The sequence below is a fragment of the Struthio camelus genome, chromosome 5 (genome assembly GCF_040807025.1).
Source record: "Struthio camelus isolate bStrCam1 chromosome 5, bStrCam1.hap1, whole genome shotgun sequence".
Taxonomy (NCBI): Eukaryota; Metazoa; Chordata; class Aves; order Struthioniformes; family Struthionidae; genus Struthio; species Struthio camelus.
In genome coordinates this window covers 52,663,085-52,951,442 of record NC_090946.1, presented here as the reverse complement: position 1 = coordinate 52,951,442, position 288,358 = coordinate 52,663,085, and the positions used below count along the sequence as shown (strand labels likewise).

At 36.6% G+C, this 288,358-nt stretch overlaps 1 protein-coding gene and 1 long non-coding RNA gene across 7 annotated transcripts in view; one reads left to right on the top strand and one right to left on the bottom strand.

Annotated features, from left to right (window-relative positions):
• The window catches only part of LOC138067495 (uncharacterized), a 146,117-nt gene extending 54,730 nt beyond the window's left edge, over positions 1-91,387 (bottom strand). For both annotated transcript variants that reach the window (XR_011141570.1, XR_011141571.1), the window contains exon 1: positions 91,284-91,387. This is a non-coding gene — a long non-coding RNA (uncharacterized lncRNA). The remainder of the gene's footprint in view (positions 1-91,283) is intronic.
• A 38,813-nt stretch (positions 91,388-130,200) lies between these two features.
• PRKD1 (protein kinase D1) lies at positions 130,201-286,317 on the top strand. 5 transcript variants are annotated; one of them, XM_068946375.1, is made up of 19 exons: positions 130,201-130,693; positions 212,445-212,583; positions 234,414-234,545; positions 235,277-235,437; positions 238,280-238,303; positions 247,098-247,308; positions 249,257-249,334; positions 253,550-253,754; positions 256,766-256,889; positions 257,722-257,799; positions 258,796-259,075; positions 261,421-261,473; positions 262,881-262,953; positions 263,945-264,051; positions 265,170-265,331; positions 266,711-266,809; positions 267,989-268,256; positions 281,963-282,048; positions 285,312-286,317. In XM_068946375.1, exons 1-19 carry the CDS (start codon positions 130,496-130,498, stop codon positions 285,528-285,530), a joined length of 2,697 nt encoding a protein of 898 aa, XP_068802476.1. In that variant the 5' UTR covers positions 130,201-130,495; the 3' UTR covers positions 285,531-286,317. The 5 variants fall into 5 exon arrangements, with proteins under 5 accessions (XP_068802476.1, XP_068802477.1, XP_068802479.1 ...); XM_068946377.1 differs by lacking the exon at positions 130,201-130,693 and adding an exon at positions 210,902-210,954; XM_068946376.1 differs by lacking the exon at positions 238,280-238,303.
• Positions 286,318-288,358: the final 2,041 nt, after the last annotated feature.

Below are 288,358 nucleotides of genomic sequence, written 5' to 3'. Positions count from 1 at the left end.
GCCTCTGAGACACCAAGATTCCATTCTCTACAGTGCTAAAAAGACTGCCTCTGTGGTCAGCTCTAAATTCAATAGAGGGTTTAGGTCCAGCTTTAGGCACCACGCCACTCAGCAGAATTCAGTGTTGCCAGTTCTAATTCATTCCATGTGAGTGATGCAGGCATTATTAGGAGGGGAACTAGTACCACAATGAAGACAGAAACTTCAGCCTTTTCCTGAATTTTAGGCAGACCTGTGAGAAAATCCTGGGTGTCTTCCTGCCACATGTGCTTGTTCAGGGGACTTTCATGATGAAAACTTCGAGGACCAGGTGAGAATTACAGGCATCTAAATTTTAGGCTTAGATGCCTGAATGCTGCTTGGGACTAATATTTAATCTCTCCATCATATCCTGTGTCTGAAAAATGATGCAAATGTTTTTGATTCTTTCACTTCTTCAAATCTGAGGGCCTGCAGAAGAAACCCACTTTAGGTGTGTGTTCGCCTCAACCTCACTTTGTTTCATTTACATTTCAGGATAATTTTTCCCTCAAATTGAGACTTAATCTGCAATTATTTTTTATGAAAATTCTTTTTCCTTTTCAGCCTTTCATGTTTACCCGCAATTACTCTTTATAACTAAAATCCCTTTCTTTGAACTCCCTCCTCAGTGAAAACTATAAAACTTACTCACCTCTCAGAAATCACATCTCCCTGGACATTCAGCTATTTACTTTTGTGAAATCAAGCTTTTAGTTCACTGTCAATCTTATTTGTCACCTTTTCATGCCTCCCTAGGATATGTATAACGAACTAAAATAAAGTCTCAAATTTTAACTCTGAGTTTGGATTCATCTCTACTTATTCCAGTTTGGAGACGTTATCTTCTTTCATTGTTACGAGAAAAGAAACATTTCTTCCACTTCCCCAGTTTAAAGGCTGTTTAACAGATGACAAGGATGTAACTCAGGAGCACCAATGAAAAGCAAACATTTGCCACAGATTTCCTATGCAACTGCTCTAGAGAGAGGTCCATCACAATGAAGTTTTTTGGTTTAAAGTCTCAACAGACAGCATTTCCTGAGTTCTCGTTCTTAAATTTTCCATACGTCTTGTACAGCGCAAAGTAAAAGAAGCACTACTGAATATGGACAGTAACTAATATAGAAAGTAATTGACATATGAGCTAAACCACTTTATATTGTAACATGTAAATGTAAGTGCTGAGTGCATTGCTAAATATTTGAGTCATGCAACTGCAAACAGGTGGCAGTGATGACAGCAAGCTGTTGTTACCCTGCAAGTACCGGACTATTTTGTTTACTATTATATCTCTGTGATCATCTCAATATCAGACACAAAATACAAAGAGAAGCTCAGACACTCTGAAACCTCCAAAATGTTTGAGTTAGCACAGAGTTAGATAGTTTTTTTCCAAATGTAGTTGTAATTCAAGTTGAAGTAAAAAGAAGATGAAAGAAAAGGCAGGAACAAAACATTGAACATCCCTATCTGCATTCTATTGAATTCACGGGAGGTTTTGGAAATCCAACATCATTTTCAACTTGGTTTCTTTTTATGAAGCCTCCCTTGAATCATAATTAAAGTGAAAATAAAGCATAAAACGTAATCTGGCCACATGGCACGTTTGTTTCCATCCAAGGATCAATAGATTCCATTTCATGCCACTAGATCCTTACACCTTGGGTATAGAAAATATCTGTACAGAAGGAGCAGGTGTATTTGTGCAGACTGAAGTCTATGTTATTATTTATCTTGAATAAACTGTTATTATTGTAACATACGGCAGCAAGAGCAACATATTTGAAATGAAAATACCAAGGGGGACTTCTCAATTTGAAAATATTAGTGCTGTTATGTTGTATTCTAAACCTGAAGAAACGTTATATTTAGACCTAAGACACAACAGGGTACGAATTATTGCACACTAATTCACACCTAATGTGTTGCTGCGAATGAGGCTAAAGGCTGAGTGCAATCAACTCAGCTCCATCAGTACAACCTTAATTCACACACTAGAAGTTCTTATTGTACTTATAAAAATATTATTTCAAAAGGTCATAGATTCTAAAAATAAACAGTAATATAACCAGGGTCAAGTTCCGAAAAGAATTATTATCCACCACCAGTCTGCTCAGTAGCTTTTAAAAATAATTACATAGATCACACAGAATTTGCATGTGGAAGATCCAAGCCTAACAAATTCCTAATTTCAGCAATAAAGCAGACTAAGTCTACTGAATATGGAGCTCATAGTCATACTCAGAAAATCAAAAAATTAAAGGATACTTCTACTTCTTATGTTGCAGACAAATCAATATAAATTAGACTGATGCACCACAACAATTAGTATCTGTGAAGGACACTTCTGGGTTTCCTTCCAGGCATTACGGACTTCCCAGCTTTCACAAATTTAGATCTAAGGAAGTCTATTTTTGAATAATTATTCCGTCTGCAGCTTTTGAGATGAAATACCTGTGGATTTCATCAAGGCAATGATTAGTTCGGTCTTATGCCTATTAGATAGACTCCACAGATCTAAATTTTTTATTTGAGATTAAGTTTCTTTTATAAGGAAGGTAATGTTACTATTAAATAATATCTAAGAATACAGAGTGTGTAAATTTTCTGATTACAGGAATGTCTAGTCTTCATGTATTTGTAAACAGGTTTACAGAATACTTTCAGATTCTGATTTACCCATGTCTTGGTTTCCTCTTATAGAACAGATCAGCAATAGCTTAAGAATAAGCAGTGACGGACCTTTTACAGAAGTAGAACTCAGCAATTACATGGAGCAGACCCTGGAGTTCAGGTTTGTCCAGCAAAAGAAAGTGGAGTTACTCCAGGCCTCGCATATGTGTTGTTTTTTTCTGCTCTCTTCAATATGGTTGCACTTCAATATGTTTTCAGTGTAGATGAACATTCATGAATCTCAGTGTAAATCCAAATACCCTTGAATTTTGAATATTTCATTCTGAACCGAAATGATTCACTCTGACCATCAAATTTTCACTAACAAATCTGTTCCTACTGAGAACTGTTTGACAACTTTTTCTTGCACTGGAATTTCATTCAGAATATTGGGGTCATTCCTGATTTTAACTGAATGTGAGAGGAAAATTGTACATGTTAAGCAGTTTTTATAACAGAAGTTGATTTACCAACATCCGATTTATACAGTGGGTCTTCTCCTCTGCCATTCATACTTTTAAAAATAGAATTAATTTTATTACAGATAGTAAATTGGCATCACTCCACACAAAATCAGATTCATTTCACCACCTTCCTTTAACAAAATACAATAAAAAATATAAGTCATGAATAATTTAAGAAAAAAATATGCTCTTTTAAGAACAAGCAGTAGTGGTAGAAAATAATGATAAACAGAATGTTTTTGTGGTAGATGTTCTGTACTCCTGTTTGTGAAATCAAAGTTTTTGGAGCAACATTTCGTGTGATCAACTGTCTTGCCTAGTTTAAAAACATCTCTCTGGTACAGAATAACTCACTCTATCCTTTCTCAGGAATGTTGCCTGTGCTATTTAATCAGTAGGAAATTCCTAGAAGTAAAGAATGGACAAAATATTCTTGGAATTACACTAACGAAAATGATTGTCTCGCTGACAAGAGAAGAGAAATGTCAGAAGATGGCAGAGCTGTACCACATGAGTCAAGGGGCTGAAACGCTGTCTAGGGCCCATGGTGAGTTAATATCAGGTCTCTTCAAAGATGAAAAATAATAATTAAACACTGCTTGTCAATTAATGCCAACTTAAAGAAAAGTCCTACACTTAGATTAAGTGAGGAGATTGGGTTGCTTGAAAACAGCAAGAAAGGAGGAAGAAAAGGACTGTGGAATAATGAAAGATGTAAGGTAAAAAGGGAAAATAATTAAACACACATGCACTTACGCAGAGTTGGAGCACTCATATTTCTAATTAGAATTTCAGTGCAGGAGCCCAATTTAACCTTAGGGAGTCTTTATAGCCATGTCAGTGTTGTGCACAGCACTCAATCTAGCGCTGATATACCAGGCTGAATATGAATATTACATTTAGCAGAATGCTATTACTTATATGGGTAACATACATTTCACTTTTAAGGAAAATGTATTGGATTTCTATAATATCAGCTTGTGAAAAGTGTTGTTTGCTGGGAATCTGAAAACCGACAGTTAATTACTTCTTCACATTCTTAATCCATTAATGAATGTATGCAATGGTTTCCCATATTGCTTAAATTGACAGTGACCTCATATTTTTGAGTTATTATAGCGTATTGGCATTACTTTGGAGGCAAGTGTTTGTCAGTATATGACATATTCATCAGAAAAAAGGCACAAAAATGCTCATCCAATTAATAGGTGAAGAATGTGCCAAAGTGGAACAGCTATAAACGTAGTACAACAACTGTGCTCCTCAGCATGTTCCAACCTCTGATGAAATCTGTGAACTCCAAGAGAGCTGTTTTCTTTCTTTTGAATCTTATCTCCCACCTAAACAGATGTGTCTCATTTTGAAAGAGCAGTCAATAGAGCAGGAAGTTAATTAGACAAACTAAAAGATTCTGAAAAATATTTTATTCCACATAATATGTTCTCATAAGCTGTAGATAAAACTTTCATTAACAGTTTTTCGCGATACAAAATAAGGAAACTGGGTATCCTCTTAAAGACCCAATTCTCATTCCTAAAATCCCAGTTTTCTTAAAATACTTGAGAGGAACTGAAAAAATTTAAAAATAACTGGAAATGTACATTTCACAAATAATATTCAGGTGTTATCTCCATTCAAATTAGAAGCAACTTTGCTCCCTCCTGTATAGGCCACATAGCGTATCGGTAAAACATTCCTTTTGAGCAAAAACCCTCCTAGTTACTTAAGCTTTTTAGGCAAACTTTAGTGAAATTTCATGGATGGCAGGTGAGGAGACGCTAAAACGACTAAGTTCCATCCCTCCACCAACAATGTTGCATGTGCCATGGGTGATTCTGGTCATGTGATGCAATAACAGCTCACAGCCTGCCCTGTCCCCTGAACAGCTGGATCTGATCCTCCGATTAATGTACTTAAGACAGTAGAATCTTTGTAAGTTGTAATGATCATGAATGACAACACTTCCTTAGAGAGTATCCCATATTGCTGCTGACCAGTACCTTTCCTGAAAAATTACTGGCACAAGCTCAAACAGAACAGAGGAAAGTAACTAGTAAAATACTTATTATCTGTGAATTTTATAAACAAATGTGGTTTGCAGTTTCATATATCTTTATTCCTGAAGATGATTTTTCAAAAATTCCACTTCTTCAAGCCCCCCAAATGTTTGTATGGTTCTTGCATACTAACATCTGCTAAGCCTTTTCTTTTGCTCAAGAGGAGTAATTCATCCTTCTTGAGTTTGCACACGTTTCCCATATGTCTTGAAAATTATATGCTCTCACACTTTTCTCGTCACAGTTTTTCATCCTCCATACATTTATCAAGAAAGAAAAACTGCAAATGCACTTTATCTTCACAAGTTTTTCACCAGTCACTTTATGTTTTGGATCCCTACACATTTACAAGAGTGTTCCCATGGAAACCAGAAAGTAATTCTCTCTAGAATATTCTTTACCAGCGCAGGCAAGTAAAAATGCAACTAATATTTTAGCAGAAAATTTCACTGATTCAGTTCTAGCTCAGATTTTTAAGGCTACATTGTGAGTGCTGTGTCAGTGGATTCACGAGAAACGTAGAGAGCTCTTTCGACATTCACAAAAAAGATTCAGCGGCTAGTATGCATGCTGCTTTGAGCAAAGTACAGCCATGCCATGACCAATGAGGTGGTGGTAACATTAAAACCTCCAGTGTTCTGGTTTTGACCATAAACCTTAAATTTTTGAAGGATGTGATGTCTTTTGATTAGCTATGCGACTAGCCTGAGTCCCTATGCCTGGACCAGGGTAAAAGTTACCATGCAGCTTGTTTCAAAGGAGAAGTTTTAGTGAATTCATGGGGGCCCTTTTTACTAATGAGAAAGGAAGGCCATAAGCTTATCACTTCTATTTTTTTGGCACTTCCAAGTTCCATGCACTCAAGAAGTTACATACATTTTTTTCTCTAATATTCCCCTTCTCCAGACATTTATTTACAGAGAAATTTTAGGCAGCCTGTATGTGTCCACATGATTAAGAACTGTAGACACACTTGAATCTTCCTGCCAATTGCTGGTACCAGCGTCCTCCTTCTCACTCCAGAAATGGTACACCCTTGTTAACTCCTCATCTCTTCCTTCTTCTCCGTGGGACATTTCCTCACGTATCTACCAACATTACTATGTTTTTGTCAAATCAGTATATGAAAACAAGTACCCTCCCAATAACAAACTGAAGCAATCACTTTTCAAGCCTTTTCATTATTTGATTCTAAGTAATAAGACTATGAGACTGTAAACAGTGAGTCACTGGCACTATCTTAGCTGAATGCCAAAATGTGGTAAGTGTGCACATCTGATTTGTATCCAATTATCAACAGAACACACCACCTTCCTCCTTCTCAGCATCTCTTTTTGTTCTATATTCTTACAACACAGCAGGCAAGCTGAAATGTAATTACGACATTATCATAGAAAACGATGTTCAGTTTCCAAACATAGGTGTATCCCAGCTGTTCTTAGGAGACTTACTGGGCCAGGACACTCTCTTAGTGACACTAACCCTTTTATCACCTGCTTTAAAAAATTATCTATCTATCTGCTTAAATTTGTTATAGTCTGCCTAGTTACTTCTCTCTCTTACTCCAGAAATGGCTTCAGCATAGATTTGCTGTCAAGGACACATATATATCTAAAATCTCATTCTGACAATCAAAGATCACAGTCTGGAAAACTAAGTTGGATTCAGAGCCATGATAGAAGGGTTCTGTGATAATATGGTATTGTGGCCATAGCGTGGTTATGGTTTTTTTTCCATCATAAAGCCAAAACATGATGTTCATTCTATAAATATTTTATATTTGTAAAATATAATTATATCTACGCAGCTCATGCAGAATTTTTAAAGGCAAAATCAACAAATAACTTCTGACAATAAATAGGCAAGAGCAGAGGAATGAGAATGGAGTTTAAGGAAAATAAAAGATTACCCACTTATAAAAGCAATATAAATATACTGCAGTTTAAAGGCTCCTGAGAAGCCTCTTACTCCACACTAACATTTTTTTACTAACAAATCTATGATTTCTCAGGTTGCAATGAGTCATGTCATGTAACTGAATGTGTCATATCCAGCTACGCTATGATAAGAAACAATAAAAAGTGACAAATGTAACATGACAAGAATGAAATACTATGGTGTTAAACACCAGTTTTCAGCAATTTGGTATGTAATGTTTTTAAAGAGGACAACCTAACAATATGGTTCTCAATAATCACAGTTCCTACCATACAGAATTACTTTGTTTTCATTGTGTCATGTTTTCAAATGTCTCAGTAATGATTATCTTCTGATATCCAGTTTAAAGATGTATTTTTGGCTCAGTTAACACTGATATTCTCATGAAAATTAACCATGAAGGTGAGTTTAAAATATAGACAGTTATTGTGATCTTTTGAAATTGGGAAAATGTCTTTAATCAATAATTGCAATTTACGTTACAGATAAGGAGAACTGCTCAGAAGAAATGTTCCACTTGTTCAAATTTACAGTGGCTGATAATGGCATAGAATTACTCAGTTACTTCAGGTAAAAGCTGTTGTTTGGGAAATGCAACAAGATCCTTATTACTAGCCACATTCCTGGAAAAACAAGAAAAGAAATATTTTGGAAGTTCATCACTACACAGACACTGGAACTAGAGATCTTGAATTTAGACTGCAAGTGGCAGGGCAAAAATGTTTGGCCTGAGAGACAAGGGAAAGGAAAAAGGGACAAATTGTGTGAGACCAAAAACTGGCTAGCCATTGGGGAGGAACTAATTCTCACTCTATAAAAATTGATTTTGGAAAGTTCCAAAATTTTGCTTTAAAATTCATTTATATTTTTACAGTGAAAATATAGCCTATGTTTAATATAGATTATATACTAGGTAACACAACTACTGCTGATATGTCATACTGTGATACGATGTAGTTGAAATAGTTATGTATTTTATTTTAAAATGATTAAGGAAGGTTCATAGTAATCTGAGCAAATCTTTTCTGGATCATAATGTCTCCTGTTTGTTTTTATGAAAACAGTTTCCTTCATTACATTCAAAGTGTCAAAAAGAAGACACTTTGCTATTGGAAAAAGAACTCTTATGGAGTCTCTTCATAATTGAATGAAATATTCAGTCATCTAATTAATGACCTACAAACCTATACAACACTCTATATTATAGCTATTCTGCATATTCTTGTTCAGGCTTAAGAGCTGTACATTTCATGAATGTGATATTCTACAAAATATATCATGGTTTTCACTGCAGAGTCTTTTTCAAGATTATGAAAAGATTCTTTCATTTCTGCTACAACTTAGAATGTCAGTAGGTCTAGTCCCTCATGATTAAAAGACTAAGTCTTCATCCAGGCTTCCCAGCATTTGGTCGTCTGTCATACAGAGAAGGAGGAAGTTCTTGTTCTGTGATACTCAATGAGTTTCAAAGAAAAGAAGTCCGCCTTGTTTTGCAAAATAAATGGCTATCAGGAATATCAGCAAGAAACAAGCAGATGCCATCTCCTGTGCGGCTAACTCTAAGATGGTTGTGGCATTGTTGTCTAGAAGACTGTTTGGCCATAAGGAAAGCTATCTTCAGATGACACTGCTGATACTATTGCTCTGATACACGGAAGCTTCATATCACAGACTTCCTGAAAATACAAAGAAAATTTTCATGCTTGGGAGGGCCATCATTGTCTAGATAGGCAAAATGTCTACAGATGTCTTCTGGAAGAGGAATACTATCTCCAAAGCAGTATAAGTACTATCAGTTATCATTCTGGAAAAGTGTCAGAACTGTATACCGAAGTATCAGAACCAATATCAGAACAGAATCAGTATCAGAACAGTATCAATTATCATTTTGCAAGAAGCTAAAACTCAGAGCGTCAGTGGACCTACAGAGCTTATGCTTTCTGCCTCCCTTTCCTGGATGGCTATTAGCACAAACTAAAATATCCAGAGACTAGGTGGCAGCCACCGTGGTTGCCATTGGTATAGAGGCATCGTGAGCACAAGAATTATGTGAAAACACACAAAAATCCTCAGCCTTTCAATACGCTCAAATATGAAGCATCTGGCCAAGCTTTGTTGTCCCAAGGGCTGTGGTCAGGGGAAGTTAGACAGAAGAGAAACATGTATGAGTGCAACAGGCTCACTGGCACGTACGAAATCTCTCTGAGCACCTTGTCATGCAGAAGTACCAGCTGTGCAGATATGGGGTGTTTTGAGCAGATACATGAAGAGAGAAAAAGTCTTCACTAAACAGTGAGAAAGATACCCCTTATGATCAAGGTCAGTTTATCTCAGCATCAGAAAGGTAAGATAAGATACACCCTTAGGAGTGTAGAGATGGATGAGTCAGGGACACCCTTGATGCAGTCGTCTTCTTTGAAGAGGATGGGTCAAAGGCCTGTCACATTTAAATTGCTGAGGGAGTGCTCATATTGTAAGTACAGATAATTTATTTATTTTCCAAATTCCAACTCAAAGAATGATGCTACTCACAGAGAAACTGCAGGATCTATCTCTGTTTACACAATTGTACCTATGCTGGTTCCTATGTCTCATTTTATAATTTTGGAAATGTGTTTATCTTACTTAAAATGTTAATACTTCCTGTTCCCAGCTGCAGCACAAGAGAAAATACCTTCTGTGTGTGTGACCTACCTGTTCCTGCTATTACACGCTAAGAAATATGAAAGCTCTCTTAGGCTTACTTGACAATGTCAGAATGATCAATAATAGCTCCCACATTTTCAGAAATACTTATCTATTACAGCTGGACTGCCACACTTCCAGGCAACAGTATTCCTGTTGGCCAAAAGGCAATCAGGTTCTTTTTCCTTCAGTTTGAATTTATGTAAGTAGACCATAATCTAGGATGGGCACTTCCTAGAATGAAAATTCAACTCTGTTCTACCAGTCTGTGAGCAATGTTTAGGTCTAAAAATGATGTTCCATTTAGATGACATATTTGTCAAGTACTGCACAGCGCCTACCACAGATGGGGAACTGCTGTGGCAACAGCTCCTACCAGCTACAGCTTTCTGTCTCTGCTTCCTCACAGTCATTGCCAGAATTCCCTCTGCTGACTTACTGCAGTTGCGTTGTTACTGCTTTTCAGAGACTGAGTTTGGAGCAAGAGCAAGATCAGAGCATTTATCTAGTTTTCTTCTTAGAAAAGGTCTAGCATGTGTTGTCAGTATCTGTTCACTTCTTTCAGGTTTTCCAAAGAATTGTGGTAAGTTCCTCCATCTATCCATAGTTTCCTTGAGCTGCCAAAAAGTCTTTGGCAATCCCCCAGAAATATGTTTCCACAAGTTCTTCTAAGATGCTCAGAGCAGATTTGTCTACCTAGGGCAAAATATCAGGGCCTGATATTTTACAGCTAAAACTGTAAAGATAATGTGGAAATGGTGTGCCTTTGGCTCCTAAGTATGGAACTACACCAATGTTAAAAGCTGCACAGTGGAAGTCCAAGACAGCTTAGCTTTTGGTCAGACTTATTTGGGAGTATTTCACAACTTTGACAAAGTTGTGCTGCTATCCAGGAAAGAATAAAAAATTCAACTGATCTAAAAAAGCATGGAAATAGAAGTGTGGTTCTCTGGCCTAGTGATATGCTGCGGTAAGAAGGACCTCTGGATTCTGGCCACCTACACTTAGCTCTCTAAAGGGGATTTAGCAGACTGTTTAAATTAATTTCAAAATGTAAACTAAAGTTTCAATATTATATTCAATATACACCGTGAGGAAACTTAATTCAGTATCAGATATCAGAAGAATGAAAGCTCAAAAAATGATATATATTTCACAAAAGCCTTTCATTAAAAGTGTATCCAGACATTTCCCACTGTCTCTGCTTTAAAATTCGATGTAGACTGCAGGGATATAGAAAGCCATGAAATGGCCAGTTCCTTGCTGGAATTTTTGCCTAGAGCTGAGGAATACTCTGAATACTCTCTCTTGAAAAGAGAAAAAAAAATGAAGCACTTTCAAGAGGTTTGTAAGGACACTTGTTAGAAGGGGCAATTTATCATTCTCTTTTTCTGTCTTGCCCTTTCCATGTAGATAGCAAGGGAACACAGAATGAGGTAAGATCTGAAAAGTAATACTACAGTATTGCATCAAAACCTGTTTGTTCTCTGTATTCTTTCAATCCCGGTAGTGAAAGTAAAGCAGCAATCACTAGAATTTCTCAGCTTAACCCGGCCATATGAAATTCAAAAAGAGCACAGGAATACATTTGCTCAGCCAAGTCTTTTCTAAAGGTGACCTTTGTGTAGGTAAGGGAGGCATAATTAGACTGCAGTGTCTGTGCCCACAGAATCATGTTAATGCTTGGGACTGATAAATTAGAATACTTAATCACAGATTTCTCAGCAATATCTAAAAATGTAAGGTTATTTAGAAGAAGAAGTAATGCTTCTCATAATGGTGGGTATTGCTTAGGTATTGAAATGCTATAAAATATAAAAATTTCCCTTAGGCTCTCCTTTTCCCAGGAGAGCCAAAGGAAATTGACTTAGGACACTCCTAGATGACTGAAGAAAATCAAAATGAACCTTAGCCTTCTTAACTGTGTAAGCACTTTTGATCTCTTTACTTATTCTTCTTTAGTAACAAATTTGCAAAATGAGGACATAATGTGATGTTTACTACAGGTTAAAATATTCCCATTTTTGTGTAGGTTGATTTTGAGATACATGTTTATATGCACACTGTCACATTAAAGGGGAAATCAGTATTAATGACTGGAATTCAATAATGATTAGTTAAAGCATCAATGTATAATGCATGAGGTATTGGCATTATGTCTAGCTCTTTGAGGTTCTAAAGATTAGACAGCACGGATCTATACTCCTGCTATGTCTTATATTCATAGGCAATATTTAGAAAAAGCTGAAGTTCTTATGAAATGGTAGTTCCAGTACAAGAATGCTCTTAAATAAAACTTTAATATACAAAGTTCTTCACTGATTTTCTTCTGATATCTCCTCAAAGTGATTTAAAAAACTGGGCTTTTTCTGACAAGCTGTTTGAACTGACCAAAAATGAATAACTGGACACTGGGCAGTTATGTGTCACAGCTTTATGACATGTCATACTGTCTTTTTTAGTTGTTTTGCTTTCATCTCTGTGTTATGAGGATTTTGTGGTCTTGCACCATCAGTTTGAACACCTTCAGATAGTTTTAGGGTAACTGGTGCCTGACTCATGGGTGGAGAGGAAGCCAGAAAATCCCAACCAGGGATAATCTGTTTCCAGGTTAAAACAAACAGTTGCAGGGATGTATTTTCCTTCTTGGCATTTAATGGCTTATATTAACTATAAAACAAGTGATATATATTTTATAGTGTGTATTAATTTTTACTAAACATTTGTCAAATCAAAATTGTAGGACCTGTTCTCATATACTTAAACATAGAGAATACAAATCTAATATAATCTACTCCTGTAATAATTAAAACCCTTTTCCATTTGCTGTTTCAACTCGACTGCCTAAACAGCGTTTTATGATTATATAAATCTTGAACTTTTCTTTTTGAGTCATGCACATCTTGTTGAATCACTCACTGTAACTCATGCAAAGGAAGTAACAGCTTGCTACTTGTATGAGTCAGAATCTAAATAGAGCTATTTAAAAATCATTTGGAAGCTGTATTATTAGCTAATTAGCATAATTTAGTTTTAGAGAAGATATATAATCTAACGTGTTTCACTGAATCAGTTCATAAACAAAAACTGCAATTAGTTATTATTTCTTAGGCATTAGTATTATCATTGAGATTCTATAATATGGCCAAATCAACCTGCAAACATCATCAGACAGAGATCTGAGATCTTTCATTTTTAATATATTACATTCCAACATTGCCTAAAATTCCCACGTGGATGATAAATGAAAGTAAAACACCACTGTATTTCACAATTAAATCACATAGATAATAAATAAAGAACAATACCCAGGTACTAAGGGGGGAACATATCTTAGGAAAGTTACATGGCTTTTATCACCTTTCGGTTCTGGTCCTCAGGAGAATACTACGGAATCTCTTCCAGGCATGATCTTGAAAACAAAAATTCATAACACTATTGGATATAACATATCATGAACTCAACAGAAATATTTGCTTAATGGTGTACTATTGCAGCTCTAACCTCTGTCCTATTCAGTGATCTATCTATCCATGTTTCACAGAGTAAAAATTATCCTTCTCCTCTGTACCATAGGAGATGATTGTGTTGTTTCTTCCCTTAGTAATACCTCTGTGCAACAGTTACCAAATACATTTTCTCTCTCATGGTGCAAACAATGAATATACTTAGTGATGCTCAAAACAATTGCTTTCAACCTGTATTCACCTTAGAAATTTGCTACTTTGGTTTTCAAACTTGAAGGTCTTCTGTGTTTGATAGCATGTTTATAAGCATTTCTTTCAAGAATGCTACAATTTATTAAACTAAAAGATATTTTATTAAAATAAAAGGTATTACCTCCAAATGGAAGTTTTATCTTGCCTATGTAATATTCACACTGCCAAACTTTAGGTACCTGAAGTCATCTAATTTAGGAAGCCAGTCTCCATCAAATTTCTTGCACAGTCAGTGGAGAGCACTTGGGCTTTTCAAGAATTCTTGACAGCACCGAAAGGTTAGAGTCTTTCTCAGCATTATCCTCTGAAAGAATTTCTCTCTACATTCTTCATACACATATGGAGACATTAAGGAGACTGGCCTTCTAAAGTAGGAACTGTAAGCAGTGTTTTTGTCATCAGATAGACAGTATAGCCCACTTGTCCTCTTCCAGCTAAGTATATCCTTTAGCAGTACATTGTGGAAAAATCTCAGGCAGTGGACAATTTATAATAATTGGCTTTATGTCACTCCTGTCTGCAACTAGATCTTGGAAGAGCGTGTTCGTGCCACAATTACATTCCATTGACAGGGCATAGCTGGAACTCTGCTACTACTGTAACTGCCTTTCAGGGGTTCATTACCTCCTGATGTCAGGAAAAGCAATCTCAGGCCTCTCTAATTTGTGACCCATGCCAGACTAGTATTACCTAGCCCTAGGTTGTGGGTCTGTCTCTTAGAAAGGTCCGTTTCTGTGTGACCCCTCTCACCCTTCAGATCCTGTGTTCACCAGACTAGAGAATTAGGGCTTCTACATCAAAGTGAAGCAACTTCTGAAGAGGAGCCGCTTTTTCAAAAACTGAGTGGCCAATGTAAAAACTCTTTGGTTTTATGTTTTCTTTGTCAATGTTTAAAAATTCATTCAATAAGACCTCAATTACTGTCCAGTAGAGGTCAAGTTATTTTGCAGAGACGCTTTCTAGCTTTACACGGTTAATGTGGTTAACGCTTTTCCAATATAGCTGCTTTTGAAGCTATTGAATCTCAAATGACTATGATTCTGTTCATGTTGCTTTTCAAAGGTATACATTTCTAATGCTACAATTTTGTTTACAAAAGATAATCAGTAAGAATTATAGCAATAAAAAGAATTAATAGAAATTTTGACTAAAATTATCTAAAACGTGGAAGAGATGCAGCAGTTTTTAAACCAAGGCAAGCACAAGCCCTGACAAGATAATGGAACAGATGATCCTTATGACCTGCATTACAGGAGACAGGAATTGCAAGGCTGACGATACTACATAAGTATGTTTTCTAGCATGTTTGACTTCCTTTCTAAGTCTGTAAAAGCTTCATTATAGAAAGAGCAGAGTACTTAATTCAGGAGTGGGAAAATAAGATGGGAAGATGACAATGACAAAATAACGACTAGGTTCAAACTAGCCTTTACGGGTGGGTCATAAGTAGCATTAGGCAACTAACTGGTTAGGAGTCTGTTTCTTAATGCCGTATTTATCCAGCAGTAGATGATTACCATATTAACATTTCAGGTTATTTTGAAGGGCTATAATGGAGGAAAAAGCAATAAAAATTTGGGGGTCACTGGGAAGGTGATTGCTGCAGGGATGTTGTGCAGAATCTCACAGCCCTAGGCATTCAGGAAGAAAGTTACAACTCAGAAAAGCATTTTAACTAGCCTGTAGTTTAACCCTCCTGAAAACTTTCCATCTAACTCATAAAATGCAGAATAATGTTTCTGTTAAGGACTGAAGACTGTTCTTTCAATTAACTAACATGAGAGGTCTCAAGTTTGTTACCCAAGTTTTTCAGATGGGGAAGGCTTCCTATATTCCTCTGCCAACACTGCCAGGGAACCAGCTCATTTATTCTAACCTAAGTGTAAGCAAGGGAAGGGGGTTATTGGGAGAAGTCTGTATACTCCTTCCTGATTATTCTAGAATATTCTTTTCTGGCAGCTTCTAAAAGAGTAACTCCTTCACACTCCCAGCCAGCAGCATTAGCAACTGCAGAGGGCGAAGGAAACTTAGAAGAATTTTTTTTTTTTTGGTGGAGAAACAGCAAAGCTGACATTTTTGAGGAACTGTTGCTAGCTCATCCCTCTGATCACAGATCTGTAGTGTCTGGGACTGTATCTGACGTTCTAGAATGAATATCCCTACCCCACCTCTTCTAATTTCTCAAGGTGATCATCAGAAAAGATAATAGATTTTAATTATCTCAGGGACTATCTATATCAAGATAGCGTAAAATAAGGCATTCCCAAATTGGAAATCTCACTGACTAATACCAGAGGTTCAGAAATACTACTCCATACATGTGAAACTACAAATATTATTGCAGAAAATCCCCCAAACATGGAAAATGATGGAAACCATCACTTAAGTTTGGATATGATTTTGATGGCAAGGATTACATACACACTATTAAAGCCTCCATTAACTACAATTTCTATCTAGAAAATAACCTGAACTCTCTTTGTAACAACACACATCAAGTTTTTGTTCCTCTGTGCTCTTTCATATCCAGTGTTTGTTCTTGGAAATCATCATTTCAAATGCAATTCAAATTTTGCAAAATAAATTCCCAGTGTACTGAGAACTCTTATTTCTGGACGTAATACTTTTTGTGAGAGCTTTCCAGGGTGTTCAGTGACACTGGACAAGTTGCATTACAAATGCCAATGCTTTGACAAGAAGATGAAAGCAGTATCAAATAGTTATGCCTAAATTCACACACAAATATGTATATATTCATAATACTTGCTTCCATACATAAATAAATACACATGCACACATTGCATCTGAACCTGGAAGTGCAATGCAAGCCATAAATAAGATCTCCTCATGTAAATACATAATGGAGCAGGGAGAAATGAACATAGCCTGAAAAAAAATCCCACTACTTTAATTATTATATAAGATATAATTTGGGATTTAGATTATGCTCTACATATTGATGCATGAAAGTCTGAACCCAAAGTTTGTAAGATTTAATTTTCTGTTGCTCTTAATGAATATTGCAACAGCAGCTGCCCCCTGTGGCTTGGTATAAAAAGCAGTGTATATACCTACTACAACATTTGCAGACCTCCTCAGTTTTGTGTTTTTAATGTGATGAAAAATTGTACGAGTAACAAAGAAAAAATGTCATGGTAACTAAAACATTTCCTATACATGTATTTTAGAGGGAAGCTAAATCAAAGGTCTTCAAAGAATTACTAGGGTTCTTTCTAGGAGGTTATTGACAAATATGTAGTTTGTCTTCTGAGTTTGTGCCTCTTTCACAGATTGGTGTATTTGTGATCCCACAGGCAGGAATAAGTGTCTGTAATTCATTTCTCCTTGTTAACTAGTGTGCTTTTGTGTGTAGGATGATTGACAGCAAACTCGGCTTAGTCCCAACGGATGAGCTTGTTAGCAAAACCCTAGCATCCTATCTCTAATAAAGCATATCAGCAGTACATTTTGTCCTATCTATTAGCCTCTCTGTTTCTTTTTTGTGAAAAGCTGAGTGTCCCTTTGAAGCAATGACAAATAAACCCCTGAACTGAAGTGCTAGGCTGCCTTATGGACAGCTGGATAGTAAATGTCACACCGTGTATAGAATGCCTATTATCAGAGTGAGCCATTTGTTCCATTCCTTTCAGTATCTTAATGTAATACAAAATTGCTAAATCAAGCCCCATGTCTGTGACAGAACATAATTAATGAGAAAGCAGGAGCCAATTCAACACTCTTTATTGGGACCTAATTGGCTCAGGCAACAGAGTTGTCACTCAACAAGAGACTTCCTTTAAAGCAATTTTGTTCTTGGTTGTATTACAGAGCCTATTAAATTGTCCCCTCCTTGATCAGACAAAGAAGTATCTGCATGCAATAATTAGCTTTTCCAAGGGGATTTTTTTTAACTCTTTCAATAATAGCACATTTTCAAGCGCTGCTGGAGGAAACAGACAGCCCAGGGAGATGTGCAGCCTCTGGACTGAATAATTGTAACACATACATTTTGGGAAGGCCTATGAGAAGCATACCAAAGCTACAGCTAACGCATAATATAGTGACCTGACTTCAGAGAAGGTTGGAGGTCAAGCTGGGCATCTAACATTTACACTCTTTTTGCAATTTCCTCAGTTACAAAAGCAAGTGAAGGTGTAGAAATATGGGTTGTTTAACTCAGTGTGTCCTTTCTGATATAATATTAAGGACCATGAAGAAGAATGACCTATTTGCCAGTGTCAATATCTGGAACTTTGGATACCAAGATCAGCAGCAGAACATTTTCAGTAGGAATCAAAACCTTGGAAAGCTTCTCCTGTGAATCTCCACCTCAGTTTCATGAACTATGTGTTTTTCTTGATCAGTAGGCTGTTAGCAGAGCGTAAACTGGTCATGGAACTCCATAGGTATTTAAAAAATTATTTTTTGCTAGCAAAAGAACAAATTTCACATTATGGAGTTATGTAATACTTAAATCAAACATAAGTAAGAAGGAAGTCTAGAACCTGCTTCGACAACCTCCAAAAGCATGAGGTCTGTTGTCTTTTACCGCTAGGTAAAAGACAACTTATTTAAAAACAAAATAAATCACTTGCCCTCCTGAACGCCAACAACCAAAAAGGTTCAGATGCATTCCCATATGTCTGTAGTCAGCAATATTTAACTTACTTTCCAGCAAATTTCAGCTACAGCTACTAAGCCTCATACTGACTTATTCGAAAGCCAGAAAATAAAAGTGAGACGCTCCTGAAGCAGGTGAATATCTCCATCTTTGGAGCAGCTTGGATTCTTATCAGAAGTTGAGTTTTACAGGTCTGCTTTGTCTAGAATTAAAGCTAATATTGCAGTGGAGGACTAGGCCGACATTTTACTCAGAAAAGGGACATATTCCCTCTGTTACCATTTTCTGATATTCCTATAAGACTCAGACAACTCTATGTGCCTGCTGAAAATAGTTTGAGAAACAAATACAGAAATGACAGAAAATTACATTTGTTTAATTTTTTTTAGAAGTAGACATTTAATGTTGCTGTGTTAGTGGTTATTTTTTGAGAATCATAAGAAATCAATATATTTGGTGCTTAATAATCAGTAGATTTTCGTGCTTCGCTTCTATGTCTCCCAAAGACGAGAATGATGTGATTAATTGTATGGGCAATACTGTGTACGACTTAAATCATTATTTTCTTCAGGGTTAGAAATTCCAGGGATTTCAAAGGGAGTGAAGGGAACACAATTAAGAAGAAAAGGAAAATGCTGTATTTTTTTAAAGAAAAAGTGTTTAATGGGATGGCTAGCTCTTGGGATATGCTATATCTGCAGTTATATTCAGTGTCTGTGATGAGCACATTTTGATTTGTACATTTGACATGCCTTCTTAGTGGTGCACGTTACTCATACCTGCATGCAAACTACAGCATTTGTAACCTTCGTCCTCTTGAACCCTGAGCTAGAACTGAATGCATAAATATATTACAAACTCATTTTTTTGCAGAGTATAATAAAGTGCAAGACAATATTCTAAATGAAAATGTTAATCAACAATGTCCTTTCCCAGGTGACTCATGAACACTGTGAGAGCATATATTCTCAACACAATTTTATTAGCTTATTCTAGTAACAATAACAATGATTACAAAAACTGCCAGAATCTAATCTTCTTTAATTAATCATTTGCAATCAATATTATAAAACTAAAACTGTATGTTTTGATTAACTCTGTATGGTCTAGAATACAGAAGAATTTTAGAGAATATGGCACAGGCATCTACTGAGAAGATTTTTGACTCCGGAAAAATCAGATTAGCACGTTAACAAAATAAACACTTAAACTGAAATATTCCACAGACTTTTACCAAACAAATGTTATGTGGAAAAATAGCCATGGAAAAGATATTTTAGGCGATTCAAAACAGCACTGATTTAAATGTTTTATCAGTTGAAACAGTTCTCTGATATTTCAGTTTTCATCCAAAAAAACTACTTGAGTTCCTAACTGAATTGCCAAACTTCTGTGGTTTTGGCCTTCATAACTCTACAACATGAGTTAGATGCATGCTGTTTGAATCTAACACAAGACCAAAAGGCTGTTTCTCCCGTTTGTTTCAGAAAACCTTGAGCTCTGGATATTAGTAACAGCCGCCTGACAACACATTGCAAGAAGTTACATATCCTCACATGTCTACGTTTGTTGATGACAAAAAACTGGGATCTAATCAAGAGAGAACAATGACATCATTTGGTTGTATGTTACGAACAGAATTAGAGTGTGTGATTCTAAGACGTAAGCTTACTAATACTTCACTAACTTAAAAAAAGACAATCTACATTAGTTATGGATTATGTCTATTCAATGCATAAGGAAAACATCTTGCATCTAGCATTAGCAACGTCTTGCATTAGCTGACAGCAATGAGGAATAAGACAACAATTAGATACCTGTCTTGGTGTACTACACAAACAAACAATGTTACTATCATGCATAAAGAACACTGTTTAGGTCTGTAAGTTTTTCCTTCTCACATATACTGGGACTTCACATCTGATACCTCAGTAAGGCCTGGTTTACATGGCTCTTTGAACTGTTTCCTTGTTTTGGTAAATGCCACTGATAAACACAGAATTGTTATTATTAGTAAATCTAGCAAAAACGTCTGAGTTAGAACAGAAAAACTTTTTGTGTGCAACGTTACCCTGTAAATAACACCTCACAATTTTATCCCACAAAAATGATGACAATTTCTTCAGCATACATTTTTTTGAATATTATGAAAATGACTTTTTTTTTTTCATGTGAATCTTAGCTGCTTTCTTCATCTCACATACAAAAGCAATAATATGTGCCCTATTAGCGTGGTCCCCAGTGGCATAATTTTATGCAGGTCATTATATTTTAGAAACAAAAATATTGAACACTCTAAGCAGTCTTGAATTTCTAGGCATTTACTCTGAGGGAGTCTGCAACCTCTGAATCTGTCATGTAACCAGACTTTTCTTCAGCACAAAGTATGATTAAAAGTAATAACACATGTCATACCACTGTGGCAATGCCAACACAGAGGATGCATTTCTACAGAACAGATGGTACTTGCAATGCTAAGAACTCTATTCTCTTCATTTTACCTCATTGTTGCTTGGCTTCTGTGCCTTCTCACACACGTCACACATCTGAAAGCGTGCACAATGTCCTCTTTCTAAAGGGCTTGTGCATATGAACTCGTACAAACAAGATCAGAATGCAGATCACTTTATCTAGAGCATAACTCAAAATGGGCAGAGTTATAAACAAAGAATACTATCTGACCAGAAGACTTCTATAACTATTATTTCAGAAACTAAGGAATCTATCATTTCGCAAAGTTGGGAAAAGTAGTATTCATATAAAATATGACAGCGATCAGTTCACCTACTATGTTATACCTCCTGTGCACAGTCACTAGTTTAAAACACAGCAATCTTAAGAAGTGCTGAGTAAACTAGGTGTTAATTTAGGACTGAACACTATGAAGAATGGTTCAAAATACAAAAGAAGTGTGACACAGGCAAAATTGCATCTGGCCTTCATCCAAGACAGATACTCTTGTAAAATCATTGAATATTTTATGACCATAAGAGGTTTTTAAATATCACAAGTTGGCACATCTAGTAATTCAATAACTGACAGCAAGATGCCCGAGCAAGGAGCGTATCTATAAGGAATCAGAGGAAAGAGTATCATATATTAAATAATCAACACAACAGCTCCTGAATTTTCTTCACAGATCTGTAGAACACACACATTCTGGCTTATGTGGATTCTGTGGATCACAAACTGAGGCAGGAAGGCTGCAATGCGTACAGAAGGAAGAAAGTTCTCACAGCTACTGTGAGAACTATAGCTCAGTATACAGGTCCTGCTCTAAAAGATACTATTCAGCACATTTTTTTCTGTACGGCACAAGAAGCGAGGTTCAGTTCCTAAGAGTTAACACTCTCAGATACAGTACTGAGAACAAGGGAGAGTTACAACTACTTCAGTAAACAATCAGGAATAATCTGTTATGAACATGCAAAAACGAATCTATTAAGGAATGAATCCATATATAACATAATAATAAAAGACGACTTCTCTCTTTAGTCAGGAAGAGGGTGAATAATGGCACTGCAAGCCAGTTTACACGTGCCTTTGGCAGCCTGAAAGGACACATGCAGAATTGGGCAAAATTAACTGTCATGGTCTACTCATGCGCTATCTGAAAAATTCTGACAGGCTGCTCAATCATTTTCTATGGCTGCCTGTGGGATCCCCTGTACTGACAGCTAACATTCAGCATGAATGAAGACCTGGAAAAATGCTAGCATATCCTACATCTACATTTTAATGTCATCTGCAACATTCTCTGTAAAGTAATATTTCTGCAATCAGTCTAGTATAAAAAGACCTGTTGCAACGAATTGGTCAGCGTGTTACTTGCCTGCCTGTCTCGGGGGCTAGACAGAGAAGATTGTTACTTGTATGGTATGTGATATATGGTTTTCAAAATGACTGATACAACATGGTGACTTCCAAATCACGCAAACAATTTCCTTCATCTTTATTTCTGTTTATTACCTTTGTTTTCTTTCTATCTGATCCATATTCTCAGGTAGATAACTCCTTATTGCAAATCACTAGTCTTCACTGGATTATGTCTGAAATTGAGTTAGGCCACAGACAGTGAATGGAAAAGAAACTGTTCTGCCCTTTGTTATCTATTCAATTAGGGGATCTTGTTAACAATTGTGAACTTCACTGGTCTGGACAAGAGATGCTGACAAAGTAGAGATTCGCATGAATATTCAGGGAAGAAGAATCACTTTTCCTTGTTAGTCAGTGATCAATTGCTCAAAGCTAGAGATCTCTAATCCTTGGAAGCATTCAAAGCTTTCATTAAAGCATCATTAAAGCATCATTTCATAACAATTATTTTAGACTTAGTTCAGTGTAGCTCTATGTTGAAATTGCATTTTATGGGTTATGATCCCTGTAAATAAAAGGCATTTTGTTATGCCCACTCTCCATTTTCTTTCATACCGTGACATCTTTAACAGACCCTGCTTTGACCTACAGGCAAATACATTGGAATATTTGTGAACCCTTTTTTCCTGTCAGTGCAGGGGGCAAAAAATTAGTAATCCAGAGGAATAAGAATAAAACTCATTCAGAGATGACTTATGCCTTTACTATGGTTTACAGTTCTTCACATAACTCATCCTTAAAGGGAGCAAAATGTCTTAAGCAATGTACTCCTTTAAGACCTCTGGGAACATGGTTCACTTTGGCTACGAATTCTATGTGAAATTTGTTTTATAGTCTCAGTATAGTTTCTAAAATAACTATGTAAACTGTTCATCCCTGGACAACACATGAGGCTTTACTTGGGAGACAGAATTGGTATAAGCCTGATAGTCACTCTTTATTCAGGGTGCGCGTTGCAACCTGTTACTACTTCTTTTTGGAACAAGCAACATGAAAAAACTGACACCTCACCCAAAGACAAGGCTGTTTGGAAACCGAAATATGGATGAGAAAGGAGTTGTGTTGATGCTAGCAAGTATATGAAGGTGTATCTGTGCACAAATCACCTAAGAACAGCCATATACAGTTGGAGAAAAACAGTCAAAATGCCCAAGAGGTATAAAAGTCAAATGGCCTTGAGACAAAAGAGAGAGTGGAAACGTCTCTGAGCAGAGGAATCCTGGAAAAAGACTGAGAAATGTAAGCAGAGACATAGTCTCCAGTGCCTCGATTCTTTCTGTGTTCACAGAAATAAGATTTTGTAAGTTGTTTTTAAACAAACAGACTGTATAAAATAATTTCTCTCCTCTAATGGAAATAATTCAAAGCTTTCTGACTGCTTATCACTTAAAATCAAAATGAGACAATTGCTATTAGATTCCACAGTGCGGTTCCAGAAAAGCCATACATGAAACTGTATAGTGAAAACAGCTTGGGGACAGAGCCTCAGCTGTGGTAAATCATACTTATTTCAGCATTTAAAAAGGAATATCAAAATATGACTGTGGAAAAATTTACATAAGACTGTAATAATTCCAAGCCGCGCTATACAGTATTTGTTTATGCAGATTTAATTAAATGTATGTAAAACTACAGGCCATAAGCCATGAGAATGTCCTTTGCAGCATGTGAATCGGAGTCAGAAAAATAGTATTTCCTATAACCATTGATTACTGGTTAGAAAAAAACTCTGATGAAATATTTTTAAGAGTTTTGACCTGTCTTTATCCGAATTTACACTAAGAAGTTTTCTTACTTACTGTAATTCTGTGATACTTCTTGAGTAAAGAGGAATTCTAAGACGAAGGAAGAAATACAATCCTTGGTAGAAATTAAAAATATCTTCAGTCACACTGATAATTTTATTCTGATATGCATGGAAATGTGGTGCCTACAAAGCTACCACGGTATATGTGGTTATGCATTTCATTATTTTGAATTCATGACCACTGAGATTTACTGAGGCCACATATTTTTATGTCCTATTTGATTTATTTTAATAAATGATCCTCCTGACTGAAGTTAACTAGATATGCTGTGCTACTAAATATTAAATGTAGATACTACCACATAGCTGAACTATTTTAGATTCAGGCTTTTCATTCAACTCTACCTCTATTTTTGGGAGACTTCACTCGTCTTTCAATTCACTTGTGAATACAGTAAATCACTAAACGCAAGGGACTTCAGCTTCAGGGGAAAACTGCAGAAATTGAGTCCAAGGGTTAACATTTCCATAATAACAGATTTTAGATTTGTTTCCATCAAGAATCTTAAAGGCTGTTCTGTAACAAAGATCTTAGTGAGATTAAGACATACATACATATACACACCTCAGATAAAAACAGCCAATATAATGGAGTAGTACAGCTAATATGGATATACTGCCCATATTATCCATGTTATGTACATGTATATTTTGTAAGAATGAATATATTCTTACAAAAAGGTTATATTAGAAGTACACTTTGCAGATGCAAGATTAAATCAAGGGTACTCAAGTAAAAGCAGCTAAAACAATTCAACATTTCTAAAGGTGTGGTGTCCTGTCGTCCATTTTTTCTGTTCATGATAATTGGAATGGAAACCCAGAGATTTCTTGGTCCTTGGTTAAGAAAAATTATTGTTTACTCAGGGAAAATAACTTATATGTGAGCAAATGGTATTTCAAACTTATGTAATGATACTGCATGGACTATTCTCAAATTTCTTAATATAAATCAGGCTTTTACAAATGCTTCTATAGTTTTGATCTGCAGTTATACAAACAGCCATTAGAAATAAAGAATTCAGAAAATGAACAAGGAATGCAAAGAATGTACATATTAAACAAATACTGAAGAAATTCGGAACGCAACTTTCTTAACTCTCATTTCTGGAAACTCTGTTGCCCTCAAATACTGTGCCTCTCATTTTATATTGGCCACTCGTTTTACATACAACAGTTTGTGTGTATTTTCAATATAAGTTACGGTAAGGAGCATGTACTTACAAATCCCATTTAGGGACCTCAGTAATACACTATGGCCCAAACGACTATGATTAAGGCATTTTAATGTTTGCAGTTCCAAACTGAATCCGGGCACATATAGAATTTTCCTGTTGTTCTTAGCATGCCATTACATAGATTTAAAGTTTTCCCCAGTGCCTTCATATGTATTTTGACATCTTAACATTGGAATTTTTGAAGGGTTAATTTTTGTGTATTTCTTCCTCAGCTCTCTTGCCTGCACTGCTTTCACAGGCAATAGAAGCAGAGTAGAAGCCCCTTTCAACAACTGATTTCAAAGCTGGTATATGGCCAAATGACTTCTGAATGAGACTCAGGGAGTCATTTGTCAATGGCAACTCCTGAGACATCAGTCCAGTTTTTCTCATATCACTAATTTACCACAACCAATGGGAGTAGTAACAAGCAGATCAGCAGCCAAGAGAGAATGATTAGCTGCTGAGATCATACATTTTCTTCTCTTAAAATTAATTGACTTAACTTCATTTTTAGGCTCTAAAAAGTCAAGATACACTTTTTTAATGAGTTTTTCAAATTCAGATTGAGATTTCTTATAATATACCACATTTTCAGAAAATCCTGATTACCTCTGCAAATCAGGCCCTTTATTGTACTTACTAGGAGCAGATTTAATGAGATGGACAGACACAAGAACTAACAAAGCTGTAATCCAAGCCCTAGCTCAGTCACAATGCATTGTGATTGGCACAATTCTTTCACAAACGATGAGTCCTTTTACCTCTTCCTTTTCACATTCATGTTAGTGTTGCACCTTCCCCTACTGGGAACCACCGTTTATTGTCCTGTATTACTACCTCTTACATTTCTGTATATTTCCCACTATGGAATGTGATGGCATTTCTAAACTTTTCCAAAACAAGAATGAAATAGGAAGTCCTACCTTTCATTTTTAATATTAGAAGTTAAATGGGCAAAATGTAAAACAAAAAAGGTTCAAATTTAAATACCCAAGAAATCCAATTTCAGGTCCCCATTTTAAAAAAATCCTCCAAATGTATGAATTAAAAATCTATAGTTTATGTTTACTGTCATTAAATACATAAATATTGAATAAATATATCAAATGAAAAATACAAAGAACATTTTGATATGGCTCATCAATTATAATGACATGATAAGGGAAGTACTTTCATTACTATTTTCACAGTGCAAGACAGATTATCCTTGAAACACTATCCTTTTTATAGATATGTCTTTATGGGAAAATAGACTCAAAAGTGCAATATCCATGCTACCTGAACTTTGAGAAAAGCATTTAATGCATTTCCGCTAGTCTGTAATAGCAGTATCACTTTCTAGAAAGGTTCCTGCTGGGCTGAGCTGCAGGGCTGAAAATGTGCTGTTTCTTATTTGGTTCTAGTCATCAGCGCAGTCTTAACATACATAATTACATTTATCTGGAGATGAATAACAATATGATCTTTACTTCCAAAATCTTTTCTACAGTTTAACTCTTTTTCAAAGCCGAAAGAATCTGTTTCATGTTTGAATCAGTCTGCTTTCTTATTCACATCTATAACAGTCACTGTAAAATTGTACATTAAGTAATGCAATATTTGTTGTTTATCTGTGAATGATTATACAGGCTTTTAAAGAAATGACCTTCTTTATTATGTGACAGGTAAAATGAAAGTGAAAGGTGCAATACAGAATTTTATCTCAGGGATTTTAACTGAATGCAAGAACAGGAAGCATAGTTTTTCAACTGGAATCATTACATCAGGATGTTCCTCTCACAATATTACCATCATGTTTTGTGACCAGATCTTACCATTGGATCTGCAGGAGTTAACTGCAGTTGTTGGGAGGTACGTTGAAGTTAGGAAATAGTAACAATAACTGCCTACGCAGCTGTAACGCTTAGATCCTCATGTAATTTTCCTTCCTCTGTGAACAATGTTACATAAATATGGGTAATATGGCATCAATAAAGACTTCTGTGAAGTATTTTATGTTTCAAGAATGAACAAAAATAAAGCTTATATGTTAGCAGAAGAAGATATCACGGAAGAATCATAAAGTATTCAAAATAAAATAGGCAGTGTTACAGCTAGTCTGCTCACTATTTCATTTGCAGATTTATGTATTATAAAATACCTCTCTAATCTGAAAGACTATGAGGTACAATAGATCAGGTTAACCTTTGAATAAGAAATATATTCTTATAGTAGAGATTAAAGAGAAAAATTTACCTTATTTCTTCTTACTGACTGGCTTGGAACAGCAGGTGGGCAAGTTTAACCATTTTTTATTTATTGCAAAAATGTTGGTGAAAAATTGTAACACTGATTGTGTAGGATCATTGTGGGAAATAATAGAAAAATTTATCACATGGACAAGTTAAAAAATAAGTATATGTAAAAAAAACGTTGGGCTTCAAATAGGCTCATTCTTCTGGGCACTACCTGCAAATGCCTAGAGACAAAAGAAATAATCTTTACTGTCTGGCCATCACTTGGCAGGAGCATTTTCCCCTTCTAATGGCGGAGGATAATCAAAATGGCAACAATGACTTGGCATACATTGATGATAAGCAATTCTTTTCTAATAAGAAACATGATAACTCATACTGTTGTTAATTTTTAAGTTGCTAAGTCAAAGTCTCTGAAGTATTAAACAGAATTACTTAACACTCCCAAAACTGGTCTTCAACTTTCATAGAAAAAGTTGCAAGTTGGCTGATTTTTATTCCTGTTTTCTTTAATATAGTGTTTTTACAGGCCATGAAGTTATTTATTCAAAGGTTTCTTTAAATACATGATGTCTTTACTGTCTTTAAAACAGTTACTAGCCTTATCAGTGAATTCTGGAACAATTATATAACAACAAATTTATTGAATCTACTGATGAAGAATGAAATTATACCAAAAAACCATCAGACTTTTTAGTAACTTCCACTAAGCGGACAAAAACATTACAGTGACAGCAGCTTTCAGGTACTCTCAGATATCTCAGCAGATGAAGATTAAAAAACAGGAGTCTAGCTGTTTCCTAAACACATTCCTACTACAATCCCAGCTAAAAAATGCTGCACTGAACTATCCAGGCAAAAGTTAAGCGAAATCAGAAGATGATTTACTCCAATACGTAGAAGCCTTGCTGCCACAGTTCTCATTCTTGGGACTAACAGATTCTGAGACATGTCATGCTTTATAACTTGCCCCTTTGGTTTCAAAAAGAAAATAAATAATAAAATTTGGTTTTTCTGAAAGTTGATAGATAGAAAACCACTGCCCACTAAACCATCCAAGGCGAAAGACTCTTTCCATAGCATAAACTGGAGACTGCTCAATTAAGCGTGCTATGTTTTAGTGAGCAGAAGCAGAATGAACTTTTTCTGTCAGGGAAAATTTGCAGTAATCTATGCGTAAGCTTTCATAGTGCTTAAAAGAAAAGTTTTATACATAAGAGCTCAAACGTAAATTTTGAGGGAACTGTATTGAACTCCGCTGCAGAGTAAATCTGGATTTCTAACTGTGCTGGAGAATAATAGCTGGCCGCTGTGTACAGTGTACAAATAGACTCTGGGTTCTCAGAAAATGTGGTTTGTAATCCAAGGCTTTTGGAAAGTGAAAATAATATTCTTCAAAAAACAGAAACCAAATTTGCAGTTTCAAGAGGGTGACAGTAATCTCAGTGAGAGAGACTCTTGAATTTGAATGCTGTTTAGAACAAAACCATAAGCACTTTTTTAAAACAGAAAAGCAAAAAATCCTCTGTAGCGCTTACAAAACTTTCTTAAAAATTCAAGCTGTCACTTACTTACCTTAATATAGAATTTAGCAATGCAAGTGTTCTATAGGGAAGTGCTAATAAAAAGAACTAAATGGTCCAGTGTAATATAACTGTTTTTTCTTCTATACTCCGGTAAAATGCTATCCTTATGGTAACCTGTCAGCTTCATTTACACTGAGAAGAGCTAGAACTGACATCTTGCTGGGAATATTAAGGCAACTGTTCATTTATACAAACGAAATAAGCAAGGACAGTAATATCAAATGTATGTTTCTGTGAATGTTTACCCACATTTGAACATGAATTTAGTTTAGCCATATTTGCATTCCTATTGGGTGTATTTTCTGTGAATATGTAAGTATTCAAGATTCACTGGATAAAAACCTCTTGAGAAAGCTTTCATCCAAAAGGAACCTTATCATAAACTCACTATACAGTCAATTACACAAGATGGAAATCAGTAAAATCTTTGACCTTCCCCTTATAGCATTACAAAATTACAGAATCTTAAACTCAGAAGACAGGGAAAATTACACTGAAAATTAGGCATAAAACAGCTGACCTGACACAGCAATCATGAATCAAGAGGATTAAGTTCACTCTTGAATATTTTATATTATACAGATGTTAAATATCACTCAAAATCTGAAAGTAGAACTATAACAGTAAAATTTTACATAATCCTAATGATTGTTCCTAATACAGCGATTCTATTGAGACTGTTTTCTCATAAGATGTGTCCTTCCATATTAATCAGGCATACTTAGAAATCATAAAATATAATTCAGGCTGGAAGGGACCTCTGGAGGTCATCTGGTCCTATATTCTGGTCAAAGCAGGGTCAACTTTGAAGTCAGATCCAACTTCTAAGTTACATATCCAGTGGAGTTTTTTCATATATCCAAAAAAGGACATCCCACAACTCCTCTGGCAACTGTCCATCCAAGTTCCCATAATCCTGATGTAGCAGCTTGGCAGCTGTTTGCGTGAAAAGTAATATGTAGTAGTCTTTAAATATATTCAGCTCTTCAGCTCAGTCAGCAGAAAGAAAAGATGAAAAAAAAAAGGTTCTGAAACTGCTCAGCTCTCTGTGGACTAAAACCTATTTTTCTTATAAGTTATCATTTTAGAACCTGCAAGTCTATCCTGATGAATAAAAGATATTACCAAAATAGTTTCTGGAAATACAAAACAGAAACGAAGATGATTAAAAACGAGCTATGGATGCTGTAGCTTTTAAGCCATATCATATCAGGAATAGCTGTCCTTTGGCAAAATGTCTGTGTAGGGTATTTGAAATGAGAATGTAGATTTTTAGAAAAGGACAGATTTTATCTATGCAAATGCTGTCTTACATGTTCTATTTTCTATTCTACAGATGACTTATTATATGAAAATCATATATTGGCCTTTTATCCCTTTACTACGCCGTCTGTAAAATGAGCTATAACAGCTTACCTCCCGGGTAATACTTATCTAATAGATGTACTATCACAATAAAAATTTATCATGAGCTGCTAAAAATTTGACAATTCAGTACAAACACTTGGAAAAAGACCACAGAAATGAAAGTCAGTATTTGTCTTCTTCATGTTTACTGTCGATGCCTCAATAGAAGACCTCCTACCTCCAAACTATATTGAAAATTAATTCATGCACTATATACAGGTGTGGTAATTTTTCTTTTCCAGTCCCCAAAGTATGCATCTTCAGCATTCCAGTGCTGTAGGAGAAATGCCAAACTGGTCTTTCAGGCCACAACTATGTTCCAGTAACGATATATATTGCATACGTGATTTATTTGGAAAATTGTAATAAAATGCATTTCAAATATCTGCCTTAGTACTTGATATTCTAATGCTCCTCGCCACAAGCACTTTATAGAAAATATATAATAATTTAAAATCACACTGTGCCGTTATTGGCAATGAGGTAAACATCTTTGGTTTCAATTTAAAAAATGTTGGTGATGATAAACTCTGAGTCATTTCTGCATAGACTGCAGAAGTGAAATAGAAGGGAATGAAGCAGAGACATTAACATGAAATCCAGGAGGACCGCTAAAGAAATTACTGGATACTGCTCTCAGACACATTGTGACACTAGAATGTAAAATACCCCTTCATAGCATGGGTAATTGAGTCAGATGAAACAGTAAGTTTACAGCTATGGTCACAACTTAGAATCAGGTGCAAGTAACCCAAAGAGTAAGAGGTTACCATTACTGGCAATAGAGTCCAAAGGAGTAACAGAGTTTAATATACTCTAGATTATTATTTTTAACTAGAAAAATCATAAAAAGCCATTCAAAATTAATGTATTAGAAGAAAAGATGGAAAAGAAGGCTCTTACCACCGAAAAATTCCTTCACAGAAAACTATGAAAAAAAATTTCCTCTAAATATAGTTTCTGGAAGCATGCAAACAAGATAAATCCAGAATAGGTCTAACACGTGAACAAAACTATAAACTTCGAACAATGTTTTCTTACAGCTATTTTCAACATGTGCTTGTAAAGCATATATTTGTTTCTGAGATGAAAGAATATGATTTTCAGTTCTTTATAGTATATACAAACTAAATTAGTTCATTTATTAAATTATTCACATATCAGCATGATCACACTCATTATACTATAGACAGAATTTTAAAATTACTAAAATATTATTTTTACCTCTTCACAAGAATCGAAGTGAAAAATGGTACCCTAGGCTTCCAGTGGAAATCTCAGAGGAATGCTGTCCTTAATTATTCCCCCCAAAAGGTATGATAAAGAAACAAGCATTTTGCATTCACTTAAAAATTTCGTAGCATTTGGAAATTAACAGACTATAATCTCATTCTGAGTTGTGGTGACTCAGTATCAAGCTGATATATTGTTGCACTGGTTAAGCCAATATTTGAAGGAACAGAATTACAGAAATACAGATCCTTTAGACTCTGTTAACCTTTGCTAAACAGTAACTGAGTACAGTGCCTTCATGACACTGCACCAAATACTGGCACTGGCTTTACCTCACAGAAAGCAAAGAAAGCATTAAAGGGAATCTGGATACCAAAGTGATTTCATCTAGTACCTATGAGGAAGGCACAACTTCAAAACAATACGCTAGGAGAGAAGCCCTCTTCAGAGAAAAAAAGACTAAAAAAGAACAAGAACACAAGATGGCAAGGAAACTGCAATCAAATTCAGTAATGAAAAGGCTTTAGTGGCCACGTTTATCATGATTTGTTGAAAGATTATTACTACATCAGAAGGAGTGAGATGTTAAAGGGATTGGATTGAGTGGCTAAGTTCCAAATGCATGGCTTTCTGCAGCAATGGCAAGGCAATGTATTTTCTACAACAATAACAAGGCTTGTCCTAGAACAGTAAGCTTACCAGTGTCAAGCCTGAGCGTGTGATGGTAAATGAGATTTTGCAAAGATGCATGGGGCAGTGTTTCCGAAATGAGTAACATTACCTAAAAATAATAGTAACAGTTCTTTTTCCTTAAGAGTATCAGTAGTTTGGATCAGGGAACGCAACTGGGCTTCAGTAATCTCCTCTCTTCTCATTTCAGATCATAACGTATCTAAGATATTTTCATGCTCTGTCATGTACATCACTACTAAAAGATTTGTGGCAAAGTCAAGAACTGAATTTCGCTTTCATGACTCTGAGATTAACATGCTTATGATGACCACATTCTTCTACTAACAAAAACAGAGTGGTCCATGATACTGGAAGTAGCAAAGGCTATGGTAGAAGACCCTGACATTATTAAACCAAAAGGGAAGAAGAGACAATGATGGATTCAAACTCTTTCAAAGGTGAAAATGATCTCATACTAATGTCCAGCTCTTTGTACCACAAAACCACTGCTCACCTGGCAAGATTTACTGTTACAAGCCTAGGACTGAGGAACAGGGAGAGCACAAACAGGACCGAAAAGTACTGGCAGGAATTAGGGAGCCTGCCTGCAACCGATTCCAGAGAGTGCTTTTCTTCAGTTTCATATCACAAAATCTAGTGTGAATATCTACCCCAAAGGAAATCCCATACACCTCTGTACTAGCACAATACAACTAAAATGAATAAAATTGAGAACATGCCAGTCTATTGTTACTAACTACCAGAATGGATAATCACAATGGTTAATAGAGTTTTCTCCAATTGTTTTGGGAAGAAGACAGCATGTCACCAAACTTCTAGGTAAGGCTAGTTTACAAGCTAAACTAAATGGAAGGCTAGTTCTGTGGAAGCCCTATATAATGCCATCATTGTAAGAGCTTCACGTTTGGCAGAATAATCATTTTCCCCCTTGATCCTTCGTTCCGGGATCTGTAAGACCTGCAATTTTCAGATACCAATGGCACAAGATCAAGGTTATTACTATTTTTTTAAGATAGCACTTTTTAACAAAAGGAGAGAAGCACAGAAACAGCCAGGCAGCAGTTGCACATGTAGCATTCATGTTTTGTAATAATTTCAGTCTGAATCCTGCCAATATCACTTCATCTCAAGCCACTTGCTGGGACGCTGAGCACATCCAACCTCTCCTGTAGGCTTTATTTCTACCCAACAAAGAGACTACGCTTGGCTCCAGAAATCGTTAGTCTTCAGTTTCACGGGCACAAAAACAACTCAAAATCTAGTATGAATAGTGAATAGGAAAAAAAAAAAAAATCCCGTTAGCAGTCTGTAGCAGGAACAGCATCATGGAGGTCCTTTCCTGTAGAAGAGAGCTGCCTTGTAAAAATAATCCCTGGCAGAAAAAGAACTTGCAGCGCATTTGAGAAATGCAACTTTCTAGAAAGATTTCTTGATTTTCCATAGTTTATTCCAAGATTTTTTGACTTATCTCTAATCTTTTTCAAGCACTCTACCATATACTCAGGTATCACTTACTTACATTTTACATAATTCCATAGGCTCCAACAGCAGCTTCAGCAGTACAATAATTATCAACATCAAACATTTATAAAAAGCAAGGTGTTATGGCTGAATAGGAAAGGGCACTGCTTCAGAGAAAGAACTACAGGTGTACCTTAAAAAGCCATGAGGTATAAAAAAATACAGATTTTCTAAAAATGAATCTACAACAAAAATGTAGTTATTATAAAATCAAGAGAAAATAAAATATTTTGAATAACATTTTAAATATACTTTTTACTTTACTTTTTGTATAGCACAGAGATCATGCACAATACTACTACTACTAGTATTGCTGCTAGTAATATTGCTGCTGTTGCAATATATTTCATGATATGGAACGTACAGTGTTTCAAGTACATAGAACATTCAAATGTTGGTACTACAGTTCAATCACACACCTGAGTTCATCAGCTTTCCTCTTCTCTTTTTTACTGATGTCACACGTCATTTGAGGGTTGTTGTTAGATTATCCTAAAAACATCTGTCTCAATTGTTATTGTACACAGGGACCAGTATGTGACAATATAATACCTTTCTGAACATTTGTCCAGTGCAGATAAGAATAGCAGAGGCCTCTGTTAGGGCCCTGAGCACCACTAATAGGCTTTAATGGCCCTCACAAGCCTCAGCTGGGGCCTCCCCCCCCACACCCGCTGCCCATGGGCCTAGGGGCTCCATGAAAACTCAGCCCTGGGCCTTCATTCTTTGCCTGAGCTATGTTGTAGGAGTATCAGTCTTCAGCTACAGTTACTGTCATGCCTGTGCCTTGCCATGGACCATGTTGATCCTAACCTGTAGACTGACTTTTCCAGCTTGATCCTGGACCTGCCTCATCATTATAGACCTGCTCCGCCATCATTGGGCCGTGTTTGATGTTGGTTACCCTCATCAGACTGATTTCTGGGCTTGACTTTGGACCTGCCTAATCATCACAATCTTACCTGGTGATCTGGACTCTAGCAACTGTCTTTCGGCTTGCCCTGCTTGCCTCACCTAGTACTGTGGGACTGGACGCTGGCTGGACAGGCCCCTGCCCTGCTGACTAAGCTATTGTGCTTGGCTCCCAGTCCTTTAGGCAGCAGCTGGTCTCTGTTACTGTTGCACCTTAGAGGTGCCTATGAAGACAGAGCACCTGAATTTCATCTTTAGTTACTCCAGCTCATCTTACAAAGACCTCTTTTTGGCCTAACTTATCAATACCAGTAACAAGATTGAGGATACAGTAGCGCTTTTGAGATGCAAAAGAAGAATGTGTTTTATTCCTAGAAGCACCTTTGACAAGTGAGGATGAAAAATAAGGAAAATGTCCTGGTCTATGACTTTGGGTAACTCCATCTACAGCATAAGACTCCGTCTCTGGAATATGGACAATGAAAAAGCCCTATTCTTTGAAACCGAACGAAGCCTAAAAAGTGCAGCTTGAGCAGTTTGGGGATTCTTTGATCTTTAGAAATAATAAAATACTACCTGCTCCTCTAATTAGTATAATGAGCTGAAGCAGTTGGATGTTCCTCCCAGAAAAAAGAATTTCATTCATCTGATATGAAGTTCTCTTAAAAACTCTCAAGAAGGATTTTGACTTTCCAAAGAGCTGCTTGGGAGGATGAAGCTCAGGAAGAGGCAATATTCTTCAGTTTTAACAGAAGCTTGTCTTCAATTTAACTATGCTTAAACTTCCACTGGGTTCCCATGAAGAATACCTGGAAGAAAAACATCTCAAAAGGAGGAGTCATGGTGTGTAGTAGGCTATGTCTACAGAACACATGATGTGCCTCAGCTTAGGGTCAGACTGTGCTTTGAAACATTCCAGAAAGAATCACTTCAAGCCCTAATATTGCATCTTTGCATGTATTCAACATACAGCAAATTGAGAATGAGAAACCGGACATGTTTAAAGGCTAGTGCACCAACAGATGTCCCAAGTATAACTCTTGAGTACAATCTGGAGGCGAGTGATTAGCATAACTTCCAGCACTGTAAAAATAAAAGGTTATACACTTGTTATATTTACTCTGAGGTCCACAATTAATCTATCATCAAACATACACGTCATCGATATGTCTGTCCTTCTACAGAGGAAATCCTTGCAGGAACACCTTGACAACATGCTTCTTGCTGAAGATTTATTCAGTCAAAAATCTGATGCTTCTTTTGTGTTCAGTAATACAATGCAGCATGCCCAGTAGAATAATGGGCCAGCACCTTCTATTTTCTCAAGGTCTTTGAATTGCAGATAAAATACTTAAGTATCTCATTACAGCACTTGCTACATTATATACAATTTTTTTAAATATATAATAAGTAAAAGTAAAATATTTCAGGAAAGTGTGCAAACCTAAAATGAAAAAAAAACCCTGCTGGCAGGGACACAGTTCTGTTATTTTTTATGTAAGAATAGTGTTTTTCTTTTAAACTAACTTTAATGATCTGCTTGACTGACTATCTAAGCTTTTACTGCACACCTTGTATGCAGACACAATACACTTGGGTCCTAGTTAAATTACACCTCCTCCTAGTTCTTAAGTTTCCTTCCATGCCTCTCATTACCCAAAGTTATTGGGTAGTTGAAAAAAACCTAACAGAATTGTCTTAGAAGTAATGGAACATTATATTTCTAGACCTAGATAAAACCTACTAAGAAGGCATATTTCAAAACAAGAGAATCTTTAAAGGAAGAGTTTAATAAAGAATGTAAAATAAATCCAAAATCACTCGGTCAGCAGTCTCCTTTTGCAGTATGATTGTCAAACCAGTTTGCTCTGAGTATTTATTCTATGGTGTTTAGCCAGTTCCTTCTGCACGCAAAACAGGAAATCAAAATGACACACAATGTTAAAGTACAGCTCAAGAAGATGTGGCTTTTTACAACATGCAGGAAGTGAGCTTTCTTCTTTTGCAGATACAATCATTAAGAGGCATTTTTCCTCCATTTCTGGCAGAAATTAGAAGACGTAGTTATCAGATGAGGATTCCATACATACAAATAAAACATTATCCTTCATTTTACGTTGATAACACTCTTGCAGTTTATGCTGCTATACTGATGTACAAATTATAGGGAAGAAGGTTTATATATAGCTAATTCTAGCTGTAAGTACTGAATTTGATGATTCCTCTATTAAGAATTCCTGAGTCACTCAAGTAGACATATTTGATAGCAATGTGATCTAATTGTTTTACTGCTAAACCTGAAGTTGTTGCTATTAGAAGCAAATTAGCAAGGGACCTTTGGATAATTCTACCACTCAAATCAAAGGCTCAGTCGATTAGCCATGTTAATAAATAACAGTTCCCTAAAAAGAAGACAGAAAAAAAAGAGTAAACAAATGTCCAAAAACCCCTATAAGATGAAAAATTAAACAATCTGTGAAAGGTCAGGAAGGAAGCCAGAATCTAAATTAGACTAAGGATTTGTTTTTTCTACTCCTTCATCTTTAATCAGGCATATTTTAAAAGAGAAAAAAAAAAGCTTTCATGTTAACATAGTAATTTTTCATTGTAGTCACAAGCCATAATATCTGAGCAAAGGATTCAATTCAGCTGCATGTAATCAGAATCTGGAATGGAGCTTATAGCAAACAGTTTGGTCAGAAGCAATCACAACGTGACCAGAGGCTTTTGGCTTTTTTCGGTCCTTTGACTGGTCTTGACTGGATGGATGTTCTGCAGAGTTACGGTTGACTTCTTCACAGTATTAGCGATTTCGTAAGTGGAGAATACATATTACACTATCACCTACATGCACAGATAGTTATTTCTCTGTCTCTTGCTTTTATTTTGCCTAAGTTGCTCTGACCATTTACTTCATGTATTTTGCTACAGGTTTTTGATCCAGCCCAAATGACACAATGGTAATGGAGCACACTTGACTATACAATTTCTATTGCTCTGGAGCATGCTTATATTTTAAATATGGTTTTGGGGATACATGATGCAATATATATTTTACTTGTACTAATTCTGTAGAGAAAGATATGTAGAATGAATAACTTGGAATAATGCACCAACCCACCTAATATATGTTTTTAAAAAAAAGTTAACAAAATATATGCCTTGCAATCATGTAACAGTGATGGAGTTGACAATACAGGACCTTGCATGTAGGAATTGAATCCACAGCTTCATCACATGCTGAGGAGAAACAGTCCTTAGCCCAAGAGACCTGTATTGTGTTGCTGATGAAAAACATGTTTTATACTTGCATTTTAAAAACCTACAATTAAAATACCGACTTGGCTGACAAAATTTGTGTCCAGTGTTACCTTTCAGCAAAAGAGAACCTCTTAAGTACAGATTTAACTGGGAAAATTCTATAGGCAGTGATTTCTGATATGGTTACTGGCACTATTTCTGATATGGTTACTGGCACTATTTCTGATATGGTTACTGGCACTGGCAATATGTAAGGAATTAACTATTAACCTGATGACTAATTCTGTTTCTGTTAAAGTCAACAGCAAAACTCTTATTGCCTAAACTAGAAGCAGAACAGGACTCATAATATGCTAAGGAAGTGATAGCACTATGCTAAACAAATTATAACGCTACCTCTATTTCTTCCTAGCTGATCATAATTCATACTTTAACATTGTTATTACATAAATTCAAGTAAATAGAAATATTTTAAACAAAATATTCTCTGACTTAGAATGGTCTTTGAATCTGAGTTTGTAACCATTCACCCTCTCTTATCAAATATAAGTGCCCAGTCTTTGGTCAAAATAGTTCTTCTGCAAATGTAGAACATCATTCATAATGTAGGTCCGATTTACACTACAGCATAAATAAGATATATAAAATATTTTAAATTAAAATTTCAGTTTTTTATACCTTTATTAGAGCTAGTTTAAATAGGACTGGTTTAAATTTATGAAGATCTACTTATTAGAAAGCCTTGAATAGATTATGTGAAAGGAAGTTCCATTTATGATATTTCGTATTACACATTATACAGTTTCTTTATTTTTTGTTCACTTGATCATGCTGTGAAAAATTCATGAATATTTAACTATTAAATGAAATGCAAAATTTTCATTACCATTTTATTGAAAACTTGACATCTTAAAATACCATACATACCATTAGTATTCTAGTGCATTGTCACCTTATTGAAAAATGCTGCTAAAAAACAATACCATCATTCAGAGAAAAAAAAATTGTCCGCCCAAGGCTATTAACTATAGTTCTACACATACATTAGTGACAAATAAGTGAAGCAGCCAATGCTCACAAAAGATGTCACTAAAATGCTAGGAAACAACTGTAACCATAGAAACCATCTCACACTGCAATCTGAACATCTTTTGTCAGTGTTTGACTAGAAATGAGATGCTTAAAATCATTAGGCTATCAAAAAATCTGAAGTCTCTTCATTGAAATTTACATATTTAAATATTTTGAAACCTGCAAAAACTTCAACATGATACTTTCATAAAATATTGTTTCAGCTCCTAGTCCTCAACTATCACTTTAGATACAACAACAAGAATTATACAGATGATTACTCCCCCCGGAAAATCTCCCCCTCCCGACCCTTTCTTTAGTGTACATATACTGGAAGAAGAATCTAAGCACAAAACTAGGATGAGGAGTGAGGACAATTTACCCAGTTCTTCTTAGTCCCAAATATTCACAGACATGGTATTTGTCATCGCCACTTACTGCCTTTTTTTTTTTTTTTAATAACCTCATAAACACCACCCACTCCCCACTGACAGGATTAGAGGTATCATAAACCTTTGTGACATTACATATGAAATTATCTATAGACAATAAGATACCTAAATGAGAAATTTTCTCCACTGATTTAGAAAAGTTTGAGAGCTTCTGAAGATTAAACACCTTTCCATGAAGATTAAATACCTCTCCAACCTCTGACATTAGGCTGGTGGCCTATGATTAATAGTTCCTAATAGATCTGGCCTATGAAACTTCTGGCCTATACACTAACAGTAGCCAAGCCTTTATATACATCAGTGTCTTGGAGGCCTGAATTTCTATGACAGTGATTGATCCTGTTCTGCAAGACTGGACAAATATTTAGGAACATAACCTCAGTTCTTTTTGCACTAGGAATTTGTGCTATAGTAAGTTTGTGTCAGCCTGAAAGTTTGGTATAGGACAGCAAATCAAGATTGCAACTAATCCTGTAATACAACAATTTTCAACGGTTTAAAGGGCAGTTAATAACAGGTTCACTGTAGTTTGCAGGGAAGACTACTCATCTTTAACAGAAACAATATTTTTAAATCTGTATATGATCTAATTTACCATTAATGAACCTTGAAATATTGGAGATGGTTTTAGTTGTTTCCCTGAAAAGCTCTGAGAAAGCAAAAGAAACACTGAAAACAGTAAATGTGCCTTCAAATAAATTCTTAATGGAAAAGCCAATGGACCAGTGAAGTTTCCTCCTATTATCTGTTCCACAGATCCTGATCTTTCAGGTGCATATGGGAAGGATTACTGAACAAAGGCTGTGTTAGGCAACGCCTTGCTCAATCTCTCTTTTTCTCACAGAATCACAGAACAGCTGAGGTTGGAAAGGACCTCTGGAGATCATCTAGTCCAACCCCCCTGCTCAAGCAGGGTCACCTAGAGCACATTGCCCAGCACTGTGTCCAGACAGCTTGTGAATATCTCCAAGGAAGGAGACTCCACAGCCTCTCTGGGCAACCTGCTCCAGTGCTCTGTCATCCCCACAGTAAAGAAGTTTTTCCTTATGCTGAGGTAGAACTTCCTGTGTTTCAGTTTGTGCCGGTTGCCTCTTGTCCTGTCACTGGGCACCACAACAAGAGTCTGGCCCTGTCCTCTTTACACCTTCCCTTCACAGGTATTTAAACACATTGATAAATCCCCCTTAGTCTTCTCTTCTCCAGGCTGAACAGGCCCAGCTCTCTCAGCCTTTCCTCATAGGAGAGATGCTCCAGTCCCTTCATCATCTTAGTGGCCCATCGCTTGACTCACTCCAGTAGCTCCAGATCTCTCTTATATTGGGGACTCCAAAACTGGACACAGCACTCCAGGAGTGGCCTCACCATGCCTGAATAGAGGGAAGGGATCACCTCTCTCAATCTGCAACCCAGGACACCATTGGCCTTTGCCACAAGGGCACAATGTGGTGCCACAAGGCACCACAGATTCTCATGGCTTTAAGCAATTCAGTGGTCTTACAGATTGCCCAAGAATCAAAAGCTGTGAGCTTGTCCTTGAAAGCACTGTTTGGCAGTGCATTGTAATTTAATACTTGTAAGAGAATGTGGAGAATTTCACATTGTGCCCTTCCTCCTCCCCTAAGATCATGCTGCAAAGTTAAGAAAAATCAGAGGAACAGAAAAGGAAAAACTGTAAGACTATAGTTTGTAGAAGGAGTATAATAAACAGATTTTAAAGCACTAAGTTTATAAAATATCATTTTTTTTCTTAATCTTTCTGTGAAAAGGAATGGCTTCACAACTTTTTAAAGGTGAAGCAATCCATTCCAAATAATGGGTCAAATATTATATGCAAGTATTAGATCATTTTTGTCTAAAGTCATAAAGAGTCTTAATTTTTGAATTCAACTTTTCACTAGATAATATCTACATGTACATTTACAGTAAATGTTAATACTTACTAGTTGCCTATTATTCACTGGCTTCCTACTGTACAAAATTAGTGCTGAGTGAATAAGCTAACCTCTTACGGAAGGCAAGGAAATGGAAACTAGATGATGAACTAGTATCACAACTTTTCTTATCCTTTGGTCTTTTGACAGTATACTTTATTTGTTTTTCTGATGCTGTAATAACAAGCATGTCAGTTTCACCAAATCTCTTGTACAAAATTGCTCCTATGGAAGCCTGACTCCTTCACTGAACAGATTTTTCGACTTTTCTTATTATGTAAATGTTTTAGTCAGGCAAACATTATAAAAGGAGGAACCATATTCTTTATTTTCAATATTAAGTTTTATTTTAGTATTATCAATATATATATAGTATACAGTTTAATAAAATATCATACAATATCATTACATGAATATGTAGATAATATAAATATATATTATTGTAAAAGATGTCAATTTATTCAGTACTTTCAAAAGCATGACAACTTCCCACCTTCAAAACCTTTAGCATTACAAATATGCAAACATACTCAAAGGTGGAAATTAGCTAGTTCTACACAAACTTCTGACAAGAGAAACCACATTAATTCTGCTATTTTGGTCTTATTCAATAACTTTCCTTTTCTGAAAGCAATTGACACAAAATTCTGGAAAAGCAGGTCTGTTCCAACAGCAGAAAAGGGTATTGGTCTCATTCACACAAGCACGCTCTTGCTTAAAATCATATCTGATAGCTATCCCAGGGAAAATAAAGACATATTTAAACAAGCTCTACATTCATCAGCACTATCCTATAGCTAACTGCAAGGCCTTTGCAGATTATACTCATTTGTTTTCCTAAGCAGCTCAAATTTCAAAACTCAGCCTGTAAGATACAAAATAAATTGACCTTCTGCTTACACTTTGGCTATACCTTGAATGATACTTTGTCTGACCCTGTGCTAATATTTGACATAAAACTTAATTCCACGGTCAGCCAGTTCACTCAAGAAAGAGATAATACCAATTTTTCACAATGTATATGCATCAGCACTCAAGAGTATTTTTCCAAGAGTATTTAAATATAAGGTTGCATCTAATCCTCAGTATGTGCATGCTCCTACAACTTCCTTTGTCAGCTGCCAAGTGGAACATTACAACGTCCTTTCAAAGGTTGGCATCACCACACATTTTTTGCCCAGAGACGTAGTACTATATACGTTTACTGAAGTGTTAAGTGCATTGATATTCTATTTGTTTTCAGGTACAATCTAATAATTCATTTGCTAAGTTACTCAATAACTGGTCTTGAACTTGGCTGTGTTAGGTGACTGCTTTTTTCTTCATTCTACTGGCAGGAATTCAGATCAGTGGAGCAACTTAGTGTAAACTGGAAGTGCCTGTACATAAGAAATTTTCAGTGCGTATAACTCAGATGTTTCCAAAATATGAAGGTCTAATCCAAAAAATGAATTTACTGAATTTGCAGACAACAAGTGCATAAAGAAATACTAACAAAAACAGGCAGTATTTTCCTGTGATTTTACCCTGTGATACCCCTACAGCTACAGCTGTAGATACAACAGCTGTGGATGCCAGAGAGCAGAAAGAGGATGGACTGCAGGAAGCAACCAGGCTTACATGCTTTCAGTAAATAGCATCTTCAATTGCTACTGTTGGAGAGAAAGTACTCTTCTGGATGGCCAAACTTACCAACCACGGCATGGCATGTCTTGGGTATGTACCTTTTTTAATAAGTGGGATATCTCCTCTCTTGGCTGTTAAGGCCCACTACAAAGTCCATTTATTTATTTTTTCAAGTTTGGGTTAGAAAGAGTGAATATTAGCATGAGTTTCATATGCCTGCTGGATTCAATTATGCATTTGTAATGCATATTTAGTTAGCTCATACACTTGAATCTTCATTAATTGAAATGAATAATTCAATTTTTTTTAGCAAACTAATCAATGGCATCTTCTTAGTGGTAAATTCAATATACCTGTAACTGTCAAGCAATATAGTGTCTTCTACTGAGATAAATACTTCATTCCAAACATCTCCGGCAGAATGTAACAATGGTTCTCGGAAGATAATTATGTCATTGGTGTAAGTAATATTTTAATAGAAAGCAGTACCATTAACGTAAAGTAGTAGTAAGGAGCACTCATAGCTTCTTAAATTTTCTTTCATAGTTTTGAAATGAAAAATCAAATTAAATTGCAAACTTCTACTTCTGTGTTTATATTTGAAATGATTTGATATTTCACATATTTCTTTCCATATGAATTATATAATGAAAGACTTTACATAAAGATTAATGCTAACTTGGCAGATTATGAATACAATAGCATTTCAAATCTTCTGTGTAGACTCAAAGTGTTCTATGTTTTGGACTTCAAACCTGATACTCTCTTGTATCATTAAAAAACAACATTAACATATTTCTGTCAACTACAATGACTTGAAACAATGTTTTCTGATCTTTGCTGGTGGGAATATCTGCACATTCAGAATCATGAACCACATTTATAGACACATTTGTTAGGAAATCAGAAGAACGCAGGTACCCCTTATTTTCTGTAGGAACACTGTCTCATGTATGGTAGAGGTTGCTGCAATTTCTCTGCATGTCAATCTTTTTAATTGCTGTTACTGCTCTGCTCCATTCTGCCACAGTCACACTTAAAAATATATTTTTGCTTGATTAGGATAGAATGCCATTAACCAGACACTGCAAACATTTCAGATATATACTGTTATCTCCTAAAACAAGGAGAGAGGACTTGGGTAAAATCCCAATGCAATGGAGATTATTATAAAAATGCTACATTTGCCTTCAGCAGAGTTACGTCTATCTATGCCAAATAGTGAGCTGCATCTGTATTTCTTGTATTCTATTAAGCAGATCTCTGATATTAGACTGATTCAGTTTATTTCCACTGCATCCTTTGCTTAGGTCTTCACTAAATGCTTAAACCAGAAAAAATTGTCACAGGATCTGAATAGCCAATATATGTTTTAGCTATATCCAAACTGTAGAAGGAAGCAAAATATAAAACGGACAATCACCCTAACTTATTATGCAATATGTGTTGTTCAGCAAGTTAAGCAGAAAATTTAAAAAATCCTTCATTATTTTTAAAATCAGTCAGGTAAAATAAATGATCTTATTCCCACAATCAGTGAGCAAATGACGCACCTTTTTATGCAGAACTACAACATTATTACCGTCAAGTCAATTCTGAAGATGTGTAGGGTTCTGATTTTGCATCTATAAATGTGAAGTAGTACACCTAAACGAAGTATTATCATTAGACACAGTGCAACATAATGTCTGTGCCAAGACAAAAACGGCCTTTAGAAAATGAAAACCAACAGAAGAGAAAACACATTTTCTCTTTCTGAACTTTAATAACACACGATGAACTAATAGTTAAGGATGCATATCATATCATCCACATAACTAGACATTATTCTGTGTAAAAATAACATATGTTATGAAGTAAACAAACTCCATACAGTGCACAGAATCAAACAAATTACCATTTTTACCAGACAGTTCCTGAAACATATACATCAGTGGTGAATTGCAGTCAGTGGACTGATTATACATATGGACCAGGGGAGCTTTACCACATTGAATATTCAGCTTTCAAGCCTTCTCATATTTAATATTTTTTGTTGCTGGCACCCAACTTTCCACAGCTGAATTAAGCAAGCACAGAAATCATACTCTTAGCCTTCATTTCCAAAATTATCTAGTAATTATGGTAATGGAAGACATTCAAATGTAAGATTTACACTTCTGTTCAAGCTTTCACGTGCAGCCACAGTAACACCACTACTATGAAATTAAAAAAAAAAAAAGGTCCTACTTCATCATTTTGTATAAACAACAGAATATCCCGGTCACCTTAACAGTTGCAATTTCTGATTTGAAACCCAAAGTGTTTTAAATATCCACTATTTTTGCCTTCACAGTCTTTCAAATAACTTTACGCACAGCTTTTGTAGTCCTTGAGCCTTGCTGGAGTCAACATTACATAGGTTAAAATATTTATATAATAACTCAGTATTAAAAATCCTTTCCCAAAACCAATGACGTTGGCAGGATGCTGGTATTCGTGCTTGCATTTTGTAAAGAGACTGAACTTTCACTGTAAATCACAAGACTGGCTGCCGGGTCATCTGAGTTGCTAAGATCAATAGATGTGAACTAAGCATATGAAGATGACATTCCACAGTTCAGCAAGCATTCATAATATATGGAAAACATTCAGCATGGAATTGCCTTCTGATATCAAAATTACATTCAGTATACCAGAGGGCAGACAAAGGTATTTGATAGCATCTATAAGTATTAATCTTGTTATTTCTGTCTCAGCTCATGTTTATTGTCAAGCTTACAATAATGGATTCAAAGACTGACCACAAATATAAGAGAAAATACTCAAAACCAGGAATTTCACCTCCATTTTTCACTGAAGATTATTTTCATTGCAATTTTTTGATCACATATAATGAGATCAAAAGATTCATTCTACGATGACTTTGATTTTGCTGCAGCAGATAATAATTTCTTCCAAACAGCATAAAAAGTGACTTGTTCCACTTTAAGTATCAATGTTTCAGCTTCTGTAGTAAATCAGCAGCAGGCCTATCATAAGCCCTTACATAAGAAATGGCTAAATCTTTATTGATTAACTAAATAATCCAGTGTTTGAATTCTGGCAATGCCATGTGATCATCCACCTTGGTTAACTGTTTGGCATATTTTTGGCCTGGATCAGCTAGCATTCTCCCTGTCAGGAGCAGGCATGGTTCAGGGTAAGGCACTGGCTACGAACTGTTCTCAAGAGGCTTCTATAGGGACGGTACAGAAGAGATCACGCTTCTCTGGGGACTGGGAGAAGGAGAGTTTAGCTAGCTCCATGGACTTTAGCCACTTTTTCACCTTGCCACCGAACAGAGAGAATCATTACTAGCAGATATGTTCAAACTGAACGGCAGCTTCAAAAACTGAGGCATTTCTAACTGAACGTTTTTAGTGTTTCATATGGTTACATCATCTAGAACATACGAAAAAAATGCTGATGAGCTTCTTCCTTAAACGTGATCTGTCATTTCCCATAGTGAATGCTCCATGCCTGCAGTTAAGGTAGTATAACATAGCAATTTCTCTGCAATTAGTGTATGTGTAAGCAGATTGTCCAAGTCAGAACCCTTTCCATATCCTTCCTAATTTCCTCAAGAGGCATCAGAAACATTTCTTCCATCAGGTTATATGAAGCTTTGAGACAGTTATCAGCCTTATGAAAAGCAAAGCGCCATTTCTTTTTTCCTTATGTCACAGGTTTAATGCAGTTCCAAAACACTAGAATTAACAGCTTTGTGAAAGTTCTAGAGGAAGGAGGGAAGGACAGAGGGCAGAGGGATAACGATACTGTTTTCTGAGGCTATAGTATCTCCTAGATTTGCCATTTCCATCATTTCCACTGTTCAAGAGTGCCTAAGAGACAAATTCATACTTAAATGGAGATGAACCTACTCACTGTAAAGAATATTGCCTTTCATTTTATTCCAGCCTTAAAGTCTTATAAACACATAAACCTTAGGGCTTTATAAAATCCAAATTAAAATCTTTTAAGCTTGAGAATAGCACTAACTTTAGTGATTTATGGACTACTGCTTAAACCACTTTACACACTGATCTGCTTCAAAGCCTCTCCTTTAGTGAGTGTCATATAGCCATTTTCTACTACAAAGTCATTCTCGTTCTTTTTTTTTCTTTTGGCTAATGAATACTTAATTATTTTTTTTAAGGGAAAAAAGCTTCAAATCAAGACTCATACAAGAGTATTACATAGTCTGTACTAAGGACGGTCCCACAGGAGGTGGAAGATCTCTGTCATATTGCCTCCAAAACACAGAAATGGGAAATTAGATTTTCAGTTTCTCATATGTTTTGTGAAAGCTCTAACCAGTAGCCTGCTAGAAAAAAGTACACCATCTCTTCTCTGCTGTCTTTTGTGTGCTCTGCTCTGAGTAGCTAAAAAAAGACCCCATGTCCCAACCAAAACAAAAATGCCTAGATAGCTGGAGAGATTGATTAACCTATTTGTGAAGGTTTAGGCGTTCCACAGATCAATACGCTCAGGATTTATGTCACTGTGTACATTCAGTAGAATTTATGAAATGTAAATTATTCAAGATTAATGCAGCATGAGAGGGGTTTCTGAAGCTTTCAGTGGTGCTTAAATATTGGACCTGATGTTTAAATACATTTGGGGAGTCTCCCCCTTAACAGTCATACTACCAGTGTAATTCAAATAATCTCATGGCTGGATGCCAGAAAGCTCTCATCAGTACAGCATTTTCATAAACAGTGCAGCATAATGACAAACAGCACTGCAAATGTTGTTTCAAAGTCTGAGAGAGACCTACAAAGCGCACTACACAGTGTTTTTAGAATATGCTTGAATTCATTACTTTGCTATCTGTGCTCTAAAACCGACCCTGCTGCCACTGGTTTAAAAAGCAGTTTCTGAAATTGAAATCTAATTCCATCATTAAGGGACAGATTGTTCTAAGAAGCTGGAATACAGCAGCATCAGCATGAATTTCAAAAACTTGCATGGAGCTATAAATATAATGTGCAATATTTTGCAATATCTAATGTGTTTTGGTCTAATGTTGAACATGTCCTATTGTTAAAACCAGCTGTGGTCTTTCACTTTTCATTTCTATAAAGCTATGATAAAGGCTGTCAAAGCAAACCCTGCAGCACCAGCCTTTCCTGATAGAAGTTCTGTGTACACAGTACATAGTAATCTCAAGATGGAACTTTGTTTCAAACCAGAACAAAATCTTCAGCTAATTATAAGTGAACTATATTAAGCACAAAAGGCAATTTCAATTTATACTGAACAAAGTTACATTTTACTCTTTCCTTTCACAGTGCCTTTATCATGGTTTCTGAAACTAATTGAAAATTCATTTTGCTTAATTTTCTAAGGTTATTTCTTTTATTGCTTTTAAGTACTCTGTGTATTACTGCAACAGCTAAATCCCCCCCAGAAGAAGATTAGTGGGGCTTTTTTTTTGTTAATTTGTATTTAAAGCTTTAGAATAAGAAATGAATCATTCTTTTCATTCCTTACATCACATTAGTGCAGCAATCACTAAACTAACGCTCTTATTATGAACACATTCAAAGCACTTGGAGGAAAATTGCCAACAGAAGTACTACATAAAAATAGGTCTGGTGTTTAAACAGAAAAGGATTAAAAATTAAATTGTAGCTTATAGGTGACCTGTTAACAGAAAAAGAAATCAAGTTTTATGCATTTTTGTTTGTTTTGACTTTTCTGCATATGGAATAAAGAAAACCTGAGGAGTGATTTCTTTCTTTTTTATTCTCCAAGTTATCTTTTTAGCTATTCTTTATGGAAAAACTATGGAGTTGTCTTTTCTCCTTTTCCTCAAAGCTTTATGACCAGTGGATAACTTATACCTCCCTTTAGTGGTTAGTTACAGTATTTGACTGGACCCAGGCATAGACATAAGTGTGAAACTGTCCTAGATGTGTCACCTCAGCTCTACCTCTTTGAGAATCTTTGAGTGGCCATTTGTTGGCTCAAAGAAATGAACAAAATTTTATGAGCCTGAATTCAGTCCAGAGTTAGAGTTGGTGGGAATAATCATGTCAGCAAGAAGACAGGTGCCCACCTGGGAAGGGTAGTTAGCTGACTCAACACAACAGCTGGGGTAGAACCAGGACCCCACTTGGAATGGGGTCTGGGAATCTGGGAATGGGTCAGACAACATGCTGAAGGAGCTAGTTAGAAACTCCTCATAGAAGCTGCAGGGCTGGCATGCGGCTTTCTCCTAGGACAGAAAAACTCACTTTCTGGTTCTCCTAGCTAGCACATTGCATGGTGCGGCCACAGCTCAGGATGTGAGTAGAGTTTTCTTCTAGTCCCTTAAGACCAGGAATGAATGCTTTATATTCCCTCGTTTGTTTGCTGTGGGTAGCAGCAACAGCAACCCTTCTGCAGCCCTATTGGCTGCAGTGTTGATGGGCGATTCAAAGGCCCAGACATTTCCTCTTGGCTCTTGGATCAATGGAAAATTTATAAAGAAATATTTCTGACTCAACTTTAGGAAAGAAGCAAGTAGACTGGAGGAGCAAAGGAAATGTATTTTAAATGAATCACATCATCACTGCAGTACCCTCTTCCCTTCTACTCTGGGGCCTCTAATGTTTCTAAAAAATATGGTTACTGACAGCACGCACTTGCTGAACAGAGTTCAGAAAGGTTGGCAGAAGTGATTCATAGCCAGCTCAAGACTTGTCAACAGTGTAAACTAATTTTAGTTCCCTAGTGCTCAGGACAAAACTACACATCTGAGGCTATGAGACAGGATCAGAGACAGAGAGAGCAGTGATTTCTGTTTCTAATACTAAAGGACTAGAAGAAATTATTGCTTTTGCTGATTATTCTTTGGGGACAGCGGAATAGCCACGTTGACTTTACCTGGGTGTGGAGATAGTAAGCAGAGATTGATAAGCAGGCCATTTTGCTACTTCTGCCAAAGAGGCAGAGTCTGACACCTGTTATTTGAGCCATCTGGTGTTCTAGGCAAATCTTAAATACCTAAACCTAGCTACGGGTTGGCATCCCCAGTACATTGGTAAAAGGAACAAAGAGCATCAATAGTGTGAGATAAGAAAGAAAAGGGCTATGGATCATGCAGAACCCAGAGCACGTAGAGCCCAGCTCCTCAAATCTAATGGTTACCAGCCTTCTTTACCAGTTTTCGAATGGTTATCAATCTTCTTTAGTCATGTCATGTATTTCGTTAGAAAACAGACAGAACTATGTAGTCTTTACCAAGGGCAAACTCTAGGTCTGAGAAATGTGGAATTCAGACCCAGTATGCAATGGTGAATTAAAGACATGAATCTGTGGTTAACCTTATGACTCTACTGCACACTTACTACTAGGTAATTGCTGCACTGCAGCAGGTTATGTAGAAAGTAACATGCTACCAGACAGGACCTTTAATCAATATTATAACGACATATGCTGTTAGTATCTTGAACACACTTCCTCCACTCTAGGAGATTAGTTAGCTGACTTTAGGAAATTAGCTGGCTAAGTTCAAGGTCAGCCTGCTCGCTAATAGAAGCTGTTGAGAAGAGAGCCCCTCAGCCAAGCCCTGCCCCTCCCAGCTTGGGAGCTGCTTTCAAGCTGAAGTTCCCCTGCTTTATCCCCACCTGAGCTACACTGCAGTGGTGTTGCTGCAATGCCGATGCCTGGCCAGGTACCCCATTGACCCATACCCTGACCCTGACCTGCAGATTGATTTACTGTTTTGACCTGCCATGTCACTATGGACTTGCCTGGTGGTCACTGCACTGAGTCTGACCCTGGTTGTTATCTCTGGACCTGACTGTGACCCTGACTTGACTTCCCAGCTTGACCTTGGACCAGCCTCTTCACTATGGATTTATCTGTTGATCTGGACTCTCAGCTGAACCTGGCTACCATCACCAAACTTGCTCTGCTTGCCTTGCTCAGCCACCGTGAGACCGGTCCTTTCTCAGTGAGGACAATTCCTCTGCCTCTTGCTATTGCACTCAGCCCTCAGCTCCCCTTCACTTGGGAGCAGCCAGGCCTTGCTGCTCCCTAACAGGTGGTGTTCCGGGACTCACCGTTAACCTCAAGTGCTACTGGGCTCTTGACTGTATTAGGCAGAAAGTTGAGAGAAGATCACAGTAAGAGAAGAACAACTACAAGTAAACAAAAAAATAAACAATCTGATAAGGAATCTGGGAACCAGTGTGGACAACCTGAACTGAACTGTCCTTGTAAGGAATGAGTCAATGAAAACAGTTATCACACTTGTTTGCTGTATTTTTAGAGGATTTTTCAAATGTTATGAATAGACACAAGTATCTTGTTACAATTAGAAATGTGAAAGTGAGGGCCAGCAGAAAGGTTCTTGATCTGTGCAGACATCAACCCAGGATTCATGAATCTTCTCTGTTAGTCTGATGGCCAAAAAAGGCCACATGAATGTAAGTTGATTTATCATTTTTCTTACCCCAGTAATTTACTATTTGCTAAATGATAGAAGTGATGCACAGCTCTGGTACATCATTCACTTGATTTCATTGTGATTAAGATCTGAGATGTGGTTTACAAGGGGGCATATTCAGTCCTGTGCCTGCCAGCTTATACCTTTAATATGTTTGTTTAATAAGTAGTGTTTAATAAGTAAAGTTGTAAGGGTCAATGCTTTTCTAATTAGATTATCCTTTCCCACTTTAATTTCAGTGTTTCAGTGGTTTAGCTGAAAGAGGCTGAAACTGGCAAACTGGGTGCCATAGATAGTTTATGACCTTGACAGCTGCCTGCTTGCAGGTAAGCTTGAAACTAGCAAGTGTGTTTGTAGCAAGTTTTTGTCTGTATTTCTGGCTGTCAAAGGTGCACTCAGGAAAAGGAGTTTTTTCATCTTCTTCCAGAGTCTGGTACATAAGCCTGTGTATTTCAAATTGGAGGCTAGCTTGTGTGAATCCGGTCTCTGACACAGTAAGATGTCCAGGACAAAGCAAGCATGAACATTACTGGATGTGTAATTATTCTGGTGACGGCAACAATGATTAAGGAAGTTACTAAGAGGCAGATTCAGTTTTCTGTGTGATAACAAGCAGATAACCTCACAGGTTGTCCTAACAGTTAACAACAGCTTTCATGGTTCACTGTCCAACTTACTGTCCAATTTTAAACATTCTTTTTCAGGTGGCATGACAGAACACCAGAAATTTTGTGCCACTTTGAGGATGTCAGATTCAATAAACTCTCCCACAGGCAATGAAGAGCCTCCTGCCCCTGGAATGTTGAGGAGGTCAGAGCTAATGAAGGAAGAACCAGCATTTGTGCCCAACATATTGAAGTTACATTAAGTCTAGCCTTTAGTGTTTCAGAATGTGACACAGGTACATATCTTCATTCTTAGAGAAGGCATGGCACTTCACATACCTCGGGGAATGGCTGTATTCATTTTTTTGAGCCCCTTTGTGCTTTGGTGGGGATTAGCAGGAATTTAGGGCAAGTACCAGGATTCAAATGCAAAAATTGTTACTTAAAACTGTACAACTAATACAGGTAGCCTGCTTAAAATCCGTTACTTTTAATTCAACTTTGTTAGCATTTATCATAAATTTCTAACAAACAGTTGAAAGAAAAAAACTTTAGCATCTATTTAATTGTTCACATTCTCTCCTCCTGAAGGAAGAGATAATACTTTGGTTCTACTGATAAAGTGTGACAACGTCTCCCTTATCCAGTGAAAAAATTTATTTTAAACAAAAAGAAGTCATGCTGCCATTGATGCTACTTCTCACATAATCAATTTCAAACGTTATGGGCAGACTGGGTTAGATTCTGCAGCAGCAAGAGTTTGTCTTCAAAACCCAACTCTGTCATCCCCTTGGTGCTACAAATAATATCTTCTATAAAAAGGAAGAGTAGACTTTATCAAGTGAAAATGCAAGGACGATATTTAAAAAACAAAGCATTTAGGCCTTCTTAACACACATGCCTTTTGGGCCTAAATTCTGCTCTTTTCTTTCTTGGCAAATTACTGGTATGCTACACTAATAAAAGATATAGCCTTGTGCATTTGTATTTTGAAAACACCTTTTGAAAGAGTTTGTCCACGAAAAAAGATGGTGAGGGCTTCTACAGTCTGCACTTCAATTCTATTCCTGACAGGTATCTTAGAGAGCAAGGTACCTTAATGTGTCTAATGCAAAGTTGGTCCATGTTCCCTCAATAATTGTGTGCAACTCTAGAAAGAAGTAAGAACAATCCTCTGCAATCTGGTAACATTCATTTGTGTAGTTACCATGTATTTTTTAACTGTGAACCACTCTGTGATTGACTTCTTATTTTAGTTCTTTTAAGTCTTTTATTCTGTCTTCTTACATAAATACTTTTTTTGAATTAGTTCAACTGGGTAGGATGTTCCTGCTTTATTATTTTGAAGAAAAAACATGTAGATAATTTAACAAAAGATACCATGTAAGACTTCTGAAACCCGTGGATGGCTTCTCTTTTGCAAGACCAAACCAAACAATTATAACGCTATAACAGAACCCTAACAGAAAGCAGAGGTAAGCAGAGCACACATAAAGGAAATTATTGTTGTCATGTTCTTAATACTGTAATATTGTAATTGCTACAAAATCACCACTGTTCTAAAGCGTTCTTTAAGATCAACAGTATTACTTTTTAAGTATAGTTTTGGCATGTCTTCCTTTCTCTTAAATCAAAAAGAATACTGACATGGCCATACATCTTATAGAAAATGAATTTAAGAAGAATATCAAAAAGGTCTATGGATACTGTCTTTTGAAAATATTCCATAGATAGATTTGATTATAGGCCAAGATCAGTGAATCCTATAAATATGTGCTTAATTTTAAGCACATGAACAGTTTAACTGATTATAATGGGATTATTCCGCTGTTTAATATCATCATTTTGCTGGATTAGCAAAAGTAATTTACAAAACTATGCATGTGAGATAAACCATCTTTGCAAATTTCCTTTTTTCTGCCTTGATTAATCTCTAAGAAATTTGGTTCTTTGCTTCAAGTCTTTTCAAATCTCTGGATAAAACTAAGCAAAATTATTCCGAAATAAACCTCTATCTCGCTTAAATATTCTTTTGTTTATCTTGAAAATGGTTCTAATAACAGTGTAAGTTTTTGGCTCAGTAAGTTATGAGATAGATGCCATATTTATTATAACTTAGCACTAACTGGAAAATTGCTCATTAGCTAAATGAATAAGTTAACATTAATTATCTGTGTAGACGACATAGGTCCAAACAATCAAGCCCAACCTTAAACTTTTCATCTACTATTCTCCAGAGAGTCAAAGCAACTCTTGTAGCTCTATATATTAAAAATACTTGCAACAAAATTTTTTTTCATGCATTCTATCTTGCGATGAAAATTTATGTAATCCTCATTCTGGTTTCAATACATTTAAAAGAAGCAAAAGATTATTTTCCGTTTGCAGTTCTGGATTTGCTCTGTGAAAACTCCCTGTGACTGTTACAGAAACTCTGTACAACTGGTTGCAGCAAATCAGGTAGAGGGAAATATTTTTTGGCAGATGCCTGAGTGCAAAGAAAGGAGTTTTCCACAAAGGTTTTATGGAGGGGATACAGGATTGAGTTATTTTGCCAGTTTTATCCTAAAAAAATAAATAGGGCTTTCTTCAGTCACAGTTGACAGAAAATGAAACCATTTATAAATAGAACAGTATAAATAATTTTTCATTTTCACTTTAGTAGTCAAATTCAGAAAAAATGTGCAACTTCTCACTGCAGTAAAAAACAAAACGAAACAGGAAAAGAGTTTTAAAAGGAATGTTTTCTTTCCTCCTGGTATCTTTTACCCTTTTCAGAAATTAAATTTAGTCTCAAAATGTTCCAAAACCAAAATATTAGTGTGGTTTTTTTACAGTCCTTCAGTCTACTGAAAATGGGATTTTATATTCTAGGTGCTTTACATACATTCTGAAAATGTAATTATTATGAATGTTTTCATAGCTTCCAAAGAGAAATTTTACCTAGGAGGTAAAATGTACTCCTTTCTAATAGGAAAGATGCTTCATCTTTAACTCTGGAGGCACTAATATTGCTGTATGATAGATACACAGATAGATAAATGGAAATCTCTTGCATATTCCTTCACTTGAGCGAAAATACACATTTCATTTTCCTCTCCAGCTGTTTCATGTCTGTTCATGTCTTCTTTGGATAGAAAGGGAAAATATCATGACCATAACTTCCCATTATATATAATCTAATTTAGCATGATGACACATTTTATTAAGACTTCTGAATGATTGCTTAGATCTTAAAAGACATTTATATTTTTATTTAATCTGTATAAGTCATAAACACTAATCGTCAATTCATATACCTAATCTTTAGTCTTGGTACGTAATAAATGTCTTCTTTATGTAAAACTTGGTCTATCAAATATTCCATCGCATCTTTCCAGATAGTTCTAAAAGGGATGGCAAGCTAAGCAATTAAAGCCTATAAATATTATCTAAAATACACTTAAACCATCTGGGTCATGTGTACCACTTTTTAAGTATAAAAGGCATCACTTTGCTATGGAAGCATAGCAAAATAAATATATTATTAGTAAAATTGTGGTTCATGATTCAGTAAGACTGTTTAAAGCTGGACTTGCAATTGTCCATCCAGGTGAGAGAGTTCACATTAAGAGATGCTTCACAGAACTAATATGCACAGATGAATCTTTGACAAGAAAGGAAGCATGCAAAACCAATCATGTCTGTGAAAAGCAAATATGAAAGAAGGAAAAAAAACCTGCCAATCATACCACTTTTGGCAATAGCCTTCTGCTTTTCCTGGCAGTCTCACTTTACCAGTTTTCATGGTGATCTATTGGATTTCCATGTATATGACAAGGGGCCAGTATACATATGGAAAATAACCATTCTGTTTCCACAGTGAATTAAGTATATCCTGAATAGATCAGATTTATCACATACGCACAGTAAGCCCACCTATGTTTGTGCAGAATTTTTCTTAGGATGCTCCAAACATGCTGTGCATTCACAGAACAGTTTTGCATATGTGCATATGTATGCCTCAGACCTAATATTCTTGCATCCACTAACTCTGAAGAACAGACTAACAATTTGAGCAGCCTGCTAACCACAGCCCAAAGCAGGTACACAACACTACCAACTACAAGAAACTCATATACACCCTTTCTCTTCAGTATGTTCTCTGGTGTACCATTGCAGCCACCGAATTCATGCACAGAAGTGAAGAATCAAAACTCCCTTCCTGTCCTTTTCTCATTTTAATCTCTATCAACTCTAATTCATTGCACATTGGGATTAACTCATTTGGCCTTTGGCCTCCATGACTTCCTGTGATGCCATGGCAAAAACGTAAGTAGCACCACAGCTTCTTTGTAATTGATATAGCTGATTTAGTTCTCTCAAAAAATTACATCTACCATAGGGAAACTTGAAGAGACGTTGTGGCAGTACAAAGCAGCAAAACTGAGTATATGGAAAACAGTAGTCTCCCAAGTTCACTCTTGAGCCAATTTTCTGCTATGCTGTTGGGGCAGGTTGTACTTCTTATAACCCACAGTACGGCATCTCACTATTGAGGAACTCAAAAATTAAGAGGTTTGTACATCTCAAAAGTTCTACCTATTGGAAGTGGAAGATATCAAGGGAGATTCTTCTCTTGTGCCGACACTTGTAGAGTCTTTGCTCAGCAGACAGATATTAGCTTGAACAACCATAGTATGTAGGCCATAATACAGCTAGCTGGGTGATAAAATCCATGAAAAGGTAGCTAAAGGTAATCAGCCAAAGGAAGAGAGAAAATATTTATCGTGAGAAAAGTTTCCTGACAACATGATACACTATCCAGCGGAGTGACTTCCTGAGGCAAATGATGGAAATGACATCAAATGAGATTTTTATAAATTAAACTTGACAAAAAGAAATGTGCTCCAGGAAAAATCCACTGTTTTCCTAAGTTAATGTGCTGAGCACATTTCTATTTTTTAGATTTCTATGCTTCTGTATCAGTTTATGCTATGTAGTCGAACAAAGAAAAGTACTTTAAATATAGATGCAGAACAAAAATTTTTAAATTATACTTAGATAATCTTACTAAATGCTCTCTGATGGCAGGAAGGAATGAGGAAATCTGTTCAAATTACTGACAGTATATTCTTGAGGATATACCTTAATGGTAAAGGTTTAGTATACATACTGGGTCCTCTAATATCCTTTAATTAATCAGGTTTTCTATTCTCTTTCAAATTAGAGTTCTATATTTCTGGCTTTCTTGCTTGAATTTACCTTTTCAAATCACAAATAAACTTAATTCTATGTTCACCTTTATTAAATTATTCTAACAGTCTGAAATCTATTACAATCTCTTAATCTATTCTAATTAATAACAATTACTTGGTGTAAAGTTCTCTTTCCCAAATAACATTCAGAGACAACTAAAAGGAAGATCAAAGATATTACTGGACATGTGACCCATCACTACAGAGGGGAAGTCTTCTGTGCATTCAGATTGTGCTGAAAGACCTCACTACATACTACCAGAACCAGAATTATTCTTGAATGGCTGACTTGCTCCTTCTCTCTCTCTGCTCTTTTTCATATATTCGTTTCTGATTGAAAAATTATTTGTGCTGTCATAGAACTAAAATCTTCAAGTCTTTATGACTATCAATTTATGGAAAGATTTCTGAGACTCTTAAGTCTCCACAACTCATAGGTATTCTGGGTATTGGCATCATATTTCAAGAGTTCTGATGATGTAGGTAATTTGAATTTTAAGAAAATTCCCATGGTTTCCAAATGGTGGACACTGGAAAAGATGAAGAGATTACGGAATAGACCATTTTTCAGGTATATTATTTACATCTACTCAACACTGCAGTTTCAAAGAATGTCTGTCACTGAAAAATACCCATTACAGAATGGTTCATAAAAATTAAAAGCTTTCCGTTTTGCAGTGCAATATTACAGAAGCAAAATGGCCATTTTTTCATTTTTAACAGACACGTTTTCACTGATGCTGAATATCAAACAATATCTAGAGAAGCAAGAGCTCTTCTCTGGAATACATTTGAGACAAAGCTGAGATACGTATTTTTAGAACTTTGCTATACAGAAAACAAGCTACAGTAGTTTTTACAGACATGATGATGCCTGACACTAACGGGCTTTCTTTTGTTAGGCAAAGGGAAGAGTTATGTCTTCATGTTCCTATGAGCCCACTGTGCATTACAGCAGCCTGTGTATTTTAGAGATTTTCACCAAGGAATTGGCTTACTGTGTTAATGGTAGAGAGAGGGTGGAATGGAAGGGAGCAAAATAAAGGCTCTTCCCCACATGAGTAATCTGCCTAGTGTGAATTAGATTTGTGTTTGTGTTGTAGGATTTTAAAGGCCTTTTCATTTTTCATCTTTTGCTGAGAGATAACAAAGTATGGGATCCAAATCTGATCATATTTTATGAACAGAGTATTAAACACAAACTAATTTAGGGCTGCTACTTAACAACAACAATAACTTAAACCTGACTTACTTAATTCACATTGCAAATTTAATTTATATTCATTGATCAAGCTGGGCCTAAATATTGTTCATATGAAGTAAAAGTGATTAATATAAATAACTCAGAACAGTTACTATTTATTGTTAAAATGTAACAGTAACCACCAGTGATTACTAGAGAAGGTATTTAGTGGAGAAAATGGGGGAAGTGACACCGGAAAGAAACTTCTCAAAGGAGGTGAATGACCACCTCCCTGTTAAACCTGGACTAAGTAACCTTCTTGTTATTTTTCCATAGTGATACCTAAGAACTCAAGAATAACAAGGCTAAACTTCACCTACTGACACAATACAGCTGCTTAAGGTATAAATTTTGGTGAATATGTATGAAACTCATGTTTTTCCCAAGAAAAATATTCTGCATAACATCTTTCTGCTGTTCGCAGCTTCATCTTGATAGAAGCCAAAGCTACGTTTACTTAAAACAGTAGGTATTCTTGTGCTTTCAAGCTCCCACTAGATGTCACTACAGGACATAAATACAATTCAGTGTCACGGCAGGCCTCTGGAATTTTGACAGCTAAAAATGATACCTGTGGTTTTGTGTATAAAACTACTGTAACTGTTTGTAGCAGCAAGTAATGTAATAGTAAGTTAAATTTAAGGAATAAGGTGGTTAACAAATACAGTGTCAGGCTGCTTTCTGAGTAACAAGTGGGAAGAATGTGCATTCAAACTGGTTTACTACCTAGGAAGGACCACAGTACTTTGAAAAGGATGTACTACTTGACACTGAGTCTGAGATTAAAAAAAATACAACCTCCAGATTTGCAACGTTTAGTATTGCTATCTGTCAGGTTCAGAGGTACTAAATAACCAAAGCTGACTCAGTTATGCCATTAATATGGAATTTGCTAGTCTTTCAGAGAATCAGGAAAAGCACCAAAATATTTACTATGGACTAGCCTTACCTTTTTATTTAGACTTACCTGGACTTACCTTTTTATTTAGAACTAGCTAATAAATACTTTGCAAATACTAAATATGATAAAAGTTCATAGAATATATTAATTGAAATACTGGAACGTGTTTGGGAATGCCATTGATGGAGGAAATATGAGAGCCTGTATACATAGAACTTTTTGCTTTATGAAGCATTTGTGGCTCAGTCACGCTTTTTAAGATTTGTTTACTTAGGAATGACCAAATGAAGACTGTGAACTATTCATGGGTATTTTATTTTTCCACTTCATATTCAACGCTTCCAAACTGGTCATTCAAATGGCATGATTTGCCTCAGTCGTTTGCAAATATGATCAAACAGTTTTGCATTCATAACTTGTTCATGAAAATACACATTCATTATTTAACCAGCTGTAATATTCTTTCAGAAGTTATTTAAATAATTATTTTAGTAGCACTCTGCACTTTTGTTGTTCCAAGTACAACATTTATTGAATAGTGCTTGAATAAAAAAAGTCAAATTTAGAAGCTTTAATGTTCACACAATTATTTCTGCTAATCCTTTCACCAGGCTATGGTACATTCGTGGAACATGGATATGTTTGGGAAAGGGATGGAAAAGGGATTAAAAAAAAAAAAAATACAAGCACTGCGTATACGTGGAGAAATAAACCACAGAGAAAACCAGCAATGTTGTACAGGATGGCAAGAGAAACCGAAGATGTTTTTCCTGGGTGAACATCTGGGGAACAGGTGAACCCTACTTACACATTTATTTGCTCAAATACAGGCCTGCAGTAAAAGTATCCAGCAAATGCAAGACATGTTTACTCATTAGAACAGAGAGGGATCTGTAAAATGTACTAGCACTGCCTTAAAGCAAATATGTATTTATGAAAGAAGGATATGCAGCATAAGAGAAAGAGCAAGCTATTTAATATTATTTTGCGTTCACCCAAAGAACAGTAACTGAGAAACGTGCATCTTGGAAGATAAATGCAAAGAGACTTAGTTTAGATAAGTTTAGGCTGAATTCACCTCTTGATAAGATAAAAAGAAACACAGAGGAATCACGGTTCATAGGTGCAAGAGCAATAGCTATCTATCTATGTTTCAGAATAAATTGTGGAGAATACAAAAGCAGGTCCCTACGTAACATTCTGTCTGAATATGAAAGACAGAAAAGGATCTTTTGAGTCAATGAAGGTCTCAGAGAGGTTAAATTACACAGAAATTCAGCCAGATAATAATAATTAGTATTGGTCTGTGTGTAAAGCGGGGAGAAACTGAGAAAATTTGTGATTGTTCCTGACACTGTTCTGCTTTCCATCTCCGAAATGATATCTATGGTTTGAGCTCTTTGACCAGAAATACCATTTAAGATCTGACAGGATATAGAGATTTCTGAGTCAGACTTCACTGAAATTATAGTAAATGGATTCCCTATTGCTATGCAAAATAATAGTCATTTTAAAAACAATATTGACCTGAATTACTTCTGTATCCGTGTTTCGGAAATAGCTAATCCATATCACATTTCAAAATCTTTTCAGATATGAAACAACCAAAGGAGTACAAATAAAACCAATTCTTAAATTTCATTTTGACCACTGTAAGCAATGGACTATACAACACACAGATACACAGGTCCCAAATCGGTGAGCACAAAACAGTACTACAGAATACATTAAAATGAATAGAGAGGGTGGATTTTACACACTGTTGGACTTTTAGAGGAAATATTGTACAAAAGTGATTGGAAGTTATGAAAACACAAAGTATCTTCCATATTCACCATCTCTGCAGTTGCCATTTTGTTATCCTGTGATAGATTTTGGCTCCACATGTCAATGCTGTAATTTATATACATGTCAGAGGTAACAGGATAAAAAGTTCGACAGCAGGTCTTCCACATTTGGTAGCTGATTCCTTCCTCTTCCTTTTACTTTACTTGATGTCTTTTCTTACATTAGCCACTTCCCTATGTTCCTGCTTATTTATCACCTGCTTGTGGTTAGTAAAAGTCTTCCTTAGCTGTCTCCTCAAACAAAAGCAAAATCTTCATTCTGTGAGGATGGAAACTCACCTTCCACCCTCCCTGACTCTGAGAAAACCTGTTTTCTCCTCTCGTTCCTTTATTTACAACAAACCACCTAGCAATCATCCAGAACTGTCATGTTTAAATACTAACCATAAAGCTATATATGTAAAAATCTACCAAAGAGGAACCAGAAAATACCACCATGCCCAAAAGTTTTCTGAATTCAATTCTACCACCATATTATGGAGCCCTACACCAAACTGCATGACACACACACACAATTATTTTCCTCTTCCTTCATGATAAGCAGATGTTGGGGACATTAAATATCTGCTTCCACATCTCTGGACAACACATGCAGTAAGTGAAAGGAATATGTAGAGAGAACTTAAGATACAACCGTTCATAATGGTGCAGTTACCTCAAAAATACAAACAAAAAACACTCCCCCCATAGTAACTGCCACCACTCCCTCCCTTCCTCCCTTATCTTAGTTTTAAGACAATGCCAGCCTAAAAAACGTTTAAATGATTGCCTATAAAAATCAAGTGTCATGTGCCCATGTGTGAAAATGCAAGCAAATGTAAGGAATGCTAACTGAAGGGAGCACGGAGCTTTTTCTCTTTTTGTAGCAGCTGAGATCATGGCTGAATGCAGACTCATGCTAAAGCTGATGTACTGAAAAAGTTTTGTAAGAGTGAGCCCTAAATAAGACACAGATATATTTCCAGTGCCTCTAAAAAAATGCATACTGAATATATTTAGTGACAACAAAATATGGTATGTGATGCAAGGCTTCAACGGAACAGGGCCTCCCACAATGAGAGGTGTTCTCTCTCTCTGAAAGACAGTGAATAACGGTTTGGGGGGTAAGACAATATGGTGGGCAAGACAATATGGTGGGCATACGGGCAAGCCAAGTGGTTACTTGGCATTCAAACTCTCAGTTTTAACAAGTCCTTAGATGAAATAGTTCTGAAGCAAATAGAGAAAGTGTGGCCCAAGTATAAATCATAAAATAGCATCCTTCTGAGTTAGCAGAGAGATGAAGCAATAGCTCTGAGAAGTGAACTGCCCGTTTGCATTTAGTAAAGAAAAAAACCCTAGAATTACAATAAGTAACACTGACTCTCAGAAGTGAGCTACTGTTGTTCAGATTCCTGCAGCTGTACAGTATCCTGTTAGAGTAAAATTATTTATAACCAGAAATGTGGTCAACAAGTAAACTGAGATCCCTAAGTTCCAATATAATGTGAAAAGAGAGAACAGGAAACAAAAGTACACTTTTTTAAAAAAAAAAATCTCATCTCACAACATAAGATGCTCCGTCTTTCCTGCAAAGGCTGAATTCCAGCACTGCACTCCCTCATGGGCTTAGCGGTTTTAGTAGTAAGCATTTCTGCCTCTAAACGCTTGCCATACATGGGCAAAACAGGAAGTATTAGGCTGCTGGCGTTTATTCAGTATTTTAGCTGTTTTTCTCCCTTCCCCTATCTTCCCCCATCTTCCCCAAGCAAGCAAGGCTTACACGTCCCAAATTATGTGCCATTTAAATTTAAATGAAACCTTTCTAAAGAAGGTTGGGTGATGCAGAATGTGAAAGACATAGAAATGTATGGGTACTCAGTCCTGCTTTCAAAAACTGGAACAACCACTGAGCTTCTAAATCCAGATTACAAGACATAGTATTAAATATAATGTCTGCTTCCTAACAACATGTTAAGGAGGCCAGAATTAGAGAGACCTCTGGATTTTGTTCAGTTTCAGCCTGACTGAAGAGCACTGGAATTCCCACGGTTAGGTCCAGTTAAAAACAGCACGATCAACACAGTCTGGGACACTTATCCAACATGGTAATTACTATAGCCGAGAGCTTAAATCCATGAGAAACTGACTGGACTACTATTCTGCATAGGTATGCCAGACATTTTCACCTGCTCTAATTAACAATGTTAAAATTTGTAAGTAATACAAGTTGCTGTGACTTAAAACTTTATTTCTCCTCTCAGATATCAAAACAACTGAATAACAGGGTAGAATTTTAAAGTTCCTTAAGAAACTTAAAAGTATATTTCCCACTTCTTAGCAAAAAGAACGGAAGCATCTTTAAAGGCTGAGAAAATGGCTCAGAGCTGACTTAGAAAAAAAGCTACTTGATCAAACAGAAGACTAACTTCCTGTAGCATCTTTCTTATTCTCTAAAAAAATACCCTCAAGCAACTACTGAGTTGAACACTACTTAGTATCACAGAGTGGATGAGATAAGTGGAAGGAAATAAGTGATGGCTATATGCTCCGTTTACTTGCAATGCACATACAGCACCCTGGTGCCTGGCAAGTTGCCAGCAAAGCCCAGCAAGAGACAAAACATGGGTATTTCACAATTGCTAGGTAGAGAGGAGAAACTCCAAAAAGTGAAAAAAATATGTTTTGGCAAAGAAAATGGATTAGACATTTTATTGTTGTGCTTTGCCTTCTATCTACCTAATAAAAAGAGGGAGGGGAAATTATTAAAATATTTGCATTTAAGTGACTAGATCTATAGAATCTATATACATTACACTGATTTAAGCAGCAATATATCATCCGTTCTCCTGGCCTTAACACACACAGTAGGATGCTATTTGCATTGTCAATGACATTCTAACAAACACCTCCCAGAAGGTAAGTAGAAACCGTAATAATAATAAGGAACCAAGACAAAAACTATCAAACGTACCAGAAAGCAAATAAAGCAGATTTATTTTTGCCCTTAAGAAAAACAAATCTCATCTAGTAAGCCGATCACCTGATTTTCTCCATTATCATTTCTTTCATGGTTTAGTCTATGTATGCAACATCTGAGTTTCAGCAAAACCTGTATATTCAACAGCCTAGATGCTTGACATTATACTATGTTATATACAAAAGCTGTAATTCTTATTTTCTTTGACAGGAGCACAAGTTCAGCATAAGTTTCTTTCCACACTGACAGCACATTTTGTCCATGCTACACTATTATACACTTCTTGTCAAGTGTTGGTGAACATAGCTTTGTTAACAACCAAGAAAGATGATCTGGATGTGTGTGAGATTACTCACAAACAATACAGAAAGACGCCTTATATTATAGTTTGATACGAGCTACACTTAAGCTAATTTTAAGAAATATTGTTCTACTAGCTCAGCCATGTTTGCTTAAATATGTGTGAATCCATTTCCTTGTAAATCCTTGGTTAGCATAATAATGTTTAAAGAAACTTTAGTGAATCACCAGGAAAAATACTGTAGGAATTTGCAGTCATCCAGTTTTACTCCACTTTGCACAGTAATTATGTCCTCTCTAATACTGGTTGGCTTTTGCTGACTTTTAGACAAATGAGCAAATATCCACATCAACCATCTGCCATCAGAGATAGCTACTGTAGGTCTTCTGATAATTTTACTTCTTTAGGAAGCCAACTGTTATGCTCAAATAATACTCATGTAATGCTCAAACAATACAGCCTACACTCTTTGCTGAGCAGGACTGTGTCATTAAAGTGAAAGACTTGCAAAATATGGCTTCAAAGAGAAATCTTAAAAACAGAGACTCACATTTTTGTCTATTTTATTGTTATAGGCGCTCTCTTATAAGACACACAATACACTAAAGCAGTATTTCATGAGCTACATAGGAAACATTGTGACCTGCTGATTAGGCTTCCAGTAACGAATAAAAAAAGGAAGTAAACATTGCAGCTAAGATCAGCTTAAGGTCAAGAAAGGAGTAAGTCAAGAATGTACCTGTTGAAAGGATTCTTGGTCAGAAGCTGCATAGAAAACGAGGAGCAAACGGCAGGACGCTAGCAGGACAGAAATGCTATTCCAGACCCTATACATGTATGCTGAGCAACTAGAGAGGTTTACTTATGCTCCAAACGGGTGGTCCATCACCAGTTAGATTGACAGCTAAGCTGCAGATAAACTGCTCCTAAATTTAGCTACTGAAGAGATTAAGTGTATTCAGTTTCCCAGACAGCTTCCTCTAGTTGGCCTGTTTATCCCTTATTTGATCCTACATATATTTTCTTGAGGATCTCAGGATTTCACACAGACTGCAGCCTTCACAGGCAACCGAACAGTAGAGTTTAGTAATATTTTCTCACAGTCAATGCAATACATTCTCTACTGATAGGTGGTGGCGGCAGATAAGTAAAGCCACCTTAAAATAAATTGTATAATGCTGAAACTAAGACACATGAAATATTGGATGTATTTTCATCGTTAGGATAACTCATATCTAATTTGGTGTGATCCTTCATCTTTCATACAAACAACGGATGTATCCAAAGCATTAATACTGCAGCTTATGAGACAACTGGGCAGTTTAGTTCTCAAGTAAACTTTCTTGCCTACTGCAGACATAGGTATTATCAACATCCTAGTCTATTACTTACCTATACCAAAACTCTCTCTCAACACACAAAGGACTTTAAGATCATAGAATCATATAGGCATATTACCTACTGAACGCAAAAGATTCTTTCTTTGTCATTATTCATCTGCAACAGTGCTAGACAAGTCTTGTGAAAGAACTGACCCAGCTAGGTGAACTGAGCACAAAAATTATAAAGCATATATTATGACAGAACCTGGAGTTCTGTTTGGAAAATGGCATACCTTTTTGGTGTCGCTACATTCCCAAATTCTTTTCCTTCTGCCATCTATTCTTCACATGGAAATGCTTTAGGCAGAAATAATTTTCCTTGGAACAAACAAGATCCTTCCTGTTCCTGGGTGTATGTGCAAAATTGTATGAGAAAACCACCACTAAGTGAAAGCTGCTAAGTAAAGGTAATTAGTAACTATCATCAGGTGGGGAAAAATAATGCCAGGATGTCCACATTCCGTCATGTCGTGCTGTGTTTGTGATAAACCACTAAGCTTCCGTTACTTATAGCCTGTGTCTACAAGGCATCCTTATGCCTAGTAACAGTTTTAAAAGCATAATATAGTATTATCTGGTTAATTTAAATAATTATGTTATAGTGAACTGTATCAAATGAGATTTGAGCTTACTGGACTACTCACATATGAAAAGCATATTAGTAACATGATATTCACTTCGGATTACTGGAAGTGTTACCTAGATTTACGTAGCTAAAAGGTGAGCGTAACTGTATAGTGCAGCCATTGCATGTTATCCTAAAATCAAGTACAATATATATATAGTTTTCCCATGTCACCCCAATCTGTAACGCAAAATTTTTACTCTAGTGCAGAGGAGGCTTAATGCTGCATCTACCTTATCTTTCCAGCACATCAGGTGAATAATGTATTTCTTTACAGATTTATATCGATACTAGCTTAGTGATTTCCACTATGAGCACGATCAGGAAAAAAACTAATCTGAATTTGAATAAGACTGTCTACACTACAGACACAGCAAAGATGCTTAAGCAGCACTGTGTGAAGATGGTAATAAAATATTTGTAGTGATTCACACACACCTATAGACGAAAAATTTCTTATTGCTTCTACAGCAACAACACAGTATAGCCTTAAAGCATCATCTGACCTTTTTTTTTAATGCTACAGTTGCAAAATCCTGCTGAAGAAAAAGGGCGATTACAGGTGAGCTTGCTGTCCTGACAATTAACTATTGCTGCTTCTCTTATTTGTCACATTTGGCACTTTTTCTCTGCTTTAGTAGGTACAGGGAATAAGAATTTTTATCACATTTCATGCCTGCAGTCTCTGATGGAATTGCCATCCACAAATTTGCACAGCATACACAAAATATTGAGTCATCAGCACTTTCTACCATGCATGCATGAGAATATAATATATCAGTGGAGAGGAACTGTTGTTCATAAAGTAGTGAAATAGATAATAAAATAAAGAATTTTCCTAAAATTTAAAATACAGCCTTGCTGATAAGGCATACTAGATTCTTGTGCTATTACATAAGCAGCTCATGGAATTAAAGGAAGCGCAAGGCTTGAACAATGTTCCTTCTTCCATTCTTATCAGATTAGCAGAAGGGATTTCCCACAAAATAGCAGACCATAAATAGGATTAAAGAACACAGAGATCACATCAGATAGTGTATGTGCCTACATGCAAGCAGCATAAGAACATCAACATAACTCATTCCCTTGAACTGAAGGCCAAAATCACCTTATATTTGCCTTCCTTCCCCTTCAAGGGCTTCTCCAAATAGGTATAGACTAGATCCTTCTAGACTAGGATCCAGCTCATGCTCTCCCTCTAAGGGTCTGGGATTAAGCGACCAACCTACTCCTTAGGAAGAGCGACAGGGAAAAAAAATCCTGTGTCACAGATGAATGTACACGTAGCAGAAATATGCAGTCTAGGGTAAAATAAAGTCTCATAGGATCCCAGGATGCTAAAATGCAGGTCTAAATGCCAAAACTGTCTGAGGTAATCTGGACATGTGATCTTTATTCTATATAGCAAATTTTGAGGCTCTCATTTTTAAGGCACTACGGACACCTTTAATGCATTATATTAGGAAGCCATATTTCTATTTTTACACTTCTTGTGTTATAGCAGTTGTGATTTTCTTGATTATCTCCTATGTAAAGCTCTGAATTTTAGTTTAGGGCTTCAACTTTTGCTTTTATCAACTCTGGGCTCAGAAGAAAATCTTAGCAGTGAATGAAGTATTTTAAAAGGCTTAGAGAAGATAGCTAAGTACTACTAATAGTTTAAACATCTGGTTTAAAATGTCAGGATTCTTGGAACCACAGATCTGAATTTTTGCAGATGTTCCCCTGAACACACACACATTCCCCTGAAAATTTCAACTCAATGAAATTGATCTTGCTTGTGGATCTTCAGGACTGTGCATTTTTTCCATTTCTATTTTAAAAGTCATTTGTACTTTGTGCGTATGTCTTAAAATTTGTTAATGCTCATATTGTTGTTCCCTATGTTAGATGTGTTCTGCTACTTAGATGTCGGTGCATTTCAGTGTTTCTGCTCCCATACAGCTTGCAAACATTTTACAGAAAGCAGTCCTGATGAGAGAAGCTCATCTAGTACACCAGTAAATGTCAAGTATTTATAAAGAACAGTTCAGCATCTTTGCTCTCTGACTTTAATTTGTATCAGAATTAGATGCTGGTTCATAAGCACTCTGGAAAAAAAAAGCAGCATATGCCTATCTCGGAGTCTGACAGAACCGCTACTACTGACACGTATGGGGCAGAATCCATTATACTCTGGGCTGTGTATTTTACAGCATCTCTGGTTTTATTGTTTCGATATTTAGAAAGATCTTCCCTCTTCATGTTTTAACATTAAAGGCCTCTCCTAATTTCTTATTTAATTATTGTCACCTTACTAATAATACTCTTTTAGGCTCTCATTTGAGGTCTAGGTAGCAAAGACGGTTGTCAGTTACATGTGAACATCTTCAGTATTGTAAAGTTCAATTCAACAGTCAGCACTCTTCACCACATAAATTAATTAAGCATCAGCAACACTTATGGTTACCAAGCATATAAGGTTAACAGCTCATAGAGAATTCTCTCCACAGACTGAAAGAAACATCCTTGCCAGAAATGAATACTAAAGGAATGCCTTCTGAGAGACAAGAGACCCTAAAAGTATCCAGTAGTCCTTTTTTTCACTGGCCCACTTTGAGATGCTGCTTTTCTGCCACGGAATCAGCTTTGAGCAGTAGCCAGCCAGCCCCTCATACTCTCGTTACTTTTTGCAGATCACCAAGACTGAGAATCTCCAAGTTTTCTCTTTTGGTCAATCAGGCACCTAATCAGAAGATGAACATTCTAATTCAATCAGAAGTTTCTTTGCCTATAGCATGCCAGATTCTTTAGCCCTTCAAAACAGAACAGTATTCACCCATTTGAGTCATCCCTCTAAACCTTCGTGTGAGCAGAAATAGTACCTGATTTTCTCAGCTAATCAACATTTTTCCCATTCCCCAGCAATACTGCTACCACTGATAAGTGGCATTGTTATATTTAATTTATATTGTTTTTATTTGGTGATCTCAGAAGATCACCAGTCAAAATTATGCGAATACAAGTTCTAAAAATTGAGCATTATTGGTACTGTGCACAAATCTTCCATTGAAAGTTAATATAAGTGCAAATGCTTATTCTTTATCCCTCTTAGAACCGACAATGCATTAAACTGTAATACCTCTGTAGTGACACCCAGAATGCACAACCTTCTCTTAGACCACAGTTATGACACAGACTCCTTCCAATGCATACACACACATTTTTTGCCTCTTAATTGATTTCACCGTATGTTCTGCTGTAAACAGAAATATGAACCCCTACATTGATGTGTCTGCGATTCTTCCTCTTGCCAGACAAAAAGAAGATAACCGTATCTGTCGCAACCTGTTGCTCACTCCTTTGGAAGGTCTTTTTTCAAGGGCTAACTTGACAAACAACATGAAATTGCCCAAGCTGCAATGGAATAATAGGTCACAGGTCTCCTTAGAGTGGTGTTAATGGCTCCATTACTTCTAAGACCTCATATACTTCCAAACTACTTGAAGTACACCATCATTCATGCTAGGTCTGTGTTCTTTCTTTCTATGTATATATTTATGATGTGTACATTATTTGCACATAGATTAAAGTTCCATAATTTTTAAAGACTCTTTTCTTTTCCTATTATGCAAAAAAACTTGCCTTCTTTTTACGCTTGATGGTGCCTTTTGCTTCCTTAAATAAAGGTTGTTGGCAGAGGCACTGTCCTAAAGCTACTGAAAATATTCTATCTGTATTTGAAGTTAATTTAAAAACACATTTTAGATGTTTAGATTTTCAATTTGAGTGGAAACTTAAGGGTTTAAAGATGAGAATTAAAGTTTTTTTAATTTGAAAATGCCACTCCAGTGCTTCATGGAAGTTGCTCTGAAAGTGCCTCACAGTCCCCTTCTATTCTAGAGGAGCTATTTCACAGCTGAATGTCATCAAGGGATTATGCTCTATACTGTTTCAAAAATAGCTCTCTCATTTTCAAGCTTTTTATGGAGAAATTTCCCTCCATACATTTCAAAAATAAATCATAGGTAGCATTTTGACATGGAAGGTAGTCCCAAATTACATCATTCCTTCTTCCTCAGTAGAACATTAGTTCATTTTAAAAGTATAAATATCCTATCAGGATGAAAAACTAATGAGGTCTAACTAAACTAATCAATCTTGCCAGGACTAAAATATCCTATCAGGACTAAAAATATCCACAGTCAATTTGCTATTTCTATAAAGTCTCTATAGCAGCAGTTCCCAAAATATGGTTTATAACACACAAGCCATTTTTCCCAATACAGAAGGAAGAACCGGTCATGGCCAGGGTTACAGCGGCTACAACTACTGATGGTGGCACCTGTACACAAAAAAAAAGTTATAAAGCAAGCTCTTAGGTCTTCGTTTTCCTTTAATAACCTGCCAGATTCATTACCATGTAGCTAGAAAAAAGCTGTATTTTAAATATAACAAGACCATTTACTACTTATGGATGTAAAGTGTTATATAAGTAACAAATATATTAATTGGGAAACTAACTGGCAATTCAGTATACTTTGGTGATTTCTTCAGCAATTTGGCACAGCTAAAGGAATTTTTCCAAAGTTTCCTAAGAAGATTTCATAGAAGGCCATATTAATAAAAAATATTTCCCTTAGGAAGTATCACACTCCATCACTCTCCAACATCTCCCTTGCTGCACATCAGAGGAAAAAAAAAAAAACCACATAAATTTGCTCCAGATGTCTAAGTTTAGCTACTGCATGGACAAATCAAGATGACAAGCCAATATCATTTCATTAAACAAAGTCATTATTCTGACATGCTTAATTGAACTTACAGTAATCAGCCCTGAGAGTGCAGAAACCCTGAAGCTGACTTGGTTTCATCTGTTTTAGCACTTAAACTGTATATCAATTAACGATGTGACCTCTGAACACATAAAGCAGTTTTTCATCATGTGCTAACAAGCAGCCTTAAAGCATCTGCTCATCAACTCTACCTTCATTTTCTACTTCTGTAATATTTCCAAGCACTTTTGAATGACACCTTAGGTTCTTAATACTTCTCCAACTGAACTTTTTTTTTTCCACTGAAACCCATAATGAAAGCAAAAATGAATAATTAGCAGCTTTTACAATTGTTGACAAATTCTTAGAGCTTATAATTGTAAAGACTTTGGCACTAGTGTAAATTCACTTGGTTTCAGAAGCAGTAATGTTTGTAGGAACTGACAAGTCACACAAATCTGTTGTTTCAAAGTCCTCATGCACTAAATTTATAATGAACTTGCATCATGGTTTACCCATGGTTAATTTTTTTTTTTTTTCATTCCTTGTGCAAGCCTCAGGCGTACTATATCCCAGTTAAGGATTTCTTTGTATCTTCTCTTCTGTCCACACTTGCCTTCTGGATCATGTCATCTATGCTACAGAGATTTTAGAATTGTTACTCTTCTGCTTGTCCTAGTATTTGCAGTTAAACTTTTCAAACTTCAGTAAACACCTACCTATAAAGTTCTTTCTCAGCTACTGTAGATTAGCAAGGAAACAGACCTTGACTGATGATTTCTAACAGTAGCAGGGCAATGCTACTTAACTATATACAGTTCTTGACATCTATTCTATGCAGGGATGGGAACCCAATAGACACACCCTCTCCCCAGAGTATAAGAAGGATGATCCAAGAATACAGTGAAATACAAAGCATCATTCAGATGCTTTTTTGAAAGGAAATTGAAGTTAATTTCCAAATTAAGCTTAAGATTCATTCCCCCCCCCCCAAAAAAAAAAAAAAAAGTGCGATGAATCACAGTTTAGTAAAGCAAACCAATGATTCTTTGGTCTATAGCTACCTTAAAATATTATTTAAAGAATAATGGTATTTATTATTTCCTGGAGTTACCTAACTGAATAAGATTAATTCATATAAATCATTCAAAGGAGCCAACTGGTCTTTTAAGTCATTTTGGTGTGATTTTTGGAGAAAAACTGAAGCAAAAATGATTCAGTTTCTAGGCTGCTTTTAGGTGTTTGAGACATGTCAGACTGAAACAAAGCAATGTCTACCTAAGTGGATCTAAGTCAGACCCATCTGGTTAGGCTACATCCTAAGGAAAAATGGAGGCATGCGATAATGCATTGGAAGAAGGGTATGCAATCCAAATATGGCTTTTGTAGAATATTACCAATGTTGTGGGTATCAGACTTTTTAAGAAAAATCCAGATTCCTAATGATGAAAGAAATACTTTCCATATGTAAAATTTCATTTAGGTCAAACTGTACTTTCTGTCTGAAAACAATTGCAAAGGAAAAACTTTAAGCACAGACTTCTGACAACCTCACTAATTAAATTCTTCTATCCTGCTTTTTGAAGTTAAAGTCCCAGAAAACACCTTGCTCTAAGATTGCTATATTTATTTCAATGACATTTGTAAAGTAGATCGACAAACCATTTTTTCTTTATTTCATTATCTTTTAAAATTGACTCAAACCCTTTTGGAAGGGAATTAGAACCTTGCAGAAATAGCAAGATTTAAACAACAGGGTGCTGTCTGTATTCCTGTGACAAGAGCCACATTAGCGTCACCAATTATTTTACTGAAGAGAATGAACTGAAAAGGTCAGCCAGGGTACTCCTCTAGATTCAAAACAAAACAAACAAACAAACAAAAACCCCCAAAGCCTTTACTCAGATTTCTTATTTGGTCCTTATCCAAAGGACTTACTCCATGAAAATCCGCTATGAAAAAAATCATTTCTGAATACTGAGAAGTTTCTTACTTAGGTACTTTCTGTTGTCTTTTGCAGGTATGACTAGAATAAAACACCAAGTTTCCACCAGAAGAATTTTTTTCCAGTCAAGATATAACCACCTCTCTCAAGAAGCAGCTGAAGTGTTTCCATCTGCATTGAGTGCTGCACCTGAACTCTGTGTTGGAGGTTTTATCTTGCCAACATTTACATGCTGATTACTCCCGTAAAACTTGAGAGTCATTTCCCCAGCAGCACCTGGATTAATTGCAGAGTAACTAGCAAATGAAACATGAAGGTACTGTTAAGTCTGCCAGTCCCTGCACAGATAATAATTCTGCAGAATTAACATGAAACATCGGAGTACGACCTTTTGCTTTACCACAGCCCTGTTTTTGTATCCCTCTTCCTTTGTTTGTTGCTACATTTAACAAAAATAACAAAAGAAAAAACCATCCACAGTAGATTCTCTTCCTTTCAGCCATTAAAATCAGGCTTTAATTATACAAAAAAATAGGTGTAAAGGCTGCTGAATCCAAAGGGCCTGTTAGCAAAATAGTTGAACACTTATTGGTTGGAGATATACTTTACACTGACATGCAGATCAACAGCCTAGTAACTGTGTTTTAGTTCATGTGCTGAGCAGCAGTTATCTGAAAGTATAATGCATTTTTTAAAATCAGAAATGCTAAGTTCGCAAAGAAGTATAGACACAATTCATTCACCATGGTTTGATTTTATGATACAACTCCCCTCAAAAAAGGCAATGGGACCATTATAGTGGATCTAGCTCTTCATCTGAGAAAAATAAATGCTTTTGAAGCTGTCCTTATTTCCTTCTATGCCAACATCTCCCTCCTCAAGGTGGGGCAGGGGTTGGGAAGAGGCTTCTTAACCAGGTTAAGATGCTAGTGGTTTCTGACAGTTTACTTTTTAGGGAGAATCACATCTAACAATTCCAGGACAATTACCTGACAGGAAGAAGTCGTAAACAGAGCTGTTTGGGAATATTTTTTGTCTCATCAGGAAACTGTGATTCACTGAAGACAAAACTTTTAATGGAAAAAATGTAATCTGGAACAAAACGTTCATAGGTACATAATTTCTTCAGGAAAGCAAAGTGATGAGACCGGCTGCAGGATCTCCCATATCCAGACGGATGCCTAAAATCTGGGTTTCTGCTTCATTTGCATTATTTCTCTTCTTCTCACATTATTTTTGCCAGTTATCGTTGAAAGAGTTTGCTTTCATTGTAATGCAGGATAAAAACAATTTTACAAAACTCAACAGTTCTTGCAAGATAAAAGTTTGATTTTCTGACAGGTCTTGACTTAAAATAATATTCCAGAACCTGCCTAGAAAACAACATGGACCATCTCTTATGACAGTCCCAGAAACAAATGATCGCAACTGCTGGTTCCCCATGCACAGCTGTTACTGTATTTTCATGGGAATAAGAGTAGAGGGTTTGAGAATCAGGCTAATATAAGCAATACTAGAATTAGGATAGCATTTGAATGTTATCAAAGAGAACTATTTCCACCCGTTCTCACATCTGTAATGGGAATCTGCAGCTTCAGGATATGTAAAACGCATACTTCTATTGAAAGTGCAGGATAATCATATTAGGAAAATATAAATAATAGGGAATGTTGGGTTCCCCCTCCGCCCCTTCTGTTAATCCTCCCTCAAAATTATGTCTATGTAATAGTAACCCAAACCCTAAATAAATGATCTACCCTTGGTTTACTTGATAGATACCTGCTAAAATGTAAGGAAGAGAGTAAGTATTCTGGGAAGTTGGGAGCCTGGGAAACATCAGTAAACTGAGTATTCCTGTCACCAACTTTCAGTATATTTTATCTCTCCTTCCTTTTCGCAAAAGACCCCTTCTTTCTGATCACCTTCTTTCATTTCCTCTTCACTCACCATACTGTCCTTTGGAACAATCGTGCCTCATGCCACACCTCAAATGTTCCTGATGCCTAACAGTTACATTCCCTACTGAGGAGCAGCCAAAGGAGGATAAGTCTATAGCCACTCCTGCAGAGGAAGAGAAGAAACATCTGTCTTTATAGGCAGCTCCTACTTTCCAGTATGATAAAAGAAAAGTTGTCACTGATTCTCCAGTATAGAGGCACTTCAGAGGAGCACACCGCAATCCTGGAGCTCGTTTTGAAAATACAGAACTGTAATTACTCAGTTACTCATGGTAGCCACTGCTTCATTGTGTTACAGCTCCTAGCTCCCTAAGCCTTGGCCCAATGGAACTGAGCCCAGTACTAAGAAGCCAGTCATTTGCCTGTGACAACTGAGATGAATTAATGGTGCTTGTGTTGTGTGAAGCCGTATAAAACATCTCTCACATATTAAGGGACACTTACTTTCGCAACCACATATGTTCTTATAGAGGCATCCTAGAATTTTAACTACTGATTTTTATTCTGCTATCATGTTATTTAAATCAAACTTATAAAGTTCTTGAAGTATGCTGTAGTTTAGGTATTGCTTCTCTAGGACATGTCTTTTAAAGATACTTTTTCTCTCAGAAACTTGAAGTTCACTGTTTATTTTCTCTTTGAATGCCTTCTCTCTCAGCAACATCAGTTACCTGTGTGAAAAATGGTTCTAATTATATATTGTGGCCAAACACTCCTGAGCAACACAGGCATTAAAAAGAACAACATCCGAACTCCACTGAATGAGGAGAGCAGATGGGTGGCCTTTCGGCCAGCACAAGCAGAATCCATATAAACTCTACAGCAAGGTACTTCAACAATTTTTTGTTGAGAACAAGTCGCAAAATAGAGGAGGATGTACCCAAACCAACAGGAGACATAAAACTGGAATGACTGTGTCCGCAGGTGTTTACAGCTTTGTATATGCGCAAGACTGGAGGTAAGAAAAGCTATGCTCATGCTTTTAGCTCCATCCCTCTGAGTTGAAAGCACACTTTCCTATCCAAAAACTCATCTGCACGCCATTTAGATGGGACATATAGGCTGTATTTGGTGTACAGGTTATTTCCTGAAGAACCTTGCTGTAGAAGGCACCAGTCAGAAGGCTGATCAGAAGGCACACAACAGCAAGTTCGTAGCTCCTCCTATATTCGTATAGGATACAGGCTAGTGATAGCTCTTACATGACTAATTTCTCATACAGCCTTCAAAACTACTAAATCCTTAAAGCTTCCTATTCATATTTAAATCTTTATATACAGTGAACTGAAGTTCAGTTTATAACTGAAGTTTACTATTAGAACAAGAAGTGAGGATGAATAGCAAGGTGCACATTCTCTTTAAGTTCACTAAGACATTTATTTATTTATGTTGTTGCCTGGTTTAAGAAGGTATCATACATGAATTGAACATACTTTTGACAGCCAATCATTCATAGAATTCCTTCTATTTTTAGCTCCTCCATCTTCCAAAAAACAATCTCCCAATTAACTGCTTCAACACGATTATGAAATTCCTACCTGATAATACCAAGAAGCACTACATTTGGTGAAGATATTTTGATATGAACAGAGCTGGTAGCAGTAATACAGCCATAATTGCTGGCTCATTTACGGACTATTTATCTCGTGCAGTGAACCAGATGAGAACAGCTAATGAGCACAGCTTCTTACTGTAATTAGTAGAACAGTAGTGGCTCACAGATGATTTACAGTTTGCAAAAGTCTCTGTATTTACTGAAAAGCTCATGTCCTCTCAGAAGTTGTGGCCACATGATGACTTGAGGATGCTATGCTTTCCTCTAGTAAATTAAGACTAATTTATAGCAGACTCAGAACTGATGTAAATCAAACAGGAATACAACATGGCAGGCTTTTATGTGCTCTCTCTTCACCTGCATCCCAGATGATCAGAACATAATTTGCTAGCTGACGTATTTTCTTTCATTTCTGTTGTTGCAGAAGTAAATTAAAAAAATGAATGGTATAATTCTTGCCCTACTGACACAGTAAAGACACTTCTCTGTTGTGGAGAATCATAGCTCAATGGATAGAAATATGAGCCCTGTAGAGCTACAATTCAAACTGTCATATGAATTAAAGAAGGGATAGAGGAATAGGTAACATAAAATAACTGCAGAAGAGTACTTGGTCAAAATTCACATCAGTGCGATACTGATATTTATGGTACCCCTAAAAATGAAAGAGAAAAAAATGCCTGCCTTTCAGAAAGGTTTAATTCTCTTTCTTTCCTTGGCTCATACTCTAGCTCATTATTTTCTCATTACAGATACCTCAAAACTGAAAAATTTTGCTTTTGAAATTCTGTTTTGAATTCAATCTTACATTACGAAATACAAATATTTAATAGCAGCATTAAACTATTTATAGGAATCATGTTTTTAGTTTTGTTGCAAAGCAAGAATAATTATTTACAAAGCTGTGACAGATTGTTTCATTTGTCTACATTCTTTTAGTGAAATCTCCCAGTAAAATTAACAATATTTAATTAAGTCAACCTGCTAGTTACAACCCATTGTGCAAAACAGACTGAGCAAAATTAAGTATTGTATAATCCTAAATAGAAATGGAAAGTAAACGTTTGTGTTTTGTACCTCACACTTCCTACCTGCTGTCTTTCATTGTATTTTTTTGTGTTTTCATAGTATTATATGCCAGCGGTGAATTCTGAAGCATGATAAAATTTCACCTAAATACAACAGCTGCAACTCTTCAGCAAAACAGTAAGTAGGATGTAATGATACCCATAAGGTTTACTCAGAGTAGGAAGGCATTATCAGTGCCCAAATATGCCATTACAAATCTGCTCCAAATGATTACTACACACCCATTTTTAGCTGGAAAGAGTTTTCAGTAAATTTAGCAACTATTCAATGTAAAGAAGTTGAATAGTTCAGCCAGTGAAAAGAAAAGGCTTATCTAAAGTATGACAGAGACTTTTCCTACTCTTACATATTTTGTTAACCTTTCACTAGTTTTATTTTCTATAGCCCCTCATGCCCACTGTTTATTTCCCTTTTTTACATCTTTTAATATGAGAGATGGCATATTTGCCTTACCCTGCACAATTATCTCCCATTCCTATTTGGAAACTCTTGTGGCTGTTTGTGTAACGAAAAAATCTGTCACAGTCAAAACGCAGAAATCTCACTTTTAGCTGCTGAAACCAATCATTTCCGTCACAAACACTATTGAAAATTTTGGCTATAGAGCGTGACTAGTTTCTCATGTCAAACCTAGTGTACTTAGATGCATTGATTATGTGCTTAAAGGTAAATGAGGGAGAGCAGTGATTTTGTATGAAAGCTGCACAAAGGCAGCTTCCTGTTTACCAGCAAGAAACAGATCTTTCTGGGTTTGTTTTGTCAATTTTCCGTTCCTGTCATGAGTTTAAGTTTATCTTCAGGAGTGTGATGAAACTGGCCACTCAGAATGTGCATATAAAAGTTCTCCCTAAATACATAACTTTTGGAAACTTTTCTCTGTGGAATTTCTATGAACTGAGATTTTCAGATTTAGCCACTGGCTAGATCTGAGTACATTTATACATGGAACGGTGAAAGGACATGTCTTTTGCAACACTGACTCTCACTACATAACTGCAAGTAGCTATAACAAAACCAGAAGAATTTACAGTGTTTTGGTAAATGGAATTTAAGAGATGAACAACAGCATTTTAATTTTTTTCCCTTCTCTGAACCTTAGCCATGATGAAAGTTTGGTAAATTTAGACTAAACTTAAAATAGGATATTTCATCGGAAAGTTAAGTACTTTTTTACCTGTACATCCTACACTACTATTGTAAACTCATGTTTTTGAAATGTACAGTTACTAAAAAGAAAAATGATTGAAGCTGATGTTGTTAGTGTAAACTGTGCCTTGAATTACTACTACTCTGAGGTACATACCATAAATGAACCTTCAAACTTAGTCCTACTCATAGCAGAATCTAAATTGCACTGTGTAATATCTTAGGGAATATTTATGCTAAACTACATTATTAAAAGAGTCCCTGCTTATAGAACTAAAATGACTTCAGAATAAAGTATGATCCACTGTAAGTGAAGAAGTGCTTTTCCCTAGAACTGCCAATTTTATAAACAAAGATAAAGTAAAAATCATTCTGGCTTCTGTCCTTCTTATGCTTTGGCCCCTCTTTTACAGGTTTTTTTGACCCAGTTACACTGTCACAGACTTCTTTACAACCTTTTGTTATTGGTAAGTTTGCACATCTGTAAATGACAAACCGTACCACAGTGACAAACTGTATAAAGCTCCAGAAATCCCCTCAGCTGAAAGGAGTTGCTGTCTAGGAAAGCATAAGAAGGGAAGCATGATGATACATCTTTGCCCTGTTCTTATTTTTCCCCAGGAATCCATTTACAGCTACTCCTTCCCCCCGCCCCACTTCAGTTCAGTGAGCCTCTATTGGCCCAGGACAAGTGACCCTGGGCCTAAAGGGCTCCTACCCTGCTCTTGGACAAGAGCAGCCTACCAGCTCTGTCCTTTCACATAGCCCATACAGACTGGTCGCAGCTTTTGCTAGATTACTGAGAACTATCAGTCTGGCTTGAACTTAGCAGCAGGCTGGCTATTCTTGAAACGTCAGTTTCATTTCAATATCGTGTCATCTCAAAGTCCAATAGTTACCACCCTATCTGTGGGATAAACATGAGGCCTCAGAGGCATCCCTGTGCCCAACGTAATATTGCACTCGCACCCAGGCATGAGGGACACAGGACCTGATGATGTCCTGGTTGCCAGCAGTGATGCAGTTTGCTGTGCTGGTCCAGGCAGAGGTAGTTAAACTGGACTAGTTGAAACTTTCACCTGAACCATGAATGTCTCACAATTTGTTCTGTGCATGGAACTCAGCAATAAAAAAAAAAACACCCTACCTTTTGGCTGTGTTATCTGAAAAAAACCTAAGCGGCATGAAAACAAGTCATAATTTAATATTTCTATATCTGAAAGGAGAAGAGGTAGAAAGAAATCTGATAGTAAGAAGAGTCACATGTCATACATGGTCTTCATTCATATTAGGAGCTCATTTGTAAAAGTGTACTTTAGCATATCAAAAGAGTAATAGTCTTTTGAATCATTGTAGAATTGTTCTCTAATTCAATGCAGAAAGGGAAGTGCATGGTTCAAAAAGTTCAACTTAGTCATAAAAAATATCTGGTAATTTTCATACCTCTTCAAAGCGTTAAACCTTCCTAAATATTTCAATGAAATATGTAACATCTCCGCTCTTATCAAGCCATTATATATAATAAAATGCAAGAGTACTCTTGAATTGGATACCCATCTCTACTTAACCCTATGGATGTAGACCACCATTGTGTCAGACTTACTTGGAATAAAGTAAATTATTAATACACAGACTTATGGAATCCTTGGTGCGAGTTCCACTATGAGAACTTAAGTACACATAACAAAATATTTTAAAGACCGAAATATTTAAAACTTTGGTATGGTTGCTGAATACAAAAATGAAAACCAAATGAAGGTATCGTTCTTACATGTTTGTAAAACATGTTCGCTAAAGCAAATTAAAATTAGACTTGTTCCATGCCCTGATTATTTTAGAGCTTGGATCTCCTTTTACAAGCATGTAGACTTTTTTTTTTTAGGGACGAGTTCTCATAAACTCCTTGCTCCTTCTATCACACATCACTGAAAACTTATCTTACTTAGAGGTAGGTACATACAGCTTCTTCTATAGGCCTAATCTAGTTGATCTCTTTCTTGGGGGAAAAAATGTAGCATTCAAAGTCAACTGTAATTAAAAAAAAAAAAACAAAGAGACAGCATAACATATGCTACGAGTGGAGGACCACAGTTCTTTAGCTATAATATAGCAAACCAGCTACCAAGATTCCCCATTAGCTCTTCCTCAAGCAAACTTACACTGAATAGTAGGACACGACCTACAACAATAGGATTTGCCCAAATAACAAAGGACTAAGTGAAAACTGAATAGATAATCACTCTATTACTATCCTCATGCAGTAAAAAAAAAAAAAAAGTGGTTTATCTGTGTCCTTCGGGAAAAATAATTTGACAAGAGAAAATAAATAAATAAGTGCAACCAGATTTCAGTTGCACAACAATGTTTGCCTTTAGGCACTCAAGCATCAGTACCAGAAGTCAGGTAGGTTCTATAGTCTTCCTCATTTTATTCCTTCTAACTTCTTTGCATTTTGCAAATATATCATTTTTCCTTCTGTTTTGTCCAAAAAAAGCTCCCATAAATTCCTAGGTTCATTAAGATCATGGACAAAGTGTGCAACACTTTGTCAACACTTTGTCACAAATGTGGATGTGCAACATCCACAATGTTGCAGTATAACTGCTCCTTTCCTTTTTTCAATTCACAGAGAAAAATATGTCTCCTTTCTGTCCTGTTCCTTTTGCTGTTCAGGAGCTTCCTTCTTTCCAATAGACTGCCTTAATGTTCTGATGAACGTGTGTCTGCTACCAGAACACTGCTGCTGCCTTACTATATTTGTATCCATTATGTTGTGAAAGATAATTTTCATAACCTTAGAAAAAGGCTAAATATATAATGTGACTGTAAATATATAATGTGACTGTTGAATTTCACCTCTGCATGCTATCTTTCTTGGCTCAGTCATTATGAGAGTAGTCATAATCAAGAAACTTTCTAGGTCAATGGTTCTCTACCAGGACTGCAAGTGTTCCTTCCGTGGAGTCTTCAAATCAGCATCTGCAGGTTTTTATTAGTCTGAAGGACTGCAGGCCATTTATATTAATCTGATCAGCTTTGATTATACTTTATGGATCAACAGCTAACCTTGGAAAACAATCTTTCAATACTGAACAGAGTAAAGGATTTCTCTAACTGGATCCCAGATATGTCTGTATACTTCTACATCTGCTGTAGGAGTTGATTTAATAAATATTACAAATTTTATGCAAAGACCAGAATTGAAATTCAAAGATGAGTGTGTCATTTTTGATCTTCTTGGATAGCTATTTTATCATTTGGACAATACTGCTTTCAAGACCTTGCAGCTGAATCCTTTTCAGAAAAGAGATATGAGGATGAATATATTACATTTTAAAAAAATTCTGTTTTCTAAAGATGTGTCAAAAGGTGCACTTGCTCAGACGGAGGTAATCTCCAAAAATGTGCTTGCCAGCGCTTGGGTGTCTAATCTAAACAGAGATATCTCCAAATGATAAAATGAGTGACTTTTCTTTCTTGGGTTGGAAACAAAAACAAAAAAAGAAGCTGGCAGAAGTTTAAGAAGCAGCTTTTGTGCCTGAAATTCCAGAATAACACGCATAATGATTTCACAAATGTCACACAGTATGCCTCTTGGAGTATACATCAGTACATTCAATTTAAAGTCAGATACGCACTACAAAACAAATAATAAATAATGAGATCTTGAAACCAGACTAAGTCACTAAGGTAGCAATTGTGTGTATATCTTTTTTTGCTTCAGTGACTCTTTCCTTTTAGCCTGAGACACAAACAGAACAAACAATTAGTGGAATAATTGTTGATCTGTACCTTCAAAGCTTGTGGTGACCAGGGTTATGCTTTATAAGTCTAATAATGAGAACACCTCTTGCTTTGTGATTAGCATGTTGCCTGCTGTTCACTGATGGTACTTGGGAGGTCCATCTGTATCAGACAAAAGATTTTTTTTATCTGCCCTTTTCAGTTAGTGAACCCCTAATGAACTGATCTTTTGTCCCTTGATGGTTCTAAATTCCAATTGCAGTTGTTTATGGAAAAGGTGAAATGATTACATATGTAACAAGTTTTCTAGAACTTAATATTTATTGCCTTCTGATAGGGTTGAGTTGTAGCTGATTGTGATATGTAAAATCATGCTGTAGGTATTAGAAAGCTCTCCTAATTTTACGTATCTTTTCTTTCTTTCCTTGAGTTAGTCAAGCACTGATATTTCTTTCGAGTCCAGTTTTATAAGATTTTATCCACAACTACTCTAGTAAACTTTTATTTATGATGAATAAGAAAGCCTTAGCTTTTTTAAAGCCTGGAAAAAATCAGAGATTTGTTTTAAGGTAGAATAAACTGACATTTTATAAAAGAAGTCTGTGTAAAAGACATTTTGTAAAATATGTTATTAAGCTGACTAATAGCATGCCATCTTAAAAATCTTGCAAGAAGATTATCTTTCTTAGTTTATTAAATGTCTTATTTTGTATGTTAGATTCAGGTAGCAATTATTGTCTGGAGAAAGTTTTATGATGATCAGATATGATGCAAACTGTTCTGCAAATAAAAAGAAATTGTGGCAGATTACATGCAGAATACATCGCTATACACCAGTGATTTCAAGCCTCTCTAGTAGGTATAGCCATCTCTAAGCTTGCTTGCCAATACTTCCTATACTTGCTTTTATTTTTTGACTAACAGGTAAAGTAAACCTTAAATATAGTCTTACAAAGCAACAAGACGTAACAAGAAAATGAGGCTCTCCTTATAATCTCATTAAAATCATCTGGAATCTGTAAAATAATACAGTGGTGATGTTCACATGAACTCATTTAGCATGGATCAGCTTTGACTTTTTCTGTATGAGTAATCTAAAACAAAAAACAAGAAAAAGATCTTTTTAAATAATAGTCAAATTTCCTCATTGAACTCAAATAAATGCTTAAGAAAATGCTTTATATTTAATTGCAAGCATCTTGTTTTTTATAGTTCCGTATATTGAGAAAGACATCAGGAAATCTGAAAGACAAGAATTTGACATCCTGCAGTACACCACTTTCAGCTCTGCAAAATTTCATCCTGATAGAAAATGTCATAGCTTTAAAATATCCTATGTACACACTAACACAGTGTGAAAAACAATGGACTGACTTTTAAAAAAGAATACTAAAAAGTTTTCCAAAAAATTTCCACTGAAAGATGGGTTTTGTTGAGTATCATTACTTTACTAAACAGAATAACCTACAGCACTTTATTTCATACATCTAGCTTTAGCATTTTTGAGAAATGTGGTCATCTCAAACTCCTGCTATTGATACTGTTATCATTTGCACATAAACACACAAACTCAGACACACCAGTACAAACTAAATTGATATATCTTGTTATAATCCACAACCAAATAAACAGTCTTTGTTTAAAGGGAAATTAGAAATTGTGGCCTTTCTTCCCAGTTGCTTACTTAAATATACAGGAGAAATTATAAGATCTTAAAAATTTAGTTTTGAAAATAAATAGGGGGAATTCAATACAGTCTACTGTATAATGTATGCATTGTTATACAATGTTTTTAATTGACGTTACACACAGACAATCTCGCCAATGAAGTGAATTAAGAATACAGAATGCTTTAATAAGCTATAAATCACTCTTTTCAGCAGAGAAATAATGAAAAATAAATAAAAAAAAGCCGTAGTAGCAACATATGTCCCATTTCTGAAGTAACTCTTGCATGAAATTAAACTTTTTAATATCAGGCCTATACGTCTCTTATTCCTATTTTAAATTGAAAGCAGAAAGATAAGGGCTAGGGCTGTACAGAAATAGCTTCTCCAACAGTTAAGCCCAACTTTGCAGGCACCAGTTGGTTTAGGAAAATAAAAATGAACCAAATAAACCCTCTGAATACCTGTAGGGCCACCCACACTGAAAGAAAATGTTTTATGTCTCAAAAGCAAACCGTCAGTCTGAAGATGACAGCAGAAAAGAAAATAATATCCCAACCATTCACTCGGCTGCAAGAGTATCACCAAAGGAATGCAAACTAGAATCCAGTTACAGGATTAAGGAACACTACACTTTCCAGCCAAGGTAAAAAACCTACCCTGAGACACCACCTACTTTTAATTTAAAAATATATATCTATTCATGCAAAGAAGAAACACTGTTCCATTTTGGGAAAAGCAGCTGGCAAAACTATGATCACTGTAGAACCTTACGTAAGCTAGCAAACCCGTATGTATTTTCAGAAGTACACTGTCACCATTAAGGCTATATTCGTGAATGAACATGCTGCAGTAGTGATGCCTCCTTACAGTGCATCCATTTCACTTCAGTTAAACAGTACTACATTTGTTTCCAACAGAACAAAGCAAACCTTGAGAGGAACTGACAGTAAACCTTTACGTAAGACCATGTGTATAAGCAGAAACACACCTTACTGTGCAAGAATCACAGCTCCCTGGGCAACGCTGCCCAATAATCTCAATCAGTTTTACGCTCAAAACCAAGCAGTGGACTGCATTCTGGAAGCAAACTCATGCCAAAGCAGGAGCCAAAAATAATAAAATAAATACACGTGCGGCCTCTTCCCCTGTAATTGTCTGTAATTTCTCTCAATACAATAAACATTACATACACATTAGTAACATCAAATTTCTCTAGTAGATGTTTCAGCAGAGGGGAAGAAGCAACTTGCAGCCCTTATGATTCTTATCTAACAGGTTTGTGTAAGGTATGCAGCCACAAACATTACTCACTCTTATCTGAGATGGTTTTTAAGAATGAAAAAGACTTAAAAGCGAATTGCGTTTTCTCAAGTCCAACTTGATACTATCTGAATCTACTGCTATGTAACGAGCCGACATAAAGCAAAACCACCATCACATTTTTCCTCACAGATTATTTTAAAATTTGTTAAATAAACAAAAAAAATCCCATTTTTGAAGACACTGCTCACATACTGAGAGAAGAAATGTAGGATAAACCAATTCTGCCTCCTCAGGCCTCCTGACCTAACTGGTACCTTAGCTGTATGTTTTTTATTCTCTCCATGGGCAGTAGGATGTGACAACACTTAAGTAAGAGTTCTTGGGTTTATTTTCATTTTTTTCTCCTTAATTCAAACCTGTTAATAAGGACATGCTATCCACTGATGAAATAAACACTTCTTCCTGCCAGATTTTAGTAACAGACTTTTTCCCCACAACAGACACTAAAATATAGATGCAAAATTAATCCTGAATTTTCCATAAGAGTCAGTTACCTACTAGACCCCCCAAAAGAATAGATAAAGTATTTCAGGTGCAGGTTCAAAACAGAATTCCCCCTAGAAGCTTATCTTACTTAAATTATTTTTAGACGGGTGACTGCTACAAGAACTAATGTCACTCTTGGGGGGTGATGTTTGCTCTTCCAGGAGGCATGAATTTACAAAAATCTGCTAGAGGATGAAGTAAGAACTCTCTCAAACATACTGACAGGCGCCACACAGGCACAGGCAAGCTTGGGACTCCGGATGGTGCAGCCGACAGAAGAGGCCTTTGCTCTGGGGCGCTCCCCAGGAGTTAACGAACCCTGGGTGCGCTACGGCCGGCACCACCGCGCTGTGAGGTTGCTGTAGACTGGGGGCACACCCTCCAGCGACCCCATGATTGACAAGTCCAGACAAAGGAAAAGGGACACTGCAGACTCACACCATAAACAGCTCACGCTGTGAAGCCATTCCCCGCAGAAACGACCTGTTAATGGGCGCAGATACCAAGGGAGCAGCGCTCCCGGGGATGTGCATACCCGGGGATGTGCGCATTGCTATTGACTAGAGCCGTACGGCTTTGGTATAACTGTAGGCTGGCGTTGTTCTGATTGGCTATAAAAGGGAGTAAGCCACATTGGTTTGTGTGCGGACCTGGACCCACGGTCAGCAGGGTCGCCCCTGATGTCAACGGCACGGTGAGGAGAAACCGGGGGAAATCAGACCAGAAGGTTGACCCAAAAAGGGCGAGGGCAGTTGCTGTACTGTGCACCCATTGTTAGAGAAACCTGGGAAAACTGTACCGGAGGGGTGGCCCTCAAGGAAAGGGCGAGAATGGTCATTGTACCGTGCACCCCTGACTGAACTGGAGATCTGATATGTGTACATATTTTCAAATTTGTTATATTTCTCGCTTTACTACACTTTTAGCTTTGTTATAACCTCTTATTTCTAATAAATTCTCACACTTGAAAAATGATCCGTCGAGTTCAGTACAACTAACCCTGGAATCCAAAAGAATCCCGGATACCCCTCTATTGGCATGTCACACATACTGAGAATCTATACTTCTGTACACGTTAGACATACTTTTCTAGATCAACCAATTTTTCAAATGCCGTTTGCTTTCATTATTTTATGTTAGTTTAACTCACATAATGAAACTGTAATAGGATTAGGACTGATAAAATCCATAAGCAGAAGAACGTGGAAATACCATTTTGACATTATTTCCTCTTCTCTAACACGATTAAACTCTTGATAGAGCCAACCAAGATGCTTCAAATTTGGGAAGACAATTCCTGTCAAGCATCTTTTAGAAGGACTAAAAAAGGCTTTTTTGCCTCGTCTTAGTTTCTTTCAGATACAATTTTCATTGATACATTTTTGATAAACAACTCTGAATAGTAAGAGTGTAAATAACTGGCATTTTGAAAGTAAACCTAGCAGCCAGCATTCACACCAAATGTTATAGCTTAGCATTCTTATAGTTATTCCTATAGCTAAGATATTGGTAGTTGTGTGACTCAAAGTCTAGAGACCCACAAAAGCGTTACAAAGCTTAGCAGCTCAAGCCAAAACCCAAATATTTCTCTTCAGTCGCATTCAGCAGGCATTCCACTTCCCCACTAGCAAGACCTGAGACAATCTATAAAAGAAAGAAAACACATGGAAAGCTGGGAAAAGAACATAACAGTAATTTGAGAAAACACAACAGTGAATAGTAGTAAAACATTCAGCCTTGTTGTATCTTGGGCAATGATCTTTTGCCTCACTTTCTTTGGCATCCAGTGTGACTAGCTCATTAAGAATGTCCCCCTGACATATTTTCTGTGAAAAATCCGGTGAACTCCACTCATTTGTGGAGAGTATTTGTGTGGACTACAGTCCACACTTAATGAATATATACAAGTAGGTCCAACTCGGTTGCTAAAGAGAATATGGTGTATGGTTCCCTGTTCTGCTTTCAGCTAGAACACTACACTCGAGCAGATTCAGCAGTGATTCACCTCTTCATCGACCCAATTTGCTCACAGAAACTTTTAGCTAACCTAATAGTTCAGTTTAAGAGCTGAAAGGTCACTGAAGCTTAAGTGAAGAACTACCGACTTCTGTTTCACTGACAGTGTTATCTACTTAACGCTGACTTCAGATCTATGACTGCTAGACAGAAAGAGATCTTTACTGGAGGTTCATTTTCTTTCCTCTGTCTTCTACAGTAGAAAACATCATCATCCCTTATCTAAATGCACACCACAAAATACCAGCTCTTACCACTTTTGGTGTGCTTATCCAACATCATTGAAAAGATTGTTCTAAAAATATGTTTCTAAATATTTGGAGGAGCTAAAAGCTTATCCTAAAAATCATTCGATTACTGATCCATGAAGCAACAAATAAGCTAAGATTTATAGCCACGTAAAGCCAGCACTACAAAGGAATCTACCCATACAAGTGTAGATCTGCCATGTAGGGGCAACATGGCATAAAAAAGGACTGTTTAGAGTTATACATAACAGGATTTCAATGGTCCTTGCAATGACAACTAAAGTCTTCTGCAATATCATCATAAACAAAAAAAAAAAGCAGAAGCTGAGATGAAGTTAAGGGAACTACCAATTGGACATCCGCTAATACAACTAAGACTGAATTTACTTTAAGTGCTGTTTCTAACATCTTTCTTTCCATTCCATTCTTCCGTAATTTCAAGGAATTCCATAATTTCATTTCCACTTGCTCTATTTTTAATCCACCTTTGAGTAATATTAAAAGGAAGTCTTTGTAATTCAGAACTGGAAGTTACATTTAAATAGATTGAATCCAGCCAAAATCTGTAAAGATGTTCAGCTACAGGTGGTGACCGAAATAAACAACTGCCACATCCATACTCTAAAAAGAGAGAGGAAAAAAAAAGATAGTATTATTTAATCTATTAAAAAATTCAAAAAGTGTGAAGGAGTCAAATGCAAGCATGAGTATGTTGCCGCTCACAACTGTGCGTCATCATGCTGGGTTCATATTGGCTATGATATGCAGGACATTTGGTAAAATAACAGTTTAACAATGAGTCAGCTTACTGGACAATGCTACGGTCAGAGGTCCTGCTCTTATCCGCAACTCGTACCAGTAGAAAACATGGAACACTCAGTCTATACAGCTTCAGATGAATCACTGTGCTTATTCATAACAGCATACACTCATTATTAAGCTTGCAATGCATTTAGTTTGGTCTCAAAGGTTTTGTTTTGATAGATGCACTTTGGTCTCTTAGTTTTTTAAGTTTTCTGACATTCTGACTATTCTTTCCATTTTGTATGCCTCGCACAGGAGAAAAAGCAGATGATAAGAGTAAAATGAACAGATGTCACGATATGACATTTTAAATGCTAAGAACTTTCTTAAGTTTAGAAGTTTGGACTAAAGCTTCCTGATGCTACTTCAAGGCCAAAGTAAGATTCATACTGTTCCACTGACAGGTTGAAAGTATCCTTGAAACCAACAGGAGCTGAAGCATCTTACACTGATTGAATTTGAACCTACTCTACTAACCTTTAACATGAGGAAATATTAAATTGGAGGTAATTTCATTGTGCATGGTTACAGAAAAGCACACACACACACACACACAACCTAGCAAAATAACTGTAGCATGCAATAGTAACTCTTTGCTACAAGAATTCTAACTTCCTAAGATTTTAAGGATAATCACCAAATGGAGGAGAGAGAGATTAAAAAAAAAAGGCACCAGGTCTGCTGGTAGGTGACAAAGAAGATGGCTTTCCTTGGAATCCTGTGGAATCTCATTCAGTATTTTGAGGAATAATAAGGTCTTCCCCACAAACCTAATTTCTAAAGGCTTTATGCAGAAACTGGGCACTCACTGCAGTACCTCTCACCTGGCTTAAGTGAGTCATGCTTTGGCTTCAAGCAACTGCAAATTAGTTCCTGGCTCATGTGGTAGATTAAAATCTTACGGAATAACTGTAGGTAAAGGAAAAGCGGAGCTAAGGGAAAAATGGAATGAGGAAAGAAGTCAAACTGGACAGAAATGATGCAGGAATTTGAATTTTAATAGTCTTCTTTCTGCAGAGGGAAAAAAAAAGTACTATTGGGAACATTACTCGCATTCCTCATCCTCCTGCAAGGTAGCAGATCTCCCTGTGAATACCAGCCTGAGAAAGAATTTTGCTCATTGCTGGCTCCCTACTATATTTTTCTCTACTGTGACGGCAGAATCTATACATTATGGGTTCTTTGCTAAACCTGCAATTGCTCTGCTATTCAGGAGAGCCTCTTTCCTAAAGGTAAGAAGCAATGAACAATGCACATCTAGTTTTCATTAGGTGGACACAATTCATGCTCCCACCAGATGAATTGTGGCAATCAGCCTCTACTCACACCTAAGAAGAATCAGGGCTATTGTATAAAAATAATTAGAGAATTAATATAAAATACTGAGTTTTTTTAAATTAGAATTAGTTTTGCAAAAAAAAATCAAATAAATAAATAAATAAAGGGAAGCAGTTAAGATCAACTGTAAGTCCACAGAAGAAGAAACTATTCACACAATAAGTACTGGTGCCAAATAAGAAAACACTATTTCATTTATTACTGTTATTTACTAAGGCCTCAAAAAAGGTCTAAATTATTTACATTTTAAAACTCCTGTTGTGCAAAAACCCAGTTACTATAGTAAACCTAATCCAAAACTCACCGAGATCAAAGAAAAGCTACTCCTCATTTTAACCTCTGAGTTAGTAAATATATGCAGATATGAAGGCTGCTGGTTATTGAAAATTAACACAGTAACTTCTATTCCTCATCTTTTACGGAAGCCCAGCATTTTACTAGCTAATCCCTTATGATGGTTACTAATGCTTAATGGTAGAGTACCTTTCATTTTGTATTTCAGATTGATTTAACAGTTAACAGAGACTCCGGCCCACTTGATACCAGCCTCCTGCTAATGACGGAAGAGATACAGACTTCAGCTCTACAGAGAACTGCAGCATAAATCATGACAACGAGGAAAAACAAACCAGCCAGCCTACCTTTTTTCTGAAGGACACCACGTAGTGTCGAAAGCTTAATCCCTCCAGTAAACATCTCTTTAAAACTTGCTGAATGGGAACGATTCATTTGCCTGACTGCATGTTTTCAGCTACGGGCTCCCCGCTGGTGGCGCAGCGGCGAGGGAGGCGACCGTTCCCCACGCCGGCACACCAGCTCCTGTGGAAGCTTCTGGAAGGGAGGTGCCGGGCTGGCAGGGGGGCGCCGGGCGGGTCGGGGCCCCGGGCCGGGGCTGCCGCCGAAAGGTTTGGCTGGGGAGCGCCGCGCCGAAAGGGAGGCCAGGGAGTAACGACTTCCTCGCCGGGACGCAAGGGCCAGGGAGCAGGTTTGGGTCACCTCTTGGTTTCGTTTTAAAGTCTCTTTGAGCTCCCACCCAGCAGAGGCAAGTCTCCTCTCTGTTTCAAAAGCTGCTTCTGTCGTCCTAATGAAACGTAGTTTTTCTAGATAGGAAAATGAGCATGTTGAATACACTGAAGGGGTTTAGGAGAATGTGTGACAGAAGATCTCGAGACTTGGGCCCCATCACAAGCTGTGTAATCAGAGTCCTAGTGGTACTTTCCTCTGAAGGAGATGAGTACAAATGAATAGATGAGTTTTCACATAACTTTTGTCTTAAGTAATAACTTCTTAAATAAGTACTAAATAGTTGCTCACGGAACTTTCAGTGTATATCTGCAGTTTCATGCTTTCAGTGTCGTTTTTCAAACAGTGGAGATGCGTACGTTATTTTGTTTGCACCATTTAAAACGTTTCAGGCCATGCTTCCTTGGGGGAAGGGGAGGGAAGGAAGAAAGGGAGACCAAGGGAGGAAAGGGGTCATGACATTGTCCAAATTTTTCCTCTCTGCAATAATCATTAGTGTGACAATGTCTCATTAGATGCTTAGTTAACTGTCAAAATGTTCAGGCACTATGGCCAAAGTATGAAGTGTAACTCCTTCTAAGATACTGAATAATTTTTAGCAGAATTGAGAGCTTTGGTTTGGTGTGGGACATATCTAGCAGATGTTAGCTTAGCCTTTTTTGTACTTCATTTGAAGTATATGTTATTTGTTTATACTTCATTTGAAAGCTCATCAATACAAATTATTAACAAATAATTTTCAGTTATGATAAGCCAAATCAGTTTAATCAGAAGGTATTACAGATAGATAGGTAGTTTATCTGATTTTATACTCTTATTCCTGCAGTATTTCGGGAGGTGGTGTCTTCCAAACGGCAACAATTTAAATTTGTTACACAAAAAGTATTCAAATTGAAATTTGAAATACAGACTCAAATTTCTTGGTCAAACCTTTATTATTATTTCACTTCTCCAAATTTTATTTTCTTGTGTAACATGTAAAGAGCAGCTATAATGCTACTCAGTAAAATTAAAAGCACACAAAATGGAAAGAAGCCTGACCCATCTTTTGTAAAGCCTTGACCAATAAAAAAAAATGAAAATTGATCAGTTAAACACTATATTATAGAACCATAGTGTATGCCCAATCATTTCACAGTTAAAATCTAATACACTTGAAAATTTATTTTTGGTTAGAGGATACCTTATTGATATTCTTATCTGTGTAAACTGATGTAGTTGTATCCTTTTCTGTGCTATGCCCAAAGTTGGATTTAGGAGTTCCTGCATTTACTTAGAGAATGAATAGTCTATGTCTCTAAGAAGCAAATACAAGCTCCTCCCCAAAAAGTGTAAAAATAAAGCAGGAGGAAGCCCCCTCCCTTTGCTTTTTAAGCTTTCTTTAGTGCTATTTAAAAAAGGATATAATGTGGCAGCATGTTTCTTTGGGCCATCCATTCAAATGAATGGAATTCCAAGATGTGACAGGTCTGTTCAGATGCACAGGATAAAAGCATTTGATAAATACATCTGCTACATCTTTCAACAGAGAAGCAATTAATAGTATTAGCATTTAAGTAATCATAATTAGAGTTCAAAGAACACCACATTAAGATGTATGGGGGAAAGGTAAGACCTCTTGCAGTGCTATTGTTTCAGTTAGACTAAGACAAGAATGTTAAATTTTTCTGAGTGGATAGTTGAGCTCTCTGTGATCTGGGGATGAATTTAGATTTGCTTTCAGTTCTATGTGGAATGCTTTCTGATATCAGTAGACAATAGGCTAATGATTAAGGAAGTTATCAAACTCTGAGTTTTTGTTGTTATTTTTTTCAGTGCCTTTATATCACATTCAGGATCTCTGAGAAGAGGGATCCTTTTAGAATTTACTACTTTCTCTATTTTTTCTTTTCCTTCTATTATCTCTCCTCTATTCTTTCACATTTGTTTCTGTCCTGATTCAGTCCTTACTTTGTTCAATGAAAAAGTCTTAAAATTGCCCAAGAGTTTCCCCAGCTTTCCTTTTGTGCTACATACACTAAAAAAATCAGTCATAAGAGAGTGACTACGCTGGCTAAAAGAACATCATCAGGCTTTAGTGCTAAATATCAAAATCAGATTAATGACAGATGGTAAATGCTCATACATTGCAGTCTTGGTTTTAGTTTGTCTGCAAATACAATTTTCATTACTTCATGCTTGGTTTTGAAAGAAACTTTCAAAATATGAACCAAAACAGCTAGAAACTTTGGGTTTTTTTGTTTTTTAAAAGGTTAAGGTTTAAAGCCTATGAAATTGGAATATACCATTGAGTCAATAATTAACTCTAAGAACCAACTGTATCTTATAAGCTGAGTTTCTGATCTCTCTCAGCTGAAAGCTAGAACCAGAGATGTAATATTATTTTCATAGTCAGCAGTAGTCCAAATTCCTTGTTTTTTTACTTTCCTGTCAAATACATAACACCCCTCATTTTTCTGAAACTCTTGATATCTTCCATCAGAGGTAGGACTGCACTCTGTTAAGATACTTAATCTGAAGCTTCATCAGTGCCTTAGAATTCTCTAGGGACAGAGGTCATGTGTGAGCCCAATTGGCTGACTGACGGAAGGTAGATCCTCAGGGGCAAGTTTGACAATGCTGTACTCAAAGCCACATCACTGTGGCCTGCTGTGGCCTCCACAGCTTGTATCAGGCCTCAAGAAAGCCTTTATACCATGTAGAGACCCAGAAACACAGAGCCTTCCAGGCCACCTTCTCATAGATATCATTCTTTTTTCCTGCACTCTGTGCAGCTGAGGCAGATAGTGACCATGTCTCCATACCTGTCCCTCCTGCTTCAGTCTTTCCTAGACTGGGAGAGAAAGACTTCTCTTTATTCTGGCATCAGGTCAATCATGGTCTCAACAGTGGGCAGCCCACTAATGCAAGACTCTATGTTTTATTATAAAAATCAGTCTTAAAACAGTTAGATCTGATGTCTTTCCGCTATCAGTAACTGTGGGGTTAAAACAAGCAAGTATGCCAATTCTTGTTAGAGTTTGGTGACACATGATATGCCTGCACCGCTGTTCAGAAAGCAATCTGTGGGACACACGGGGGATGCTCTATACCCAACGCCAAGTAAACTTTGCAAATTTGCAAGTAGCTGCATAGGCCCAGATGGATCTATTCCTTTGCGGACTTTGAGAAGAATTACTAAAGAAGAACTCTGTACAAGATGACATAGTGGCTACTGGCGAGTGCACAGGTTTAAATTAGAAGACAGAGCCTTGAGATCCACACTCATTTTTCTGTGGAGCTTTGCTGCCTCCTGTAAACTGAACTGCAGGGGAGGAGAGTTCTAGCCAGCACCTAACGTGATTAAGAGGGAAAGAAGGATCCAACCTATCATCTCCTTTAGTAAACTGCTAAAAGTTCTTGCTAAGGCTGCCAGAGTTTTGTTCTCATTGCATTATACTGGGAACAGGCATACGAGTTTAATACTCTTGAAGAGCTCACGAGATCGGAGAAAGTCCCTTTTGTGTGGAGAAGGCCAGAGACAGCATGGCTTACATTCTTGCTGCCTATTGTGGGGTTAGGCATATTAACATCATAGTGGAGTAGGACCCTGGCGTTAAACAGGGTTTGTGCCAATGTCACAGTACAAACATACCTTTTGAGTCTGCAACGTTCAGTAACATTCCACACAGTTCTTCCCTTCCCATCTTGTCCAAACCAGCTTCTCTTGGCTTGAAGCCATTTTTCCACGATAATGTCAATGGCTTTAGCAATGCTAAACAAGCTGTGCCTGTTATCGTCACATCTTTTTTTTCAGTTTCTTCATTGTTACAGCTGCTCAGCCAAACCGTCAACAATTTATTTCCCACAAACTAAATTGAGCCAATAACATTGTAATACAGTATAAATAGAGTAGCAATTGATTCCAATTAGGCAAAAGTTTCAGTGTTTCCAGGCTTGCAGCCAGTTTGTGGTTTATGAAATTTAACTAAGTTACAGCTTAATCAGCTTGTCACTAAAAAAAAATTATAGATAAAAAAATCCTGGTAAAGGAGGAGCATGAGACGTGGTTAATAAGATATTAGTGATGAATTTTTACAGCAAGAATATTCAGTCATTAACAGTAGGGAACCACAGAAATAAGAACTCTATCATTTTTCAGCTGAACAGAGAGTTACATAAAGTTCACCAGCAGGCATAAAAAAAGTCACAAAGAGGTCTGCCTTCCCTGTTTGATTCACAAGTACCTCAATGCTGAAAAAAGAAGTAAGGTATGCAGTGCTCATACAAATATGATAAAAGGGAATCAATGAGTTTTGAAAGCTAAATCCCCCAAAACAAGAAAGTGTTGTATTGATGCTGGAAACCCTAGACAAAGTGTAAAAATCTTACTGTATTAGAATCAGCAGGGTTACAAATATTTAAATGAAAGCTTAAGGCTCATGAAGTTATGGAGAACTGAATGATTGCTGATGGTACACTTGAAGAAACATACAGTGTATTCTAATGTTTAAATTATTAGGGAATACTAACAATGTATTTCAGATTATAATATGGACAACACTGTTGGCATAACGACTTTGTAACAATTAGAAAGTATGGGAATATATTCATAGAAACTTCATCATAACTTTGCTAATAGAGAGAAAGTGCTCTTCTATTGTAGCTATTTCCCCACATACTGGTTTTGAAAAGTATTAAAAAAAATTACAGGACAGGCTGTTCAAAGCTTAAAAGGATTGCTGTGATAGCTAGTACAATATAAAAAAATTGAAAGTAGTTTTATACATTCATCCCATCTTCTGTTTTTTTGTAATAGTACATTTGTTTAGGTCTTGATATTTCTCTCTTCCTGTTCCCTCCTTAATCTGAACACAGACACAAATTTTGGATCCAAAATGGAACTAGAGAGCTAAAGTGACAATTAAGGACATTTGTAAAATGCAGATACCAAAGACAAGCCCAAGGACAGGATTTGTGCAGGTGATGAGGTTGTTACTTGGCTCAATATGTGGCTAGAACATTCACTTAGCAGACAGACGACCTGTCAGATCACCCCTGTATATAGGCAGCCTGCTTTGATTTCTGTTGTTCCTTGTCAGCGCTGCAGAAAATTATGATTAAATTAACAGGGGAAAAATGAGAAAAAACAAATGCGATATAATGCCAAAGACATACCAGAATAAAAAATAGCGAGAAAACTATTTATGTCCATGAAATGAAATCATAGTAATCTTAGGCAGTATCTGTAATACAGGTTGGTGAGGCACTTAACTGAAATATTTATTTTTTATCATTGTAAAAATATTTATAAACTTATCAGATTAGCTGAAATAAATTTTCACTTTAGATTCATAAGAATGATCATATATTTCTTTCATTTATTAACAGCCTGATATGTGGGAGGAGAAGGTCAAATTTCCTTTGCGCAAAAAGTTCATGTTCATCCTGGAGTCCTGGAGGTAAGAATGACACCATCAGCACCCTCCTCTCAGTATCAAATTGCTGTTTATGCCTTCAGCTAAAGTGGATAGTCCCCCAGGTAGAAAGCACCACCACACTTGGGTAAGAGGATTGCATATTTGGACAGAGTAGCCTGATAAGCAGCTCCCAGAGACCAAGCTAACGCTGAAGGGGTGACAAACCATACAGTCTCTTAACAGGTACAAACAGGAAGCTCAGTTCTTTGTTTAGTCAGCCTATACTCAAAATTAGAATGGAGTAACATTGTATTTAGGCAAACTTAATCCTTCCTTTAGTCTAAGGACAGAAGCTGTTGGCGTACGTTACAAGTTTAGGAGCAGCTCTAATTTGCACTCAGCTGCCCTTGCTGCAAGAAACCCTCTGACAAAAAGAAATAACAATAGGCTAGGTTTTGGCCCTTTTCCCATGACATTTACCTGCTTTTTGTTCACTACACAGTAAAATATAGTACTTAAAATATAGAACAAATCCTCTCCAACATGTTCTTGTTTTACCTCTATTGCAGTCTAATTATATTTACATAACAAGACTATCATGCAACAGAGATTTGGACTTCTTTTATGTAAATTTCCTCTGTCTAAATCTACAGATTCAATGTGAAAGATCAGGGAAGAAAAGAGACTAAGCTTGTAGGCAGTGCTGCTATGAATTATTAGTATTTTCATCTCACTGAGAGATCCTGTAGAGAAAGGTACTGTAAAATTGCCACATTCAGTAAGAAGCTGTACAGAAATCTCTTTCTAAATTATTGTAATGTAGTATCTTATTTATCTAATTCAAACTCTGTGCCTTAGATAAGGCTTGATTAATTAAGGGCTTTCTGATTCTTCCATTAAAGATGCTATAAAAGTAAAATGCTACTAGAGGAAGGCTCATGTCTATACTTATTTAAAGTTTCTGTCTATGTAATGGCTTAAACTGCGCATCAGCAATTTTATGAATGCACTTCTCTGAGTAAATGCTATAAATGCAAAAAGAACAGCTGCTAAATCTCTCAACATCTGTAACACTTCTTTTAAACACTGGAAAACTTGTTTTCTTTAATGACTAACTTTATTTCTTGTTGGGTAACACTATGTAGGAAAGATAGTCCAGCTTTTGGGGACTTCTTTGTTTTCAGTAGTTTTTTCCCTTCCATTTTAAATGAAAAGTTGTTCTCTGCTTTTTTTGTGTGTGGCCATAATAACAGGAGCGGGGGTACCAGCAGCACTCACATTTTTATTTCACAAGGAAGTTAAAAATGTGCTTCAAATATATGATTAGCCCTGTTTAACATTACATCTGAGCATAATTATTCAATTAATATTCAAGAAAGAACTGGGTTACTAGTGAACGTATGGAAACAATAAGGTGATATCAGTGTAGTAATATTACTTCTAGTAATGCTTTAGGTAAAATTACTGTTTATTTCCAAACAAAAAATTTTGTACAATGAAAAATAGAAAATCAGAGTCCTTTTTGGCACAGTAAGTCAACACCAGAGTCAATAGCTTTGTTCTTCATTTATCAAGATCTACCTCTCAGCAGTGAATTATGAGACAATATAATAACTCTACATCAATCTGTCTTTACTTTTATACAAACTGAGTTTTACTGTGTCAGTGCTGTCAACACTGCTGAATATTAATGTGAATAAAGTTAATTGCTGGGTGGATAAAGGTCTGATGCAGTCAAAGTGAAAAGGAAGCACCTAACTGAAATCTGTCATTTATGACAAGCTGTAATTTATTTCCACTTCATAATATGTACTGACAGGTTTCAAACCTTACTCTAGTCTTTACCATAAATTGCAATTATAATTCACAGTGACATTTGACCCAGAGGTTGTGACCTACTTCGCCACGTATAAAAGGCTTCACATCTCAGGAAATTCCTTTGCAAACTCCAGCCTATATATCTCATTGTAAATCCAATTGTCTGGACTCAACACTGAATACGCAGAGTAAATTTTATGACTTGCACTGCTTAAAAAAGAAAAAGCAGATTACATTAGTTGAAACACAAAGTGTTAATGACAAAATATTTACAGATATTTATAGACTAAAATTACAATTAAATTTCAGTATTACTGTACAATTATTAGTAAGTTTTACAGTATTAGGCACTGGTGACACATTAGCCTCATGAATTTGGCTGAGTATTTTTTATAATGAATCATCAATTGTTTTAATAAATGTTGGAACTGGTACCATCAACAACACAGTTTAACTTAACTGAATCATTAGTTTATTCCCCACATTTTTGCTCATCTGTTACCCAGTATAGTCTATAAGCAAACTGTTGATGAGTATTCAATTTTTGGACCCTTGCCAAATTCCCATTCTGACTGAATTTATGGTGAATGTCTCTAGGTCTATAAATCTAATTTTGAAGTCTGGGTTTATTATGAGACTTGTCATTTCTTAATCTTCATAAATATAACCACCATAACAGTGTGAAAATCTCCCTTAAAATGATATCAGTTTAGAAAATATCACAAAGATTTTAAAGTTAATCAGATGACAGGTAATACGAAAAAAATGTGCTCTCTACTTCTAAAATACCAAAATTTTCAAGAGATTTAAAATTCTTCAGAAGAGTCTATAATGAACCATAGTAATTCTACTGCTGTATGTAGTTTTATTTTATATTAATTTAGGGATCCACCAAATTAAAATGTTTTCTGTTTAGTTTACTAAAGCTGTTATTTTTCTATGGAATTGTGAAAAATGAAATGCAAAAATAAGTATATACTACAGATTGGAATGTATGAGAAACACCTTTCACTTACCATTTATTTTTTCTTGGTAGTATTTCCCCTTAGAAGAAAAAAATGGAACACTGCTTTGTTCTTTGTTATTTACCTTTTACATTTAAAACGTAGGCAGAGCTTTTAGCAGCTTTTTTGATGTCTGTCTCTCTGGTTCATCCTTTTCCTTGTAATTGATTTCTTATATTGGATTTCTTATTCAAGTAGTAGTACCTGCGAAAGTACTACTGTGATTTATGATTGCTGCATACAGTTTTAATTAACTACTCTGCTTTATTTATCTTGACTGTACCTGTAGCTTCTTAGGCCCATAGTTCGTCACTTAGCAACCATCAGTGTTCTTCCTTCTATGAAAGTACCTTCTTTAGCTAAACATGATTACCCATATTTCCCCCAAACTTCCAAATTCCAATTGTCTTCTGTAAGATCAGAATTAAAGTTCTGTGCAACTGAGTTAACGATCTTAGAGACAATGTTTAGAGAAGTGGAAAGAGAAGAAAGAAAACAAATACCCTCGTAATGTCACTTAGAATAGCATATAGATACCTACTTCTCTCAATAGAGAGTATTTTCAGTTGCTTCTAAATGAACAACCTGCTTTTCTGATAAACCAGTAAGAAGACTTCTGTGACATCATACCAGAGAAATCACACATGGAGCATTAGGTTAAACTGAGATATTAGATGGTTTTTGCCAGCAAGATTTTGAGCTTTCTGCAGATTCTTATCTCTGTTGGGCAAAACTATTACCAACAGAGCGCATAAGATGGCAATGAATGAAAGAACAGGGTGTCTTAGGGGAGTGGAATATGGATGCCATTCTACTAATGATGTGGGCTGAATATAGAGAAGTTTTGGTGGAAGCGATGGAGAAATGCAGAACAGTTTACAGCTGCTTTAGATATGACTTAGTCATATCATAAGACCTGTTGAATAACGGGGAGGAAAAAACCCTGAAAGGTAGTCTTATACGGCTGGCATTTTTGTCAATCTTAAACATGATTATTAGCCAGCACTCTTTCCATCATCCATTGCTTGTGAGGATATTCATTCTTCATTGATAAAAGCAATATGCAAAATAAATACTTTAAATGTTTAAATGCTCTAAAGTTTTTAAAATATACACAGAAACAGGGTTTTGATTTGATCACAGTTACGTGATGAAGACTAGTAAGTAACTTTTAACAAAAATATAACTGAGTAACATTCTGCTGAAATTGATTTTTCCTTTGTGGCAATCTCTATTGCACATTTATCCCATAATTGTATTTGAAATACTGAAACTGTCTTGCAACAAAAGGCAATAGAATACTTTTTCCACATATTCTTTTTCTAAGTGGCGCTAGAACTATTAAGATTGAGAAATTGCATATTGAAGGTATTCAAGATTTACACTGTTATTTGTAGACATAAAGAGGAAAGACAGTCAGAAGATACAATAGGAGGAAATATTGTAATAAAGACAACAGGAAAAAATCTGTATCTGAAAACTCAGCTTCATATATGAGCTACTTAAAATAATTAGGTGTTCCAGGAAGGATTCTACTTTTCATTTTTAAAAATCCCAGTTAATTTCTGTACTACGATCCATCTACATATTTACAAAATGAAAGTGTAGCAGCTTGAATAACAATGTGAGGAGAGTGTGAGGAGAGTTATATCTCAAAGCATTTTTTGCTTCTTTGATCCTTTTCTCCCTTAAGACTTTTTTTGCTGCACTCAAGATAGCTGTATAAGCTGAGATTTTTCTTGTTGGAGGCATCTCCTTCAACCAGAAGTGCTGAGTTTGCATTAAAAGTTGAAAAGTGGAAACTCTTCACAGCATAAAAAGTAATCTTCAGGACAGTCTCTGATTTCCTGAAAGATGCTATACTTGCAATTTAGACCACTAGCAAACCTTAAGCGTAAGATATATTATATCCTTTTTAACACATCATTTCAAGTATCCTATGTCACAAACCGAAGTTTAACTAGGGGTTGAGCCTACGTTTCCACAACCCTTACCAATAACGTTAGTGTAACAGTTCCCTATGGCCAACAAACAAGTGAAGGATCACAGGATTAATATATTTTACATGTTCTTCCATTCTAAATTACTTCATTTAAGCATGTACATACTTTCTGGCATCCGAGTTATGTATATTTAAAATACAGGTCCCCCAAGTACTGTTCTTCTTAGCTAAAGTTATCTGGTGAAGAAATGTTTACAATTGCTTCTGGTTTAATTAATATGATCCAGAAACAATTAGGCAGAGACTTGCTGTCAATCTTTGCCTATAACAAGCCTAGTTATAAAACTTGAATGAACTCATGATCTTAGTCCACTAGCTACTGAGCGCATATCTGAAAAAAAAAAAGATGATAAATTGTTAGTTAAAGCAATAGCCATGCCAAGGTTTGTACAGACGCACAGTGTAACCTATACTTTCCCCACTTGTTGGCCATTCCAACTGTGGGGATGAAACATGTTTATTGTAATAAGCTAAAAACACCCCCCTCTTTGGTCCTGAAAAGAGTGTCATTATGAATAATAAATCTTATCATCAGAAACTTCTTTTAATCAGAATTTCTAAACACTCATGAAATTAAGCAAAACCTTCAGTGCTTGTCCATGGGATCAGATCTACTATACACAAACACCTTATAAATCTGCCAAAAGACATAAATCTGGGCAGCAAGACCTTTTTTCCTAGACATATGCTATGCTTTTAATAAGGACCTAGCTCTTTTTCAGGCTTATCTTTTCGTTAAGGCAGAATTGAAAGCAAAGGCCTTGAAAGTAGTTAGAAAAACAGTGTAATCACTAAGATACCATTATCCTGTCTCTTACAGCTTTTATATTTGAGCTTCTCAAAGCTAGGGACAGCAAATTACTCATTTGATACCTGAGCTGCATAAAGAAGATTGAAATCTGGGCTATTAATGATCTTTTCACTCTGTTTGGGAGATTCTCTGTAAGAGCTTATGTGTAGAACAGATGCTGGCTGTCTACATTATTTCTAGGCACCCAACAAAACACAGAGGTGGAAAGTGTCATTTATCCTAGATAGACTAATGCTGAAAGAAATCTTATTTCTGTGTGAAAGCACTCCTAAAGAAGGAAATGGTTTTCTAGGCGACCAGATACAACTTGGAGAAAAACAGTACATTCCTTTTCTGTAATTTTTGTAGTAAGTGATCCACATCACTAGGTACCTTAAATGAATAATCAACTAAGATGAAATAAAAATTTTGGCCAGCAATTAATGTGGTGATTAATTAGACTATAGACAGATAAATGATTTATTCAAAACAAAATTATCCAGGCAGTAATTTGATGCCTACTCTTTTCAAAAAACATTTGTGTTAAATAAAATCTATTGGCAAAACAGCACCATTTTTTATTTGGCTAAAATCACAAAGCAGATTTTTAAATTTGATTTGTCATTCCTAGACAGAAATTCTTACCACAAAAGTTCTTCCAAGAACTCTGCGGGGATAGGAAAAATATCATCACTGCTGATGGTAAAAAGCTGGTGCAAGAAAGATGAGCTAACTCATTCAAAGCCATACAAGTATGGGAGATCTGGAAATTCAGTTTGGGCACACAGGCTTCATGTTATAATCAAAATAGAACCATCTTATTTTTTCCCACTTCTCTCCTTATGCCCATTTATTAACCAGGTAAATGCGGCTGCTCCAAAGTGCCAGTTTCATTGCTAGTTCCAAAGATAGTTTATAATTTCATTTATTTTCTTAGATCTGTTATCTGAGTTGGTGAAACATGTGCATGGAAATAATGTCATTTTTTCCCTTTTTTATCATCTTATAACTGGCACATACCAGAAAGAAGAGCAAGCCTCATTATGAGTGGCCTCAAAGGGGAAAGAATACTATATTTATCAAAGACAAGACTGATCATGCTCTACTGGGCACCTCAGAAAGAAATTTTTACCGTAAAGTCACTCCAAAATGCTTACTCTAGATGCATAACTAACAGTCCAAAGTCTGATTTAAGATATTACAGGTTTCTTTAATCTATTTCTCACTTCTGCTATATGCAAGGGTCTGACCAATTTATAACTTCTTGAATCACTGCTGACTGGAGCCCTTAGGGGAAACTTTAAAAATAGCATTTCCCTTTTTAATTTTTCTTTTTCGTCAAGCTATCTTATTCTTAAGTGCCTTTTGTTGTATTTTATTATATTTTTTAAAAGTCCTCAGCAATGGATGAGGAAAGGAGTCATGCTATGCAGATAGCAGAGGTCTCAGCACTGCTTGATCTTAAGGCTTGTCCAAACGTTCCAGGTTATTAAAAATAGTGTGACCATATATCCCAGCAAAGACATGATTCCTTCAAGTAGGAAATTATGACCTGGTTGAATAAATCACATTTTAATTTTTAACTTTCTCTATTAAAACTGCAACTGGAATAATTCTTTTAATTTTTATTCAGCAGAGGTCTTATGCAAAAAAATGTGCAAAGCACCTAGAAGTTGTTTTTCACTAACTGAAATGATAAATGGAAAATATTGCTACATTGCAGCAAATTCATTTTCCAACAAAACAAGTTTTGCGCTGGAAACGTCTCTACTCTGTGGATAGTCATATTAAATATTCACAGCATTTAATTTAATAAGTGCTTTTAGACAACCCCCAAAATAAGAAGAAATATAAAAAAATCCATGTATGAGAGCAGCCTAAAGAAACTGCATTAACTTATTGTTTATTTAAAGTCTGAGGTTAAGTAACTTGGCAAGGCCCATTTATATAGTTACAATGTTAAGGGGAGGAAGCATAACATAAAACTCCCATTTCTTACTGTGCTTTTTTATATTGAACTTTTTCCTGGAATCCATATCCAAAGTTACTGCAGAACCGAGCCTGGAATATTGAAAAGAAAGCCAGGCATTCATCTTTGAACATAGTTGTAAAATATAGAAGTCATCCACTAAATGAAAAGAGGCTTACATAGTTTAATTTCATTTAGTTTAGGGAAAATAAAAATTGGCATGCATTAAGGTAATGGAACCTTGTCTTATTTTTTTTTTTTTTGGTTCTGTTCTGATTTTAATAAATCTTACTCATAAGACTGTCATGCTCAGGAATATTTCAAATAATAGAACTCCATGAAGAAAACATTACTTCAGAGCTTTATGGGGCAAAGAAATTACAGAACCTTAAAGTTCCACTTGGAGAGAATCAGTTAGGTATAGATTGTGGTGAGCTGTTTTCCTATCAGGTGGCAGTAGATGCACATCTGCGGAGAAGCCAATAGCCCCAGGAAAGAGGCAGAAGTCTATCTGAAGTAAAGTAAAAGAGCAGTTCTGGTGGGGAAATATAGAATGAGCATATGTCTGCTCCACATGGATATTAAACTTTGGATGACATTTTCCTTAAAAAAGAAAATAATCTTCTAATATTTCTTCTTTTGCTGTGGACTATCTGCTACCCTGTTTGTAATAATTTGCGAATCATCCTTCAGGCACCACTTAACCTATCTAAATGCAGAAAAGTGAATCTGGAATACTATCAAAGCACATATTGAATCAGAAGAGCCATTCTGCTTCAGCAGCAACATAAGAGGCCTGTTTTTTATTATGCTTCTGAAGTGTTTAATTTAAACTGTTAATGGTTAACCATGTCTAGCCTAGAGCTATGCAGATTAAAAAAATCCATAAACAAAAAACCCCACCACCTCCGCTCCATATTTTTTCTTCTCAAAAGCCAAAGAGAGAGAGAAAAAAGGCATTTTCTAGAAAATACAGGATTGTTTATGTGAAATACCTTTTTCCAGTATGAAAAACAAAGTAATTTTTAGAGTCATGCTTTTTAACTTTTGCATTTCAGTCCTTCAAAGTACTTTCTAGAATAACATATTTTTCAACCAGATTTACTGTATTTGAAGATTTATAGAATTAGACAATTATAATTTGTATCTATCATAGGACAAATTTATACTTGATTCTTAAGGCAATCTTGTCTTTGCTACAGTATAATTATTACATATATAGGAATATCATGTTTGTTTTGCAGGGCTGTTATTAGTCTCACGGAAGACAGCAGTTAGGCTTAAGGGGCCCTAGAGAACTAGGATATGGACAGGACAAGAGGAAATAGAATAGTTAACAAGAAAGAGTCAGGTGTCTGGGATTGTATATGGCAAAATGTGGGCTAGAATTCAAGATGGACAGTTGTGAACCTTAGAGAGTCCCCAAAATGCAAAGAGGAGGCATATTAGGTCACAGCGAAGATGCATCTTGGGATGATCCTCACATTCACTGCATAATTAAAAACATTATTAAGGAGTGCTTAAGAGATTCTGAAAAAGATTGACCATTTAGAGCATCACTTTGGTAAGGTAAATTCAGCTGCCCTTGACAGAGTGCACAAAGTTTAAAAAAAAAAAAGAAAGGAGGTATAGAATATACAGAGAAAGGTAGAAAGTTCATAGTTCATACTAAAAAGCCTGGAGGCTTTGGACTGGCCTCTTTGGAGAACAGGAAATATATCACAATAGGGTTGAAGTTTGAGCTAGAGGTTTTCAGGGGAGCATTATATGAAGCATTTATTAGAAAGGCATCTTAGATGTCTAGGGCTTTTTAGATGTCTCAGTATGGATTGCTAGCTTTGTGCAGAGGATTCTGAGCCTCAGCATGCAGCCCAAGTCCATCTCTCATATTAGGTATTTGTTATTATTCAAAAGTATTTTTATATAATTTATTAATAAATAGCACTACTAAAATATATCTATCATCCCTAATAAGTAAAACTTAGTTTAGTAAGCAAATAACCATTGCTGTATTTAAAGTTTTCAATAAAATTCAATTTGAGGGAAAAAACCAATTCTCTCCTTTTTCTCCATGCTTTTGAAAGTTTCCAGAGATTTTATTTTTTAACACTTGATATTTGATTATCTAGAAAGATGGGGAAATTCTAATGTAATATACCTACCATAGTAAATCAATTTTAAATTGAGCATTACAGAATCCAGGTATTGTCTAGCTTTCCCTAACTGAACTGGCATGCATATGGCTCAAATACAAGGCATTGTATGCTAGTTCAAGCATTCAAGATCTTCTTTGCCTAAAGCGTTTATACTTTCCACAGAAAGTTACTTCATGTCCAAGGTTATTTGTTTTTGACATATAGATTTAAAAATTATTCCTAGCCCAATGTAAGAAACAAGAAATTAAATTTTAAAGAGTGAGAAAACGAATTTAACTGCCTAATCTTTCTTTTAATAAAGTGATAAAATTATGCCCTAGTAAACATTAACAAACTAATAGAAAGCAAGTAGGGAAGAAGAAATTTGTAATTTCTTGCACAGCGATAGTTCTAGAAAAGGAATAACAATGTTATTTATAAATTACTCAGACATTATGTAATAGTCAGAGTGTTGTAATTATGGACAAAAAAGAAATTGCTTAGTAACACCCAATAGTAAATAGCATCCAATAAACTACTAATGAAACTTTCTCAAGGCTGATTTAGTTCCACAATAGGCTTTTAGGAATTCAGCGATACTTCCTTGATGACAAGTGGTGACTTTGTTTTTCTTTTAGACCTGTCTTGCTTTGGAAAACAATAGATTTTTAAAGGGCAAATGCACACTTAATTCTTTCTCTTTCTTTCCAGAGTTTGTTGGATTCTTTATCAAAGAATCTCAATTAGCCTATGCTTTTAATCTGCTAGTAAGATATGGTTTCTCATATCAAAATAGATTCTATTGGATCATATGGAAATGTAGGAATTCACATTACATTGTAGCTATAACCAATCAGTAAATTTTATTTTTCTCTTGCCAAGTATTTTTGGATTACTAAACCAAATCAAATTATACCTAAGTCAGACTGCCCAAAATCCAGTTGCAACATAAGGCTGATGGACTCATTCAGTTTTATGTGACTGTCTGATTTTTAATCAGGCCAAGTGACCCTGCTGTTATAGAGTTACTACGGTTTATAGGACTGGATCTGGAAGTCAAGAAGAGATTAAAAAAAAATGTCCCTAACATAATTTTCCAGTCCCTGCAAAATGCCCCCTCACACTAAAAAGAAAAAAAAATCCCAAACCAAAACCTCTAATCTGTTTTTTTATAAAATACTGTACCCCTTCTTTTCCAAAACAGTGCATAAATTAGTATCTGAAAACCTATTTGTCTGTATACAGTTCAAATCCCACAGCAGCTGCACGTTGGACAGATCCATAAGAAATCTGTGGTAATGCAGAGCGGGGCAGAAGAACAGGGCAAACGTATTTCTTACATTTGATTCTTAACACTTGTTTGGGTTTCACTGGGGGTTAATTAAAAATCTGTGACAGTTCAAGTGTTGAAAAGTTGATGAGTTAAGTTGTACGACTGCCATTCTGTAATAGAGTAATAAAGAAAGCAATGCATTCCAAATTTTTTACAGGAAAAAATGAATAGTAAAATAGTTGGGTAATACAGTAGGTTTCTGGCTAAACAGTTAACTTCCTAACAACTAGAATGCACCATCCTTGTACTTCCAGTAGATGGCAGGTATAGTACTTCAAACTTTCTAAAACTAAACAAAATTATTCTCTTAATTTTTGAAATAATGGGATGCTATTATCTGAGAAACTTTGTTTATAATACTACTCTGTTTCCATTTACATGTATTGTACATTAAATATACTTTAAGAGAGTATTCCGGGACGAAAAAGAGTGTTTCATAGAAAACATGTAGTAAATGCTAAAAGAGAATTATAAAATAATAAAATAATAAAAATAGAAAGAACATACTGAGGTAAAAAAAACAACACTCCCACAGAAATAGAATGCTTGGAATAGTATTGATAATTAATTAAAAACCACACCTGGTAATCTTAAAACACAAATTTAAAATGAGAAACTTTGTATCTATATTTGATTCTTTTTATAACTCTGCCATCTTCTTATGCCAGTGTATATATTTGTTCCATAAAGGAACTTTCAGTATTACCTAAATATTACCCTGACAAATAAGGGTCCAAACATATGTTAGTTCTTGACTTTCTCTTATGTCACACTGAAAAATGAAGTAAGAACCATGAAACAACAGTCAAGCATTTACAAGTTCAGTGATGACAGCAGTAAGGTTATCAGTAAAACCTAGCTCAACTCCTTTGAGCAACACAAGGAATTATGACACAGTTTTTTTACTACCAGGTCTTGTAATAAAATCATACTTCCAGTAGAGGAGTCCCCGGTCTCTCAGAACACAGGATAGATAATGTTCAGTTACATTTTAGGGATAAAACATCTCATTGTCTTTCCATTGTTCACTCGTAAGACTTCATGCCTTGTTCACTGCAAGCTGTTAGACCATCAGACTACTCTGAAGCCTATCTTATTAATTTCCTTAGGTGCTTTTCTGTGAACTCATCAGTATTTTATGTCATAAATGCCAGTTTATCCTGACTGAGGTTTGTGAGTTATATTACCTGTCTGTTTTAGAAACGGGAAAGTCGAGATGCTCTGAGATCAAAGTCAGTTTTTACTAATTTTCATTGAAATGTCCAACACTTGTTTTTCTATTTGGGGGGGTAGAGTGGTTGCCATGGTTAGCATTATAGCATTACAAATATGTAATGCTATATGACAAATACGTAAATATGACAATTTTAAATAATTTCTATTGCAGTTCAGAGTGCACAAGTTTAATGAAGAAGATGAAAAATTCACAATTAGTGACAACTTCCGAGATGGATGGTTTAATAAAAAAGACTTATATCACACATGAACTGCTATGCAAAGGTACCAGCTAAACAAAATTATACGGGCATTTTTCACCAGTCTTCATCCTGAAACCACATCTTAAGTTCTTTCTGGTCTATGCCTTATTCCAGCTTTGGCACAAAACAAGATAGCATCTACTTTCCAGTCTGTTTCGCTATACATACTCTACTCAGTCACAGCACTGAAGGAAGTGGGTGGAGTCATCCCACCAATGTGTTTACCATTTTTGATTTCTCTGCTCAAACACACTATATGAATATTAATTATTCTATTCGTTTCCCATCTGGCAGTTCACATCCCCCAACCACATCCCATTAAATTCCAGATGGTTTATCTTTGGCCTGAGTTAACCTTTCTGTCCTCTAACTAAAATTCGTGTTCTTTGGTTTTCCTTTTTGTTTTCTTCCCACGTAACCTCCCTGGTTGCTTCTTTCTTTGTATGTAGCAGATTATTTCATTTCCCCTTTGCCTTTCCAAGGCAGGTCATGTATTTCTAGTTGCCATCCCTCCTCTGACTTTCCCCACAAACACTATATTGGTATCCTGTTCCAATATATCTATATTATCTGTTCAGTATTTTTTTTTTTTAATCAGCAATTCATTGTCCAACTTCAGTGTTTCACAGTTTACAAAACTGACTCCCATTTGCCTTCATTAGCTCTCCTAGACTCAGGTGTCATGATCAACCATTTCTCTTGTCACCCTCTATCACCCAGTTCTAAGACTTGAATGAGGTACTTTCTTTCTCTGCATAATCTGGAAATCACAGTGAGGTCCTATGCCGTGTCATGAGAAAGTCCAATAACAAATGGTCATGAATACATGATTATCTATTTTGCTTTTCAGTCCAGCGCCTAATACTGATTCTCTCCCCAAATGGAGAAGTTCATGAAAGGAAGTCTGACTTTTGTCAAGTACTCTACAGTTTGCTCACTCAGTTGCTCTGTGAGGATGGCAAATGTCCAGTCTTGTAATAAGAGGTGTGAGAGATTCAAGCTATGATGGAACCAGCATTGAACATTATTAAGCATCTACTGAGCATGTACAAACTAAAGCGTTCCAAAGGCCTGTTACTTGAACAAATTTGGTATTTTCAGGAAATGGGAAGACATCCATATGAAAAAACCCACCTGCCAAACCTCACTCGCTGCTTATAAATAGGTGAATAGTAGAGTTTTTCAAGGAAAAGAGCAAGAGAGCTTTTTACATGATAATTTATTTTCCTCAGCTTCATTCCTGGAAACCAAGCAACTAATTTTGGCTGAATAAAAAAATAAAAAAATTCTTACGCAGGTGCCAAACATGAAACATTTCAGCCAAATGGTTTAAATTCAACAGAGTTGTAAGCAACAGAAAACAGAAAACTAACCTTAATAAAAGGCAGGAAACTTTAATACTAGGTGATGATACCAGTCCTGCATTTAGTATGTAGTCATACGAAGCACATGTGGTAGCAATAGCCGTACAGAAAAAAAAGAAAAGGTACTTTTCATACAATTTCCAGTGATTCATCTGCACTTTGCCTATTTCCATTGTTAGCATATGTGATACTACCCCACTTTGACCATTGCACTCTGCTCACAGTTTGGATCATGAGGGTTGGTTTGATTGGGTGGGAAGAGGAATTTCTATTGAAGCCAACTATTTCTTTACTGCAATTTTATTTATTTATCAAAAAGTAGAAAATCTTTTTTTAAGCACAGAAAGAATAAAATAGAAGATATTATCTTTGCATATGTTGCCATGCCTCAGTCAGCAATCAGAACAAGCTTTTTTTCTGACGATCACGCTCCCAGTGTTTCTTTGGAATTCTGTAGCATTTCATTCTTATATTTTTTGCTGTTCCTCTCTCACATACATACATATGCCACACAATCTCTTCATTCACTCACCATATTTGTTTAAAAACATGGAGAGTTTTCCTATAATTATAAATATAACAAAAACATATATATATATATATATATATATATATATATATATATATATATATATATATATATATATATAATTATAGATCAATCTGAATTGTTTGAAGTCTTTAGCCAGTAGCTACTTTTTTACTGCAGAAATAAGAAATATGCTGCTAATATGTAACTAATTAGCATTAGCATTAATGTAACTAATATTTAGGGTTTTTTGTAAGTGGAACTTTTTTTCAGAATTAAAAGGCAGAGTTTGCAGAAATCATTAAAAATTCTAGCTAATCAGTTTTCCCTTAAATGGCTTGCTTCATATACAGTTCTGCAAAATAACAAAATGGCACTTAACATACAAAGGCGAAAAGGACAATTATATTCTTGGATAAGGAATGCTTAATGCTGATGATCAAACCTAATGCTTCATTAGGGACTTCATTAGGAGTAGCATGATTAACCTCAGTCGTCTTCCGTATTTCTGGTCACTTCTTTTGACATGGGAAAACTAATTTTTCCTTGACAATATAGGAAAATGGTTATTGAAAGAATCCAGGAAGTAGGCCAAAATAAATGATCACTACTTAATGTTATTGCAATACTTTTGTTAACCTGATTCAATCCAGAGTCTTGAATCTATTCCCTGTGAATATATTACTGTTAAAAAAAGACATGGAAGAGATAATGGAGTTTTGACATGGCACTTTGAAGTCAGTTTATTTCACAAGTGTTGAAGGCTGGTTGAGAAAGTGGAAATTTTTTGAAGATTTTCTCACATGCTCCAAATATGTCAACCTGATCTAGAACTAAAAATCCCAATGCGTAATTATGGATAGTACTCTACAATAACTTCTTTTACACTTCTCTTGCACCATGATAGTAGTGTATGTATCTTGAACGCTGTTCCTTTGTTTGACACAATCTACTGGGGAACATTCTTCAGGAATTAATTTCCAAAGCATGTTGTTATTCCTTTTTTCAACATTACCGCACAGCAGGACCACAACATAAAACATGTGCAGAAGGCTTTTCCTAAGAAGCAGATCTTCAGAGTATGCCACCAGTATATAGACTGGCAAATTCTAAGAAAGATTCATAGTAATACATGACAGAGATTAATGCAAAAGAGATGAACAAACAGGGATATCTGAATTCAAATTAATTTACTGAATACCCTATGTACTTCAGATTTAGTGTAGATCTCCTGCCAGATGGAATCATCAATAAAAAAAGATGTCAGATTAAATTATTTAAACTTCATTCTAGTAATACAAAATTCCTGAAAACTGGAAAGAAGACCCAAACTGAGATAGAAACAACTTTGTGTAGCTTCAGTGAATTGCACTGGGGACCTGGCCTGTGTTACAAGCTGTCCAGGAAAAAAAAAACCCAGAACAAATCAAAAAACCAAAACCAAAAACCCCCAAATCACGGTTGTCAGTATTTTGATTCTGTTTACTGAAAGTAAAGCCATACAAACAATTGTACTACCTCCTTTCCTCAGGCACATTTAGTTCATTCTTCTTGTGTTTTGTCACCAGCTGAGAATAATAATAGCATTTGATTTTGCTTCGGAGCAAAATCTATTTTAACTAAAATGCTCCAGGCTGCTACATATGTGTAGGGTAAACAAAGCCTGGCCTACTCAGTTTTCTTCCTTGCTCAGGGACAAACGCAAGCAGAGAACATCACCACCTCTGGTGTCTCTGTCCAGCTACAGTTCTAAAGCGGCCCTGGTCTTCTTGTTTACTTGTAGATGTCAAAAGCAAGTTTCCTGTTCTTGGGAGGCTTAAGCCAAAAATCTAATCATGAACACATGTATGGAAGTGGGAGCCATTAGTCTTAGGAAATTAAGTCATGAACTATGGTGAAAAAGTGTTTGAAGTAGATGTTTACTGGAATTTTCAAATTCATTATTTGAAATACAGCAGCTAGCTCTCTCTGAAATCAAGAATGTGACTGCACTAACACAATCATTTTGAAAACACTATCAAAACTTTTTCAAAGCATGAATTCTGGCACAAATTAGCCAGATAATCAAAGCTGGATAGAGGACTGGAGAACATGGTTACTTCAGAGTCCCTGTATAGCCAACAGAGAGATGAGCAGTTTCAGAGGGTGAATCAGTGCATACAACACACAGAAGTGTCACCATAGACCATGTAAGGAACTTGAAATAATTCACTTATAGGCGCCTCTACTAAGTACATGGGATCCATTTGGACAAGAGGATCTCTAGTTCTAGGAGTCCAGAAAGTTCAGGGTGCAGAATATAAAGTCCTTCAATATCACTGTGGACCAGATATAGGATTTCTAATGACTTTTCAACAGTACTGGGACAGATTATTATCTGCAAGGAGGGTGTATGATGCAAAAAATTAAACAAGACAAACTAGCTTAATGTGCAAGGACTTAGTTACCTGGGATCTTATCAGCCAGATTGTTTCTGAAGTCACTGTCAATCTTGTTTAGAATAAAGAAAATTTTAAAAAGGAGAAAAGAAAAATAATGGGAATTATTTTCTTGGTATTATAGAGACTGGAGTTTTAAATGTAGGCGTCAAATGAGAACAAATGTTCTCAGTCCTGTTGAAAGGCTTCAATGGTTTTTCATATGAAGGAAAGAAGTCTTTGAAAATAGAATGAAGAAAGGAGTATTCTTTTTAAGTGATGATGTCAAAATTAACAAAGATGATCTTGGATGTGCCTTTACTCTTTTGAGGATGGAAAGCATGCTTGCCTTAATCATCACATCGCCGTGGATCCATCACTGTAATGTATGTCTAGATGGACATTCAAGGCAAGGTGACCCATGTTGTTGTGGAAAACATATTGGCTTAACTGCCTCTTCTGCGTGGTGTAAAACTATCCTAACTGGGGAGATGACTGTTGTAAGAAGCCCCTGAGCAGAAGAAAGAGAAAATAATAAAAGATTTAATTTTGAATTTCTGAATCTGTAACAGGGTTCTACGTGTAAGATTAAGTAAAAGAGAGTATTTCTCTTGATATGCTAGATTCCAACAGATTGTATGTAGGCCATAAGACTCTGGCAGAAACCTGGAATCTGCAGGTCTGCACATAATGCAGTCTATTAAGCAAGTCTTTCCCTTGTTATGATTAATTTATTTCCTATTTTTTCCAGGATAGTTAATATCCAGCTGTCATATCTTATCTGAAATTAAGCCCAGTTCTTGCAATAAAGCATGCTGTCAAATTCTCCTGCGTCTATCAGAATCTCCAGTGTCAGAAACTAGGAATGTGACATAGTTCGATATTTCTAATAAAATGAGTTGTAAGTCCATGTGTATCAGGGATGATACTATGCAGATTTTATTTAGGTTTCAGAACTTGTCCAGATGACAAGTCATATTTTCCATTTTGGTTGAGTTGTAGTCAGAAAGAATGTTAAGAAGATTTTTGATGCAAAGCAACCTATATATCAAACACTGATCAGGAAACATGATGGATCTTCCTGTTATTCTAGATCTCTAATGTTTAACCCACTGCAAATTAAGTAATGAATTCAAAGGAGGACCAATTGTCACATAAATGCATCCCTTAGTAGGCTAATCATTGTAATATGTATTTTCAAATTAGAAAAAAGTCCAATTGCATCCAGAAGAAATGTTTTAAAAGTTTTTCAGATCAAAAGTAAAACTGTAAAATATTCAGAAATACCAGAAACTTGTTAGAGAAGAACCATATTGGTATAAAACCTACTGTTTTCCAATACAGAATATTTACACGATCTCAGAGCTCTTATTTCTTATGCCTTCAGAAGTATAAGCTGAATTTGTGAAATTATTCTTTTCTTTTACAGAAAGCTTTCTGTCCGTGGAAATATTTTTAAGCAGATTACAGTTCACCAGATCTATTCTTTAGCCAAAATCACTGAATGATTCTTTTCAACTAATAGTTTTAAACTACTTTTTACCATTGAAAGATATTAAAATTTGCTGTCCAATCTTGTTGCTTAATTGTGGTATCTGAGATAAATCCTAATTCGATGAACTTACTATAGGCTTTGTTACAGGCACATCTGACTGATTGTTGATGCTTATTGATTTTCTGTGAATATTTTTGTCGTTAAAAATATGTAGGAGTCTGGAAAAAAAAACAGAGTATGCATGTGTATGAGTGGAAAAAATGGTTTTTTAAACTTTAAAATATATTTAAGAAATTTTTGTTAAATCCCTGTCAAATATTTATGTAGTGCTTTCAAAATTATAATAAAATGAGGTGAGACTTAAAACCAAAGAGTCACTGAATACAAAAATCAAAATTAATCCTATAGGTCCAGCTAATACTTTGAAAGCACGTTTGCAGAATGTTCATGAACCCCTCCCTTTTGCTAATAGCAATCTGTGGGAGAACGCTCATGAATATCATGGGATTCCTATCCAGCCAAATATGTGTTATGCTATTCCTGAAAGGAATAAGGGAAGCAGGCTCAGACCTTTGCTACCAAACACCCCAGTTACAACAGCTGAACTCTATCCCAAGCAGAATAAACTTTTGACGCAGAGTTCTGGCGGAAATGTTGAACATCAATCTTAATGAATGGTATACAGGGTAAATGCTCTAAGTGATCTTATTTCAAGAAGCACTTTATGAGTGTTAACTACAGAATTCAGAGCTTAATCCAGCTTCTTACTACATATTCAACATAGAGATTTAATTTGATCTAGTGTTATGGATGAAAATTTAAATATGCCAGAGTCAGGAAATTCAAAATGCAGGTCCTCACAGCCGCTGGCATTGAGCCCCTTTGCAGAGATATAAAATTTTCTTAGAACAATGCTGTGAGTAATGCCTCCATGGCTACAGTGAAGCTAAGTGACAGTTGCTGTGAAAAACATAAAATTCAATTTCCTGACTGTTCATATCCTCTTGAATTAACATAAATATTTGCAAGGAATATAATACTTGGCATTCCACACTCAATTGTTTTGGCCTTTGTAAAAGCAGATGATTTTTCATTGGAAAGCATGTATGTAATCTAGCAACTACTGATTCAGTTTAATGAAGTGGTATATTTTAAATATAATTCAAATCTTTAAATATACTAACAGCTGATATTTTCAGTTTATGATTTGTATGTTTTGTCTATTGCAAAACGTCTAAAAAGGTAACATGTGCAAAACTTTAACTGAAAGCCCTGAGGGGCGTTGGTTGAAATTTGAAAAAAAATGTTTTCAGATCATTTGCTTCTCTGTTTCCCCTCAGCGATCTGTAAAGTGGCCAATAAGATCTTTATTTCCTCATGTTGAGATACTGTGTTCCTGGCTGCAGAACCACATAATTTGTGAAACTTAACTGAATGTATTTGACTATTCTGGTGAACACAGAAAAGGAAGCTTATGATGAGAAACAGCTGCAAGAGTCTACAAAGCATATAGATCAATCACCCTAATATTCAAAATGTAAGTCTTTGGAGTGCTGATAAATATAATTAACTATTTCCTAGACCGCATCACCTGAGACAGGTCAAAGTAATACAGACCAGCTGTTCTGTGATCCCCTGACCCCAACTGCCATTGCTACAATTAACGTGAACAAGACAAATGGGACCACCTAGGATTTTAATGGGTTAGGCTTTACATGAATTCCTGCTCTTCACTACATCTCGAAGGACTTTCACATCTCAGTATCTTAAAAAAAGAAGATATAAGGTCACATAAAACTATTATTTGATCAAATTTCTTCAAATAAATTGAATTTGCAGAAGATTTGGAACACATTTATCTAGATATTTATAAAGAAGCCTGCACAGTGATGGATGCTCAGATCTGAATTGAAAGAAGCAGTTGGGGTTAGGCACAGGCACAGGCACAGGCACAGGCACAGGCACAGGCACAGGCACAGGCACAGGCACAGGCACAGGCACAGGCACAGGCACAGGCACAGGCACAGGCACAGGCACAGGCACAGGCTCCTCAGCAGAGGGCAAAGTCCTTCTGCCTTAACAGGAGGTACATTGGAGGGGGGCAAGTGGCTATTTTGCTAATTTGATATTGATGACACCTGGATTCAATTCCTGGCTCTCTCACAGGCCATTGTCATCAGTAATTGGTGAGAATCTGTCTCAGCTGTAAAGTGCAGTACAGTGGTATAAAATTAAGCTTTAAATGAACTAGTCTGGGTACTAGCATCAGGCTAACTGTGAAGTGTAAAGCACAAATTTATGCTAGTTTAAAGCAAGGCTGGATATCTTTGTTTTCACAATCTCATGAATTACAAATGTACTTTGTTCTGTGTTTCTAAATGGGGGAATAATAGTTCTGCTCTGTTTTAGAAAGCTGTTGTAAAAAATACTTTGAAACAGTGAGTTATTCAGATAGCTTGATGTGAATCTTAAAAAAATTCAAAAATAGATTGCTACTCTAATATCTGTGAGGTAGCCAGTGAAGTCCATTGACCTATGTCCTTAGCAAAGATTTGTGTTCAAAGTTGGTCTGAAAAATATGAAGAAAAAGGATATTTTTTTTCTTACATCTAGGAATGTTAAAAATGGGTCCTTATCCTGAGCCATAACTGCACTGTGAAAATAATGCTGTGGCAAAGGGACAAATAGCACTAAAAAGAATCTTAGCACACAAGCTGGAATAAATCCCAGAGACATGTTATCTGGCCACATCACAGAAAAGCTTGAATCCATGTGTTCATATTGTCCTAGTTAGACACTTACCGTGCTTTTGAAAGCAAAGATCCACTTCCAGCTGTACAATTCAAATCTAGTAGCAGTTGCTGAATTGTACAGAAATAGGAAGTGGCTTTCTTTAGAAGTTTTGGAGCAGCTTCCTGAAGCTATGTTGTTTTGCTTTCATACATCACGAAGGTTACTGAAAATTCTTGTTAGTGATGATCAGAAATATAGGAAAAATCTAAATCCTTCCTTATGTTGTCTGCCTCACAGTTGGCTATAGTTTGCTAATTGAAACAAATACTCTGTGATAAATAAAATCATCTTTTCTTGTTTCAGCACAACTGACCCTTATCTACCATAGCACCATTTCTGTCAGTCATTATGGTTTTGGTATAGGGATGTATATTTACATTCATGGACTCATTGATCCAGTTGCATTATCAGTTCTTAAGTGATTCTTTTTCCAATTTTTAAGTGAATAAGAAGACTTTATTCAGACCTGTAGGAGAGAGATTTCAGAGAAAAATATATTACCCTGTCTTTACATCATAGACGTAGAACGTTACCCTGATACTTTCATGTCGAACTTAATAATGTGTAGCACAAAATGTACATCTTTCAGAAAATCATCCACTCCTGGTTGGAAGATAGTAACGTAAGAAGTTGTCCACTTCTTTTGAGAAATTCCAGAGTGCAGGATGAAGAAGCATACCTTATCTCTGTATATTTGATTTTAACTTTCAGGTGTTTTTATTTTATCTTTTTCCAAAAAAATCTTTTATTCTTTGTGATTTTAGCAGGACCAGGATCAGATTACTTATGATTTTTTAAAATATTCTCCTATCTATCTGTCTGTCCATCTGTCTAATCTCACATTGTTATTATATTCTCTTATATCCCTAAAAGACATTATTCTTATCAAGTTATTTTAAAACTTTCTTCACATGCTTCACCATTTCAAGATCCATTAAATTTAACTAGAATCAAATACCGTTAATCTCTTAGAAATCTCTTCCTACTCCATTTTACAATTCCCTTGTTTATAGAGCCAAGGATGACAATTCTGCCGCATTGTATGGAGCTCCATGTTGAGATGTTTGTCTGCTATGACAAGGAAAATATACATTTTTTTCCCCCTGTGATTAAGCCTAAATTGTGGCTTAAATGAAAGGGCATTTACTTTGCTTTTAATGTTCAGCAATGAAGTCTTTGGTATGTGCAGTTTTTTTTTTTTTTAATCTTAGAATAAGGCACAGGAACAGAGCTTTTGTTTCCACTGTGTATTTAGTCCAATGAGGTTATCCTATATAAACATATGATGCAATCTGTGTAAGAGTGGACTTTCATAAGTTATTTACAGGGCTTGTATGGAACAAGTAGTAGCGCTCACACAGTATATAGTATGTGATTATATGGTTTACCTATCTTTTATGTTCTGCATATGAAAATGAAATGAAATGTTTCTCAATTAAAATTACCAACTGAAAAGCTGTAAGATGAAGTTAAGATTCCAAGAAAATGTTTGCAGGTGAAAGGAAAATACAGTTCTAAATATCTTAAAATCTGAACTACTGAAATGTTAAAGCTAAATTAAAAAAAAATCAAAATATTTTCAGGTAAAAAATTGTTATACTTAAGCAATTTCAGTACTCCCTGTAATGAAGTCATGAGGGAAAACATGTGAAAGATTGCTGAGTGAGGATTTTTGTACTTATTGTACTTTAAAGTATAGTGCTTTGCACTCATAAATAACTGATAGGAACATTTCGTACCTGAATACTGTTTCAGAGTAAGGAGATACTTTTATTGTCTGGAAGTATTTTTAATTAGTTTTTAAAATATGACACCTGCACTGAGTGAATGCTAAAAGAGAATCCAAACAGGATACTCCTGTAGGTTATTTCTAATGATGAGGATATTAATTGTAAACTAATTATTTAAATATTAAAACATAATTTTAAGGTACATTTACTAGGATATTAATACAAACAACGTACCCTAGACAGTGAAGCTGGGTTTGTAGCTAATGTTAACTGCTAGAGCAAATGTCTAAGTCAAGTCTCCAGGTAAAAAGATTAGACTAGGGAGGCAGGGCTAACTGCAGCTGAGTCATTGCTGTCCCTTGCTCTCCTAGGCAGTCCAGGTGAAAGAGTGAAGAAGGGCAAGCAAAACTCCTCTGAGATTAGCCTAAATGATTTCTGGATCCAACAGGGAACAGCAATATCTACCAGTGGGGGCTTCTGCAAGGGAGACAAGAGAGAACTCAAAGGTGGGAATGCCACTGCTCCAGCCTGAGAAGGAGGCAGAGGGAAGTATGGGAACAAGGCACAGGGTCACAGGACAGCTCAGTGGAAGGGACTCAGGAAGTCTCTAGTCCAGTCTCAGCTGTGAGACTGGCTGTACGTCAGGCTGCTCAGGCCTTCATCCAGGCAGGTCTTGAACAGCTTCAAAGATGGAGCTGGCACAGGCACCCTGTGCAACGTGTTCCACTGCTTGAATAGCGAATCAAAAGCAATCCTGGTGTATAAAAGTGGTTACTTCTGGGAAGCAGATAGATCTGATAAAGCTTCCAGATGGATCCAGGGATCTAAGGTCAAAGTGCAGCTGGACAAAAGGCCAAATAAAGGATTTTTCCCCTTGGCATAATTTCCTGCCAAGAGTAGCTCAGGGTCAATGCATTGCTATCTATGTCTACCCAGGTGTATCCAGGGCAAGAGACCCAGAAATAGTGTCTGTGCTTTGGCTGATTCTTAAGCTAATTCTAATTCATAGTAGTGACTGCAGGCAGCAACAGCAGCAGGGAGCCCAGGCATGCCCTCACTCCTTACATGCCCACGTATGATATGGCAGTGTTAGAAGTGTGTCCCACAGTGCTATCTGGGCTAGGTCCAGATACAAAGAGGTTATGGGGAAGGCTGTCTGGGGACTGAGAAGGATCTCTGTAGTAAAATTACTGTTACCATGCTGCAAAATAGCTGCAGCAGAGCCATGTCTTAGCACTACACTGGCTGTAAAAGGGGCCTAAGCAGTGCTATGTCAGCTGTGACTGATTGGCATGTCAGATAAAGGGGAGACCAATAGGGCTGAGAAAAGGAGCTCTGTTCTGCCACTCTGGCAGTTATCTTAACAGTACTAATAAGTGGGCGAGGTGGGCAGCAAAGGTCCATGTCATACTGAAAAGAGAAGGATATGCCTCAGTTTAGGAGGCATGACGCTAGCTAGCCCTTATGGCAAGCGTATGTGCACCTGTTAGGCTGGAGGGAGCTGAGTAACTGGGAAATCCTACGGGATCCTGCCTTGGCTAGTTGCCATGGCAGGAGTGATAAGTAGTGAACCAGGACTCTGTTAAGGTAAGGCATTGCAGGACAGTGAGGATTTGGTGGTTGTGCACAGACTGCATAGCACACATCATGGGCAGAAGGGGGTGAAACAGACTTAGAAAAATAACAGGGGCCAACAGGATGTCCATTTGATTACCAAATCTTGCAAGTCTGTAACCCCCAAAAGTAAGGCATTTGAGCTTTAATTAAATGGTCCTTGTTTGCCTTTGCCTGTGTGTCTGAGCCAAAGAGTTGAAGTAAACTGGTGAATGTAGTTGAGCTGATGTATTTAGCAGGCTGTGTTAGTAAAAATCATACTTCATAAAGAAACATACGGTGTTGATGGTAAGATAGTGAATATGCATTGACCTGCTGCAGTTCTAGCCACAGCACAGTCCTTTCAACTGAACCAACAGTGGTCAGATCGGGTATGTCTTAAATCTTCCTTACTGTCATGAGAATCCTATGGGAGGAAACCCTTTCCTCTGTGTCTTCTCCTTTCCCATGAATCTTCCCTCTTTCCCTTTTTACCATTCTCTCTCCTGTAGGTACCTTGGGATCCCCTGCAGCATTCCCTTCCTTCATCCTCTACTGTCCTGTATGCAATACTAGATTCCCCCATATTGTTAATTCCAACTCTGGCTTTTCATTTTTGTGAAGTGGAACCAAAGCAACAGCAATGACCAATTCACATAAACTGTAAAAAAAACAGTGACAATTTGTGTAAGAAATCTATTAATCCTCTGTTCTTATGGGCAGTCTCTCTTATCTCATTAAATCATTATAACTAGAGAAGCTCATACACTAAAGGAGAAAGGAAAGATGATTATTGATTGTCTTGTTTCTATTGTCTCAATAAACCCAGTACTACCCAGGCATGTCCATAGTCTAAGTATTCATACAGCAATTGTTAATAACTTAGGTTAACCATAATTTAGTTTATTCAAATTATTTTGTACACCACATTCTGTGGGTAAAAATATCAAATCACATAAAAGTATGGTAAAACTAGTCATAGTGGAACAAACCAGTGCCTGGCAAGACCAGATCACATCTTTTTAAACACCACACGCAGAAAGTCATTAGTCATTTCAGCAATAGGTAGCTCCTAGATAAATTTGTAGCTCAGTTTTAAAATTGCCTGTGAACTTGTGTCCTGCCCATATTGTTAGATGTTACTTAGATCACAAATAAGACCCTGCCGTCCTTGCTTGTTCTTGGCCACTCTGCATGTCCTCTACTGTGACATGTCCCATAAGCTGTGGTGACAGCTGATGATGGATAGTTAGCAGCAGCTTACACTTCTGCCTTTAAGCTGTATCTGCTCACAAGAATAGTATGACATCTGTTCTTACAGGTCAAGTCATGCATAAATTACAACATACATATCTGACTCTCCACGTGTAGTAATCTAACCCCCAGGATCAGAGCGTGGATTATTTATTGAAAGAATTTAAGTTGGTATTACAAGGAGTCCTGGACAGGAGCCACAAAAATATTAGTGTTAAATGAGAATATAACAGATTCCTGATGTGTAAAAGAACAAAGTTTATAAATAGGTTATGTTTGTACGTATTAATAAATGAGTTTGTACTTTAAAGGCAATGATGTACCATCTTTTCAAGAACTTTGCCATAATGAAAGCTGCATTTAAGCAAAATAAAGCAAACTGATTTTCAGTAAAATACATATTTTACTAACTGAATTATCAACCTAGTTAAAAAGAAAAAACTCAAAATGTAGTACGTATACTACCTATTGGTTGAAAATTATCCTCAGTTAGATTGTGAAAATCATTTCTGAAGAGGAAACAGCTATTATACACTATTACAAAGTCTGACTATCAGATCTAGAAATTTCAGGTCACTGCAACCCAAAATTCTGTAGAATTGTATTCAGGAGATTGTTTAGCGAAATACTGTTATGTAAGTGATAAAAAAGCATGCTTCACACTGAATATAGTATTCAGAAATCATCTGGGAAGTAGCATTTCTGAATAAATTGTGTCCTCTTGTCTTCCTTTAAGGTACAATAGCTGCCTCATTTTCGGTATCTTCAGAACTGAAGGACGTCTGAAATTGCAGTTTTAAGCAGGAATGACTGCCTAGTTCTAGAAGTGCTGTTCTCCTAAGAATCAGATAGCTAGTGAGGACAATTTGCACAAACGTGCACAAGCAATGCCAAGATACTCAGGATAACCTGAATGCATCAACTATTTTATCATCAAGCCACAACAAACATTCTCCAAAGCATACTTTGGGATAGCTGGAGCCTGTCCTGGCCCAGAATTTTTCAAGTGTAGTTATGTTAGTTTGGAGTGTACAGAAAAAAACCCAGAAAACCTCTTCTCTCTCAAACCAGCACACTTTGTGCTCAAGCAGAAGAAACAGCTTGCAGAAGTTTGACATAAAGGAGTTTAATAGTTAAACACATGCAATCTTTTATATCCTATGTTAAGCTTAGTCTGCTTTGTATATCCATGGCCAGTTTGCCCAGAGATAAGTTTTTGTAGGCAGGAAACAGTTTTCTCAGCCTAAGTCAGATTTTAACTTCTTTTCCCAAGGGAGGATCAAATTCAAAAATCTGAATTTTTTGCTCATAAAAATACTAAATTGAATTGGCTCAGATTTAAAATTTGAGTTTTACATTTGACTTTTATGTTTTTAAATATTGTGTACTAATTATCTAAATCTTTTAGCAGAATGTTATTCCAAAACTTTATTTTTAGAAATGCTAAAACAATTTCAAAAATTTGAAACATTTTCAAAAAAAAAAAAAAAACTGCTCAGGAGATTCACTAACAGTATTCATACCAACCATTTAGCTCTTAAAATTTCTTTATGGAAATAAATGGTTCATTAGAAAACCCCTAACAACTTCTATGGCTAACCTCTACTCCATTTAATTTACCAGTTCAGCCCCTAACCCTGTACTGATCCCAGATCCGATGTCACCTGCCTTTCCAACTCTAGCGTCCTTTTCTTTTCCATCGCTGACTCCACACTTCCCAAATCTCATTTCATTGTACGTACCAATCTATTCTTCTCTCTCCCCGACGGTTCATTTTTTCAAATTCTCTGCTTTTGAACCAAAAACCTTCCTCTCCAATGCTGTCTTGTTCAGAAGAGAAGTTTCAGGAACGTGTAGTCTACTTTAAGCCTCCAGCTTAGAGCATCTGAAAACAGCAGACACAAAGAAAATTGGTGTTACTGTTGTTGACCTGTGCTTAACAAAGCATGTTTTGTTGTTTAGTAAGAATGGCACAGTCTGTGTTCAACTGTAGAAATAGGAAAAGCTCAACTATTCTTAATATAAACTGATTTGGCAGATATTTCAGTTTTAAATCTAAGTCTGTATAGAGAATACGTATCGTGCACTGCTAATACAAGAGCTACCCCTTGCAAAATTTGAGGTTTCCTCTCAAGTTTGGAAGTTGGAATAGCCAAATATCATCTGCATTTTGCAGATAATAATATAATGAAAAGTGACTTCTGAAAGTGTTGATCCACTGTCAATACAAAAGGAAAGATATGTTGGATAGTGCCGTCACCCTTAATGCCTTCTTTGTAGGCAAGTGGCTAGCACAATAGCACTGTTAATAACAATGAAAAAAAAGACACTAGGCTTATTTAGGGAAACAAGAAGTTAGAGAGTATTTAGATATTTTTCAATATCTACATTTTCAACCTAAAATACCAGGTTGTTTAGATATCTAGCTGAAGCAACCACAAAACCGTTAACGCTTGCCGTTCAGGGTTACTGGATGGGAGAGATACTGGAAGACTTAGAGTGGGGTAATAGGGTATTTAAGAAATTACTAATGCCTGGAAGTATTCTGGAAGAACACGAAAAATATTTATAAATACTGGAAGATAACAGCGATATGATAATCCAGCCAACATCAGTTTGTTTTAAAGGACAAATTATGCCAAACCTCTCAAATTTCTTTCTATAACAGAGCATAAGCAGTAGGGGTGATGTATTTTGACTGACAAGGGTTTTGACAGTCTTATAAGCAGTTCTCGTATGCAAACAGCAAACCAGGCTAGGAAGAAAATAGTATAAAATGGACATAAAACTGATTGTGTAATAATATCCAAAAGAGTATGGTTGTGTCAAAATGAAAAGACATATTGAATGGAATTCCACAGGAGTCTGTCCTTCATCCAGTTCTGTTTGATTCTTTACTAATGACTTGAATGATTATTATCAAATTTTCCTATCAAATTTATGGATTATACCGAAAGGAGATGGACTGAAAGTGCAGTGGAAACATTTGTGATTAGAATTCAAATGATCTAAACAAATTGGTGTAAAGGTCTGGAAAAATAGGATGAGATTCTATAAAGATTTGTGCAATGTAGTATGCTTATGCAGGAATAATCAACTACAGATATACCCAAATGGTTTCAAAATAATTACTTAACAGGAAGAGATCTGGAGTTTAGAATGGACTACAGTGTGAACACAAGTCGATATGTCAAGAAGCCAGACTGTTTAAAAAAATGGCAGTGGAATGCCTTATCCATGCACTAAGCCTAAAGCTGTGTGGTTCAGGAGCGTCTGAGATGAGAGAAGGCTTGGAAACAAAAAAAAAAATTGTAGTGGTAGAATTCAAATATGGGAATCAGTCTGATTCAGCAACAGTGTCCTTGCCCACTTTAACATAAGATCTGTTGTTGGAGGCTAAGGAGGTAAATTTTCAAGGATAAAAAGCAGTTGCAGTTGTTATCTTCAGCAGTGGCTTGAAGAACTCCCTCTTCATCAGTAGGCTCTTGTTTTGTTTGGAACAGCCTATGGAGTCCAGCAGAGGCAAACAAATGGAGCTGACAAAAGGAACAAAGGGTCCATGCTAACTCAGTTTCTTCCTAGACAGAAAATGCCTTATTTCTTAGGTAGAAAAGATGCACTTCTTTCAGGGGAGGAAGGAAGATGACTTTCTCTACATCTGTACATGTGTGCTGTCAAAGTAAAAAAAAATCTGCCTGGTTTTTTGGAGCCCACTGAGAACATAACTCATTCTCACAGTTAAAATTTGTGGTGTATTTCCGGTCTCGCTTTCTGTCTGGCTTCTAGAAATTGTTTCTTCTTACTCCTTTCTCTGCTTTAAACTTGCTCTTTTCTCCTTGCCTAGATACACTATACTATCAGGTAACCTATTTTTCAAATATTGATCCCAGAACAGGGCGTGATATTCCACTATCTGTCTCACAAGTCCAATAGTAATCATCTCATAGTATTACCTTTGCTCTACTCCCTATGGAAACATCTCAAGACTAAATTTTAGGTCAGCTACATTGACCTAAAAACTAACCAGTCTGTCGGTCTGGCTATGTCCAAGGCAGTTGCCTTATAGAATATTTTCCATTCTTTAGGTATGTCCTGGTTTACTCTTTCAGGTGTTTGTTCTTAGATTTTTTTTAATTAGCACATATGCACCATATAATTACTTGTGCTAAAGAGCAGAAAGATAAATGGATAGCTGACTGGTCAAAAGCACCAGTTACATCACAGATGGAGAAGAGCAGAAATCTAGCAGTAAGACCTTCATGAAGGGAATGGTTCTTATTCCGAGGGGATAGAACAGAATTCCATCTATACAGTGTAGTAAGCTGAAAGAAAAGGAGAAAGATAACAACTTCAGAAAGGCCTCTAAGTGGAACCGGATGGAGGTCAAGCATACAGTCGATGAGAACCTATAAAGCACAATATTCATCTTTCATGCTGCAGTAATACAGAGTAGTTAGAAATAATATTACAGCAACATAGCTTGGAATTAAGCACCTGGTTGTGTGATACACGTGTGCAAGAAAAGCAGTCCCATTCCAAGAAATGCTGACATCATGTCCAGTTTAATGTGCATATGCTGCAAACAGGTAAGGCTCTGTACCTTGCGAGTAGCTGGGACAAGCCTTCATAAGTTGATCTTACAGTGGCACTGTCTCCTGACTGCCCTTCCCCTGTGCGTACCTGGATGCATAAACTGTGCAGCCATGTGTGGTAAACTCATTTTACTTCTGTATATTCTTGTGGGAGTTCATGTACTGCTTAGCTAATCTGTGCAGTGAAACCCAAAATTCTAGAGGTTTCCAAGGACCAACTGTGCATGCACAGAAAGGCTCAACCAGGCATGCACATTGTATCAGGTCACATGGAAGAGAACAGACTGTGGTAGATGGTTTTTTCTCCTCCTTCACATCAGAGCAATAATTCTCCCATCTGGAAAGATAATGAAATAGAGGATGTTTCAGTCAGTACAACAGGTCAGGTTGTATTCAGGATCACATCATCTGATTTCACGAAATCTTTTTTTTTATAAATAGCATTTGACACAAATAGCATTGCTGACACAATGTTGAAGAAGGCCTGCCCATATCTATTTTGATTACAAATATGCATTCAACATGTCAGATGCACCTATCAAATAATGCAGCAACCTACAACTTTTTGAAAATACAATAACCTTGCCTGGCGAAGATAGCCCTGTAACTCTGTCCACACAATTGAGTATGTGGATCTGTGGGTGCATAATGACCCTATGAGCTATATAATTAAATTTCACATAGATAAGAAAAACAAGGATGTATCACTGTCAGCCTTGCTACTGTGTAATAATTTGCTGGGGAATGTTAGCTGTGATGCTGGTGACTTGCCTACTCTGTCCACATCTCCTCTCCAGTTATTTTAGAGCAGCAGAAAAGCTGTAACTCTGCACAGTAACTAAGGCCCTGGCTGCGTCTTATTTTCTGCTCTTCCCCTTGAAAGCCGAAGTCATCATGTGAATCATGTTGTGAAACGCTCAGTTATGTGATCCCATAATTAAATACAGCAAGGGCAGGAAAAGGGGGACAGCTCACTGCCCCATTACCATCAGAACTACATCTGCTTTTGTCCCAATGAGCTCTAAGGAAGAGGCACTCTGAAAGTAGCTGGTGACACTTCACTGTATTGAGGGAGCACCTGGACAGTGAAGCAGTGCTGTAGGATCTTCTAGTATGCTTCTTCCAACAGCTGAGAAGTGGATGGCCTTGAAACTGCGATGTCCAGAAAAACTTTCTTCCAGTTACATGAGGTGGCTCTGGCCTTGTATTTGTATTTGAACTTGAGAGCGCCATTCAGGGATGGCACTTTGACCTCACGTGTTCTTCCTGCTATAGATTCACACACAGATGGATCTCACAGTCCTCCCATGCTCACTGCTATACAGAGTAGCTGGCTGAGCCACAGGATGGTGAGAAGCCTGCAGTAGTTATAATGCCTGGGCAGTTTTAGATCTGGGAGCATGAATATACATGCACCAAAAAATCCAAGCACCAAAATATCCAGTACATGCAGAACTGTTAGGAAACTGCCTCTCACAATGGTAACCAGTGTAGCTGGGGTACAGTACTGAAAGCGTTAATACCTAAGGAAACAGTGTAGACAACAGCAACACTAGGTATGATTTTCAACAGCAAAACCAAAGGGTGTGGTTGAAAATACTTATGACTCCTAAGGTAATAAGAAAAGCTACTAAGTGGGACTAACTATCATCTCAATCTAGCACGCTGACATTTTCATCAGACTTGGTATTTTGTAGAGGACACAGATTAAAATTAACAGTTTAAAAAGAAAACTTGCTGAAGAATAAACTGGGTCCAAAACTATATAGACAATAAGGGTGGCAAATCCCAGGTGTGAAATAAACATGCCACAGCAAATTGTGACCCAATAAAACATATGATGGCAAAGAAATAACATTGTTACTGTACATTTAGTCAAAAAAGTACTTTGTAAAAAAACCAAGTAAATGTGGGATCAACCTCTACGTACAAACACACATTTACAACTGCCATCCTTACAGGTGCCATATGAAAAACTCAAGAGTTTCTCCTTTGGTATCTAAGGTATTCACAATTCCTTTTTCCCCAATCATTTGACAGATTACCAAGTGGAGATTAGCATTTTTTTTTGATTAAATGTCACCTGCCACCACATTGTTTGTGCATATGGATGGGACTTGCGCTGATCCTGAAAGTTGGGAAGAATAACTCATCCTGGTTTTAGATGGCAGGGAGCTCCTTCTCAGCACAGCCCATTATGTGAAACTGGAAGCTGCTTACAGAAGATACAGGTGCAAGTTTTTCCCCCCATCTCTTCCCGCAGATAGCCCTGACGGGGGCTCCTGGAGGAGGTGCCGGTCGAGGAGAAGGAGCCGGGGATGGGCAGAAGCTCCCACTCCCACGCAAATCTCCCCACCGTCGCCCAGGCTCGGCTGCTGCCACCCAGCCCTGAGGAGCCCACCGCACTGCCTCGAAGCGAGGGAAAATCCGCAGCTTCCTCAGGCTCTGCCTCCACCTGCCACCAGCTGCGGCCGGGGCGGGCGCAGGGGACGGGGAAACGGGGATGAAGGCGGCTTTGAAGGTCTCACACAACGGAGGGTGACGGGCAATGGGGGGGGGGGGGCGCCGCTGCTCCGGGCAGGCTGTGCCCTCCTAGTGACCGGGGCGGGAGCGGGGGGGGCCGGGGCGCGGGCGGCCAGTCCCGCGGGCGCCGATGGGGCGGGTGGAGGCGGCGGCGTCCTCGCGCGGGGGCACCCGCCGGCAAGGGGCGATTTCAGCGCTGCCGCCCGTGGGGACGCGGCCGCCGTGTGGTGGCGGAGCGGCGCGGCACGGCACGGCACGGCAGACGGCCCGGCCCGGCTGGCCTCGGCGGAGGGCGCGGCCCGGCCCGCCCCCGCGCCGCGCACAGCGCCAACAGCCGGAGCGGCGGCAGCACCTCGCCGGCGCTGGGCCGGGCTCCCCCCCCCCGCCTTCACCGCTCTGCGCGTCTCTCGCCGCCTTTTCCTGTCTGCATCCTCCCCGGTCCTCCCCCTCGCCCCCCCCCCGCCATTTTCGCCCGGGAGGAGCTCGGCGGGACTTCCCTGAAACTTCGCGGGGAGCTCGCCCGGCGCCTCTGGGGCGGCCGCAAACTTTTCACCGCGGTGCCCGCGTCTCTCTCCCTGCCTCCCCCGCGGCGGCTCCGGCGGGAAGTTTTCGATGAGCGCCCCTCCGCTGATCCGGCCGCCCAGCCCTCTGCCGCCGCCGGCGGGGGCTGCTCCCGGCGGCGGCGGCGGCGTCGCCTTCCACCTCCAGATCGGGCTGAGCCGCGAGCCGGTGCTGCTGCTGCAGGACTCCTCGGGCGACCTCAGCCTTGCCCACGTCCGGGAAATGGCTTGCTCCATTGTCGACCAGAAGGTAAGAAGAAATCCCCAGTTTGAGCTCCGTGCCCTCCCCCCCCCCCCCGCCGCTCCGGCAGCCCCTCTGCCCGCGGGCGCTGCTCTTGGCTGTGAACTTTCCTCTCCCTGGCGACTCAGCTCCGGGGCTACGGAGACCGATCGCAGCTTTGCCGTGGCTCCCCTCCTCTGCTGCCTGCCCCCCTGCCCTCTCCCCCTGCCCTGCCCCGCCGCCCGGTCCCGCTGCCGAGGAGGCTCCGTGCGGGATGCTGGCAGGAGACTTTGGGTTTTATTTTGTTGGCAAGGGATGCAGTTACTGTATTAATAGCTGTTATTAAAAACAACCCCCAGCCGGATCTATCTGCCTGCTTTTTACTGCTTCGGAAGGCGGGGGGTGGCGGGGGGGGGGTAGAAACCTGTCAGCTGCGATGGCAGCGCGGCGCCCTGGGGCAGTTCATATGTTGTCCCAGCCTCTGCTGGGAGAGGAAACTTTCCACTTAAAAAAAAAAAAGAAAACAACAACACCAACAAGGAAAATCCAGCCCCGACAGCCCAGGATTCACAGCGGCGTGCGGCGCTCCGCACCCTTTCCCCCTTGCCGGGCTGCCCGGTGCCCCCCGCGCCCCGCCGTGACGCTCGCCCCGGGCGCGGAGCTGGGGGCGGCCCCCGGGGGGCAACGCCGAGGCTTGTGCGAGCTGGGGGGGGGGGGAGGGGAGTCGCACCGCAACGCCCCCGCCTCCTGCTCCGCCGCCGGCCGCTGCCAGCAGCCCCCCGCGGGGCTGGGCGAGCCCGGCCGCGGGGCGCGCAGCGGCCGCGGGGGGTCTGCGGAAGCGGCCGCAGCCCCGCGAGCCGGCAGGTGGCCTCGGCGCAGGGGGGGCGGGAGGCACCGCCTGGTGCTGCGGCCGCCGGGCCCGGCCGGGGGGCGGCGCGGGGTGCAGCGCCCGGCATTTACCTTGCTGCTCCTCCGAAATTGTAGCATCACGGGACAGAGTTAGCCAGAAGTCTCGCGCCACTCGGGGAACACCCTAAAACCCATTGCACTTGGATCTGCCCTGCAACGCCGCTACTCTTTGTCCTTTCGAGTTTCTGTGCCTCAACAATCATGTTGAATGTTAACAGTTTTACTGCACTACTGTGTGTTGTCTGAAAGACCCACGTAGAAGTATCACAATGATTTTTTTAAGGGCTAAAAAGTAAAACTGCCAGATATTCAGGTTAGTTATAATGGGAAATTTTTTTTAACTGCTTGTTTTTTACTGAGGTAAGATTTAGGGGGAAAAAAAAAGTCCAAAATTAAGTTGGTAGTTTTGCTCTGGGTTTGTTTTTACTCTGTCATCTAAACCTCACTACAGAGGGTGAACTTTCCCTTTTTTCACAACTAATGACATGTTTTCAAAATGGTATGAAATATGCAGCTTCATTTTTAAAATTCTATATTTTTCTTAGTTTAAGAAAGGGTTAACTGCTTTATTAAGTTAAATTCTGAAGAAAGACATGCCCGCAGTTTAACATTACTGTATTTGCTTTCAAAGCCCAGACGAAACTTGTTGCTTGCTCACACAGAAGTTATGCACAAGATATATGCTTTTAATAGGTATATAAGTTGTTTATAAGTTTATATATAACTTTCTATATATGGTTTATAATGGTTATGTATAGTTTATATATATAACTGTTTATCAGCTATTATATTAGCAGTAATGTAAATATGCTAAGATTGTTGCATTCATTGTTTATATTTTTGTGCTTGAGTAGCATATACGTTTCATGGGTTTATAATGTGCCTGAGTCTAATCTTTTGTATTTCCTAACAATTTCCTATTTTCCTAACAGTGTAGCGTTGGCTAAAGAAAAATAAATGTGTTGGCTTCTCATCCAAGAGTCAGACTTGATTAAGTAAGCACTGACATAAAAAATTTGAACAGCTTAATTTGTTGTAGCTTACAGACTGTCTTTTTTTGAAAGACATAATCTTTTAGGTGCTTTTCTACAGAGTATACTTGAATGAGGAGCTCTCTTCTAGTCACAGACTGTCACAGCCCAAATTACTGCCTTTGGGAAGAAAGAGGTTTAAGGAAAGGGAAAATGGAAAGAAAGATAGGCTTTTTTTCAGATGGTGGCCTATACCTCCCTCTATTCTGCAGATTAATTTGTATGTTATTAATCCTGAGAAACTTTGTTTTAAGCTTAAATCTGCAAGTATGTATGTATATATAATTTCACTAACATGCATCACTTCACTACACGTAATAGGACTGTGTATATGTACAAAGTTACTCTATGTATTGGCAGAGACCTTATTTTAAAAAAAAGTACATAGGTATCTAGGACCATTATGAGGTAACTCTTTTCATATCTTATAGATTAATATTTTTCTCTTTTCCTGAAATGATTTAAAGTATTGCTTACCCTTGATATTATGAAAATACTGGTTTGCTTGTGTCAATTACGAAGGAGTATGTACTGTAGTGTGATCTTTAGATAAAATACTTATTATTTTCAAGTTTCCTCGAAGTGATGAAATGGGTAGATGGTACCTCGCAGATAACAATTTTGTCACTCTTTGGTCTGGACTGTGTAAGTGATAAAGGGAAGATGGGATTTTGTTATTTTCTTTAACAGTACTATTGGACTGTTAAAATCAACTGTCTCTCTGCCATGCTACTATTAAAGTGGTGAGCAAGAGGATTGCTTAAATACTTATTTTTAGGATAGTGCTGACTTCTTTTCAGTATCAGTTTCAGATGATCTGTTTATAGAAAAACTTGTTCGTGGTAATGTGGGTATACCTGAGTGTATATATACCTACATATTTGATATATATGACCCCCTATTTTGCACAGACTTATAAACCAACTTAACTTAGTGTACACAAAATTTATATTACAATGAACTAAGCTTCTTACAGTGGACAGACTAGAGCACATATAGGCCTAAGCAGGATGTAACTAGTTCTTATCTGTATAGAGGTTTGTGTGTATATGCATACACGCACACACACACACACACAATATGTGTGCACATATATACAAGTTATAGCTATCTATAATATACAGTATTTGTATATATTTACATTAATAGATTGTAATTATAGCATCTAAAGTGCAAAGTTTAGGTTTTCTAATTTTGGAAGAGAGTCTAGTAGCAATAATATATTGTATTAGTATATATTACATAACTTTTATAACGTGAACAATGGAATGAGCAAGGAGTGTATCATTCTCCACTGTCAATGAAAAGCATTCTTTCAGGAATGCCATTCTGAGGTAACTGTATGGAAATTTTTTTAGCAACTCTGAAGATGAAATGGAACGTGTCAGTTTTGGGCATAAATTCAAACACATTTGAATCTGTTAGGAAGTGCTCTGAAGACAACTGAATTTGGTTCCCTTGAGTTTGGGTGTTTTGTTTGTCTTTGTTGCAACCAGTGATATGAACACCTTGAGTCTTGTTCACGTGCAATTATTTGTTCTTCAGTTGAAGTGGAATTTTAGCATTTAAATTTTGATGTGGTTAACGAGAAATGAGAATCAACTGCAAAATGTGCATCACTGTTCGACTCCTTCACAAAAGGAGTGGGAGAGTATTGTAAAATACAGTCTTTGTTTTCTGAAGATAAATAGTTGGAGTTATTGCCCTTTATGGGTTAACTGCACACAATGAAACCACTTTTCCAGAGTGAAAGCAAAATGCAAAATGCACTGAGTAGTAAACTGCCTATTGTTAATTGTTCAAAATGCTCACATTACCAAAGCTTTTTTAAATTTTTTTTATGTTTTTGGCAGATTTTATCCAAATATATACAATTTTAATACAAAGGGGAAAATAGTTGTTATTTACATTTTCTGACTTGTTGAAATTACCTGTCACGTTTAGCATCTCGCATGTGGTGTGCTGGAGTATTGTACTGGCATTGCGAGTTTCGAAAACTCTGAGTTCTCAAACAAATACATAATTAAATTATTTGACATGAGCACATGGATTTTATAAAGCAACCCTCACGTAAGATCAGACGTTGACCAGGCCTTCAGCACTTGAAGGCAGAGAAGTTGCGAGCAGTAGGACCGTAGTCTCAAAACAACAAGATAACTGCGTCATCTTCCTTGAGATATGCATGGCTGATGGCCTGAGGGCTGTTACATGGTGAGCTTTGGGAGCTTGAGCCAGCTAGAATATGGGCACAAGTAGTACCACAGAGGTATTAGGCTGGTTTTGTGTGCGGGTGTCTGTGTTTTAGTTTCTTTTTAAACAAAACCAGAAGAAACAACATTTGATCCTCACAGGCTTATCATCCTACTTAAGCGTATATCAGGTTGCCTTATAAAAATAGTGCTGTAGGTGATGCCCTAATTTGGATAATACTGAAACTTCACAGTTAAAAATATTGCAATAATAAGAAAAAAAGAGATCATTCAAGCGGCCTACTGCACCTGCAATACCGTGCCCAGGTTGGTCTTGATTTTGGTATTCAGCAGTAAACATAAGAGAGTTGTCTCATATCAAGAGCCAAGAGGCTTTTAAAGTATTCCTGTACCTAGTCTCCCCTCCGAGAACTGAACTAAACATATTTAGGAACAGGTACTCATCTTTTTATGCTCCTGGCTGTCCTTAATAAGAGAAATCTAACTTATTCTTAAATAAATAAAATAGGAAATGGGAGAAAAAAAGAAAAGCTTTGTTTTGTTGAGGCCAGAATCTCCACACCTGTGGTCTGAGTGGAGAAAAGAGCTTTTCTAAGGCTTGGTATGAAAATGTGCTTAACCTTTTCTGCTAGGGTTCCAAACAACCGTAGAAAACATATGGGATTTGTTTATATGGAATAGATATCATCTTTTTTTTTTTTTCCCCCAAATCTGCAAACTCTCCTAAAATAAACAATAGCCTAGCAGTCATGAAATCCTTTTCTTGGGGAGGATGAGGACTGAGGAGAAAATAGCTTACTAGAAAGAAAGATTTTTGTGTCCCTGAGAATATGCGGAGAAATTATGAGAGCTTTATTCCCTGCTGTGAGCAAAACTCTCATACCTTCATTTCACAGATGGTTGTAGAAGTTTCATGCATTCACTGCACATTTGACTCTAATCACATCCTTCATATGTTCTGGAAAAGTTAGTACACGTGCTGTTTATCTAGGAAAGCTACGTTATTTAACTGGCGTACACTGGTAACAAAACGTTAAACTTTTTTTCCTTCAGATCTTTCTCTGATCAGATCCTTCTCTGATCTGATTACTTCCTTCTGTGTATGTTATGAAAACACAAAGCTGTTAAATTTCCTTTCAGGAATGTGGGGTGCCTCCTCATTATGCATGTAAATATATTTCAAAATGAGAGTATTTTTTTAATAGTTCACTCTTAGAAACTCAGGTGGGACTTTTGATGATTATCATTTAATCTTTTGTTGACTTTACACTTACTGCCCTCCACCCTGGAAACTGTACGTCAGTGTATGTAACATTAGTTTGTAGGTTAATTAAGATTATTTTAGCGAATATGTGAGAAAATGCTAGAAAAGCTTGACTTGGATGAAGGGGAGTCAGTTTGAATTTGTATGAAGAAACTGGGATTTTTAAGAAATGCCGTGTTTGTTATCTATCATGTCAGTGATTCAGATGAGGAAAATTTAATCCAATGGAACGTATTCACCTAGAGCATTTGAGAAATCTCTTCCAGAGATTAAAGGCTATCAAATTAATTCTCACAGAATAAGAAATAAAATGGAGCTTTGGCTATAACCAAAACAGTTGACACTTTAAACTTTAGAGGAATTACAAAAGGAGTCTTATGTTGCTCTTGCGTTAGTCCTGCTGCTGCTTCCCCTAGAACACCTGTAATTTCCATAATGATTTAAAAGCATGTAAGATGAATAAGCCTCTCTCACTGCAGATGAGATGAAGCTATATCGCCAGAGAAAGGATAGAATTTGTAAAGTTGCCGCATTTTCCAGACAGAAGTGCATATGTAAACATTGTATGGGACGTGCTCACTGAATTTGATGTACCTGGGATCTGACCGTCTGTATGCCGCAAAATTTACTGGTCATGAACCGTATCGGTAACCTGGTGTGTCCTGCAGGCGCAGTGAGTTTACTGCTCATATGCAGGTGATCTGAATACAGACTATGTAATGAGTCTGATACATTCAGTATGTGTCAAATCCTTGTGTGGGTTTGTGCAGACTTTGCCCATATACAGCCCGTATTTTTCAATGATTTCTGGAAGATCTGCCTAAACAGACAAAACTACTTGGTCTTTTTATCCAGAAAAAACACTTCTGTGTTTGGAGGAACCTGGCTGTATGGTTGACGTGTGTATTATACTCTGGTTACTTGCAAGGAAACAAACAAACTTCTTGAGGTCTGTATATTGTTACCTTTGGTTTCTGAGTGTTCTTTCTTGCACTTGAAATTATTTTTATTAAAATTTTTATTATAATTATTATTATTTTTGCCAAATATACTTTTTTTTATGGTGGCATACCAGAAAATTGTTGTAAGGACATCTATGGATTTTTTAAAGATATGGCTATGTGACATTAAAAATTACAATTGATAAAGACAAATTAAATAGTGAGACGAAGAATTGAATTATCTATCTCAAGCAACTCATGATAAGCACATGTATTGTTTTATACATTTTTTTAATTTTGTACATCTTCTGAGCTATCACTAACATCTCAGCTTTGCTGTCTAATTGACCTATGAGATTTTGGCTGACATTATGTAATATGGCTGGATTTACACAGCTGGGATACAGATAGAATTAAGTATATAAATTAAATGCCTCCCTCAGGTGTTTATCCATAGTGTAGGTGTTTTCTTTTTAGCTACCACATGCGTATTTCTAAATGCTCTTCCCCCGTCAGAAAATGTTGCGCTTCTGCCTCTAGGTACAGAAGTGTGTGCCACAGACCTGATCTATTCTGTGAAGATATTTGATTAATCCTCTTTTGGTAGCAACAGTCTTGCTATATATGCATGTTATTGTTGAGGACTTCTGCTTCAAATTTAGTACATCAAATTATCTGTTTTGGGATAGACCTGAAATCTACCTTAAGGTGTGTTCACATAAAATATTTATTTCACTTTTAATGTCAAACTTCAATGTCTCTTACGCAGAGTTGTTTATAGAGGTTTTGTTAGAAAAGCTACCTGAATTTTATTACTGTCTCATTAACTCTTAAGAGAAAGTGAATTATATGAGAATAAAACAAATTATTCTCCTTTTCCCTGAGATGTCTTTTTGCGCCATCTTTAACAGTGATTTTGTTTTCCATATATCTTATGCTCGTTATGCTTTACCACTTTGTGAGGAGAAACTTTTCGTGCAATGCCTATCCATACTTGCCAAGGGGGGCCCTCACAAGGGGTAAGCTTGAACGCCCTGCGTGAACTTTTCAGCGCTCTGCCCAGACATTGTCTTTGTTTACATTCTTCTGGCTTCTGGAGCCCCCTTGAATTTCCAGTATTTTGCAAACCAGTATAGTTTTCTTTTATAGGCTTTCAGTCTTACTTCCTAGCACAAGACTTTTAGTACTGCTGAATTCTCTTTTGCTTTTAGAATCTTTTTTTTTTCTTAAATATTTTTATCCATGTAATATACTAAAACGATGATGACAGACTTGATGTTACTTAAAAAAACCTATGTTTAGGATTAAAATAACTTAACATATCTGTCTCTGAACTTTTTAAGACTTTGAAACGTGTGCTTCAAGTGAGCTGTTTCATGAAGCACATCTTTGCTTTTGAATTCTCTTGTAGTTTTATTTGCAGGAGAAACTTTTGAAGATTAGAAAGGTAGTGCGGTATATCACACTGCAATCTAAACGTAGTAGTGTGGACATCTTAGAGTGATATATGCACATACTGTATGCCATAAATTTAGACATAAGTGTTAGTATTTATCACTGTTTTTCACTTTCCCTTCATCCATGTATTTGTGGCTTTCTTCTCCTTCTTCCTTGCAATTCTGTTTTCTTCTTCAGCTGAGGAAAACTTGGTCAGGGGATAAGCTTTCTCTTCTTGCACTATGTAAAATGCATAGTGGTATTGTGATAGTGTCTCTCAGTACTTAATAGCTGTGGCCTATACTGCAGCCAGTATTAGCTCAAAAACTGTGTAATGACATGAAAGCTAGAACATAGGTGGTTATTTCGATCAATAGCTTTATATTTAAGAAACAAAAAATGTAAGAAACACCAAAGTATGGTATCTAACCCGGATCTGGGATATTTCCTAACAGAAGGAAAGTTGCATTTAGAGACTTTTATTAGTGGCTGGCATAAAATGTCCTTTCCAACCTATTTTTAAGCACAAGGTGTATGAATAGAAGATGCAAAGCATGACCTCGGTTGCCATCTATAAGCATCTGACCTGTACTCTTCAGGGAAGCGTATCTGAACATGTCCTGTGCAGTCTGAAAGCATGTTCTGTTTCTTTTCTTCTCAAGTTATAAAATAAGTAAACCTTGAGAAATACATATATATATTTTTCATGTATTAGAAATAGGTTTGTTAGCATCTTGTCAAGTGCAAAAGCACAGACAAGACACAGCTGTTTCTGGGAGCAACATTCTGGCTGTGAGACAGGTTGTCTAAAAGATACTTATCCTTAAAACCAGCAAATTTAATGGTCATATTGCCTTAATTTTTCCTATCATCTAAGAAATCTTGCTTCATGCAAATGGCAATTACTAATGCATTTGGACCTTACTGGTAAACGTACACCTTGGGCTCCCTCTTTGTGGTTCCATAAAGTACGTAGCTTATGTCCTTATGCAGCTTGTGGGTGCTAGGCTGGAGTCTGCATTCAAACTGAAATGGTCCTGAAAGCCCCTTAAGTCTTTGGGCCTCAAAAGGGTGTTTGTGTGATTTAAGTTTTCTAAAATTTAAAAATTTAGGGGTTTTAGTCTATGGGATGAGCATCTGTGGGATGAAGAAAGCGTAACCCACTGGCAAGAGGGACAATATGGGTTGTTATAGACACTGCTGTCAGTCTTGCTGCTATATCTGGCTGTAATACCTTTCACGTTTTGCTCTGGAGTTCAGTCACCCACTGTGGCAGCTTAAAGGGTTGCATTACAAGTTCACTGTCTGTTTACATTATATGACTCTGGGTGTGCAGCTTGCACTATTCACTGTTCTAAGTGCTGATCTTATCTGTCTGAAGGTTTCATATTGCTGCCCCGCAAATCAAATAGGTCTAGGAAAATGTGAAAATTCTACACTGAGAGCATAAAACAGAGCCTTTCAGATATTTGCAGTATGTGTGAATTTATACATATGTTCTGATGTGTGTGTTATATCTACCTCTAGAAAGAAAGGATGCAGCAAAATACAGGATCAGTCTGTCTCGTTCTAAAACTGCATAGTTTTCACTGTGGCTTTTTACAAAGAGCTGGAAGTCCTGCACAAAATTTTTAGAACAAAAGATTTTATGGAGTGAAAATTGAAACAGTCTGATAAAAAGAGTTTGGGTGTGTGTTGTGGGCAGTGGGGTTAGATTAAGGGAGGGTATCTCTTAGTAATAGATTACATGTTTTTATCCTAATTTCCCAAAGAAAGCAAAACTTTGCCTCTATGTCATCCTTCTCGTATAAGATGATATCTGCGTATGTTTTGAATATATCTGCTGGCCTGTTTGTCTTGATAGATTTTTATAGCAGAAGGAGCTAAGGTAACCAGCTAACAGATTATTAGGTGAAACATTATGAAAGGCACTTTGAACAAGTCTAATTTTTTCATGTTTCAGCTGTTACAATCCCATCCAAACTTCTCTGCAGCTGTAATGCGTGTAATGGCATAAACAATAAACAGGATGACACAAAGAAACACACTGATGCAGAAAACGTGACAAAATGACACAATTTGGAAAATAAAATATTTGTAGTCCATATCTAGAAACATAACCACTTTTTCTGTCTTTAATTTGCATTTATGATCATGCTGTGTTTTTCATGCTATCTCAAGTTGACCCCAAAAAAGGCAGATTTTTGAAACCTACAAACTAATGCCAGTGCTGACGTTCAGGTGTTAATCTAATTTAAATGATCACCGAGGTAAACTTCTTTTTTCCTTCCGTTTGCTTTCTTTTATTTGGCAACTGTCACAGTTCTGATCTCCATTCTGATGGTGTATTGATCTCAGTCCAGCAATACTTGGCTATTATAATTTCTTAGTGTGAACTGCAAGGTACTTCAAGAGGAGTTACAAGGGTAATATAGCTGAACTCTTCTAGGTCATGGCAGATGTGACTACAAATTATGGCTTGAGAGATTCAGACTGGACATTAGGAAAAACTTCTTTTTTAGGAGAGTAATGCAATTCTGGGACTGATACCCAGAGAGGTCGTGGAATCTTCATCAGTTATTTTGGATTGGGGTAAACAAAGCCACCCCTGAACTAGGGTTAATGATAGTAAGTGAGAAGTCGGACGAGGTAGCTTCCAGAGGTTCCAACGTTTCTGTGATTCTGACTATATGCAGTTCAGCACGGTCAATGTTTAAACTGTTTTACGTTCAAAGTAAAGTACCAGCACCCCTCTCCGCCCTGTAAGACACATCTAACGTTTCTCAGGAATTGACACAGCCTATATAGGCAGTTAATTTATGGGATTTATTTATGCTTTGTGTTGTATCTGTAGTCTCTTGTTTGTCTCTGATTGGGATATGTGAAAATTAAAGCATAACTTGTGGTAGTAGTATACTTGTAAGAGGCAAAAATCTTTGAGAATACGGCTATTGAGGAGGTGCTTTGTTGGTCATCGTGGGGCTTTGTATAAAATCACTTAGTGTATTTGAAGAAGGAATGGAGCAAGAAGAGAAGTTCTGTCTCATAGTGAAATTGTCTTACAAAAGACAACATAGAAAACAGCTTGAAAAACTGTTTTCTAACAGTGCTTTTGAATCTTTATACTTCTGGGCGTACGTTTGTTGCATTACGGTTTAGTATTTGCGTTATGATAGGGCTTTGCTAAATGCCAAGTTGTACACAGGAAGGAAGTTTCTGCCTTCGACAGTTTGCAGTTAAGGTGTACTGGACAACTGATTAATACAACACATCTTCGAGCACATGGGATGATCTATCAACATTAAAATAGCAGTTTATCAGCAGTATCTTTGAAGAAGGAGCTATGACAATTTCATTTTAAGTATCACATAGTCATGATAAAAAGCACAAACATTCTTTGTGGAAAACTTTGTTTAGTAAACATGGTTAATAAAAGTCCGCAGCCCTTTTGATATGAAATGAAGACTTCAAATCTTAATGGATTAGAAATAAGAAATACGATAGTGGTGCTAACAGGAGGGGCCTGGTGGAATGGTTAAGGGTCAGTCTGTGCAGAGATGAAAAGAAGGGATGATAAGATGAAATGGTACATCCATCTGCTGCAAAGATTGTTTTAAGTGGAACAATGTGTGCTTTTTCCAGGAAGGAAGAGAATATGCTGCTTGAGAAGGGAACTGATGAGGGTATGCTTGATTTATCTGTCCTGACAGGGAAGACATGTGCATGTTAAAAGTTCCACAGGAAAAAGATGCATTACTTAGACCCCACCTATTAGGGCTTAGAGAGAAGGCCAAGGTGAAGGCAACGCTAAGGTTACTGAATACTTAGAAGAAAAGATAGAGGTGCTTTGTTGTGTTACTTGTTTTTTCCTCCCTCTTCACCTATGCTTTTTTTTCCTATGCTTCTTAACAGGCTCTTATCAAATAGTCATGCTACCTAATACTCACACTACCTCATTCTAGGCACCTAGAGTTAATATCCTGGACTGATTGAAGACAGCTGTTGAGCAAACTGAGCGACTATTTAGACTAAGAGTCTAAGCTAAAATTTCGCTGTAGAGTGATCAACACATCTTAACAGGTTACTCATTCAAAGATTGCATATAACAGTGCTACAGCTTAAATTTAAGAGTATTAACAACACTTGCTGACATTCAAAGGGCTGTATAGTTCATATATTGTTTCATATTGTGATCATATAATTTTGTTCAATATCTTGATTTACCCAGAAACAAATGCTTTCAGCTATTACAAAAGGAAAAACAATTTTATGGTCGTTTTATTGACAGGCTGGCAAATTCCACTTTTTTGGGGTGTAACCTAGACAGGGGAATGATAAGGATGAAATCCCCTTTAAAGACTAATGAGCAAAACAAAAAATTCTGAACTCTTTAAAGGTACTGAAAATCAGTCCTGTTTGTTCAAAGGTGATCTAAGAAGAAAAAGCTTTATAAAGTCAGTTTAGAAAGTATAAAAATCTGTCTGCATATCGGGGAGAAAAATAATCAATATGTAAAAACTGACGAGAATGCATCTGGAAAGGCTTCTGGAAAAGATCTGAAAGAAAAGAGATCTTCTGAAGTCTCCCTAAAGTACTGGATGTGTCTCACCCATTGCTCATGAGAGAAGCTGCATTGTTTTCCTTTAATTTAGGAAGCTTTTTTTTTTTTTCTGTTAAGAAAATAGTATTTGAATAATAATGTCACCATTTATTATCTGTTTTAGCAGTACAGGGTGGGGGAGGGAGTTCTGAAAACAACAAAAATCATTATGTAACAAGGGAGGCTCCACAAAGGGCAAGTGAAAGCCTAATTTCCATCTTTTGAATGAGTTCCAAAAAGTCTTTCACTGGTGTGACTTGATTGTTGCTCCCTTCTTTTCCCAGGTTGTTTGAATCAGAAATGAATGTTGGATGTCACTTACCATGTTGAATATCATGTTTATATGAGTACAGGCACACAATAGGACAGGGGTTTTAAAAGAAATGTTGAAATTGAACCTCCTGATAATTAGAACTATATTTATAAAGAATAAGAGCTACTACACTTAATCACAGACAGATCCTATTATTTGATTCCATGTTTGTATTCAGTTCTTCAAGAATTAGATGATCATCCGCTTCTGCAGCAAGTTAAAAATACCTGAAGCTTTAAATTAGAACAGTCTGTATTTCTATTCTCTTTCTGTGGGAGCATAAAAATTACTTATTTATGTACATATGGGATTATAAGAAAAGTTTTTTTTTCTACAGATATTACAATATACAATATTTGTTTTGAGGAAATAGGCCTTTGTATTAGAATTATAAGCACAGTCACCAATATTAACCTTTTGATGTTTACACCTTCAGGTATATCGAAATGCATTGCTTTGCTGGCTTTACAAGCTTTTGCAAGCACATCTCTGACTCCTGCTGGCCATAGATACCACAGAGCAAGTTGCTTCATTCCCTTGCATTTTAGTTTCCCTATCTGAATGACATATCCTTGCTGAAAAGGACTACATATGAATAAAGCAAGATTTTAATTAGGAGTCATCGTAACAGAATTATTAACTTGGTTTAAAAAAAACCAAAAGCTGAGAATTTCACATATGGGAGTTGATAAATAAGTGTTTTTTGAGTCTTAAATTTTAAATTACAAATATGTGTGTAAACAACCACCCATATGGGTGACTGTTCTGGTAATAAATCCTTGACATGTTTCTAAAATGTTAAGATATGACAGTTGTTCATATTTAGATACTTACTCATTAAAAATGACAATTGGAAAGTATTATGCTGAAGTATCTGCTCACTTGCTCAGAACAATACATGTGCATCTTTTAGTAGTATAGACTATAGTGTATGTTGTGCTTGGATTTTAAATTGCATGAGAAATTTGTTACGGAATGTAAAATATGCTTTGAAGAGTCTTTCTGACCATCAAAATCTTGTTACAATTCTGTGAATGAATTTGTGATCCAAACGTTCAAATTTTTTAGGCTAATTTTACAGTTGTGTCCATATCTATTATAGTTTCTTCTGGTACAAAGAAGTTGCCATTTTTGCCAGTATATTGTTGAATGTTTCCAGTTTGTAGCTCTTGAATATTCTGCACTTCAATAATATCCACAGACAGAGATATACTATGGAGCGGCCTGTTTTTTGTACTCGTATTTTGATTAGATAGAAAAATGTAACTAAAATGTCAATGGAAAGCATGCATCAACAAAGTATATTTTTCTTATTCCTTTCAAGAAAAGAAAAGATGAATTTTTTTTTTTTGTATTGATGAGGCATTTTACGTGCATAGCCTTTGAAAAGAAAGGGTAAGTGCAGTGTTACTGGACACTTTCGAACCCTTTCTTCTTTCTTCTTGTGGATACGTCAGAATGTGGATACACAATTTTGTGTTTCAAGTGTTTCTTCACATGAAAATGTGGAAATGTCAGTTGACTGCTGCAGGAAAATTCATGGTGCTTGAACTCAACTTTTTTTGTTTGGGAAATTTTTTGAAATAGATGTTTTAGCACATAATCAAGTTTTACCTTGGTTTCCAAGGTTTACGTTGGTTTAACTAAGGTTTCATCTTGTGTTACTTTTTCTTTGTAGAGACCACTTTTTAATTCTTCAGATTGGTTTCCAATTTCAAGGAGAGATTTTTCAGAGCCTTATTCAGCTGTTGGTGCTTTCAAAGTTTTATAGTTTTCTGATTTTAAAGAAACAAGAAATAGCTCTCATTATCAGAGTACGATGTCATCAAAGTTTTTGTATTGAGAAATACAAAAGGGTCAGCGTAATTAGAAACGTGGGTGGCCTTTGCCTCTTTCCTTTTTACTCTTTGTTCTGTGAAAAGTTCTGTTTTGAAGCATATGACAGGGAATATTTTATTGAAGACTTCATACTACAGAGGTGGTTTTGTTCACTAATACAAGGAGTTTGCTGTGTCTTGCTCTTAGTAAGCAGGATGGGAGAAGAGTAGTAGAAGTGATGATTTGTGACATTATTGCACTGCCAGTCCGTTTTCATCACAAGGGATATACAGTTGTCACAATCATCAGAAAGATGGTGCTATATAAACTCTTACAGTGTGGTGGTTGAGTCAGCCCTTTGGACCTACATACCTTTATCTGTCTAATTTAGAATAGGCTTAAGTACTGGCTCATCTTTTCAATTCCAGCTACGTTTCAAATAGATGGACTGGCTGGCTTGCTCTCCCCCCCCTTTCTCTGTCACCTTATTATAGAAACAATCTCTGTTTTGCAACAGCTTTGTACCCTTCCAAAGACCAGTGCCTGTGTTTCAGAAATACTCACTTGCTTAGCATGCACTTTCTTAGCGCTTCAAAGCTGTTGGCTTGGTGTATGGCCCTCTGGGTATACGTAATAGCTGAAGTGTAAGACCTGCAGTCTTTAAAAAGGTTCCAGAACCATTCTTTGTAGTGTAGATAGGTGCTGTATTGCTTTTTATATTTCTTTGACTGTGCATATTATTATGTTTTGATTTCTCCAGTGATTCTAGGTGTCCTGCTGTTTTAGGCTACTGCTAGGCTGCTTCCTTTTCTGAACGTGGCTTATTCTTCAAAACATAAACTCTGCTGTTCAGAGGCACCTAGAGTCTGGAGGAATGGTCTGACAGGAACAGACTAACCCCCTACAATGGTACAGGCTGGGGTACTGACTATCTGGGTAGCTGCTTTGCTTAAAAGGACCTAGGGGTGCTAGCCAACAGTACACTAAACAGGATTCAGCAGTGTGCCCTGGCAGCAAAGGCAACTAACAACATTCTGGGCTGTGTCAACAGGAGGGTAGCCAGTAGCTTGGAGGAAATGATTATACCCCCTTACTGAGTACTCGTTAGACCACATCTGGAATTCTGTATCCAGTTTTGGGTCCACCAGTGCAGGAGAGATGTTGATAAATTGGAGGGAGTTCAGCAGCAGGCCACCAAGGCGGTGGGGGCTGGAGTACTTACCATGCAAGGAGAGGCTGAGGGACTGAGGCTTGTTCAGCCTGGAGAAGAGGCAGCAGCCCAAGTAGCAGCCCTCCGTTGTCTGTTAGGAGGCTACTGAGAGTACAGATCCGGGCTCTTTACTGAGTTGTTTGGCAGGAGAACAAAAGCCAATAGTTATAAATTGAAATGTGGAGGTACTCACTGGATATAAGAGAGAAAAAATTCGCTGTAAGGATTGTTAAGCCCTGGAACTGGTTGCCCAGAGATGTTTTGCAGTCTGCGGAAGATTCCAAGCCAGGACTGATCAAAAACTTGGTCAGACCTCAGTGCTGACCCTGTATTAAGTAGGTGTTTGGACTAGATGATCTCTCAAGGTCTCTTCCAACCTGAATGACTCAGAAACTCTAAGTGATGAGAAGCAAAGAAAGCTCATTCTGTTATTACACAAAATTTACGTTTTCTGCTTAGCAGTCTGGAGTTTTGTGCAATAACAAATACTTCTTTCTAAATCCACTCCTCCTTTACAACTTTTTAGGCAGCCATATCAAGGACCACTGCTTACAGATTCACACTGAAATCTGTTTTATCTATTTTATCTATTGAATTTCGATTAGGTTGCAAATAGTGGCAGTCTCTGTTATGTGTTTTAGTATGTTACTTCATCCTTCTTTTTGCTTTGGAAGGAAGATATTATTTTTCCATTTAATTTTGTGTTTTTTGTTCAAATATATGAATTTTTTTAAACAACAACTTTTAATTCTCCAGGGAAAGGCTAGAAATAAAACTATTGTTAAATCAGTTATTTGTATCTTCCTGGTTGTCTTCAGTATAAAGATGCATAAGGAGAGGAAAAAAAAAAAAAAAAGTAAAACGGAGAAATTATAAACTTCTGTTATTTGTAAAATAATTCCATTCCCTGAGGTCACTAGAGTGTTCAGTGCTGCTTACCATTTTGCCTGCTGTTTAAAAATTCCAAAGCAAAGGCTTTTCAGTTCATAAGGCAGAACTTGTGTTTAACTATATATACATATTACACATGGTGAAAAATTTAGAGATATTTAGTCTGGGCAGTCTTTTCATCTGCTTCAAACATAGTTCTGTTTCTCATTATTTCATGTGGCAGCATTTCGAATAATTGCCCAGTGATATTATGGAAGTTCAGAACACTTAGTTTTTCTTTTGAACTGAACTTTACGTATGTGGCACTCAACTGATATAGGGAAAGTTAAATACATGCTTATCTGATGCAGCTTACTGTGCAGTTGCACTGAAAGGTCAGTGAGGGAACGCAAGCAAATGACAGGCAGGTGAAGTGGGAACTACTGAAAAAACCTAGACGCTGACCCTCTTAAGAGTCTAAGGTTTTATGCGTTCATTCTTCTGTCATGTCTGCCACCGTCCTAATATATTTTTTCTTCTGTTGACTGGCTTCGGTTAAATTTGGTGAAAAGCTAGAAATATCAACGAAAGTTAAGTTTTTACACGTTTCGGAGACTAACAGCTAGCAAGAACAAGGGCCAAGTAACCTGACTAAAGGTAGGCTGCCTGTGAATTCATACCTCGTTAGGTGCTAGAGAATCCTTTTAGGAGACAGACATTTTAACTTGGTTAAGCATAGTAAAATTTCAATTGGAATTTACAAGAAATTGTGAGAAAAATCCATTGGAAAGCAAACTTTATTATTATTAGGTTAAATGAATGCAAGTCATTGTGCATCCTTATATTCTCTTTTATCTTCTGATTTGCCTTAGAAGAAAGCATGTAAGGAGCTGTGTCTAGCTTCCCCAGTTGTAAGGAAATTCTTCAATATAGCTAACCTACTAATGAGCTTTCTTAAGTTAGGTATTTATTGTATTTCCTGTTTCAGCACACTGCATATCAGGATCCTAACATCTCAGAATCCGGGCTATGACTCTTCCAGGCAGGTCCTTGGTGATTGAGCTGTTCCAGCTAGAGTTTTTCCTACGTGAGCAAGGTCACTTTTCTTGTCCTGTCTCATGACAGCTTGAAGTGTTGGTATCTTTTTGTGTTGTTCCAATATGCAGTTCTTTAGACAGAACTTGATTTGTGTTCCAGAAACCCTCCCACCAAACAGTGACGCCAAAACCCTCGAAGTATTATCAGCTTTGAGATGCACAATGGTGAAATTGAAGGAAGCTATTATATGTGCACCTAAACATGACTTTTCACAGAAAAAGAAAACAGACGTTTCACAATAATTCTTTCTTTCTGCATGCATATGTACAACCTTTCTCCTGCTCCAGGAAAATATGGTTAGGAGGATTAGAACTCATTTTAAGATATGTTTTTATACTTTTCTAGTAGGAGCTTTTCATTAGGCTTAGTTTTGGTAAGACATAGAGATGGTAAAAAGACATTTTAAAATTAACAAAATGTATACATTAGTTTAGTTGCACAAGAACACATTGCTTTTCATACAAATGTTCCTTTGAAACTTTTAATTCTCTTATTTTATATAGTGCAGTAAGAGTTTTGTATTTTGTGCAGTGCTATTTCTATATGAGAACAACTCTATGTAAATATTTATGTGGTTACGTTATACGTTTGGGCTATTGTGCATATGGTGCACAACCCTTCTCAAATACTGAAATTCAGAGGAAAACTGTCAGATTTTTAAACAGTAACTAGATGGATTCTTCTATACTTATATACTCCCCTCTCCCCAACCCCCCACAACAGAACTGTTTTTTTGAAATCCAGGGTTTCAATTGGGCTTTTTTTTGCCAGGCTGCATTGTGGAATTAACTTTCTCTGAGCACTTGGAAAATGGGGCTGAGGTAGTGGGAAGTGAAGCAGATTTCGGGCTGTGACACTGAACATGGAACCTTCCGGTATGTTGCAGAATTGTACATCGTCAGGCAGAAGGGTGTTCATAACGAAAGGTCCATTTCTGTTCTTGCAATTTCATGTCAAAACATTGTGGCAAGTTGTGCTTTTTAAAAATCACACAACAAGGAATAGATGAAGGAAAACTTCGGCAAGTAAATATTTTTCTAGAAAGCAAATACTGAAGGCTGTCATAATTGAGATGTGCTGGGAAGGCTGGACAGTAAATGAAGCTAATGGAAAAAACACCATCAAAGTTATCTGTGTACATATATTTATGTTTTTGTTATCATAAGGATTCCAAACAAAGTCTGAAGTATTGGCTGGAGTAGTTTTATTCTTTTTTCTAAATGGTCACTGATGTATGACACATTGATAATTAAATACGAAAATTTGGGCTCTTAAATATCTGTAGCTATGTATATGGACGTAACGTGTGACTTTGCAGGATAGTCAATCAAAATGACTAATAACAACAGCCACTAAAATATTTTGATTGAGGTAAAAAAAAAATTGCCTAATTAAAGATGTGCAAATACATCATGTCAGATGACTAAAAGAAATTGTCAATTACTATTGACAATTCTCCTCAGTTTACGTTGCCTCGTATTGCTTTGTGCAGGGCAACTGTGTTCTCCCACCTGTTCTTGTTCTAACAACTTTTTAGCTGAGTGCATGTGGAAAACATTTTGGGATATTTTGAAAGTGTCTGGCTTAGAACTGATGTTATTTGTGCATTTTAAAAGCTATATTAACATATATTTCTTCTATACTGGCCTTGGACTCTTTCCGGCTTCAGAGGCAGGTGAGTGCTATGGCTGCATCCTGACTTCATGCTCTTAAAGGCCTTGTACCAGGGGTTGTATTTTAAGAGGTCCGTTGTATACCTCGGAGCACACCTGCCCGGCAATATATGTTAGCCATAACATCTACTACATAGGCTACCCTAGTGCAACTCAATAAAAATGAGTGAAATCACTATGAGATCACTGTGTTCATGCTACATAGGTCTTTTCTTTTAATTAAAAAAGACCTCTTTTTTTTTTTTTTCTTTTGAATGCTTTTATGAGGAGGATTTTTTTAGATGCATCTTTGGATATAAAATGCTTGCTTTTGTGATTGCCAGTTGAAGACGCTTGCCAAATGGATTATATTTGCCCCTTCAGTTGGTTAAAATTTCTTTCGTGAGATAAATGAGGATAAGCTAGATGCCAAGAAAAGTGCCTTATCAGACATAGACTTAAAAACAATTGATATTATACAGGAAGGCAATTTTTTTTTCATTTGGACCTTTGTATTAAAAAAAAAATCAACAAAATAGTTAACATTTAGAACTAATTTGTTCCTAAAACTTGGGTATTCACAGTGAAACATGCCTGTGGGAAGAAAAGTGTGTGGTTAGTGGTATGATAGACATAAGCTCACAGAAATATCTGCTCATTTCAAAGCATGAGTTTCCACATGAATATACTTTTGTTTTGATTGCCTAGCGTATACTGATTCGCACCATAGCAACTGTCAAATAGAAACGTTCCTCTAGGGTGAGAGAAAAAAAGGGCGAAATTTACAGTGCTGTATGGAATTGAACATTCTTTAATATCGAAAAAAAATCAGTTTTGCGCCTGAAAAAATTCCAACTGTTTGAACATGAAAGAAGTCATGCAAAAGGAAGAGTACATTTTTGGGGGGGTAGATTTTGAAATATTAAAAGTTATGACCAAAATGAAATTTCCCTGCATGTTTTGTGGTATTAAAATAAATTAATGGGTAGGTAAAAGAAATGATGTTTTTTCAGTGTGTTGCCTGTGGATGAATTCTCAAAGCCTTCAAAAGGGGATTAGAAAAAGCTACTTCATATGAGCCATGCAAAGATCTCTATATAGGTGTTTTGTAAAGATATCTGGACCCGTGTTGGGTCTTTTTAGAGATTCACAAGTAGCAAAAGTTGAAAATAACAGGAATATAGTAAATGTGATGGGATCTGTTAAGTTGCTGCCATGTAACTAAAACAGCTGCATTACTGGCTTTTAAATTAATATGTGAACTGTCAACATAAATACTCTTAAATCAATATTAATTAGGTTTTCTTTTGTTAATTCATAGCAACAAATATTTAATGCTGTCAAGAGAAGAAAGTGTTTTGCAGGCTTATTCTTTAGGTAACTTAGTGAAAGATTTGTGCTTCTTTTTTACAAGTCTGAAGCAATATCACATACTTTAACAGAAAGTATTACTTAGTTTGTAAATTCTTAAACATCTAAGACTTGCTGTGGAAGCAAAGCTTTTTGTTCACAAGTCTGTGCAAAGAAGTCAGCTCTTTTCTCATCCCCAGAAATGTGAAAATCTTTAATTATAGGTGCAGTCTCTTTCACTGACAGTTTAGGTGGAACGTTCTTTTATCCTTTTCACTTGCAAACAGACATTCAGAAGAAAAGTTTGTCAATTGGCCCATGTGCTGGATAAATAAAAAGGATTCCCCAACCAATGAACTAACCAAGCAACCTCTCATACTTTGCTGGTAGCTGAAGCAAAGGCCAAAACTAAATGAACTGATTTTTATAATAGTCTAAGCTGGTACGGGATACTTACTAGATTCCTAAAAATACCTGCTTCCATATAAAACTCTGAGCTATGTAACTAGGTTTTGCCAGCCTGCCATTGAGCATGGGATTAAGATCCTTGTTAAGCACGGCTGTGTGAATATGATTCTTGGATAACGTAGTAGTTGCCCTCCAGACATGAGCCTGCATCTATTTCTTTAATGATTTCTATGGAGGTGGAGTGAGGTGTCAGGAAATGGTTCTTAGAGAAGCAGTATCAGTTTTCCTACCGTTATTCCTGATTTTTTCAAAGCTTATTTGTTCATTAGTATTCAACATGTAATAATCCCTGAATCCTTTTCTGAGGAAGTGCTACTTAACCAGTTACTCTCTACACTTATTTTTCCCGTACTCTGTCTCCAGTAAAACGTATCTCCACATATATCCAGTTAAACTGTAAAACTTCACCCTCTTTTCTTCAAGGCACTTCTCCATTTTTTTTTCAAGATGATTTTGAATTCTAGTCTTGTATCTCAATATACTTGCTGTCTGTGCTTCATATCTTATGTCTCAGCTTCATGGAAATTTGGTAAGAATTTTCTCCAATATAGCATCCAGATTGTAAATGAAAGCATTGAAAAGAGCTGGGCCAAGCACATACCCTTGTGGGACCTCCTCTTCTCAGCCTCCTTCAGCATGCTTACCCTGCTTTCTGACAGTGCTACTTACTCTTTGAGTCTGGCTATCCAATCAGTTTTTTGTCCGTTTTATGACAATTTCAGCTAAGTAATTTGTCAAATTTGCTAATAAGAGTGTCATGTCAAAACAGAAGATGCATCAATATTAACATACAGGGAATATGCTGCTGCTTCATCATCTCTGCAGCTCACATCACTCTATCAAAGAAATGGTTTAGATTTGGTTTGCAATAATTTGTTCCTAACATATCTATGTTGTTTGCTGCCTAACTCCTTGCTGTCTTCCAGGTGCATATAAGTAATCTGATAATTAAGAGCAAGTATTTTTAGGATGCAAGTTTAGTTGACCAGTCTGCAATTCCCTGATTCCTCTCTTTTCCTCTGATTCTTCCATTTAATAGGCTTTGTTATGTTCCAGTTCTCCCTTATGGCATTCATCAATGAGTTTTCAAAGGCAATTGCCAAGGGTACTGTACTAAAATTGTTTTGAATTGCTTTTGAATATGCTAGATGAAGTTCTTCAGGGTCAGCCTTTTCTGAAAGCATCTACTTTGCGTGAGTACTTTCGGATGTCTTCTTTTGCAGTCTAGATTAGTTATCTTTGTGCTGGTGATGTTTTTAATGAAGCGTAATGCAGAAAAGCATTTGGAAGCTTAACCTTTTTGATACTACCAATCTCTCCACAGAGTAGCCTCCCAACTCTTTCCTTGTATATCTCTAAATATAAAAATATGCAAATTATTACTTGGGGATATTACTTCCTGATACTTTTTACTAATGCAATCTCTTGTGCATCGTTTTGTCCAGCCTTCCATACCTATAAGCATTGTTTTGTATTCTATTCAGCCTTCTTAGTTATACCTAGTGTCCACTTTCTGAATGTTTTCTTCTTATATTTGAGGTCACTCAAAAACACACGATTTAACCAGTTCAGACTCTTAATACCCTTACTGTGCTGTTCTGCTTGTTTGTTATTTTTTTTAATGGAACTGCAGGTTTGGGTTCCTCCCTAAACTTTTCTTAACTCTCTGAGATTATTGAGGATTGCAAGGCCATTTCTTTCATTTTACTGTTCTCCTTCCTACCTTCTCTGAGGATTGTGAAGTCTCATGCTTTGGTTGCTCTTAGTCAAAGTGCTTTTCACCATCACATTCTCAGTCATATCATTCGTGTTGGTTGTATTCAGAGTTTGAAGAGCCTCTCCTTTTACTGCTTTCTTCACCTTCTAAAAATATTTACTAACTCATTCCAAGAACTTGAGGGACAATCTGGTGCCTTTGTGACTAGTGCAGCGCTAAGACAAACGGACCAGGATTTCATTTGTGCAATCTGTTATAGTTCTAGGAGCATATGTCCACATTGCATATTTATCATCCATAGAAATTTGCACCAGGTGTTTGTCCTAGGGTGTGTGTCACATCTGTGGATGATGCAAAGCAGACCTCTGCACAAATTTATGTGCGTGCATAGGGAGCAAACTGCTGGAGAATCTTTGAAAAGATGTACTTTGCTTCTGGGGGAGATACCTTTCATCCGTCTTGCAAGTGAGGTGCACCTGTGCATTACTTCAGCTTTGGTTCCACTGGAGGGGAAACTGCACTCAGTGCATCAGTGGTGTGTTTGAGTACTGCATAACTCCCAAGAATAGACGCAAGGCACATTGACACCTAAAAGAATCCATCCAGTACTCCAGTTAGGTAATTGAGGGGTGTCCTTGCTCTGCTGTACTTCTTTTCCCACAAATATCTGTGAAGTTAAAATTCTGTGCTTTGAATTAGTTTGCTGACAGTTTTAAAGACTAGTATCACTGATTTTTTTGCTGGCTTGTAAAACAGCTTGCATGACTAAGTTGTAATTGTGCATTATGACATCCGCATCCTCTGCTTTATTCTCCTTACTTTGTGCATTAAGCTGTTTGGTGTGTGAGCTCTCCAAGCTGTCTTCCTCTTATAATGTTGGTATGAATAACCATCTCTCTATCCTATTTCTCAAGGTTGTGTACATGTTGATCTCTGTTTAATCTTTACTTTGGAGTTTTGTCACTTCTTCCTTACTTTATTTAACAGAAATAAGGTAAGGAACAGGAATATAAAACTGGCTTCTGCCATCTGAGTGGACTTTGTCGACCGCTAAGAGTGCGGTAAGACTGCCTTGAGTGTTAACCATTCTGTCTGGACTCCTGTTCTGAGAATTGCTACATAGATTTCTGGAGCGTCTCAGTGAGTGATTTGTGGAGGGTATCAACAAATTTAATAAACTTGTTTGATCTCATAGTACAGGACTGGCACTTGCTTGTCTGCTTGTATTGTGCTTTATGCAAAACTTACAGATTTCTTCAAACTGCTATTAAAGAGAATTATCCAAAAGAGTTCAGGGTGACACTACTGAGAGGACAAACTACTGTTGTATACAACACTGCATATTTACTCAGCTGAGGGTACTAGCACTATGAAAAGTTGAAGCAGCTGAAGCCCATAGGTCTTTTCTTCTACCTGTGGCTGCACTTCCGTAAACTTGTGTAAGTGTTAGTAATGGTTATATCAGGACGGTACTGCTTTCCATCAGAAAATAGATTTTATTTATTTATACTCACAAAAACAATTTTAAATTTTAGAAACAGTCTTTCCAGATTCTTGCATACCTGGGCAAGTGCCAAACAGGAGAAAAAGAGCAATGAGATATCGTTACTTTCCAATGGAGCTTCAAAGACAGCAGCCTTTATAAACAGTTACTCCATCTGCAGAGTTCTGGATTTAGCGCTGCTTGATTTGTTAGAGATGCGTCTGTACTATATGATTATAGTAAGAGTAACAGAAGAGTAACAGAAAGGCACAAAACCCACTAAATCTCACCTATCAAGAAAAATCTAAGCAGTCTCTGTGCATATGTGGAGGTGTATCAATGTTAAGGAAAGCCTTCTGTCCTACAGTTAGAGTTGTGTCATTTCTTAGAATTAAGTCATATCCGTAGAAAAGGAAGTGTCCATTTCCTGAAAAATCAAAGAGCGTTCAAGTTCTGTGCCTCCATTGACGATCCTTCTCTTTTGTCTTTATGTAAATGTTCTAGGCAACATTCTGAGTTGCTGTAGTCCTACTTTCATATTTTTTCTCCTGTTAGTGTAAACAGTCATATATTTGTAATTCCTGTCTGTCATCTTAGAGACAATAGAGCCGAGTGAGGTGCTTCTATTTATTTGATATCTGTAGTCTGATTTTCAACAGGTTTTGATTATTTGGGTTGTGTATTGCATCAAGGATTCCTGAGTGGTCTGCAGGTACTAGCTAGGTCCAGGGCTTCCAAGTTCAGGTGAGATCTGATACATTGAGACCAGCAAGGCTGTAGGCAGCAATTGCATGGGAAAAGGTCTTTGGAGACTTCTCTGACTAGCTGTGTCACTAAAAGTGACCAGCATATTGGCAACTGTTGTCCAAATTTTTAGTGAATGGTCAACTAATGTTTGTAAAATACAAGATGAAAAAAGTCATGAATACATTTATGGAAGTAAATCTTTGGAAAAAAGATTTTCAGATTTCTTGGTTGAATTTTTGTTTCCAAAAAAATATGGCACACTTGTTTTTCATAGGGTATAACACTTGCTCTACATCTTCAATTTCGTGCCAGTTTATAGTACAGCCAGGTAAGTGAGCCAGTATTGTTGCACAGAGTGATTTCAGCTGGAAGCTGTAGGAACAGTAACATGATTTGGAAGGGGTTATATGTCTTTCTGGGTATTTGTTCTCTTCTTCCGCCAGGGAAAAAAAATGTAGTGTTTTTTTTTTTTTTTTAGTAAGAAAAAAAAAAAGGGGAAATATCTCTTTCCAGCACTTTACCTATATTTCTTTTCACTTTTCTGCTTCCTTGTGTGCAGACTCTCTTATGTCCTGGAGTTTCAGACTCTGTTTATCTTCTACCTACTGCTTTCTGAAACTATATTAATGTGTCTCAGCTGTCTTTGCTTCTGTCAAATACATAACTAATGACAAAATGGTGCTTTAAAAATTAATCAGACTGTTTCTAGGGGAATGAAAGAGTGATCTGCATGTAATCACTCCATCCAGAGAGGAGAAAAATATTCAAATATGTAAATGAATAGTATGTAAAAAAGCATAAGACTGACAAATGTGTATATTGCTATATTTTGTTAAAAATTGTTACTGTTCCTCAGTTCATTCTCCGAAGCGTTTTTAAAATGGATTGCTACAAATGAATCACGACTCTAAAGACATGTTAGGTTTAGTTGTGTTACAACATTCAAATATGTCTTTCAGTTCATCTATTCATGTGATGAACTTAAATGTGCTTGTAAAGGTATGTAGCATCACAAATTTAAAAATGAACTTTTCTCCTGTTTCCCACTTTTCTTGGTCCTACTTAAAGATTTTAAAATTATGGATATACTTTCCTTGCTTAAATATTAGCTTGCTCCTAGTGGAAAATAAATGAGCAGTTTACCATACATTATTTTTTATACTGAATATATATTACATTTTTTATTAAACTTTCACTGTGGTCTCACTGATCCCTTTTCTGAAGAAAAATGAAAAAGCTCCATAATTTGTTGCAGTGATAATGAATATATCAACCCTTACGTGACCAGGAAATAGTCTAAAAGGTTTAAGAAAAGCGACAGTGTAATAATGAAGATGATCGTATGAACTTTTTCTTTATCAACCTGAGTTTTCACTCAAACCCATAATGTAAAATCAAGTAGTAAAGTAATAAATCATGGGAGCAGTGGATTATCTTCTCTGGTTTGCTTGGAAATCAGTGCTACCTTCCCTGAAGGGTGTCTGTACTTTACAAAGATTTTTCACTAAGCTTTGGCAAAGCTTTTTGTGTATTAACCCAACATGATACCATGCTAATGCTGCATAGTTTATGGTAATTTCTGCAAACTCTATAAATAATTCCTTTGTTTTTATAGATGTAATTAGGACTTATCGACAGAAACCTTTTAAGGGGTGACCCTTCCTCCCCAAAATGAGAGAGTGTAAATCAATTTTGGTAACCCGTCAATTTCTGTACCCTGTGAGGAAGTTGACTGACAACTTTTAACCTATCAATAATATTCCCTTTAGGAACTGTTAAGTAAACAAGAGGACGGTGGTGGAACAATGTCTACTCAGATAGCTTGACATCTGTGTCCTAAAATTGCCATATGTGTCTCTCCATGGTCCTAAGTGGTCTCACTTTTCTTATCGGACAAGATTCAGGAAAGTGGAGCTGTGATTTTTTAGTTAATTTTTTATGAAGCTTTTCATGTTGAATAAGGCTTGTTGGTTTAGGAGTAAAGCAGCAAATGCAGATATTGCATATTGCAAGAGGTGCTGTATTTCATTTGGAAACTAAGAATCAACTTTGTAGTATTTGTGAAGTTGCCTGTTCTAAGCTTGGAAAATGCCTTTGTTTTAAAGCAACAATCTGTAATGGGTTTCCACTGTCTTCTGATGTAAATCGATTGGCATGTCTAAAAATGTGCAGAAATTTGCCATGCATTAATAGGACAAAGTAATTCATGTTTCGATATGCTGGACACCTCAAGCTGTAGTGGTAGAATGTAAAATTAAGACCCTTTTCATATCATTTGCTGTAAAGTCTCTTGAACAAAATTCAGATACTCTGGAGTTGTCTTCAACTCTAATGTTTTATTTTTATGATATTAGTATGCATGAATGTCTGTGAAACAGAGCTGCAGCTGAAGGGGTTTGCTTTCGCTCATCATACACTAAACCTAATTTGGTCTTTCTTTGTCTCATGAAATGTGGAGGGAATGTGAACTATGGTTCTAATCATTTCTGATTGCACCCATTTTTTTCTTCTCTCTCCAGTTTAAAAAAAAAAGGATTACAATTTGGCACGACCTTCTTGGGGTAATAGTGAAACAGAAGCTATGCTGTTATGAAAGCAGAAATCAGTCAGTTGAGTAAGCAATGAATGACTGATACAGTTGGAATAGGTAACCTATAGGAAAAAGTAGGAAATTAGAAAAGAAGTGCATAATAATATATTTATATTTTGGGAATACTTTTTACAAATGAGATCAAGGGCAATTTTTTTTTTTAACTACACAAAGTTCTAGCTTAGATGCAGAGTTTTGAGGCCTATTAGTTTCCCTAGACTGTAGCCTTTATGAAGAAGGGGCTTCTGAAAAAAACTCTGCAACAAAATTAAAGGTTCAACATATTTAATCAATTTAGGTCAAGAGATTTAGGTCTTGACCCTTAGGTCAAGATAACAAAAAATATCAATCATATTTTTATTTGCAGCTCTTTTTTAAGAGGTCATAACTTATTCCTGTAGCCAAGCCTAAATATTAGGTTTCATGGAATATACATAGTATAATGAAACTCAGAATTAGTATGCTTAAAAATGTGCAGGAAGATACTGCATACAGTTTTAATTCAGATTTCTAAAAAAGTATGTAGTATTTTAAACTTTGTGGCATTCTTCCAGAGAGAACAAATTCAGTTTAGGCTGATTTATAAAATGTTGCACTTCTATTTTGGTTAGAGTTTGAAGCTGTAAAACTTTTCTGTGATTTGACTGCAAGTCTTAAGAATATCAGTATTTTGAGAACAATTCTTTTACTGCTTATAAATAAATTAACTTTCTTAATGCTCTATGCAACTGGAGCAGCTTTTCTGCATTTGTCCTAGGATGAGTCTCCTGCAGTCCTTAAGTTTAAGTTAAGCAACAGTAAAATATCTCCAAGACTCAAGAAGGAGTAGTCTGGGAACTTTTTAATTTGCTACACACTTCCAGTGTTAGGCTATTCTATATTTGTTTTTCCCTCAACTGTATGTTGTGTTTGCACATGCATGCTACTTGCATAGCTCCCTGACTGCCAGCCAGGACTGGAGGGCACTTCAGACTGTGTATCCACAAAAGGAATCTGTTTCCTGGGGAACGTGATGTTTTTACTTCTACCTTTAGGATTCTTTTCAAGGAACCCCAGCAGTTCTTCCAGAGCTCTAGAAAATACTTAGGCAATCAGTTTTAAGAGGCACAAGCAACCTGGGAGTCATTTTTTGCTACTCACTGAATGTGCTAACATCAGCTGCAAGAGACAGCAAGTAGCAGAAACTAATTTCAGAGAGCCTGGGTCCATTGCTAGTGAAACCTCTCCTTTCCCCAGCACCTGATAAGTGATCAGGGTTTTCCCAGGGAAACCTAGGAAACAAGAGCATAGTGGAATTTACTGACTCTAAAATCAAGCTAAGCATCTGAAAAGGTGCAGGCAACTCATTGTTGTTAGAAAAATATCAATTGAAACTTTTCAACAGAAGGATAAGGGATTCTGTAAAATGTACAAATTGAGATTGACCTTGACAACAGTAGAAACTACAATTAGGTTACAGCCCCAAAACTGGCAGCCTCTGGTTGTCTGTACAACCTCTGTAACTGGAACCACTTAAATACTGTGTCCTTATTTACTTGCAGTAGAAGAGCAGGAAATCATGTTTGTACGGCTCCCCCCACAAATACCGTAATGTGGTACAACCAGGAGATCAAAAGTAATGGGTCTGTGCTTTTTTTGGGCTGGTAAAGGAAGCATTGCCTGTTTCTTGTTCTCTGATGAACAGAAGGTGAGCAAAAACATCACTGGAAGAAGAGTATAAAATACCTCGATATTAAACCAAAACAAATCCCGGAATAAAAATGTGTTTAAACTTTTTAATCTGCAGCTCTGGGATGAAATGGGATTGAATAGTGAAGGAGGCTGTTGCCAAAAGGAAATCATTTCATCTTATTGCAAATTTTGAAATATTTGTGGTGAATGAGACAAGAACATGAAGGGGAAAAAAGTGCAAAAAAAGGAGGAGTAACGGCACAGTTAAGAGAGTTGGATGCTGTCTTGGGGGTGGTATTCATCCCTATGTCTGCTGCTAAATCCCTTTGTGGAGCAAGTCAAATAGTTTTCCCTAGTATTGCAGTATCACTTTCTGTGTATCTAGCCTCAAACTATAAGAACTCATTTGCAGAAGCGTAGGAACGTACAGCTACAACTACAGTGAGTGCTGCATTTTGAATGAACTGAACACTCTGTAACAAATACAGATTTTTTTTTTTTTGGTGTAGGGAAGGTGCAAAAGGGAGGAAAGTGCTGTGGCTTTATCTCTTTGATTACCCTTCATCACCACTCCCTGCTAAGCTGTAACTTGCAGTGCTGTGGAAAGCCTTTTCTCATGCTGTTCACGCTGCAGCTCCAATCACAACCCTCCTTTGTATCTTACGCATAGAGGATGTGCCACCTTCATTTCCAGGTTTGCGTTATAGGTAGCAGCCATGTGTAACGGGAAGTACTTTGAACCCCCCCCCCCCCCCCCCAACAAATCCTTGTAAATTCAAATTGGGCGCAGAAGACAACAACTGCCTGCTTAATCTCCCTTTGATTGAGTTCCTGATAATTTGAACAGAGTTAATACTATCCCTTACTTCACAAGGCTATTGTAACAGTAATATTTTTGAAATGCTTGGGATAGCATAGTAATGAGTATCGTAGAAAAGCTAAGTGAGAAAATGTATTCAACGCTTATTTCAAATAAAAAATTATTAGCATCTTAAAATAAGTTGTTCCATGCTGTATATGAACAGCCTGGAGAAAATAAACCATTGAGTCCCAAGAATGGAATGGTGAAGAGGTGACAAGTAGTCTTTAGGCTTGTAATAACACTATCAGTATTATATAGATGCAAAGCATGTGAAGTAAGATTGCAAAGACTGCCTTAATTTTGACATTACTGAAATTTCATATCTCTGGCTTTGCAAACTTGAAAAACTTTAGTGTGTATTCATGAGTGTTGTGTACTAGGTTAAAAGTATACAAAGGGAATGAAATTTATTTGTACCGATGTCTGTGCTCTATTGTTAGCTTGGAAACCTTAAATGCTTATTACAGTTTTGCTAATTGAACTAAAAAAGTAGATCAATATGTGTAATGTTTTTGTTTGCATCTTGCAACTTGCCATGTCATGAAATTCAATGATGAAATAGTACTGTATGTTTAGAAAATATCTGTAAACACTTCATATTTTCAAATGCTCTCAGATAGTACTTTAACTAAATGTTTTTACCAAACTGGTTTTAGATAGATCATTCACGTGGTCAAAGTAACTTTTCATGTTTCTGTTTTCCCAGGTCATTTGTTGAACAGTATAGCCAAAGAAAATCACTGCCAAAACAAAGACTTTGCTATTGAGTCATATGGTTCTTATGAATTATACTCTTTTTATATTAATCAGATTCATATTCAAGAATTGTTCTAGTTTGCATCCAGATCTTCTAGCTTAAAAATATATTGTATGCTTTAGATTTAACAGCACTGATATCTTAATCAAATGCATTTTATATATGAGAACAAATTATATATGGTAACTAATGCTAATGAGCTGCCTAGTAAACTGAATTCAACCCCATAATCTCCCATCAAGTCCCTTTGTCACCCTTCCAGTCCAGTGAGTTGGAACTTAATGGTGCAATTAACTTTACTTCCTCTAGGCAACTAAATGTGCTGTCCCTTCTGCAAATATTTGCAGGGCTTGAAGTTCCTTTTATTTGGATCCCCTAAGGCAAGTACTTTCTGTACAGGGCAGAAAGTTTGAAAAATTACCTGCCTCATAAGGAGCCTAAAATGTGCATGACATTCTTCTACTTAAAACAAAACACCTGCAAAATGAATTCACTTTCCTTTCTCCCTAGTTGCCACCACTTCTTTTTGTTAAAGGAGGGGGCAGGAAATGGATTGAAATGGTGACAGCAGTTGTAGAGCTGGTACTGAACAATTAATCTCTTTTTTGTTTCATAAAATGCAGTTTGTTTGTTTGTTTGTTTTTAACCTACTCTCTGTACTGCACCAATCTGTGTCCTGGACATAAGAACTTCAGCTCATGAAAAATACTCTCATGAGTCAGACCAATGGTTTGTCTAGCCCAGTCTTCCTGTCTCCAGCAGTAGTAGTTAGGAGATGCTCTTTGAGGAGATAACTCGAGCCTGGCAACTCTTACGAGTTTATTTTCCCCATATTCCTAATCATTGATTAGAGATTTTAGGGGACAGATTCCTTCTTACTGGCTCTAGTATCTCTTTTGGACTATTTGTCCATTAAATTGTCTATCCCTGTTTAATCCTGTTGATAGTTTCTGCTTCCACAATCTTCTACCACAAATTCCAGGAGAACAGTATTTTACACATCTGCTATGTAAGAAAATGCTTACTTTTCTGTTGTATCTCCTGCTGCTTGCAATGAGTACCTCCTTATATGAATTTTGCAGGATTTGATGTATAGCCCTTTTAATCTGACTTTCCCTCCACCTTCATAATTTTGTAGACTTCAACTGTACCTTCCCCCCACCCCTCAAGCTTTCTCCTCATCAAATTTAAGAAATGAGACTAGAAAGGAAGCTTAGGAAGCTGTTAGGAGGCTGTTCCATCCCTGTAGTCATTTTAGCAGTCCTTCTCTACACCTTTTCTAACAGTACTGAATTAGCTGATGTTTTGGAGACTAAAATGACATATGGTGGACAACAAGTTGCTTGCTTGTTGGTGGACAACAAGTTAAACATGAGCCAGCAGTGTGCCCTTGTGGCCAAGAAGGCCAATGGTCTCCTGGGGTGCATTAGGCAGAGTGTTGCCAGCAGGACGAGGGAGGTGATCCTGCCCCTCTCCTCAGCCCTGGGGAGGCCTCACCTGGAGTACTGTGTCCAGTTCTGGGCTCCCCAGTACAAGAGAGACATGGCACTCCTGGAGAGAGTCCAGCGGAGGGCTACCAAGATGATTAGAGGGCTGGAGCATCTCTCCTATGAAGAAAGGCTGCAAGAGCTGGGCCTGTTCAGCCTGGAGAAGAGAAGATTGAGAGGCGATCTCATCAACGTGTACAAGTATCTGAAGGGGGAGTGTCAAGAGGATGAGGCCAGCCTCTTCTCCGTGGTGCCCAGCAACAGGACAAGAGGCAACGGGCAGAAACTGAACCACAGGAAGTTCCATCTGAACCTGAGAAAAAACTTCTTCACTGTGAGGGTGACAGAGCATTGGAACAGGTTGCCCAGGGAGGTGGTGGAGTCTCCTTCGCTGGAGATATTCAAAAGCCGTCTGGATGTGATCCTGGGCAATATGCTCTAGGTGACCCTGCTTGAGCAGGGAGGTTGGACTAGATGATCTCCAGAGGTCCCTTCCAACCTAAACGATTCTGTGATTCTGTGATGGCACTCAAAAGATATCCGTGAACCAGGGTTTTACATTGTAGCGAAATGTTATCCGATTTGTTGGTCTCAACACCCTTCCTGATGATAGCCAAAATCTTATTGGCTTTTTTGGCTGCTCTTACTGCACTTCAGCCAGAGGTTTCAGAAGACCGTCACTGCTGACTCCAGCATCTCTTTCCAAGATGTAATTGCCACGTCCAGTTCAGCATTATATAAGCATAAATTAGATAATTTTTCCTTTATATTTATGCTAAAGCACATCTGCTATCTTCTAGCACTCTTGCTCAATTTTGTGAAGACCTTTTGGAGTTCCTTGCCACGAGCAAGACCTTTGATCTACCTGAAAGAGTTCAGTATCTCCTGGAACCTTGGAGATTTTGCTGCACGCTGCCTTCTCCAGGTTAGAGATGATTTGTTAGGCTAACAAAGGCCACAGAGATATAAAATACAAAAACAGATCATAGATAGTTCTAGTATTTTTAACATAGAACATTAACTGGTGAACAGATCCCCAGCTGTTAAATCTAAATATGGATAGGTAAGCATTTGAGAAAAAGTGAAGCAATACAGGTTTAAACCACGTAAAATAAAGACGGAAAATCAACTTCTGTAAGTTTGTATACCCTGTGCTCAATGCCTGGCCTAAGGAACCTGAAGCATTTCTTGCTAAAATACTGCTTCCAGATACAGGAAAAGGTTTGTCTATGCTTGTCAGTTGGAACATGCTAAGAGTAGTATGTGTAAACCTTATTCCGTGATCAAGGAAATTTGTCTCATATCTCATGGCCATCTTATGTCTTGTACACTGAATTCTGAGATTTGACCAAAAGGTCGTGGTACTGTGGCTCTGAAACAAGTGAATGGTGAACAGGAGCAAACAAGGATGACCATAAGTACCCGAGTGTTAAGAACCGCTTACTTAAACTATGCTTAAGTTGGTTTTGTATAAGCTAGGTGGAGCATAGTCACATAATAAAGCATGATTGAATTATCTCAGTTTTATTTGATACTGTAACTGATCCTTGAGTGAATTTTTAGTCCGTCGCAATTGCCGAGTAACATGTGTTGTTTAAACCATAATGTAAACACCCATCATTTGCATACAATAAAATGATTACCAAAGTGACCATTTACTTTGGTCATATTTCAGTCAAAAATTCATTTTGACTTAGGTTCTTTGGGCCTAACTTGAGAATACAGTATCCAGATTTTTCAGAAATTTTGTCAGCAAGCTTAAAATACTCCGTGCTTGGAAGCCTCCTTCCTGTACGTTTCCTCTGATTGTTACTTATGAAAAGATCATAAAAAGCCTCCTAACATTTTTGGCTACCTGGGGGTACCTGTTATATAAGAAAGCAACAATTTCCAATTCACTATGTATGACTTGACTACTTCAAATGACTGAAATCATTTTCATATATTGAACTCAGTAATATATTTTTTCTTTTACTTTATATTTGCTCTGATTGATTAACGGAAGATGAAAGTTTCCTCTATGTTTGTGGATTTTATTCTTCTCTTGAGACATCGTAAGGCAGAGTAAGAGGAAAAAATAGGTACGTTTAAAGATAAACACTAGCAAACATTCTTGCTTAAAAAGTAAGCTTATTAGTATATGTAAAGAATAGAGACTAAATTGCTGAGCAGAAGAAATTTTCAGATGCAACAGTGATTTGCAGCATGGTTTTATATCTTACTGTATTTCAAGTTAACGGCACTTTTCCAACTCAGATATCAAAAAGAGAGTAACTTGGACAATTGCAGCTCTTTCGGAGGAGGAGAGACAGAATGGGCATGTCTGCTCTGCAGTCCTGTACACTGCGGTAGTGACCTTCAGAGGGCCGCTGAGGGGAATGCATACTCACAAGGCAGTGGGATGATGGTCACTGAGTACTTCACTGAAAATGGAAATGGGCAGACATCCAGGAGAGACTTTTTATGCACTCCCCTTTGTTCCCCCACCTCCCCCCCCGAAAGACCACCGAAATTCTCTGCGTCTGTCTTACCAGCCTCTCTTTTTCAGGTGTGGGCCCACGTTTGTAAAGCATATGGTACTGGCTCTTCAATCTGGTGTGTTTTTTGGTTTTCAACTGTTTAACCAATTGCTATGTATATGAAAAACAGTAAGAAAAAGTGGAAATAGACCATGTGAATTTTCATTATCATGAAATATAAACCCTTTCTCAGTACAAACCCTTACTCAAACCCTGTTTAAATAAATAAAGCATAATTAAAGACTCTATCTATAAAAATAGTGATACTTATTCTTCGTTATGTAAATAACATTCTTACTTAGTATACTGAATGTGGAGTTAGTGTTCTCTTGTGATCTTTCCACTTCAGAATTGCTGTATATTATATTTTAGGAAACTGCTTAGGAGACTTCCTCAGCTCTTTTCTAAAGAGCTCGTTTTAACGTGAAGGGAACATCCACATACTTGTTCTACGTGTGTGTGGACAATGTGTCTGAGAACGTGGCTAAAACTTGTAAAAGCTTAACATGAGCCCTCCTTTCCTTAGTCTTTGATCTGTCTTTGACATGTTGCTGTCGAGTTGACCTTTTCTGTATGGACTGTGGTGTGCAATGTGGTATGAAAGTATGACTCTGGGCTCAGGAACATTTATTTACTATTACTTACAATATTTTGCCTTTGTTGTGAAAGTTTTACTCTTTGACATTTTCATACAAGTGGGTAATTTATTACATCGCTCTGTGCCTTTTTTTTCCACTTTAAAAAGAGCTAAATAAACTTACTGTCCTTTTTAAAATTGGTTGTTTTGAAGTTAGTGGGCAAAAATGCCTACATAAGTAGAGATAGTGTTATTGATGATGTAGTATTTAGTTAGATCTTAACTCATTTAAAACTTCATTGCGCTTCGGAAATGAGTAGATGATTAATAAAATGTTTAGGAAGAACTAGTGCCATGAGCGCAAAGCCTATTGATGGGAAATGCATGTTTTAGAAATATGTGTGTAAACACTGCTACAGGAATAAAAATAATTTCTTTTATTATGGTGCTCATGAGGAAAAGAAAATTCCTTTGAATTTTAGTTCAAATCAGCCCCCAAAAATCATAAAAGAGACTGCTATCTACGTTAAACATTTCTGTACTATAAAGATGAAGTGAAATGTCCTTTTAGGGTTTAGAATGCTAACACGTATCTTTGTGCTACTGTTCATCTATTGTTGTTATAGGTTATATACCTGACACTTTGCGTTCACACCTCTTTCAATGACGCACATTTAATATTTGTGTAAATTTTATCTGGGGCCGATGTCACCATTGCTGCTAATTCCATATGGTATATTGCTAAGCAACATGTGTACGAGAGGCAGTGTTTTTATTTTATCTCCCTTCCCTGTCCCCCTCCAGCCCCTTTTCCTCCTGCTGTGCCCCACAAAGTAACAAGTTTGGAAGATAAGTATTAGCTTTTCAGGCCAAATGGTATTTTTAGTACATACGGTATAAATAACGGAAGATGCGGTAGGTAGTGAAGATATTGGATGATGTTCTTCAGCTTTATCACTTAAATACTGATGACATCCCCAGCAATTCTTGGTTTTTATGCCTTTTTTTTCCCCCAAAACATAGTTTTTTTTCTTTTGGGAGAAATGATTACTTACTATGTTTTTATATCTCCTGAACTAAATTTCATCTTGAAAAATAGATCTGAAGTACTGTTCTCCTGATGCACACGGACTCAGGCGCACACGCATACACACACACATGCATACACACATGCATACACACACACACGGATTTCCTGTAATTGGCATTTATAAAATGTGTCACTTGTCTGTTCACAGACATAAAGCCGAATTCTGGTATAAATTTACGTGGGAGGGAATAGGAAAAGGATAAGGGACTAAAAGGACACTGCCTCTCCAGGCCAGTACATTGTCTTTGCTATGTGACGTGGGAGAGATGTTTTGCTGCTGTGAATCCTCTCTTCCTGTTGTCGTTGTGGTTATATCCTCCCAGAAGTCTATGTTGGCTCTTTTGCTTTTGAATCATAATATAACAAATGCATCTTATTCACTGGCAGTGTGTGCGTTAATTAGATAACATGTTTAAAACTCCATAACTATATTTAGAAAGTTAGAGTCCTAGTCTCTTAATGAATTTAAACAAAGGAATTACTGTAGCAATGCAATAACTTGTCTGTTGACTTCCTTAAGCTTAAATACTTGGAGCAAATGTGCAAAGTAATTTTTTTGGCCAATCCACATTAGTTAAAAGAAAGTACAGAAATGACAGGTCTGTTATTTTGGAGTATGGGTAATTACCTTAATGGGCGCAGCACTTTGGAGGCAGCCTTCGTATCAACCAAATTTGTGTAGAAAATGGAAGTAAAAGGCATATTTTTTTGCCTGACGTGTCAGTAATGCCAAAACTGAGGAAGGAGGTATGTATGCATATTCAGAGCCATTTTACCCATTTATGTTTTATTCTTCAAAAAGTAGACCTTGTTCTGCAACATTGATTTCAGTTCCTGTACAATGCAAATTATCTTTACCCTCTGTCAAAGATTTTCCAAGAAGTCTCACTGTTGTTTTTATATGTTGTGGTGGTTTCCCAAATCCTGCTTACATTTTTGCAAGGTTTTATGTGGTGTTCTATTGTGTAGACCTTTCTTTGGCGTTTCTGTTTTCCTGATTGGTTGTCCAAGTAGAATGTATAATTTGAGAAATTCTGCATAGGAACCATTGTTTTTTGTCCTGGTAAATTTAGACTTGGAGCTCTTGAGCACACAGTTTACTGATAGGTTTCCTTGCAGAGTTACTGCATTTGTAATTTGTTACTCAAAATCGGAACTCTCTTATCAGCTGCTTTAGGACTTTACTATGAAAATTAAAGGTATTTTACAGAACTTAAATTTTGTACATTTTTAATATAATCATTTGCAAATAACATATAGTCAAAAGTAATCTGTAATAAAATATATTTCATTTTCTTTTCTTTTACTTCTATTGGTAGACTGGTAGTAGCCTTAATCATATATTGTCTTTTTTTTCCCTCCATTTTTAAGGAGAAAAAGAATGTCTTTCCCACAATGTTTGATTACACAAAGGTGAACTCCATTATTTTTCTCGTTTGATATTCATCAATTTGCATATTAATGTTTTCAGTGGAAACTAAATATGCTAATTTCACAGCTTCTTAGCAGATTCTTTAATCATGAAGATATTTGTATGCTTAAAAAGAAAGATATAAACTGCAGCATTGGTTCACACAATTATACTATGGGTCAACCTGAAAATAAAATTTGGATAAAGTAGAATTCCTTAGGAACTTGTTAGTTGTTATCTGTCAGAATCATTAAAACTCATACCTCTCTGATTTGTTGTATAATCAGCTCTTCAGTGTAATCAATTGGAAGCAATATTTTGTCATTCCTTCATGCTATTTTTAGTGCTCTCATGAGCAATATATGTGTCAATAGATTTAGAATGTGTATTAGTATTTTTCATTACGTTATATCATCTGAAAGTAGCTACAGCTGAGCCTCTGTTCTCATATCAATATATTATACTACTTTATCTCAAATAAAGTATTTACCTGCTTGGAAGGTGTATATATGCAATTTTTTTGACCAAACAGATGCAGTAACAATACAGTCTTTAAGATCTTAAGTGTTACTGTAATATAAGTAGTCAATAATTACCTTTTTAATGCACTGTTTTTATTTTGGTGGGAGTTCTTGGTAGGAAAGAATTGTGCTTGATTCTTTTAATAGTTATTTTGGTGGCTAAGCAAAATACCTAAAGGTTTGGACATTGGAACTGGAGAAACTAGAATTCCTCTTTGGAGGAGGTAAAACACGTGTAGAACAATCATCCCATCTACCCTTATCAGCTTGCATGTGCACAGTCCAAAGAAGTAGAGTTACGGCATTATGTCAGGATTTGTTAGATAGGGGTTCAGTTTTCAGCTCTACTTAAAAACAAGCCTCCAAACCTTGTAATGTGATGTTAAGCAAGATGTTAGTTTTCCTTGTTTTTTCTCTCAGGTGGAATAATTTTATTTAATAATGCTATTTCTTAAGCATGGTGAGGATAAACTGTAATATCTTTGCAGAACTAATGGACAATTCAGTGCCTAGAGTACTGCAGAAGTAGGTTAAATCAGAAATAACAATGGATAATAGGATTGTTGCTGACTTTTAAAGTACATTCATCCTCTAGTCGCTGATGAAACTGCCTATGAAGCAAGAACTTATTCCAATTTAATGCTGTTTATGTGACTGGCAGAGTTCTTTGTAGAGCTGCCTTGGCTGAGACTACCTGAACTCCCATTATCCTCCACAAGAGATTAGAGAAAACAAAGACTTGTCGTTTAGTGAGATTTTGTGTTTTATGAGGTAAGGTGACCGAGACACCTAAAGGTAGCATTTTTCCTTTGTGTTTCTGTAGAAGAGTGTACAAATATATATGTGTATGTGTGTGAGAGTATATGTGTGTGTATACATATACACACACATATAAACCCCCCCCACATGCATATCTAGACAGACACATATATATGTGTACACACATTTTATTTTTTGTTTTCCTACCTGGTGATCGATGTTTTTTGAAGTCATCAAAAGACTTTTTTTTGTTATTCTGATGTCTGGCTCAGGTGCGTGATATCCAAAGGGAATATAATGAGCTGCCACTGAATTTTAATAAAAGTTTATCCAGAAATTAAAAGATGTGTGTTTTGGGTTGGTTGACCCCTCTCTCCTTTTAATCCTGATTTATGTAAGCAGTCAAGCAAACTTTCAGTGAGCCAGTCAGCCAGCCAGCAAGTCTTTCAGTCTTTTCATATCCGTCCTTTAAAAATGTGTTTGTACATATATAAAATATAGCTAGCCTCTTTACCTTCATTTATGATTACATGGAAGAAGAATCTCAAAGTTTTCTTCTTTTTTAACATGGAACTAGTGTGATGAGAGCTGAGAATCACTATTTTAGAGTCAAAATACAAAATAGGAGAAAATAAATAGGAGATCCTAAGACTTTCAGAACTATAGCTGCTCTTCTGAGGCTAACTTAATTTTTTTTCTTAATGTGAAGTTAATTCCTTTCATGCCTGCAGAGATCATATTGTAAGGTCAAATTGTAATAAATTAATGTACATATAAACGATAGTACAATTAACAGCTTTTCTATCACAGGACATTAGAAATGTAGCGCTGTAAGCAGGTCAGATGGAAGCTATCAGTGGACTTGAGGATTGTGTCCTAGTCATTGCTGTGCCTATATACCTAACTACAACTCTAGTTATGTATCCTTACTTTTAATGTTTCTTTGCAATATCTTAAGGGTCTAAAGTTATTAGAGGTTCTTTCAAGTATTTTGAGGCATTTTTCAGCAGATGTTAGATCACAAAGCAGTTTCGTTTGTATTGATAGCAGAACATAGTTTATACAGCAAGTGTTGGATGTCATTTCCACCATGCTGTCATTGTATTTACACTTGACTAATATACTTTCTCACTTCATGTTCTTATACTGTATAGTATATGCTGAATAATTATGTCTGGAAATTCATGCAGTTTAGAGCTTAGTCATTGCATTTCATAGTTAGAATTTACAACTGTCATCCAAATGTCCTCATTCAAGTGAGGTATATATCTCATGAGGCTATCCCAGTGAGAAGAATTTAAATAAATGTCATGTCTTGTCAGAACTCTCTGAAGATATTTTTCTGTCCAGCCATATTTCAGTGTTATCCCAGCTCTTCATAGTAATTTCAGCAACGTTGTATAAAAAATGAATAAAACATTAAATGATCAATTTTTCTAAAAACAACCCTTAAAATATATCTGCTATGTATTATTATTATTGAAAGCAGTTAAAGCTTGACTCTAGGCTAGTACCTGGAAATTAATATTTCAGTACTCCTCAAATGGTATCTAATTTGAGTGTCACACAGGGTCATTACTGAGGCGGACTGATACTTTACAATCTCTTGGAGCTAAATTAATATTTAAAAATCATACTTCACAAATAATTTCTTCATGTGAATAATTTAAAATTTCAGTGCTTTAATTTGATGAGGCAAATGCCCTTTTCCAGGCCAGATTTCAATTAATGCTAAGAAAAATCATCTCTTTAAAAAAACAGCAACAAAAAAAACCAAAAAACCATTCAGCGGAAGTAAGTACAATTTGTGATATATTGTTTAAAGCCATTTCTATGAACAGATCTAAGATTGATTTTATTCTCTAATCATATGTTTAGAGGATTGACTATTTAGTAGATTTTTAGCTTTCCAGATGCTCAAACAATGCACTTTAAGTACAGTATCCATAGATTATTCCTAGAATGCTGTAGATTAGCTATTTTAAGATTTGAATTGTGAATAAAAGCTGGAGAGAAAGCAGCAGCAGTTGCAAATCTGTGTTGTCTCAATTAGCTCACTTAAAATGTATTTGCAAGTGGAGGAGACAAAGTAGGAGATATCTGCATGAAACACTGTTACTTCATTAATATATTTTTTAAACGTGTGTGTGTGTCTGCAAATAAAAGCTTTGTGTGAATCCTGTCAACAAAGAGTAACTACATCAGAGGCCCTTTTTGTTTGTTTATTTCACTAGGAGGGAGGGCAATACAAATTGTTATCACCAAGGACTGATTAGCAAATTTTGGACAATAATGAACATAGTTAACTAAGTTTTAAGTAGAACTTCTTTCTGATTTTGTTTAGATACTCAAAATTTTACAATTTGGCAGATAGGTTGTTTTATTGCCAGTTGGAACAGTATTTTTAATTTGCTTTAATTTAGTAATTGCAACTCTCAGATCTTTTTATTGAATTGTTTGTAACGTAACTGTTAATCTTTAAAATAAAGATAAAATATGTTTATTTTAATTTCCATTGTCTTAGCATGCTTTTCTTATGTTACAAGCAGAATTTACTAGATCTATATCTTGCTGCATTACTTGATTTGGCTAACACAAAGCAAACTGAGTTCTAAGCTGGCGCTTTTCTTTTTCTAATGTTTAGATTGCAGAAGTATTTAAGTTTATTAAGTGACTTTTCTGAGGAAAGATATTTGCCTCCAACCAAATAAGCAAGTTTAGACACTTTAATGAGAGATCAAGAATGAATCCTAATAGGTTCTAAACACAGGTTAAAGCTAACCAAATGCAACTTTTTATGGCTTGCATTTGGGTAACTAGCAATCCAAAGTGATATTTTTAAAAAATCAAGAATGAGAGGGTGTTCCATAATGGTTTAATATTCTCAGTTTGCTTTAAAAAAAAAAAAAAAGTCAGTTTATATCTCAGCTAGCCTCTCTTCCATCATAAATGATCAGAAGAGGTTCTTTATGTTATTACATTACTCGAGCCTTGCTGAATGAAAGCAGACTTTGAGTGGGTTCTTGCAGAACACGATCGTTCCAGTGCATTACAAATTGATGGAGGATGCCATATTTTACTGTGTGTTATGTCAAATAATAAGCCTGAGCTAATATTTATGCAGCTGCTGTATGGGATATCCAAGAGAAGTGGCATTCCTCTGCTCATATTTGAAAATCATATTCTAGGGTGTAGCCTGTAAAGAGTAAATTAAAAATGGACGTTAGAGTCTGTTGTTAGCTCAGGTATCTAAATAGGATGCCTCAACTAATATTTTAGGCTCCAGTATATAGTGATGGGAGGGAGATAGGCTTAAGCAGGGTGCGATTTAGAGTACTTAAGTCAGACTTTCTCTGAATGACCTCTGAAGTCATTCCTGTCCCAGGCTGAGGAGCATCTAGAAAAGCTGGTTGCTGTAAAAATTGCTGAAAGCCATATCCCCTTTACTGTTTTACGTAGCGCACTGGATTTGACTGCATAATACAAAAAATCATGTAGCAAACAGGATTCCTGCAGTACGATCACTAATTGATGGATGTGGGGGCTCTTTGAGCCTTCTAGACCCAGCTTTTAAAGATACCTACTTAGTAAGAAGTATCTAGTAGCTTCAGCTTCCTGGCAGCAGGAGAGAGTTCTCCATAGTGTTCCAAGGGAGAATTAAATACATTAGAATGGACTCTGCCCTGTGCAGGGTAGAAAAACTGCTTGAGAATATTCTCATGAATCCTTTAAGAACTTTGAACAAGGCTTCCCTGGAGCAGCTTCTCTATTTACTGGAAGTGGCTTTTGCTCTTCAAGGAGAATATTGGGTTTCAGAGTCTTTCAGATGACCATTTTTTTAGATGATATTTTTCATCATAATAAGAAAACTCTGAAAATTATGCCAAACTCTTCAGGACACTTACACGAACAGCTAGCTCATACTCTGTGTCAAGACAGGGAAGTCTACATAATGGGATGGCTGACTTCTGTAAAAAGGAAATTGTTTCCATCTATTCCTCATATATTGACAATAGATGAGTTAATGTGGCTTCCAAATCTTGTTCCCTAACTCAGCATGAAGGGTGTTTATAAGAGTATAGGCAAAACAGAAAATATATGTGAGAATCATTTACAGTTCAGGATACCAGTCCGTACAACTTTCATCACCAACAGAGAAGAAACTTCTCTTAAAATTTTTTTTAATCTTACCTGGGACTAACCTTATTTTCTACCACTGCTTGCATGCCTACTCACCCTTTTAAAAAAATTTGTCCTACTGCAGTGCTAAGGAGAATATGAAAAATTGCTTTAGATTTTCATTTATTTTGAGGTGTATCACTGATCATATGATTTCAAAAACATTACTGATTGCATTACTGACAAGATTTTCCATATGCTTGTTTATTTTTGGGTTCTGATGGCTAGATAGTTTCATGAGTATGACATTGTTAATACTATTTACATTTTTTCCTGTATTGGTTTCTTAGAAGGATTATCAGCTAAGTATCTAACATGCTGCAAAATATTTAAAAAAAAAAAAAAAACAAAGAAAAAATGATGAATAGGAAAATTTTTCTCACTGCTTCCAGATTAGATTATGTAATATGAGTGTCCTGAAGATTAAGGTTCTCTAGTGTCTCTCTAGGTGCATGGCTGCACATATTGGAACTGATGATATAGTAGATCAGGCTTATATTGTCAACCTATATAAGCCAGCTGTCTTAATGCCTTGTAGCAGTTAAATGCTTCTGATGGCTAAAACTGCACATCCAGCATCGACTGAGAGTTAAATGCACAGAGGAATTGGAGGCAATGGAGTATCAGTGGACCACTGATACCTGCCCAAAGAATATTTCAAAATGAATTGATTGTGCTGTTTTTTCCATGTCTCATGTTTCTCACATATGGAAACACTTTTTGCTCTCTATTGTTTGCTTAGAATAACACTGCAACCACTGCCTGTGAGTTTACCACCGTTCTTGTTGCAGATAACTCACTTAAAATGCACATGGATTGATTAAACTGCTGAAGTGCCTTGAGCACTGACTTCCAACTGTGCATGTTCTGATTACTGCTTGCAGTGTATGCTGGGAAGTTAGCTCATGGAGAACAGTGAGAAATTTAGTATTGCACCACTCGATATTAATCTTGTAACACAAGTGATAGTAGAAATGTGCTTAGTGTTTTCAGGTTTAAATGGGCTTTTGGAGTAAAAGAAGAAATTTGAATTACTGCATAGTTAATGGTGCAAGTATTCAGTTTTCATATACTCGCCATGTAAACAATTAATAACTGTATAAGTAATAATACTAACTGTAGAGGCAATTACTGAATCACATTGCCATGGCTAATCTTTTTCCTACTCAGGATCTTTTTTTTTTTTTTAATAAACTAACACGTTCGTGTATCATTTTCTTGACTAACATGATCTCATTTGCACTCTCATTTGTTTACTGAAGGTTTATCACCATTAAAGCAATTTCTAAAGGAGACGCATTAGCTATTTTTAAAATTCCATTATAGATTATCCTATTTTCCTTTTAAAGTGCAAACTACATGACTTACATGTAAGTTGGACAGATGTCAATCAGTAAGTTATAGCAGATTACATTCTTAAAGGGGGAATAAGACTTTGCAAATAAGGCCCCTGTGTTAGTTGCTGAAATTACTAAATTTGATCTGAGTTACTAAATTTGATCAGAGTCAAAGAAGTATCGTTCCTTGAATATAAAAAGATTAGGTTCACTGAGTTGGTTTTGAGCACTGGTTCACTGTTACTGATTACAGGTATCACCGTTTTGTATAAACATGGCTGATGATACTAAACGGGTGGGAGTTGTTCATTTATTCTAAAATATGTTTCGTTTAGTTTGTGTTTATAGATGTGGGTTTGCTTTCAGTTCAGAAATTTCTGGGGCTGCTTGTTTTTTATAGTGCATACATATTTCAGATTTTGCACTGTAAAGTGAGAGATTCTGTGCAAGCTGAATAGGCTTTTTTATAAGCAGATCTAGCTATTGGTTAGAGTCATCGTTTTGAAATGTGAAAGATTTCTCACCAAAGCTGGGTTCAAATTTTCATTTAAATAAGATTCACAATACTATTGCTGCATGAATAGTAAAATTGCAGTCCACAATTTGGTATTTCATGACCATTTTCAGTTATATGTGTTATTTAATATAAGTTAAAATAATTAAAATTACTGTTGCGTTCAGTTCAAGAACTGTTTTGTCAACCCTTTTGCTAGCAAATGGCTGGCAGTATAGTTATGCTTTCTATGTCTTCATGAACTCTTAGTGAAATAAGATTGCACGTGAAGTTACTAATGAGAACAAACTGCTAAAACCTTTTCCACCATGTTCAAAGTTGCTTTAAATTTTTGTATCAAAATTAGTTTGAGGCTACCAGGGCTTCAGTAAAATGGCTTGCAGTTTCCTGTTTAGTAGATGAACCTATTAAGAAGATCAACATTTCCTGTCATTTCTAATAGGCCTGAAGACTGCAGAATGCCTTTCAGGGGGATGGCTCTGATTTCACTAGAGCTTTGCTATCGTACCTTTCAACTTTCAAGTTTGCCAGCGTGTGATAGAAGCCATCAAAATGTGTGAAAAATGACCCAAAAGCAGAACTGTTATTTGCAGTTATCAATACAAACTGTTATTGTGCCATAATTGACAGATGGTTTTTCACTCTAATATCTGTTTTTAAGGATATTTTTACACTGATTTAGAGTTGTATGTTTTTTTAAAGAGAAAACAGAAAAGCAGGAAGTATACTATACTCAACAAAAAGGGCCTATATTCTAGAATAACCATGGGAATTTACTAATAGATCGAAATTCCTGATTTGAGTTGGGGAGCACTGGGGAAAAATACAGTCTCTCATGCTGTAGGAAACTGTGCTGATGAATATCTGTTGGCTGTTTTAGTGTGAAACCTTTTTTTTTTTTCTGTAAAAATCTGATACATTTTTTCTGCTGCTGAAAGGAAGAGAAATATTGGAAAATTTGTAAAGCTGGATAGAATATAAAGTGATTTCTATCTAATTTCATTGGTGAGCTTATTTAGCTAAAGCCTCTTGTTAAAGTAACTTTACCCAGTTCTTCCCACCTGTCCAGTGGTTCCCTTGGAGTGAATTCATGTTGATGGTAACTGCAGCTCTACCTGAACACTGGCATTAATTTTAATGTGTTCTTAGAAAGTTCTTATTTTTATACAGGTCATGATTGGCTTTCTGTAGGTGTAAAACTTCAAGATAAGTGTCCAGACCAAATTTAATTTTCTCCCCAATTTGATATAATTTCTACCTGATTTTCTCAGAACATTAAACCGTGTAACTTTGAATTAGATTTTTGTAGTTGAAAATCAACAGCTTACAGTTCCTTGCCTGAGAACTGGAGTAGCGAGATGTTTGTGACACAGAAAAGAACTGCAGTTAATGGAAGGGTGTCCTTTAAGGTAGGCTGATCCTGATTATGAAAACTATTATGTGTTTCAATTGAATATGTAGTTATTTGGGGGACTGTTTTAAAAACTGTATTGTTTATTTTGTGTCACAGAAAGATATGACTTTCACTGAGCTTCCTGGAAAGCCTTACAGATGATCTGCCTTCTGACTCATGCCTTAATTTTTGTTGGATGAGAAGAAAATATAAGCAGCAGAACAATGTTTCTGTAATAAATTATTGCCATTGATTTTTTTTCTTGTCTTCGTTACAACATGGTTCTCCTGTGAGAAGAATGTAAGTGGCTGAGTAGTAGCATCTTCAGTCTAATCATAAGCAAGGCTTCCTTCTAATGATTAGTTTGGTAAAATGGGAGCATAGGAAGCTGTGCTGGTGCTGCAGCTCTCTAGTAAAATGCTGATGGGAGTGAGGAGCCTAATAATAGTATGAGGCGCTACCTGTCCCTGGAGCTTGGCGGCTCCATCTGCCGTAGTACAGGCTCTGCCTGTTCTTGGAGAACAGGAGGAAGCTGATCCCCAGAGACGCTAAGGGAGGTAAAATGATAGGAACCAGGTCGGGGAGGGAAACTGTGACGGAAATCTGAGAAGAAAACTAGAAGCAGAAAAGAAGGAAGCTGTTTAAGATGAGAATAAGATGGTGTAAAATTTTAAGTTAGTTTACAAATACACTCAATGAAATAAATGGAGAGCTCTGATAATAAATGTCTTTATTTTCGTCTGGGAGACAAGCCATGTTAGGCCATGTTAGGTGTTGGAAAAAACAGGAGTGTGGGGGAGAAAAAGAGGCATGAAGGCAAACTATTCAGTAATACTGATTTCTTCCCCTTTCCTTCTGTATTCCACATAATCACAACTCTTTTTTTTTTTTCCAAACTTGGCCTTCTTGGATAATTGCTGGTTTAAAGTTGGTCTGTATGTATGTGTATATATAGATCTCTCCTGAGGCGCAGCTCCCTGCCAGTGCAACCATTTCTGGACCTGGAAAGAAAGTATAGGATGCTCATTTCTGAATACACTCATCCATCTGTCCATGTCCCAGATCTGCAGATTTGCTTATTCACAGTAAATTTCAGGGAATTTCTTTGGCTAAAGGAAGAGCGTCTCAGTGATAACTGCAGGGAACATGTTCGTAGCACCCACCTTTAAGCTCCAATATGAAGCTGTTGCATGCTACTCTCCCTGAAATTAAATAAATAAATAAATGTATATCACCAAAGATACTTGGTGTTTTTTTCATATATATATATGCATATATATGGTTCTTCTCTTTGTATTTCTGATGCCTTTAAGCCGCTGAAGAATTAATAGTTGGGGTTGTCGCAGTACATTGCGTTCTCTCCTATCTGTTGCGAAAAATATTTCTGTCATAATTTTAGCTACGATCTGAAATGATCCAAAATTTGTCCAATTGCAAGAATAATCTCAAAGGTGCAACTGTGGACTACCACCGAGATTAAAATGAAAGGAGAAAGAACACTAGAATAAACTTGCTTAGCATGCTAGTGTCACTTCGTGGCCTTACTTGCTTGCATTTCTTTAACCTGTATTTTTTTTTTCTCTCTCTGTTTACATACCTGTCAGGAAACTACTGAAGCCTTTATACAGGGATTAAAAAAAGAATATAAGCAAAAGGCAAATATGTTACCCCTTTATGTAAAATTTAAGAGTTTTAATATGATGAGCAGCAGCATCTAACCTTCAGGTCTAAACATTTAGCGGCTGAGAACTTCAGCATCAAGTACTAATGTGGGCGTTCTTACCGTTTTCTGTAGTGGAGTAACTTCATATAACTTACTTATTTTATTAAAGGCACTGTATTTGATCTGACAGCATTTGCAATCTGCCAAAGTGTAAAACTGTCATGCGATACATTTGTAGCAGAGTCTGCATAGCTGTACAGGAGGTGAAAATAAGTCAATATAAACCTATGTCAGTGACGACGAGATTTTGTGTACAAAATCTGGCAAAACAGTTTATCAAATTCTGGGCGGTCCTTGATGCCAGTTGAGAAATGGGAAATGTTTTGAGAAAACAACTGACAAATTTTAGGATGAAGTACAGGCCGTATTCTAGCCACTCATGAATTCAGAACTTACAGTAAATTGATGTTAATCACTGCCCAGAACAAGCTGATAAATTGTCATTCTCCTTCACATGCATTTCTTTTTTCATGGTGGACCCTGTCTTTCTTCAGAGCTTTAATTTTATTCAGATGTTGGTATCTGGAGATACTTGTTGAGAAACTAGAAGAGAAATAAAATGAAGCAAGTGAAAAATCCCAAACAACTTGAAAGTATCATGCAATATAAAGATGACAGCTGAATTTCTTTATTTTGGGGGTGTGTTTACTTGTTTGAATTTTTTTGATACTTTCACTAAAGATGAAACTTTAAAGTAACAGATAGGTTTTGGATTTTTATCATATACAGTAATAAATGAGTTATTTAAATAATTCACCATACAATATTTTCAAAATAATTAAGGCGATAAGGTTTTTGCATTTTCTATTTAAGTATCTGAAATACATATCTTGGGACAAGAAAAGTAAAGCCATCTGAAGAAAGTGCAGTGTTGTGCCCCTTTTGGCAACAGAGGAGTTAAAGTAAGGGTGACTTCAGTATATTTTTGGGGCCTAAGTAGTCAACACTGAAATAGATGAAATGATAGAGTCCAAATGTTCTTTAGAAATTGCAATAGTAACTCAGTTTACATTTTCCAAACCACTATAAAAAAACCCATGAATTAGTTTGTGAATGTAGCATTTGAAAGACTTTTCCCCACAAGACTTTTTTTTTTTTAATTACACCAAATAAACCTTTTGGGGTAAATCTTCAGAGCAGTGCAGGGTTTCAGCTTTTGAGTCTTGCTTAATTGGAATAATGAGGTTGGAAAATATGTAATTTGATGTAAAATTGCAAATGGTGTCAGTACTGTTAAAGCTTAAAAACATCATAGAAAGTGCAGAACATGTAACGTCATACTGGAATATAGCACCTTTTTTTGCAATGGTACAGTTAATAAATTCGTAACTAGCATTGCAAACTCTGTTTTTGCGTATATTCATGAAAGCATGAATGAGATTAGATTCCAGCTTTCTGTGAAGTTATACAGTGTCATCTCTGAACAATCCTGGGACATGTTTCAAATAGAAGGAAAACTTCTTGTACTAAGTATAATAATTAATATAAAAGATAATATGAGAGAAAGAGTATACATTTTCCTGGAGTAGTTTAGTGAGCAACCCTTTTTTTCAGAATGAGATGCTGTATATTAAGCAATGATAAACAGCAGAACCTTTAAATGCTACCTTGCAGTAATTTATGGCTAATAAATGCAATAAAAGTTAAACAACACAACGTAAATATTTTAGAATAAATTAAACTGTTTCTGTAAATCTACCAATGACATATCAGTTATTGGAATATTCAAAATCCAAAGTAGAATTGTGTAACTAATTAAAAACACGTAGTTTAAAGTTTTGCTGTTTTTACAGATCTGGTCTAGTTTATAGGTCTCGTATAGACTAGTAAAGAATATACATATTTATGCCTCTTTTTACTAACTTAAAGCTTATATGGGCAGACTTCTGTGGGCAGGCAACATGGAGATTTAACGTCAAGTTATGGAAGATTTCCTGTGAACAACTAACACGTTAAAACAAACAAACCATGCATAGTAGGTTTTTAAGAAATTAATTTTAAAATGTTATTAACATAGATTGAAAGCTATATAATTTTTCCTTAGCGCCAAGAATGCATCAATGTTACCATAGATAGCACATTTTAAATATGGTGACATTAATTGCACTTCACATCAATATTTTTATATTTAATTTAAGCAAACTGGAAGCATTTATTTGCAGGCTTACATATACTGAGGACTTAAGTGTGGTCATGCATTAATATTGTTTATTGCAGTAACTACAGAACTGAATTTATATTCTTCAGCCATATGTAAAGATTTATAGATGTTCAAGGACATGATTTTCTCTTCTGCAGCTTGGATTGTCATCATAAAAGTCTTTTTGTTGGTTGGTAACCCATTTTGACCTGTCTGGCTTACTGAACTGCATTAGCAGTTGCTGGAGAGCAACACTAAATACTGAAAAGGGGAGTGCTCATGACAAATGTGCTGAAGATAGTCTTCATTTAAATGCACTATTGCCCCACAGAGGCCCAGCATGATTTTTGCTGAATTTTTCTCCAAAAATACAATACATCTCCTAGATCAAGAATCATTTTGGTTAAAATATGCAAGTTATTTTGACAGTGGTGGATCCAGAGTTTTTATTTTTTGCTCCCTATCACTTAGGCTGAATTGAGAAGTTGACTTACTGTCTCTTGTAAGATCAATGTACTGCACAGTGAAAACAAAACATATGTGAGTTGTAAGCAGGAAATTCTTTTGTCTTTACTTAAAATTCACTTAATTGGAAAACTAAAAATGCCAAATAATCCTTTACTCTGCTTTCTCAAGTCTTAATTTCTGCAGCAGGGACAGGTCCAATATGTGACTCAGCAACTGATGAGAGGCACGTACATGCAGATACTTCTGACGCATGAATTTGGGATGTCCATATCTTCTTTGATTCTTGAAACGCTTATTCAGATTTTTTTTCAATTTTTTCGAATACTTTTTTCCCTAACAAAAGCTGGGATGCCCAGCTCAAATGGGATCCCATCCCTTTGCTGGATGGGATTATTGTTCCAAATTGGGCATCATTTGAAAAAGGGGTTCAAAAAATATGCCTCTAGGTTTCTGTCTTGGAACAAGTGTAGCTCACATATCAAACAAATTGCATTGAGCAAGTGCGAACTGATGTGAAGTGGATAGTTTAAAGCTGTGGGTATTAACACTTTAAATATGTTTTTTGGCAGAAACTGAGAATGAAGAAGGTATTTTGCATAGTGTGTGTTCAATTAAGTTTTTTTAAATGTAGTTAGCTAGGGAAACATCATCTGAGTACATTTAAAAACGTATGACATTAAAACTGTTTCTCAAGTCAACTAAACAAAAAACTACAAGTAGAAACGCTAGCTCTAAAGTGAATGGCATTGAGGTTTAAAGGACGGAGAAAAAAGGACAGAGAAAACAGGAGAGGGGTTTGAGGCTGGAATGACAGTGTTCGTATTTCTGTTATTTTACTCTTGGTGACTTTAGACTTTAGCCCAGATTGATTGCCCTTGAGCTAAATTTCTTGATGTTGAATCAAGTGGGGTATGGAGGCTACTAACCATTTGGAGAATCAATGCTGAACACAACATGCAGTGAAGAATTAAACTTTATACAGTGGTGACAGCCTCATGTTTCGGGTATAGCCCCTCTTCTTTGTAGTCATTTGTAGCTTCCTTATATTAGTTGCAGTCTACAGGATCTTATCCTTCCTGAGCAATAGTTCATAATCTGTAGTTTAAAAGACACATAATGCTCATGTCTTGGCTCAAGGCCAGAGAAAGCTACTTCTATTACATGCCAAATCACAGGCAGAGTATTTTGTTACCAACTGTTTGCTGTTGGTCCGATATCGTTGCCTGTGGTTCAGCAAAGGTGGAACAGGCATGCTCTGGGGTATAGTGCTTCTTCTCTGTGCTTGCATTTGGAAAGATGCTACCCTTTAGTATTATTTTCTCTCTTCCTGAAATATTCGTATTATCTCTGTGATAATGTACCATGAAGAGCACTGAAATTTAAACCTCTGGAAACTGAGAGTAAGACATTATGGTATCTATCATGCTGGAATATACTCTCTCCGGATTATAGTGCAGAAATTGCTTAGTAGAAAATCAGTTGGTCAAGGCGCATAGTAGTAGAAATCCTGGTGGACCCCACCTAGGAGGAAGATATGTGGCATGATTCAGTGCATGATATAACTATGTATATCAATGCTGTTTTGGTAAATGGTGTTACAGTGCACCATATGATGCTAAATTAGCAAGGAGCAGCTCTGCCTAATTGCTAAACCAAAGGTTAAGAAGGTTAGGAAAGGCTAAGACTAATTAGAGAAGGAAAATGTTGGTGGAAAGTGGAAGTAGTGGCCTGACATTGCAGACTACAGTGGATATAGAAAGTAGAAGAGGAGGTGCAGGTTTCCTCTTACATTCCTAAAATTGTGAACATTGTGCAATAAAATGATTAGGATATTAAAATGCGGGGTGTGTCTGTGAGTTCTCTGTCTGGTAACACTAGCAAATATAACTTCCAAATTTTGCACTGTGTGGCTGTAAATCCAAATCCGCTCTGGTAACTTAGCTTGGAGGAGGGAGTAGCACTTGGGAATTACCTAGCATCACAGTAGCTTTTTAAATGCAAACTTTGTGACAATTTCAACTAACAAAATCATCAGTCGTTGCTGAAAATACTGGGATATTGCTGTTGAAGATGTTGAAATCAGTGACCTTTTTTTTAAGAATGTATAGCTGGTTTTGCTAAAGTAGGATTGTGAATCTTTGCAAATGGAACTGTGTCAGAAAACTCAAACTTTTGAAAACCAGGAGATAAAGAGTTAGCTTATATGCCCACACAGGACAGGATCAAACTGTTAGTTTACCCACAGTTAGCTTTATTTAGAAGACTGAAATAAATGTGCTGTATATTGTAATGAGAATTTATGTAAATTTGTTCCAGACTCACTAATTAAGTACCACTTCAATTAATGATTGTTTTATGCTAAAAGCATATTTATGTTTTTTTTCTTTTTGTTGTTGCAGGGGAGTCCAACATGAATATTTATTAAAACTTTGTCAAGTTACTTAACATTTTCCACAGTGCTTCTTCATTAAATGTATTTTAGCAATTTTTTTTTTTCTCTTATTAGTTCTAGAGCAGGAATGCAAGATAGGTTTATTGTTATTTATGATACTGAATCATCTGAGCACACTTTCAAAGCATAGGCTGCTGAGAAAACAAATTTCTTTTGTTTTTGTTTTAAGATTTATACATTATATGTGTAATTTGTTGGAGAAGATTGAGGTGTTTTTTTTCCTTTCAGAAACCTGTGAAATCAGACCATAAAAGCATCTCTATTTTTTATATATATGGGTACATAATACATGTCATCCACTTACACTTTTGAGATAGCAAATAATTTGCAATCCTTTTCATTAAGAGGGACATTTAATGAAATCTGGTTTGCTCATGGGGCTTATGAATGTATTCTGTCTTTGCATGAAAATACTCAAAGAGATTGCCACTGTTTTTTCCATAACATATGTCTAAGGAGTAAGGTGACTGATGATAAATCACTGCTGTTAACGTATGGCCACCATTAAATTTAGTAAACAGCCTGAAAATTTATGCAGGTTCTATATTCAGCAGTGTAAAATGCATATCAAGATAGCATAGTTTTTTCCAAGACTGCTATTGAGAAAAATTTTATTTTAAACTTTGTCCATCAATATACAATAAAGATCTTTCTGATTTTCACTAACGCGATTTAGTTAGAGAAAATACTGGATTAAAACTTGTAAGGAAAGGATACAGTGGGATGGGGCCAATTTAATACATAATTTACATTGAACTTAAACACAAAAAGAGAACGTTTTATCATATGGATAAAGTTTATATTTGTCAGACCATTGAGATCAGAAAAATAAGTAGTCTTTTTTTTTCCCTGTTAAGAGTGTCTGAATTTACATTGTGGTGTAGCCATGTATTCAGCTTAAAAAGCTTGTTTTGATAGTCCATGTTTTCTGTTATTGACTAATATTAATAGTACCAACTTTTTTTTTTCTAAGCTATTTCATACCGTTGTGAGACTTAAATCCTTTTTGCATTTGAGGTATGTGATCTATTTAATTGACATACAAAATAAAATATGTAAGAAATACATTCCCCAGCCACCTATACAGATAAAAAAGTTATAATGGAACAGTGAGCTAGCATGCAATGTAATATTATGCAAATATATCATTGTCTTATTTCAAAAAATGCATGTTAAAAGCATACTAGATTTTTATTTTAAAATTTTCTCAGAATATAGTTTTACTGCATCTGTTTTGGACAGTGGAACAAACTCTAATTCTGAGATTATATCAATGCTATCATGCTTTGAACAGGAGGTTGGACTAGATGAGCTCTGAAAGTCACTTACAACCTGTATTGGTGCATTCCATGTTTCATGCCATCTTCCCCCCGCTCCGATCATTCACACCATGTGTTGTAAATAATTCCCTTAGGAAGCCAAGCATAGGGTAGAGGTCAGTCAGTAGACTGTTACCTCTAGATGCAGCTTGGGCCTGCTTCAGCCTTCCAAAGGCATCCCACCACGCATCACAGCTTAATGTCCTCTTGTCATATCTCAGTAGTGCCATGCCTCTGTTAAGTGCTAAGCAGCATCCATCACTGTATGTGTAGAAGGATATGATGTCGGGCTATGGACCGTGCTCTTATATATGGTTTTAGATTTGGAAGAGTTTCTTGGATGTAGTATTGTGAAGTAATGGTGATCTAGCCCTGGCTAGCTTTACCAGAACTGAGGAATAATTTGTAAGATAAACAAACAAGCATCCTGAGATGGGATTTGTCCAGGTAAGAGACAACAGGCTTTCCTACCCCAGCTATTTTTGGGGTAAGATACAATAACAGGTCCTCTTGTGATCTGTGGCTGTCGAAGGCTGGGAATAGGGCTGCATTCGAGACTATTGGAGCCAAACCTTCAGCTTGACCCATTGAAGCACCTGAAGATGCAGGGAAGGGACCCTCTTCAGCCACTGGCATATTGCCGATTCAAGAACTCAGAGAGCCCAGCCAGGCATAAGCATATATTTGTCACTGTGTGGAAGCACAGCTCTGGTGATTGTCTTTGTGTGTGACAGGTGAGAAAGGACTGGACTCATGAGATGTATAGTAACTAATTCAGTACAGTTTGTGGCCCAGTAGATGGACCATCAGCAAGATATAGTGCCCAGAGAACACAAGTACTTTCCCAAGAACTTTACCTTTCTCCTTCCCACTGATCACTGATACAGCATCAGTTGTGGGCTGTACGGTGGAGAGGACGTTGTGGCTGGCTCGATGACAAAGCTGTGGCAAGCAAGAGACAACAGGAAACACCACTGGCATGATGTTCTTTTACACAGCAGACACAGACCAGCTCCCTCCTTTCCTCCAGTATCTTGTGTTTCATGGATTTCATGGACCCTTCCTTTTTTCCTTCTTCTAAAGTGTAACCTACAGGTTGCAGTGCAGTAGCACAGATCTCTAAGACTGCTGCAGGACCCTTCTACTGCTCCCTCCTTCTGCTCATGTGGCAACTTGTTTTAACCTTCCTGTTCAAAGCTCTTGACATTCTTTTTATTCAATGTAAACATTTATGTTGCTGTTGTATGAAGTAACCTAGGCATTAACATGCCAGATTGCAGAACTGGTGCTTGAGATGCAGGCATCTCAGGAGGTTGGACTGGGCAAGCGGTACATTGTACTCCGGGTCTTCAGACACTAATGCAGGGTAACATACTTGTTCAGTTTGCCTCCTAGGATACTTCTGATTAGGAGACGTGATGCTGCCTGCTCAAAGAATGGCCTCTGCCTCCCAGGATTGCTTGTTATGGGACTTCAGCGAGGATTTTGACAACAGCCTAGCATAGGCAGTTCTGTCTCTAAGCTCAGGATATTGTTGTTAGACACAGCATCTTTCATGCATTTGTGGTCAGGTTATCCTCATGATGATTATTTTTTTGCAGCTTGCCTGAAGTTCTAGTTTTCCTAAAACTCATTGCTAATATTTACTGTCTGCTGATGTTTAAATTGTTAGATACTGTGTCAGCAGACTCTTTTCTGCGATGTCTTACGTTGATTATGTTCGTTGCTATTCGATTATTGCTGTAGTAACTTGGTCCTGAGGAGAAGACAAGAGTAATGAGGACTTTGCATAGCAATGCTTTCAAGGTTGGTTATTTTTTCCTGGTGATGCCAAATATGTACCAATACCAGTGCAGAATGTCTGTTCGTTAAACTGCACCGCTGATGTGCTAGAGATCATGTTAATTTAAAGGAGAAAAAGGGCAATTTGACTGCATAAAAATTCAGCTCCACATTTTAGTTTTGATTTTCTTTGACTTTAAACAAGCAAAAGGCAAAGTAGCGTTGAATTGAAGACTGAAGTTTCCATGAGGAGGAGTATCTGGCAACAAGTGATTAGGTATCGTGTTAAGGAAGATTTAGCAGGCAAGTATACCACTAAATCAGAAAGTAGTCAAAAGATATGCGATATTACTGGGGTCTGCTCTAGCTTGGGGTGTTTAAAAAATAGAGAATTAACTGAAACTCAAAAAAGAAACGTGCAAAAAAAAAAAAAAAGAGTTGATACTCCATTGTTTTTCTGCTCAAGATGTGAAAAAATTCTGTTTGCTTCAATGCATCAGTATTGATAAATACTTATATTTGCATTCATTGTATTGTAAATGAAAGATTTGCCATTGCTATTGTGACCTGATTTCTAAGGGTTTGGTCTGACTATTTTATAAGACCATGGTGAGGATATGTTAATGCAGGAAGCTACATTTTAAAAAATGAACTCTAGGTCATTCATTGACAACCTGTGCATTTTCAAGTATAAATTTAAGTCCTGTTTCTGCAAATATATAAAAAACCCAAATGTGGTGGTGGTGCAGCTCATCAGCCCTCAGTTCCAAGAAAATTATTTTATATTAGTTTAACTTGAATGTTTTTAGATTAAAGTTGGTAAACACTTGGTAGCAGATGTGGAGAACTTGCTGGAGTTGCAAAATATGCTCGCTTATGAAAATAATTAGAATTGTATGAGCAGATGAAATCACTCATATACAAAGAATGCAGAAGAAGGAAGAGGGCGTTAATCAGAAAAAAGTCTTTAGCACTCAAACAGAGGGATGCGAAGTTGCAGTACCCAGTCAAAGAGACATTGGAAGGCCACAAGAATAAAGTACTGTGAAACTAGGAGAGTGTAAAGCTTAAAACAGGAGATAATAACAATTTGAAAGATATTTGGAGCACCACAGAAGATCCGGAGGGCAGTGTTAGCTATGATGCTTTATGCTTTATTAGAAAGAAATACTGATGATTGACTAAGTGGCCAATGGTAGAAATCAAGAGATCAAGTGTAACGTTAAATTAAAAGAATTCTACAGCTTGATGAAAGATTTATATTCAATTTCATCAAAAAATTCAAAACAAAAGATTTAAAATTGTGGACTTAGAATTCTATTGACAGAAGAGGTAACATTTTTATTGTGTTAACTGATATATTTGAGGAGAACATGCCAGCCCTTCTTTAGGGCTACAATAGAAGTAGTGGCTCTCAGGCTAAGTACAGGTTAAGAATAACATAAGCAAGAAAAGTTCTGTGCAACTAATCAGTTTTACAATTTCGGGGAAAAGGAGGTTGGAACCTGTGTTACAGATAGAAATATTAGCAAAGGGAGTGGTCATGAGTTTGTTAGCCCCTGTGAGAAAGAGAGAAAGATGGGTAGTCCCAGTTTGTGCACTGCTGAGGATTATCTGTATTTCTTCATCATCACAGCTGCAGCAATACCTCCTCCTTGCCAGCAGCTCATTTTTTTTTTTACTGGTAAGTTGGTCTAGATTGTGATTCCAGGCAGTATACCTGTGAGACAGTATCTCAGAAATAATCATCGATGTACAAAAACTCACTTGAAGATTTAACTTTAACAGAAGTAACTTGTTATAAAAAATATCTAAACTAAATTATAATAATGGAGACAGATACTTGCAGTGACAGAGAACGGTTATAATAATACAGATAGATATTATAGGAAGAGTTTAAGAAAAACTCTAAGGTCAATAGGAGAAAAATCCTGGGATGATAAAAATATAAATATACTTATTAATCAGTGAGTTTTGTTTTTTATTTTTCTATTAATCTTTAAGAACTTTCCAGAGAAAAATCTTTGAATTATTTAAAATATCTTATTTACCATATGCATTAAAATATTTGCACACTGATAATAGTTAATGCTTGACTTGCTACACTGTTTCTTTACAACAAAATAGCATAAAACTTGGTTGGTAAAGAAGACATCAGGGTGCGGGTGCTGGAAGTCTTTGGATTATTTTAGTCCATACATGTTTTTGTCCTGTTTTCTAGTCTATGATTTGCTTTTCCTTTGAGCAGTACTGTAACACCAATTGACTGTCTTCCACTTTTCTAACTCATCCATCCATTCCTAGGACACTTGCAGCCACCGGTAGTTACTAAAAGCTGTGTAAGGCATACCTTTGCCGAGTTCAAGTCTAGTGTGCTCGGATTACATTACTGATTTAAAAAAAAGAAAGTCTTTTGATGCTGAAGAGATATTTTCTCTTATACTCAGTAGCAATGTTTGAAGGAAGGAACTGATGTGTAGAAGAATAAGTCTAACACAAGTGTAACAGGTAAATAAAAGTAACAATTTAAGAAATGTATTATGAATCTGAGCTGCCATCAGTGGCTCCTGATACTATAACTGTGAAGATAAATGTGAAGTACATGCCCCCTTTTCACTCTCAGGCCTTGCAAAGAACCCTAGCTACTTCGAAGAAGGTCTAAAGTGCTCCTCTCTGCTCTTAGAGGTAAGAGAGATTGACGTAGCTGCCAGATATGAGACCCACATCCTCTCTCATTGTAGTTCTGGGATCAATGTTCAAAGAATTTTGTGCAATAAAATTGCCCCCTGTTCTCATCACGGTAGTTGACTGGCATTGGCTAAGCTTACAGTTCTTGTTATTTGAATTCATCATCCTTCTTCTCCTCCTCATTTTTCTCCCTGTAATCATAGTTAGTTGTGCAGGGTAAACAGGTAGAATCAAGTCGGTAAAAACAATCTCTCTAGCAGGCTTGCTATTTTTACTATTAGGGAAATAAACCGGCTGACCTGATGATCTACTCAGCCGACTATCAAGAGGTGCATCATATGCTAGTTTAAAGACAAAACTCAGTCTTTTCAATATAAAAATTATTAATTGTTAAAAGATCTGCCTGTTAAGAAATTCTAATTTAATTTCATTTAATTTCAGTCACTTTACTGTATGCATTTTTGTTTATTTGCAAACCTCTAGGCAGGGCATTCAAATAAAATGGCTGTGATGCATGGTGAGTTATTTAGCCACTGTGGTTGGCAGGCATTGGGACTCTGTGGTTTAGTGGCTTCTTATATCTTTGTGCAGACCCAGACTTTGCAGGAAAGAGAAAGGGCGTGGGGAGAGGGGAAGTCCTAGAGGTGCATTTGTTTCCGGATGATTATGTTTTTATACAAAATACAGTTGATAAGTTTTTTTTTTCCCACTAATTTGCTTTTTGCTATTTTGAAATTTTCTTAAAGGCCGTGTTTCAGAGATGACTGCTGCATTTGAAATACAGGATTGGATATCTCTTTGAAATGCCATTCTGTTTAGAAAGAACACCTACCATTTAAATAAAATTATAGTGCTCTGAAAGCAAAAAAATAGTCTTTTGTCACTCCTATATATTTATGCATATTTTATTTTAACCAGAAGGAATTTTTTTTCCAGTTTGGCAGAAGTAATCACTGGCAGAATGATTTTTTTTTTTAATACTTCTGTGAAGACTTCTGTTACTACTTGAAAATTCCTCCTAACACCATAATTCTTCCTTTTTTTCTTTCACCTTTTTCATAAATACAACCAAGTCTCATTCAGGATCAGATGATTCCATTGTTTTGGTTGTATGTGCTTTTGGGTGAAATCAAGTGCTTTTCTTGCAAAGCCTACTATAATCTAGTTCGAGGGGAGGGGAGGAAGAAAGTAGTATGGAGTGGGAAACTTGACATGAAATGTTTGGTCCTTAGACCCACTAGGCAGACCAAGATACTCTGATTTGTCTTCACCCAGACTTTTTTTCTGGGGCAACCGCTGCCCCTGTGGTCGTTTTACCCTTTTTTGGTTCTAATAGCTTTAGAGCAAAAAAGGAACTGGTCTGTATTTCAGACAAGAGATTTCAAGGCAAGTTTGCAAGTTGGAATGGTTTTGACTGGCATTGAGGAAACAGCACTTGTATTATGGGTGCTCTAAAGAGCGTTACATGTTTTGTCTTCTTCCCTGTGCAAAAATAAAAATAGAACTATTGCAAAGAAATTTTCTAGAATATTAATTCTTTAGTTGTTTTAGGTAGTTGGAATTAGCAAATCTGCTTTTCATTTCTTTTTTTTGTGCTGCACCATGAGAAATAAACACTTCTCTAGGCTTTTCTGAAATGTAACTTTTTGTTAGTAGCGAATTTTTTGGCTTTCTGAAGGAGGTTATCTGCACAGACCTCTGTAGCCTGATAAACAGAGGTTCATGCTACAAGCTGGTTTGTGGTTGTGGGCTAAGATTATCTGGAGTCTCTAATCAGATGCTTCCAAAGAAGGACCAGTGGGCAGGGAGGGAGGTAATGGTCAGAAACCAGTAAGCACCACTTGAAACTTGTGCACCTGTTTGTGGAGATGAAATCCATGTCTGTGCATGCAAAATTGTTGCTGGCCCCAGTAATTTGGTCTATATTCAGATTTGACTCTCTATAATAATACAATGTGTTATTTTAACTTCATTAAGCTGTCTTTTAGATACCTGTTGATTTTTGTTCTCATTTTATTGGATTCCAAGTTTATTCGTGAGTAAATAAAAACGTTCTCCTGTGCACATAAGAGAGACAATGGTAGAAATGGTGATTCTGGTGAAACACTTGGTGAGGAAAATATGATTGATTGTACAGAACAGAACTTCTGCTTGCGTGCACTTGCATGCATCCTGTTAATTGAAAGTTACATATTTGATTTGATTCTTTCCTTTTTTTTTTTTTTTTAAACTTTTGTAGTACATTGTGGCTTTTACTGTGAGACAGGTTACAAATGCGCAGCATGACAATAAGAAATTAATATGAACCAAGAGAATCTACTTCTTAACTTTAACATCATGCATAAGAACACTTACCAGATGCTTTTGAAAATCATGGCCTTGGGCGTTTTACCCTGCTGCAAATTCCAGCGCTGGCCTGTCAGTTCGTTATATCCAGTTTCAAGTGTTTATTTATCTTGTTGAAGCATAGCAATTAACAATCAACACATGCTTCTAAAGGTACATTTTGCTTAAAGTGAATCCAGGGTGACATAACCCCTGGAACATTCTTTGGTGCCTGCTTTAGGCTTCTGAAATGTCGTTTGTTATTGTTGAAGCCCTATGTTTTGGCAGTTCGAGATAGCATGTGGGATCACCGTACTCAGACCCGTGCTTATTTAAAATGTTTACAACTTTGTTCTCTTATGCAGTGATGCACTCACCTGTTTTAGAGGCAAAAAATAATTGAGTTGAAATTCCCTGCTGATGATATGTAATTAGTTGAGTAAGAGTATTTGTTGCTGTGGGAGGGAGAAAAAGGAAGCTGTTCAAGAAGCAGAAACATATCATTTCTAAGTTGCTTTGATGAACACTGCAGGAAAAAAGAAATTTTCTCTTTTGAGGTACAGAGGATATAAAAAATGGATGTGTATCATAAATCTTTTTAACACATCCATGTGTTATGTCATAGCTTAGTGATGTATAGTAAGAATGCTGCTATTTGTAGAGACTCAAAACAGTTGACGCTTGGGAAAATACTTAAGAGTATTATTTGTATGATTGCAGTAGTGACCTCTTCAGTATTGGAGGAGTGGGCGAAAATGTCTGGAGCTGAGAAGGGTGTCCGGTGGCACGTGGGCACTGAGTGTGCCACAGTGCATGTTTGTGTATGGAGCAGTTTGAATGTCCAATAATGGGCTTGGGAAATGGTGAGTGAGTACCATGAATACAGGATTTAGAGAAGAAGCACCCAGCGGTGGCCAGTCTGGTTTGGTTTGGATTCTGGCATTTCCTCCTGCTACTATGCTGTCCAGGATCATGTTGCTTGTAGGAGGTACTGATACTTTGTGGCTCTCTTAACAATCAAGAAAAATGAATTTGATCAGAGCTAAACATATGAGCCACCAGTATTTTTGAACTAAAAAATGGAATTACTGTTTTGTCTTGCTTGTCACATTACTGCCCTCTTTCTTTTGCAGTGAAAAGAAAAGATGGGGGAAAAAATGAGGATTTGAAAGCTTAGTCAGCAAACCTCAAAAGGTTTTTCTGGCATCTTAGAAAGGATGACTGTATTAACAATGAGCAGAAAATTCAAGCATCTTTACAGAGTTACTGCATTTTACAATGGTGAAGGATGAGGAAGTCCTTGTGGCTCCCTGTATTTTGCTCTTACTGGAAATTACAATCTCCTACTATTTTTCCTACAGATTAGTAGGATCACACAGCCTACCGGTCATATACTTTTCTGATCCCTGTGGTTATGAACCTTACTGCATGTCGTCTTGCTTCTGATGCAGTACTATTGCAAAAAAACTAAAAAGCACCGAGAAACCTTGATTCTGTGTGTTCCTTTGTAATATCTGAAGTCTTGCTCTCTCAGCTGCTGGTAATACAATCTCATCCTCCCTACAGAATTCTAGTTGCTAGGATCTTCTTGTATTAAATGTCTGGTTCTTCACCCCCAGCTGGCTAGGTGCCACATGGCTGAGACTTCAAGCAAATGAGAGATTTACAATGACTCATTTGTTATTAGAACTTAGAAAGGTCTCTGTACGTACTAGAAGAAGGTCTGAAAAGTTTTCTTAGTTTTCTTGGTTTAATGTGACAGCTGCGTTTCCCTGTCAGGAACAGAATTTGGAATTTGCTTCTAGTGCTCTTCAAAATATTATGGTTTGTGCAAAAGACTAATTTCTTTATAAAATGCAGGAAGCCATAATTTATTTGTTTGGAGCAGTATATTTTTAATATGGTGATCTGCATGAAATTTGCCAGTGAGCCAGTAGAGTAGCAACAAGGAGTTGATTTACTATTTTGTTCTTGACATCAATTTCCTTTTTGCAGCATTTATAAATTAACAGTTCCAACTTTAATTACAAAAAATCATAATCTTATATCTTTATTTTACTGCTTTGTTCCAGTCCATTGTTAAGGAAAAGACTCTAAAAAACATCTTTTCTAAAACGCCATCTTCTATTGTGCATCACAGTTCTACAACTGGAAATTATAGCAGTGCAAAACGAATACGAAGTGCTTTAAAAAAGAACTTTTTAAAAATATATTGAGTGATGCTGGTTTTGCAAGGCAGGAGCCAGCACTTGAAATAAAATATTCAGAGACATCATTAAGTGAATCTGTATTCACTGAAGCACTTACATTTGTTTAACACCAGGAGAGTTTCAATCCCATCATAGAACAATGGGAGACTTTTAAAGTCCAAGATCAGAGGGTCAGAGCCATGAGAAAGGTTCAGTCAGTTTTTGACTCGGAGAACAGCAATACTGCGTAACACTAATCCCATTGTTTGAGAGCAGATGAGATACAGTGTGTCTGAAATTTTCTATTGGAAGAATTACATACTTAAATGTTGGAAGATAGCAAAAAGTTGAAGACAGGTGAGCTAGTAAACCTGTGTAGGAATTTGGGTGTGATGATGTTCATTTTATCTGTTAGAGAAATGATTTCTCAGATACACATTAAATCCAGACACATTAAATCCTAAGGCAACTTTTGTCCTGATGTTTAAAAATATTCTTGAGGCAGATAGGTCTGACTGAAATTAAACTGTCAAATAATCTGTCAGTACAAGCAGGATGGGGGTGGACATACACTCACCCACACTGAGATGCAGAAACCTTTGTGAAATGTGGCAACTGTGTGTAGAGGAGCTCTACACAACAGTTTAGGATAGAAAATGGAGAAGTATTTATCCAGTTGAACTTACAATGGGAATTTTAGATAGGCAGAAGGGAAAGTGGCAGGAATGTGACTCTAAGAAAGAAACACTGAACTCTAGGCATATGTCTTAAATAGCTTATTTTTCTTACTCTGAACTGAAAATAATTTTTTTCTTTTGTCTCTCAGAAGAATCATAGATAGGGGTGGAAAGGCCCAAAGGGTCTTCTGCTCCAAGTCAGGATAAGCTGTATCTATACCATTCTTGTTTGCCTAACCTATTCTGAAAACCTCCAACGATAGACATTCTACAGCCTCCCTACAAAATTGTTTCCCGTTTTCAACTATCCTTAATTCTTAATATTTATCTTAAATCCCCTTTGTTGCAATAAAACCCTCTATTGCTTGTTCTGTATGAAGTGGAGATGGATAAGAGTATATTCCTTTGAGAATAAACTTTCGGACACATTTTACAAAACTAAAGACCATCAGTGATTCCTTTCAATCTTTTCTCTTTCTTCTAATCACTGTTTAGCTCCTCCAGTCTTTCTTTATATACCACATTTTATAGAACTCTGTTTTTGGTGCTGTCCTTGAACTGTCTCTGGGCACCTAAAGCTAGTAAAGCTAGGCAGAGTATTAGTTTAGAGGCCTTATCAATGCCAAAATGGTTGGCAGGATTATGTCAGGTGTCTGATGTACTGCAAGACAACTGTTTGGTTGTCCTTTGAGTTTAAAAAAAAAAAAAAAAACCTCTGAAAAGAACCCCAAGAAAGCTGGTAGTTTTCTCCAGCTAGCATGACCGTGGATGTTGTTGCATAGAGAGTTTGATATTACAGTAATCTAATCTGATTTTTGTTTATAAGAAAAGCCTTAGGAGTTGCCTGAATTAATTCCTTCTGAACAGAGCATCTCTTTTGGAAACAAAAATCTGAACGTCTAATAATATGAAACTGGCACTACCATATTTGTTTTTAAATGAGTACTTGTTTTAGCTATTTAAAATAATAAGAAAAAAAAATCTCACTAGCAAAATAATTGTTATGGAGTGTAAATTTACATAGCTTTGGCTGTCAGAAATTGGAACTTGCTATTCCTTTATCTGCAAGATAGATGATCACATTTCACTTTCTCATACTGATGCTTATCAAAAATGATCAAATCACATCCTGACATTCCTTTAGAATTAAACAGTTTAATCTCCTGCTGCCACTTACAGGACAGCATATCTTTCAGTTCCTTAATTATTCTATCATTCTTCCCTGAATCCTTTCTCTGAGGTACGAGCTTTTTGAATTTTAAGTACAAGGTATAAATGCAAGCTTCCAGTTGCAGTTGCGTCAGTGCCAAAAGCAAAGGTTAATAAATCCACGCTCTTATCAGTTTATAGCGTAAGCATTTCACTGAGAGTGTGTGCTTATCTAATTATCTACTACATCAAATAAATTTCATCATTGCTTTTGAGAGTAGAGTCCTTGTTCTATCAGAACAGTTTGCATCCCAGGTTTCCAGGGTCCTGCCCTAATATTTTGCAAAGTCTGACTTTGTGTGGCCCTTAATTTATGCTTATACAGTCTCCTCATTAAAGTGTCAAGTTATCCAGTTTTTCTGTAAACCAAAGTGGCAGTTAAATAATGCTAGTTTCCTTTACATTTTTTCTTGTTGAATTTTCTGTTTGTTGTTCCATTATTTTGAGAAGTCTGTGGTTATCCAGGTTGTTGCATTCCCCTTTCTAAATAGGAGCACAGCATTAGGTTTCCTCTTCTTCACTGCTGATTTTACAGCCCTTTCAATTTTGGTTTAAAGTTTTCTGGACTTTTTCAATGTACGTTTGTAGTTTCAGTGAATTCTCTTCAATGCTGACATCAACTCCTAGGATAGAAAGTGTTTCATCATTATAGGGCACTAATACATAATACTGCATTTTTCCAAAATGCGGAACATAAAAGGAAAGTCACTGATAAATATTTATGCAGAGTAGAATTGTGAGGGTTCTTTTTGTTCCTATAAGTATTAGCAAAACTTCTTATGTACCTTAAGTATACTGGCAGTGATATTTCTGTGTATCTTCTGGCTTCCCTTAGTGGTTTTCTGCAACTCTTAAGTTTCTATTTATATCTGTTGCGATCAACTTTCTGTTTTGAACATTATATACATATATGTTTTGTATACCCTTTGAAGCTCCTTTTTCAACCTGGCAATTGTTCTGTGGATTTATGCATTTATTTTATGAAATGCATAAAATATAAATTAACCTTAAGCTTTATTCATGTGTCTCTTTTAAATGATTTTCATGGTTTGCCCTGTAATTGTTTACAGTTCTGTGAAAGTGTTCCTAGATTCACAGAAGATGTAAACATATGTTTAATCTTTATGCCTAAGTTTCCTAAGAGATTTTCATTGTAGTGCACAGATGATATAAAAGGACTGTAATGTATGCAGATTGAAACAAAGCAGCTACAACCACTTTTGTTTAGAAACACTATTGCTAACAAGAGATGTTTGGAGAAAGCAATCTTAGCTTGGACCTTTGCTCTCAGGAGGATTTTTTTTCTTTTTTTCCCTCTCTTCATTGTCTATTTTCCCATAACTAAATCAGAGAGACAGAAACTTTGCTGTGATCTGTTTGTGATCCCATGTATCTTTCAATAGTTAGTGTTTCTTTAGTAATCTTGTCCTATTCTGATGATTAAGACACTCTTCTGTAAGTTGCATGGTCTGACCTTGAAACTCTCAGGTAAGAAGACCTCGAAACGTGAGAGGCCCCCTTCCTGAGTGACTCATTATCTGTGAGCTTATCTGTATTTCTACTATCACTATATAAAAGCTGCCTTCTTTAACGGTTAAAAAACAGAATCTTGCCATCGTCTTATCCTCAAAGAGATGCCAGAGAACCAAAATCCTTTTGGGCATCTTAGACCAGGAATTCCCAACCTCAAGTAATGTATCTTACTCAGACCTGGGAAGAAATGCTAAATTTGCGTAAACAAAATATTATGGAGGCCTTTCTCTCTTTGTTATTTTTATTGGCTGTTCTGGACAGTTTCCCCTCTTGAGCCACTTCTTGAATAGGGAATTAATGTGTATAACACAGTATTATGAGTTCTTATCTAGAAGTTAGTTACCTGACTCCTTATGTGGACCTGGCTCTAAGTAGGTGTGCACACGCTGAACTGATATCCACCATAAGTACCCCCAGCCTTTTTTCCTATTCGTTATAGAGATTATATTCACTGTAGGTCTAAGGAGCTCAGTAATCCTCTTTGTTAGTGTTGTCTCTTCATCCTTGATTAATAAGGATCCTAGTTATTAATAAATGGAAATAAAATAGACAACTGACTAAGGTGCAAACTAGTAATTAGTATTAAAATGTGAACCAACAGGCTTCTTAGGCTTAAAAAGACATTGATATTTCCATTAACTTCAGTATAAGAGAGCCTGTTACAAGTGTTTTTCGAATGGCTCCTACTGTATTTCCCATGTAGATTTATGGAATTTAGATTTAGGATATAGATTTAATGGAATCTAGATTTAAGGAATATAGATGTAATGTGGTGAATGAATGAAAGAATAAATAATTTTCAAAATCTTTCTAAACACTTTACTCAAAAGGTAAGAGTTCTGCTTTTTCAGAAAAAAAGCCACATTATTTGATGCTGCTTTAATTAAAAGAATAGTCTTGTGTAGGGAGCTGTTTTATTTTCTATTTCTGTGGAATAAAGTTTCTAATTTCTCTCTAAGCAATTGTCTAACCAGGTATCTGTCTTGAAGGAGATAGAGTGTATTTCTGGAAGCAGAGTAGAGTTACAAGGAGGTGAGATTGAGCTTAGATCTCTTACTTATGTTAGTATTTTAATCAAGCCATAGCCCTATCTATTTTATTAATTACTTTCTTAAAGATTCAAGTTAAAAAAGACATGCTTAGCCTCAGGAGACTCAGCTACAAATATAGAAGCAAGTGTTTAAACATACTAACTTTATAGTTTAGGAATTTTATTTTGACAGTTTGCATTCTTGATGAGGATTTGCTGTGTTTTTACGTTCAGCAACTTTGGCTGAATGTAAGTAGTTTATTAGCTGTGCAATTTGTGAAAAGATCGAAGGTATCTGTTCTATATCTGCATAGTCTCATGAAATATGTGCCTGACTTAGACTCCTGGATTGATGTAATGCTCAGAGATAGCTAAAACACATCGGGTGGCAGAGACACGTAAAGGAAGTTGAAGTCTTTCTTAAAATAATATATGGAAGTGACTCCTGGATTTTTTTTCTCTTCTTTTTTAAATTAGGAGTTTGTTTTTCCAGGTGTAGTATATGGCAGAGAATTGGTAAGACCATATTGTCAGGAGCAGCGAATGCCTGTGAGCACGGGACCAATTAGTCACTGTCTTAAATCTTTTTTTGATTAAAGAAACTAGAACAAATACTTGTTTTTTGTTAGTGATTCTTCACCCTTCTTCTGCTTACTCCCTTGAAGGCATGAAAGTTTCTGCTTCAGTTCTCAGCCTCCTTGGTGGGAACTTCCTTCTGCAATCTGTTCATGAAGCAACATAAACGGATGCCTGTCACAACCTGACACTGTCGTTGACACACTCTTCTCCTGAATGTCTCACGGGACACTCCGTTATTTGATACTGAAATGGACAGTGTTGAGCTGGACACTGAATGTGAACAGGGACTGCACGAGCCTTTCTGCTGAGGTCCCCGTGTTGTTTTGGACAGACAGAGGTGGCACTGATGGCACTGTGCTAGTAGAGCTTGCTCCCAAACTCTAAATACGTAAGAGGAAGAGAGGGCGCAAACCTCAGCGCCCTCCCTCGGCGCTCTGCCCGGCGAGTGGAGGCCCCACAAGTGCCTGTAGGTCTGTGGGAACTGTCCCTCCTGCTCTGAGCTCGAGCAGGAGCTCGTCCAGAGAGAGCTATCTGCTGCAAGCTGTCATGTTTAACAATGTTAAGGCTTTTCATAACTTGACTACCTGTAAGGAAAGAGTCCTTCAGCGCCTCTGAGACTCCTCGGAAGTAATTTGGTATACGCGACCATTTGTCAATGACTGACAAATTTTACAGAGTTATGCAGTGTGTGCAGATAATGATAATACATGTGACAATACTTTTTACTGCAACAAGGTGTGAAGGCCTGTTTCCCTTTTGAGCCTGATTGTTGTGTGTTTATTACCATTACTTTTCTAAATATTTCAGCTGAATTAATCTCTTAGTGCGTGACAGCTAAGTCGGCTACAGAAGCTTGTTTTGATTTGCCTGCCACATGAACTTCCTTTTAGAATATTTTATTTTTTATTTTTAGTCTTTTATTTTTTGACTGTTTTCTCAATGTCTGAATTATTCTTGGACTTATTATCCTTCAGTTACTTCTGCTTAACTCTATGCCATCTCCATTGCATTGCCAACAATAATAGAGAAATCACAAAAGGTTGGGGCATTAACAGTAGGAAAGCTAACCCTTGAGAAAATCAATTATGTTTAAGTGTCAGAGGTTATTTTAAGGTATTGGTGAAAATCAGTTTCCAAGACACAATCAACATGTACTTTCTGTCACCACTTAAATGCCATAATTAAGAGTGAACTACTTCCACAGAAGTAGAAAAACAGCAATGTATTGTTAACATAAAAATATAAGATATAATCAACCTACTTAGGCAGAAGGAGGGGAGAATATTACAATATGTATTACAATACTTACGCTTGCTCTGCTGATTAGCAGTGCTAATATGCACATGTAACATTTTAGCAATCGTCATACTGTTTGTATTGAAAGTATAATAAAGTGTGCCATCAGGCACTTGCCAGTTTAGGTGAACCTTTCCAATTTAATTATTTAATAAAAATGGAAGATTTCAAAACTTAACTCCAGTTATATAACATTAAAAGGTAGTACATATATAATTTACAAAATATAAAATTTAGTATTAATAAATGATATTTTTAAAATTTGCCTTAATATGGTGTCTTTTAAATGCAAGTTGACTAGTCTTTTCTTTATAAACATTCGTAAGGTAGCACATATTCCTTAAGGAGCTATGTTTGAGATTGCCACAGCAATAAATAAAAACAGATTATTCTAAGAATGTGGAATTCTGTCAAGGGCTACATTATTTCAAAATTTCTTAATGGGACAAATGGAGGAGGTTGCCTAAGGCAGAGTGGCACGTACTGCAGTGCATGTAGAGGACAGGAAAGATGGGGAAAAATCAATAGAAAGAAAAAGAGAGCTAAGGACAGAGCTTTCCAAGCATTTATTATAATAATGTTTGAATATCCTTTCCTCTGTCCTTTCAATGAAAATAAATGTAGTCTTTTTAATTGAAATGGAGAAAAATGATAAGATATTCATGTCTTGTGGTAGTGCAAATAGAGTTACTTTGATTATGGTAACGATGTCTTTCTTTTGGAGAAAAGTCTTATTATTTAATATTTTTCATATTTAATTGCGTGGAAGAATGCTGTTCTTCCAGCCTTCAGGTTTCTTAAATGGACTAAAGCAGCGCTACTAAGAATCAGGTCTACAGAATCACTGTGATTTTACTGAATTTTCAGTCATAACCACAAAAGTAAAATTTAGCATCCATTTTGAGCTGTCTCTCTGATGTATCAACATTGCTCTTTGTTTCCTATCTGGTGAAAGAATCCAGCTTTGGAAGAATGCCCTGTGGCGTTGTTAAGAAGCCCTTATTTTGAGCATCTGCCCCTGTCTCTTGCTGCTTGACTGTGGGAGAACTGGGATTTTATAAAGTTTGTGTACTAGTGGCTTGAGTAAGGCGGTTTATATTCAGTATGTTTGGCAGCGAACAATTGGAGCGACAAGGCAAGCAGACATGCAGCCCTAGGAGGCACAGGTAGCAAGAGAGCGTGTGTGTTTAGAGATATGCTGCAAAGGAAGCGACTCCTTCCCTGCACGGTCACAAGGAACAACCTGTACTGAGAGGCCCACGAAAGGGTTGCTTGGAGGTCGGGCGCAGCAAAATAACCATGCCAGCAGCCTGCACAAACAGATGTTTCTGTGGAGGAGCTCAGCTGTACTTTTCCTCTGTGTTTGTTATTGTGGACAATTCCATAGCTTGGACCTGAAAAAAAAAGAAAAAAAAAGGTAGTTTGGTGGCTGTTTGACTAAGTATGTGCAGGCAAAGTACTCTGTTCTTGAGCTGTCAGCTATGAAGAAGTCTGGTTTACCAACCACAGCAGCAAACAGAATAGGGGAAATATTATTATGTGCATATTTGTGATCTAAAATATTATTACATAATGTAAACAATAATTCATATTTTGCTCCCTCCTGAAGTGTCACTTGGAAAGGCTCATTAACTGCAGTGCTGTAGCTTTCCAATTGTGCTTTATAGAACATGTAATTAATCAAAGATTGTAGTAAAAGAGTAAAAGGAAGAATAAAAATCTATGTTATAAAATCTATGTTTATATGGGGAATGATGCTGTCCAAATTAAAGCATTTAGTAAAGTAGCTTACCTGTTAGAAGTGTTACAAGTGGTGGCGGTTCTCTGGAGTCATATCTAAGCTAGTAAATAAAACAAGATGAGAGCATAGGCTCAAGCGCTGGGCAAAAATCATATAAGCTTTTTAGTTATTTGATTGCATGCTTCCTGATATGGTTTGGACCATGCCAAATCACACGCTCTCAGACTGTATTCAGGCAAGGTTTGGGACTGGCGTGTGCCAGGGACTGCTTATATAGGCAGTGGGAATATAGATACCCTGTTTCTGGGGAAAAAAATTTAGCCGTATGACAGTGAGCCATTTTGTGCCTAAATGCCTCGTGTCTGGAGAATGGTTCCTGGCTTGTGTAGTGGATATAACCGTAGAAACTTCTCTGTTTCACTTAGCTGTTAGATTAGAACCAAAATTTCTAATCCTTTTTCAGGAGAGCACTGACAAAAAGGAAGCAAGGTGCTATACTGCTATTTGTGTTCAACACTTTATCCCTTGTACACCTGGCTCCTCATAGTTTCCTCAAGGATCACCTTTGCTCCTTTCTAAGTCTTCTTTCCATTTTTTGTTTATGCAGCTCCTTCCTATACTTTTGTTCTAAGTGTATTTTCCTTGCTCTGGTCATCCCCCTTCTACTGCTTCCTGAGCCATTCTAGGTTTCTTCTGTTACTTCTTTTCCTTTCCTTTCCAACGTAAGACCTTCTTTGCTCTTCAGTCATTTGTCTGTCTGTCCGTACCTGTGACATGAGCTTGACCTAAGGCTATCTTGGATAGTACTGCAACATGAGCAGTGTCAGGATGGTTGGTACAGCCATTTAGCTTTGCTGATACTTACTTTTCTTTCCTGCACCACTGACTGGCAGGGGAAAAGAAAAAAGAAGGAAAGAAATAGACAGTTATTGCCTATCCTTGCTATTTGGCTGCCTGTCAAGTGCAAAGGATATCATCAAAAGTTTCCAGAGTCTCTGAGATTTCTTAGCCACAGCCTGAAATATTCCGGAATGAGGAGAAGGTGTTACTGCTGCTGGAGAAGCCACCGGCTCCTGTTCTTACTCGGTTGTTGCTACATGCACATTCCCCTATACACGTTGCATAACCATAGAGTGAACTCTATTTACACTCAGAAGTTGTGCTAGATTGTAGCAACTACAGTAGTACATGTGAAGAAAGTCTTTGCATTAAATACTACCTTTGATGCTTTGGGTTTAGGAAATAAGGCCTTTAAAAAATCTCTAATAGTGTTGGTTCTGAAGGTAGCAGTGGCTGAAATAGATCAGTGAGTCAGTCGTCTTTGCCAAAAATTCTCTGTGCTTTTCAGTATCATGAATTTGCTGTGCTGTAACCTCTGTAGAAAAAGGAAATCCTGACATCTAAAAATAAAATGCATTGTTATTTTAAGAATGTATAAGAATGTTTCGGTTGGGTTAATATGATTGTTTCAAAAGTTTCATGTATTTATCTTTATTTATTTTAAGACAATTGAATCAATGTAAAACGTCTTTATTTTAAGTTTAAAGTTTTTTTTTTTTTAGTATCAACAAACATTGTGTGACTCAACTTCTCCACATGCTGTGAAGACATTGTTTAGCCCACAGTCCTTATGTGTTCTGGATTGTTATCTTTGTGCTGTGAAAGACTTCCAGGAGGCTTTATCAAGGTCCTTGTTGCTATTTGGTATTCAATAAGGGCTTGCCTAAGATTTGCTTACTGCAGAAAGGCTTGCAAAATTATAGAAGGAAAAAATAACTATTTAGTTAAAAAATATAGTTCGATGAAATATATGTCAGTGTAGACTGAAAAATAGGAAGTATCTTTACAAGAAATGCTCAAAGTTGAGAAGAAACTAACATATATAAAGACAGAACAAAGAGGATCGTTCTTTCTGAATATCTCAATTCTTTTGCACCTCTAGCAATGAGAATATATCCACCTGTTCAGTTACAACAATATGATAATTTTAGTATTTTGAAAGAAATATTTTCGCTAAATTTTCACAACAACATATTTGGCTGCTATTGGTTTACATTAGTAGTTACACTGGAAGCAGCATCAGTGTTTATAATATATGTTTTCCAGACCTTCCAGAGGAAGTCCTTTATGGGAAAGAAGATTTCTCAGCAGTTTTTTGAACTGAAATATCTACTATGATAATCTCCCAAAAACATAATTATTAAAGCAAACTGATAAGAGAAGTGTACTTATTTTAGATAAGATATTTAGTCTCACCTTTCCTTTTAATTAATTCTATTAGAAATTGTGCTTCGCTAAAGCAAGGAGGAAGGCTGGATATTTTGTCTGTTTGTCTATGTGATTGTCACCGTATTTGGAAGAGGTTTAAATATAATCTATTTTTTCATTAGTTTGTGATCCTTGTGATTGGATCCTTGTATTGAGAACAGTCATCAATAAGACAGCAAAATCATAAAATGGTGTGTAGTTTGACATGTGTCTGCATGTGTATGGACATACATTGTTGAAATTATTGATTGATACAATGCATACTGGATTAAATGAATTACTGAATACTTAAAGGTTCTTGTTATCGATATTTAATAGGAGTCTGCACGTTTTTTTTAATATCACTTGAGGTCTTTTTAAATGAAGACTCAGAATTTGCATAGTCGTGTGGCTTCTATCCAGTTATTGGCGAAGTCTGTCAGCGTATTTCCTTTGGATGTCCACTTTAGCCAGGGGTAAAAACATTTGAATGATTCCTTTCAGTTGGGAAGTGCTGAGGAAAGGTTGGTGCTGAGCCTCTTTGTGCCCTGTGTTTTATGTATAATCTACTGCCTTTCCAGAGTACCCATAAACTGGTCAATAACAAATTATTACTTGAGATCTTGACCAGCAATTTTTTGTCTGAAAAAGCTATTTGACATTTTTGAAGTCCCATTGTTAGAGAAGAGTTAAATGATGTTTTAGAGGAATGAAGAAAACATACCACTTAAGTCTGCTTACGGATGACTTCAAATGCTCATGTTGTTTCCTGTTTTTACCACAAAAGCTGCTACAATATAATCCAAAACATGTTTTAAATGAACGTGTAGTCAGTAATTGCAGTAATTTTAAGGCTCAATATTTGGAATAAAGTCTGTTTTGTTTCTCACAGATATATATATATATATATTTAATGTGGTAGGACATGTAAGGAGGAATTATTGGCATAGTATGAGACAAGCATCAGTGAAGCGTAAAGAATGAGAATGCTGAAAACTGGCATTTAGGTCTCTGTTGTTTAGATTTTTACAAATAAACCTCTTTAATGGAATCACATCTCTTGTATCACATCCCTTAAATTCACTAATAAGTTGTTGTAATACGATGTGGTATTTTTTATTTTTAAAATTTACCATAAAGAGATACTATATAATTCTTGTATCCACGTTTCATTTCTTGTGGAGATGTAATTGATTAAAGTGGTAGTAAAGTAGTATTCATTGTCTATGAATGATCACTGCACCTACATTCTATAAATATTAATCATTCAAAAGCTAATAAGCTAATAGTATTAGTCTCCATTATCAAACAACAAAATGCATTGTATCCATACTTTTAATAATTACCAACAACAGTAATGAAATCAAACTTGTTAATAAACTATTTCTTTTTTTCCATTTTAAAATGAACAATTAATAAGTAACTCACAGAGTGATCCAGAAACACTGTATTATCAGAATTATTTAAACTTCAAACAGTCCCCCTCTTCCATCCATGAAGGCTGATTTTTCAACAAAGATGATGTTTAAATTACAAGTTTTCCTCCTGAAACTATCTGAAATCAATTGGATTCTACTGTGGCATAATTGTTCATCTATATGAATGCTATTTTACACTAATGACTAAAATCTCTTATCATGCAAACTTAGTGCTTTATGTGTATAGTCACACTGATCAGTAGTCATCATGCTGTAAGTCAATTCAGTGCAGCTTTACAGGGTGCAGAATTCAGGTCTTCCTTGAAGCCCTAAGCCTAATAAACAGTCAGCCTATTTACAGTCAGAATTTTTTTCCTTCATGGGAGTGATTCATTTTTAAAATGTTGTTGTCAATATTACAAAAGGCAATATATTTTATTTCCTTTTTTGTAGAAAAGTATACTATAGAGTAGATAATAGTTTGTCAAATACTTTGAGAATAACAGTAGTTTATATGTGATATTACCTTTAAAACAGTTTTCCCACAGTGCCATGTAATATACCTCCGGTACATCAAAGATGGCTTAATAGTGATACAGAATAAGGGAATGGTACAGTGCTTCCACTATAAGTCTATTGCACTGTACAAACATATTGTTAATTGGTTATTAATTGTTTCTACGCTGTGAAGTTGGCCAACATTAATTACTGTAATAGCAAAGTATAATACTGATACATATTCTGAGGGAAAATTGTAATTTATTAATTTTTTTTAGCAATTTTTCGTGTATCCCATGTCTCTGATTTATTAAAGTAATGAACAAAACCTGTAGGTAGATAATACAGAGTTTTCTCTGTATAGCAATGGCAGTTTTCTTGAGAATGGTCATAACATTTTTTGACTTTGTCACTGTAGACAGGCACAAGCAAGATTTAACATTGATCATGGACAAAGAGAGTTGTACTTGAATAAATAAATAAATAAATAAATAGTACTTGACATTTCGCCATAGTTTTGATCAGGATTATACTCACTTATGCTAAACAGTAAATTATTCGGCATCATAATCATTAGGGTATATGAGGTTATGTACTCTGTCTTTCTATCCCAAGATGAAAAGATCAGCTGTCACGTTCCTGACACTTATTTAATTTTCCTTTTAAAAAAACTTTTGCTAGTAGAAATTCCCTTCCTTGGGCAACCTGTAAGAACTGTTAAATATTCTTATCCCTGCCAGGCTTTTCTTGTATCTAGTCTAATTCCCTGTAATGTGTCCCTTCCTGTGTTTTACATTTAATAGTCTTTATTTTATGTCCCATGGAGAGGAAAAAGAGAATATTCCCTTATTATCTGCACCAGTCTGCGATCATTTATCCCAGGATCCCAGATAGGGACTCCATGTATCTAGGTTAAACAATCTTCCTTTTTAAGGTTAATATGTTTGCTAATATGATATATTCTTCTGTGGTCTTACACATCTCTCATAAATTGACCTCTCGTTAAAAAACAAAGCTGAAAGCGCACCTTTGGAAAATAGAAATAAGGTTTTTACTAGTATTTGCACACCGGATAGTCTCTTCCATGGTAACTGCATTCCTTCTTTAGATAGTTACTACAATAATAACGGTATTTTCTTTTGACGTTTTTTATACTCTCAGCTTTTGTAAAATCTTAGTGTCTATTGTGAACCAAATCTTCTACTTTTTCAGGTATGTTGAATCTTTCATTCTTAGAATGAATTTTTTTTGTATTTTTAAGTGTCTTAGAAGCATATTTTACAATATTTCTTCCCTTTTATTTGGGAAATCACTAATAAATAACATCTAAATTGTGAGTAGACTTGTATTAATATAGAAATGTTATAAATTGTGAATCTGAAACCCAGAATTGTTTGTAGGTGATATAAAATGCATTAAGTATCTGATTATTCGCTCTAATTAAAAAATATATACTATTCTGTTGACGTGTGTGTGTGTGTGTGTGTGTGTGTGTGTATGTTCGAACAGTGCACAACTTCAGTAATAATTTAAGAGAAGTGATCTCTTGGTTTGCCAATATTGTACATACATGTATGTACTAGATCAGCTCTTTATTCCCATGTGTCAGTATGGTAGTCTCTTTCATTAGTTCTTAAATTCTGTTTGCTCTTGTCCTCAGAAAGTTGTCTTTTCAAAATGTGTTCATTAGCAAGAAGTCTTTCTTATTTTTCTAAATTTCCAAATATGATGTTGGTACGTTCACTCATGAATCCACACATCATTTACATAAATTGCTAAGTTTTTCATGGTCTCAAAAAAACCTCAAAACATGACATCCCATAACCGGCTTGTTCCTTGAGAGGTTTTATAATGTCTAAAATAATTAATTGTATTTTTTGTCAGATAGACTATTGCTTCAAATGTTCAGCTGACTTGTGGCAGTTAAGAAGTTGACATGCTGTAAGAGTCATTTATCCTGCTTCAGTTGTGAAAGACTGCAACTTAGAGTAAACCACTTTGTAAACAGCTTGAGGTGAAGCACTTTATTTCACACTTGGAGTAGGCAAACAACATGTGTATGGACGGTTGTGATGGCTTCCGGGGACTACTGATGTCTTGTTAAGCTGCCATAAATAGATCCTTTTTCTGACCCGATGTCAGCAATTTGCCAGTGTCCTGGTTTGTAAGGAAACACTGTACTTCTTCATTACGGCATTTTCTATGACCATTTTTGCTCCTAGTCATTCCACTGTAGCAGCTAATATGCTGAAACAGGGGCTTTTGTTAGTGTTGGGAATTTAGATCCAATACCAACATATTTAGTTAGCTTTTAGTTAGCTTAGCTTTAGTTAGCTTTTAGGTAGCTTGACATATATGCATTTCTTTATTTGTCCTATATTTGGCAAAAATAAATGCTATTTATTATGTTACAGTACCAAGCAATGTGGCTGGTTTTTGTTTACTTTTGTTTGTGCGTATCAACATTATTGTTGGCAGGAATAAGCTTAGCTGAGGGAATATTTTTGTCACTGTTGCAACAGTTGGTCCTTACACAATGTTTTATTTGGAGAATCACACTATCAGAATGGCTTTCTTGGCATGAGAATAGTTTATCTGGGGAAAACTAACTTAATCCCAGAAGATAATTCTTGTATATAATTTACCAAAATATTTTGTAATTGAATTTCTCTATATAAAATATAATAAATGAAATCTCAAACTATATGTTTATACACACGTATATAATACAGCTAATATAGCTAATTATTTTTATAGATAGAAAAAATAGAGATAACTGGAAAACAGCTAGCTGAGTGAGATTAAAAAGAAAGAACAAACAAATAATGAACTCAGAGGAAAGTGCCTTTACTATCTCTGAAATCTAGTGGAATCCAGTGTTTGAAAAAGTTCATCAATCTCCATTTTGAAAGATATTTTAAATTTTTCACTACTTCTGAGTGAGAAAATTCCCTTAACCTTATAACATATCATCAGGCCTGCATACTGTAGCAAGATAGGAATCTCTTTTATTATTGTGCCACTGGGATTACTTTTTCATGTATGTTCTAGCATTAAGACGTTTATGAGAGGAGTGAATCTGCCTTCAGCCAGCTCAAGTGCTGGACTGAGCAAAGAGGAGCTTCTCCAGCCACGCAGCCCTGGGGGAACTTGATGTGGGCATCTGAGCACCTTGTTTGGGCTTTTAGTTTCAGCTGGTTGCTGTTAGGTCAGACATCAGCTGGCTCTATAAGGCACTCAGGTGTCTGCAGCGTAGCTCTTAGCGCTTGTAGCACCGACTTTTCTATTATCTAGGCTATGCTAGTACCTGCATCGATGAAGAGGGTATTGCAGTTCAGATTACCTCTCCGCTAGAAAGCTTTGATTCTATCCCACTGCAGCTTCAAGTAAAGCAAATTTCTTTAAAAGCTGGAGTAACTATTTCAAGTCTATGGCATGACTGTAGATTATTCTTGAACCAGAAAAGTGCTTTTGGCACTAGGTTGAATAATTTATTACTTTAATGAGATTTGGAATCCTTTGTACGTTAAAGAATCAAGCTTCTTCAGCGTTATTTGGCTTATCTTGGAGTTATAGTCCCGAGTATTTACTGTATCTTAAGAATGTGATACTTGAAATATTTATCCTCATACTTGTGAGTGTAGGGAAAAAATTTCACCTAGATTATTTTGTCTTTATCCAAGTGACTATCCCATGTACAAGAACGTGTTTAAGGGATTTTAGAGTATTTTCTCCCTTAGTTGAAAATGACTGTTGTAACAGTATATCTAGGAGTTGATTTCAATTATACTGAAACTTAAAGTCTGTTCTGCTCCTTCTCCTTTGATTAAAATGATAGAGGATGTTAATTCAGCATTAAATTACAGATACAGAGTAATAGTAAGACACAGAGATGCATAGGTTCATAAAACATTCTTGCTTAACGAAAATCATTTTTGTCTAAGTTTTGTACATAGAAAGTTGCCATTTTACATCCTTAGTAAACTTTTAAATAACTTACAGATAATATTGTTCCTTAATATACATCTGTTCTGGTAACTGAGCTAAATTGATCATTTTTGATATGTAGGCCCCAATAATGTTTGCATACAGTTAACAGTGGTTCCTGGTATTTTTCCCAGGAAAAGGCACTTTTCTCAGGAGAATGTGAAGCCAGTGGAAGGTGTTTGCACAGTGGAGTCATCCAAATGTGGTAACATTTCATTACTTCACTGGTTATTTCATGACAAAATATGACTTTTTTTTTTTTTTTTGGACTGGCAAACAACTCTACTAAGGCCTACATGAAAGTTTTTATTTTGAATAAAAACTCAGTATCCATTTCTACTGGTTTTATTCCAGCTTTTTTATGGTGTTGCTTTTATGGAGGTTTTGAATGTGGTAATGCGTATTATAACTTTCACAAAACTAGAATTGAAAATGACTTTTTTCACACTGTAAAAGAAATCTCATAAGTAGGGTGTGATATTTGTAAAGAAAAAGTGTCGATCACTTTTCTTTTCCTCCTATTAAGTATGATGCTGCTATGAATACATCTTCTATGAAATAAATAAAATTTAATTTGAAAAAGTCTGGGTTCTGCTACCATGACAACTGAACAGTGAAACTCTCTGTTGTAGTGTATTTTTAATAAACAGAGATGGACTTTGTTCAAAAGGCAATGAGAAGACATATGTAAGACTACAAGCAGTCACGTTTTTGTCTGACTAGTAGCTCGCTTTAAACTTAATTATATATTTTTCTTTAGAAGTAAAATCATTAGCTTTTAAGCTTTACTATAGAAAAGCAAATAATAATTGTTAAATGCAATTGAATCTCAAGAAGTTAATAACTTTAGCACGTAATTTATCTTATACCCAATAGCTAGAATCTGAATGGTGCAAAAACCCCAGTGGCATGACGTTAATGAAACGTCACTCTACATGCTTTATTTTATATTGTGATGAAACTGAACATTTTAAACAAATCTTTTAAAGAGTAAAATTTGAAAGAAGCAATACAATTATGGAGATATTTTTAATAATGGAAAAAATTTATAATCCTAAGGTAAAAATTCCTAAAAACATCCAGACTAAGATTCAACAGTTACTGAATGAAGGCCTTGAATGACAAACTTTAGTCTAAAGAAATAAGTGTTGCCCAATAAGCCATCATTTGGGTATTCCATCTTAGGCAGAGCTGAAAAATGTCTTCTGGGCTGCAGGCATATTTTTTTCCACCACTCTGGGGAGAGATCACAGAATCATAGGTTAATGTAGGTTGGAAGGGACCTCCAAAGGTCATCTAGTCCAATCCCCTCTCAAAGCAGATCGAATTAGATCAGGTGACTCAGGAACTTGTCTTTGAAAAGATATGAGCAGCAGTTAAAGAGATATTTTGCTCTCATCTGTTAGAGGGTATTACATTACTCACAGGGAAATAACGGAAGAAAGGCAAAAGAACTTAACCTGGGAGGGGGGAAAAGCCATTTTTCAGAATACTGTCTAATATATATATATATATATATATATATATATATATATATACTGTCATATATAGAAAAATATTTATCTTGCTTGATACGTTTATAGCTTAGTACTAATATGGGGCATGGTCTAGTCCCCCAAAATATTGATTCTGTTAATTGTATTTTGCATTATGTATTTTACTGTGTAGTAAACTTTCATGGTTTTATATTTGCAGTTTCCTGAATGTGGTTTCTATGGAATGTATGACAAAATTCTGCTCTTTCGCCATGATCCTACCTCGGAAAACATTCTGCAGTTGGTAAAATCAGCTACCGATATCCAGGAAGGAGACCTAGTCGAAGTTGTCCTGTCAGGTAACTAAAAAAAAAAAAAAAAAAAAAAAAGAAAATCTTTGTCATGCTTCTGCAACTTGAAACACCCATCATATATACTCACAGTTAGGATCCAAGGAAGAGGAATGTTTGTTTGTATGGCCTTTCATTTACATTGGCTCAAAATCTTAGATGTATATGTGCCATATATAATGTATATGCCTATTAATTTTTGAGTTCTTTTTCCATCTCACTTTTCAACTGCCTGATTTTGTCAGTATTACTAGATAAGCAACAGATTAATTTTAATAAGTGTTTTAAAAAATATATATTCTCCTTTATTAAAGGAAAGTGGTCTAATGGCAGCATAACCATTTTCAGTAGAACATGGTAGAAACAAAATGTAAGAAATAACATGAGAATACATTAGATATTTTAGCATGCGTTTCCTTTATAAACGGAGTAGCTTGAAAGTTAGAATTGTTGTTAACATATCTTGCATGAAGTTTCAACAGTTTTTTGTTTCGGTTGATAGAGTTTACTCTTTTCTATTAGTCTGTCAGTGTGGTCAGTTCGTAATTACCTGTGGAGAAATCATGAAGACCGTTCTTGCAAACAGTGACCTGGCTGCTTGTAGAGTAAGGCTTTTTAGATTCTAGGAAGTGCCATTAAAATGTCCATTTTGATCTAGAAGTAGAATAACTGCTTTCATATAACCTGCTCCAACTCCTTCTGTGATTCACATTTAAAATGATTTAGGAAATTAAGATGGAAATGCAAATTGGAAATGGGACAGTAAGTAAAGTTATAGAAATATATTCTATCTATGGATGACCGTGAAAGAGGAGTGCTGGATGCCTCTTGTACAGGAGTAGGGAGTATCTGACATATAAACAGTGGTATGGAAGGCAAAAAGGTAACCAAAGAAGGTAATTAATTAGGGCCTAGGAAATATCAAAATCAGAGGAGACAAGACGAGAATATTTATCAATGCAAAGCCAGATAATGAAAGCAATAACCTGAAGGTGACTGGCAGGTGAAAGAATGTGAGAGGAGATGTAGTACAAGTGAATCATGAGTTGAGAGACCAAATTTTGGAGGCAGTGAAATGACGTATACGTTCAAGGAACATGTTTGGCTAGCAGAGTGGCCATAGATAGTTGGCTAGTCTAACTGAAGTAGAAAATAACCAGTATTTATGTGATTTGAAGGCAGAGAAAAGCTGGGGATGCTATTAGGTGTTAATAATACTTGTCAAAAAACTAGGTAAAAGGAGGGATGAGGTACTTGAATAAAAATGGCACAAAATTTACAAGGGTAAGCAGTGGAGAGAATGCTGGAATTGTAAAGAAGGAAAGATGATATCTATTAAATAAAATTCAGAGGATGGCTGAATGGCTTTATTTTTGCGATTGGAACATGCAGTTAGAGAGGCCGGAAAGACACCTAAAAAATAGAGACTTATATGTCTTACAGAGGTAGGAATTGAAGCTGTAGAAGCACGGAGGATTAGTAAAGAGAAAGCCAAAGTCCTAGTGGATGCTGAAAAGTGGGGAGGTGTGAGTTAGGTCAACATCATCTAAACCAACTGGGCTTTTAATTATAGTTTTCCTGTATAGGGCCCTCTTCCATACTCTTTGATTAGAACAGGAAGAAGCAAAGTAAAGAATGATGCTAGTCATTCCGTGTAAGTCAGCATTCATCTTTTACATATCAGGAAACAAATTTTTCCCTTTTTGAAAAGATGCCAGTAATCTCCATTTCATATTTATCCCAGAAAATAATCACTCAAGGTCAATAAATCAGAGGCAATGAAAAAAAATCAGCAGGAAATTTAATGTTTAATTTGGTGTATAGCTTATATGCTTTTGAAAGGAAGACTATGTATTTCCCAGATTGCCAAAATTAGGCAAGAAGCTGATTAATTACTAAAAATCAGCACTTTATGCAGTACTTGCAAGTGATACAGTAGAACTATACAGTTTGAGAGAATTAGGGGATGGACACTTTTTATTTCTTGGGTGAACCATTTCTCCACAAGAGTGGCCAAGCATAAGTAACTCTGCAATAGTAAGAGGAACGCTATTAAGCCAGCAGCATGTGAAAGTGTGGGTAGAAACTATAATTGCCAAGGGTCTATATATTTTTTCCTCTCATCCTTCAACGCCGAGTGAGCATTGCTGTCTGAAAGCCTGGGATTTTGAGTCTGCCAGTTAATATCACAAAGTACTGTTGTATTGTGTTCAAGTAATCAAATTTTAGCTAAAGGAAAATCCTTGGCGTACACCATTATATACTTCCTGCTAACTCTGGTACACTTATGTTGACAGTATTGATCAGCGGTATCGTTTTATCTTATTTTATTTATGATGAACTTATGAATGAAATGTATCTTTGTTTGTTACCTTCTTGTTACTGTCTTAGTCATTTTTTAATTGAGTATTTCCCTTTTATAATTAATGGAGTGCATGAATATTGTGCAACTGCAACAGTGTGTCATGATAGGTTAAAAAAAAAAAAAGAAAATAGAGGCTTGAGGTAAGCCAAATCTTTTAGAAGGTCAGCATAATAGAGGAAATTTGTAGGTTAAGGAAATTGCTGTATTTTGAATACATCTGCAATACAGAAACCATGTGTATAGAATATACACATGGAACTATATATATAGTGTATAGAACTAGGAGTATTATAATTTTTCATATATTGCTTCATGGTTTTGCAGGAAATAGGACCCGATCACAGTCCTTATGTACATAGTTATTTAGCCTAAAATTCCACAGAGATTTAAGGTAGATGGTAATTTTGTTCATATAACTATATAGGCTCTCTGAAACTTTAATTTTTAATTCTTAATTTCTTTAAATTTTTTTCACTGAAAGAGTGATTGGCAGTTGTAATCCCAAAGAATAGTTCTTTTTTCATTTTTATCTTCCTATTAGCATAATAGTTTTTGTTTCTCTTTTTTTTTTCTCCAATTTTGTGTTATTTTCACCTTGTCAGTGTGAGGGTAAGGGGTCAGGAATCTATGACTCCCGGGCAAGGTGTACTGGTTTCTTAATTCCATATGGCCCAAAGACTATGATTTTGTTTCCATGTTTTTATTGGACAGTTGAATAATTATTAATTGTTACTCTCCTGCCTGCCCAAAGATCTGAAGGTCTTGCTTGGTGCTTAATAAGGAAAAATTGTTGTCTAGTCCTTATGCAAATAAGCGTGTACTTATTACTTTTATATCAGCAAAGCTGACAAAGTATTATTTTTAAAAGCACTTATTGTTAAACTAACCTCAGAGGCCGTAGGTCTAGATCAGTACTGAGTACTTTAAAGACTTATGTCCCTGATAATGATAATGCTATCAGGTTCTCACAATGTTCATCTAATATGTTTGATAATCTGTATGAAAAATGTACTCTGACTCCATATATCTTTAGATTATGGCTTAGATCATTATTTAGAGTATATTATTATTATATTTAGTGATATCACCATAGCTCACCAAAAAATGTCTTCAGGGCCCTCTGGCTAAAAGTAACTTAATGTTCCAATTTTTTTGTTACAAGTAGAAACACTTCTTGACAGGAAGCGCTGTGTTTTTCTTTAGGTTAGTTGTACTGCTTTTAGATAGGAAATAGCTTTAATTTTATGCCTGCCACTTATGTCACTGATCCTTCAGGAATTTCAGAACGTCATTATATAAAAACTTCTACAAGTTATTAGAACTTCATGGAAAAAATGACATTTCTTTAAAACTTCCACATAACCTAAATATCTTAGGTGCCAAGATTTTTACAGCAGGTAACAGTTTGTAAATAGAAGAAGGGCCATTTAAAATATCCACACTTTGACAGGCCTCATGAATACTGATAACGGATATAAGAAACAATTGCAATAGTATGTGCAACCAGAAAAACATTTTTGTAATCATTTTGAAAATCATTTGTGTTTTCTCATGCATTCTGACCTTTAGTTCTTCAAAAAAACATAATGCATCTTTGAACACTGTTCTGTAAATTTGAGTAGGCATTTATTTTCAGGTGCTCTGTCTTTTCTGTCACGTAAAATTATAAGGTTCTTATATAATATCAAAAAAGTAGAAAGTTGTAGGAGTCTTACCATTTTGTTATGTCAAACAAGGAATACATTAAAACAGAACTTTTTTTTTTAAAGTTAAAAATATGTCTTCTGGGCAAATCATAAGTATAATCGCATGAAAGAATGACCTTCCTAAAACATCACATCTTGCATCTGAATTCATATTTTAAACAAAAAAAGGTTATCCAAATTTTAGCCTTGAAGGCAAACAGCTCCTATTGCTTATTACCTTCATAAGGTATTGAGGAAGAAATGTGTGTTAAGACAACTCCTCTAATAGACTAATGATTTTTTTTTTCCACAAAGCTTCTTCCATGTTTTTCTCCAAAAATGGCAAATGTTTTCTTCTGGTACCATTTTGATATCCAGTGCTTATATTAGGCTTCATGGAGAATCACTGCTTAAGTATCCAGTTCATGTAGCTCAGTAGTGTAGAACTTTTTCTGTTCCAGTTACAATGATATCAGTTCAGGAAGAAATCATTCAAGTTCCTGAAACTTCTTCATGGAGCTTGTTTTTGCAGACTACCCACATATAAATGCTAGTACAGTTGCGTGTAGGAGGTTTTAAAATGAAGTAGTTAATTGGTGCAACGAAGCTTCTTGGGACCACCCTTGTTATTTTTGAACAAAACATAGAAATCAGCCTTAAAAAAAAACCCAGTTGTTACTATTATAGGAAACCTATAGCACCTAGCTGAGCAAAGCGATATTATTATGAATCCTTGTCAACAACACCAGAGATTTGCGAGGGGAGGAGGAAGGGGGACCACTAGGTCATCAGTTGGTGTTATCTCGAGGAATTTAGCAGTTGAATTCCCCAAACAAGAGGCAGGTCAGTTGTGTTCATTGTAGATTTGCATGTTTTTATTTGCATGATTATGCCAGTTTTCTCTCTATGGTTTCTTGAGTTTGGAATCCCAGATTTCATCCACTTATTTTCAGTCTTCCTCCTGTCTTTCTGCAGGAGTTTCCTGCAAAGACAAGTTGCTTGAAGACACCTTTCCTATACTGACAAGCTGTAACAGCAGCTCCAAAACACTATAGCACATTTAGTACAATATTAAATAAAAAAGATCACATAGTACTCATTCTAATATTACAGACTTGTGAATATTTTATTCCCTCAATTTCACATGAATTTTACCATTGCAGAAATTAATGGCTGCATATAGACAGACTCATCTGCTGGTGTTCAGTGTTTTCCAATAGTCAGAGAACGCGACACTCAAAAGACTTTCTAGCTCTCTGAATGCAAGGACAGCTAACGAAACTCATAATATTCATGGCCTGACTGATGGTTAAACTTTTACAAGTGAAATCCTTTGATACGATGTCTTGAGTTATTCAAGATCTTAAATACAAACATTTCCTCCACAAACATTCAAGAGCATCAATGTTCTCCAGCAAGTGACCCTAACTAAACACAGCAACTAATTTTTGCAATGTTAAAACTCGTGTGTCGTGGAAGGGAGGAAAATATGCTCAGTTCTGTAATACTAGAAAGGCGAGAGAACTCTATAAGCAGTTCTGTGATGTTCAGGGAAGTATTCAGACTCATGTAGGTAATTATAATATATTCAGACAGCATAGTACTGCATGGCATTCATTGCCTGGACAAAGCTGACATAGTTTCAGGTTGTTGTAAACTTTAGCAATAGTGCATTATACAAATCAATCTTTTTTTTTTCTTTTTTTAAGAAATCCATACCTAAAATACAGGGCCATAAGTGTTTTTGCATAATATTTAATAATTTGGAGATACCTTCCAAACTTATTTGGTGTGGTGGGGAGAGCCCCTCTGAAAAAAAGAGAGATTGGCCTTGAGGACTAACAGAGGATGATACTGAGGACCTGACCGATTGGGAAGGACCAAAAATATGCACTATATACCCAGATGCTCATGTGGAACTAATTAAAGTATTTTATTTCTAGCTTACATTCCAAATATCTGAACAGAATATACATTCCAAAGCTCTGTAGATTCAAAGTATATCATGACAAATATTTTTTGAGTAGCACGTCTGAAAGAGTCAGTAGAACGCAATATTATTGCCACAGCATTGCTGCAGGAGAACTGTGCACCCTATGGGTAGACATCCCGTTGAGGCACTGATACCTGATGTCAGAAGCTGTCCTAATACCACTGCATTCATTTTTCATTGCGTGCATCAACGCTAGTTAGTGTAGAGAAAGCTGAACTGTCAGCTCCGCTTGTTTCATATCCTAATACTATACATTTTCGGATTTGCATAATAGTTTGCTTCATTGCAAGGTCTTTTATAAAGGCTAGGCAACCAATGATTAAAAGTTTTCATCATTTTCATTTCGTTTTCATTATTTTTGGTGTTGTGTTTATGTTCTTTACAGTTTAAGGCATAATAAATATGTTTGTCTTCTGGTTTAGAGATTATATTGCAGGTTCTTAAAAGATATGAGAAGTTATATAGAAAGATGTACAGCTGAAAGGAGCTGCTTATTGTTGCTGAAGCACTTTGTTCCCTTCTGGGGGAAAAAATAGATACCTGCAGATATCATATAATTGAAACAGTTTGCTGCAGAACGAAAGGTTTCTGGTGAAACACAGGAAATTTGATCTGCCCAGAATGCAGCACCTACTGTGCTTTTATATTAATAATGAATATTATTACTTATCTTTTACATTGGTGCATTATGCAGTGGGATTGGAGTGATGTTGTGCGTCTGTCTGCTGACTGGTCCACAGAAGATAAATACAGACTAATACATTAAGCTTATGAGGTTGTCCTTTGGAGTCCCTATAGATACCAGCATTTGGGAGGTGAAATATCAGACGTTATTATGAGAGTGGAAGGAAAAGGGTATGTTGAGATACAGATTCAGTCCTCTACACCCTTGCAAAAAAAAAAAAAAAAAAAAAAAGGAACTTTCATTATCAACGTTATTAGCCCTCATAAGTACAGTTTTATTTGTACCTCCTATACAGTTCTGTTCTTTTTGTTTTATGTAGTTTTTAGTATTACTTGTTTGAATACTCTTATTTCGGTTGCCTGAGTAGGATTCTGATAGTGTTTGTGTAGGAGCTATGAAGGCACTCAAGAGCTTGTGTCAGTTTTTACTTAAAACCTGCTTGGCTCGTCTGGCTACACTCCTGCCTATTCATTAAATGATATCGCTAATAATATTCTGTCACTAAGGTATCATTTGCTATGTTGCTCTTTTCTTAGTTGTGCATTTTCTATTTAATTTTCTTCTTCAAAATATTAGAAAAGTACATCCGGTCTCCTGATGCAAGAAAGAGCAGTATCCTTCATTAGTGATATTTTTGCTATGGGAATCTCCACTAAGGAGTTCGCTGAACCCAACATTTACTTAATTGTTGCATTGTATTGTTTGAAAGGAGATGAGATCTTTGGAGAAAGGATTTTATCAAGGTGTATTTACAGGAAAGATTCCTTTTGACTAGAATACTCTCAAAAACTGCAGCAGACTAAACCAGGAAGCAAGATACAGAAGTTGCAGTCAAAGATATAATCAAAGGTAGCTGTAAACGAGCAGTCATTCATTCTTGAGTACTGAAAGGAAGAGAAACCGAAGCTTGTAGCTTTATAGGTCTCTCTCAGTTCAACCCTCTCTTCCTGTCTGCTCAAGAAAAGGATGTAAATTTTACGCAAGGTGATCTTAAGCTGAAAAACGTTCTTCAGTTTTAATATGATTCGGTAGTGTTTTCTACCAGCTTGAATTGGATCAATAAAAAGATGTCTTTCAGGTTCCACTCATAAAATAAAGGATGCATATGCGAATCACCAAAATAACAAAGTAAACTTCACAATAAATTGAATATGCTATGCTATCTTTGATACACTGGCTTCTTTAAGCTGCTAGGTGGTCTTTTGAGCAGCCTTTCAAAATTTTTTATTTCAACTGCCATTTGTTATTGCCAATATAGAGGTATAATTCTTAAGTGTCTGGAGGTACACGCCTTTGTATCTTTTCTTTCTGGAGAAGCTAAATAGTTAAAAAGTTGCATCAAGTTTTTACATTAAACTATGACGTTAGATCATGACTGTAGATAAGTTAACCTTTTACTAAAATGAAGGTTACAGTTCATGCTTTGAAGTTACTATTACGAGTTTGTAGCTCCAACCTCCGCCAATTCATCTGTGTATTTGAGACCATTTTCAGATGAACTAGATTTGCCCTTTTTTTCTCCTTAAATGGAAGCACAAACTATGCAGAAAAAGTTGGCAAATGACAAAAATACTGTGGTTCTGTACTTCTGTACTCTGACTCTTTTTGAAATCTTTTTTCCCCAGGCCTACCAGGAAACAGATACTTCAGAAGCCTGCAGTTTTTAGTTCTTGCCAACACAGTTTATATCCTATGATATACCTCGCTCATGAAGGTTTATTAAAAACTGCTGTGTAAATTTACCTAGCCTTTTCATGTTATATAGCAGAAAACAATTTTACATTTACAGTTTTAATATGAGTTTGCTTGTAAAAAGTCCATCCATTTTTACTGAGGCAAAATTACATTTGGATGCAAGAGATCTTTGCCGGCCACTGAAAGGCAGACAATGAACGTTAGCATCTTGTAAGAATTAGTGGAATGTGCTTCATGTGCCTGCTGTGAGGAGTCGTGCTCAACTTGGCAGGATTCCACGATGAAGCAAGACGATCAAATAGCAGCTATTTTACTTTCCCTTGCTGAGTCGATGAGGACAGGAATTGATCCACTGCTTTTATTAAGAAGCTGGTTTTGTTTTAATATCATATAGACAATATACCATCTGATTATTAGTCTGTGTTATCTTTTTTGGATTCAGTACAGTTAATAGTACCTTATATATAATAAACTATAGGGAACTGAATAAAAGCTGTGCATAACTATGCAGCCATATTTGAACATGTAAGCGGATTGTAGTGTTACCTTGACCGCCAGCTCCCTGAGATAAATATTATAATGTTATATTTTTGAACATCATTATGTAGTAGTTACAGAGTTGGTCATAGTTTGCCACTTTGCTTTGCTGCGACTGAAAAGCTTGGTTTTCTTGGTATCTTCATGGCTACTTTAGGGTCCTCTTTTATCCAGTGTCTTTGAGAAATATAGCTATCTTTTCTCTATCCTATCTGTTGGTGGTGTCTTTTATAATTATTCTTCCTGTATGCCCTTTTAATCCTCTCTAGATCTCGTCCTTTTTGTATATCTGTAGAGGTCAGACTCATTACTGTTTAGATTAAAGTAGATCTGATTTTGCATCCCTTGCTGTACTGTCCGTTAGCGTACTTCTTTCTTGGATCATGAATTTCATCAGGGAGATGCCAGATATTTGAATTTGTTAGGACTAAAAGATTTTTTTTTTGTTTAGGTGTTTGCCTGATTATCTTTTTCTGAGCTCTAAAGTGTTGTAATTGTTACCTTCTAGATACAGATTTCAGGATGCATATTTTTATGCATCAGCTGAATCCTTCTGATCTTTTTTTTTTTTCCTGCTAGAGGAGGTAGTAGGTAAAAAATAGGATGAAAAAGTAGTTATCCCATCAATAATCAATTCCTTACTCTGGTTATGTTCCTTGGTGATAGGGACATGCCAATAAGAAGTCACTTAATGTATCAGCTTTGCTTCTAGTACTGATACAGAAATGCAAGTGGTGCTAGTTGTTCTTCTTTAGGAATTACCATATGTTTTTAGTAGTTAATGATTACTTCAGCAGCAGAAAAAATTGAATTAATTGCAAGGCTTTTGCAAATGTGGCTTGCAAGAAAGGAAGGAGTATATTTCTTCACGGTAGCAGAAATGACTTTACTTCACTTTATCTATATAAGAAAGCTTTTTGAACTATTAACAATTTCCTGCTCATGTCAAGCTTTTGTGAGTCAGTGTAAAGCTAGAATAGTTGGTAATTATAAGCAATGCCATTTTGCATTTCCCAAAAAATTAAAACTACATTTTGGAAAAATTAACATTTGTAGAGAAGATGAATTTTCCTTGAAGCTACAAGTAGAAACAAATCCTTCTGGCAAGACAACATCTGTTTATGAGAGGTCACTGTTGCACTGCTAGCTAGTAGGTCAGATGTCCTACATTCTACACCTTTAACTGTAAAATTTTCAGAGCTAATAAATTTTCAACTTATTGGTGTGCTGTTCGCTGAAGATTTGAAGTTTTCTGTTCCGTTCAGATAGCTTATTTGGGTTTCCTGAAGTCATACAAACACATTCCTTCTCGAAGTCTCTTAAATAAACTATGCTTCTGTGAAAGGGGAGGGAAGATCCTCACATAGATGAATAACTATTTATCATTTAGGAAACAAAGAGCAGATCAGTTGATCAAAGAGTATGATCAGTTTTCACAGTGGAAGGAGGTCACCAGCAGAATCCTGAGAATATGCGCTTGGGCCTGTGCTGTTAAATGTATTCATAAGATGATCTCAAAAGGGTGATTAATGAAGTGGCAATGTCACTCTGGATGAAATTCACTAAAGATAAATACAAAGTGACATGCAAAGGGAAAACCTTTCTTGATGTTGTATATGCAACAAGAGGCTCTGAGGTAGATACTGCTACTGAAAAATGAGATCTTGAAGTTATAATAGATGATGAAAATGTCATGTTAGTGCTCAGTGCCAATCAATAACAGCAAATACAAGTCTAGAATCTTAAGAAAGGAATAGAGGCAAAATAGAAAATGCTCATGATGTCACTGCCATTATGTTATGTATCTTTGTAAATTCAAGATGTCTGGAACACTCTGAGTTCTGGTCCTTGTTCTAAGCCCGTGTGAAATGGGGAAAAGTACGGGAAAAGGTGAAAAGAGTGGTCAGAGATAGAGAACAGCTTCCATAAGAGCAGCTAAGTAGGTTAGACTGCTTCATCCTGGAAAAGAGGTAACTGAGGAAGAGTGTGTAGATGTCTGTGAAACCATGGATGGAATGAAAAATGTGTCTCAGAAATGACTGTTCACACTCTTCAAAGGAAAGAGCTAGGAACATCAGATGAATCCAGCTGATACTAGCTTCAAAATAAACACATGGAGACACTTCTTTATGTGACGTATAGGTGGACATATATGGAACTCTTTGTGAATGTTAAAAATTCTCCTTGATTCAAAAAATAACTAGGAAAATTCATGGAAGAAAAATCCACTGAGCATTTTCAAAGGCTCAGTGGCTCTCCTCTCTGAGAAAGCTTGAGCTGCAAAACATTTGCATCTGAGAGAGTAGTCTGGGGAAACACCATGAGATGCTGATGTTTCTTTGGGAACCTTTCTTTAACCACTTTGAAAGACAGAATTCTGGGCCTAGCAGATTTTGGTCTGACCCAATCATTCTTATCACTTATGTATTCTTATCACGTGATTCCAATGAAAACAAATATTTTTCAAGTTACATCAGTTTAGCAGTGGTAATGTCCGTACCTAGGAATTTTTCTCTGTCGTTAGGATTAAGGCAGAATGAACAATTACATGATTTTTTTGATTGGTATACATCAATATGTTTTCATAGCAATCTAGAAAAGATAGGGTTAAAGGATGGCATTCATTATAGTTAATATTTTACGAAAATGCCCATTAACTTCTAAAGTAGCTGTAATTAATGCTCTAAGCTCATTTTATGTTATATAGTAACTATGTTATCTGTTCAACCTCTGAACTTAAAAATCTTATTTTCCTTAAAATATCTTATTCCCACTTGGATCAAGCAATTCATGTTTCCTTCATTTTTCCTTCATTTTTAAAAAATTCATTTTTACTCTGTTTTCTTAATATGGTGTTCATTACATTTTCTCTTCTTTAAAAAGTTTCAGATTGTTTCAGCTGTGATTTTGACCGAGTCTAGCACAACCCGTTTAGTAACAGTAGCTCAGTAGATTATACTCCAGCAGCCCCATCTTCAGCTGATTCTGTCTCAAAAGCTTTGAGGTAATGAATCAAACTTGGAGTCTGTGGTACATGATGTCCTATACTTGAATGGATATTTCTGTTTTCATTTGGACTTTTAATTTGGCGGTATCATCTGATTAGCATTTTGAGCCAACATGAAGTGCTTATTTTATGATTAAAAAGGCACTGATGGAGAAAAGAAAAGTGCATGTTAATACAAGACATATTTACGTCACTGGGTAAATCAAATCAAATCTGTGTACTGGCTTACAAATCTGTTTCAACTGTTTAGTCTTCTTTCCTCTATGCTGTATGAAACTTTGATGTGCTTATAAATTATCTCACAGGACGTGTCTTTGTAGAGCGCTTGCGATTTTCTTAAAGGTAGAGTGGCAAAGTCCAAAGATTTAGTTAAAGTTGTATACTAGAAAGAAAAATGTTCACCTCTTCAAAAATTTTAAAATGCGTTTTTGAGTATGTGATTAAGAAATATTCAGTTAATTTTTTTTTCTTTTTCCTTTCTTATATTTTTTCAGTTGTTTCTGCAGCTAACGCAGATTCTTTCCGGTAATAAAACTGCCAAGCACGATAAGAGTTCTCTTTTCCTTTCCTGACTGCATCCTCTTCCTTCAGATGACTGCTTCTTCCACTTCATTTTCAGTAGCTACATGTAATAGGGAAACACCTCTTCTAGGCTAACCAGCAAGCTCTTTGATTTAGCTGATAAATTATTTGATAGAGTTGTTTGACAAAATTATTTTGGCCAATGCATGCTTGACCAAACTTTTTGTTAGAATATTTGTTAATCCACAGTAGCAAACCTTGACTGGAGAATAGTTATGGATGATTCAGAGAGAAGTATGAAGAAGAACAAAAGGTAACACCTTTGGAATAACTTGTCCATTGGAAGAGTTGTGTTGTTAACCTGTCTGTGAACAGAGTATTTTAAACTGTGTAGATAAATGCTAGGAAAATTCTACTGTTTGGAAAACCTCTATCCTTTTTCTATCTAATTGAATTCCTGGCCCCCATAAGACATTACTATGTAGGTTTCAAACTAATTATAGCTTATTTTGAAAAAATATATATGTTTCAATGTCACTGTTCTACTCACTGAATTTAATTTCATTAGCTGACTGCTGGATTTGTTATTTTGAGAGGGCAAATAGGAATACACAGTTTAATTTTTGTTCCCAGTAAATACATTTGAGACCGTTTGGGGTATCATGCACCACTTCTCTTAGGAACTGCTTGAGCTTTGTAGCTGAAGCAGGTCTGAGCACAAACAAGCAAACCCCTTCCCTGGAGGAATATAACAATTTGCAAAGGAAACTAAGAAGGAAGAGAATCAGGAACTGCCACAGGTTGTAATCTCCTACTTTTTATACCTGAGTGGTAGTGTGACTCAAGCCTGGAGACAGTGTGATTCGGATTATAATATCTGGCTTACTCTGACTCTTAAAGAGGCCTCAAGAATGTTTTTGTTAACCTAGTTAAGGTGGGACTTGTTGCCTAAAAGAAGTGGGGAGAGCTTGCCTGTTTCTAAGAACATTAAGACTCCCGTGACGCTTCTCTGTTAGTGCAGAAGCTGTAGTAAAGGGGTTACGTTTGTTTCCTAGTTTGTTTTTTTGGCTTTCCCTCCGCTTCTCGAATCCGGTACACTCCTCTTACTCATTTCCTCTCCAAATGAAACAATTCCAGTCTTTTAACCTCTCCTTATATGGAAGTCTCTTCCATGCCTCCAGTAGTTTTTCTCTTCCCTGGTTCACCTCTATTACTGTGCTTCTTTTTAAGTTGGTTTGACAGAACCTGAACACGAAGTCCTCAAGTGAGGACTGTTGGTGTCACTATTTCCTGATATTGTTTCAGTCCCATTTATTTATGTGCATGGGTGCAATCTTGGGTAAGTTATTAAGTCAGTAGCAACACTTACGTTATCTTCAGTGGAGCCATAATATTTAACATTTTACTTAGGATTTTTCCACCTTCAGATCTACTTGGCCATACTCTGGAGATGTCTCCATGATCTGAATCTTTCTTGAATTGTTGTATTCTGTTCAAAAAATTAAAAAGTTACAGCAATGATTCATTTATTTATTTCAGAGTGTGCATCTAGTGCATTTCATGTGCAAATTGTCTTTTCACTTAGCATTGTTGGGTTCCCTTCTCTCCTTTCTAATCTTACCTTAGAAAGCATTAAACGGGGGATGAAAAAACACAATGGTTATATACAGTCATGCTTCTGTTCCTTGTCTCTGATGGTCCAAAGTCAAAGATTTGAGACCTGAAGAAAGACTTGTTCACTTATTATCCAGGCAGCCACTAAAGCATATTCTCAAGTCAGACTAGGACTTCACTGAATTATAAGTTCATACTTATGTGCCTTTCTTAAGTGAACTGTAGAATACATCTTTTGACGTCATGTAAAAGTGTGTGTGTGTGTGTGTCTGTGTATTATGCATATACTGAATATATATTTATGAATTTTCATTTTCAAAGACATCTAAGCTGTTCAAAATCATTTACATTAAAAGGAGCTAAAAAGACAATTTAACGTATATAGGATTTCCTGAGCGAGTCCAGTACAAGATTTTATTTTTAATTACATGAGATTTTTACTTTTACCCATCAACATTATCCGCCATGTAACAAGGCTTTTTCCTCTACCTTTTGTGGAACAAATTTGAAAGACTTATACAAGTTATATAGGTGCTAGTAATTCTTTTGGAGAACCTCTCCTTTCTGGCAGTGAGCATGCTATCCATCATTTGATTTTTCAGAAACCTTGGAAAAGAGCTCTGAATTACAGAACAGTTCATCCGAAGAAATAAAGCTGTAAAAGATTTGTGTTGTTTACTTCATGATATTAATTTAGATTAGTATGAGCACAGAAAAGGAGAAAGAGGCTGCTTTTTAATTTGAATTTGTTCTTTATTGCCAGTGTTTGTTTTGAACACTGCATCAGTGGCTTCAATAAACTTAAGCACTATTTCATTTTATTTTCCGGTGCTAAATTAACATCTCTGAAGTGTAATTTTATGATTAACTGAGCATGAATCCATGAACTAAGGTATTGCTGATTTTTCCCCAGGGTGAAAAGCAGGTAAATCCTTAATGAAAGGATGCTGTGCTTGGATTTCAAATGAATGTAAAGCCTACTGTGCTGTAGAGTTAGTAGGTTTAAACCTGTCTAATCATTCTTAGATTAGTAGAAGTATATTAAAATTGAACTTTAGAAATACAGAATATAAAGATGAATCCAGTATACTGACTCAAAAATATTAACCTTTATTAAAACTCCCCGTAAATTAAGCCTAAGCTAACACCAGGCAAATGATTCCAAATAGTTTACTAGCTTCTGAGTTTTATTGCTTAAATCTCACGCCACGGGTGAGGCAGTGTAAACAACAACCTGTAGTGGATCTAGATATTTGGGTTTGTATAAGAGCCAACAGGATTAGAGCTTTTACTCTTGTTGATTATCTCACGCTCGCTCACTCACTCCCCTCCCAGCGCTGGGTTCAGTAGGTCTTGACCTCGCTCCCCTCAGGGAGCTTGTTGCTGGCTGGGAAAAGTGGAGCAGATAGCTGTGTTGGTTGGTACCGTGCAGCCGCTTGCAGTTCCCAGGTGCAGGCATTGCGGGCTGGGGCCCCGGGCGCCCCCCGCGTCCGTTCCCACGCAGCTCCTCATCTCCAGGAGCCCCCCACTTCCAGGCTCTTTCCTCCACGCAGGGTCTTTGCCACCTTGTTTCCAGGCCTCCTCCTCCTTTCTGAGACCACTAGAGGAACTCCGATTTTCAGCTCCTCTTCTTTCTGAGCCTCCAAACCCCCGGTTTTCCCAATCTCTAGTAGTCTATGTGCGGAAGTGCAGTGCATGGCCAGTCTCCAAATTGGTGATTGTGTCTCTGGCATTAGTTGGAAGATTCGGGACCTGCCACTTCTGTTTGGTCGGGTGTTACCAAAACTCACAAACAGCCCATACCGGTTTGACAAGCCAGTAGCAGGCTTCTGCTTGAGGAGTTCAGAAGTTCAGTTTTGGACATTCACCCCCGCTCCCATTCGCTTAAGTACCTGACACCTGTTAGCGTTCAGAATTTAAGCTATTTGTCACCTCCAACGTTGGGATAAAGCAATAACAAGAAAAAAAACTTCCTTGGAATTGAAGAATTTTCCTGCAAGGAAAATGTAGAGTGCTGAATTATTCACATAAATGTCTAGAAAATGTATTAAATATAGATTTTCCTTATCCAAATTTCCTTATTTCAGAGCAGAACAAATAAGATTTAAAGAAACAGAGAGATTGTAAATCTGTGTGTCTTGCTCTTAGGAAGTTATAATTTCTATGCACCTCACAAAATATATATATGTATGTATTTTATATATATATATATATATGTATACTGAAAGACATTTAAATGAGAAAAGTAAAATATACATTATTGCTTGTGTGTAGCAAGGTTAGGTAATCACTGCTACAAGAACTTCAAATTCAGTATTTCATTTAGTTTCTTTACATTTGATTTTAGCCTCCCTAAAATTTCATTAATGTTATTACTGCTAAAATCATGGTATTTATTTAATATCCCATTTATTTGTAATGCAAATTAAAGAAAAAATTTAATAGGGCATTTCTAAAGTGTGATTTTACCTTAGGTAGTAGAAACAATTGCTATTACAGGAGCATGAACCATGATAAGCCATTAAATAACTTGCAGGGCGACCAGACGGTCCAGTTACAGCTTTAATGGAAAAGATGTCAATTGTTTCTTTGCCATTTGGGGTGGGGACGAGGGAGAGAAGGGGAATAGAACAGCAAAAACTGAGCTGAGAGAGAATAGCACTCAGCAGCAAAACGTTTACCGGCTTCAGATGGAACTGAATTTAGGACACAGGAAAAGAGCCAAAGGATCAAATCCCTAAGGCAAAACTGCTTGTGGGAGGTTTTAATTTCAGATTTGATTCCACAAAGATATTGATATTTACTTCTTCAAAAAACAGGATTTTAATACAAAGATATATTAAGTTATTATAAATCCATTATCTAAATTAAATTAATTACTGCTTTTTCTAAATTTAGTTGTGATTTTATTGCACTGTTCCTTCTATTTGAAAATACTCACTATATCCATAGAAAACTCCTCACCAGTCTTGCACTTGAGCAGACTTCTTTACTCAAAAAAGAGTTTAAATACATGCAGAACTTCAGGTAAATGTTTAAGAAAATAGGAAAAAATTACATACCTACTTAAATCTTTTGCTAGATTGAGGCTTACACCATTTGTATTTTACACATAACTCTTCTTTTAATACTTGCTTTGATTACTTATATGCTTTAAAAACAACCTCTGTATGATGATTTTTATTAAAAAAAAAGTTTACTCTTCTAAAATTCACATATATGTTATAAAAATTCCTGACTGTGGTACCTGAGAGTCTTATAGTAGTGTAGTAGTGTATTCTCTTATCTTCTCCTTTGAGGGGAAACGTATGCTCACTGAGTATCTTGTTTTAGTATGATTTTATATTGTTTTTATGTTTGTTATTTGCAAATTTTAACTAGAGCAGCAAGAACAAAGAAATGCACCTTGCAGTAGTGTTGGAAGCTAATGGGGCAAGTTGTTCCAGTTTTGGTACTTGTCCTTGAGAAAGTTGTCTCGCAGATACATAGCCAGGGTTTCCATGCCTTATTTTGTCTGTTGTTGTGCGCATTTTGTTTCCCAAAGAAGTGGAGGTGTTGAACGCAGTGTTTTTCCTAAAGCTTTAGGTAGATGTTCTGAGAAAAGGCCGGAATCAGAAATCTTGACTAGAAATGCTGGGGCTCTGAACATAATTTGAAACTCTGAAAGAAATCAGTACGGATAGAAAACTTGGTGATGTGTTCACAGCAGTCTGTATTGCTGAGGAGGTATGTTGTAGCCTGCTGTATGGTTGGAGTTCCCCAAATCCTGCAGACATGTCTAGATATATCACAGTATAGACCAGGTGAGAGGAGAGGAAGATGCAAACCATCAGCTCCCAGAATGATTCCTGGAGGTTTTCTAGGAGAATGGGAGATGACAGAAAATAACCCTTTCAGCTCCTTATGTATGAGACCATAGTGGAGAATCTAGGCTCTTAAGCTGTGGACTGAACAGTGTAAATGCTTGAGCGTATTTTCCGTATAGAGAGATTACAGCTTGGCTATAAACTCTTGAAAATGCTTTCTTTACCCCTCCTTCTCCAGTCCAACTTTGGTTTAGATTCAGTATGATTTTCACCTATAGTTTGATCTCATCCAACAGCTGGGCCATCACAGCAGGAGTGGTATTCATTTGTGGTAGAACAGTAGAGGCTGCCTGACTGTGAGCAGTCTTTTCACCCTAGCAGCTGTGTGCTAGTGTTATAAAGGCCCAGAACAAGAATTAATCATTCTGGAATGCCACAAATCAATGATCTACTGGGTTGGTGGTGTCCTAGGTCCTATGGTGTATCTGTCTTACAACACAAAATTAAATAGGGAGGTGAATATGCCTGTATTTTGTTATGATAGGTACAATGAGGAAAAATGACAATGTTTTATATTTTAAATAACATCAGAAGATATTTTAGATTTTGATTACTTGATCTTCCAGTGTATTATTCTTAGATTCAGTGGGAGTTGTTGAAACACATCTTGGTGGAAGTTCCTGAAAGTACACATAGAAAAACAGTTAACTAAGTCCTATGCAAAGTAAATTCATAAGAATTCAGTTAAATGTGTAAAATACATTTTGAAGAGTTGTGTTTTGTAGCTTACCAAAGACAACATTAACTTCACATTGTCAGCATTGTCTTAACAGTGAACTTGACCTCTTTAGGCTGTCAAACACGAGGAAAATAATATACTAAAGCAAATTTTCTTATGTGATGTGAAGCCTTTGAGACTGAAAAAATACCTAGCCTGACATTGTTAAACAATTACAAAACCATTTTAAATCTGAATTGGGATAGTCTAACTTGTTAAACTGTTTTATGAACTCCTAATTTATTACTGAAGTGAGCTTTTAACACAGTTTATTAGGAAAACCAGGAACTGAATAATCATACCAAGAGAAAATGAAATCCAAAATTGTGTAAATTGTTAGGTAACTTGGATTGTTTTAATCAAGTAAAAGAGGGTTGGATACCATTGATTGTGGATTAATGGAGTCATTGGATCCTACTTTAGTTACAATATTCCAAGTATCTCTGATAAAAGATCCCTAGACTGGAAGCTGGTTGTGACTAGAAATAGCTAGTCATGTTTTCCTATGGACATTTTTAGAAAAAGACTTTCCTAAGAGGTGCAGTTTCCTGCAAAGAACGTCCTCTTTTCATTAATACAAAAGGAATAAGCCAGGGCCTAAGAATATTTGAACCTGTTAGGAATTTATTTGAACTGAATCATTAACAATTTTTTTTTCTTAATTCCGAATTAGGAATATATTTCTGTTTAGTGACAAAATATCTCTAGTAAGTGACTACATAGTTTCTTCATTCCGACCGGTAACCATGAGGTGTCAGCTCACAAATAAATTAAAGCATGTGTTTAAATGACAGTCTAGATGGAATTAAGCTGCTTAATGTTTAACAACAAAACAAGATTTGTAAGATGAAGTAATATTTTTCATTAGACTGACTGATATATGATTAAGAGACCTTATTTGTTTTCTGTCATTTTGTGTAGTATGAATGAAGTATCTTATTAATTCAGTTATTCACAGATCTTACTGCAGTACTATTATCTGATTAATATACTAAACTTTGTGTTAAAGGTAAAGCTTGCAACTAAAGCAATGCCTGCTCTAAGAGGCATCTATATAATGTGTGAATTCTCTCATCAGTATTACTTTAGTATTCCTTACAAGCACGTTACTGTTTCTTATTCAAATTTTTAATTAAATTCGTATTATTCTAAAAAGAACAAAAATGATTTAATTAAAATGTATTTTGAAAAGCATTGTGGTACTGACTGTCTCTGCATACAGACACTTCCTAAGTTCTTCTTAAAACACTAGCAATTGTTTATTTTACAGTTGATACTAGTGCTCATTTACTTATTATTACATATGCTAGTAGCTCATTTAACCTGCAGCTGTTTCAGTAGTTTCAAGCTCTCATCACCAAAAAGGAGTGGTCGTTCAGCAAGTCTACAGCAATCCTGCAATTTTTTTGTCTTTATCGACTAGGTGCATAATATATTTTCTTTTCAAACTGTAACATGTATTTTCTTTTGCAACTCCATTTCTTTTGGTTATCACCAATTTGAGCGATACAGTTCACAGACACCAACACAGGCTGTTGAATAAGGAATGCCAAATGCTAGCTGAAGTGGCCCATTTTTGATCCATTTTTCTTTGCTTTTCCTAAAAAAGGCATCTTCACTGGATGTATTCAGTGTATCTTACGTATGTATACCTTCAGGTAGAGTGAGTCAAGTCTGTAAAACAGGAAGTTGAAGCATTTCCAACATTTGATTGAACTCTGCCGTTTGTGATAAATGTTTGATATGCTATACTATACTCTTGTGCTTTTGTTCTCAGAAAAGTTATTTATCATAATAATGTAAAGGGTGTTGTAATAAATCTGAATGAATGTAGCAACTTCGTACCATCTTTTTGAAAAATAACTATTTAAAACAGTCTGAAGTGATAAAATTCCATTGTAAATATTTCAGTATCCAACAAGAATAAGTCTGGTGAAATCAGCCAATTCTCCTGATGTCTGAAAGGATCAGGAAAAGACATCACAAGAGCTATTTTACGCTGCAGTGAAGATAAGGGAGTGAAAGGTTGACCATTAAGACAAGCACTGAACCTAAAACTGTGGTACGGAGTCACCTACTTTTTGGGGTAATTTGGAGCCAGGGTTGCCTTACCTGCTTTGGTGTTTTGGGAAAGAATTGCCAAACACACCGCTAACTCATGCACTTCAGCAGAATCATTCGAAATAGGGTTGTAGAGATATTTAGAGAACTTTCTTATTTTTCAACCATTTTTCGTACAGAATTTCTATGCCCTTTAGTTTGCTGACTGATTACTCCTCCTTCCTCTCAGAATTGGTGACTTCATGCCATCTTAATTATATTAGTCATTCAGTCTCTCTTTATATTTAGTGGAGAGGAATGGTTCTCTCCAGAGGTTTAGACTGACGTGATATCTTCTTCTCACCTGTTGTCTTCATTGATGAATCCTATCCTTCATCCCCTTTCATGTTATCCTTTTTATTCAGCTCCTTCTGACTTTATACCCACTCACTTCCTTCTTCCGTATGTCCCTCACAGTGTAAAAACAAAAAAACAAGAGGTATTAGCATGACTTTGTTGCATTCTCCCTTTTTAATCCACAAGTGTGTCTGATCCGTTTGTTGCCCAAGGTTGCCTTCTCTATTTATTTGACAGTCCTCCAGGGTTGTACTGTTTCTCTGTGTCTGTGTACATCTGTGTACAGTGCCAGTCCAAGTGTGATCCTATCTTTGGTTAAATTTTAGGTGCTATCTGATTAATAGCAGGTAAAGTAAATGACAAGCTTATGGATGAATTATGAACAAAGACATCAGTTGCTCAAGAGAGAGAATATAATTCATACAGTGTCAGGAGATTATTAGTTTTTTTCTGAGTTTATTTAAAAGAAAATTATCCAGGTTTGCTGCAAATTTTTTAAAGCAGGTTTATTTTTTTGTAATGGTGTTGTAGTGTGGTGGAATATCATCAATGTTTATGTTTAAAATGTAGTATAACGACACAGTTCAAAGTACTTCATGTCCTTTTACAGCATATTCTGCATGAATAAAAAGGAAATTCATAATAATAATTATTAGAGGGTGTTTTGTTTTGCTTTATGATCAAATACCACAAAAATGAAGGATATTAGCTCTGTTGTGAATTTTCCTCAGTTTGGAATGATCTTCTTGTTACAGCTTCTGCTACATTTGAAGATTTTCAAATCCGGCCCCATGCTCTTTTTGTTCATTCTTACCGAGCACCAGCCTTTTGTGACCATTGTGGAGAAATGCTGTGGGGACTGGTGCGGCAGGGACTCAAATGTGAAGGTAAGGTGCAGTGAGTGAGCTTTCAAGCTCAGAAAGGGACTGGACTGTTCCATGTGTGCATGTTGTCTCTGATTCTACTTTTAAATTGCTTAGGCACGAGAAAAATTTTTACGGTCAGTAGAGAGAGTAAGAACTAACTAACTAAACAATTAATTAAAACAATTAATTAATTAAGGATCCAACTCCTTTAGCTGCTCTGAGGTGTTCTAGTTATTGCTGCATAACTTGAAGCCTGAAAAAATCAGTCTATATGTAGTTTTAAGAAAGGTTTATCTGAGCCTTATTTACACTTCTCTTATCCTGAGCCTACTTCGTATATTTAATTTTATATCAGCTTAGTTTAGTTAATTAAATTGAAATTACTGTCGGTCCATATGAGGTTGCACTAGGTATCCTCTTTTCTCATTTTGCCACAACTGGTTCAACTCCTGCCAGGCTGCGTGTCCAATCAAATATGCCATTTCCAGGGGCACACTTCTGTCTTACCTCCTAAATGCTTACAGTAGAACTTTCCTGCCCTTTTAGAACGCAGATTTTTGGAGAGTCAAAGAATAAACACTGGCTGTAAGTATAACTTTCCCAAGCACGTAGCATTATCTCCCTAAGCTCCTGTAGAAGCAGCAGAGTTGAGGAAGAAAAGTTCAGCAAAAATAAGAGTGTCACTGAGAAAGTGTTCTTTGGTTTTTCCTATAATTAACTGTAATCAGATGATTTTAAATTTCTCTTTTCAGGGTGTGGTCTAAATTACCACAAGAGATGTGCATTTAAGATCCCGAACAACTGCAGTGGTGTACGTAAAAGGCGCCTGTCAAACGTTTCCTTAACAGGACTCAGCACTGTTCGGACAGTTTCTGCAGAGCCGTCACCTAGCACCTCAGATGAAGCTCTTCTGGTATGGAATTACCTAATTATAAAGGCAGTGGATGTTCCTGTTGAGAAACAATGATATTATTGCTATAGGATGTGATTTTGCCTGTTAAAGACTACAGATGAGGCTGGTATGTAAATTATAAAGCTTTGTGGTGAGAAAAGGCATCTTAATGTAACATGGAGGTCAGTAGCTTAAGGTATGTGTGAGAAATTGTGACTTTTGATGCTCTCAAGATTCTTTTCCCATTGTGAAGAATTACGTCATTTTGAAGGTCCGAAACTGCCACCTGTGCAGATGGGTGCTGCAGCTTGTTGGAGGATGTCTTCTGTGGAACTGGAAATTGAATTTCTTCTATGTCAGACCATTATAGTCCTTGGTGCATGGTATAGCAAAGACATGGCCTCAGGAGAACTCTGTGAGCCAAATTCTACTGTATCAGATATCATGCTACAGTTAATTATTTTGAACCTGTGTATTTTGAGTATTTTTGAGAGTGTTTTGGGTTCTTTGTGTTCACAGGAAGTAAGAGAAATCTTTAGTATTTCCTTAAACTGATCTTTGTGGTAAATGTTTTGTATGTGTCATGTATGTGTCTATTTATCTATATATACGTGTGTATGTGCGTATATATAGATGAACAGTGTACACACATGTGCATACACAGTATACATATATATACTTTTATATAGTATATGCAGTTTTCCATCCTGCGAGCAAGTCTTCTGAGAACACAGTTCTCAGACTGGAATAAGTTAGGTTAATATGTATTTTTTTAATCTTTGGAATATTTATTCTTTTTAATACTCATGGCTGTAATATACTTGAATAGTTAAGAATTTATGCTATGTGTACAGAAATGAATCCACCCCTAAGTGAAAGTTTTGAAAACTTTAAGGTATAAAAGAGAGGAAAGAGTTTATAAGCATACACAACAATTATTATCTTGTTTTCCTCTCAAATAGAATATTACACTTATTGAACTTGACATACTAAAAGGACACTATTGCAAATGATGCAGACCTGGTGCTACATGCAGTACCATCTATGAGCCGTAATTATGTACTTATGCTACTGATTATCATTAGCCTAAAGCTACTTGGAAATTAAGGTTAACATTATGAATCTGTATTTTTAATTGAAAAGCTGCATAAATGGAGTGCTTAAGTTCTGCAAAAAGCACAGCAACAAATCTTCATAGATTATTCATAATTCTCAGAAGTTTGTTTTGCAAATGCTGACTTGTTCAGGCCAATGTAAAATTAAATTATGAGGAAGCCTGGCCCTCGTTCTGAATTGTTTCTGGAATGGTGGTTAAAAACGTCACATGGGTGAGAGCCTTAGTATGCTCTGTTTAAACAGACACTGCATGTTGTACAGCTTCAGAATAAGAAAAAATGTTCAGTTTGAAAACCTCTTTAGCTTTAGGACTCTTTTGGTAGCTGATATATTCTTTATATTAAATACATGTTTTGCAAAGACACATTTTAAGTCTTCCATTGCAAATATTAAAATTATCGATGGGAGTTTTCCAGGGAAGATATACAGTAAGTTTCATAGATATTGCGGGCTATACTTCTCTAAGAAGTCATAATCATCACTGTACCCAAGCTGATACACGCACATATACACACGTTAGCGCGCCTGCGTGCGCACACACAGAAAAAAAAATGTGTTTACAGAAAGTAAAGTCTTAAGCCTAGAGAGATTAAACAGATTACTTTCAGATTTCACCTTGATTTCTGGAAATCCTGGTATCATTTACCAGGTTTTCAGAAATTATCTACCTGTTTTCCGTTTTGTTTTTTTTTGCATTGAATTTTTTTTTTAAGCGTGCATAAGAGTTGTCAGGTCTCGTATATCAAATCTGTCCTTTGGACTCCATTCTTCTGCAGTGCTTATGAGATAAGTTTTATTGCAGTTTATACTGTGGTATCTATCAAAGCATGGACTTTGCAGTGTGTTTCATTCTTCTAGCGTCTGTGTGAACATACTAAAAGACATCATCCTTGTCCACAAAACTTCATCATTCATTACTATTGTTTTTATTGGCATGACACTTTACTGAGTCACTGATAACAGAACATAACAGCTGAGTGGGGTCACTGCATTAAATCAGGGATCTGCCACTTATTCAAATATGACTAAAATAAATGTTATTTTTACCCCTCTTAACTGTGTAGGGTCAGAGCAGTTGAGAAGGAATGAGTTCCTGGAGACGTTTCACAGATGGAATTGTTAACAGAGTTATGATTTCAGAATCTTTATTGTTGATGTTGTATGAACCAGAAAGAAGCCAACTTTAGTTTGCAGTGTTAAATTTAGCTTGTAAGTCTGGCTGCTGGAAAAAGAGAATATCTTTCTACTTCTGAAGTTACGGCATTTGAAAAATCTTTGAGACAGGATAATGTGGAATCCTGGAAATGGTACTTTAATTATCCTTTCAAAGGGAACTACCACATACAGACATAGCTTCAGTTTGGTATAAATATGTCTGCTTAGCCAATAAAGTATTTCATTTGAGCTGAAAATTGACTGAGGACTATATTTAAAGGCAGCTTTAAAAATCTAGAGCCAAAGAATAAAATCTTGGCAATCTTTTTTTTCTTTTTTTCATTCTTAACTTATTAGTAGTGTACAACTCATCAAAGAGAAATGCTAAAAATATAAAGTTCTAGGAGGATGCTGTGTAACCCAGATTTCTACCTGTCATAGCTCAAATGGAATTCTTTTACATTCTATTCTACAGCGTAGAATGAAATTATAAAATAGCTCATTCATGCTTGCTTCCAAAATAACGTTATTTTCTGTCTTTTTTTCTTATTTCTTTGTTCTGTTTTTACTTCTTTCAAACTTCCTGTCTCAGTCTCCTGTCAGCCCTGGCTATGAGGTATGTACTAAATTTACTCTACTGTCCATCGTACTGTCATGAACATCCTCTGTTGTTGACTGTCAGTTAGCATCAATACGAAAAAATGCAGGAATTGATTTGGATTAGTATTTTATGATATTCAGAACTCAAGGGCATTTGTTTTTTTCTTCTTTTGGAAAGAATATATCTGCTGCATAACTCCAAACAAAGTCCAGATTCCAAAATGAAGGTCATAACTCTGCCTGTATTAAACAGTAAAATTAGCTAAAGCCCCTTAAATTTAAAATGTTTTGATACAAAAGTGGCACTTTAATTTCTTCGGCTTGGTAGATGTCATTGCTTTGACCGTTGTCCTTTTTTATTGGTGCTAATACATGGGAGGAGAATTTCAACTTCACTTTCAGAATGTTCAGAATTTCCTGGAGTAGTATAGAATATAAACATTGTATTTTAAGCTGAACAAATCGGACCTTTCAGCACTCGCTAGCAATAAACTTATAATGTCATTGCAATGATTTCTCAGAAAAGGCTTAGCTGAATTCTGCATTTAAAAATGAATGCAGTGTCTTATCGGGTACAGGTAAGTGGAGCATTACCTACATATTGTGCTTTTAGATACAGATTTAGTAATTAATTTTTACAAAGTAATTTACTCCATTTTATTTAGAAAGGCTATCTAGATATTACTAATAGAATATGAAACATTAAATGTTGATTGCCTCTGTAAATTCACTATATGCAGAGTTGGCTTGAGGCTTCTTAGCTGTGTAGGAAAGAGGGATTTTGTAGAACTAGGACAGCAGAGTGTCTGGGAGGGAATTGTTTTAAGTTCTAGATGGCTGTTTCCTCTTTCTTCCCTCCTGCCCAGCCCTTAATATAGTCACTCTTTTCTCTCAGTCCTCTGAGACAGAGAATCTTGGTTTCCACTGACTAAGAAATTCATGCACCCTGAAGCCTTATTTTCCCACGGACAGATAGAAGAAAACATATCTCCTTTTCCCAATTCTAGTCCTTATGGAGCCCATATGCCTCCTGGACTCATTGTACTGGAATGAGGGAGCCCTGAGGGAGGGCTAAAGAAGGGTGTCGCAACTGAGAGCAACTTTATCTGTGCCTTAAGCCAACTTTAGTTACAGATGAGTCCTCTAATGAATACATTCGAGTTCATTAGAGTGAAGTTTCTCAGGGGCAAAATTAATATTTCTTCTTGAGGATGGACACTCCAGTTAACTGTGAGTTAATACCACTCACAGATATTTTCTCTTCCGGTCATCTCCTCGTTATCCATACATGCTCCACTGATTTACATGCACATTTCTATCTGAGCTATGATCACTATTTTTCAGTGTGCTCATTTGTTTAATAAAAATCCCTATGCTATTTTGGGGAGTGCTCCTTGGAGTTTTTTTAGCCCAGTATCAAGACGTTATTAAGATCGTTCATTAAAGTTTAAAATATATCGTGTGAACTAAATCAATCTTAAATAAAATTTAAACTAATTATTTTAGGGCCAGATTTACCACTATATTCTGGCTTCATCACACTGAACAGATTGAGAATCAAGAACTGAAAGTGAATCTAACATTGAAAGTTAAATATCGAAATATGACTTTAAGTTAATTCCACAGATAGCATTATTTAGTTAGCTTGCTTTTGTACAACTATTTAAAATATTAATACTTATTAAAGGTAAAGACCAACCTAATCAAATATTAAAAGAGTAGTTTCCTTTTGTCCTTAAGGCATTACAAATCTATGAAATTCAAAGTTCAGCTGAAACCTGAATTAAAACATTGTGGGATGCAGAAGGTAAATTTGGAAATGGCCTACATTACACATTGCTGTGTCGCACAATTATGGTAGTCCATGTAGCTGTCGTGCATTAAATACTGTAGAATTTCTTGTCACAATAGTGGTAGTTTAGCAATGTAAATAGGCCTTAAAGAGGTGATCGCATCCATACAAAGCCACTTTAAGTTTAAAGTATGTCTTATGTAAGAAAAGGCAGATCAATTGATGTGACTATTACTTTGTAGGAACACTGTACAGAGATCTTTTTAGCTTAGTTTTTTCAATAATATTTTCAATTGTAGCAAGGAAACATTAGGGTAGATGTGCTCCTGTTTACAGACTATGTTCATATCTTAATTCAAACATACCTCAGTCTGCCTGAAGTTAGTTCTCCTAGCTTCATGAACTTCATGTTTTATGAACATGTTCTTACACTTATCCTGATGTGCACTGTATGTTTATGTCATTATTATGTCTTTCCCTTTTAATGTCATTTTTTTTCCTTTTTTGAGCATATCAAAGTTCATGAAATGCTGTATGCAGCTAGACTTTACTTAATCTACAACTTACACTGCATATGCTCTGTGATAATAAAATAACCACAATGCTCAGTGGTTTTTCTATATTTTTAATGAGTCATGAGTTACTAGCTTTGTGTTTAAAAAAATTATAATGCTTCACTTTACTGTATAACTTCCTAGAAATGCCTCATTTTATTATTCATAAAAATAAATCCTAAATTACATTAAATCAGAAAGCATTGCTGCTTTATGAGCAAAATACTATTGCTATGGACTGCATTTCAGCTTATAATGCAATATAGTTGTTTTGCTCTTTTTTAAATGGAAACAGAAATGTAGCCTCTTGCTAGTCTTTAGAGCTAAATGCTTTGACATAGTACGTTATTATTGACAAAGATGTGAATTTTTTTTATATTGCACAGGAATGTTATGAACACAGTGATTAAAACTATATTAAAGCTTCTCAGGCTTAATTTTTTGTACCCGAATATGATTGCTTCAGAAATTCATCACAGCTAGATGAGATTGAAATGATGACTGAGACAATTATTTTAAGTTAAAAGGTGTATATTTAGGGAAGTATTAGATATTTTATCAATTTTCCACCTAATCTTTGCCAAATATCCAACAAGATAGCTAGAAAAGAAAATGATAAACAACTAAAGCTCTGCATTTCCTGCAATTTGGTATGTGCCGGGTGTGGTGGTATTTTTTAAATGCAACTTCTTGGTGAACCCTAATCCGCTGGAAAGGTTTTACCAGTATTTGATTCTTCACCTTGGAAGAGAAGAGAGGCTTAAGTTATTCTTGTCCTCAAGTAACTACCGAGTATACTTAGATTCTCTACTTTATTCATCAGAAAGACATTCAAATCTTGGGATAGCTCTGAGCTTTTAAAGATCTAATGAAGCTTTCACTGTCTCCCCCTCCTGCTCTGCTGGCAGCTCACCGATTGCTGGGAGTAAATCCAGCTGCTGTGAATACAGAAAGTGCTTTAAGCCTGAAGAAGCTGAAAAGGGTCCAGAACCTACTTCTGAGAGCTTAAGCAAATAGTTATCAGCATACAATCCTTCACATAAGTGTCCACAGCTTAAACTGAGGACTTGTAGATGCTCTGGCACTGTGGTAGTAGGAGTTCTTTAGGAGTGCATGGTATGTGTAAGCAAACTCGAAGCTGTTTTCATAGTTTCTGAGCACTAACACAAGCTGGTTTCTCTAGACCTGAGCTGTCCATTGACAAGTCTTTTTTTCAAAACAGTGGCTGTTCGTTCAGCAAAAATGGCTGCTGATTATCCCTGATTTGTTTAGGATGCTATGGAGATAACGTCAGTTAGATGAGACACGTTTACGCAGACAATGAAAAAATGATAATATTCTTACCTGATACTGTGAACTAGAATTACATGAAGGTTCCCCAAAGTGTTTTTTATCTTGTATTATATCTTGGCTGTACCACTTTTGTATCATGGTACGTGCTTTTTTTGTTATTAATTCTATACAGTAGGCGCAACTGAGCTGCTGAGCCTTGCTTATAGTGTAGGCATTCTAGCAGTGCAAGATACTTGCATTAAAATTATTCATTTTTTAAAAGTATTATACTTAAAATAATGAAATGTTCTATAGAACACCAAACTAAACCTCATATTGTTGAAAAAATTATGTCTGTGAGATGGCAGGAAAAAAGCTATATAAATCCTGCATATGCCTGCAGTCACTAGCAAATCCTTTGCCAACGAAGTGCTTTTGTTCTGGGAAATCCCTGACTCTGTCTGAGAAGTTAATGTAGTCACATAACTACTGCTGAAAGCCAGTAATTGTTTCTTATTACTTTACAAAATAAAGCAGGTTACAGACAGAGCATTCAAACCACTGTTTGCTGGCATTGATGTCTGAGCAGGAGGTGCAGGGTACATAATAATTTCCATCTGTGGATAGTTTAATGTTAACAGATTGTACTGAAGTCAGTTCTTTGATGTGTTCGTTTAAGTGTTTTTTCAGACCATAGCTATTCTTACTATGGTGCTTGCAGCATTAAATCATACACTTGTCTTAAAGAGAAGAGTGTAAGGAGCCTTAAAAGACAACACACTTGATTCAGTTTTAAGTGGGTATTTCAGTATATTTAATTGAAAATTTGTTTCCCTGACTACATTAAGTTACAGTCACATCATTTAGTTTGTAAAAGAAAGTTAACATTTGCATTGCATAAAAAACATGGCTGTTCCTGTGGTGACGTAGAAATATAGCACCTCATTTGACAGTAGGTTGCTGTGAAAAATGTGTGCATGAACATCTTAAGGCTTTATCATCTGCCTTCAGGACAGGAAAGAGATACATGTTTCAGCAAGTATGCAACACTGAAAATGAAACATCATGGGGTTAGGTGTTTTTGTTTTTGCTCTACATTGTTATTCTCAATTGTCCACATAAATAAACTAGCTCATGGTAGTTCATTTCTTCTATTTAAGCAAACACTTCAAAAATGTAGAAATACCTCTGAAGTTTTTGGCTGACTATCTCAATGTAATATGCAGGAATAATTTCACAGTACAATTTATATATTAAGCCTACAAAAGATCAACACTTCTTTGTGAACAGTTTTGAAAAAATATATATTTAGGAAATGCGGCCTAAACTATTTTGGGTGAAGTTTAGTGACTTGAATATGTTTCTGGAAGCGTAATTTGAAATAAGATGATCAGATGTCAAAAATAAAGTTTTATTTTGTGACTCCTCTAGAATGCAAAGCTTTCCATTAACATTTATCAGAATCCCTGGGAGATTTTCAGTAGGACTGTTCAAACCTATTAAAATGAGTCAGGGAAACAGCAGTCTGCTTTATATTTTAGGCTAGTCTGTGCGGTTGGATTGGAGGGCTGTTGCTGTCTTTGTTCCCAAAAGGCCAATTCTCCATCCACTCAGTCAGATTATATTGCTTCCCATTAGTCCCTTCAGCACCTTCCTAAAGTTTCCTTGCTTTCTGTGCCTGGGAGGGATGGAAGTGGTGGTGCTGGAAGACAGTCAACCTCACCCGGGCAAGAGAACAGCTGAATCAATCTGTTGGCAGAGGATGAGTATTTATTCAAGGTTCTTAATTTTGTGTTGTAATGAAAAGGATTTGGACAATGTGAAAAGGCAGGAAGGATCTCCCGCTGAGGGATTTTTACCTTTGGGTAGCAACCATTTGGAGGACTGGCTCCTTCGTGCACTGACGAGATTCTGTGCAGTGGCTTTGTGCTTCTACCTACTAGAGACGAGTAGGTGTGTTCTTGAGTAGCTTTGAACAAAGCTCACCAAAATAAACACAAAGGAGCTTTGATACATTCCTGCCAGTTGAGGAACTTGCACAAGAATGAGGGGCAAGACATAAGCTAATGAAAACAAAAGATAGCAGAGTTGCTGGAGAATGTTGGAGAAAAGTTTGGCACCTCTCCCTTCTTGGAGGAAAAAAAAATTTTTTTTCAAAAAAGTAAGCCAACACTGTAGTATGTTTGATGTTCTCATTATTTAAGGCACGACTGAATTTAAGTCCCTGGGTGTGATCGGTTATACTGGCTTGGTTGGACATCCATATGGTTAAATATCTGCACATGCTTTGTGTTTGTTAGTCACTAGGAAATTATATTCTGATCTGTTAAAAAGTAGAATACCTTGCTAGGATGACTGCTATAAAGGACTGTTTAGTGTTTGGAGCAGCGCAAGCTGTTAGTTTCCATGGTGTAATCCAATTAAGCAATCATTTCCTGGGAAGCTTCCAGATTTGCTGAGTCAGTGGTCTGGCTGACTACCAGGAAAAACTAATCTATCTTTCTAGCAAACCAGGCACACCAGCTGAAGAAGAAGGTGCTTTGTGGAAGGGATTCTTGTTTTATAGTGAAAATAGGATGATTCCCTTTTGTTTCAGGGACTTTTTTGTGGCAGACAATTGATAATCTCCATCAGCAGAAAGGTCCTTTTGAGTTATGGTCAAATGTAAAATGCTATTGGTAGGAAAGGGCAGTCCTTGATGTTTTTGCTCTGTTGGACCTCTCTCCAAAGAAGTCCTCACTTCTCACCTTCCTATTATGTTCTTATCTGCCTTATGCTGGGAGTTCTGGAAATTAAAGTTGAGGGATATTGACAGTTGGGAATTCTGTGTGGTGTTGGGAGGAGAAGCTCGTCGTTGACAACATGGAGGAGTTAGTCCTCCTCCTAATCAATCAGTCACCGGTGGGGTGAACGCTCTGGCTGCTGCTGCTGCCGTGTTTATTCTCACCCAGCTTACCTTCCCTTACTACTTACTGGAGTAAGAAAAAGCAGATGGTAGTGTTGTCTCAGGCCAGACAAGGGGAAGAGTGGGAGTCCATCATGTCTGGCCTGGGCATGCAGGAGGGAGAGCAGATCCACGCCTGTCGACATCTTTTCTAGTGTGGCAGAAGGTGACATTCAGCTTTACCACTTACTTGATCTGAAGACACTGTAAATTAAGAATTGCTAGTGTGTTGCACAGTGTGCTATACTGCTATTCTGCAGTCCAGTGAGCAGTAGATTCAGAGCTAAGGATCTGACTGTAGCACAGGGCTGAGGGATGAATGACTGGTGTTAAGGCACTGCATTAATATTCAAGTAGTATCAGTCTGGACCAAAATTGTCCCTATCCTCCATAAAAGAGACGACTGAGAGGACTAAGGCAGTTTTTCTGGCTCCTTCCTTCCTTCCTTCCAAAGAGCTTTGTCTCTTCCACAAGTGCTGGGTTGTACTGGTTGTGTTATTTGCAGGTAGTTTGTCCAAGCTGAGCGATTCAGTTTGTGCTGTGTACGTGGGCCCATTCTTCCCTTCCCACTGGGCTTTCACCCTCCCATCCAAAGCCCTGCTCATGTTGGCTTCATGAGACTTAATGCAGTCTGCCCTGGAAATATTAGACAAGCAATGTTACTAATTGAAAGATATCAAATAATCTTAAACTGAGAGTATTTTTTTCATATGCGTAACTGCTTTACAGAGCATGAAGAGCTAAAACTCAGGAAGTAAACACTTAATATCAAAGTATTTACCTGGACCTTTTCCAGTATCATTTGTGATAAAGAAAAGACGGATACTTTCTTCTGCCACGCTTGTTTCAATCTAATTCATTTATGGAGATCATACGTAACTGGACAATCAAATGTATTCTGCATATTTCTTCTTGATTTGACAGGAGTGCATTTATACAATAAATAAGCATGTGATGTTGGGATTGTTGTCAATTAGCAGGGTAGCTCTAATGTTCAGGAAATGTGTTGCATACACTTCTCTGGAAAGACAGATATTTCTGCAGTATAATCAAAAGAAAACTTTTGCTGTTCACAGCAAAAAAACGATCTAGTTTTCAGAAGCAAGACTATAGCAAGTGGTTAGCAAATACACTGGGAAGGCAAAGCCTAGAATTACTTAAGTTCTACCATCAAAGTGACTTTCAAATGCCTGTTTACTCCAAGAATCTCAGACAGAAGCATGCAGAAATGCGTTTTTATGTTTTATTGACCAGGAAATAATAATCAGTCATCTGAGATGGAGAATTTGCTATAGCATCATTAGTTTGAAACAAAACAGCTTATTGAGTTAGGCCAATCTGAAGCGTCAGCTTCTCTAGAGAAAGGATAACTCATTTTCTAGCTTTAGTTACCAGGTCTCTTCCAAATGACAGGCAGCATGCTGAGTTTTAAATGATCAATCTGCATCTTGTCACTTATTTTCTCCTTTCCATACTAACTGTGGGTGTAGTTTGGTTGTCTCTCAAGGGCAGGTCTTAGCGGGAGGTAGTTTTCTGGGTCAGTCATTTTTTGCTGTAATTATCATACTGGCATTGGAATGAATTTAGCTAACAAATAATGTAACTCATTTCTTTCAGGAATTCTTTTGATTCTATACCTTAGAGTGTGTGTTTCTCACTCCATACATGTTTATACACACATATTAAAATACCTATTCTGGTCTATCACGCATAATCTAAATGCAATTAAGGTTAGTGATAGTAAAAATTAGAAAGAAAAGCGATTGATTGAAAATACTAATCTATTTTCTGTCAAAAGCCTACATGTATGTAGATCAAGGTAATAATTTTCTTTTTAATGTTTACACAAAAATTATTGTCTTTCAAAGTTACTCTGGGATAAAACAGAAAATATAGGAGGAAAATTTGGGCTTACATGCTCTTGTTGGAAAGCAAAGTACTTTTTTGGTAAATTTTTAGTGAATATTTTAATTTTGATCAAAATTTATTTTAAAATGGAAAACTGTTTCACTCATATCACAAAATGTATGACACGAGTGTTGGCAGAGATATTTGATACCATTCCAGTTTTTTGAAAGCAGGCTCAAGAGAGGGGTATGTTGCATGTTCTATTAGTGTTTAGAAGCACCTACATTAGTTTTTATGACAAATGATTTACTGTTCTTGAAGTGAGTGCCTGTGAATATGATATTCCTTTAAAAATGAATAAGGCACGATTATCTCAGATTTTGTTTAATGTATTTTGCAGCAAAAGACACCATCGGAATCGTTCACTGGGCGAGAGAAGAGATCAAACTCACAGTCCTACATTGGACGACCTATTCAGCTGGACAAGATCTTACTTTCCAAGGTTAAAGTGCCTCACACTTTTGTCATCCATTCTTACACACGCCCAACAGTTTGCCAGTACTGTAAGAAGCTTCTCAAAGGGCTTTTTAGACAGGGCTTGCAGTGCAAAGGTAAGTGTGATAAACAGTGTGCTGAATAACACTTTATAACTTGAAATAAATTAGAATTTTAATAGTGAAATAATTTTTCACAGGCTGTATCTTCATTATACATGATTTAAATACAGCAACAGTATAACTTAAGATTAACGTATGCTAAGCTTATTCCTTTGTTGGTATCTCGATTAACTTTTCTTACTCATGTTAGCAATTTACAGGAATCGAATAGTAAACTCTCTTTAGGAATATAAAAGGTAAGTATATTAAAATCAGTAAATTAGTAGGTAAGTAGTTACTGTGTAACAATGCTCAAGATTTCTTCGCTAAACTGTCTTGATGCAGACTCACAAACAATTTACCTTGGATTAAACTGGGATTGAAATTACAGTAGTTGTGGTTCTAGAGTAGCTGGCTGCATGACTATTCTTACCCTATGGTATATATTTGAGGTAGCACACATCTTTTTCATTTAGGGGGTAAATTATCTTACATTTGGCACTAGGCAAAAGCATGCACGCAGGCAGTTATGACAGAATAGTACTGTATTCTTACAGAATACAGTACAGAAAGTACTGTATTCTTAATCTTCATTGTTTTCAATCTGCAAAGTCTTATACTTGAACTGAAGCAAGTGTATGACTCTCAGCAGCTCAGAGTTTGGGGTGGGGCCTAATGGAAGTAAAAGAAGAGCTTATATGAGAATATAAAAACATGTTTCTCAAAACATTCTGGCTAATGTGCTCTTAAGTCTCGTGTATTTATACCTTAGCAGGTGCCGAAGTAAATCAAGCTATTCAGATTGTAGCCTAGACTACTGACTCACCTTAGCCAGCTAGAATGCCTATAAATACAAAACGTTAAGATGTTAGCTGATGTTGGCCTTAAAAACACCTTTTATTAAAATAAAGAATAACTTTCGTAAAATTCATCAGTGTATATATAGCATATAAGTTAACCAGTATATATTTATCCGTGTGGCTGCCTTAAACTAATACCCTGCAACAATTCAAAGCTACATTAATTTATCTTAAGAAAGTGATTCTGATGCGATTTCACTAAAGCAAGATCTGTATAAAGGCATCATCTGTTTCAGTTCACTTGGAATTTCAGTGCCATAAGGAAATATTAACCAGATTTAAAAATAATATTTACCTGGAATTTGGCACTGCTATATCTCAGGTTTTTGAATCAATCTAAAGTTAAATAATTAAAAGTTACAGATATAGACATCCCTAGTGTATTTTATCCTTCCTGACCCTTTGCTTTCCCAGCTGTGTTAATATGTTACTGCTCTTGGTTTAAGCAAAATACGTTCCATAAGCCAAAAGGAAACAGTTCAAATGACATCTAGAGAAGTGCTATTTACAGGTATGCAAAGAAGGAAAGGCAGAGTGAAGTAAAAATACCTGGAAAAGAAAGAAAGTATTGAAGGAGCCCTGCACTAAAAGCAAGCTAGAAAAACCAAATTAAGAATACGTAGTGATGTAAAGAATAAATATCTTCTCATTTATAATTGTTGTCTAGGGTTCTGCTGCTTCAGTTTTCAGTCTTCGATATTTGATATGCAGTCAGGTTTTTAAGCTGCAGTGGATACATTGCAGCCTGATCTGATTCTGTAACAGGAGAAAGAAGGCTGTCCTTTCAGCTGAGCACAGAGGTCTCCACATTGCTCCCCTAGATAGTCTAGCATTCACTGCTCCTCCAGCTAAAGCCTCCACCCAGTTGCCGTAAGTAAGTAAGTAATGCTTTCCTTTCCCCTCAAGGAAGCTTCTGGTGTGTTTATCCTGCAAATTCCACCAGCAAATGGCGTGCAGCCAGGCTACCGCTCTCTGGGCGCATCAAGTTAACTTGGTATTAGTGAAAGGATAGGGCTTGACATTTATAGGCTGGATAGCAGGAAAAATATAATTGTGTCACAGAAAAAGAGAAATAATTTTACTGCGTTGCTTTTTCTTACTAGACTGCAGGTTCAATTGTCACAAACGCTGTGCTCCTAAAGTGCCAAATAACTGCCTGGGGGAAGTTGCCATTAATGGAGGTAAGTTGCTTTAACAATTGTTTCTGTCGTTGTTTAAACCACTAGTTAAATAAAAGAGAAATTTAATACTGTGACGTTGACAAAGATATGTTTTTCCATTGCTTGGGAGTGGCTTTTCCTCTGTGATATTTCTATTGTATATTGAAGATGAAGTGTGGGAGGAACCCCGTTAGTGGTTCGTACATCATCATCTCAGAACATATACCTTCAAAATATATAGCACTGAAAGACAGGCTCAGCTGTGCCGCATTGGCAGAGCAGGTAGGTGATTTCAGCAGTAAAATGCTTGGGTGAACGTGGGCTATAGCTTGTAGAATGCCGAAGCAACCCCAAAAGCCACAGGCATTAGATGTTGGCATTCCCCTTTCAGATACCAACACAAAATGGTTTTTTAATCTGGGAAGGGGAAAAGTGTTTGTTTTAGGATAATCTTCCTGAGAAAAAATGTATACCTGGAAGAACTGGGAAGGCCCTCCAGGAAAAAATTCCACCCCTTCCTTTTGGCATGAAAGCAATTGTATCAGTTGCCAGAAATGAAAGCTTGAATATCTGCCCGTTTTCCCATGCATGTGGTGTCGATTTTATGTCAAGTATAGTAATGTATGGGTAGGCTTAACAGACGGTACTGGAGTAAAAAAAGGGTTGTTGTAGATGAGTTGTTGATTGCCTTGAAAATGTCACTTTTCTGTGTGATAAGGGAATGAGAAATGTCATAACGTGTTCAATTTCTAATGCATATTAGAATATTCAGTTGTCAACCTGAACTGCTTCTGAGATTACTGAAGTATTGATCACAGCTTCATTAGATATCCTTTTTCAAACTTAAAATCAATAATCTACTTTTTTGAACAGATGTCAAGAATTTCCAAAATTAGGAATGTTAACTATTATTTTTTTATAGTAGTGTAACTGTATTAGTACAAAGATTTTGTGTTTAATGGCAGTTAGTGTAGGCAAAAACTTTTTAGATGTTGAGTATCCAACTTGAAGCGTGGTAAGATGCATGATTTTCTGAAAGGTTGATGTTGCTCTCCTGCTGAAAAGCATGTTCTCTGTGATATACCTCAAACTTTTTGGAGTCTTGGACTCTTGGAGTCACTATATTTTTGGGGTTTCTTTTGTTTTTTTAAACCACTTATACCTCACTTTCCCAGTCACTGTTCTATAACATAATTATTTCTTCAGGATTACAAGTACTGATGCTTATGAAAGGAAGAATGTGGCTTGATTTGCAAATCCAAGATCTAAAAATATGCTGGGATGTGTTAATTTCATTGATAATGGTATAGAGTTTTCCTTGTAGGAATATTGAGTATGTCTGAAAAGAAAGTATCTGTACAAGTGTCTGAAGGGAGGGTGTCAAGAGGATGAGGCCAGACTCTTCTCCGTGGTGCCCGGTGACAGAACGAGAGGCAACGGGCACAAACTAAGACCCAGGAAGTTCCATCTGAACATGAGGAAAAACTTTCCTGTGAGGGTGACAGAGCCCTGGACCAGGTTGCCCAGAGAGGTGGTGGAGTCTCCTTCCCTGGAGATATTCAAAACCCGTCTGGACGTGATCCTGGGAACTATGCTCTAGAGGACCCTGCTTGAGCAGGGGGGTTGGACTAGATGATCTCCAGAGGTCCCTTCCAACCTCAACTGTTCTGTGATTCTGTGAAAGAATCCTTTTTATATAGAGCTATATTTTCCATTCCAGCTTCTATTTTTTGACATTGCAAATAATTGTGAGCATAGAGGTTTACAGAGTCAGAGAAAGTCATGAAGTCTGCCTATAAATTATAAAATTCTTACTGCAGACTTTTTAGGTTCAGTTTTAGAGAGCAGTGCAAAACAGGATTGATCGAAAGGAGAAAAACATTAACAGAAGAAAAGAAGACAATCCTTATTTCTGAACAGCTGGACTAAATGAACAAAATTTACATTTCTTTCTGAATCACTCCTTGAAGTTCCCTTTTTCCATCTCAGACCTCTGCAGTTCATCCTTCCAAAACCCTACCTCCTTTCTTCTCCTCCTTTGCCCCAAAAGTAACATGCTGTTTCTGCTGACTTGCCTCCTACACATGAATCTGATGCTGCGCTCATGAGGAGTAATGGTTTCTCTGTGGGAAGAGCTGAGTGAGGAAAGCTTGTGCAAAGCCACTTGTGGTGAGAACACTGATTCCAGGCAGTATTTTAGAATGTGTTAAGTTTCCTCTGGTGCAGCTCTTCAGAATTAGTGCCTAGGCCCTTGGAACGCTCCTTCTTAAATTTTATAGAATTTGGCGTTTCCCCAAGAACTAGTGATTTTTCTACCACCAAATTATATCCATAGTAGAACTTTTTGCTGCGTGTCCTAGATGAGTGATATAGGGCCCTTAGAATTATCAAAGGCAGTTGCATCCTGCTATCCCATTTTTATTTTTACAGAAATTTAGTTCACAGTATTTTCCATGTTAATAAATAAAATACAATATCTGCCACCCTGTCCATCTGCTCTGTGATATATCTTCTCAAAATAGTAAGTGAAGGCAAGGCAGAGCTGAAGCAATGAAATTCCAAGTATGGTCTCATTAATAAACACATTAAACAGTAAATGTGGGAGGTTATTTTTAACTGGTTGTGGGTTTATTATAAATAGCGATAAAAAAAACGTGTTGTAGGAATAGCAAAGAGAGAATCCTGTACAGTAAATGACATTCATGACTGGATGACTGCTTCTGCTAGAGAGGAAGTGTAGTGTGTCTCTTTGTCATACATCAATAACTTATATCCAAATATTTTAAAACTACTGTACACGGAAACAAACCTTTCAGCTGTGCACTTCCAATTTTAGGCAAATAGCATCTATTCTAAACTTTTGCTGTCACCCAGTGCAATGTGCTTTTTCTTCTGGGGCATCCTCTACTCTGACTGTCAGGAACCTTCTCCCGCACAATTAGATGCGAGTTTCTCATTGAGAACATTTGGTGTCTTCCATGTGATTTTACCTTACTTCGGATTGCTGTCCATGGCTCCTTCCATAGCTGCTGAAGTAGTCCTGAAGTAGATACTGCAAATATCTTAGAAAAGCTAATGCTATCTTCCCTATCTGACAGGACTGATTATTTGGACATGTTGGATCACAGCCTGTATAACTGCAGGTTGAGTTTCAGCAAAAAGCCTTTTTTTTTTTTTTTTAATAAGTTTAAAACTCTCTTTTCCTTTCTATTTTCCAGCTAAATCCATTCACAAGCAGAAACACAGTAAAAGTTATATCTTTCTTTGATCTTGCTTACATATCTCTAATCTTGACATTGGATAGTTTAACATTATTTAAATGTAAACAATGTATTATTAAAATTAATATTGGAAGATACTGTTAATGCTATTAATACTACGCCAAGTCAAAGAGTTTATGTCTTGAAGTTGTTCTTATTCTGTCAAAAGCAAAATTAGTGCAGTATTTTCCTCATTTTCTTGGCTTGTGAGAGGAAAGACAGCTTAATCTTAGAGAATAGGTGGTAAACTTGATGTTTTCTTTCTATTTCCATTTCTGATTCTTATTTCTTGTAATTCCATAGCTAGGCTAAGTCAAACTTTTTTTTGCTATGCTAGATTGGAATTTTTGATGTTTATCTAATATTTCCATTATAAAGTTAGAGAATCCTATCTCAACAGTATGGATTACTGTGCCGTATCATGCAGCCCTCACAGAAAACACTTGGTGCAAAGGAAATATCTTTTTCCCCCAAAGTGCAGTTCACTTGATGAATAATTGTCTTGGGAGTTATTTCAATAGCTCATGGTCAGGTCATCATCATAATACAAAATGCCTAGTTTTGAAATTACTGCTGTTCTAGCATCAGTTTCCAGCTGAGCCTGCTAACAGCCGTCAAGCCAGTATACAACATTCAAGCTATATAGAAAATCTGCCAGAAGATCTCAAAAATAAAGCTCATGAGTGCAGAGCGTTTGAATAGAAGTCCATGGATAAGAAATTCTGCCTTGACTTTGCCAATTTTTAATAGAAAATTGTATCTCTGAAAATATTTCAGTCTGATGAGTCTCCAGCTTTCTGTAATGATTTTCCCAGTGGCTGGCTGAAGACCACACTTTACCAGTACGCACTGAGACAGACCCAGACAACAGAGTTCAAAAGAGAACCTAAATTTTCCTTAAGCCCAAAATGTGTTAGGAATTTGTGATTAGAGTATTATATATTTTCACATAATAACTTCAGAAATAACTTTCCAGATCTCCTTAGTCCTGGGGCTGAGTCTGACGTGGTCATGGAAGAAGGGAGTGACGACAACGACAGTGAAAGAAACAGTGGTTTTATAGATGACATGGAAGAATCCATAGCTGCTGATTCTGAGATATCAATGACGGGATGTCATAGTGACAACGGGGAAATGCAGGACCCTGATCCGGATCATGATGAGTCTAACAGGATGATCAGGTGAGCTGGGAAGCAAAATTTCCATCTTCTTTTGTGTTTCTTAACATCATGCCTAGGACTCAAGTAGAAACCTACATAGGCCCTCACTCCTTCACAATGGAGAGATTAGTGATCTGTGATGGTTCTGAAAGAGCAATGCAACTGCTTCCCTGACTATATATATTAGGATTTTAAGAGAAACTTAAATATTATTGTCAGGTTGAAATAGCAACAGAAAACTGATGCTCAAGTAGTTGTTACAGGTCTGCTTTGTTATGAAAATTATGTTATGAAACTTCTTTTTGTAAATGAGCAATATGAAACAATTTCTTTTATTTTTTCCAAACATTTTTTTCCCCTCGACTGTAAGTGCAATGTCTGTCTTCTTCTGTTTGAAGGAAAATAGTAGCGTTTTTTTTTTAATTCATGTTCATTAAAAACTGAACTGTGAGAATGTTCCAGTTTCAGTAAAATATCAGATGGTAAAGGTTTCTTGCAACCACGGTGAAATCCTGGTTGAAAAAGTAAACAGCGAGTGAGCAAGCAAAAAAAAAAAATAGAAAAATCCAAAACCATATCTAAGGATGGCAGTAGTCCATTTTGTCCTGACAGCTTTGTGATAGCTGTATTCACTTTTCTGTTCAAAAGGAGATCTTTGGAATAGCTACTTCTCTGCCAGTTACTCCACTCACCTAGGATATAGCTGAGTGGCAGGGCTTTAAATCTGAGCTTTCAGAGAGTGCCTCACCAAGAAGCTGCAGGTTATTCTGGTGTTATAATGTCCTTAAAAATATATTTTAACAGTATTGGAACTTCTGTAATGTGAAACAGGAATATTTTTTCCAAATATCAAAATTTGTTATTCAGGGACTGAGCCTACTCAGGAGTGATAGTGTACAGCAAAATGAGAAGTGGGTTTGCAGTGTACTGTCAAGGAGGAAAACGGCCAAAGCACAATTGGGCTACAAACTTGGACAGTCTGTTTAATGAAAAGAACTGTATAAGTGATTATGGTATGATCAGAGCTAGGCATATTGTTTATATTTTTTAGATACCTTTAGCAAGAAGGAAAGTTTGAAAACCGGAAGTAGTATTTTCAAGCAAATTACAGAACAGATTAGCAACTTGAAATGAATGATTAGGAAGTAAAATAGGAATTGCATATGTGTAACTTTTCTAAGACGAGTAAGAGAACGTTTTTCACTTATTGAAACTGTACGGAATAGTAGCAGAAGTAAAGTAGGGATTATTCACTGTCAGGGAGCCTAAAATGAATTAAGGTATTTTCAGCTCTAATTTCCTTGCCAGAGGTTTATAGCATGAAGAAGTAGTATAGAATGGTTTTGCATTCACAAGTCCCGGTCTGATCCACAGTTTCCTGTTTTGTTTTCCACGCTAGGAGTCTGTTTCGGTAACATACTACCCTTAGTTCTCTGTCACTAACATATGTGTTGCACTAATAGAAAGCCATCCATTTCAACAATATTCAGTTTTACTACCAGCAGCTGTGGACTAAGTGTTTTTTCCTACTGTCATATCCACCTGCATAAACACTATATGTATAGATAAAGACATTATATAATTAGGATATAAGCTAATGCTGGTATCACAAAATTTGTGTCGAATAACATCTGGAATGTCCCAGTTGTATTGAATGGACAGCATTGGAGGTCCTCTGAAATACAAATATTTACAGTATTACCTGCCCCAGTCATTTTTAAGGGTAGTCTTCATATCCATGGATCGATTTTAAGTGGTCTGTAAAAGGTAACTAAAAATGTAAATCTCTTGTCAGTAGAAGCAGGAGTCTCTAAAATAACTATTTAGTTATAGGTTTGTTATACAGGGACTGCAGCTCCTTTGGATCATTTTTAGGCAAAAGGGCATTTTTAGGCATTTTAGACTGTATGTTACAGTCTTTGAGATTTTAAGACAGGGCAGTTTTTGCATTTTAATTTGAAAATGCCAATTCTTAAAAAGTTCCTTATTTCCAAGTTGCATTACAGTGAAGAAGGGCCATCCGCAGACATTCGCAGTCAGGACAGCTGTGGAGATTTATGATGTTATGGTTCTCCTGCTGGTGGTTTCTGCCCTTCCTGTTGGGGTTGTTGTACCAAAGGCTTTGCCAGCAGAGCAGAATTCATGAACTCTGTGCTCTGCTTTCATGTCACATGCAGCATCTCAGTTTAAAGTTCTGCCAGAAATAACGAAGCGTTTAGGTTTAGAATGGAAGCATATTATGAGTTCATATTCCATTATGCAGAACGTGTTAACTCCAGCAGCAAGGAAAGCGGAGACGAAGGCTTGGTTGCTTCCTAAACTTCTCCAGGTAGAGAGTCCAGATTTTATACTGTCAAGTTCCCATGCCTTTCCAAGTTACTGTGTCAGAGGAGCAGTGGAAATTTTCAGTGTATGGACTGCAGAGCACAAGGCAATAGGATTTTAGGTCCTTTACTTTGAGAATGAAATGTTTTAGGTTAAACTTGTTTCATTGAGAGGTTCCAGCAAATTCCCTGCTATACCCTGCAAGTACATACACGGGGCTTTTACACAGGGCTTTTACTACTCTGTAGACTGTCATAACTAATGCAATTGCGTGTTTGAAGCCCAAGAAAGATCACAGAACAGACAATAATCTGATGGACAATGTTTACTTCGGTTATAAGAGGTTCAAGATTGAGTACTGGTCTGAATCACGCATAGTGTAGCCTTGAGCTATCGCCCATATCCTACTTGAGGCCCTAAGCATTTGCTCATTTTCTTAGCTCCTCTTTAGTGATATTTTGTTTCTGTGTATGTATCTGTAAGCCTTCAGAATGTCTCTGATTTCCTCGTGACATAACTTTACATTTTTTTTCCCCTTGTAATCTCACTATACTTGGAATGACAAACAAAATAGTGTTTAGTCCAGGTTTGTTAGTGACTACAATTCTAAATGTGGATATTGCATATATATATTCTGCTTTGAAAGACTTTTTAAATTTTGTCCGGCATTGTCTTATTTTGAAAACTTTTATTGATTTATGCTCAAGCCCTTCAACCAGCAACAATATTCCGTTAATGAGAGTGGTACAATCTGTGAAGCACACAAAAAGGAGAAGTAGCACAGTAATGAAGGAGGGTTGGATGGTTCACTATACAAGCAAGGATACACTGGTAAGAAATGTTAAGGAAGACCTGTCTTACTGTACCTACTCCATAATAGTACAGGATCCTAATAATACTAATAATACCTTCAAATCCTAGTAATACTTTGATAAAGTCACTCACATAAAGGCATTTTTTTCAGTATTTGTGAATCCCAAAGTTCTAAATCTTGTCATAATTGAGGACTAACACTGTTTGTTTGTAAGAAATATTCACTCTTCCATACAAAAAGACAGTTAAAACACACAAAAATATCTGAAGATGTCAGTTGTATTATCATAAACAGACAAACGTGAAGACATTTGGAAGGAAGTAAAAAATAATATTAACACCTCAGGGGTTCTGGAAAGTAGCTTTACTTTCCAGCTGCAGTTTTCTAGATGTCTTACTGTTAGGTGAATTAAGGCTTTTGTAAAATATATTTGGCGCAGAAAAAAAGTTATTTTCATTCAGAGCTGCTAAAGTAAGAATAAAAGCTTCAGTATGTGGCCTTCTAAAGTGAGCCAGAGTGTTATGACTTATGCAAAAAGAAAGTTGAATTATTTTAGCAGCACACCTGTAGCAAACTGTGCTGAATGTAACACAGACTTCAAAGTGACATTTAATTTTTTTTAAGCTTGGACAATTTGAACACAGCTAGGTTCTATAAACCCCTATAAATTCTAAACGCAAATATAAAATCCTCCTAAAAATCATGTAATAAAAAACGAATCTTTTTCCTTCACAGTTCATCCCTTTAAACTCAAGTGAAATGTTCTGAAAGTGATGCTTCTGTGAAATGAACATTTCACTAATTTATTTCAAAATTGTTAGAAAGTTTCTGTATTGTTGTTCATTGCAGAGGAAACGACACTACTGGAGGCTAGATAGCAAATGCATTACACTTTTTCAAAATGATACTGGAAGCAAATATTACAAGGTAAGGAACATTTTTCAATCTCTTTTTGTACTAGCACAATCTAATGACTGAAGTGAATTGCTATATTAATAAATGCTTACTTGAAGTACATAAGCAGTATAATTTTGATCTGTGTTTGTTTTCATTATTAAAACCTTCATATGCTTTGCCTTTCACAACCAGGCCTCAGATCAGAACTTAATGTGTCAGCTAACAGTGACATGTTATGGAAATGGAGAATTTTTATACAGGGGCAATTCAGTAGCGGTGACAGATTCCAAGAAACTCAGCTGATAATCTGTGATTCCTAATAGGAGTTCTTTCCAAACAATTAGATACTGTTTTAATTCCATCCTGTGGATATTATGTTTTAATTCTGATTGTAAAAGATTGTTTTAATGCTCATATCCTTTTACTTGAGACAGTTAGACTCCTGAGGCATTACTTCAATAATTGTTAATAATGGAAAATATTTTTTTTTCACGCTGACTGTTCAGTCTTCCTTCTGAGGGAAATATGTCAGTGAAATGTGTCCTAAGTCTTACTGATGATAAAAAAATCAAGTTCATACTTGTATGAAATGGGCAATTGGAATCTTAGTTTCTCATTCAGAAGATATTTATTCTGCTTTTATTGATAGATTTATTTGCATTTATGAAAGCAAAAAGGAAGTGGTATTAAATTTTCTAGTGGCGTTCTGTTGATATACGGATGGTCCTGCTCTTTTCTCATGACAACTCACTCCTCTCTTTGACAAGTTTAGTAATAAAAGTTCTACCTGGTCTTGGAAAGAAACAATTGGTATTTCACCATCAATAGACCTTTGTCATGGAGTTTCAACTTACAACAGCCTTTTTAATTGTACAAGATGCAGGTGGTTAAAAGTAACAGCTAATATCATAACTTAGTTAAATAAAGTTCATATGTGTGTGTGTGTGTGTGTGTGTATTATTTTCATATATATATGTATATATAGTTGATAGTCTACACAGAATGTGAATCATCTTTTCATTTCAGGAGATTCCATTGTCTGAAATTTTGTCCCTGGAACCTGCAAAAACTTTCACTTTACTGCCTCAAGGAGCCAATCGTCACTGTTTTGAAATAAGCACAGCAAATATAATCTATTATGTTGGAGAAAACATAGAAAACCTCTCAAGCGTTCCACTGAATAACAGTGTTCTCACTAGTGGTATTGGCATAGATGTGGCAAGAATGTGGGAGATGGCAATACAGCATGCTTTGATGCCTGTTGTCCCTAAAGGGGCGTCAACTGGATCAGGACCTAACCTACACAGTAAGTTTATTCATTTCCTTTGTTTCCAATAAATACAGTCATATAACAAATGACATTGTTCAAGCTTCTGCAGGTGTGGAAAGGAAGTATTGTACAGCTAATGAAGGCTATTCTATCATGGCCTATCGCCTGACTGTATATTATTTTAGAAGCTGCAGTTTCTCATCCATATGTTTCCAGTTTGTACTAAGACATCTGTATTAATACACAAGATGCAGATTTGTTAGTGAGCAAATAATTGTTCTGTATGAAAGACATCTGCATCCTCTTTGTGTTGCTGAAATGAATAATAGCCTTCTTGTGCAGAGGCATGAGGTTTTCTGAGCTCCAGTTAGGAACTGATAGATTTTTTTCCCTTTGTGACTGTGACTTACGCTTCTTGATATCTACAGAAGCAGCTGTTCACTCTTTTGGTCACTGCAGCATAGATGATATGCTCCCTTTCGTCACATTGGCTGTATGACTGACATAAACACTATCATATGCTGAGATGAGCTCAAGAGTGAAGAACGGCTGTTCTGAGCAGAACAGGCAGGGATGTTACCCAGGACCACAAGGGTAGAATATATCTTTGCCTCAGGTTTACATACGTTTGGGTAATTCTCTACCAAAGCTATGCAAACCAAACACAAAACTCATTTAAATCTAGCACAGGTACTGATAACAAAGTAACTGCAGCAGCAGAGAGCGAACAGTATGACTTACAAAACCCACTTAAAAAAATAGTTGCACTCGGGTAGTTCAGCACCACCAGGCATGTGCTGCTGTGGCTGCTCTGCAACTTGTACTCAGCTTAGTGTAAAGCAATTGTGGATATGTCTGCACAAGCTGGATTAGACCATTTGTTCCAATGTACACCCGCTTTATAACTTGACATCTGGATGATGTTAATGCAGTGTGAAATGCTAATGAAACAGCAAGCCCTTCAGAAACCAAGCAATATAACAGACAGCATATTTCTCCAGGCACAGCAGCTCAGCATGTATCAGAATATATCAGCTCTGTCCTTTGCTTTCTAGACTGGCTTCCTACATAAAATAGTGTCAAATTCTGGACGTCATTTCAATCAAGTTAGTTTCCTGCTGCCCCTTGTCTGAGCTCAGCATAGTTAAACAGATTGCCTGAAAGGCTGGACTAGGAATGACAGCTGCCTTCACTGTCTCTTAGGAAGTTTGAAAATTTTCTCTGTAAGTTAGTAGTCATCTTTGGGGGATTTTTTGAGTTCATCTGAGACGTTTAGAACAATCTCCTGCAGGGACTGAGAACCATAGCAACCTACTGTCTTCTCCTTGAAGTGTAAGATACATTTCTTTGTCTGTGCTTTCTCTCATGTAAACATAAAGTAGAATATACATATGAATCAACAATGATAAAAAAAAACCTCTACCAAACTGAAACGTTCCCTTTCAAAAACATTGTCTTCCGAAGGAAAAGAGGGGGGAATGTGCCACACAGGTCAGAAATTGCTCCTACTTAGTGCACTGATGGATAGTGGTGAGTGTTTTTGGTGTGTAACAGTTTTTACGGTAGAGGGCTGGTTTTGATGGGACTGACATCCATATTGAAAAAATGAAAATTCAGCACTGAACAGGATTTCAGGCAGAGGTAGGAGATCTAGACAGCAATGCTCTGAGGAACCATTCTTTCCTCCCCAAAATAACATCTTTTTGTAAATGCAGTTACCAATAAATATACTCTCCAGTTCTACTGAGCATATTATTTATTAACGTCAACAGGTTTTCAGTTCAAAAAGAGTGCAAACATCCTGGGCTCTGAAATCTTAGGAGTTTGTTCTGATTTTTGTTGTATTAAAGCACAAGTGCAAGTTTTTGTTCTCTCCATTAGGTGTTTTAATAGTGTCTTTTAACCCAGTTGAAATGTGCATTACTTTTTAACAGTAAATGTATCAATATGAATAAGCATTGGCCTTTTTCTCAAAGCTGGATAGCATCAAATACATTGTATTTGATACTGTAAATCAATACTAAGCAAAAACAATTCACCCTAGTTGCACTCATATTACTTGTGTAAGGTTTAAAGCTCAAAAATAGAATGAAATAAAGCAATAATAAGCTTATAAATGGGAATTATGAGATTACAGTATTAAAAAAAAATACTGAAATGTATAAGCTTCTTCTCCATAGCCTGCAAAAGTCTATTGTTGAAGTCGCATATTTTTGGGCTGGTGCAATTTTATATTGGCTCGTAGATGAACAAGATGACCTAATTGATTCACTTTCTAGGGCTGTCAGTAGATATTGATGTGATGTAAATGTCATTTCCTGTTACTACATGTTTGAACTAAAAGCGCAGCAGTCTAAAGTGTGTTTTACTTTCTTCCCCAGGGGATATATCCATCAGTATTTCGGTGTCAAACTGCCAAGTTCAAGAAAATGTGGTGAGTGTTCTCTGAATGCTAGACATGATATGATTAAGCTTGCAAAGTCATTGATCTGTTTTGGAAAAAGGAATGTTAGAGAGGAGTTCCCATCAGCCGTTTTTCACTTACACTGTAGAAATGCAATCAATTAACTTTTGAGAAAAGTCATATTCATGGCACCTTTTCCTTGAAACACAAGAACTGCATTTGGGTAATTCAGATGAACACAGAATTTAACTATATAGCCTGCATCATGCTGATTATCAGAAGGAAAAGTGGGCTGTGTAAGTTATTAGTTCATGGAATTACTGCCAGATGAACATAAGTAGGGCTTATTACAAGCCTTGGTAAATTACCTTTTCCCGTAATCACTGAGAGATTAGACATTCTTCAGTGTACATCTTCCTAAAAAGATGAAACTACCTGGAGAAGGAGTTACGTATGTTGTTACACATATGTAAAAAAAGTCCTGGGACTCTTTTTCATTAGGAATGTTGATCATTGGGCATGTGGTTGAGGTAAATAGTCGCTTTATGGTTTCCCTTTTCACGGGCAGGAAATAAACAGGACTGTCTGCAGCTAAGTAAAGCATTGATGCAGTTCTGGTATTTGCCAAAAATGGATTATCTGGTGGTGTCCTTTTCTTTCCTAAGGAAAAGCAAGAACAATCTTTATTATCAACTCTTTGGCATTCTTTTGCTCTTTTTTTTGTATATGCCGCATGTTAAATATCAGGAGAATGAAACTGAATTCAAAGACTTGAGCTTTATTTGAACCTCCCAAATAAATCTGCTGACAGCTTGCGTTCCAGACGGTGCTTGGGTCTTAAGAATTAGTGAGCGGTTGGCCATCCTCTCTGCCACTGAGGGACTATTCTGCATCTCTCAGTGGACACATATGATAAGCCAAAGCTCAGATCTGCTGATACTCACGAAGCTTTCTATAAACTAGGAAACGACTTGCTTCTCCTTAGCTGACAGGAGCTGATCTAGGATTTTTTTTGAGAGAGACTTTTACATCATAATTTCTCCCATTTAATAAATACTAGGGAGTACCCAGCTGTAGTTGCTAGATCCAGGATCCTCAGCCTGAGTCCTCTGGGTGGAATGTTGCTAACAAGACCCTCTCTATTTCCGTATGTACTTTTTCTTCAGATTTGATGAAGATTAAGGATAATATTGCCCACAACAGGCTACTTGTGTGTTAAGATGGCAATGGTTGAAACTTAGCAGATGATACTGGTCCTTTCTGCAGTTTTCTGCAATTGCAATTACTTTGCCTTTTAAGAAAACCCACATGAACGTTTCTGGTATTTTGAAATGTGCAATAGTAAAAGTATGCCAGTTCCCATTAGAAAAATGAAACGAAATAAAAATCTTGCTACCATATCTCAAGGCTTAATATTCATTATGTTTAAATAAACAGGATATTAGCACTGTATACCAAATCTTCCCAGATGAGGTGTTGGGATCAGGACAGTTTGGAATTGTTTATGGAGGTAAGACTTTGTTTTGTTGCACAGTTGTGCCTAAGACAGAAAATGTCTTGAATGATGAAAGTATTTGGTCTCTGAAATGTTTTGTTACAGAAATTAGCTGCCAGTTGTTTGCATAAACAGTATTCATTAACCAAATAAACTGTTTTTTGTTGACAAAGTCTTTTTAATTTTTAGTTTCCTACACAATAGTGCGTCAGTGTATTGTATTAATAGTTTCATATTCTCTATAAGCTCTAGTAAGCTCTAGTAAGACAGACTGAAGTGCAGGAAATTGTTCTCTCTGAGAACTGGTATGAAAGAAGAAGAAAGCTGATCATTGCTTTTTTTTGCCTTTTTTTCTGCCTCTTTTTTTTTTTCAGTAGTTTGCTTGAATTGTTTCTCTTTTCCGTTTCTTATCCATTTTCTTTCTTTTTCCTCCATCAATTTTTTTCAGCAGTTTTGGGGGGTTATATATTTAGGTAAAGCTCCTTTGGAGCAGTGTGAAGTGAGAACTAATTGTACAAATTTCTCATTGAAGAATCTCTGTGGCTCTCTGGTAAGCCTGGGACATGCTTAAAGTGGGTTGCCTGTCTGATTATTTGCTCGTCTGGAACTACCATTGAAGGACTGAGCCTATGACTGGCCAGCTGCAGAGAATGCTGATTAAGAACATGAACAGGCCTATGTATGAGAAAGTTAGTTTTGCAGTTAATAAATTTAGTGTAATTTATATAGTTTAACTGCAAAACTGACTTTCTTATACATTGTCTGGTTGGTGTGCTTAAACAGATTTGTCAAGTTAGTTATAATAGGATGTAAGTAAAGTTCCCTTGTCAAAGGAAAGAAAGAAGAGGAATGACAGAGAACTTTTAATGGCTTACATTGGTTTAATTTGTCGCAAGCCTGCTCTGGGAATTACTTAACTGTGGTCATTTGTACAATCCAGTGAAAGTGGAACACTTTTCAGAATTAATCATGCTAATAGATAGAGGCTTTTTGTCTATTAACGCAGGAAAACATCGCAAAACAGGAAGAGATGTTGCCATTAAAATAATTGACAAACTAAGATTTCCAACTAAACAGGAAAGCCAACTTCGTAATGAAGTTGCAATTTTACAGGTATTTTCTTTTGCTTTTTTACTGTATTTGTACGTTACTGTAAACTCAGATGATTCGATTTTAGTTGGCAATGTATTTGAGAAATTCTCTGAAATCCTGGTTAAAACTCGTGTGAAATGTAATTGTTTAAAGAGATAGGAAACAAATTGAAAACAATCACTTTAAGCTATTTTTGTAAAAATACTGATGTTTTCACCATTTAGTATCTGCAAAAAATAGTTATGAGCAAATTTTCTAGGAATGTATTAAACATCACAGTTATTTACTGCTGTGAGCCAATATCCTTTTTAGTCAGTATACTTTTTATAGCTGTGTAGTACTTCTGTGTCTGTTCTGCGGTACAGGTAGATAAAAGGTCTGGGCATGAGATCTTAAACTCATATAGTCTTCTTTCTGGCACACACCACTGTGTGTCCAGAAATCCCAAGCACAGTTAGGCTTTTGTAAAATTTATATTTTAGTTCTAGTTTCTCCCTTCCATAGTGAGGCTTCCTCACTGTAAAGTAGGTTAAGCTGTTGCCATAGTGCTCTCCAGGACACTGCCATGGTGTTTTCCCTAACTTGGTTCCTACATTATCAAAAAACTTAAAAATAGGTACAGAGCTTTGCACAGGAGTATAAAGTTCTTTGACCTGCACGTGAAGGATGTTTAACCAATACTTAAACCAGCTAGTGTGTTGTATGAGGTAAAACCTGGATGACATAGCACCTAGTTGAAGATAGCACCTTGAAAATTTGCTTATTAAATTATTTTGTTTGTTTTTTAATTAAAACCATACCTGTGATGCAACATGTTAAGAGTGTAGGTATTTTACTTTTAACCATTTTGATGTCATGTTAGGAATTACCATCTTTGTAATTTTAAGCACCAGGCATAATAAGGTAAATGTATTTTTGTTAAACTCATTTTAAGTTCAGCCATACTCTTGTAAGGCTACCGTCCCTAGAAATTTCATGCCTGTTACCTACAGACTAGACACACGCTTCAAATTCTGAAGGACTGGGTTGTTGTCCTGTGTAGGGGAGGGGTCTGAAGACTGGGTGTATGATGATAAAACTTACTAATCATATTAGGAAATCTGTTTTATTCAAGTGCTATATATATATACCTTTAACAGAATCTTCATCACCTTGGAGTTGTAAATCTGGAGTGTATGTTTGAGACACCAGAAAGAGTGTTTGTTGTTATGGAAAAACTCCATGGAGACATGCTGGAGATGATCTTATCAAGTGAAAAAGGCAGATTGCCAGAGAGAATAACAAAATTTCTAATTACTCAGGTAAGAAACCGATTATAGACCTAGAAAGAGATTTGAGGTCAGGTGTTACCACTGCTGCTTATGGTTTGCTTGTGCCATAATTTACCCATCTGATTTGTGAAAGCCTGAATTATAATACCAGGGATTGTACAGACATCTTCATATGCATTATCTGATGGGTAGTAAACTGTTAAGAGGAACTAGCACTGGATGTAGGTGCAGTTGTCTGGCTCCTGGACGGGAGGCCATTAAGGCACATTTCCCCCTTATGCTTGAAGAAGTAAGCACAAGGAAGGGATGCACAGCACAGATAGCACCCTGTTGAAGACTTACATACAACGAGAAAAATCTGAACCCCTTGAATTTCCCTGTACCTAACTATTGTAGTTCATACTATATGCTTACTAGGTGCAACTTTTCTGTGCTGGGAGTGGATCTCAGCACTATGCCTGATTGAAAAGAATCTGTTTTTTTGTTAACAACGTTAACACATTTTTTTAACAAAAAAGTTTTTAAATTTGTTAACAATGATGTGATCTGTTTTTTGGGGGAGTTCTTTTTGTCCTTCTTGTTGTCATATTACTTTTTTGTCTGCCCATAACACAAGTTTAAAATTAAATACGCAGTTGACTAGCTAGCCTCTTCAGCGTTGCAGCAGCCTCTATTTTGTGTTAAGGCAAGAAAAAGAAGGAGCAGGAACAAGAGTGCTACAGGGAAGGTCTATTATTGGAGATAGAATGGAGTCGATTCCCTAGCTTTCAGAGCTTTCATGGGCAAAACTGCCATCAGCTTCAAAATTTGGCTTCTTGCTTTCCTAGCTTCATTCAGCCTCCTGACCAATGCCTCTTCTAATACCATGGAAAATTCTGTCAGCCCCTGACCAGACACAAGGAATAGCAGAATTAAAGCCACAAGAATAGGATGAATATCTGTTAGAGTGGAGTAAAAACACGCACATACTTTCTCTCTTTCTTCAAGAAATTGTTTAAATTGGCTTGCATACTATTTCAGTGGAAATTTTTGAGTTCATAGCTTAGATCTGGAAGGGCATTTTGCAAAGGAAACGTTTATAAATCCCAGCATTTCACAAAAAAAAAATTAAACAAGTACTTAGAATGCAGCTTTTAAAAAAGTATTTATTTAGAATGTAAAGTCTATGGAGAGGGAGCGATCTTGTTTCATATTATGCAACATAAGAAAATTTGAGGCACAGCAAATAACTGCTAGCATCTTCTTTGCTTTTTCATTACATTGCAGACTATTTTAAAAGATACACTCGCATTGGATTGTTTTTCTCTACAGCAGTGCTTGATCCTCTAATTGCTGTTATTGTCAGAATAATATATACATAAAAGCATATCATCTGAAACTGAATTTATTTCTGATTTGTTTCTTTACAGATCCTTGTTGCTTTAAGGCATCTTCATTTCAAAAATATTGTTCATTGTGACCTCAAACCAGAAAATGTATTATTGGCATCAGCTGATCCTTTCCCACAGGCAAGTAGAAAATGCCCTCTGCTAAGATAAATTGTTCACATTACTGTGTTAGCAATGGTTATGTTATGAACAAGTTTAAAAGTGATTAGTGATCTGTTTGTGTCCACCCCAAGAACTACACAGAATTATTAGATGCTTATGACAATCTGATCGCTTACTCAATAAAGGTTCCAAACATGACATTTTTAAAAGTCATTACCTTTTGTTATTTATCTAAAATACTCAATTAGATTTTCAAATGTGACATAACTACTTGTGCATTGGCCCAAGATATTTTTAATTTGCTCACCATTACAGCACAAACTATTTTTCTGGTTAATTTGGTCCAGATAACTGACAATATGCAGGCAGTCTCAGGAAAGAAGTAGTTATTTTTTTAAAAGTTAGGTTACCGCTTAGGAAAAAGAACAGATTCTTCTTTAATTTTGTGAATTAAAATGCCAGATAGATTACAGAATATATAAATATACTTTCTGGATTGTTGTTTTACTGCTTATTAAAAGTGATCTAAATCAGTTCCCGTTACCTTTGATCTGTAGAATTTATAGCTGTAGTCTCCTCCAAATGCCTATATTCAAAGAAATACTGTTCATTATTTCCCTGAAATTTTGTAAATAGGATCAATAACTGAAAAGGAAGGATCTGTGTTGAAACTTGAAGTGAGAATCTTTAAACGGTTAAATCTGACCGTCTGGAAAAAGCAGACAAAGAAGTTTGCACAGAGACAGGGTGTGACTGTATCACCAAGAAAATAAAAGTGGCAGTTCAAGAACTAAATTTTATCAGCTTGCTTAGTATAGGAAAAAATTAGAAATAGGTAAAAACTTTTATTTTTATTTGCCATATTTTTATGCTATGCATGAATAAGTGTTATTACTTTGTGTTATTAGTTTCAGCAGCAGCCTAAACTGTTAGGTCCCTTCCAAAACTGTATGTCTTTGATTCTAAGATGTCTTGTATTATTGACCACAGTTTATTCATGGAGTGCAGTTTATACAGGAGATGCAACACAGTGGTAATCTTGTGTAATAATTCAGCGGAATCATGAGTTTCTACTGAAAGAGGAGTTTAAAAAAACAAAAAAGTGCTCATGAAGAAACTAAACCATGACAAAATTACCTCAACTACGTATATGATAATAACAAAATCTGATTTACCATAGCACTTTGCTTTAAACAGGTAAAACTCTGTGATTTTGGCTTTGCCCGAATCATTGGGGAGAAATCTTTTAGGCGTTCAGTTGTAGGAACACCAGCCTATCTTGCTCCGGAAGTGCTGAGAAACAAAGGCTATAACAGATCTCTGGATATGTGGTCTGTGGGTGTCATCATTTATGTAAGCCTCAGCGGTACCTTTCCATTCAATGAAGATGAAGATATACATGACCAAATCCAGAATGCTGCCTTCATGTATCCACCTAACCCATGGAAGGAAATTTCTCATGAAGGTAATATCTGTTTGTGGCAGTTTTTTTATATGTGCTAAAAAAGTGTAGTTGTATTTGCTTTTGTATTTTATTTTTCCTGTACATATCAGTGAAGAAAAGAGTTGAAACTTCAAGATATCATAATGAATAATTTTCTGTTCTGTGTTATCAACTGCTCTAGACGTTTCCTAGCAGAGCCTGTATAGACTGCATACGGCAGAATCACCTAGCCTAGAGTCTCTCCAGGAGGGGCTGAAGGAGGCATATAGCCCACCTACAGATTGGGTTGCTGTAGAATCTTCTGCAGAACCTCGCTTGCTGGAACTGACCTTGCATATGTTTATTTCTTTATCTTTTCTTTCAGCCCTAGTATCTCTACATCTTTTTCACATTCTACTTGTATCAGTAATTTATTTTTCATTCAGTAGGATGCTGTACCCTGATAGTCTTTCTGTGGAGAAAAGAAAAAAAAAAAAGATACCGAACAAATCCAAACAGATGAGGTTTCAAGAACAGTGGGAGAAAGTAGTGTAGAACGGACTTTGTGGGAGGGGAAAAAATACTTAGAGATAACCAGTGAGAGTTTTGAAACTTGTGCTGTGGTCAATGGTATCAGGGATTTTTAATAATAAAAGATTGATGTGAATAATTCACTATGAATACCTTTAAAGAAGATAATTGAATTCTGTTAAAGACAGACACAACTAAGTCGGGCATTTTCAAATGATGATAGTTCTGGTTTCACCAACATTTTCCTGTACATATCGAACATTTTCAGACAACTTAATTTTCTGCTTTTTAAGGTTTTGGGATTTTTTGAATGTTTTCCTTATGTCCTTAACATTTTGCCAGGTTGCATCGTAAGTCCTAAAACAGAGAGATAATAAACATTAGATTCTTATTTTTCTTCTGAATTGTAATACATTCCAAATTGAAATGAAAGAGACATATGATTTCCGTTATTTACAGTACAGTTACAGCTGACCAATTTATCTGGGCTTCAGATGATTAATGGTAGCTTAAAGGAGTGTGCCTACTGCTCACTATGATATAGTCATATGAGATTCTCAGCTGACTAATGCTAGGAGTGCATTATCTGCTGTTTTAATCTCAGCAGCAGATGAAGTTTGATGAGACTTGCTAAGAATTAATTAAAAATAATTCTACAGAAGTAGACACTGGAAACCTCATGAACCTCCATATACTTTTGCTGTGTAAGCTGACAGGATCTGTTGGCAGCAGTGCTTTATCTGACGTTAAAGCTAAGCAAACGGCAATGAATACAGAAGGGGCTGCAGGAAGTCCTCTCCCACAAGCTTCTACTCCGGTAGACAGAAGATCAGTTTCTACATTCAGAGGTGAAGATTCAGTAGAGCACCTGCTGGAGTGTTATCTATCCTTTCTAGTGTTACAGCCTTCATTAAGAGTCGATGGATATAAGTCTGCAAGCAAGAAGAAGGGAAAAACACAGTTTAACTAATTACTAAGTTAAAACTTACTTAGGCAATGTAATTTTATTACATATTTTGAATTGCTAATTGATGAGCTACTTCATTGTGCTGAACCAAAATCTAAATCTGAACAGCTCCGTTATTTTTAAAACTGGGAGTTGGAATCTAGGTCTGTATCCAGTATATCTTAGAACTGACTTCTAGTGAGTTTAAACGGTATCTCCAATCTAAATGCTATAGGAATAGATTAGCTAGAGGAACTAAAGAAACAATTCTCTTTCACCTCATGTTCACAATCAAATGCAGGTCATGAGGGCAGCTGCACGACCTCTGTGCGTGAAATAACTTCATCCAGTCTGTATTGTGTGTGGCCACTTAGTAGGGCTGAGATATTCTACCTCATATCCTAACACATCTAATATGAATCACAGTTCTGAATAGTGCTGTGGTAATTGATGCTACAAATGGCTGAAACAGCATTTTGGGGTGAAGACAGGTGATTTTAAAGATTTTATGAAGTTGCTTACTCAACGCTGCAAATAAAAAAAAGAGTAGATAAGGCCCATATATTTAAATGTAAACTATGGTAACATGAAATTCGTTTCATGATAAAATCCATTATTGGGCTCATAATTTTCTCTGCACTAAGCACTACAAACCTAAAAATGCAGAGAGAACTAGTTTCAATTCCAGCATTTTACATTTCTGCACTCAAAAGTCCTCCTTCAGCTTATCACAGGCCCTTCCAGCTTCCTATATAGGTCAAGCTGATGAATTCTGATATATATGTCACCATATCTTTTTGATTATTCTTTTTTTGAGTTTACTCGTTATTCTTAACCGTTAGATATTTTTCAGTGGAAGTTTGAAGACACATGATTATGATTACATTTTTAAAAATTTTAAATTTTCATATAGAAAGACAAAGAATATATATTTTTTTGAAGTCAGAATAGATTTCTTTTTAACTAATTCATGGAACTCCTACCACAGTAATAATTCTCCCAACAGGACATTAATTATCATTAACTCGTTCTTCCCTTCAGATATGCAATGGAATTATATAGTAGTGTGGCATGTGATGCTGCAGTACAATCCAGGAAGGTTTCCATAAGCAAAGATTGTTTAACCTGTCTCTTTAAAGCTGATATGATTAAAATTACTGTGTATCTTGAAGGATAGACGCAGATATTTTCTTTCAAGAAGCATTATTCTTTGTTTTAAAATTCAAAGTTTTTGAAGTTATTTTTACTTGTAAGACCGAGAAAAAGTTTAAGTTCCAGCAGTTAGATCCGATTTACTTATTCAGTGACATCTGCAAAACTACTGCAAATATTTAATAGCAATTCAAAACATAATGACCGACTGCATCCCCCGTAGAAGCCTGCAACCCAAATTTTCCTGCACTGCTGTAGTATAAGAAAATTGAGACCAGAATTGATTAGACAAGTCTCCTTGTCACAGAAGACGGAAATACAAAATAAATAATATATTTAATGCAGGGCAAAAAAAACTTTTTAAAATGTGATGCTGTGTGAATTTGAAAAATAGGAGCCATTTTGTCAAAAGTTACCATAAGTGAAACTAATGTAAATATTCTTTTTTTATTTTTCCCCCTTACTAAGTGCATTCTCCCCGTATGTACAAAAGACATAGTCCTGGATCCAAGCTCTCTTTAACAATAGACTTTATAAAATGTACATTATGGCTAGATTTTAAATAAAAAATGATAACAACATCCAGAGATGATGTTTACATGTCTTAGTAATGGCAAGTGGAAACGGGGAATTCAGTGAATTTAGAAGAGCTAGGCATCTACGAGAATTAATATTAACTCTGATTTACGCATGCCAATATACTCAGATTCCCTGAGCCTGTAACATTCAATATGCATGGTTGTTTTCTCTTTGTTAACTTCTGAAATACGCTAGTATTGGTTGCTATGAATGTTCATAATATAATAATCCTAGAAACACTATTACAGAACAGTGAGAAGTTGTAGAAGGAATACATGTATTCTAGGGAGGAATAACCCCATGCATGAGGACAGGCTGGGGGCTGACCTGCTGGAAAGCAGCGCTGCCGAGAAGGACCTGGGAGTGCTGGTGGACAACAAGTTAAGCATGAGCCGGCAGCGTGCCCTTGTGGCCGAGAAGGCCAATGGTCTCCTGGGGTGCATTAGGCAGAGTGTTGCCAGCAGGTGGAGGGAGGTGATCCTGCCCCTCTCCTCAGCCCTGGGGAGGCCTCCCCTGGAGTACTGGGTGCAGTTCTGGGCTCCCCAGGACAAGAGAGACATGGCACCACTGGAGAGAGTCCAGCGGAGGGCTACCAAGATGAGGAGGGGACTGGAGCATCTTTCCTATGAAGAAAGACTGCAAGAGCTGGGCGTGTTCAGTCTGGAGAAGAGAAGACTGAGAGGCGATCTCATCATTGTGTACAAGTATCTGGGGGTGGGGGGGTGTCAAGAGGATGAGGCCAGCCTCTTCTCCGTGGTGCCCAGCAACAGGACAAGAGGCAACGGGCAGAAACTGAACCACAGGAAGTTCCATCTGAACCTGAGAAAAAAACCTCTTCACTGTGAGGGTGACAGAGCATTGGAGCAGGTTGCCCAGAGAGGTGGTGGAGTCTCCTTCCCTGGAGATATTCAAAACCCGTCTGGATGCGATCCAGGTTGGACTAGATGATCTCCAGAGGTCCCTTCCAACCTTGGCCATTCTGTGTGATTCTATGTCTGTGTGAATTACATATGAAGTTAAGCTGAGAAATGAGTACTGATGTTTATTCAAACCTATTACTGTATATATACAAACAATCCTCTTGATGCTCAAAACTACTGATAGCAGATAAGAAACAGGAGACAGAGGGGGCACTTCAGAACAGGCTAGGATCATGAACATACACAGTTGCTACACCTAAACAAGCTACTTTTTAAAACACAGTCACTTTCTTGCTTGAAATTCTCGGTATGTACTTTTAGTGCAACCACAAGTGTTTCAAAAGTTTTTTTTTTTTATCTTGTTATGCCATTTTCAGTTTAGAATAAGGGAAGTGATCCTCAGCAAGTGTATTGCCAGTGTCTGTGCAACAGCTATTTTGTTCAAGGGCATGTAATTGGTCAAAGAAAAGCTATTGAAAGCAGTGTTAGGAATTTTGGCATGCCTGTTGTAAAAGTCATCACTGAGGAAAGTATAGCAGTGTTCAAAGCTTTTGTTTACTTCTTATGATTAGTACTCTGGCTCGGAGAGCCAAAATAGACATGAAAATTGTATTCTGGTTGTTTCAGCGCTCTCTCCAGACCATTACTCATCTAAAAAGTTCAAGAATAGTTGAACTAACTGTCACATTTGCTTAGATTTTTCATTTGCCTATATTTTCATTGTAATCAGAGAGGAAATTAAAAGCTCAGGTAGTTTCTTTCTACCAAAATCGTGTATTTCTTTGGATATATTGTGCAGAAATTCACAAAAGTGAATGATTTTATGTTTATCACTGTTTTGATTTTAGTTAGTATTTGGTTATGCTTAATAGATGCTTTCTGATATTGCCAAGCAACAGCATTCTAGTCTAGGAGATGGACTGCAGAGGGTAGCCAAACAATTAAAGGTAGGTAGGGACCCCCAAAAAACAAGATAGGTGTTACCTAAGCATTGTATCTGGGAGAGCAAAAACAGTGGTAAAGTAGCCTAAATAAATATTCCCAATCTCTGTTTCTTTTTTAAGTTATTAATCGTAAAATTTTAACTTTTGAAGATAAAATTCTCTTGCCTTCTAAAATCAAAACTCTGCTGATAGGGAGGCTATAGATTTGTAAAAATCAATGAATCACAACAGTTTAAGCTGCTTGATTATATAAAAAATACACTTTTAAATTTTAGGAGGATCAGAGCAAAAACATGGGAAGAAAGTTTGTGTTTTGGAGGAAGTTTGTGCCATGAATGTAGTAGTGTGGTTTGTTTTAGGTATTTTTCTTGAAAATTACTTTTTCTGTATGTACTGTAACTGTCAGATGAGCATTTTCTAGCAATGTTCTAAATTAAACTAATCTACAGTCACAACCCAGACTGAAAAAGGCAGCATCCGTATATGGATGATATCTATGAATGTGCAAATGCTTCCATTCACTGTGAACTGTACTGTCTTCTCTGTCGCTCAGAAATGTGGCCTAGTCATTGCCTTTGACTCTGTTCTCCCCATAATGTCTCTATCTGATATCTTAACATCTGGACAAAATTCTAATTTCATAATCCCCGCCTGCTGAGAAATTCTGGCATGACTTTTTGGTATAATGCTTTTTCTGTCCTCTCCCCAGATTAAAAGATTAACCTATGAAAACTGAGACTTTTCAACTTCGGTAGATCTGACAAATTGATTTTTCCCTACTGTTCCACTCAGAACTCTTTTCAAACATCCCATCTCAAGCTCAGACCTCAGCTGTAAAGTCCCTTGTCTCACTGCATCAAACCCAGTTACTCATTTTTACAGTGTAAGGTTTTTCCACAGTATATATATGTATATATATACACATCACAGAATCCTCCAGAGAGAATTCTGACCTCCACCCCCATTAAAACAGCAATATGTTCATCCCTTGTTTGTTACGTTTCCAACGGGCGTTTCCAAGATTTCTTCTATTTCAGCCATCATGTGTGAAAGGAGGTCCATATAAGTGGCCATAATCTCACTCATTGTCTCCCTCACTTCCATCCATTAAGATATTCTGATAAGATGCTTAATATAGGAATAGAACAATTGATAAGCACCTGCTGTGTGTGTAGTGCTGCGTTATGCTGTCATCCCCACATAGTTTCTGAGTTACAACCACTTCCTTTTTCATTTTGAGTATTATGATCTTCAGGTCAGGGCCATCTTTTTTATATGTCTTTTCTACAGTCTAGAGCATAATGGAAACCGACCTTGGGTTGAAGCATCAGCTGTTGCAGCAGTGCAAGTAATAGGAATAAAATAAAAGTATTTTAAAGAGGAAGAGCAACAAAAAAGTTTGGAATACAAATTTTTCAAGAGACATACATATAGGGATGATGATAAAATACCCAAGGTGTTTTTTAAATGTGCATAATTTGTTGTTTTATATATCTAATACAACAGTAATCCATTCTGTGCCTTCAGGGATTAATGTAACATTATAATTGGGGTAGAGAGAAGCTCATAAATGACAGTAAAAGTACTCTTAAATTGCATGCCACCAAAACTGAGAGAGTCTTCCCTAAAATCTGGCCAAACAATTTTTTATAAGCAAATGGCTGTACTTTCCCTGTCTCTTTTTCCAACGATCTCTCTCTTTTGAAAGAATGTTCTGAAAAGCTAAGCATATGTTTGTATGTCTAAATAAAATAATAAAACATCACTGTAGGGAGATATTTTCTTTAGGTAATAGTTGGTAATCTTGTATAAAACAGATTTTGTCACAGCCATTCAACATTCCATTGTCCAATCTACCATTTGTATCCTCTATATCTTCAATTATTGTCAGGCCAGTTTCTATTTCTGAATACACTGAATTCCTTCAATATTCATATGACAATGTTTGGGCTTAATTCAGACTTCATTGGAGAATTTTGCTAGTTATTAATACAAGGGAATCTACTTGCAGAATTCTCTCCTATTTATAGCTATAAATTTCACATCTGTTAAATATGCAGTCTGTTTTCAACTGTCTTTTTATTCCCAACTTTGATCTCTCAGTCCACCAAATCTGCATGATCAGAAAAGATTTATTCTGACATAGCTACAGTTCTTTTTAAAAAAAAAAAAAAAAAAGCTGCTAATTATAAAGTCAAAATTTCCTGAAGGATTTTGTCCCTGTGGTTATTAGTCTGTTTTACCTAATGTATCTATCTTCACTGTGGTGGCAATTCTTTCGAGCTGCCTGCACCTAGATTCTGCTATGTCAAGCTTTAGCATATTCAGTGTATGTTTCATTCTGTCATGGAATTTTCATAAATCATTGTATTCACAAATTTTTTTGCTGCTTTATTCTGCCTCAGCTACCAACAGAGCTATTACTGCTACCCTGATAAACTACGTGATGTGTTCAGTGTTGATTACGTACTTCATACCATCTTTCAGATTAAGTAGTTTGGGAGGAAACTGTGCAATTTCTTCCATGTGTTAAATTTGATCATGGTGTGCCTGTTACGCTGCTTTTGAATCAGGAATAAATACTGCAGCTGCTTTCAAGCCAGTATTTTTATAGACTTGTTTCAGCATAATGTGAATAGAAACTCTGTTTCACACATTAATGAGAAAGTCACATGAACGTACGTCAAGTACACGTTACAGCTCAAAGATGCTCTCCACCTCAGTAAATTTTTAACTAGCTGTTTAAACTAAGGTCTTGGCCATGCTTAGGCATGTTTGCTAGTATGGAACAGTATTAGAAAGCCTCTAGAGCTGCTGCTTCTACTTGCCAGAGATTTATTTTGATAGTACAGCTGACTCCATTTCCTTGAAAAGAATAAGCTCTGCCAGGGAAAGATTATTTTTTGCCAGCCTCACTGCATGTACACTAGAGCTTTTGTCAACAAAACAGTATTGACCAGCAATAGGGGTGTGTGTGTGTGTGTGTAAAAATCTTACCACTGATCAACACAACTATAACTGGAAGAATCTAGGGCCTAAGTCATAAGTTTTATATTGATGGTATCAGTTTAAATTTTTACAACTGTCAGCTATAAGAATAGGTGATATTACAGATGTTCTTTAAAAGTTCCAGACCAAGTGTAAATTTATTGTTAATTTAGCACTTCTTTTCTTAATATTGTTAGGGTGGTTTCTTCTTTATAACCTACATGAAAGGCAAAAGCTTATTTATTTGGTAGGGCTAAATGGAGTAGTACATAATAGCTTTTTGCAAATATTTTACAAACTTTTGTGTTAATGTATGGGTTACCTCCTGACTGAGTTAAACCAATCATTCCTATAAAGATCATAATTTTTACCATGTGTTAATTTGATCTTTGTGTGTGGATTGTTACTGTCTTTATTACAATTAATTATTTACCATAATAACATAACATTAAACAGTTTAGAAGCATAAGCCTCATGAGTCAGGAGGCTCTTTCTAGTAAAATGCAAATAAAAAACATTATTTCCTAAAATCAAGGATCTATATAGCTTTTTAAGGTTGCATTTGAATCTCCCCGTTGGGGAGTCCACTAAATGATCATCTATCTTAAATGACCAGCAGTCATGCTATCTGGAAATCAAGGGGAACCATTAGTTTATGCTCTTTAGGAAAGCCTGCAACTCTCGTAACTTGACAAGCCCCTCAGCTGACTGTTCATGCTATCCTTAATCACAGGAAGTAGATATGAGCCCATAAAAGTGTTTGGAAAAGCAGTAACACAGTCCTCTTGCAACTTCCATATGTTTTACTTCCGTGACAATTTCTATGGGATTCCACTAAGAGAGGTGCAGACCATATATGGTCTTTCTTAACTCTCTGCGTTTATTAGTAACTATATATAATGTTGTACATTATATACATAGAAGAGTATGGTCAGCCTTTATAGAGCTCCTAAAATATCTGACAAGGATAACTTTAAAATCTTATTAGAAAAAAAAAATCAGTCTTTAGTGAATATTCATAATATTTGCTTTAAAAATATAATGCAGATGTTCTAAATTAGTTCCTAAAAAATTCTTTCTCTTCCTAGATAGAAATTTTTTTGTCCTGACTTTGGTCCTCTGAGTCAAATTTAAATTGCATTTCTAAACTACATGTTAATACCTTCCCAATTTTTATCTCCAGTGTTTTTAAGCAGGGCAACCCGAAGAGTGATCATCAAACCATTAATTATATACATATATGTATATATATATATATGTATATATATATTTAATTCTGAAATTGTGTCAACATGAATGTTACAGTTCATGTACCTTGCATGCACTGTAGCTAGACCAAATTATTTTAGTCAGTAGTTATCAGGACAGCACTTGTTTTTGTGTAAGGTATAAAAGACAGAGCAGCCAGGATCACTCCTCATTTCCTTTAAATAATCCAGTTGAACCTACTAGTGTCTGAACCTCTGTGCTTTATTTAAACCAATTACGTTCCAAATTTTCTCATTAACAGAATATCTCAGATTCCTCAGAAAATCCTTTAATCCTTCAGTTTCAGCTACTAAACCTGTATGTACGGAACTCTCTTGTTTCTGCTTCCTATTACACAGCACTCTTGTTTGTTGCTAGTACATATCAGCTTGTTCTTGACTTCTAAATGATGCTCAGAACTTTTATGCTTGAGAAGGGGGCTTTGCTTAGATTGCATGATTGCATGTACCTTGAGGGTACAAATAGAAAATGTTATTCTACTGTCGAACTCGTGTTTGATCCCATCCTTCAGCTACATAGAGAGAGAGAGAGAAATTCAGAGTACTGAAGAAAATGGAGTTATGTATCAGACAATTGGAGCCCTAAATCCTCATAGTAGTCACATTTGAATTTATGCTCATTTATTGCTAAGAGGTGAATGATATTCAAAACTTTCCTAGAGAGAGCAACCTTAGATGAAGAACTAATAATAAATACCAAAACTTTTTACAGACACAGCAATATTCCAGTGGTGAAACAAGCAGATCATCTCTGTAAACTGGGGCTGGAGCTCAAGATAACCCTCTCAGTCTCACTGTCTAGGAAGTAGAGAAAAGAAGAAATCTGAAACACTGTCTCCAGTAATATTGGATCATTATGAATAGCCTGATGGCCCCATTCCCTGTAGGCAGTAGATGCCTTCATCAAGTCTGAGCTGGCCTTCTACTGCAAGTGCTGCTAATGTCATTGCCTCTCTCCCCAGAGTCACCAACAGAGATATTTACCTGGTGATCCATGAAAGTGCTAGAGAGAGGTCTGGCATGAGCTACCCAAATCCATGAGAATGGCAAAAGCTAATCATTCCCTCCATTAAGGAATACCCACCTCTTCTAGTGATGTTAACAACTGTAATGCCTTGCTTGATTCCATTCCATCCAGAAAAGGCAGAGAGCTCTGTGGGCTATGACTGGTATGCAAATACCAGGGCGATCCTGAAGCATAGTCATATGCCTCTTAAAGGCCTCTCCCTCTCATTTTCAAAGAAGAGGCCTCTCCCTCTCATTTTCAAAGCTTAGTCATCATCTTGGCATTCATCTTGATGGCAAATGATTTTCATGACACTTCAGGAACTCTGTTTTTACTAAGAACACTAAAAACAGGCCCTAAAAAAAAAAAATCGGGAAGACCAATCTAGCATCTCTTACAAAGTACAGGCCAGAGGCTGTCCTGCCTTTCAAAATACGTGAAATCTTCACTAAGAAAATACGTGAAACATGCTACACTCAAAGTTTAGAAGAGCTTTGTGATCCCTCACAATGTACTCCTTGACCAGATAACCTTTTTGCCAGAAAGTCAAAATGCTTCATCAAAGAATTACAACATGGAACAAGCAATCCCCTGAATCTCTGCTACGCTCAGCCTGATAACCACTAAATTCAGATGAACCCTTCACTAGTTTGTCTTGTCACATTGATCAGACATTCCCAAGAACAAATGGTTGCCCAATGCTGACAGTCCTGAACATCATGTGAGGTTGCCTTTTTACCATCCTCTTAGTTTCCTTCCCCACCCTTCTTTGTGTGCCATCTCTCAACTAGAAAATGCCCTTCTGGTCCGTTCAACATGCCATTGACAATATCCCCCAAGAACACAGAGAAATATATTATTACATCTAGTATTTCGTTATTCTGAAGGGAAGAAAAAAGGGCAAGTGGGTCTTCATCCTGTTCTAACCTGGAGGAGGCTGAATAACTACTTATAAATCCATCACCTCACTTTTCTATCACAGGCTCATGGCCATATCTGCTTCCAGTACGTTAGATGGAAGTACTTCAGATTCATAACAGGGGTATTATCAGTATAGTATTCTGTCTTTTGGAGACTCCATGGCAGCAAGAATATTCATTAGGAGCTTGGCAGTAGCAGAGGCAAATCTCAGGCAACATGTATTTATATCTGGACAAATGTCCACTAAAAATCCATTCCTAGGACAATCAGGTCTTCATCAAGTCCTTGACACGTTTACCAAACTGAGATCCGTAGAAAAGGATGAAGAATGATCTCTCATAAAACTGAAGAAACTAGATTTAATGCAATCCCTGTTAAATTCACGTTCAGCACTGGCCTAAATGGCAAAAGACAGACTGAAGTCTTAACCATAATTTATTCAGAATTTAAGGGTAGGATGAGAATGTTGCAGAACATGCTGATGTTGGCTGATTCCCAAGCTTACTGCCATGGGTAAGGACCACGCTGTCCTCTTCCAGGCATCAGATAAAAGCAACTACCATTACTTTATCCCAGGTTCTGACAGAAGTCATTCTATAACTTGACCTTCTAAATGAAGAAAGGGTATTACCTTACCCACTTCATCACAGCAACATGACAATCCAGTTGGCCACCTAAACTCTGAATGCAAGACAAGACAGAACCCCCTCGCCCCCATAAATTTGAACTATGGAATACGACTGCCCAGCTTTCCTGTCTCTTTCTCATAGCTTAAAACTCAAGAACTTCCTTAACCAATAAAGGCGTAGGGGTGACAGAGACAGATTAACCCAGCTGTGTTGGGAAGCCAGTGAGCTTTTGGCATGCTGTCATCTCTCCATGGTAGTCTATTGGCTATCTATCCACTGGCTTTATGATCCCATATCTACTTCACAGACATTTTGAGAGGGAATAAAATAAACATGAGTTAGAGAATTTAGCATGAATTATATCTTACACTGAAAGAACCAATGGCTTAAAAATCTGTTTGTCCACAACAGAGAAGGAAAGATTAGGGCCATCTGCTCCAGGAAAAGTGTGTCTCAGAACCTCTGGCAATCTCTTCTTTGTCAAAAGTTCTGAGATTTGTTTTATCTCATTTCCACAGTTGCTTTGATTTCCAAGATAAAATTCAGGAAGTCAGGGCTACTTTAATGATAGGCTATTATTGCTAAGGACGCAGAAAAGTCTTTGGAAAATGGGTGGCGGGTGGGAAGACTGTTAAAAAAGAGAAATGCTTTTCTGCATTATGCTTACTGCTGCATAAAATACAACTTCATAGATTTCCCAGGTTAAAAAATTTTCTCCTCCCTCCTTCTATTTCTTATCTAGCTGGCAGCAACATCAGTCTTGCATATTCCGGAACCAGTTTCCCTCAGTGATCCGATGTAGTCCTACAGTTGACAATCTTTCCCACTTACCATGATACAGGGAAAGAAATAGAGATATAAACCAGCATACTTTGGACAGTATACAAGCCAAGGCATATTGTGATAAAATGGCAAAGTTACAGTGATACTGTAATTTCCTGTGACCTGTCAATTACTATATAACAGTAAGCTTCTCCAGAGCACATGCCAGGCTTTAAGCATCACCTAGAATAGAGGTTAACCTTTCATTATAACCGTATATGGTTTTTGTCTGTTAGTTTGTTTTTTTATGGCCTTAGTAGGTGCATTCAAAGCTCAACAATCTCATTCCAGAGATTTTTCCAAATGGATCACTCAATGAACTGCACTGGTCATTGACTGGTGAGCCTCCTCCCTTCAGGCACCACAGCACACATTACTGTTACCTCTGTGAATCATTGATCTGCTTCAAAAACATAACCATGCAGTAATTTGTAAAGTAGCCAAAGTTGCCCTCTAGCATTTATAAAACATCAGACTGCTAACTAGCAGGTAGAGGTTGTGCTCAGTTCAGAAGAGCAGTATTGCAAACTTTTCTCACAAACCCTGATTTTCCCACTCAGTGTCTGGGAAGGTGCTGCTGTCAGTCATCTAAAAGTGACATTGACAATCTCAAATAAATATATACATCTACATACATACATACATACATATACACACATATATATATATGTAAAAAACTGTATACTGCTGTGGCACCCAAAGGATATTGTAGTCCTCAGCTACTTTTTTCATTTATCAATGAGCTGAGTGAGAATTGTCTCCAGTGTTCACTGAATGCTTGCAAATGACCACAAAGAGGCCCAGGATGCACTAGCCTGCAGGCACTGTTGAGTAAAACAGTTGTAGTCCCACGAGGAAGGGGTGCATGGCTACCCTCAGGGTGATCTGCATTGGCTGCAGTTTCTAAAAGAGACTGGCGCTGCCATGTGGATTGACAATTGTCCTCTTTTTCCAACTGCAGTTTCTGTATTTCTATCTGTATGTTGTAGTTGAACCAAGCATATATTTTTAGCTGACATGTTCCAATATTATTTCTTTTCAGCTATTGATCTCATAAATAATTTGTTGCAAGTGAAAATGAGAAAGCGCTACAGTGTGGACAAAACGTTAAGCCACCCATGGTTGCAGGTATTGCTACAAATTCCATGCCTTTTCCTCTATATTTAGGCTCTAAACATATGTAAAGCATCTTTTTGTCTTTAAGTGCAGTAGAATCTAAGTAAATCTATGTGCCTGAAGATGTTTTCAGGTGCTGAGAACCTCATCCTCCTTCACCAATTTGCCTGTGGATTCTAATTAACTTTTGAAGGACCAGATTCCAATACTAAACTTATCTCGCGTATTCAAAATACACTACAAAAATATTTTATCTCATTTGTTCACTGAGAATATGATGTGTTCTCATTAAAACAAAACAAAACTTTGGAATCATTTGACTTACATTTTCTCATTGTCTGAATTCTACTCTGATTCACTTATTATTAAAGCTAATCAATGGGCTGTCACTTCACACTCATCAGAAAGAACGAGTGAAGTTGTATGCTTTCCAGAAAAATATATTAGCCACTTTCAATTGAAGCCTTCAACTGAAAATGGAAATGTTATGATGTTTTGAGAAGCCAGCAGCCACTATCTTCTACTCTTTACATACTGATTTTTTTTTATACTGGCAGCAACAAAATCACTGCAAGTGGAAAGACAGAACACAGAATCAATGCAGTGAGTGGTACTAGGATAGTTTTCTCTTTAATTAGATACTTCAGGATCATGAAAAACAAATCAGGGGCATGTAGGACCTATCAAGGCGCCGAGTGGGCCGGTGGCTCTCTGGGGCCGGTAGGGGCGGGGGCCACCGGCAGGGCCGGGCCGGGCCCGGCCGGGTCTGGCCGCCAGGGCCCGTCCCCCCGCCCCGAGGCAGGGGGGCAGCCGGGGGCAGCCGGGGCCGCCCCAGCCCCGGGCACCTCCCTGCGGCTAGGGCCGCGCAGTGGCGAGGCTGGAGACAACGCCGCGGGGAAGTGACTGGTGGCACTGGGCTGGGCCAAGATGGGGCCGGGGCCGGGGGAGGCCTGGGGAGGCAGGGACAGGGAGGACTGTAGTGCTCTCAGAGCCCTCATAGGACCTGCTCAAGAGAACAGATTGTGGGTTGGTATTAAGGGATAGCTCAGTGTATCCATTTTTAGTCTCAAGTATAAGAATATTTAAGCTTTGATCTCAGCGTTTTCATCATTAATTCTTCTTACTCTGTGAGAATTTTAGACCTAGTTCAAACTCCAAATAGTTAAGACGTCAGCTTCAACACTCATCCTTCCTGTGCACACTCCACCACTCCTAATTACCGTGTCTAAATACCTCCCCAATAATCTTTTCTCCAGTTGCCTAACATCAGATGTTATTCTTATGCATTAACTCCTACTCAAATGAGAAATTTTAAAAAACACCCTAGTTATGAACCATGACATTATGTGATTTTTTTTTTTTAACATGTCTAGTGGGTAACCAATGTCAGTGATCCCTCAACTGCATTTTTTAGTTGTTGAAAAGACAAGAAATATTTCCACTAATTTTTAAGCTGGACATGAATAATTTATTTCTCTCCTTTTAGCAATTATTTGCAGGGGAGCCTTTGTAAATATCTTCTAGATGACAATTTTTCTGTTAAAATCCAGCCATGAAAAAATCTATTTCTGAATAGACTTTATATTTGGGATTATTAATCTACAACAGTAGTATCATTTCATTCAATTCATCTGATTGCAAGTCAGAATGGCCTGATTTCCTGATGTAGTAAGTTTAACCCTAACATATCCAAAGTCTGTCAGTCTGAATATATGTATTACCTACATCACCGTTACAGTCAAATTGTGTTGCATCTCAGCGTTTACCAATTGTTATCATTATAACTTCTCTCATGAGGGATCCACGTTTGCACGTAGGGAAGTAAGGCATGGTACAAACCACATACCTAGTCCACAATCTGAAAGCAGTCTTTACCTGAACTGAGAGCTGTGTCCTGTTCCATTAGCTTAATATTCAATCACTCTTTCTCAAATGAGAGAGTGACCTGCTGGAATAGGAGGAAATGGGCTAGAAAACTGCCGCCAGGGATTTTCTACTGAGCTTTCTTTCTTCCTCCCAGATTTTATGACCTCCTCTAGTCTTCTCCCCCTCAGACGTTCATTCTCTTATCTCTGGCAACCACTGCAGAATGTATTTGTTTGAGTCATGGGGGACCAGAGAGTTGTCTGGGCTAAGGCCTGCAGCATGGAAGCTGGCTGTCTCACATGCTGGGTTGGTGTCCTTCACTGCTATACATCTACTTTTATCCCTTGTACAATAGTGAATGAAGGTGAACCAAGGCAAGACAGTACAGCAGCAGTCCTAGCACCATAGACAGGAGGATTCCTCTTTCCAGAAGAGCCCAAGCTCGTGGGCTAAGTAAAGATAACAGTAGAGCAGGGCAGTGTGAGGTAGAGATGATTTCCGAGGGGATCTCCATGTAGGTCATGGGCCTAAGGATGTGAGATAGCAAGGATAAAGGCTTTTGTGCATTTAAAGTGTGCAGGTGTTCTGGTGCTCTGGCTAGGTGACCAGCTCTTTCACTTAGGAAGCGAGAAAAAGGAGAAAAAAGTAAATTCGATACAGAGTTGTGAGCACAGGCTAGGCTGGATGAGGCTTGGAATGGTTTCCTGGTTATTTTTCAGTGGGAAGAGGCACAGAGGATTATTATACTTGAGATATACTTCAGGCAGATCAGAAGCTGCACTGCTTAGGTTGTAACGTTCTGCAAGAACGAGCACAGTTTCCACCCTAACTGTTGACTCTCAAAACAAGAGTTCCAAAGTAGCTTTGATGTGCAGCTGTATGAGCACACCAGTACTTGCTTAAGGAACGGAAAAGAAGATTTTCTTTTTTCTAGTCCAAGCTGAATTCATATCCGGTACCATCATATTGAGATGGGGCAAATGTCTGGACTACCTGATATAGATCATTAGATTATAAATGCAGGATTTAGAGAAATATTTTTATTTTCTCATCCATCTCCTGGGTAGTGGGAGACAGCTTTTCAGCACCTATGCCTCATGTAGATGTCATAAAAAAATCTGTAGAATACCAATACATTCTACAAAGCAGCCTGTAACATCTCCATATTATACTTAATCACAGTTTAACAAAATTAATGTATCAAACGATCTTCTAAAGATGATACTTCTCTCTATAGGCAAATTTCTTATTTTATTAATTACATGATATTTCCATTTTGGAGTAATAGAAGGGCATGATATTTAGATTATCCGCCAAGTTGACAGTGCTTTTCATATCACTGGGAGTAGAAGGGAATGTCATTTATTTTAGAAATAAATGTTAAAAATAATACTGTTATTTTATTTCAGGACTATCAAACCTGGTTAGATTTAAGGGAACTCGAATGTAAAATAGGGGAACGTTACATCACGCATGAAAGCGATGACTCCCGATGGGAACAGTATTCAGGAGAACACGGATTGCAGTACCCAGCACACCTTATCAGTCCAAGCGCTACCCATAATGAAAACACCAAGCTAGAGGAAACAGAAATGAAAGCCCTCAGTGAGCGTGTCAGCATCCTTTAAGTTGCATCCCCTATAATCTGTCAAAACACTGTGGAATTAATAAATACATACGGTCAGGTTTAACGTTTGCCTTGCAGAACTGCCATTATTTTCTGTCAGATGGGAACAAAGCTGTTACGCTGTTACACTGCTGATGTATCCGAGTTGCCAAGACAAATCAACAGAAACATTTTTGTGTGACCAACTGTGTTGTATTTACAAAAGTTCCCAGAAACACTAAACTTGTTATTGTGAATGATTCATGTTGTATTTAACGCATTAAAACCTGTCTCCACTGTGCCTTTGCAAACTAGTGTTTTTCTTACTTGAGCCTCATTTTGGTAAGAGAGAACTTTCCCATGAAGATTTGTTTTTTGGTTGGTTGGTTGGTTTTTTTTGGTGCATCATTAGTATTGTAATTGTAAGCAAACTCTTGAAGAGTAGATTATTACTGCTGTTCTGTGAACAACTTCTACCATTTGGATAAAAGCTTTATTTAGTGTGAGGAAAAAAGAAAAAAAAATACAAAAAAGCATAAAATAAATTGCATTGCACTGTACAGTTTCAAATCAGATAACCTGTGTGTATATGTTTTTGTGTATGTACATACACACACACATGCAAATACACAGGGTATAACCTGCTCTTAAGCCTAAATGCCTTAGTAATGTAAACTGCAGCATGTCAGTTGTATTTCTCTTTCTTAAAAAATTCTCCTGTAATATGACTGTTCTCTAATATGTACATTCAGAAGCTAAATAACACATTGCCTTTGTGTATGTTTTCAATAAAAGTCTTGTTAAAATAAGTTCATTTGATCAATCTTTCTGTTTAAAATATCCTGGAATGGGATCAGAAGCAGCTGGGGAAAGCTCATCATCAAGAAGTCCACATGGAGGTAGATAGGAAAATGTACATTCTGGAAGAACCCCTTGGACTGATTTTATAACATAAATCAGATTTTGATCAGATTTGAAAGATATTTGTGGGTGGAGGGAGCTGGGGACACTGATTTTGCACCACTGAAATTAATAGGAACTTCGATTTTAATGAAATGTGCTGATTTGCTTTCCCACTGAGTCCTATTGAACTGATAAGGTAATATGGATTCCCCTCCACCTTTCCCCTGAAAACATTCAAGATATTAATTTCCATTTCTAATAATTACTAGGTGTTCCAACTCTAACCCATTTAGCTTCAACTGTGAGAGAGGTTCAGGCTGCACTTCAAAACGTGCCAGGGTAACTCACTGACAAGCTGAAGATTACTCTATGCTACAAGCTATCTCTGAAATGCCAAGTGATATGCGGCTATTGAGAGAGGTTAAAAGAAAACACAAACACACACACACACACACACACACACACAAAATGCCAGACTGAAGTGATACAAGGATCAGAGGTAATATTAGAGCTAAAAGCCAAATACTATAAACTTCTACTAATCAAATCTTGGCTTTATGTTAGAATTTGTATAGTGCATTTCTTCAGATAAAACTATTCTTTAGTCCAAGAAAAACTCTGTCCAAAAGGAAGTTTATGCCAGATACATAGCATAAACAGAGCCAGCAGAATTTTTCTTATCTATTTTGGATCTCTACTGGACAGATAAGGTGTACCGTAGATGAAATGATGAAATGGCACCTCTATTCCAACAGGAAGAATCATATATCTTAGAGAATTAAAATAAGAAGTAATTTGAAAAATGCTTGTAAATCTCTCCCTCCTCACCTCCTTTTTCCCCTAATCCCACTGCCAGAAAAGGAAGATATCACCTCAACTCAGAAACCCTTTCCCACTTCAACTGGGCTCTCAAGAAAACTCTCTGAAAACACTGGCCTTGTAATGTACTTTGAAACAAGTCTGATGTGACAGAGTTCAAACACACTGACTTTTCTGCCATGCTGTAATGTCTATCTTTTCAGTCAGGACTTCCTTACAAGACTACATTTTTGGCGTCTGTAGCGGTGTTTTTTCTGGTGCTATCCTAGACCCTTATTTTTTTTTTTACCTCCCTCTATGACTACGTAGCAGAGGCAAAATACCATTTCACAAGAACCATGCAGGACGGCAGCCTTTCCTTAAACATCCACCTCAAGATCAATTTAATTCCAGTCCTGCTTTTTAAGATTGACTGCATGCATGTTTCTCACCGTTTTGTTCTCTGTTCCTTTCCAGCAACTAGTAGTTTTGCCCTTGTAGAGCATGCTCTTTCTATTGTACTGAAGAGGAAGGAGAGGAAAGAAAAAAAAAACCCTGAGAAAGGTGAGCTCTGGTTTACAGGCCCAGCTCTTCTAGAGATCTCAGCCTCTAAAATCTGCATAGTTACTCCTCCTCGTCAGAAGCAAGAACTCTAACAAGTAGAAAATAACTGTTGGTGCAGGTTTGCTAATGCAAGTTTGTATTGTTTGCCAGTTTAATCATCCCCCACCACCCTAATCACAGATTTTCCCTTTAAGATAATTTTGGAAATTTCTGGCTTTGCAACACTACACAGCTGGCATGATTGACCAGCTGTGCACTTAAGCATTCTGCATAACATTATGAAAGACTACCTCACTGCCTACATCTTGGCCATACAGCAGGTAAGCCTGCCATTCACAGGGTGGACTTTTTAAATCATATTCATGTGTTAGCTATATCAAGATGAAACTGTAGTTTTAAAACAAAAGGGTTTTGTGAAAGTCCACAACTACTGAGGAGGGCATTCATCAGCCTGACCAATGCCATCTCTGCTCTTGACCATGCCTTAAAACACCATGATTATAAAGGACACCCACAACAACACATAGATGAATATTTTTAGTATATTATTATTAATTATGTGTACTAAAGATCTGGAAGTGATTC

Coding starts and splice junctions, on each gene's coding strand:
- PRKD1 (XM_068946375.1), top strand. CDS start 130,496: ATGAGCGCCCCTCCGCTGATCCGGCCGCCCAGCCCTCTGCCGCCGCCG. Junction 266,810..267,988: donor CAGCTGATCCTTTCCCACAG/GCAAGTAGAAAA, acceptor TGCTTTAAACAG/GTAAAACTCTGTGATTTTGG. Junction 282,049..285,311: donor TAAGCCACCCATGGTTGCAG/GTATTGCTACAA, acceptor ATTTTATTTCAG/GACTATCAAACCTGGTTAGA.